Source organism: Macaca mulatta, chromosome 5, assembly GCF_049350105.2.
Source record: "Macaca mulatta isolate MMU2019108-1 chromosome 5, T2T-MMU8v2.0, whole genome shotgun sequence".
Classification (NCBI taxonomy): domain Eukaryota; kingdom Metazoa; phylum Chordata; class Mammalia; order Primates; family Cercopithecidae; genus Macaca; species Macaca mulatta.
In genome coordinates this window covers 37660706-37949063 of record NC_133410.1, presented here as the reverse complement: position 1 = coordinate 37949063, position 288358 = coordinate 37660706, and the positions used below count along the sequence as shown (strand labels likewise).

Below are 288358 nucleotides of genomic sequence, written 5' to 3'. Positions count from 1 at the left end.
GCAAACCCTGAGACTGTTGTGATGAAGAATAAAAGAGGAAAGCTGGCCTTAGATGGGGCTATCCCAGGAAGTGACTTTTCCTCTGCCCAGTGGCAGGATGAGGGCCCCCCACGGGATAAGTGGCTGCTAGTTAACAGCTCACCTCTCTGCAGTTTTCCCTTCTCCAGAGTGGAGCCTCTTCTAATCCTTTTTGCTTCACCCAGCCCTCTGATGCATTTAAAAGATTTTTTTTTCTTTTTAAATTACCGTAATCTAGATTTTCCAGTTTTTCTTGGCAGGATATTTGATGTGCTGTAGGCTACTCCATCCTACACCAAAGTGGTAGGTTTCTTTTTCTTTCTATTTTAACTATACAAATTGTACATGAATACAGGATTTTTATAAAAATTAATTTTAAACAGGAGTATATACAGTAAATTGTGACAGTTCTTTTTGTCCCTTTTCACCAGACTTCCTGCCAACATATGTAACTAAACTCTTTCACCCTCCTTGGTGATTCTCCCCTATGTGCAGTTGTAACACCCTGGCCTCTCTGACTTTCTGCAGTGGCTGGGAGAGGAAAGAGGTAGTTTAACCTGGCAGGCAAACCTGGGAAAAATTCTAGGTGTGCTCAGCCCAGGGTTTCCCTTTCTTCCTCCTGGGAGTGAGCTGTCTGCAAAAAACACCGATGTTCCTCAGCCTCTACAGGCCCTCCCTAAATGTTACCAGCTCAGCCCCAACTCCCCAGTCCCAGTAGGGAAGGCCACTGCCAGTCCTGTGCTGCCCTGACTGGGGGCAGGTAAGCTGGCCAGATCCTGGGCCTCAGTTATTAACAGTAGCCCATCTGGACCTCACACTAAGCACGTCCTTCACCTTAGCCTTTATCCAAAAAAAAAAAAAAGGGGGGGGGAATATTTTGGAAATTATCTGATGTGACTTTGGTGGGACCGAATTCTCCCTCCAAATCTCAGCTGCAAGAGAAGCTAGGGAATGTAATTTTTAGTTTTCTAGACTGTGCGGTACAGGAAGGTAAAGGATAGCAGCATTTGCCACCCCAAAATATACCGCTTGGGCATAAGGATTCTTTTGAGCTAAAGACAACTGAGAAGAAGAAGAAGATACATGGAAAGCTGTCATCCTTTTCCCTATTTGCCTAAAAGCAGGATACAAATTTGTACAACAATTAATCGCTGATAATCCTAGACCCTTATCAGTGAAAAGACAGCATCAGAAGATTCATATAACAAATTTTACTGACTGGTGCTGACCTTCCATATATTTACCTGTCCACAATTTGCTGCCCTAGAAACTCAAAGTTTTTCTGCTTTGTCTTGTTATGTCTTTGAAATTTATTGTTTTTTTTAAAAAGGTGCTATTTAAGTCCAAGTTCTAGCCGCCTGTTTGGGATACTCATCCCTGAATTTTTCCCATGTGTATACACATGTTGATAAACCTCTGTTGTTTCTTTCCTGTTCACCTGTCAGAGCCTCAGCTGAGAACTTAAAAGCGTAGAAGGAAAATGATTTTTTTCCTCCCGGACGAAGGCATATTTAGAAAGAGTAGTTTGACCGGGCATGATGGCTCATGCCTGTATTCCCAGCACTTTGGGAGGCCGAGGCAGGCAGATCACTTGAGTCAGGAGTTCGAGACCAGCCTGGCCAACATGGTGAAACCCCACCTCTACTACAAATACAAAAATTAGCCAGGCACAGTGGTGCGCACCTGTAATCCCAGCTACTTGGGAGGCTGAGGCAGGAGACTCGCTTGAACCAAGGAGGCAGAGGCTGTAGTGAGCCAAGATCGCACCACTGCACTCCAGCCTGGGCGGCAGAGTGAGACTGTGTCTTAAAAAAAAAAAAAAAAAAAAAAAGAAAGAAAGAAAGAAAGAAAAAGAAAAAAAAGAAAGAGGTACCCAATTGAGCATATCTACCATGAGCATTAGTAGTGTGTATGATAGTTTATCTTTCATCTCTACACCCTAGAGGCAGTTAGTATTTGAAGTGGCCTAATCAGGAGCCCACAGTTGAGGTGTGTGGCTCTTCGTGTTAAGGTTGTATGGTTGTATCATCTACCTCTAGTCACGGCAGTCAGCTGAATTTTATCAAGAGAACCTGACAGTTGTTGCCCAGTAAAATTAGTTTGGATCTATCTGCAACAGGTTCCTAGAAATTAGATATGTACGGATTAAATTTTGATAAACACTATCAACTTACTTCCTAAATGATCTTTGTCGGTCTTCCTATTCACAGTGTTTGATAATGTCTCTCTTTTTTTTTCTCATTTGCATGTCCTTCTCATTCATTCTGAAAGTATGAATAGTAACATAGTGAAAATATTAACTGATTTGTTGAGCAAATTTCAAATGTTGCACTAGGTATTTTACAAACACAATTTCATCCAATCCTAACAGCCCTACAGACCAGGTAACTGAAGCTCAAAGAGCTTAAATAGCTTGCAAGGGGGACATAATGGTAAGGAATAAAACAGGAATGTGGACAAAGGCAGTCTGTTCTGAAGCCTGTACGCTTAGGCACAAAGATGTCAAAAAGAGAGACAGACTTAATGACAAGGAGCCAGGCTATAATCCCAGCACTTTGGGAGGCCGAGGCGGGTGGATCACCTGAGGTTAGGAGTTCGAGAACAGACTGGTCAACGTGGCGAAAACCCGTCTCGACTGAAAGTACAAAAAAATTAGCCAGGCATGGTGGGCGCCTGCAGTCACAGCTACTTGAGAGGCTGAAGCAGGAGAATCGCTTGAACTCGGGAGGTGGAGGTTGCAGTGAGCTGAGATCATGCCACTGCACTCCAGCCTGGGTGACAAATCGAGACTCTGTCTCAAAAAATAAATAAATAAATAATAATAATAATGACAAGGGTTGCTATTGTTTTAAGAATATTATTTAGTTAGTATTTGATTTTTCAAATGATATCTCAGGCTTATAGTTATAAGCCTGTTCTCCAGTTGGGCAGAAATAAAGACTTATTTTTTAAATGGAAAGCTATGCTTAGGATTTAAGGAGCTTCCTATGAACTCGGGGTGGAGTGGATTGATTTAATTTCTCACCTGAACTGTCTGCATGGGAGATGAGTGGAAGTATAATTGACTCCGTTCTAGAACACAAAAAGAAGACCAACTACTCCCAGTTTCCAAGTGACCAGTTCCAGATTCCAATAAACAGGTTCAGCTCCTGATTTAACATTTGCCCTGATGTAGTAATTTAGAGGAAGACACAGGTGTGTGTGTGTGTGTGTGTGTGTGTGTTGTGTGACACACACACACACTCATGTCCCTTACTTAAAAACAGTCAGGGCCGGGCGTGGTGGCTCATGCCTGTAATCCCAGCACTTAGGGAAACTGAGGCGGGGGGATCACGAGGTCAAGAGTTTGAGACGATCCTGGCCAACATGGTGAAACCCCGCCTCTACTAAGAATACAAAAATTAGTCGGGCTTGGTGGTGTGTGCCTATAATCCCAGCTACTTGGGAAGCTGAGGCAGGAGAATCGCTTGAACCTAGGAGGCGGAGGTTGCAGTGAGCGGAGATTACGCCACTGCACTTCAGCCTGGGCGACAGAGCAAGACTCCATCTCGAGGGGAAAAAAAGTTTTCATTAAGGCTGGGCGCAGTGGCTCACACCTGTAATCTCAGCACTTTGGGAGACTGAGGCGGGTGGATCACAAGGTCAGGAGTTCAAGACCAGCCTGGCCAAGATGGTGAAACCCCGTCTCTACTAAGAATACAAAAATTTGCCAGGCGTGGTGGCGGACACCTATAATTCCAGCTACTCGGGAGGCTGAGGCAGAGAATTGCTTGAACCCAGGAAGCAGAGGTTGCAGTGAGCCGAGGTTGCACCATTGCACTCCGGCCTGAGCAACACAGCAAGACTCCATCAAACAAAACAAAACAAAAACAAAAACAAAACAAAACAAAACAAAAAATAAAGCAAACAAACAAACAAAAAACCCAACCAGAATAGGAATGCAAAGGGAGAGGCAGGATGTGTGTGTTTGTGATGGAATTGCAGCAATAGCAATTTGGAGAAGTTGGCCCTGGCCATCATTTCTTGAAATACCAGGAGACTTTACAGGGGTGCTCAATTTTTTGGCTTTCCTTGGCCACATTGGAGGAAGAATTATCTTGGACCACACATAAAATACACTGTCACTAACAAAAGCTGATGAGCAAAAAAAAAAAAAAAAAAAAAAAAACAGAAAAGAAAAAGAAAAAGAAAAAAAATCACAAAAACATCTAAGGAAGTTTACAAATTTGTGTTGGGCCACATTCAAGCCATCCTAGGCTGCATTAGGCCGGGGGGCCACAGGTTGAACAAGCTTGCTTTGAAAGATGATGGACAGGCCGGGCGCGGTAGCTCAGGCTTGTAATCTCAGCACTTCGGAAGGCGGAGGCAGGCAGATCACTTGAGGTCAGGAATTCCAGACTAGCCTGGCCAACATGGTGAAACCCCATTTCTACTAAAACCACAAGAAAAGTAGCCTGGCATGGTGGCATATGCACCTGTAGTTCCAGCTACTTGGGAGGCTGAGGCAGGAGAATTGCTGGAACCCAAGAGGCGGAGGTTGCAGTGAGCCGAGATTGCGCCATTGCACTCCAACCTGGGCCACACAGCGAGACTTTGTCAAAAAAAAAAAAAAAAAAAAAAAAAAGGTGATGGACAGTTCACAGGGTGCCAGGACCAGCTCTGAAGAGAATGATTTTAGAAGGCTCAGTAAGTTGCATCTGTCCCCTCCTCCCTCCCACCTCCATGCACACCTTACCCAAACGTCTTAGCTTCCATAAGCACCACTTCACTTTTCACTATCGAAGCAAAATCTCCAGAGGTGGGACCTTGGGGTCCGTATTTCTCTAACAGGGCCTGCAGATGAGTTTGATTATCAGCCAGGTCTGCGGGCCTCTAGGGTCAGAGGCAGATTCACCGTGAAGCTAAGGCATCTGCAGCTTTGTGCTTTCCAAGTCGTGGCACGAGCCCTTGTGCTGTGTTTCCTTGCCATTGAGGTCTGTGAAATCTATGGAAGTACAGCAAGTACTCACTTAATGTCATCAATAGATTCTTGGAAACTGCAACCTTAAGTGAAACAACCTATAATGAAACCGATTTTCCCATAGGCTAATAGATAAAAACAAGAATTAAGTTCCCATGGCATATATCTGGTCAGAAGAACAGCATCAAACTTCTAAATAAAGACCAAAACGCTTCTAATATTAAACACTGAAATAAATGTGAGCTATACATGCATTTAAGAAACATGAATAAAACAGGCCAGGCGTGGTGGCTCACGCCCCCCAGCACTTTGGGAGGCCGAGGCGGGTGGATCATGAGGTCAGGAGATCGAGATCACCCTGGCTAACACGGTGAAACCCCGTCTCCACTAAAAACACAAAAAGTAGCCGGGTGTAGTGGCGGGCCCCTGTAGTCCCAGCTACTTGGGAGGCTGAGGGGCTGAGGTAGAATGGCGTGAACCCGGGATGGGGAGCTTGCAGTGAGCCGAGATCGCACCACTGCACTCCAGCCTGGGTGACAGAGCGAGACTCTGTTTCAAAAAAAAAAAAAAAAGAATAAAACAAGTGAAATAATTATTTACCTTATTATTCCAGCTCTGGGTTGCAGGTGGCTGAAGCCGGTCCCTGGAGGGTAGGGCACACGGTGGGAACCGGCGCTGGACAGGAGGCCATCCCATGGCAGGGCAACTCACAACCCCCGACACTCACTTGATCTGGGACCACGTAGTTGCCAGTTAACCCAGTATGCACAGCTTTGGGATGTGGTGGGGAAGCAGCGTGTTCGAAGAAGACCCATGCAGATGCGGGGAGATGTGCAACTCCACATAGGCAGTGGTGAGACCCGGCCAGAAATCCATTTTTTTCTCTCGAAGTGATATGAAAACAAGGTTGAATGAAATGGTGTTATTTGAGGACCGTTCGATGTTGAAGCTGCACATTGGTTAAGACTGCCGTTTCTTTCCTTTCTGACTTTCCCAAGTGTGAAGAGGCCTGGAACAGCTGTGGGCAGTTTGCAGGGGTCATCTAAGGTAATATTAACCTGGAAATTTCATTTCGTTTGGGTTTTGCAGGATATATTCGTGTGTTTCACGTCACTTCCATGCTGAGTTCTTGTCAGTTCATCCTGGTGTAGGAATAATGTCCAGGGAATACTTTCATTGCCCACTGGGTTGACCCGACCTGATTGGAGACATGAAGCTGGAGGACCAGAGGTGGTATGGTGATAAGAATGTATCCTGTGCCAACCGGCCCAGATGTGCCAGTGGAAGAGAAATAAGGCTTAAAACATGCAGGGCCAGAGGCCAACCCACAGAACATTCTGCCAGTCGTCAGGCACGTTCAGTGGTAAGCAGAGCACTCAGTTCTCACCAGCATCTGATTCACGCGGAAGTTCTTTCCTGTCAAGAATCTACTCAATAATGCAACAAATATAATTAGAAATGAATCGGCCGGGCGCGGTGGCTCAAGCCTGTAATCCCAGCACTTTGGGAGGCTGAGACGGGCGGATCACAAGGTCAGGAGATCGAGACCATCCTGACTAACACGGTGAAACCCCGTCTCTACTAAAAAATACAAAAAACTAGCCGGGCGAGGTGGCGGGCGCCTGTAGTCCCAGCTACTCGGGAGGCTGAGGCAGGAGAATGGAGGGAACCCGGGAGGCGGAGCTTGCAGTGAGCTGAGATCGGGCCACAGCACTCCAGCCTGGGTGACAGAGCAAGACTCCGTCTCAAAAAAAAAAAAAAAAAAAAATTAGAAATGAATCATATGAAATAGATTTTATCAACATTTCTCTATTTATAGGGCACAAACCTGTAGCAGTTCTATAAAAGTGAGTAAATCTATGTGTGAAATCATGTATTTTATGAATCTGATTATTAATAACGAGAAATTGTATGCCCGATGTGGTGTTCATGCCTGGCATAAACTTTGGTGTTCATCCCACTGACATGAACTTTGGGAGGCCAAGGTGGAAGGATTGCTTGAGGCCAGGAGTTTGAGACCAACCTGGACAATATAGCAAGACCCTGTTTCTACAAAAAACAAACAAAAAATTAAAAAGAAAGAGTAACAAGGATGGGCATGCTGGCTCACACCTGTAATCCCAGCCCTTAGGGAAGCTGAAGTGGGCAGATCACCTGAGGTCAGGAGTTCGAGACCAGCCTGACCAACATGGCGAATCCCTGTCTCTACTAAAAATACAAAAATTAGCCGAGTGTGGTGGCATGCCTGTAGTCCCAGCTACTTGGGAGACTGAGGCAGGAGAATAGCTTGAAACTGGGATGCGGAGGCTGCACTGAGCTGAGATCACACCACGGCACTCCAGCCTGGGCGAGACTCCATCTCAAAAATAAAAAGTAATAAAAAATAAATTTTAATAATCTCTGCTAGGGAAAAGATTAGCTTGTCTTTGTATTCTCTCCATATAAAAAACGTTATGAAATTGTTGTCACGGAAAAAGGCTATAAAGTCTACACAGTCAAAAAATATGTAGAAAACAAATATTGTAGAGATGGTCAGGCAAGTCATTAAGAAACATTATGAGATTTGTCTAGATTTGTTATGTTTAACATATCTATCATCTTTTAAAATTCGTAGTTTGTTGAGACTTTTTTCTCATTTGATATAAATATAATCATAACTGGTTTCATATTAATATTTTAATATTCTTTTCTTAAATATTTTACTCCCCTCACCTGCCTCCACCAAGTAGGTAGGTGTCAGGCCCCACAAAACCAGGACCTGTCCCTGAGTAAATAACTCTGTACTTCTGAAACTCATTTCCAGTGTGACTTCCTGCCTTTCCTTTCCTCCCACCCCTTCCAATAAAGTTGTTTTCTCCTTGCTTTTTTCATTATTCTCACTTAGCAAGATAATCTCTTATTGAATCCCAGCCAACTTATGTTCCCGTGTATTAAATTCTTGTAAAATCAGCAGAGTGATTTTTGCGATGCCTGGCAGGCAAAATACTTGTAAGCATATTATATTGGGTCTAATTAAAAGCTCAAATACAACCAATTGTTCACTCCATTCTTTATTAGGGGAGAGAAGTCTTTAAAAGAAATTAACCAGATGATGCCTGTCTCATTTCAAATACTCAATTCAGCATTTTGCTCTACCATTTTATTTTTAATAACAAGGAAATTCTGACTGGTAAGATTGAACGCTTTTGCTTATTAAAAAAATAAAACAGATAGCCGGGTGCGGTGGCTCATGCCTGTAATTCCAGCACTTTGGGAGGCCGAGGTGGGCAGATCATGAGGTCAGGAGATCGAGATCATCCTGGCTAACACGGTGAAGCCCCGTCTCTACTAAACATATCAAAAATTAGCCGGGCATGGTGGCGGGCGCCTGTAGTCCCAGCTAGTCAGGAGGCTGAAGCAGGAGAATGGCGTGAACCTGGGAGGTGGAGTTTGCAGTGAGCAGAGATGGCGCCACTGCACTCCAGCCTGGGCGACAGAGCGAGACTCCGTCTCAAAAAACAAAACAAAACAAAACAAAACAAAAAACAGATCTAGGCTGGGTTGCACAATGTGGCATGGATTTTCACAATAAGTGTAGAAAAGCAACTAACATGACTATATCACTAGCACGTGATAGTACTAGATAGACATTTTACAAATGTTTTCTGGTCTAAACTGTTTTTTCTGCTGAGAACTGAGTTACTCATGGATAGACTAATGATGACCTTACTCTCTGAGCTGAGGTGTGAGTCACTCTTATTTTCGTTTTTCCCTTCTTTCTTAGTCTCTGTTCCCTTTTTCCTATCCCCATCCATACCAGCTTTACTGTGTTTAAGCTGTGATCTTAAATACGCCTATGTTCTTGTAAAACATGTAGCTTTGTACATATGTGTTTCTAATTTATATGAGTGATGTGTGATATTAATACAATAGTCCCCTATTGTCTCTAGGGGATATGTTCCAAGACCTCCCATGAATTCCTGAAACCTCAGATAGTACCAAACCCTATATATACTATGCTGTTTGCTTGTTTGTTTTTATGGTTTTTTTTTTTTTTTTTGATCTGATAGCCTAGAGGGCTACTAAATGAATAACGGTTGGGTAGTGTAGACAGCATAGATAGGCGGAACAAAGGGATGATTCATGTCCCAGGCGGGACATAGCAGGGTGGTACGAGGTTTCATCACGCTGCTCAAAATGGCATGCAATGTAAAACTTATGAATTGCTTATTTCTGGAATTTTCCATGGAATATTTTTGGGCCATGGTAACTGGAATTGTGGAAAGCACGAAACTGTGGATAAGGGGAAACTATTGTATTTTTTCTAGTTTTCTTACTCAATGTTGTTTTTGAGGTCATTGATGTTGATTTACCTGTGTTCTTAGGACCGTCCCTGGATAGATATTGGAAACATCTTCTCCTACTCTGTTACCTCCTGCTAACTTTTTCTGCTGAAATAAATTAATTTTGATATAGTCAGACTTATCAACATTTTGCTATGTGGTTTATACATTTTCGGCCTTGTGGATATCTCCCCCAACTTGGAGCTCACAATGATGAATGCCTACATTTTCTTCAGCTAGGTTTCAGTTTCTTTCTTTTCCACCAGACATTCATCTTTGCATAGGAGATAAAAGAGCAAATCCAGTTTTGTTTTTCCCTAGTGATTCAGTTCTTTTCACATCATTTCCTAAAGCGCTTCTGTTTTCCTCCATTAAAGTTTGGCACTGCCTGTTTTACATCTCAAGAGCCCAGAGGTGTGAGGGTACACAGTATTTCTCAGTTGTCTCCTCAGTCCTGTTGGTCTATTTGCCCCTATCTACTCTAGTATATTACTCAAACAAAATCCCAGACACGTGGAAACTGGATAAAATGCTACTAAGTAACTCCTGGGTTAACAAAATCATAAGACAAATAAAATGCTTAAGGCTGAGCAACAGCCCCACCTCAGGATTCTCACTATCCTGTAAGACATCTCTATTTGAATCAGACAGAGGCACCTGATTTGGACAGTCACAATCCTGAGGGCCTAGAAGGAGAGAGCTAGAGGTCCTTTTCTACAAAGAAAAAGCATTTCTTCCTTTCTACAGAGAGCTCTTCTCACCGGCTCATCCACACCTATGCAGTGAGCAAAACGGTTCACTCTGTGTGACTGTTCTGCCTGCGCAAGTGACAAAATTCAGGGCGCCAAATTAAAGCAGAGCTTAGAAAGACATGTATAACTTGATATGGTTTGGCTCTGTGTCCCCACCCAAATCTCACCTTGAATTGTCATAATCCCCATATGTCAAGAGCAGGGCCAGGTGGAGATAATTGAATCACGGGGGCAGTTTCCCCCATACTGTTCTCATGATAGCGAATGAGTCTCACGAGATCTGATGGTTTTATACACGGGAGTTCCCTGCACCAGCTCTCTTGCCTGCTTCTATGTAATACTTGACTTTACTCCCCATTCGTCTTCTGCCATGGTAAAGCCTCCCCAGCCATGTGAAACTGTGAGTCCATTAAACCTCTTTTTCTTTATAAATTACCCAGGCTCAGGTATGTCCTTATTAGCAGTGTGAGAATAGACTCATACAGTAAATTTAAATACACTTCTTAAAAAAACCTCATGAACCGGGTATTGTTTGAAAAATAAATAAATAAAAAACCCAAGGAAGATTGAGAACAAATGAGTTAGGAATTATCTCCACAAATTAAAATATATAACAACAATGCAAACTCAAACAAGAAGGAAGAAAATAGAATTTAATGGAATAGATACCAACAAACTAACACAAAGCATTTCAGATATTAATTAATAAAAACATATTTGGCTGTTTGAAAAAAATTAGGAAGATAGACTTCTGGCAAAACTGATCAAGAAAAGAAGGAAGACACAAATACACAAAATATATAATAAAGAGGAAAACAGTTATAGACCTAGAGATTAAAAGAATTGTAAAATGCTATTATGACTGTTTTCTAATAAATATAACTTAGATGAACCAGATACATTTCTGGAAAAATATAAAGGGCAACAATTGGTGGAAGAATAAATAGAATATTTCAATAGAGTAAAGATTATTTTAAAAACCTCAAAGGGTAAGCAAGAACCCCCTCTGCCCAGAATTTGGCCCAGGCAGTTTTTCAGAGAAATCTTACCAAACTTAAGCCAGAACCCCCTCTGCCCAGAATTTGGCCCAGGCAGTTTTTCAGAGAAATCTTACCAAACTTAAGCCAGAACCCCCTCTGCCCAGAATTTGGCCCAGGCGGTTTTTCAGAGAAATCTTACCAAACTTTCAAGGAAGAATATCTGCCTTTTATAAGATGTTCCAGAAAACTAAAAGAGTGAAAGTTGTCCAACTCAGTTGAAATGGTCTATATAAATAGACAATGGCCAGGGTATATATGAAAACAGAGCTCTGCACCACAATCTGCAGCAACTAGCCTAGGAAGCTAACCTGTTACCTATTGTAACTAACCTAGAAAACCAGCCTGCAATCTACAAATTAGACTTGGAGGAAGTCAGACCACTATCTCTAGCAAACAGTCTAGGAAGCAAACAATAACCCCTGTAACAATCAGTCCAAAATAGCCAGGACTTGATTAATAATTGACAGCATCCCTAATTTTTTTTTTTTTTTTTTTTTGAGACAGAGTCTTGCTCTGCTGCCCAGGCTGGAGTGCAATGGAACGATCTTGGCTCACTGGAACCTATGCCTTCCAGGTTTAAGCAATTCTCCTGCCTCAGCCTCCCAAGTAGCTGGAATTACAGGTACCCACCATCATGCCTGGCTAATTTTTGTATTTTTGTAGAGATGGGGTTTCACCATGTTGGCCAGGCTGGTCTTGAACTGACCTCAGGTGATTTGCCTGCCTTGGCTTCCCAAAGTGCTGGGATTACAGGTGTGAGCCACTGTGCCCAGCCAACATCCCTGATTTTTATTCCTGCTTTCCACCTAGGACCAACCAGATAAAGCTAAATATGCACCCTAACCAATCACATAGGATACCCTGCTTCGAGTTAACCTGCTTCCCCAGGCTAACAGCCTCCAATAAGGGCTTACCTGTAGCCTTCCCTTTTTCTGCTCTGAAGCTTTCTCCCTCTTTTCCCTGCCTTTGAATCTCTGTCAAAATGCAAATGCTGGTGACTGACTCCCTTACTAGCAAGCTCTGAATTAATTGCCTTTGTCTGTTCTCATCTGGTTGGTCTTCATTTGTTTGCACACAGTTTATGAAGTTAATGAAACCTTGATCAGGTAATTACAAGCTCATTTCAGTTATTCCCATGGATATAAAATCCTAAATAAAACATCGGCTAGCCAAATTTTACATTTTATTAAAACTACATATTTATATATCCTGTGTACAAGCAAGCTTTATACAAGAAATGCAAGGATGGTTCTACATTAAAAAAATCTATCACTGTCATTTATCATATTAATGGTCTAAAAAAGAAAAATCCTGAATGTATCTAAATAGATGTAGAAAGAGCGTTTGTTAAAGTTCAGTACCTATTTACATGAAAACACTCAGAAAACTAGAAAAGGAAAGGAGCCAGTTTTACCCAGGTAAAGGTTATATGACAGAAATGGTATAACAGAAATCGTGCTTATTGGAGCCATTTTCGACACACTTCCATGAAGACCGCTATAAGACAAGGATGCCAGATGGTTGCTACTAATGCTTAACATGGTGCTGCATAGTTTAGCAGATACCATAAGAAACAAGAAAAGCGTGAAAGATATGAAGATTGGGGGCGTTGGGGGAAAATTAAATAGTTATTACTGGAGTTATTACAGGTGTTAAAAACAGTAACAGCGAACCAATAGCATCATTAGACAAAATAGTAGAATTAATTAGACAGCTCAGCCTGTTTGCCAGATACAAGATGATATTATAAAACCAATAATGTTCCTCTATATGAGAAACTAGAAAATATAATAGAAATCAAGAAGGAAGGGCAGACTTACTTGAAATATTTGTGGGACCTGGGGCAAGAATACAAAGGAAAAACACCATTATGTATTTAAATATCTACAATTTGAAATCAAAGCTATTTAAAATAAATTATAAATTTATTTACGCATTTGTACATTTAATAATAATATCTATCAGCAAGCTCACCATTTGCTTGTCTCACTATACCGACATCTGAGAGGAGACAGGGGGCTGTTTCTTTCTGCCTCTGTGCCAGTTGGCACATGTCTAGGTCAGGTTCCCTGGAAATACATTCTGAAACAGAGATTTGCATGCAGGTGGTTTAAAGGGGGGAAAAACATCTGCAATAAAGAAGTCTTGCATGAAAGTCAGGGGAACAGGATTGGGCAGAGGGAGAAGCTAAGAAGTTTTATTTAATTTTTGGCAAAAATAAAATATTAAATGTTTTAATACAAATAAAACCACTTACAGTTCTAGTATTTAGTATTTATCTAGTTGTCGATGTAAAAATTCAATACCATGCTTCATGCAGGTTATGTCTGACCCCTCATCTTTTTTTATTTGTCTAGTTTTCAACAGCTTGATTATGATATATCTGGTTAGAGGTTTCTTTGAGTCTAATCTTTTGGGGGTTTGCTAACCTTGAATCTGTAGTTTTTTTGATCTTTCAACAAATGTGGGGAATTTTCAGACATGATTTCTTCAAAATTTTTTTAGCCCTGCACTTTCTTCTCTCCCTTTGGAATTCTGAATGTTAGATCTTTTGTTATTGTGCTACAGGTACCTAGCCTGTGTTCATATTTTTTTCAGTCTGTTTTTCTCTCTGTTGCTCAGATTGGATAATTTGCATTGATCTATCTTCATAATACTCTTTCCTCTGTAACCTCCATTCTGTTATTAAGCCCATCCAGGGTTTATTTTTTTGAATATTATACTTTTTGGTTCTAAAATCTCCTTTTGATTCTTTTTTGTGTCTTGTATTTCTTGCTCAGATTTTCTAGTTTTCCATTTGTTCCAGGAGTGTTCATAATTGCTTTTAGGAGAATTTTTATAATAGTTACTTTAAAACCCTTTTCAGATAATTCCAGTGTTTCTGTCCTTTGAGTGGTAGTGTCTGCTGATTTCTTTTCTCATGCAAGGTAAGATTTTCCTGGTTCTCGCTATGCTGAGTAATTTTGGATTATGTCTTAGAAACTCTGTGTGTACTGTTATGAGACTCTGGTTCCTGTTTAAATCTTCTATTTTAGCTGGCCGTCCACCCATTTAGATTTAGAGCACACATCCTGGCCCACTTTTGTGGGCTGTGGTTTGAATGTTAACTTAATTTTTGAAGCTTTGTAGTACGATTCTGGTCAGCCACGCTGTGCACAGAGGCCAGTTTGAAACGTGGTGATATTCCACGCTGTAGTTCAATTCTCAAAGCTTCTTCTGTGTTCATTCTGGTCAGTTTGATGCTTGGGCTACCCAGAGATGAGCCAGGGACTTCAGACGTGGGTTTAAAATATCTTTTCCTTCCGCTCCCTGCTCTCTATAATCCTCTCCCTCACTCTACAATTGAAAGCCAATGCGGTGGCTTATGTGCAGTAATCCCAGCACTTTGGGAGGCCAAGGCAGGTGGATTGCTTAAGCCCAGAAGTTCAAGACCAGCCTGGGCAACATAGCAAGACCCTTCATCTCTAATTAAAAAAAATTTTTTTTAAAAAACACAACTTGGGTAAGTTACCTGGCTTCTCTGAGCTTCAGTGTCATCTGTAAAACAGGAATAATAATACCTAGCTCAGAGGTGGGCGCGGTGGCTCATGCCTGCAATCCCAGTACTTTGGGAGGCCAAGGCGGGTGGATCACTAGGTCAGGAGTTCAAGGCCAGCCTGGCCAATATGGTGAAACTCCGTCTCTACTAAAAATACAAAAATTAGCTGGGCATGGTGGCGGGTGCCTGTAGTCCCAGCTACTTGGGAGACTGAGGCAGAAGAATCGCTTGAACCCTGGAGGCGGAAGTTGCTGTGAGCCGAGATCGCGCCACTGCACTCCAGCCTGGGTGACAGGGCGAGACTCCATCTAAAAAACAAAACAAAACAAAACAAAACAAACCACTGTTATACTCCAGGTAAACACTGTAAGAAGTGCAGCACCCCCCTCACCCGTTGCCCAAAAGACCAGGAAGAGAATGGCTCTGTAGGCTAGACCCTTTTAATCTAACTGTTATAGTTAGCCAGGTGCAGTGGCTCATCCCAGAATCTCAGCACTTTGGGAGGTAATTAGCAGAAGGAATAGTGTGGAATGAATCCATTCATTAATATTGTGGCTGGAATCCTTTTCCAGATACCAATTTTCTTAGGGCTTTGATTAATCCTACCATGTCTTTAAATATAGTGTTCTGACAGTTCTACCATAGGAATTTCTTTGTTGTGGTCTTTGCAGCATCTGTGCTCTTGCTTATAATGTATGTTTCTTTATGAGTTTTGTTAGCTTGGCTTGTGAACTTAAACCAAAGTAGAGCTTTCTCTGTGAAAACTGTCTGTGTCATGGGTTAAGTATGTTCTTCCAGAAGTGTTATGTGTTTGCCTACGTTCAACTATTTACGTAGAAGGTCTCAATTTTAACTCTCCATCTCATTCAAAGCCAGGACTTATCATCTGTCACTCTATGACTGCTAAACCCAATCCCTTGCACAGAACAACAACAGAAACCTTAAGTATAAATCTGATTAAATATGTCCATAACCTGTATACAAAACCTATAAAACACTGATGAAAGAAATCAAAGAAGACTCAAATAAATGGAGTAATAGAGCATATTTTTACATTGAAAAATTCATTTGTTCTATAAATTCAGTATAATCCCAAGCAAAATCCCAGCAGGCTTTTGTTTTGAAAGACTGATAAACTGGTCCTTAAATTTAAATGGAAGCCCAAAGGAGCTAGAACAACCAAAATAATTTTTAAAAAGAATAACGAAGTTAGCAAATTCATACTAATTTGAAGACTTGTTGTAAAGCTACTGTAATTAAAATAGTGTGGTCTTGGTGAAAAGATAGACACATAGATTAATGGAACACAACAGAGAACCCAGAAACTGACCCACACATATATGGTTAGTTGATTTTTTGGCAAATATGCAAAATCAATTGAATGGAGAAAGAATAATATTTTCAATAAATAGTGATGGGACAATTGGACATATATATGAACTTAACTCATAAATTATATCTATGGGCAAAGATCAAGCCCAAATAGATCATAGATGTACGTGTAAAGCCTAAAACCATAAGGAATCTAGAAGGAGAAAAGAGGAGAAAATGTATGTGGCCTTGGGTTAGGGAAAGATTTTTTAGGTAGAACACAAAAATTATGATTCATAAAAGAAAAAATTGATAAATTAAACTTTATCAAAATTAAAAATATCTTCTATTGAAAAACCACTGTTAAGAAAATGAAAAGACAAACCACAGACTGGGAGAAAATATTAGCAAAACATGACGCATATCTAGAATGTAGAGAGACTTCTCAGAATGTAATAATAAGAAAACAAACAACCCAATACAAAATGTGCAAAAGATTTTAAGAGATTCTCCACTGAAGAAGATATAAGGCTGGCAAATAAACACATGAAAAGATGCTCATCATAAGTCATGAAGGAAATGCAAATTAAAACCACAATGAGATACTGCCCCACCTATTTGGTTGGATAAAACAAAACAAAACAAAACACTTGACAATAGCAAGTGTGGGTGAGGTTGTAGAATAGCTTGGAACTCTCACATATTGCTGGTGGAAATGCAAAATGGCATAGCTGCTCTGGAAAAGAGCAGGGCAATTTGTTAAAGAGCTAAATCTTTACTTAGCACACAATCTCGCAATCCCACTCTTAAGTATTTACCCAAGAGCAAGGAACACAAAACCCAAAAATTGAACAAAAAGGTTAATAATATCTGTACATGAATATTTATGGTGGCTTTATTCATAATTGCCTCAAATTGAAGATAATCCAGATATTCTTCCACTGGTAAATGTATAAGCATATATTTACCTTATGTTGTATATCCTTATTCAATAATTAAAAGGAACAAGTTACTGATACATGTAACCACATAGTTGAATCTCAAATACGTAGTGTGAAACAATAGACACCAGACTCAAAAAGGTGACACACATATGTAAGAGGTGAAAGTACAGGGAAATAAAATAGGCCTGGAGGACGGGGTGAATATAAACGAGGTCAAGGGAATTTTAAGGAGGGATGGAATTGTTCTATGTCTTCATTATAATTATATGACTGAATGTACATTAAAAAGAATGATTTTTATCTAAATGATACAATTCACCTGACATTAAAAAAAAAAAAAATCAAGGCCAGGCACAGTGGCTCACACCTGTAATCCCAGCACTTTGGGAGGCCAAGGCAGGTGGATTGCTTGAGTCCAGAAGTTCAAGGCCAGCCTGAGCAACATGGTGAAACCCCATCTCTACAAAATATACAAAAATTAGCTGGGCATGGTGGCACATGGCTGTAGTCCTAGCTACTCAGGAGGCTAAGGTGGGAAGATCGTTTGAGCCCAGGAGGCAGAGGTTGCAGTGAGCTGAGATGACACCACTGCCCTCCAGCCTGGGCAACAGAGTGAGATGGTGTCTCAAAAAAAAAAAAAAAATATATATATATATATATGTATGTATGTACACACACATATACATATACACATATACATATGTAGATATATTCATATACATATAAGTATATATGTGTGTATATATACACACACATATATACATATATATGTATGAGATGCCCAGCTAATTTTTGTATATTTTGTAGAGACAAGGTTTCACCATGTTGCTCAGGCAGGTCTTGAACTCCTAGACTCAAGCAATCCACCTGCCTTAGCCTCCCAAAGTGCTGGGATTACAGGTGTAATCCCATACATATATGTATGTATACATATATACAAATAAATGTATTTCTATATCTCAAATCTCTTATTTATAGAAACCAGCAAATTTCCCCCTTCCTTTAGCCATTGGGGATTTCTGGCTTTGCAAGTACTGAAGAATTAGCAGTATTTTTCTAGTGAAGGGGTGGATGAATGGGGCCTGGGAGGGAGGGAGAGGGTAACCCAGCAGATGACTCAGTATGGTAAAAGTATGAAAAAAAATTCCACCCATGGCACACCTGGTTTGAATTTTGAGAGGAAGCATGAAATGGCCTGAGGGCCACCCAGGCCAGAGGCCCATGTAATGGTTAAGACAGCAGGCTCTGGGCATAGGTGGCCTGAATTTGAAGCTGGTTCTTCTGCTTCCTATCTTTGTGACCTTGGGTAAATTACTTAATCTGCCTGTGCCCCAATTTCCATCTGTAGGAAGAAAATGATAATAGTTACATGCTTTACAGTGTTGAGAATTAAACTAATTAATGCCTGCAAATTGCTTAGAATAGTGCAAGGTATCTAGTAAGTGTTCACTTAATGTTAGCTATTAGTGCCCATTTGCTCATTCAACACACCTTCCCTAGCACACTTTCCAACACACACCCAGTCATGCTTTGTGCCTGGTGCTGGGGATTGGACACTGGACACCCAGAAGAGAATCATGTTAGGGTGGTCTGAGATCTAGGGAGGGAAGGAGACAGCTGGATGGACTGACCCACCGGGTGATAAGTGCTGAAGATTGAGGGAAACTCAAGGATTATGTGGCTGCAGAAAGAAGTAGGGAGAGAGGGCCGGGTGTGGTGGCTCATGCCTGTAATCCCAGCACTTTGGGAGGCCGAGGCAGATGGATTGCTTGAGCCTAAGAGTTTGAGACCAGCCTGGGCAACATGGCGAAACTCCATCTCTACAAAAAATACAAAAATTAGCCTGGTGTGGTGGCTCACGCCTGTAATCCCAGCACTTTGGGAGGATGAGGCGGGCGGATCATGAAGTCAGGAGTTTGAGACCAGCCTGACCAACATGGTGAAACCCCGTTTCTACTATAAATACAAAAAAAAAAAAAAAAAAAATAGCCGGGCATGGTGGTGTGCACCTGTAATCCCAGTTACTCAGGAGGTTGAGGCAGGAGAATCGCTTGAACCTGGGAGGTGGAGGTTGCAGTGAGCCGAGATCACGGCACTGCACTCCAGCCTGGGTGACAGAGCGAGACTCCATCTCAAAAAAAAAAAAAAAAAAAAAAGAAAAAGAAAAAGAAGGAAGGAGAGATTATCTCTGCAGAGAGGGTGAGTGGAGTTCATTCAAAGAAAGCTCAAAGAATAGGTAACTTTTGAGTGGGATTTTGACAAATGAGTAAGAGTTTGGTATCTGCCTGAATGCCTTGTGCACTCATCAAACTCACTGAGTATGGGAAGTGTTAGAAGGTTCTTAGGAAAAAAACAGGCAAATGAAAACAAAAGTTTAATGATAAACGATGAGGCTTTAAATGGGGTAGGGCTGAATGAAGAAGAACCAGCTTCAGTACAGTGAGGACCATGGAAGGATTCTAAGCAGACAGGCGTAACATGGTCAGCTCTTAGTTTGGGAAAGATGGCTTTGGTGGCTGGTGGAGGAGAATGATTGAAGTGAGAGCGTGAAGACACTTTTGTGCTAGCCCCAGTGAGAAACACAGGAGCTCAATAGCAATGGACAGGAGAGAAAAGACCCAGAAGTGGCCTCAGAAGTGATTAGCTGACTGTGAAGGGGTGAGAGAGAGGTTAGGGCACGAGGTAGGAGCAGAACTCAGGCTCGCCTATTCCATAAACTGAGATGGAGTACCGGCTTCCCTCGGGGGCCTGTTGGGCCCTCAAGAATGGAAATAAAAGAAATTCTTGAGTTCCTTTAAGGGGAATTCCAGGCACCTAGCTAGCCATGAGAAGTACATGAGCAAGTTGATAAGCAAGAAGGTAATAGTAGCATTAAACAATAGCCAAGGAAGTTAGAGTTACAAGATGTTTGATTCCCTGTAGAAACTAAAGACAACATTTTAACTCATGTCCCTCAATTACTTTTCAGAAACCCAGAACTCCACCAAATGGAAAATGCCATCTGCTGGCATGTAGATCTCAGATAAGGGGAAACTAAGGACTGAGCTCTGACCACAGCTCTTTGTTCTAAAGTTCTTCCTGAGGATCCTGGAGGAAGTAACGCCCATGGGCCAGACCTAATATTCATTTCTGCTGACTCCAAGTCTTCAAATAAATCTTCCCTACCTTAATCAATTGCAAATCAGAAAATCTTTGAATCTCCCTATGACCTGTACAGCCCCGCTTCAAGATATCCCATCTTTTTAGGCCAAACCAATGTATAAACTCCATGGATACATTTATGATTTTGCTTATAACTTTTGCTTTCCTGAAATTTACCTTTGCTTTTAAAAACCCTTGCTTAATTAAAAATCACGGGAGAGGTTGGGTTTTAAGCATGAGCTGCCCAATTCTCCTTGCTTGGCACCCTGCAAATAAATGCCCTCCTTTTTCCTGCTGCAAAACCTTGGTGTGGATGTTTGGCCTTATTGCACTGGACTAGTGGACTCTAGCTTGGTTCAGAAACAAACTACCATCTAACAATGTCTTCACAAAGATGAGCAAGTCTTAGCTCAGCCATGAGGATCTCATTCTGGTGGTGAATGTGTGGGCGGGATATTATTTTAGTTGAGGGAGCGCATGAACAGAGCTTTGGAGGTGTGTAACTGACAGGCAAGCTCTTGTACTTTGCAGCAGGAGGTGATATCTCTTCTGGAGCAGATCAGCAAGGCTTGAAAGTCCCCAAGAGCCACCTCTCTGAGTTCTTTAGACACCAAGTCTATAGACTGATGGAGTTCCTGAATCATGAGAAAAGGAAGAAACATCGAATGCATTAAGTGTATACAGTGTGAAATAGCCATGATCCAGGAGCTGAAGATCCAACTTCCGTTTTCTATTAACCCCACCACTCAGGGTGCCTGTAGGGAATGCAAAACCAGGGATATAATGAGCAGAAGCTCTCAAACCAATAAGCATATCTGGACTTGGTGAGACTCAACCTCCCACTTCCCCATAAGTTTAAAAATAATTCTAATTTATAGCACGTGTTATTCTAATTTCGGAGTCACTCTCTCTAAATACTGCACTATTACTAACTATTGTTACTATGATCTGCTCAGACAATAGGAAATGGTAACAGGTTCCGTTTACATTCTTAAAATGAATGTACACTTGAAGAACAATTCATTGTTGAGTTTTATGTGCACGCACTGGCAAGTCAGGTCTCTAGTAGTTTAACTTTTACATCTATGTGTATATGTATTTACTACCATCTCAATCCATGGTTTTGATCATTGAATTGGGAATTCATTAGGCTGAGACACCTCCCATGCCTTGGGTTCCTGTGTAAGCAAACCAAAGCCCAAATCAGAGTGAATGATCACAGCCTAGGGAAACAATCTTAACCAATCAGAAATTGCCAACTAACCTCTAACTACAACTTTCAACTTCAACCATCAAATAATTTGTTTTGCTCCTGAGAACAGCTTATTCAGTCTCTTTGAATCAGGCAACTGTTTGCAACTGGTGCTGCCAGATTCATGAATTGCTGTCTGCTCAAATAAACTCTTTTAAGATTTTAATGTGCCCAAGTTTATCTTTTAGCACCATCCTTCCCTGAACACAGCCATTTCTTCTCTTTCAGATTAGAATTGATAACTTGGCCCCCAGCAAGCCTCCTAATCCTGCTTTCTTAACCTGATAGCATTTAAATAGTCATCCCTCGGTATGCATGGCCCCCCAGGGATACCAAAATCCTCAAATGCTAAAGTCCCTTACATAAAATGGCATAGTATTTGCACAACTGATGCACATCTTCCTGTATATTTTAAATTCTCTCTGGATTACTTATACCTAATACAGTGTAAATGCAATGTAAATAGCTATTATACTGTGTTCTTATTATTTGCATTATTATTGTAGTGTTGTTTTTTATGTTTCCTGAGTATTTTCTATTTGCCCTGGGTTGAATCTGCAAATGCGGAACCCATGGATACAGAGGGCTGACTGTAATGGGCAGTGGTTATGTATTGTCTTTTTTTGTTTGGAACATCTTAACTTTGTTCAACCATTCCCCCAAATAATTTAGTTTCTTATAGAATCCACATTTGTTACCATCCTGATCATTTACCCGGGCAGAATCCAGCTTGTAACAATTCTTCCTAGAAGGACGGATTTTTTTTTATTTTATTTTATTTTTGAGATGGAGTCTCGCTCTGTCGCCCAGGCTGGAGTGCAGTGGCACGATCTCGGCTCACTGCTCTGCCTCCCGGGTTCATGCCGTTCTCCTGCCTCCGCCTCCCGAGTAGCTGGGACTACAGGCGCCCGCCACCATGCTAATTTTTTTGTATTTTCAGTAGAGACGGGTTTTCACCGCGTGTTAGCCAGGATGGTCTCTATCTCCTGACCTCGTGATCCGCCCGTCTCGGCCTCTCAAAGTGCTGGGATTACAGGCGCGAGTCACCGCGCCCGGCCATGGATGGATCTTATTTTGAACTCAGCAAGTGTCAAGTCATGCATAAGAAATATAATGAAAGGATTGTCTGGGCGCGGTGGCTCACACCTATAATCCCAGCACTTTGGGAGGCTGAGGCGGGTGGATCACCTGGCCAACATGGCGAAACCCCGTCTCTACTAAACCCTGTCTCTACTAAAAACACAAAATTAGCTGGGCATGGTGGCGCGTGCCTGTAATTCCAGCAACTAGAGGGTCTGAGGCAGGTGGCTCGCTTGAAACTGGGAGGCGGAGGTTGCAGTGCGCCAAGAATGCGCCACTGCACCCTGGTCTGGGCAACAGAGCAAGACTACCTCTCAAAAAAAAAAAAAAAAAAAAAAAAAAAAAAAAAGACAAAGAAAAAGAAATGTAGTGGAAGGATTACAGCCAGTCAACTGGACTAATTCAAGCCAGTATTCCATTAGGATTTATAGTCACATACACTTGCTTTTGATCTTGCAGTTAACTACCTTGGTATAAAAGCAGAGAAGCTCCCCCCAGAGAAGGCTGGAGAGTGCCCCAAAGGCTGAACTTAGCCTTCTCCCAAACCTCTTCCATCTCCAACCTGTGAAACTTAAGTCCTGTGGGAAGTGCTGGCCAGACATTACCTTGTGTTTTGCTAAAATGGAATCCGGGCTGGAGGACAACTGCTGAAGTCTAACAAGCTAGCCTCAGTTTCAATTACATTGCAGGGATGCAGAGGGAAGAGGAGAGGTAATTACATTTGCCTTAAACAAAAGAAAACTCTAAATCCTTGGCTGGGTGCAGTGGCTCATGCCTGTAATACCAGCACTTTCTGAGGCCAAGGTGGGTGGATCACTTGAGATCAGGAGTTTGAGACCAGCTTGGCCAACATGGTGAAACCCTCTCTCTATTAAAATTACAAAAATTAGCTGGGCACAGTGGTGTGCGCCTGTAGTCCTGGCTACTTGAGAGGCTGAGGCAGGAGAATTGCTTGAACCCAAGAGGTGGAGGTTGCAGTGAGATCGCAACATTGCGCTCTAGCCTGGGCAACGCAGCAAGACTGTCTCAAAAAAAAACCCAAACCCAAACCCAAACCCAAACCAAACCAAAACAAAACAAAAACTCAACTCGAAATCCCTATTGGAAACTACTTCTTCTTCATACGATGCTGGAGAATGCAGTGTCCATGGACATGGTTACTAAAGGCTTGAAAAATAATATTTTATCCAGAATTATTTACTTTAATGTATTATTGTTCTGTTCCTCGTTCCCCACTCCCCAACATGAGAGTCTTGATATTTGACTCCAAAAGTTTTAAGTATTATACACATATGTCTTTTAATACAACACACTGCAAGTTCTTTTTGGAATCAGACGGGGGTCATAAACAACAAATACACAAAGTATCTCAAGAATCAACTAGGTGAGTTTGTAGATTTTTGCTGGATTGTCTGCAGTTTTCAGTTTTATGATTTCAGCCTAGAAGACTTCCTGTTGGCTATTTTCAGAAAACCAGGGACACAGCTTGAGGGCTGAGTTAACTCCGTTAGTTCATCTTCCAGTTAGATCTATTTTTCTGTCTCTCCATCAACAATAACTGCCCATCAGAGTAAGTTCAGTTCTAAGCGAGGGTTCTGAAATTGCTCTGTAACTTTTATTCTAGTGATCACTGCATATGAAGTAATCACATGATCACATTTAATATTCTGATGGTTTTATTAACAAGTATATAATATATATTGCATACTGTATATAGTATATGAGGACTGTACAGTACAAATTTATGTTCACAGTTTGACATGACAAAATGTCATTACTGAATTCCCATTGGACTACAGAGTAGAAACAGAGAAGGTACATTAAACATTCACATCTTTAGTAAGAAAGATTACCAAAATGTTTCAGTATCTGCAAGTATACTAATGCATGCTAAAAACCTTTACCCATTCAGTCTTATTAGCTTATAAAATATATTACACTTTATTAAAAATTTCTGCATAGTTTATACAAGTATTAAAGTACTGTAAATGTAATAATCCTGCTATATTTGCAGGTATGGTTTAAGAGATGCTAAGCAGAAAGATTATTTTGACCCTCTAACACTAAGTACATAACAGAAAAAAAGTGCTAGTATTTGTAAAACAATATTGTTGTAGCCCTCGTTTAATGCATGTAAAGATGGCTTTGTAAATGTATTGTTTAGGTGAATTTGCGATCATTTAGCAATTGTTAACCTTGACCAAGAAGAGAATAAAGACAGCTTGGAGCAACTTCATGTATGACAGCAATTCCTCAAGACAACTGTATATTTTCAAACCAAATTATTTTAAAACCTTAGATCTTTCAGATTGTCTTTAAAACAATCTAATCAGGAATGATGCGCAGATATACAGTATCAGCAAAATAGTCTTTCAAATTCCACATTAGTGCAATACTGATAGTGCAGATGGGTGTTTAATAAAATATACATATACATATATAGTTCCCCTGTAATTCTGTTCCAAGGCTCTTGAAACTTCTGTGTATTTAGCATCTCCCTAGTTGAATATAGCTATGCTGCTAACACAGTCTCCAAACCAAGCAATTTAGAATGTTAATGCCCATTTATGATGTAGATTCACATAACTCTAAAATACAATGGATTCTGATTCTTCTGACTTCTCTAGGATGACACTTGGGTAACAATTGAAGAAACTCTATAACAAACAGAATTTACATAATAGCAACTTCATGTTTACAAATCATTCTCATCAATTTAAAATATTGCGACTGAAATCGCCATTGGTAGTAACATGATACACATCATTAAAACATGTTCAAGGGCATCTAATCTTGTATTTGAGGTCTTCCACAATAACAGCTAAAAATGACTAAGAGGCTAAATTTCTCAACTATCATAGTAAAATACAAATATATATATAAGAAAAGTTTGGTAAGGGCCAATTGGTAATAAAAGCATATCGACCAGCATGGGAATAGAGAATGGATGCTCTGGGTTGCTTTTGTTCCAGAGTTGAAATGGATCTTTGTTAAATGAACTGTTAACACAATCTAAGCAAGCTGAACAGTAACATTTAAGAGTCTTTGCAAGGTCTTGCTTAAAATCTTTTGAACAAAATTTAAATATGCCACAGCAAATGCATCAATTCCATGAGATGCCCATGAGGCTGAACTCAGGCTCCAAGCTGATCCCAGATCAATCTGATCCTTTCTCACCCTTTCCCCACTTCTCTATGGATTGGAACACACATAAACTGGTTACCTCGGTCAAAACAAAAACAAAAAGGTTTTCCTTGCGTTCCATCTTGATTCTTGTGTGTTGTGGAAGAACCATCTCAAGAAATGAACACTTTGCCATGAATATGACTAAGCTTTTACAATACAGACTATATCTACTTTTCAAAGAGCCATTTTATCACTCAATTTATGTCATAGTTGCAAAAAAGAAAAACTTTAGCTAAAAAAAAAAATTTTTACCTTTAGCTGAAAAACAAAACAAACAGCCCAATTAGGATGTTTTAATATCCTAAAGAAATTTTGCAGTGCTTTAAAAAAAGGAAAATCAAACCCAAGTGCCAAGATAACACATTTCTTTGCATTTCTCAACTACATTTCTTTACAGCTGGTTCACAGGGCGGATGAGTGGGACCTCTTAGCCTTAGGTGCACAGTCCCTACAACTTTTATTAACATAGTGCCATCAAAGCAAGCTCCCCACACAATTCACAGGCCTCCAGAATCACTCATTCACAGATGTTTTAAAAATGACCAAACAATGTATTCCTCCCAGTTAAAGTTGTGTTGGATCCTGAGTTGTGGCTGGGATGAATCTTCAGGATTTCATTCTTCTCTCTTCTCCTCCATTCTTGATGAAGGGGAATTTGGTTATATGCACCCACATTTAACTATTGTTGCTCACTTTCTTCAAATTTAGGACCAATGACATTTCTATGTATGAATTATTTTTATTGGCATTTAGACTATGGTGCTCAAAAGCCTGCTTTTGAATAACTTCCCCCAATAATGGTGCTATTTATCTTCAACATAAACACGAGCCATTATTTTCAGTTTGTTCTGACACTGAAATAGTGATAGGAAACTGCCAGCTCTAACAGTAAACTTTTGGGAATTTTTGAGCTACATATATGAATCCCTGATCTGTGGTTTTCTATATTTTTTCATAAATTCCCAAAATAAAGGTATGTGTGCTTCACAACTAGTTATATTTACAAATAGTGTCACTCAGGTCTTAATTGAATCAATCTCTTAAAGCATTAGCAGATGCTTTATGGGATGTGTCATGAATACAAGTGACAGCAAATTTGGCACCTTACAGCTCACACAGAAGAGTTTCTGTATAAAAGCTATGTGATTAATTTGATAAGGGAATACAAGTACCACTCAACATTTCCCTGTTTACAAAAAAAGCTATAAGCAGATTGGGTAAAAGAAGAACCATCCATACTCTTACCCAAAAGATTTCTTACCATTACTGGGCAAATATTCCACAGAGTCCCTACTATCAATGTTTGATGATCTCATATTAAGGACATTGTAGGAATGGAGATAGTTGCATGGATAACCCCATCGGTATGTGGCTTTGCAGCATGGTTCTGCAAAGCTGAGAATGCACAGAGACTGAAGCTCTGGGAATGCTGCACACAGCTAACAAAATGTTCAAACCTCACTGACAACCCCTAGCCCAGGAGGAATTGCCTCTTCTGCTCCCCACTGCTCAATGGCCCTCTCCTCCAACTCCATGCTATGAAAGCACAGCACTCTTCCCTTGAACCACTACACATCACCCACCTAGATCCAAAGTTTGGGCTCATCTCCCATTGGTGGCAAAGACCTCCATATGAGCTGCAGGCACAAAGGAGGGCAAAGAACTTGATTCAGATGAAGTCTAAGATCCAGGTTGACAAGATTTGTGAAGGGTGACGGAAGAGGTGACTGCACTAGCTTGAAATCTTGCTGTACTTCTAGCTAACCGGTGCAAGGGGCCACCCTTGTTTTCACTGTCAAGCATAAAATATTATCACAGGGCAGAGGTAAGAATGTCTCTGGCAAGGACTAGCAGTCTGGATACTGTATTTCTAATACATTTACTCTGACATTCTTTTGAGGAATACATGGAGAACTGACAATTGGTTATGTTAGTTTACATGTTCCCTTGTTCTTATTACATTAAACGTATCTATAAGAAGGGTTTGCTTAGCATCCCCAGAAAAAAAAAAAAAAAAAAAAAGTGTTCACATTCTTTAGGTCTGACCCGTGGTAAGGAGAGGGAGGATTAGAGAACGTCTACTACTGACCATATGGAAGTTTTGGATGATATAAATTCCGAGATTCAGACCAGCTGAATCAAATTAAAATGTACATGTAAAAAATGTGTTAGATAATGGGAGGCAGGACAGAGAGAGAGCCAGGTGAGTGGGGAGTCACGCTGAGGCAGGACACAGGGGCGATCAGACTAGCATGTGGCGTTTCCTATGGAGGGCAAGATGGTCAGAACGGGAGAAGCTGCGGTCGCAGTCCGGGCACTGGAAAGGTTTGATTCCAGTATGTTTTCGGAAATGTCTTGTTAGTTCATCAGACCGAGCAAACTTCCATGTGCATCCTTCCCATGTACATTTGTAGGGTTTTTCTCCTGCAAAAGGAAAAAGAAAAGAGCTATTTTTGCCTGTAAAGGCAGTAAAGATCTTTGAGCTAATGCTTGACAAATAATATTTTCAAGATATGTTCATACATTTGTTCTTCAATAACACAGTGCATTATAAACTACTGCAGGACAAGCAAGAAGAAAATGAACTAATAGCTTAATGTTTCATTGGCTCTCTGCCAAAAAAAAATGGGAGGAGAATTTTAAGAGTTCTTAAAACACAGAGTCACTGAAATCCATTCTGAGGGACTACCAAATAGTGATGAACACATGGTGATCTGTATTTGCATATCTCCCAAATCTTAAACCTGCTTGGGAGCTTAATTATATGCAGTGTTATTCATTTAATGAGAACTCCAAATTGAAAGTTTGTGGGATTTTCTTATACTTTTCAATAGTTTTCTAAAAATATGAAGTCTCTAACAACTGAAATATCTGCTAGGGATTAACATCTTACTTTCTTGTTTAGGCAATAACAATTATGCCTAAGTATAATGCTCTAATTCAGGGGCACTAAAATACACAAACTCTTCCCCATCTGTCCTGAGCCAGGTTTTTACAACCCCCTCCTGTAGGATAAGGATAATTTACATATGAGGAACAGAAGCTCCTTGTGAGAAAATGATAGGGAGAACCAGGATGATGGGAGACCCTCACAAATAAAAAGGCTGTTATGGAAATCTTACATTTTAAATTAGTCATAAGGGTCATGAGTATGACAAATTAACTCCCATTTAACACCCCTTGTTCTCTAGAAGCCTTGAGGGATTACCATTCCTTGGCATTTGAATGAGATATTTAGGATTTCTACGATCTGCTTCCTGGTACAGAATACACACACAAAGAGGCATTTTTTCCTATATCTAAACTGTCACCCAAATATTCAATGTCTTTCTAATTTTAGGCTGGAAGTTGGTAATATCCACCTCTTGGGTCCCACTAATGCCCCAACAATGCCCTCAGTAATCATCGATTTGCACTGCTGTTTGGGCGTTGCTGTAGACACAAGGCCATCACCCTCAGCTCTCTCTGTGGGTGTTAGCTTCCTCTGCCTCCTCCCAGGATTCACTTAAAAACTTCACTTCCATTTTGCCACTTTCCTTCCCTTTTCTCTTCCAAACCTCAGATTCCTCTTTGTAAATATTCTGAGTAAAAATGATTTGCAAGACTCAGAAAAGCAACCTACACTGCTAACGAAAATGTACACAGATGCAAACTGCTGTCAAACTAGAATTTCACATCAAAGAGTTTGAGGTGAGATGAGCCTTACTATATATGCATCACCACTACTAACAGTCAATCAGGCTGTTAAAACATTTCATTTTTAATTTTTTTTAGAGACAAGGCCTCCCTATGTTGCCCAGACTGGACTTGAACTCCTGGGCTCAAACAATCCTCCTGCCTCAACCTCCCAAGGACCTGGGACCACAGGTGCACGCCACTGCACCTGGCTGTTAAAACATTTTTGTATTATTTCCTTAAGATGTTTTACTACCAAAACATTTGGCACTGAGACCAATTTCACATTTTTCTTGGCTATAATGACCTTTGTATGATTCGGCTGCTCATGTTCTATATTCAGTATTGGGCAAGATGGAAGAAATCCTAAAACAAATATGGTAGGCAATAGCATAAGAGCTCCCTCAAGTTTAGAAGACAAATATTAACCACATTTCTTCACCTTTCTTTCCTTCAAGGACAGTCTTCTATTTGAATTGTTTGTGTTAAACTGTTGGATTAATTTGTGCTACACAAAGACTGTTCTTGGCTCTCATGAATTTACAATGCATGTATGTGAAATAGCTCGTAGGGAGGCCACATCCTTGACTGTGAAAGCACTTCCCCCGTTCCAGTGGCAAAGGTTCCAACCCTTTCTCCCTCCTTTGCTAGAGAGCACAGAACTGCAAGTGATTGTGAGCGGCCTTGTTTTGGGGATTACTTTGAATCTACTCTAACTTATTACCAAGGCGAATCATTGGCAACATCTTCATTCTGCACAACTAATCTGGAGACGACACATCTGGAGATGACTATGGTAACTTTCAAGATGCCTGAAAACCTTTCATCGTAACAACCTTTGCATTCCATTCTAATACTTCTTAAGAGGAAAGATGAAGTGGGTCTGGTGTTTCTAATACCTGTGTGTGTTCTTCTGTGTGCTTTCAAGTGGGAGCTTTTAGTGTACACTTTGTTGCATCCATCATAATCACATCTGTGTATCCTCCGCTTCCTTTGAGTATCCGGGGATTCCACAGGTAAAGGTCTCTTCCCAGGCTGCACGATGACCGAAGGGTGATTCCTGTGAAAGCCAAGGTTACAGGCAAAGTGTTGAGAGCACGTTCTTCTTTTTTCATCAGTCTACTAAAAGCATTAACAACACTGGGCAAAAACAAACAAACAAAAAATCCCGACAAAATAAACAGAAAGAAATTAGCTGATCAACCCAAGAAGCACTGCTATATTCATTCAACAAACATCGAGTGAGCACCTACCATGAGCCAGGCACTGTGCTTGGCACCGGGACACAAAGATGAATAAAAACAGGGTTCCTGCCCTCGAGGAGCTCACACTCTAGGGGGAGACAGACATGGAGATAAGTAATGACAGTAAGAAGGGTTAAGTGCTATGCTAGAGGCAGGCGCCGAGTGCTGGGGAGGCTCTTTCCCTCAGTCAACTTTTGCCTATTTATAGAATCTTGCGGTTCTAGGCAATGCTGAACACTGTATTTTTTCACAGGCTGCTCTGATTTTCATTATTGTTGGCTAGGGAAAAATGGAAAAGATCAAACTCCTAAGCCTCAGGAAACCACATTGTAGGGTATATCTATGTTTCTAACCTTTATGTAATTGGCATTTAATTGGAGTCCCTTTGAGACTGCCAATTCACATGCAATTTTCAAATGCCGGCTCTTCCAAAAAACAACAAAAAAGTTGGCATTGCTGTCTTCACAAACTCAAGCCTCCACTGTCACTGTGATTCCTGTATGAGGGAGAATTTCAACGCAGTGTTGTGGTCACCCATGATGCTGGCTCACGTGGTGCCGGCTCCCTCATGGGACGCCTGACATTCTCCCTACCTTCCTGATTTCTCTCATTCCTGAGTTTGCGCCTTCCCTGGGTGGACTCGAAACCAAATCCTGTTAAAAATCTTATAATCTAAGCTTTCTTTTTTTCAGCAAGAAGGTGGTGGAGAGAAAAGGGAGATGGAGGAAGAGCTGGGAAAAGTCTGTTACGTTCCTCGGCTTCCCCTGCTGATTAATGTAAGTAATTATAATGTTCTAATCTGCTCATTCACTTTCCTAATGACTAATTACTCGATATATCACAAGTGTATGTTGTTGGCCTCTAACTGTAATGAAAAACTTCTTTCTCTTTCATATTTAAATCTATAACTCCTAAAATGTTCCATATAATACAGGAATATTTTGCACAAGTGTGTTTGAGGAGAAAAAAGATGTGTGAACAGGAAAAAAAGAATTTGATGAGTAAACACTCTAACTAGTGAGCTTAAAAAAAGAATAAAAAAAATTTATCCATAAAAATCAAAAGGGAGTCTCTTGATATAAAACTTGTCTTGGTAAATATTTGAATACACATCCCTTGTCAATAACTTTTTCAGGCATGCTAAGAAGTGACTAGAAAACGAATAAAAGGTGTGTTTCTTAAGTGACCTTACTTCTCATGCTTTTTTTTTTTTTTAATTATTTTAAATTATTTATTTATTTACTTCTCATCCTTTATTATGAGCAAAGGAAACTGTCAGTGTTGACTCTCACCTTCCTACTCTAGTACCTGGAAGGGGGGTAGAGATGGATAGGCCAAGTTTAGATACATGGAAAAGTGAACATAAAATAGTGAGGAGGGGGAAAAGAACAAGGACTTCAATTATATATATAAATATATATATGTGTAAACAAATAGCAGAGAACACAGCAAAGTGAGAGGTTCACAGAGTTTTTATAAGCTGAATTATTCATTTAAAATCCTTCAATAGAAAGAAAAAGTTGTTTATTTTTAACTTTCAGCTTTAATGTCATCTAATGAAAACGTTTCATCTCCATTAAAAGAAATTCAGGAAATAAAGTGCTGGGGTAGAAATTTAATTATTATCTATAAAACTTTCACATATCTTTGGGATACTGGGAGACTATCTTTCTCAGACAACTTTAGAAATCTCTCCCAATTATTGGATTTTATGGGTTGGGAATCAAATGGTTTCTGTGCAGTAATTCTGATTGCCCTTTCCAGTTGTTTATTTTACATATAAAGGTGCACCGAAAGGCTGTGGGCTGCGGTTACAAATCCCAGCTTTGTCACTGACAGTCTCTGTGATCCTGGGCCAAGATCTCGCCCTCTCTGTGTCTCGGTTTCCTCTCTGTTAACTGGGGATGATGATAATGTTATCTCAGAAGGTTATATCTCAGAACAATGTCTGTTCCCAAGATAAAGCTACTAAACGGTCGCCATGAATATTGTTGAGGTTCAAAATACTCTATTTGTAACTTTGTACCCTATGGTTGTTTAATTTCATGAGTTTTTTGAGGATGTCCCCAAACCAGGATCTCTCTGCTTGAGCTGTGTCCCTTAAGCCTTCTGAGCACGGTTAGCTGCCGCATCTCTCAAGAGACTGATGTTGGTTCAGGCCAAAGCTAGATTAAGAGTCTTGGGATCTCACACTTTTCGGTCTCTACTCCCATTTTCAAAGAGGTGGTTTGGGATTATTATCACTATGAAGTTAGAGAGCTAATACATATAAGACATCTGTCCACTGTTTTGAGCTGAGTCAGCCCTTCTTAAGTTTGCTATAATTCACATACACAACTCAATAGGGAAATCTGATCCTTATGATTTTTGTTCTAAATATAGTTTTATGTATTTAGAACAAAGAAATATTTTTGTAAATCTAGAACAAAAAGAATTTGATGTACCTTTGAGTGCCTTTATAAATAATCCTAAAGCTGTTAACACCACAATCAAGCAAATGGATTTCAAACCTGCACTTTTAAGTCTGCCTCTGGAAAGGAAGGGTTTCCTAAGGCAAATATTATTGGGGCTACCTCACTGCAGTGGTACTGGGTGCCTGGTTTCAAGTGATTCTTTCCTGGCTAGCTGGTTTCCTACGTGGGCTGCTACTGGGCATACTCCAAGACGTTACTTAATCACACCTGTGAGAACATTACTTAAAGAGTACACGTCCCAGCTGTGGCTCATCTGTTGCATTTTTTTGAGAAGCAGAATGCATTCTTAGGTCAGCTTTAAAAAAAGCATATTACTCATTAATCATTAAAAGCCACTGAGCTTGAGATCATCAAAAGAATAGTACTTAAAACAAGAGAAAAGTATTTTCTTTTGAGCAGCATTCAGAGCACAGAATATTGCTTTCAAATCTTCTGCAATGTTTTATACCACAATTCACAATAACCCAGACTTTGGAATAACACTTGTCCAGTCAACGGATCCCTCCCTATGGAGGCACTTGGCTTTGTTTAGTTTTATAGCATCTTTTTCATCACCCGTGCAGGAACAACAGTAAGTGCATGCCATGTTGCTAGTTACCTTGCCAGAAACATCTCTCAACATAAAAAAAGTTAATTCCACCTTTAAGATGTATCCATTTTGCCTAGTCATTTTTTTCCTTTCACTTGAGTGCATGAGCAGATGCAACGGGTTGGATATGACAAGATGGCAAGAAAAGCCCTGATTCGGAAGCAGGAGATCAAGCCCAGGGCCCCTCAGCTGTTAGCAGTGTGATTACTGGTGAGTTATCTAATGTCTCAGGTAATCCGTTTGCCTTTTGCTCTGACTCCCACATGCTTGTTGTGGAAGAATGAAATAATTTCTTTGAAAACATCTGGGAAGGTTTTTTTTTGAGGGAAGAGGGCACTATGCAATTGTGAGGAATAATAAAATATAATTCCATCAGAGACTCTCTCCCTACTGCTGATGCAGTTGGCTAAGAGTTATTCTCTTCTTCATCTATTGACGAGCATATGACAACCCAAACCAAAAATGACTATGATTGGGTGCAGTGGACAATTAATCCATGAGCTACTATGAAGGTACCTACCCAAGCTGAATGTGGATACAACTAGGATATATTTGAAGTTGCCCATAAAATAGTTATTCGAAAATCAGAGAATTCACATTCTGCTGTAGAGTTAATTGTGAGAGGGAGCGGGGTGGAGGGGTAGAGAAGATCAAGGAGAAAGGTGGGTAGAACATTTATTCAAGTGGAGGAAAACGATGCAGGAGGATGATGGGAGGGACACTGTGGAGGTAATCGTTGCCTTTGTACTCGGAAGCTGGCTGCTGAATCCAATGTTGAAGCACCGTAACACAAGACAATTACAACTACAATCAATAATGAAAACAGAAATGGGGGCAGCAAATTAAGTGACTAGTCCAAGATCACACATATGATAGAGAACAGAGGTGGGATCCTTGCTGGACCTGAAGGCCATCTTCTTAGCAACTACAAACCCAGCCTTCAGTGTAATCACTGGTGGAGGCCAAGGTTATCTACAGTGGGATCCCATAAATGAGGCTACTGAACCTATATGTGGCACGACCACATTATACCATGTTAGACCTACAAGAAACCACCATTCAGGTGCTTGGATGCTGACCAATACCGCACAACCTTCCTACTGGATGGCAATTCTACAGGATACTATACACTCTGTAAGGACTAAGTGTATCCACATGAAAACTTTACTTGATCCACAGAACACCAAGTTTAATCTATACAAGGATTCTCATCATGGAAAAACTAAGTATACATAGCCTGGAAGAATGAAAAAAAAAAAACAACAAAAATAATTCATGTGGTAAGGTGCAAAATCATGGATGACTGATTCAACGAAAACTTGATGTAAATTTTGTCATAACGTTGTCAGTGTAACAGCATATTGTTTTTGGAGGGATTCTCCCATCTTGACTAGTGGTACCGGACCAGTGGCGGCCACAGACTATAAGCCGTTCCTGGTCATCCACACCACATCACACGTATGAAATCTTGTGCTTCCGTTCCAGGTTCCAAGATGCACGCTACTATGCAAATGCTGGGTAGGCCTAAATATACTTACTCTTGCAACAATGCTTGCGGGGGGGACACTGAGTTCATTAAGGGGGGTGACATTTCTTCAGGATAATAATCTGTCCTCTGTGGTTCAATCCCAGGTTCTATTTTAATTTTTTTCTGTGATATAGGCTTCTCATATGATTCAATTACAGGTACTAAAAAATAAAAATAGAAAAGTCACTCCACATACAGTTTACCAATTTCAGCTTTTCAAAGCTTACTGCATAGCTCCTATCTACAACACAGATATGACAGATTTATTTGCCTTTGGCAGATTATAGCAGGAACAAATCTAGGGGAGATTCTTGCCTCTCCTGACCATTATTTTGCCAGTAAGCAGCAAATATAGGGACCTGGATTCTAAAACACCAGCCCTGAAATGATTCGTTCTTATAATTCTGGATTATTTCCTTTCTACCCCATAGTCCTCTGTCTATGACCAGCTGGTAAACAAGGTGGCTTTTGATTGCTATTAGTTTTCACCACGATCAAAAAGTATTTATTAAATGCCTTTTGTACCTAGAACCATGTAGGAATTCAAGAAAGCGACATAAAGTCAAGATTCTTTCTGTCCCCAAGTTGACTATTACATAATGAAAGTAATCGTCTCATGGTATCAAACAGACAGCCCGATTCTTGGGACCTCTTCCAGTATCAACACTTCAGGGGGGAAAAAAAGAAAAGGAAATGCCTTAGGCAGATGAGTATTTCCTCTGAAGAGTTCAGCAGCTCTTGCCCCCGTGCTTCCTCACCCAGCCCATCTGGTGAAGCGCCAGTACACTAAGCAAGTGCAGCAGCATGAAGCAGTGGCGGAATTTACCTTGCATGCTACTACTGGAATTTTCCATCTCCTCCGACAAGGAGACCATGAGAGGCTGCTGGAGGTGACTCGTGTACATAAAGGGGACGGGCTGCACCACCACCGGCTGGATGACGGGCAGGATCCCCGGGCTCCGTATTCCGTGCCGTGAGAGAGCAGCTGCCATCACTGGTGGCATGGACAGTGGCACGCCGAAGGGCTGCACGCCTGGAGAAGGGGGTGAGTATTTTTTTATCGGTGGGCTGGAAGATGGCATGCTCAACCCAGGCGAGGCTCTCCGGTGTGAGGACGGGAACTTCAGAGAGGAGGGCGAATTCCCAGCCGAAGGGGGTGAACTCCGCTTGTTCACCGTGAGGTCCACTGGCTCCATCTGTATTCCGTGTGACAGGCCTTCTGGGGTCTGAAAGAACTTCTCGGGCAATGGTGTGGAGTAGATGACCCCATATTTGTTGGGCTTCATGGATTCCATGTAATTAGATGGGTATGACTATTAGGAAAAGGAAAACGTGTCAACAGCCAAGTAAGTCCGTTTACTTGAAACATGAATTTAAAAAACATGCTAACAAGGCACTTAACAATTACATGGGCTTTACAAAGCAGTTTAGATTTCGATATATACTTGACCTTAAAAAAAATGCTCAGCGAGGTGGTCTCAACAACATTAAAAATGCTGAGAGGCAGTCTCAAAAACATTAAAACTAAGATCAGTGTGGTCACTACTGCACACGAAAAATCTGAAATTTAATCCTAAGATGACTCCTGTGTCAAACGTTAAGGCCAATACCTGGCAAAATTCTAAGACAGGTGACAGCACAGGCTTGGGGGCCATTATCATTAGGAGGCAGAGCTGGGGTTCACCAAGAACCAGCCAAGCCAAACCAACCTGGTTGCTTTTCTGGTGGGCTTTCTTGATGAGCAGGAATTGCTCCCTAGCTTTGGTGTCTAACTTCGGCAGGACAGTTATTTCTCAGGATAAGTAGTGTCTTCAACTTCGGCAGGACATTGATTTCTCATCATAGTTGTGTATGATAAGCAAGAATGGGGCTGCAAGATAGACAGTACTTTTCGTTTGACGGACTTCAGCAGCTGACCAATCCATGCCTAGGACTGGCCAACGATCCTAGTCAGCCTGGAACTGTGCTAGTTTCAGCACTGAAAGTTCCACATCCCATGAAACTCTACAGTCTCAGGCAAACCAGGAGGGGGTCAGTCACCATACACACCTTTGTACTGAAGGCCACCCTCACTGGGGCAATGATGTCCTTGGCCCTAACTTGCTCAATGTTCTTATTCAGAATCTGAATGAAGCTGTAGACTTGAATGGCAAGTCTGTGGATGACACAGAACTGTAAGAAACACCTAACGTGATATGACTCACATAAGGAAATGCAGTGCTCAAAGTCATTCACACAAGCTGGGGCCCCGTGTTCTCTTCTCTATACCCTGCTACTTGCACATCAAATGAGGCTGGGGCACAAACAGAGTGCAGAAGAGATAAAATAGTCTGTTTCCTTCCCAAGATCTGGTCCACAACTGACCTCATTTATCTTCAAACACCTTTCTCTCTTAAAATATCAGGATAACTTTACCTGCATCTGCCAGCTTTAAATACAAACCAGTCATCATAATTTCACACAATGGGCACTGTCCTTGACCATGGAGTTCACCGAAAGTACTTCTATTCCCTAACTAACATTTTGTTGTAAATTTTCTTTGTAGAATGCAACCTAATTTTTAATTAAAAAAATTTAAACTCAACATACACCATTTTCTTTACTAGGCATTTTAGGGAAACTGAAATTTTGCATGTCAAGCCTGCTTACCTGCAGAAAATTCTTTGTACTTGAATTCTGACAGTGACAGTGATAAACAACATATTGTGCTTCTCTTCCAGCTCTAAAATCCTATGTGTTTATGAGTTAGAGGCAATACTAACTCGGGATGCAACCAAGAAAACCCAATAGTGCCTCATAACTAAACAGTGTAAATGCACTATTAATTTCTGGGCCTCCTTGACCCCTCTAGGGGCCACTAACGTGAGTTATCACCGTGGGGCAGCAGTGGTTTTGATGGGGATTCCTACTGAGATTTGGCGAATCCCCGGCTGGTTATGCATTGGAATCATCTGTGCTGTTTTTAAAATTCCAGATGCCCAGTCCCTGCTCCAGGCCTGCAGAGCAGCCTGTCACGGAGGAGCCAGTCAGTGAAACGTTTGATCACGTAACTGTGTTTATCTTCATCTGGTTTGGATGTCAGGTCCTCATGGTTAAGATCATGCTTTGCCATCTTCTGTTCTTTCTTTCTTTATCCAGACCGTTATAATCTGTGTAACTTCCTAGAACAGGGATTCCTGCAGCGTGGTGCACATCACTCTCCGTGTACCTAAGATGCTTTTAGGTGGGGTGCACGATGAGCACAGACGAAGCTAAATTGTTACGTGTTTATTTGTATGTGTCAGAAAAAACTGTTGCACATATATTTTGCAGTAGTGGTACCAAGTTTGCTTTTAAAATAAATTTATTATGTGAAAAAGCAATTCTATAAAAGAAGGCAAGAAAAATTACTAACTAAATATTAGGAGTGCAGGTGCTATGAGGATATGGCAAACTTCTTAAGGTTGTTCTGAATCCCCACCTTCCAGGAGGTTGTGAGGTTATGGGATAACCTACACAATGAGCTTATACGTACGCCATACTAGAAAACCCTTCTTGTCCCTGCTTATACAAGAGATGCCCACTGTCATGGGCTCTACTGCTCCCAACCAGCGCTTCTCTAACTTTACTGTGCACATCCATCTACCTGGAGTACTCGTTAAAATGCAAATTTTGAATTACTGGGGAGTGGAGCGAGGGAACTTAGGCTTCCTTTTGAATAGCAATGTTCTAAATGACAGAGATAGAAAGTAAAAATACTAAAGGTCTATTTAAAGGAGAGAAAAAGAATTTTCTTTTCTTTTTTTTTTTTTTTAATTTTTTGAGATAGAGTCTTACTGTTACTCAGGCTGGAGTGCCATGGTACGATCATAGCTCATTGCAGCCTCGACCTCCTGGGCTCAGATGATTCTCCCACCTCAGCCTCCGGAGCAAGTGGAACCACAGGCACGTGACACCACGCCTGGCTAATTTTTGTATTTTTTTGTAGAGACTGGGTTTTGTCATGTTGTCCAGGCTGGTCTCGAACTGCTGGGTTCAAGTGATCTGCCCGCCTCAACCTCCCAAAGTTCTAGGATTACAGACATGAGCCACCATGCCCAGCCAGTTTTCACTACTAATACTGCTTAAAAACAAGAATATGAAGGATATAAAATCAGAAAACACAATATGCATAAAAACAGCTTTGAGTTATAGATCAAGGATCAAAAGAAAAGATTCTCTACCTTTCTTTAAAGCCAGGCATGCACAGTACCAACACAAGAGGTCCAAAACATAGCAACAGTAAGTATTAAATATATTTAAATGTAAATATTAAGATGGGTATTATTAAAAGAGGCACAAAGTTCATTAACAACAACAACAACAACAACAAAAAAAACCATTATAAATCATGTACACTGGAGAGTTTCAGGGAGTAATTAAATATAGAAAGGAGAATGATTTCTCCTAGGCCTAAAGTCTAATGTGCTTTATATAATTCTCCAAAGGGCAATGGTTCTGGTACTAGGAAAAAAACTTTAGGAAATGGGAGGCAGCATTGTTTCTATTGACCAAAATGTAGCTTCTCCCTTATTTTCAGCTCTATTCTTCCAAGACCTCCCTATGACCTAGATTTTAATGCCAATAGTTATTGGCAGCTAAATGGGAAGCAAAATGAGGACATAGTTTTATTGCTGTCATTGCTGGATTTTTCTACGCATGGGGTGAGGTTTGGGAGAGTAGGAATTTAGAACCTCCAGATTTGCAAATTTAATAACATTCTCAGGTTTCTCAAGCTATTAAGACAGAAAAAGCCACACATAAAGCTAAGTTTTATCAACATTATGCAGTTTGCTGATAAGTCTGTTCTCAAATGAATGCCCTCATTCCCTCTATTGGATGTGCGATTACTGTAAGGTACAAGACTAACTGTGGGGAGACACATTTGGTCACAGATACTCAGCTCTGGGCAGATAATTAACTGTTTCCAGCCCAACTGCCTCACAACAGGGTGAAGACATGTGGCCTCTCAAACTGGTTCACTTTATTTGGGTGGAGCGCACAAGCTTTTGCAATCAGCTTCCAACAATCTGGTGCCGTGTAGGGACTGACACGGCTGGGTGTGTGCCCTGGGGCAGGTACAACCCGGTAACAGCCTTCCCCTCTGTTCCAGACAGTTCCTATGTTCTATCAAAGCAATGCATACAAGTGCGGCTGTACTGGCCCCAAATCCAAATCAGAGACAAGCGTTGATGAAGCAGAAAATGTGCCTCTGGCCACGGATGGACCTCCAGTGCCCTCTGTGCATGCTGCTTAGTCCAAGAGACCCTGTGTCCTGGAACAGAGCAGTCCAAACACTAGACACAGACATGGGCTTCTGGACTCCACTAGGGATCATAAGGGCTTAAAACAATGGGCTGGGGCAGGCATGGTGGCTCACACTTGTAACTCCAGCACCTGGAGAGGCTGAGGCAGGAGGATCGCTTAAGGCTGGGAGTCTGAGACCAGCCTGGGCAACATGGTGAGACCCCCTCTCTACAGAAAAAACAAAAATGTAGCCGGGCATGGTGGTGCTTGCTTATAGTTCCAGCTACTCGGGGGGCTGAGGCAGGAGGATTGCTTGAACTCAGGCGTTTGAGGTTGCAGTGATCTCGCTACTGCATTCCAGCCTGGGCAACAGAGCAATACCTTGTCTCAAAACCAAAACAAAACCAAAAAAACACAAAAACAAAACCAAAACAACCCCCCCCCCCCAACAAAACCACTGATCTGCCATAAGAAAAATTTCTTTCCGTCTGTAACATGCACTCAGATGTTCACACCCCTGCACAGTGTGCATTTACTTACTGACTGCTGCTTCTCACTGTACTGTGAGGTGATGAGGGCCTGGCATAGGTGCTCAGTTAATACTTGATGAATGTGTAGTAAGTTAACACACTCTCTTATCAAGTTTTTAGTACTGATAAGGTGAAGAATAATATGCCAATTATTTTGAACTTTAAAAAAATGATTTTAATTGTGACAGGGAAAGAGGTACAACGTTTGGATAATTTCCCAAAGTTCTAACTACCACTTTATGCTAAGGTGATAATTGCAATAGTTTCTTATTTTATTAGGAATAGTTTTGGCGAGTTTTCCATTATAAGACAGTTTCAGTGGATGAAATGACTAAAACATGGATGAAATCTCTATTTCACTATTCATCAACATGAAAAAAAGTGAATGTCCGTGACAGGGCAAGTCAAAAGAATCTTCATCCAAGAGAGGGTTCCAGGCACAGGAAGGCGTGATGCATGTATAAACACACACTCTGGGAACAGCAAATGGCACGCAGCCCCCCATGCACACAGAGGTAGAACGCTCTCTTTCTACCAGGCTTGAAAAAGCCATGAAATGTTTCTGTTAGAGCAGAGGAAATTACTGATTTGACATACTTTCCTATCTATACTTTCGGTCTGTTAGATGACCAAAGATGACAGAATATTATTAATCCTTTCTTCGAAAGCAATCTTTCCACAGGAATAGAAGAATACTTTAAACTTTGTTTTTTGATTTGTTTTGTTTTTTACAATTTGTTTCCTTACTCACTTCCTGAATTAAATCCTTTAATTATCAATCTTTTGGGAAATGGTAAAAAAACAATTTATGTACATGTGCATCTTTTTTACACAGTTTCATATTTTATAATTTTTTTTTAAAAAAACAGAAACTCGGCCGGGCGCGGTGGCTCAAGCCTGTAATCCCAGCACTTTGGGAGGCCGAGACGGGCGAATCACGAGGTCAGGAGATCGAGACCATCCTGGTTAATACGGTGAAACCCCGTCTCTACTGAAAAGTACAAAAAACTAGCCGGGCGAGGTGGCGGGCGCCTGTAGTCCCAGCTACTTGGGAGGCTGAGGCAGGAGAATGGCGTGAACCCGGGAGGCGGAGCTTGCAGTGAGCTGAGATCCGGCCACTGCACTCCGGCCTGGGCGACAGAGCGAGACTCCGTCTCAAAAAATAAAAAAAAACAAAAAAACAAAAACAAGGCCGGGCGCGGTGGCTCAAGCCTGTAATCCCAGCACTTTGGGAGGCCGAGACGGGCGGATCACGAGGTCAGGAGATCGAGACCATCCTGGCTAACACAGTGAAACCCCGTCTCTACTAAAAAAATACAAAAAACTAGCCGGGCGCGGTGGCGGGCGCCTGTAGTCCCAGCTACTCGGGAGGCTGAGGCAGGAGAATGGCGGGAACCCGGGAGGCGGAGCTTGCAGTGAGCTGAGATCCGGCCACTGCACTCCAGCCTGGGCGGCAGAGCGAGACTCCGTCTCAAAAAAAAAAAAATAAAAAAAAATAAAAATAAAAATAAAAAAACAGAAACTCGGGGAGCTGCTGGTGATTTTGCCAAGATCAGAGGGACAGTAAATAGCAGAGACTGAAGGCACAGACTTGGGGAGGCAGAGTCTACTCTGTTCCTCATTCTTGCAAATTTTAACAGGGTGACCCCAAGCCTCAAAGCACAAAGCTAGTGGAGAACAGTATGAGGGCTTATATGTGGTTAAGAGGGAAATGACATGTCCTCACTTTCTCTAACCTATAGCAAAAGCGCAAACAAGCGATTGTTTCTGCTGTGCTATCCTTTTAGGGGGTGGGAAGAGGGGGAGAAATAAGTTACTATAAAATATTTTTATTCATCTGTAGAAATTAAAAATATTTTCACAAATGTCCTATCGTGCCTTAATGTTTACAACGTTGACTTGAATAGCCAAAGACTTTGACCTTCAGGTCAAAGACTGAATTAAAAGAAAAAGGAATAATAAATTAGGTTCAATATACTTCACATATGAAGGCAGGAAAGATGAAATTTGAAGATTTAAGAGTGGAAACAAAAGCTTTTTAATTTTTTTAAGTAAAATCATTTTAACACCCCACTCCTCAAATGTTTCTGTTAACTTAGGTTGCACTGAATTAAGAAAAAAATACTTCCTGCTGAATAAAGTTAAAACCAAAACAAGAAAAAAAAACAATCTTCATTTTGAAGGACTGACAGTAACTTGGTGAAACTAAATTCTAAAAGTGTCAGTTGCAGTTGAAATCTAACACATGAAGGAGAAAAAGACCATTAACTGCAAAATCACTCCTCCATATTTTAACTTCGTGTATTAATACGTTAAAACAATGCAAGTTTAATAGTTACTTCAAATTCATTTTATTCCACTTTTTTTTTTCGGTTAAGTGCATTTCCTTGCACTTAATTACATATGTCACACCAATTTAGCAATGTGGATCTTCATTTTAGCTTTATATTAGACTCTTGAGCCTTATTTTCACGCTTGATTAAAAGTACTGGAAGTACACTGACCAGTGAAATGCCTCACTGATGGCTCTGCACCATTTGTAAAATGAATCATATTCTCCAGTGCTACAAACCTATTCCTATTTCAAGAATATAATTAATGGGGAAATTTTGTACCTTCATTTTCCTCTAACGTGATCATGTAGTGATGCCGGGGATGGGGATGTGATGAATACAACGACAGCACCGAATAACATTCAAAGTAATTTAGTTGTTTGGCCAGGAGCGGTGGCTCATGCCTGTAATCCCAGCACTTTGGGAGGCTGAGGTGGGTGGATCATCTGAGGTCAGGAGTTCAAGACCAGCCTGGCCAACATGGCGAAACCCAGTCTCTACTGAAAATACAAAAATTAGACGGGCATGGTGGTAGGCGCCTGTAATCTCAGCTACTATGGGGGCTGAGGCAGAAGAATAACTTTAACCCAGGAGGCGGAGGTTGCAGTGAGCTGAGATCACACCCTGTACTCCTGCCTAGGCGACAGAGTGAGACTCCATCTCAAAAAAAAAAAAGTAATTTAGTTTTTTGATTAATAAAATCCTTATTGCTCAGTTGCTACCATATTCAGACACTTGGTTATTCAGTTATCACGCTGGAATGCAAATGTTATTTCCTTAAAGCCCTTCTGCCTTAACTTGCATTAAAGATACTGGTAAACACTTTACTGGCTTAGTAATATCCATGGCAACTCAGCTCCAAGGGCCTCGGCGTGACCCCCATGTCTTGTATAAACATTTTTGGCAGGAACCTCCAGAGCCCATGCATAAGGATGATCTAATTTTGCAAGCGTGTCATTACCAACCTTCAGATACACAACCGGGGCCAAGTTTTCCCCCTTGTGAATATTTTCCAAGCCCGTGGAAGAAAAGAGCAAGACAGAGTGGGAGCGCTGCCTTGTTATTCAATATTCACTCAACCAGATCCCTCAAGCTGAAACCACTCCCTGCTCTGAAGTCAGACACCTTCCTCCGTCACCATGTCTCACCTCCATGGCACTGGTGTTGTACCCGCAGAAACCCTAGACTCCTCGCTAGTCCCTGGTGGCCTAAGAGCAGCCAGTGGCCTGGCTCCCGAGGGGCTGACTTAGGGCTAAGGTGCTGAAAAGGACAATGCACGTAATTCCCACCCAGCCAGACTCTTCCAAATAAACGAGATTCCATCCTCACTGCCAAGTTCTTTCTCTCGCTGGCTTCCCTCAGTCATCTCTCATATAGTCATAGCTCCATATGGCTGTTGTCATTGGTTTTTAAGCAAATCATCCTATTCTTAATATATTTTTACACACGAAAGGGCTGAGGAATTTTTGTAAAATTACTTCTGTCATGAGAGGATTTGCCGATGGCCTAAGTTCTACGCTGATCATATCCTAGGGCGATGCCGGGCACAGGTCTTAAGGAAGCGCAGATCCCATTTACTAAAGGACCCACAGCTGCTAGGACAGTATTTAGCTCACTCATACCTGGGGGCGTTGAGAAAAGTTTGCCTATGAAATGCCTGTCGAGTAATGAGTGATTTTTTCTTTTTTTTTTTTTTTTTGAGACGGACTTTCGCTCGTTACCCAGTCTGGAGTGCAATGGCGCGATCTCTGCTATCTCGGCTCACCGCAACCTCTGCCTCCCGGGTTCAAGTAACTCTCCTGACTCAGCCTCCCGAGTAGCTGGGATTACAGGCATGTGCCACCACACCCGGCTAATTTGGTATTTTTAATAGAGATGGGGTTTCTTCATGTTGGTCAGGCTGCTCAAACTCCCAACCTCAGGTGATCCGCCCGCCTCGGTCTCCCAAAGTCCTGGGATTACAGGCGTGAGCCACCATACCCGGCCATGATTTTAAGGAATAATTTGACACACAATGATGTTATCATCCCTTGGAAAAAATAAGGCGAGGTGTTCAATTTTGGAAAACTTACCACTGAGACAGGGTCCATGGCCTCTTGCTTGACAGGAACTGGGTCAAACATGAGCATTCTTTTAGTTAAACCTTCTAGGGTGCTCTGGTGTTCGGCCTAGAAAACAAAACAAGGTATCTATCTAAATCTCAAGGTTACTTTAAATACAAACTAGTAAAAATAAAATATAGCCTGGGCAAGGTGGCTCACCTTTGTAATCTCAGCACTTTGGGAGGCTGAGGCAGACAATTCGCCTGAGGTCGGGAGTTTGAGACCAGCCTGGCCAACATGCTGAAACCCCGTCTCCACTAAAAATGCAAAAATTAGCTGGGTGTGGTGGCGCACGCCTGTAATCCCAGCCACTCGGAAGGCTGAGGCAGGAGAATCGCTTGAACCCAGAAGGCGGAGGTTGCAGTGAGTCGAAATGGCACCACTGCACTCCAGCCTGGGTCACAGAGCGAGACTCTGTCTCAAAAGAAACATAAATAGATAAATAAATAATAAAATAAAATAGAATACTCCTCACCCCACTTCTCTACCCCTTTTTCTCCCTTACCCCTGGAATGGCTGGAATTTGTTTCCCTTACCTATGAAAGATGCCATTTACATAATTAAAACCAGACTCCAGGGTCATAACCAGATGAGAGCCAACCAACATTTCTAACTCAATACATAAACCCGGACTTTTCTGGAACATTAGGTACAGCCCCATCTAAGCAGCAAAGCTTGCCTGAGATTGCCGTGCAACTCTTTAGAGGTTCAGATTATGTACGATTGTTAAACACCTTCCCTTTTCCCCTGATGCTAGTCACAGAAAAATTAGGGGAAAAAAAGGCAAGCAAAAAGAAAACCTAGGGCCAACCATCATTAAATTTCATTTTTATTCTAACAAACCCTCTTTAAAACTGGGCTCACAGTGTACATGCTATTTAGTACCTATCATTTCACTGAACAATTAATTGTGAAAATGTTTGTTTTTCAGTAAGTATGGTTCTGCACCATCAAATCCCCCGTGCCACTGTGTGAACACATCAGTTTACTTAACACATTCCTCTTGACTGGGCACTTAGGGTTGCTTCTACATTTTCGCCATTACAAACAGCAATGAGCCTCTTTAAATATATCCTCCTGCACACCGTTAATTTTTAGGATAAGTTTTCTGTAGGGGAATTCCTGGGTGAGAAGTACGTACATTTCCCAAAGCGCCTGATGCATCATCTGGCAAAAACGAACTATTATTTTCATTAATAAAATACAACCTGTTGCTGGGCCTGTAATCCCAGCACTTTGGGAGGCTGAGGTGGATGGATCACGAGGTCAGGAGTTCATGACCAGCCTGGCCAACATGGTGAAACCCTGTCTCTACTAAAAAGACAAAAATTAGCTGGGTGTGGTGGCGGATGCCTGCAATCCCAGCTACTCAGGAGGCTGAGGCAGAGAATTGCTTGAACCCGGGAGGCGAAGGTTGCAGTGAGTGGAGATCCCGCCACTGCACTCCAGCCTGGGCAACAGAGTGAGACTCCGTCTCAAAAAAAAAAAATAAATAAATAAAATACAACCTGTTTCCCCAAATCTCCACCAGCAACATGTGTTATCACTTGTGTTGTAAAACATACATACCTTGCCAACTTGTTAAGTCTCAAAATGGCAAATGATTTTTATTCTAAATTGATTTGGTTATTGAAGTTAATTTTTTTCAGCTTTACTGACCATTTGGATTTCTTCTTTTGAGAAATGCCTACTCAGGTCTTGACACCCCCCCACCGCTTCTTATTGTTTTCTAAGCACTTTTCACATATGAAGAATATTAGCTTGTTTTCACACAGATTTCTCCTCATTAGGAAATGAGCCTATTGTAAAGATCTTGATCCTGTCCTGTCCTTTTCTTCTGTTGTTCTCTGCTTGACATCCCTTCTGTTTTCTTCTGTTCTGTATAGTCCACTTCTAACACTAATCTACATCAAGCCAACTGCTTCTTCACAAGATGAAATATTCAGTCTGCTCAATGTTCAAATGTGTCTCCTCAGTTACAGAAACACTGTCCTGCTACTAGACACACTTTCAGAAACTGACTTCAGGCACTCACTAGGCAAATTTGGTTTAAGTGCTCAGTGCTTTGGTTAGAGTTAAGGTCTTTATAGATCACCCCGGTTTGAGTGGCAAATTGAACAAGTTCTAGAGTGAGGAAGCTGCAGGAATCCCGGGTTCTGGATTACTTCTTGTATTTCAGTGTTAAAAACTCCCATCCCCACCTCCATGATAGCAATCCTATAATTTGTTGTATTGGTGCTCTATGGGTTATACTAAGATATCTTCACATACAATTATGGAAGTGATACTACGTAGTTTTTGTGCTTCGTTGATTCATTGAAGAAAGCCTGTTTTCAATCTCATGACAATCTCATGACAACACATGAATTTCATCAATAACTTGACATAAGGCCCTGACTTCAAAATTATATTTTCCTGCATCACAGGATGTATTGTAATCTGCAAATACAATTTGATACCAAGCTGCTGAAATCAATGGTGCTACTACCCTCTTATGTATTCCAGCAAGAACAAACCGCAACAGCCAGTGAAAAATAGATGATTTCATAATGAGGGATGAAAACGCTTTTGTGTCTTAGGATCTATTATTAACCAGTTCCCAGCCTAGCAGCTGTACGGATGAACATGGTTCTAAGAATTGTTGTCCAATGCCTCACAGTGGACCATAAACAAAAGATGTGAGATCTCCTGCTTACATCAATGAGGTCAGATCATTTAGCAGCCCTGACTCACGGCTGGTCACCCTGTGGCAGCCTCCCACCTCCCCACCCCCAGCTTTTTACACTGAATTCACTCTTCCAGACTCATCTATCCCTCTAGACAGTATCTTGATGCAAATGCTTCTAAATTAAAGCATTCGCATTCTCAGGTGTATAAGGAAGGAGCCATGGTTTTGAGACTCAAGCAGACTGCAAACTAGCACAGCCATGGGGCAAGAGTGATCATTTGTAAAATGCAGAGCATGCCTCCCTTATCTATTTCTCAAGGATTTAGGTCTATCAAATGAGATTAAAACACAGACACACAGACACACACACACACACACACACACACACACCCCTTTGCCCTAATTTATATCCATATGCACATAAAATTTGGATATATATTCTGTACACACGACACTAAATGTGTTGGTTCCAACTTCAGGAGAAAAATGTCTGGTATTTGCCTCTTTGCTAACTTACCCTAGCCTTAGAGGTCCATCTCCCACCCTTAAATAAAACTCAGACTAGATTCGGTTTCAAAGTTAACAGCTGCCTACATCCTGTATGAGGTCTCATATGAGGCCTTGTCACTTCACAACTGGACCACTGCAACAACAGCTTGTAAGCGAGGCCAGCATCTCCACACTTCATGTTACCCTGCACTCTTTACTACCACTAATTGCAGCACAGCAGAATAAATCAAGAGGATGGGCTCTGGAGTTCCTTTTCGTTCAAATTCTAAGTCTACCATTTAGCTCACATAGCTTTCAATGACTTTGTCTAATGGCCACAGAAACGACTACTGAATCCTTTTAGAAATGAATTACACATTAACGTGCTACATCTTTTTTATCATTAAGGCATTACTAAAATCACTATTGTTCTTTAATTTTTTGTTTTACCTAAGTTTAAGGAAACGCAAGACTTGTAATCCTAAGAGAAACACAGTCTAGTATAAACCACTGGCACTGGCCAGGCGCAGTAGCTCACGCCTGTAATTTCAGCACTTTGGGAGGCCGAGGCGGGCAAATCACCGGAGGATAGGAGTTCGAGACTAGCCTGTCCAACATGGTGAAACCCCGTTTCTACTAAACATATAAAAAATTATCCGGGTGTGGTGGCACACACCTGCAATCCCAGCTACTCAGGAGGCTGAGGCAGGAGAATCGCTTGAATCCGGGAGGCAGAGGTTGCAGTGAGTCGAAATAGCGCCATTGCACTTCAGCCTGGGCAACAAGAGCGAAACTCTGGTCTCAAAAAAAAACAACAACAAAAACAAAACAAAACAAAACACAAAAACACTGGCACTAACAAAACCTGATTTACTTTTATTAAAAAATAATTACAAAGGTATGTTTATTTGCTCAGAAATGTACCTCAAAGTAATCCAAATGTTGATGAAGGGATATTCTTATTACAGAAGTATTTAAGTTAATAAACAAAGAAGGAATGATAGGATTAGAATACCTAATTTTGAAACTCCTAACTAAATAATGCATCCTGGACGTTAAAAAAAAAGGTCTGTGCAAAATTCAAATATCACAATGAATAGAATCAAACTCACTGACTATTTCACACGTCTACAAGCACTTTGTTTCCAATTTGGTAGCTTCTAAAATAGCTTTTAAATGACGATGCTTTTAGTGATAGTCACAGAATATAAAACAAGAAGATAAAGGATATGCAAAGAAAACGCCTGGAACCACATACCCGAAACTGTTAACAGGAGCTTCTTGAGAGTAGTGGTGGGTGGGACAGCTTTCTACACATCTGTGTTCTATTTTTAAAGTTCATTATTTATATATATTTTTATTTTCAGATGGAGTCCCACCCTGTCGCCCAGGCTGGAGTGCGGTGAAATGATCTCGCCTTACTGCAACATCTGCCTCCTTGGTTCAAGCAATTCTCCTGCCTCAGCCTCCCAAGTAGCGGGGATTACAGGTGCACACCACCACTCCTGGCTAAGTTTTATACTTTTAGTAGAGACGGGGTTTCACCATGTTGGCCAGGCTGGTCTCGAACTCCTGGCCTCAAGTGATCTTCCCGCCTCAGCCTCCCAAAGTGTGGGAATTACAGGTGTAAGTTTATTATTTCTATAATCAAAACTTTTAACAAAGACAAGATAGGGAAGCCAAGCTAGGAAGAAACCAAATTTAGAAAGAGAATCAAACACATGAACAGAAATCAGGCTTCTGTTTATGTATCTGCAAAAAATTTCTACACTTTGCATCCATTATCTCTGACTAGAGGGACCACTTTTGTCATTGGTACTGATTTGTTTACAGGTTCTGATCTAGAATCCTAAGAGTGACTGTAAAGTCTTCAAAGTGCCTTCCACATAACTGAGAAGTAACTTAAGCCCTGGAAGAAATAGGGTCCCTACTTGGCAGTCTTTGGTACCCACGGGTGGCTCAGTGCACTGGGGTTATTGTCATTCTGAAAGAATGCTAAGTAAACCACAAATGCTTAGAAAATCTATCATACAGTACTGATGGCAATCTTAAGCAGAACCAGTAGGTGGCGAACTAAAACAGGCATTAGAGACCAGGACTCGGGCAGTCAATCAATCCAGTTGGCCAACCTCGGGGTCTTTAAACCTAGTGGGTTTTAACCAGGCTCAGGAATTCTATTAATCATTTTATGTGGGTATCACTGAGAAGAGGAGGCTCTAAATGTGGTTCTATTTTTTTCTGACGACTATTTTCCAATCATAAACATATTTACATCTTCATTATATTTTAACTAGCTTAGCTAGCCTTAGAAATACATTAGCTAGTCTTAGCCTTAGAAATACATTCTAATGCTAAACTAAGCAATACCAGGATAACAAAACTGCATCTAAAAGGAGGAAAAAAAGGGCAAAACTGTTTTTATGAAAAATTCTAAGTTATTGAGGTGCTTAAAAGCAAAAATTTACCGGAACATCACCACTGCCAAAATAATTTTCCATAACTGGAGCAAATGCCATCTTCCCCAGCTGTGTTATTTTGCGGAGAAAGGCCAATAAAAATGAATGGTCCTCAAAAAGGAGAAACGGATTTCCCTTCACACTCTTTCCACCTACACTTCTGACTTTTCAGATGTTAAAATAAGGGTCAAATTTCTGTCAAAATGCAGGACTGCGTGATTACAGATTAAAAAGCTTGGTGAATCATTGACATGAAGTTTCAGAAGTAACGCAGTCTTGCTTTGGAGCCCTATCCAGCAGTATCCGAGGCCTAGGCACAATGGCTTTATGGGGTGGGGGGTAGGGCTGCAGGTGAGCTGCAGGGCTTAGAAACACACACACACAGTCCTTCATGGAAGTCGAGGTTAGGGGGTTACTAAACCTCCTCTGAAAGCAGCTTGCCTGGAGGCTAGAGCATGATTTATTACAGAAACGACCTTAGAGACGACTGCCTGCCCCTTCCTGAGGGAGGAGGAAGGTGGAGAGAGAACGTGTATGTATCAGGAGCAGTTTCTTCCCTGTTTCTTGGGGTTAGAGCAAGACCTGCCTCTGATGTTCTTCCTTCTCATCTCCCTATTTCTTCCCTTTTTCGTGCCCTCATTTCTTCCCACAGATCCTCAAAGGGTCCCTGCATTATCTTCCCCAACTCAGGACTGACCCTGAGGCTCCCAATCACCTGCCTTCCTCCAAGCACAACTCCCGTCTCCCAGCTAACCTCGGAAGGAGCAACACATCAACACACCATTGCTAAGCGTCCCTTTCAACTCTTCTAAGTTTTTGGATTTTTAAAAGAGAAAACATGTTATCTTCCCCCACCCTTACTCCCCAAAGGAACTTCAGTGGAAAAAAGAGAGAGAGAGAAAAAAAAGGGCTGTGTGTGCATGTGTGTGTAATTCTTGGCTAGGAAAACTGGGCAGGCAAGCAACATCCCTGTAGCTAAACTTCCTTTCCAGAGAAACGTTTCTCTCTTCGTTTCTTTACCCAAATTCTTCAAAATCCCCCAATGGCTCAAGTATTATTTAAGCGCAGTTGCCCTGGCCAGAAATACTGGGGACAGGCAACAGATGTCAGCAGGCATTAAGCTGGAGGCTCCCTTAAGAAAAGCTAAGCACTGGCACCTACCTGGAAATTCCTGCCTGGAAATTCCTACCCGGACATTCTTGGAAATGTTCATGCCACTCCGCGATTTTCACCTGTCTTACTCTTCTAGGGCTGGTTTGAAAAGGAGAAAAAGTCCACGGGTTGTTTCTAAATCTTTGCCCCTCATGAATTATTTTGCATTAATGTGTATTGTAAACGGCAAAGAAGTTAATTATTTCGTTTCAGATGAAATACAATGATCCAGTGAGCAAACAACCCACCCTCTCTGTCTCTCTGCTAACAAGCCACCCAATTTTACTTTCCTGCCTCCACCCATCTGCTCCACCCTATGGAGAGTTGCCAAGGCAAGTCCAACTTGTCCAAACAGGACATGGCTTCAGATAAGATTCTGCCCACACCCTGTACTGCGGAAAGACCAAGTGAAGCAATTGATTTTGCATGTCAATAAGGACAGGTGCAAAGGTAACAACCAAGCAAAAGCCTGACTGAGTTTCCAAACTGAGGCCTAGCAAAGCATGGCTGGGGGTGGGGACACCCACACCCATGCTACCCTTGGGAGTTCAAGGCCATCTGGCTAGTGGCATTCCACACCCTTCTTAGAGAAACTGCAGCACATTCGAATCATTTTCCTACTAGGGTTACATGCCTGTTTATGCTCTCTGACAATTTTGTGTTTTAGTTTTAAGGGCAAGCAACCCAAGATAAATTGAAAAATACCCGTAATGTCTAATCCTGCTGTGTACATATCTCACAAGGCCTCGCCTAAGCCCTCAGAGTTCTCTTCTGTGAAGTGTTATATAATCAAATCCAGAAGGGCTGCGTGAGGCCACGCTGCCTCTCATCTGCCTCTGCTCAGTGCCCTCCCTATCACTGGAGACCCACCCAACTCCACCCTAAGGAGCCTCCACCCATGGGGCCCCACCCTGCAGGGAGTGGGAGGCTGGGAGGGAGCAGTTGGCTCTGGGCAGCAGCCAGTTCCTGGAAATTCCGGCCTGAACAGGGATGGTTAGAACCTTAAAAATAACCAGAAGGAACTGTGGGGCTGTGATCATTCCCTCCGCTCCTGAGGATTCTCCACTGAAGTTCCTCCCGGGGAGCCACTGAAACTTTGAATACAAAACCATGAGTGAAGCCTGCCCTCTCCCTTTAAAAATAAGCAGAAAAGAAAAGCATTTTGAACCACTGCTATCAACGTGGCCCAAACCAACCCTACTCCTCCTTGTTCCTGCCTCTAAGGCTGCCCCCTCCCCGCCTCCCATTGGCCTTATTTTCTGGTCCTTCACCATGGAAACCTAGAGGCCATCTCTGAAGCCTTCCTCACCTCCTTTGCTCTCCCCTCCTGCCTTGGGGGCCAGGCCCTCAGCACCTCCCACCTGCGTTGCTGCAGCTTTTCCGCCACTGGTCTCCCTCAGCCTCTCCAGTCCAGCCCTCGCCCCTTGCCACTCGCCTTTTTCACAGATCTCTTCTCATCCCGTCCTTCCCCAGCTCACAAACTTCCCTCCCGCGCTCTCCCCGGGTCTGACAGTGGGCTCAGGCACCCATGCTTGGCACCCCGTTCCCCACCAGCTGCCCCCTGCTCCAACAAGTGCCCTTCATGCCGGCTGCCCTGCCCACCCCCAGGCCTTTGTTCAGTTTTGGCCCCGATGCTGGGCAACCGGCGTGGAATGCCCCCTCCCCTTCCGGCTTATCTAAATCCTCCTAATTCTTCAAAGACCAGCTCAAGGCCCTCCCCACTCTGCAGCCAGCTGATTGCTCCCTGGGGGATCCAAGGCCGCCTCTTCTTACCTAGATAGGCTAGGCCTTTTAGCTTTCCCAGTGGTGCGTCCCACAACGCTGCCAGCAGTACTGGGAAGGACAGACAGGCAGGCCTCAGCCTTCCTGAGAGGGCTCCCTCCCCACTCCCCACAGGAGACTGGGCTTGTTCCCTGAATGAAGTTTTTATGTCAAGCCTAAGGAGCTAACATAAGAGCACTTAGCTCATAGTAGGAGTTCCACAATCATCTCCCTTTCCCTCTGAATGCACTTGAAACCTCCCTTAAACAAGTAATAGGGGTGAAGGGCCGAACTCTAAGGGAGACCTAGTAAACCAAACTTCCTAAGAAAAAGTTATTGCCCCTAACCTTAGCCTGGCCCATCATGTGCACTCCAGAGACCTTACCAGTACCATCTTCAAAGAATTCATTATCCACTCAGTGAGGTCAGGTCTTCTAAACAAGTCTAGTGTCGAGGTCTCTACTGTATTTTAAAATATTGTAAAATAGAAAAAAGAAAGCGAGAAAGGGAGGAGAGGAGGCAGGTGGGAGGGAACTGCAGGGGGAAGGAGTGTGTGCAAACATAGGTTTTTGAAAAGGGATCAAGGAAGGCAAGGGGCTAAATGATGTCACAGGTTTCCTGCCAATCACCACCACCTTCATGCTTGGTAATCACCAGGTGCTGTTTAATGTCAATGAGGTGGTTACTATCTTCCCATTTTACTGAAAAGAACACTGAAACAGAGAGGTCAAGTAACCTGCCTAACATCACACAGCTGCCAACTTGTAGAGCCAGGACTTGAACCCAAGGTAGTCTGACTTAAGACTGGTGGCCTTGGCACACCACTCTTCCACCTCCCCAGGCAGAGGACAACATTACACCACTAACAGTAAGTACGGGATAGTGATTTCTGTGAACAGGTTGGTCCCCAGAGAAGAAAGAATGTGGGGACAGTCTTTTCACATTAGTGAGTTTCCACCCCTTCCAACTGGCTCCTGCTGCCCACCCTGTCTCAGTATGCACACTTGGATGCAAGATCAAAAGACACATTCTGAAGGCCCCAAATTAGGCGATTATTCTTCCTAGCCAGTGCACCTGCATTGTCGATATAACTGCTGAGAAAAATTGGCAGCTTGACCCAAGTAAATACGGAAATCCTCATAATAACTGTACAAAGGTAGAAGGGTCAGGTCCTCATCCCATTTTAGAAATGAGGAAATGGAGGAACAGAGGTGAAATGACTCGCCCAATTTCACAGAGCTGGTTGGAGCTGCAGCCAGGAACAGAAGTGTGTCTGCCTGCAGACCCGGGCACTTTCTGTTCTGCTTCAGAGCCTGTGCTGTGGGACCGGCTTTTAGGTAAAATCGCCTAATGCTGGGGTCACTCCCCAGTAGGGAGGGTGTGGGTGTGCACAGCCACACTGGCCCATGGGAAGCAGTGCCAGGGGGAGGTTCCAGCAGGCAATTAAGATTTCAAAATGCCTTTTCAGGTTAGATCACTGCAGATCTACTCCATCCTATGGCATAACTCAGAGTAATGATTGCACATAATTTGAGATTAGCTCTAATAAGTAGGTACTCAATAAATACTTGTGAGATGAATAAATGAATGGATGTCAAACTACACTTCTCACATGCTAGGATAAACTAAGGGCAACGGCCCTGGAATGATGGTACACCAGGTGTCCTACATGGAAACTCTGTCCAGCGGCTGGTGAAGCCAGCCTGAAACGTCATCTTCTAAAATGCAAAGTCAACGTGAAAACTTTGGGAGCCTGGGAGAGAAAAACTCCCTGGTTTGGAAACTCAGTGGAACAGGAACTTGATCTTACAAATGAAAGAGGCTTTGGAGTGTGAAGCTTTGGAAGGTACCAGGGGTGCAAAGTACAGGAACAGATAAAGGAGTAGATTTCAGTGATTACACTTAAACAACAGTGGTAGCAGAAAGAACAGCAAATAGGCCAAAGGAGAAAAAAGCCCACACTTGATTCGCAGGGCGCTCTCCAGAGTAGAATCCACTGACCTCAATATCCATTTGATCTCTTATGTCCAGATTTGGCCAAACTCCACTGATTTGGGTTGAGACTAGCTCTGGGCCATCCCTGGCAGGATCCACAAGCCTTCCAGAGACTGGCAACCATCTTGAGGATGTCCCAGACTAAGCAGGGCAATTCTGGGTCCTCCTGCAAAGGGCCTGCCTCAGGGAGCGCCCCCTTACAGGAAACAGGGTAAGTAAGAGCCAGACCCAGGGGTTACATGAAATGCATGGGCTAGAGGGCCACTTAACTCGCTCTCTTCTGTCTCCAGCCCTTCTAAATAATTAGATGGAGAAATGATAATGAATTCAGCCTGCTGACACAATAGAGTGACTTTCAAAACCTCCAGGAATCTGTTTTGCTAAAGAAAGAACTTTACTACAACCCCTCTGACCAACGGATACAAAATGCACAGATCATTTTTTTTTTCTCTTACTGTTCCATTGAATATGGTCACATTACAGAATTAGGACAGGGCCAGTTAAGAGGACACCTTTTTTTTTTTTTGAGAGAGTCTCGCTTTTGTTGCTCAGGCTGTAGTGCAGAGGCACAATCTCGGCTCACTGCAACCTCCGCCTCCTGGGTTCAAGTGATTCTCCTGCCTCAGGCAGCCTCCCGAGTAGCTGGGATTACAGGCGGCCGCCACCACACCCGGCTAATTTTTGTACTTTTAGTAAAGATGGGGTTTCGCTATGTTGGCCAGGCTGGTCTCAAACTCCTGACCTCAGGTGATCCGCCTGCCTCGGCCTCCCAAAGTGCTGAGATTATAGGCATGAGCCACTGCGCCGGGCTGAGGACACTGTTTTTTTGCTTTGGAAGAAATGAATCCCAGTTCTGGTTCAGAAACTGTCAACAGCATTGTGCCTCTTCTACGACTACTAAATTTCAAGGAAGGAGAGCTGAGCTGGGGGGAAAAGCAGGGCTATCCCCGCCTTCAGACAATGCTGTCCCTTATCAGGGCAGACTGCTGTCTGGTTTCCTGTCTCCAGCTTGGGCATGACTGCTTAAGATGAGAAACATGGTCTGAGAAAGGAACAGCGTGGTCTTGACAATGAGAATGCTAGCGACCATCATAACCCTCTTCCAACTCACTCCCAAGAGGAATTCTGACTAGAGTATCACATACTAGCAAACCAGATATCAACTGTTTTAAGATTCTAGAGATTCGTTTTTTTAAAAAGCTAGAACCAATGATAAATGAAGCATTTCAGAAAGAATCCAAGTTCCAGAATAATGTAATTCCTAGTAACTTAAAGAATGAAGTTGCGTATATTTATTTTTCTTAAACACAACTGGGTGTGAAAGCAGAGAACAAGAAATACTGCCTAAGAAATCTGTCGTTTTATAGCAAAAAATGTTGATTTGAAAATATTAAGAAGGCAAGTATCTCAAGGGGGGATGCAGACACAATGAAACTAAATTAGGAATCATGATTGATATGGTTAACAAATAAAACTCTTATTCCCATTTTTTTGGTAATTATAGCAACTATAAGATAGTATAATTTTCCCCAACTATTCAGCTTAGCATTTAGAAGCTTGCAGAATTTTTTTCTGATAGAATATATTAGACCCTAATTATCTCTATTAACCACTTCATCTCCCTGCAAAAGGGAGAGGAAAGAATTTGGGGAAAGCCAAATACTCTTTACCAAACCTAGTTAGATTGTTAACAACTTTGGAACCAAAACAAACAAACAAAAACTTGCTTCAATTTGAGTTACTTATGAATTTTAAGCTTAAAAGCCTCTTGTTCTACAGGTCAGCTTAGTATTTCCAGTTGCTTTTCCCAAAGGAGAAAGAACTTATTGGGACTTCCAAAACTCCCAGCTTTTTTCATAGAAGTATCAGTAGCCAACTATTTGATACTAACAACTCTCTTAATATCCTATTTTATACTTTCCATTTATACATAAAGAATGTGGTGAAATGTGACATTTAAAACTAAAGCCCCATTATCATCCATTTGGGGGAGCAGAGGGCCTGATTTGCTGCTTCAGCAACTCTTGAAATTAATTCCACGGAGATGCTGTAGATGATTCCTTTCCATTAAAAAAAAAAAAAAATCCCCAAGTTTACAAAAGCACTTTTCAAAACTTTTTTCAACCAAATATTTCCTTAAATCTTAGTTTCTCAAGAACCAACAGAAAACTAATATTAAGGTAGGTCTTAAATAGTTATCCCAGAAATTCACTGACCCACAACTGACAGAGTATTTAAAAAATAATGAAAAATGTTATTGTAAAACAAAAATAAGAGTATTCTTCTTCTGTTTTCAAAATAGATTAAAATTTTCCATACGATCTGTCATCAAACGAATTTGCTATTGCCAGTTCTCCTTTTCTTTGAGCGTTTTAATTCTTAAAAACGGGTTGGAAATGATATGTAGAATATTATACAGTGAAATCTTTGTCCTTAAAATATTATCCTGATATTTAAATCTTTGTCCTTAAAAAGAAATAATCCTGGGATTTTCTCAATGTCTTATGCTTTGCTTCAGTGATTTTTCTAAAGATTTTTCCTTCCAAACATAAGCAAGACTTTCAACTAAGGCCAGGCTGCCAACACTGCTTAAATTCTCCTCCATCCACGGAAGCCACCTGGAGCAGCCTGGGTTAAAACGTGAACAAGGGTGGGCCACATCTTTCAGATAATGCCAGGTCTTCTAAACTGTAAGGTGTTAATCCTGATCTGAAATTGACAGCTTCAGGGCAAAATGCCTATCTTAAAACTTAACACCCTAACCACCTCAACACAAGAATTACAAATAAAAACAAAACTCCTTTAGGTTTCTTTGCCAAGATGGACCCAAATTTCCCCAAATCACAATCTGGCAATAAAAAATGTAAAAAGGTAAAAGCATTTATGCACCCAGACAAATGCAGTGGAGCAAAGGGTGTACGTAAAAAGGTTAACTGACTTCTCATTATGACATAACACAGGCGTCTTAAGCAATATCAAGTGTGTAGAGACATGATAACTCCATGGGTGGGGATACAGAGTTTAGGGGCAGGGACCTCAGCCTGGTCTGGGCTACTGATCTACCAGAAAACAGCCTGAAACAGGAAAGAGCACACATATGCCACTTGGAATGTATGACGCAAACCCCAGCCTTGAAACAAAGAACAGGAAACAGCTCTGCTGGCTGTGCTGGAGAGAAAGCACAGAGAAACATTTAGCCGGCCCTCCCTGACCCTATATTCATGAGCAGCTGGAGTTTTTTAAGACAACAACAGGGGGGTGGAGGTGTTTGTTCTATGGGTGTGAATAATAACACCAGCTTTATACAGGGGACCTGCCCTATTTACAAATAAGAGCTGCCACATACAGTAAACATCATAAGTGAAATGTGATTTTATCATATTCAAGCAGCAGAGACCTTCCTAACGAACACTAGCCTCCCTCCTGATTTCTTTTGTCCCTTTCTGCCCCATTCCAATGGCTACTCCCTAGCTCTGATCAAATTCCGAGTTAGGGTAATGATTATGGTTCAGCCTCAGTGCATCAAGAGGAAAAAAAAGCACTGCTGTTAGGAATTCAGATTACAACTGGGGTACCCCACAGAACCAAAACTGGAGCAATTGTAAGCCTCCTTTAGTCACAGAACTAAATTCCAAGACAGACTATGGGATGTCTAGAATAACCCAAAATTTTCACTGTCTTTTTCAAATGCAGTTATACACATTTTTTGCACAGAACTGCTCATCTGTTCAACATATACACACATTTATAGAAATTCACCTTTTAAGAATGTGATTCTGTTCCTGACATTTAGTCTAAAAATTACTATAAAATCTGTACACCAGAGTACTAATTTCTAGAAGAAATTCTAAAATGTCTACTTTCCCTTTGGGTTATTTTTAAGATGGTAAAATCCATTCACAGTTCCTTTCCCATTATTTCTCTTTACTTTGTTAGCTAGGACTGTTTAACTCAAGCTTACATTATCAAAGATTTAAGAATGTGGTGTGTGCAGACGTAAGTAAGGTAAGGAGAAAAAAAAAAAAAAAAAGAAAAAGAAAAAAAGGAAAAAAAAAAAAAAAAGCATCACAGTGCCCATAGCAACAAGAAGATTGGGTTTTAATTTAGAAACTTTGCAGTGAATAAAACAATAGCTTTCTGCAAAACTCTGTTGTTTTGTACCTGACAAGGTTTTGTGGTCTAAGCAGCTACTTTTCTTTGTTATTCCCATGTTGAGATTTTTATACTTGCATTCTCTTTCATGCAAGCTAAATGTTCTTTACAATGTATCATCATTGAACTTACCGATAGCATATTAGGTTTTTTTCTTCTAATAAATAGTTCTGCAGCAAAGCCCACTGACTGCAGAAATGAAGAAATCAGTTTCTCTAGGGAGTTTAATTTAATCAAACATCTAATTTCAGGTTTCTATTAACAGCCTAAGGTCAACTAACATACCTCTTTTCAAACCAGAAGAAATCACTCATGGACACTTCCCTTAAACACTAACTCCAAAAAATTGAGATAGTAATGCTAGCAGATTGTTTTTTCCCCTAAAAGCAAGTCTTCTTCCCTAGGGTGAGGCAAATCATCCAGATGAATTTCTCTTATAAAAATGCTCCTCAAATTCATACAGAAAAGGATAGCACAAAACTGCTGTGTGGAAAAACCTATAATGAACAACTGGCCTATTCCCCAATTGATTTTGCTGGCATGTTTCAGGTACTTGTCAGAATACCTCTTCATACTTTTCCCCATATACCAGACTCTTGTGAGAATATAATCAATATATTTAAAATGTCTTGGGTGATATTAATGGAAACATAAATTCTGAGTAAGAAATTCAGTGGTTAAGTGTAAAATGTTTATTTTAGTGAAATACAAGAAGGTGAACAATTTCCAATTTCCGTTTAACTCGACTTATTAAAAATAAGTCTCATTCACATTCTTCTAGTATTGCTGTATATTGCTATAACATTTAAACCAGAAAAGTACTCCTCCTTGTCAGTAGCTATCTGCCCCCAAAAATGAGTATGACAATTCCAAGTCTTATCTGCCATCTCTAAGAAAGCCACTTCGAAATGTTAGGTAGGTCCCATGGGTCCTGATCCAGGGATCTGTCCCTGGATCCCCATCAGGCTCGGCTGCAGGCAGTTGCCTAAGGCGTCCTCCGCCTTCAGCCACGCTGCAATCCTTGCTCCAGGCACTGCGGCAGGTTCTCTCCATGCCCCCAGGAAGACACTCCAAACCCGGCCAGCTCATTTCTCCTGCCCCGGAGGATCCAGACGCCCTGGCAGCTCCTGGGCTCCAGAACCAAGAATGGGATGCTGCCTCCAATCCCAATTGCCCCAAGTTTCTTTCCAGAGGGCCCGGAGGCTGCTCCAAGTTTGCTCTGCCGGGCAAGCTGCCGGGCGGCGTGTCCTGGGAGGGGGGCGGCGGGGGGCGCGGGCGGAGGGCGGGGAGGGGAAGGACGCGGGAGCCGGCGATGTGGTGGTGGGGGGGGGGCACCGTGAGGGGGAGGAGCAGGAGCGCGCGGCCTCGGCGCTACCTTTCTCCAAACAACGTTGCCACACGCGGAGAGCACGGATATTTCTGGGGCTTTGGAGGGAATCGTGAGCGGGCGGGAGGAGGCCGGGGACCACACAGGTGAGCCCCCGCCCGCGCCCTGCCTGGGACGGCGGCGGGCGCTGCGGTCCCGCTCCCCACCACCCGGGGTCCGCACGGTGCCTCGCCTCAACCCCTCACTTTCCACCGCGAACCCGTGACCCCCTCCTCCTTGCTCGCTCTCCGCCCCCACCCCGGCTAAGTGGAGCCGCCGCACTTTCCCAAGCCCGCAGGCGCCCCCCACACACACCAGCGCTGCACCTCGGACCCATTCCCCGCGGCCCCCTCCAGGGGAAAAAATGAAACCAGACTGGCCGAGGAGCGGGGCGGCAGGGGCCGGGGTGCGGAGCAGAGGTGAGGGAGACGGGACTTACTTTGCGAGGCGCGGTGCGGGGCGCCGCCGACGAGAAATAAAGGCCCCGATCCGGGCTGCCTGGAGCCCCCCGAGCGCAGCAATGTCAGGGCTCCAGTCCGCGCGGGGCTGGCGGCGGCGGCCGCAGGGGACTGGGACGGGCGCGCGTGCGGCGGGCGCTCTCGCTGCGCTCCGGCTGGGGCCCTGGCTCCGCGCGGCTCCGCTCCTGGCTCCCCTCTGGCTCCTGGCACCAACTCCGGGCAGTCACATGACGCCGGCGCCGCTCGCTCTGCGAGCCTCCCGGGGCTGGCGGGGTAAGTAGAGGCTGGGACCCGGGGTGGGAGGGTCAGGGAGGGGAGAGGGAGCCGCCGCGGCCGCCCGGGCTGGGCGGGTCCCCACCCACTTGGGTGGAGGCAGCCGCCGGAGGGGTCGGCCGAGTCACTCGCGCAAACACGCACCCCGCCCTGCGCCCTTCCCCCGCCACCCCCGCCTCCCGCGCCGCCTCCGCCCCGCCCCGCCCAGTCACCCGGGGACGGCCTGACAGACACTCATTATTCCCCGGAGCCGGGCGCCGCCCCGCCGGCCCAACCTGTCCCGCGAGGCGCGGCGCGGCCGTGGGGCTGGGCGTGCGCGGCGCGGCCTCCGCCCCCCGCCCGGCCCCGTGCCCCCGCCCGTGTCCCCGCCCGCGTCCCCTCCCCGCGCCCTCCGCTCCGGAGCCCGCGCCCCGCCCGCCCGGCCCCGCCGCCGCGCCGCGCCGCGCCGCCGCCCGAGCCCGGGGGGAAGGAAGGGCGGCGCTGCCCGCTCCGGGCGTCACACGGCTGCGGCCCGCTGCGCCGCTTCCAAAACACACAGCCGGGCTCGCGGGCGAGCCGAGGCGGGGGGCGCGGGTGGCCAGGGCCATCGATCAGCCGGCTCCAGCGGGAAGGGCGGCCCCGGGCGCGGCGGGAAGGGCTGGGCCCGCGGCCGGCGCGGCGCGGCCCCTCCTCGGCTGAGCGCACTCAGCTCACTGCAGGAGAAAAGCCGAGCCGAGGCGGCCGTGGTGCAGGAGCGGGTGGGCCCGGCGGGTTCGGAAGGGGAAGAGCGGCCGCTGGGGAGCGCCCAGCCTCCCTGGCCCCGAGTCGCCTGGGTCAGGGGACACCCTGTGGGCGCGCTCTTTCTTTGTGCCCCGGGGCGACGGGTCCCCCTGGCTGGCGGCCCAGGCGGCGCCCCCCGCCTCTTGGGACTTTTCTTTGAAGGCCCGGAGACCCCCAGGGCAAACCTCCCACGGGCCAGGCCTGCAGCTGTAGCTAAAAAGCGGCATTTGCGCAGCCGGGCTTGCCTGGAAACTTGGCAAACTTTGGTCGGATCCTCCCCTGCAGAACGAGGGCCTGGCCTGGCGACCCCCTCATTTCAGGTTGCTTCTAGGGACCGAGCGCCCTAAGCTCAGTGGGCTTCAGGGCTCTGCGAGCGAACGGGGTGACACAAACGCGCGTTCGGTGCAAGCCAGGCCCCTTCGAGGACTTTGTGTAGATTGGTACCGAAGTTTAATGCCTTTTGCGTTTCTTTTTAAACAGTATTAATGTAATAATGAATGTAATAAAAAGAACAAAGGACAAATTGGTTCGATTGTTTAAGGTCCTGTGTAATGTTTAAAACCGCCCCTGCTTCGGTGTATGGCTTGTTATTGCTTCAAGATGTTTTAAAGGCCCTTTAAGTTGACCCATCTCGCTTTGATGCTTCATCCAGACATCGTACTGCTTAAAACAGAGTGATAAAGTATATTCCGAGCCGCTTCACGTAGCTACACAGTGTTGTAAAATTAGTACCCAGTAACCTCAAGTAGTGAAATCGCATATTGTAAGTAACGCAAGTCCGGGAAAGGCCACGTGGAGGATACCCAGAACTGACACCGGCTCTTGGGACGTCGTGCTGTCCCGTAAGCTTCATCTTTAAAATGTAAAGGGTGTGAGTTTTTTTTTTTTTTCTTCATAATGAATAAAAGACATTCCAGAAAAAAAAAAAAGTTGGATTCGTGTCAATTACTAATTGCCGTTTATTGATCACTGACATCATTAAATGTCTGATTGGCTGCCTTAAGGTTTGCATTAGCGGAACACTGTGTTAGGAATGCCTGGTGGAACTAGCTCGTAGTAGGTGCTCAAAAAAGTATGGATTTTTCTCCAGGGACACAGTGACGAAAACTCGAAGCACATAAACCATGTTTTTTACATTGTTCATGTGGCTGTGGACGCAAAGGGGAAGAGCGAAATAGGCCTGTTAGAGAAAAGTGTGGCCCAAGATAAGAAGGGAGTGGTTTTGATATGAAAGGGGCAGGCGGCAAAGGAGAAGAAACGCCATTTTAAAAACTTAATTAGTGAACACAGTGTGTTCGGTGCCCTGTGGGAAGCTGCTGAAATGCAACTTGTCAGAAATGAATTTATCTAGTGCTGGGTAGCTCAGTGAAGGACACCATCATTCTTCAAAGTGCCCAACAGGGTGGGGCGCAGTCCCTCACTCCTGTAATTCCAGCACTTTGCGAGGCCGAGTTGGGTGGACCACTTGAGGCCAGCCTGGCCAAGTTGGCGAAACATCGTCTCTACAGAAATTACAAAAATTAGCCAGGCATGGCGGCGCACGACTGTAATCCTAGCTGTGTAGGAAGGCTGAGGCAGGGTAATTGCTTGAATTCAGGAGATGGAGGTTGTAGTGAGCTGAGATCGTGTCACTAAACAGAGTGAGACTGTCAAAAAAAAAACAAAAACAAAAACAGAAACCCCTAGGCCCTTCTTCTCGCTAGCAGGGCATAGCCCATGATTCACTGAGTCCTGGACCTTCTTGGTCACTACCCACTCTCTGGCCACTATGCTGGCCCAGCCTGTTGCCACTGTGTCTTGTTGGTCATCCTGTTTGTAGTATGGCTGAAGCGTGAAAAAGGCGTTGGAGCACGGGAGTGAGTGCCCTTTCCAAAATGCAAGCCTAATCATGTCAGTCCTTTCAATGGCTTCCCATAGGATGAAGTCCTAAGCTTTCCACCCCTGCTGGCCTGGCCTCTGCCTGTCATTACAGACACTTCTCCCTCTTCTCCCTTCCTACTGTTTTCCAGCAGTGCTGAACTTCTTTCCGTTCCTTTCTTCCAACTCGGTCTTCCCACCTCTGGCCCTTTGCACATGCTCATTTTTCTAGGTAGAAAAGCCTTGTCTTCTCCCCCAACCTGACCTCTACTCCCATTTCCCTAAATTCTATCCATCGTTTCAGTGTTGGCTTAAATGACATTTTCTCCAAATATGTATTCTCTCACCGCACCTTTGGACAACTTGAGGTGCTCTGGTAACATCTAGTGGGGCGTGATGGGAGGTGTTTGGGTCATCGGAGTGGATCCTCGTATTTCCACTCTTGTAACACTTTTCATTCTTGTAATTGGCTATTTAATGATCTCTCTGTGACACTAGACTGGAAACTCCATGAGGGCAGGGACCTTGTCTTTTCAGCAAAAATGTATTCCCAGGGCCCAGATGTTCAATGAATTGTCAAAGGAAAAATGTGGTTTATGAGTTGAGAGGAAGGAGGAGTCGTTCTGAGCTGAAGAGGTGAGCAGAGGCTGCAGGGAAGCAAGTGGCCATGAACTATACCTCCATCAGTCCAGGGGCTTCGAAATGGTGAAGAGGAGGGAAGAGGGAGTTACTCCCACTGAGGGCTTTTAAGCAACGGAGTGAGAGAGTAAAAGTGATGCCTGGGTCTTTTTAAAATTCCTAACGCTAGCACGGTGCCTGGAACACGGTCAGGTGTTCAGTAAATCCTGCATGACAATCTCAAGTGTGATCTTTGTGGTAGCTGCTTTGCCCTTTTTCCTTGCTGATGGCAGGCCAGTCTGGTTTAGGTGTGGGAAGCCTATCTTCAGTGGAGGATACCCATGCCAGGTCCCAGCAGAGGAACCCTGGTTGTTCCCAGCCAATCCCAGTCTCTTTTGCCAGTGACTGGTTGGAGGGTAGGTGTGCAACCTAGTTCTAGCAAGTGGGACATGAAGGGAAGTGTGCTAGGGGTTTGTGGGAAATCTGTTTCTTCCTGATACAAGGAAATCCCCAGACCTGCTTTGGAAGTTGTTAGGTGAGGATGTGATGCTTGAAGCTGTGGTAGCCATCTTGTATTCGTGAGAGAAAGCCAACGTTTCGATTTCCATGTGGATGGTTCTTTTTTTTCAACCATTCAGTTTTCAGCTCAAATGTTACCTCCTCAGGAATGACTTCCTTGACCACACAATTTAAAACATACCCCCCTTCCTCTTTGCTGTGGTTCGGATGTTTGTCCTTTCCAAATCCCATGTCGAAATTTGATCCTCAGCGTTGGAGGTGGGGCCTGATGGGAGGTGTTCCGGTCATGGGAGTGGATCCTCCATGGATAGATGAACACTGTCCCTGAGGATGGGGAATAAATGAGCACTTCCTATGTTAGTTTTCAAGAAAGCTGATTCTTACAAAGAGCCTGGGCCAAGCGTGATGGCTCACACCTGTAATCCCAGCACTTTGGGAGGCCAAGGTGGGCAGATCACCTGAGGTCAGGAGTTCAAGACCAGCCTGGCCAACGTGGTGAAACCCCGTCTCTACTACAAATACAAAAACAGATACTAGCCAGGCATGGCGACGGGCGCCTGTAATCCCAGCTACTCGGGAGGCTGAGGCGGAAGAATCGCTTGAACCTGGGAGGTGGAGGTTGCAGTGAGCTGAGACCGTGCCATTGCATTTCCGCCTGGGCAACAAGGGCAAAACTCTGTCTCAAAAAAAAAAAAAAAAAAAGAGCCTGGCACTTCCTTCCTGGCTCTCTTCTTGCCCTGTGATCTCTGCACACACTGGCTCCCCTTCACCTTCTGTCATGCATGGAAGGAGTGTGAGGCCTTCACTGGATGCCCAGTCTTCCAACCAGCAGAACTGTGAGCCAAATAAATGTTTTTTCTTTATAAGTTACCCAGCCTCAGGTGTTTCCTTTACAGCAACACGAAAAGGACTAATATGCCCATTCATTGTTTAGTCATTGTCCTATTTTCTTTTCTTTTTTTTTGTATATCACTAACTAAAAATACCCCTTTCTTTTTTTGTTTATTTGCTACCTTTTTTTTCTATTAGGATGTGAGCTCTGTGAGAGCAGGGACATTGTTTTATTCACTTTTTCTCAAGCTTCTAAAACAGTATCTGACAAACAGAAGGTGTTCCATAAGTATTTGTTGATTAATGTATGACAGCTAAGCTACCCCAGGACAATAACACCATGTTGAAATGGATTCAGGGGCTAGTGGACACAAGCCACTGCAAACCTCCACTTTCTCTTTTGTGACTTACATCACAATATATTCCATCTCAGGCAGTCTCTTCCTGCTACACAGATACATTTTCTTGAGATTCCTTATTTCTTCTCCAATCTACTTTAGAGCTTTTCTATTCTTTCCCAGGGAATTTCTCCTCCTCATTTGAGGACAGACAGAGCTACCAAGGCAGAAAAGTGTCGTGTGCTTGTGAATTTACGGGTAGCACAGATACATTTACCTTAAATGAAAACAATGCTATATGATTTGAAGTAAAATTAGAAATGCTAGGCTAAGGATTATCCATCTCTAAAACATTACAAAAGGTCTGTAGATTCTCTGCATCATCTCTACAAGTTTCCACCTATGTTATCTATCCATCCATCCAATTTAGAATTGCCAAGAAATATTGAGGTTGAGTTAGGTGACCGTGAGTTCTAGTGAAGATCAGACTGGATGTATGATCCACCCCCACCCCCAGAAGCTCTTAGCATTTCTAGTACAGGTGGACAGTTGTCTTGGATTATGTTTGGCAGGACAGTGCCATGACAGTGGCATAGTTGAAATGTTGGTTCTTGGGATCTAAGTCAGAGAGGTAAAACAGAATAAGGCTGTAGAGAAATAGCCAAGGGATTGGTGAACTGGACATTCCAAATAGATTGAAGATTCCAAATAGATGTCTTGGGAATAATGGAGTGAGTGACCTGGAAGGTTAGGAGGTGAGTTGTCAGAGAATAGGGACTACCTGTAAGTTTAGTATTTAGAGGTGAAGCAGTCCTAGGGGATGGTGTGATCCAGGGAGTGCCTGTGGAAGTGGGAGAACTAGAAGGGAGTGGAGAAGATCCCTGAGGATGAAGAGATGAGGGAAAAGAGGGACTGGGGTGTTAAACATGGTTCCATGTGGATCCTGAAATTACTCAGAGCTATGGCCAGAGTAAGACTTAGGCCCTCAAGTCGTGTCTTAATTCCAAAAAACAAAGCCTCTGAGAAACGTAGATGATAGCCACCAGGAGAGAATGCTTAGAAGATATCCTCCTTTTTCTATAGTTAAATCTGCTTTCCTTGAATCATGATTATTCAAAAATAATCACTTGGCTGGGTGTGGTGGCTCATGCGTGTAATCCCAGCACTTTGAGAGGCTGAGGCAGACAGATCATCTGAGGTCAGGAGTTTGAGACCAGCCTGGTCAACATGGTGAAACTGTGTCTCTACTGAAAATACAAGCATTAGCCGGGCACAGTGGCATGCACCTGTAATCCCAGCTACTCTGGAGGCTGAGGCAGAAAAATTGCTTGAACCTGGAAGGTGGAGGTTGCAGTGAGCCGAGATGGCATCACTACACTCTAGCCTGGACAACAGAGCGAGACTCCATCTCCAAAAAAAAAAAAAAAAAAAAAGAAAATCAAGTGTGTTTCATTGTTTATTGATTATTTTGCAAGTAAAATATGTCAGTAGTTTTATTTCCTACTTTTTATTGAAAATATATTATTTCTGCTTTATTGAGAGTTTCAGTCAACTTTTGGAGACCTGTCAGAGACCTTAAAACATTATTTATACTATGACTTCAAAGGGAAATGATTTATAATTTCCAAATCAATGTCCTACATGTACAAAGAGACTGCAACTTCTTGCTGAGTTGGAGACTACCTAGATTTTTCCTGTGCTGGTAGTCAGAGTAAGTAAAGAATGGGAGACCTACAAAATAAGAAAAACGACCTCCCTTGTTTTGGAATGAGGCTGTTTTTCAACTATTTTGGAGTAAGGTGAACTCTTTATGTTTCTCGCCCTCTCTTCTATGTTACGGAATAATTATTGGCATTTAAATCTTGAATTTAATCTACTTCAGTTAGTATTGCTTGAACATTTACCATAGGTCTTGGATGGGGCTGATAATGCAAGAAATATGTATGACATAATCCCTGCATTCAAGGAATTAAAGAGAATATATGTATTATTCTGCTTAATTATTATACAATGCAGAAATAATAATATAATGAATAAAATTTATTTTATTTTATTTTATTTTCGAGACAGAGTCTCATTCTGTTACCCAGGCTGGAGTGCAGTGGCGCAATCTTGACTCACTGCAACAACCTCTGCCTCCTGGGTTCCAGCAATTCTCCTGCCTCAGCCTGCCAAGTAGCTGGGATTACAGGGGTGCACCACCCTCAGCTAATTTCTGTATTTTTAGAAGAGACGGGGTTTCACCATGTTGGCCAGGCTGGTCTTGAACTCCTGACCTCAAGTGATGCTCCTGTCTTGGCCTCCCAAAGTGCTGGAATTACAGGTGTGAGCCACTGTGCCTGGCCAAGAATATAATGAATAAAATTTAGAAAAGGACAATGATACGAGAGCTAAATGGATAAAAAGGTAAATGTATTTTTCCAAAATATGAGTAGTAATGTGTGGTTTGGTTTTTGTCTTCAAGAAGCTTACAGTCTTGCAAAAGAAATCACATCTGGTCAGGAAATCCTCAAAATCTTCATGGAGGAGGTGATATCTGTGTTAGAACTTCATGGCTGCAGAAGGGGCTAGGAATCACATTTTAGGGTCTGGAAAGGGCATGGAGGCAAAGGGTCCAACAGGAAACTGGGTCACTTAGGAGTGGAATGAGATAAGGCAGGAGAGGTCAGCCAAGACCATGTTGTGGAGAAAATTGGAATTTGACATCGGGCAACCACAGGTTTTTAAGCAGGTGAGCGGCATTAGATAGCATATAAAAATGACATGAAGTTTAATGTTAATATAAAGCTCCAACAGTGCAGAGCAGAAGGCAGCAAGAAAGGGTGCATACATCTATTCATGTATATATACATATATCATCTCTCTCTCTCCCACCCTGTACACACATGCACATGTACATGTGCACGTGTGAGCATTTTTCTACCTTAGTGACTTAGCCAGCAAAGAGGCAGTGTGTGTACACTGTGCTCTAGGGAAGTGGTCTTGCCACCTTTTCTTTTCTGCTCATTCCAAGTGCATTGCATGCCCACACTTCCAAAACCCTGAAGTTTGAAGCATTTCCCTCCGTGTAAAAGCTCAGTTGCACAGGCTCCCCTGGTGCTTGGCTGGGAAGAGGACTTCAGCCTTTTATTCCTTGGTCTCCCAACGCGGCAAGCCATTCTGCATTCACAAATGCTTTGGAAGTTTTGCTGATCTGTCCTAGAAAAAACTAAACACATGGTTCTCCCACATGAACAGTGGAGAGTTCTTCATCACCCTGGCAATTAAAAAAATTTGCTAATACACAAAAACATGAAAATGAAAATAATGGTCATATCCAAGTGATAGGAGTAGGGGGAATATTTTTTCTTTGCCTTTCAATATTCTGTGTTTTTTTCTTTAATGAGCGTGTATTCCTGTTGTAATAAGAAACAAGTGTGTTTTTAAAAATAGCTAAAATGCCGGGCATGGTGGCTCACGCCTGTAATCCCAGCATTTTGGGAGGCCGAGGTGGTGGATCGCTTGAGATCAGGAGTTCGAGACCAGCCTAGCTAACATGGTGAAACCCTGTCTCTACTAAAAATACAAAAATCAGCCTGGTGTGGTGGTGCGTGTCTGTAATCCCAGCTACTCCGGAGGCTGAGGGAGGAGAATTGCTTGAACCTGGGAGGCGACTTTGCAGTGAGCCGAGATTTTGCCACTGCACTGCAGCCTGGGTGACAGAGTGACTCTGTCTAAAAAAAAAAAAAAAAGCTAAGAAAGAAATGGGCAGTGGGCAAGTTGTGTATAATTAAGTGTCGGATCTGAAGCACAGTTTTGCAAGTTGGCCCTTTGGAAGCACCTCAGACAGAGGTGCAGTCCTTTGCTTGGGATTTTGAAGGGGGCTGAGTCTAGGGCAGCAGGAGGTGGTGAAAAGGGAGGCTGTAGAAATAGAGGGCAGTGAGAGAAGGTGAACATCTTTTATTGAGTGTTTGGCTTTCTTTTTTTTTTTTTTTTTTTGAGACGGAGTCTAGCTCTGTCGCCCAGACTGGAGTACAGTGGCACGATCTCGGCTCACTGCAACCTCCGCCTCCGGGCTTCAAGTGATTCTTCTGCCTCAGCCTCCAGAATAGCTGGGATTACGGGCATGTCCCACTACACCTGGCGAGTTTTTGTATTTTTGATAGAGACAGGGTTTCACTGTTAGCCAGACTGGTCTCAAACTCCTGACCTCGTGATCCACTCGCCTTGGCCTCCCAAAGTGCTGGGATTACAGGCATGAGCCACTGCACCTGGCCGACTCTGTGGCTTTTTAAAGGCTGCTTGGTTAGTTGGACCTGTGCTGGTTCTTGGAACTGGAAATTTTTCAAAATAACATGTACAGAATTTGCTTGACAAACCTTTCCAAAGAGGAAAAGCTAAAAACAAACACCAAAAACAAAACAAAACAACAAAAAAAAAAAACAAAAAATAGAAAAGCTGGCAAACTAGAATGAGTAGAGCTGAAGTTCCTATTTCTGAACAGATAGGAATATATTAATACTTCGATCAAGGTCCGTTCATCCTCTCTGGGGGTCTTTTGCCAGGATCTGTTGATTTGACGGGAAACAGAGGTGTCAGCAGTTGTGGATGTGAGCATGTGAGAGATGACCTGCAGCCCCCAAACACCATTAACGTGTCTGGTGCGTTGTCCCAGCAGGAGGGGCTTCTAGCTGCTCCGCTGTTTCTTTCTGAGCTGCATCTGCTTGTCTGTTATTGTTCATAAGGTTTTCTGGGTAACTATAAGCAACGGCCTTGTTAGTTCCTCTTGAGATTGCCCACTACTCCCCACCCTTATTTCTCACCTCCCAGCATCCTGTTTGTCTCCCTGACTCTGTTCCCCGCCCTGTCCCCACCCTTACAGAGCTACTAGCCCTTTTAGCCATGTTTTCTTCCCTTAGCTCATTAATTTTAACCTTTTATTAAGTGTTCTCACATCAAACAAGGCATGTCATCTATCCAATTTTTTATTCATTAATTTGTGCTTTCTTCTATCATGAATATCTTTAAAATATGTCTAGATGTATATTGTAGTCTGTTTTCCCTTCCTTCTGTTGTCTTGAAGATACTGTATTTCCAGAAAATTCTAAAAGAATGGAAGAGGATAAAAGAAAGTATGGACAACTTTGAATGATGTAAAAGACTTTTTTTTTTTTGGTGCGCTTTGCCTATTTAAAGTTACTTGCTTATGAGAAGAACAAGAAATCTACAATATATAGTGTGTTCACGCTCACATCGATATGATGTTTAGTTTATTAGATTTTCCAGAATATTTTAGCCAGTCAATAATTTTTTGTTTGTTTGTTTGTTTTTTGAGGCAGAGTCTCGCTGTGTCACCCAGGCTGGAGTGTAGTGGTGAGATGTCGTCTCACTGCAACCTCCACCTCCCGGGTTCAACAGATCCTCCTGCTTCAGCCTCCCTAGTAGCTGGGACTATAGGCGTGTGCCATCACGCCTGGCTAATTTTTTGTATTTTTAATAGAGATGGGGTTTCACCATGTTAGCCAGGATGGTCTTGATCTACTGACCTTGTGATCTGCCTGCCTCGGCCTCCCAAAGTGCTGGGATTACAGGCGTGAGCCACCACGCACAGCCCAGCCAGTCAATAATTTTATATGAAGTGTCTGGACTTACATTTAAATTTTTATCATTGGTGTTGCCAATGGGTCTATTAACTATGAAGCGTTATAGAGTCTAGCACTTAAGTTTTGCAGGTTTATGAGAAATATTTACCATTTTAAAAAATATCATCATAAAAGAAGTCATCAGTGCTTTAGCACAACTAAATATATAATTCTGCCTAGTAGTCATGGTATTTTCACAATAGAGAAAATTCACTCTCTAAAAAAGAGAAACATTTAGTTTTTAAAAAAAGGAGGGAAATGCTTTCAAAATTTGAGTACAACTTTTGTTACACAGTAATGTATCTAATCAGTTTCTTTTTCTGCACTAAAGATAAGGGAAATGGATTCAAAAGAAGCAGAAATTGATGATGGCATTCTAAACTCATATCAGTATCTTGTTTCTTGAGCTATTTCATCAATATCTGAAAAATAAGATTTCCCCTGAGATTCACACAATGTGTCTCCTTTTGCATGTTTGTTTATTTTCTTATGTGGCAAACTGTTTCAAATGCAATTAATTTTCTTTCATTTGGTACTATGAAGATGAGGGCATCTTAAAGGAGTTCCCAAGATTCAGGAGGAAACAGGAGAAGTCTTGAGGAGCGTTTATTACCACGCCCCAGGAGAGATACTCTTGGTAGGTTATCAGCTTACTTTCTCGAACTGTGTATCTCAAGATATTCCCAGTTGTGATGCATTTGAAAGTACCTGTCTAAATTCTAGTCCTCAGGACTTTTCAATTTTCATTAGGTGGTAGTTATCAAATGAGTAGTGTAGTTTGGATAATGACAGAATTAGTCACATTTATTAATGTATTTCCCTTAGCTTTCTTCTGCACCTGCAGAACCCTTAGATCCAAACAAGCAAACAAACAAACAACGCCCCTGCCCCCCGGCCCCATCCAAAAAAAAAAAAACCCAGTTAATTTAATCTAGACCATTTGGTACAGATGACTGACAAAGATGCATTGTATAATTCAGACACACAATTGCTGTGTCTGAGATTTTGGCTCATTGCAACCTCCACCTCCCAGGTTCAAGCAATTCTCCTGCCTCAGCCTCCCGAGTAACTGGGATTATAGATGTCCACCACCACACCTGGCTAATTTTTGTATTTTTAGTAGAGACGGGGTTTCACCATGTTAGCCAGTCTGGTCTCGAACCCCTCACCCTGTAATCCACCTGCCTCGGCCTCTTAAAATGTTGGGATTACAGGCGTGAGCCACTGTGCCCTGCCAACACTGTTGAGTACGTTATTATTTCCGTTCCAGAAAACAGCCTGAATTTCTGTCTCTCTCCCCCTCTCTTTTTCTCTCTTTCTTTCATATGGAGTCTTGCTCTGTCGCCCAGGCTGGAGTACAGTGGTGTGATCCAGGCTCACTGCAACTTCTGCCTCCCGAGTTCAAGCTATTCTCCTGCCTAAGCCTCCCAAGTAGCTGGGATTATAAGCTTACGCCACCATGCCCAGCTGATTTTTGTATTTTTAGTAGAGATGGGAATTTTACCATGTTAGCCAGGCTGGTCTTGGACTCGTGACCTCAAGTGATCTGCCCACCTCAGCCTCCCAAAGTGCTGGGATTACAGGCTAAGCCACCACGCCTGGCCCAGATAACAGTCTTTCTGTTCCATCATCTTTAGAAATTAGGAAAGGAAGGCAAAAATTTTTAGCCTATTTTAAAGAAAACCTTTCCTGTGTCATTGTTTTAAACAGATATGTGTATCATTCACCTTTTCTTTTCAAATCTGAAAAACAAATTCTCCAAAAAAAATTTTTAAATTGTTTTTATACTCTAGAATTATTACCACCACTACCACCCTGTACAGTTTACATTTCTAGTTAGCAGCTGGGTGCAGTGGCTCACGCCTGTAATCCCAGCACTTCGGGAGGCTGAGGCAGGTGGATCACTGGAGGCCAGGAGTTGGAGACCAGCCTGGCCAACATGGCAAAATCCTGTCTCTACTACAAATACAAAAATTAGCTGGGTGCAGTGGCACACACCTGTGATCCCAGCACTTTGGGAGGCAGTGGGGGGGCAGATCACTTAAGGTCAGCAGTTCGAGACTACTCTGGCCAACATGGTGAAACCCTGTCTCTAGTAAAAATACAAAAATTAGCCGGGTACAGTGATGCATGCCTGTATTCCCAGCTACTCAGGAGGCTGAGGCAGGAGAATCGCTGTTGCAGTGAGCTGAGATCATGCCACTGCACTCCAGCGTAGGTGACAGAGCAAGACTCTGTCTCAAAAACAAAAACAAAAACCCAAATACATTTCTAGTTTGCTTGAACTCTTATAGTTGTTTATAAGCTACTTAGAGCAAGGGCTTTGTCTTTTTTATAGTTTCTGTTACAATTTTTATACTTAACAGACAGTTCTATATTATTCTAACAACCAATTTCCTTGGCCATATAAATAACTTTTCTTTTTTTTTTTTTTTTTGAGACAGAGTCTCAATCTGTCACCCAGGCCAGAGTGCAGTGGTGCTATCTTGGCTCACTGTAACCTCTGCTGCTCGGGTTCAAGCGATTCTCCTGCCTCAGCCTCCTGAGTAGCTGGGATTACAGGTGCCTGCCATTGCATCTGGCTAATTTTTGTATTTTTAGTAGAGACGGGGTTTCACCATGTTGGCCAGGCTGATCTCGAACTCCTGACCTTGTGATCCACCCACCTTGGCCTCCCAAAGTGCTGGGATTATAGGCTTGAGCCACCATGCCTGGCCATATAAATGACTTTTAAAATTTGAATTTATTTCTCCATAAATAGGATGCTTATAGTATTATTTATTTAGTGTGGGTCTGTATTTTTATATCTTATACCTTATGGCTTATCACTTGCTTTAGTACCTCTGTTATATTCTTGAAACTATAAACTTTACTCAAAATAGTATAATTTAAAGCCATTTCTCAAAGAAAATATTAAATATAATTAAATTTAATTATAATATTTAATAATTAAATACTGTATTTAAAGTATTATAATTAAGAGTTTCATGTAAAATGTCCTGTTATATCACATAAAAATGGATGTCCTATTGAAATGAGAAAAATTCTCTTATCCCCTTCTCAGGGCATGCGATGGGGTGTGGCTTGGGCTCACTTCTTCGGTGCCCTGCTGCTCAAAACCCCTAGGGGTGCCTGGGCACGGTGGCTCACGCCTGTAATCCCAGCACTTTGGGAGGCCGAGGTGGGCAGATCACTTGAGGTCAGGGGCTCGAGACCAGCCTGGCCAAGATGGTGAAACCCTGTTTGTACTATAAACACCAAAATTAGTTGGGCGTGGTGGCACACGCCTGTATCCCAGCTACTCAGGACGCTGAGGCAGGAGAACTGTGTGAACCTGGGAGGTGGAGGTTGCAGTGAGCTGAGATCACACCACTGCGCTCCAGCCTTAGCAACAAAGCAAGACTGTATCAAGAAAAAACAAAAAACAACAAAAAAAACCTTCGGGGGAGCAGGCAGACGGGCAGGTCGTGGGGAGTGTGGGCTCCAACCCCATGGCAGCATCTAGGGGTGAATGTTTACCGCTCCTGAAGCCCCAGTAGGCATGTGTTACCATGTGCTTTTTTAGTTTAGCCGTCCGTAGGTGGCTTGTGTCAGTCAGCTCAATTAGACCCCCTGCTTTATTGCAAGGACAGAGGGCTTTCTGCATCTTGTTGTTTCTTGCCTTGGTGTACTAGAAGAATTGGATCACACATGGGCTTGGAGAATGAGTGCAAGGTTTTTTGTTTTGAGACAGAGTCTTGCTCTGTTGCCCAGGCTGGAGTGCAGTGGCACCATCTTGGCTCACTGCAACCTCTGCCTCCTGGGTTTAAGTGATTCTCCTGCCTCAGCCTCCCAAATAGTTGGGACTACAGGCATGTGCCACCACGCCCAGCTAATTTTTCTATTTTTGGTAGAGATGAGTTTTACCAGGTTGGCCAGGCTGGTCTCGAACTCCTGATCTCAAGTGATCTGCCTGCCTTGGCCTCCCAAAGTGCTGAGATTACAGGTGTGAGACACCACGCCTGGCCTGAGTGCAAGGTTTTATTGAGTTAAAGTAGCTCTCAGCAGATGGGGGAGCCAGAAAGGGGATAGAGTGAGAAGGTGATTTTTCCTTGGAGTCCAGCCACTCAGCAGCCTGGGCCCTCCTCTGACCACTCTGGCCAAACTGTGTCGTTCCCCCGGTTGATGGCCTGCCAGTGCCTATCAGTGTACTCTTATGCCAGTGCGTTCCTCTCGACATCCAGCTGCTTGTGTTCTTCCGCTGGTGTGTTCCTCTTAACGTCCAGCCACTTGTGTCTCTGCCTGCTAGGGTCTCAGGGTTTTTATAGGCACGGGATGGGGGCATGGCAGGCCAGAGTGGTCTTGGGAAATGCAACATTTAGGCAGGAAAACAGAAATGCCTGTCCTCATGTAGGTCTGTGGGCACAGGCTCAGGGGTGGAGCTCTAGCTAGGGACCACACCCTTCCCTTCCCTACACTTCCCTGCCCTGCTCTGGTATCACTGTTATATCACATAAAAATATTAGACTGGGGGTTAAATGAGGAATGCTTACTGAAATAGTCAAGGACTGAAATTCCTGCTTATGTGTGAGGTTAGGAACACTCTGCTGCCTCACCCTAACTACCTTTATTTATCATATTGCTTGGATGCAATTATATGAAAAGAAACATAGCAACAAGATTTTCAAAGGTCATGTGAAGATGGGATCAAGTGGCTAGAAAGCCACTTGAGGAATATTACACTCCTTTTTCCCATTAAATTAGAGAAAATAATTTTTTTTTTGAGACAGGGTCTCCCTCTGTCACCTAGGCTGGAGTGCAATGGCACAGTCTCAGCTCACTGCAGCCTTAACCCCCCAGGCTCAAGTGATCCTCCTGCCTCAGCCTTCCAGCTAGCTGGGACTACAGGCACACGCCACCATGACTAGCTAATTTTTTGTATTTTCACCATGGTGCCCAGGCTGGTCTCTGAACTCCTGAACTGCCTTGGCCTCCCAAAGTGCTGGGATTGCATCCGTGAGCCACCGTGCCTGGCCAAGAGAAAATAATTTGTTTGATATTGGCTCATGTTTCATATCAAGTGAATCAGAAGAATCAGATTTTTTTTACAAAGTAATTAATTCTTTATGGTATTTCTTCTACCTGTGATTGCACAAACACACATGAACTGTTTGCCAAAGCCCACAAAACAGAGCTGAAATGTATTTCTCGGTCCTGCTGCTGATCTGGTTATCTGAGGCAAATGCCTATTCAATCAAAAAAACAGCAAGAGGGGGGCCAGGCAAGGTGGCTCATGCCTGTTTGGGAAGCTGAGGTGGGAGAATCACTTGAGCCCAGGTGTGCAAGACCAGCACAACATAGTGAAACCCTGTCTCTACAAAAAATAGAAAAGTTAGCCGGGTGTGGTGGTGCGTGCCTGTAGTCCCAGCTACTCAGATGGCTGAAGTGGGAGGATCCCTTGAGCCTGAGAGGTTGAGGCTGCAGTGAACCATGATTGTACCACTGCATTCCAGCCTGGGCAAAAGAGTAAGACCCAGTCTCAAAAACAAGAAAAAGAGCAAGCGGCAAGAGGAATAGTATGAAGCCTTGGGAAAGAAATGCCCAGCATTAATCAAATAGGTATGATTCAGAAGTAGGGCATGATGGATATTTATTATCTAGTGTTAATGGCAAAGCAATAACTTTTGGAAATGACAGCATCACTCTGAACTATGTTATTGCAGTTCTTCTCTATTTCCCACTTTGAGTAGAACTTGTGCTCAAGTTGCTAATGTTCAGAGACTTGGATTTGCCAGTGCCTTCTCTGACTCTCTTTGCTTTCAAGGCTGGGGTTGGGTGTAAATGCTGACTGTGTGTTTTCCAGTGATTTAATTAACATCTCTTTATAATATCTGCTGGATTCCAACTTAGATCGGGTAGAATTAAGTGTTTTTAAAAGTTCCTGTCATCAAAGAGTTTTTAATCTAGAGTGGAAACCAGATAAACTCACAAAGATGACTAATGGTATGAGGAAGTAAGTGATACATTAAAAAAAAAAAAAAAAAGAGTCCCTAAAGAAAGTGGTATTACTTTATTACTTTGGCTTCAGAGGGTGAAGAAGGCTTCGTGTGAGACAAGGGGTTTGAGCTGGGCCTGCCAGGATGGTATTTCTGGAAGTGATGCAGAGACCAGTGTGGTTTCAGCAGATGGATCCTGTGGGGGACTTGGGGAAATGAGGTTGGATTGGCAAGAGAGAGAGTTATGCAGTGCTTAAATTTAGGCCAAGGAGTTTGGATGTTAAACAATTAAGGACGTACTCTACCAAAATTGGATTTTCCAAGACCAGCATGGATTTCATGACATTTTGCCCTTTCCAATTAAGGTGATTTAAGTGTGACAATATTTAAAGTTTAACAAAGCATATATATATATAAATCAGGTAATATGTATTTTTTCAGACTGTGTTCTAATTTGGTATTTGGAAATAGAATCATTTATCCAGTCTTCAAATATTTGCTAAATATCTGTGCCAGGCTCAGGATTGGACATTTGTGGAATAGGTCAACAATGATTTATTAGGTGCCTACTATGGGCCAGGCTCTGTTCTAGGCACTTAGGGTACAGTATAGAGCAAAAAGAAAAACACTTACTCTCACGGAGCTTTTATTCTAGTGGTATCTTAGTTTGCTAGGGCGGCCATAGCTGGGTGGCTTAAACTACAGATGTTTATTTTCTGACAGTACTGGAGGTTGGAAGTCCGTGATCAAGGTAGTGTTGGCAGGGCTGGTTTCTTCAGGGGAGCTGTGCAGGAAGGATCTGTTCCAGACTTCCTCTTGTCGACTTGTAGATGGCCCTCTTCTCCCTTTGTCTTCACATCATCTTCCCTCTGTCTGCATCCACATTTTCTCTTAAAAGAACACCAGTCATATTACATTAGGGCCTACTCTGATGACCTCATTTGAACTTAATTACTTCTATAAAGATCCTATCTCCAAATACAGTCACATTGGGCTGGGTGTGGTGGCTCATGCCTGTAACCCCAGCACTTTGAGAGGCTTAGATGGGCAGATCACTTGAGCCCAGGAGTTCGAGACCAGCCTGGGCAACACAGCAAGACTTTGTCTCTACAAAATACACAAAAATTAGCCAAGCATGGTGGTGTGTGCATGTAGTCCCACCTACTTGGGAGGCTGAGGTGGGAGGATTGCTTGACCCTGGGAGGTTGAGACCAGCTTGGGCAATGTGGCAAAACTCCATCTCTACAAAAAGCTAGCCAGGTGTGGTGGCATGTGCCTGTAGTCCCAGCTGCCTAGGAGGCTGAGGTGGAAGGATCACCTGAGACTGGAAAGTCGAGATGCAGTGAGCCGTGATCACACCACTGCACTCCAGCCTGGGTGATGGAGTGAGACCTTGTCTCAAAAAACAAGTAAACAAACACAGTCCAAATGCAGTCACTTTCTTGGATATGAAGGATTAGGACTTCAGCATGAATTGTGGCTAGGGACACAGTTCCGCCTGTAACAAGTAGAAATTGGTGATGGAGCAATGAATAAACCCTGGAAGTTGGGTGGTTGTTTGCAATGTGGCAGGTGCTGTACCAGGCATGTTTGTGTGCATTTCATTGAATGCTTGTAACCAGCCTGTGAGATAGGCGTTGTTATCTCCACTTTACAGTGAGGAAACTGAGGGCAGACCATATTCATTCATAGGGAGGTTTGCTTTTGTCATAGTATGTTTAATGCTTTCGTTGGGTCAAAGCCTTGGAAATAGAAATTGAGCTACAGCTAAATGTGTAGCTCAGTTCATGGCAACTTCAGATTCAGAGCAGACCAAAGTCTGGATGTTAAACTACAGCTGGGGGTGGGGAAGGTTCGTTTGTTTGTTTTACATTAGATTCTAAGAATAAAACCAAAGATAGGAGTTTGTTGTTGTTGTTGTTGTTGTTGTTGTTTTTGTTTTGAGACAGAGTCTCGCTCTGTCGTCCAGGCTGGAGTGCAGTGGCACAACCTCAGCTCACTGCAACTGCCACCTCGCCGGTTCAAGTGATTCTCCTGCCTCAGCCTCTCAAGTAACTGGAATTACAAGTGCACACCACCATGCCTGGCTAATTTATTTTCGTATTTTTAGTAGAGACAGGGTTTTGCCATGTTGACCAGATTGGTCTTCAACTCCTGACTTCAAGTGGTCTGCCCGCCTTGGCCTCCCAAAGTGCTGGGATTACAGGCATGAGCCACACATGTGGCCAGGAGTAATCTTTACAATTAAGTATCTTTTTTTCTCTGTAGACAGTCCAGTATATTATATAATAACATTTTTATATATAAAACATTATTATACAAATTTATAATGATAATTCTAAATGATTTATGATACATATATAATCATTTTACATATAGCCTACATTTTATATAGTACTGATCATTTTCCTTTTGATTATCTAGATTCAAATAAGTGTATAGGTCATTTTTGACCTGAACCTTTTGATTTATCCCCAGATTAGCAGCCTGCCTGGGCACTCCTCCTGTGGGAGAAATCCTCTTTGCATCATCAGCTTTGCTTTTGATTCATCCCTGCAGCTCTTCCGGTGGGCAGATTCGGATTCAGCAAACACTTACGGAGGTCCTGCCCACCATGTAGCAGGTCATTTTACATCAATCCATGTTTCTCAAAAATATGGAAAAGCAAAGGATAACATGGTGTGTGTTCTATGAACATCCATTTTATTCCATTATTTTATGAAATAAAAATCTAAATACACTGATGAATAATTTAAAACATAATTTCAACATTGAAACAATGTAGATATATATTATGTATAAAATGAAACATTTGCATGAACTTTTTAGCTAAAACCTGTTTCAAAGAAGTTGCTTTTGTTTTTAGTGTACCTTGAGTTCAACACAGATGGGAATGCTTACTTCTTCCACTGGGGTTCTTGGGAGAAAACACTGGAGAAGTTCTAAGCACTTAAATTTTTATTTTTTATTTTTTATTTTAGTGATGGGTTCTTCCTCTGTTGTTCAGGCTGAAATGCAGTGGTGCAATCATAGCTCACTGCAGCCTTGACCTCCTGAACTCAAGTGATGGCCCTGTCTCAGCCTCTCGAGTAGCTGGGACTACAGGTATGCACCACCACACCCGGTTTGAACACTTTGTTAATCCAAATTTCATAACAACCATGTGAGGTATATGATCCTTATTTAAGACATCAGAAAACAGAAGCTGAGATAAATTATCTTGTCTTAGTTAATACAGTAAGTAAATAGCAGAGACAGATGTCAAGCTTCCTGGATCTAATTCCAGGGCATTTTCTATTGCACTAAAGCCACTCCTTGGATGAATAGGCTCAGGGAGCTGGGTAGGTCTCACAGCTCTGCATTTCCACCAGTACCACCCTCCTTCATTTATTAATTCATGCACTTACTTACCCTTTACTTGACAAATATTTATTGGGAGGTAAATTTGGGCCAGACTTTATTCCAGACCCTGATGACAAGGGGGTAGCAGTGAAGGCATAATTCCTTCCCTCATGGAGCCTACACTTTAGTGGGAGAACAGATATTCAACAAATAGTTACCAAAACATTTTTCAAAGCTGTAATAAGAGTTATAAAGGAAAAAATGTAAGGTGCCAGAAGAGGAATAAAACAGGTGAATTAATCTTGACTGATGCTCAAGGTCTCTTTCAGAAAGTTGACCTTTGAGATGAAGTTTCAAGCATGAGTTAACTGGGGGAAAACTTATTTGTACTTAAAATAGTTAGAAATTACCATCCTACAAAACCCTTCATGACAATTCTGTCTATCTCCATTAGATTTCTTCTCTGTTCTACAAGATCAAATACTCACTTTCAGGTATCACATTTATTCTTGTCTATTATATTGTTCCTACTCTCTGTCCATCCATCCATCCATCCATCCATTATCTATCTAATAAACTTTCCTTGAGCACCTGATATAAACCTGGCACTGTTGCACCCCAAATTCTTTATTTTTTCCTCTCCCTTCTCCTTTTTTCTTTTTGACTCCTTTTTTATCTACCCCTTTATATGATTCTTGAATCTGCTATTTTTGACACCCATCTTTGATGTTATTCTCTTCCCAGTTCTCTTCCATCTCCTCCACCTTGACTAACAGTATAACTACTCATTCTATTTTCAACAAATGGGTTCTCCATTTTTATGAAATAAATATTTTTCTAATCAGGTGCAAGAAAATAGATACTTGTTTGTTTTTACTTTTAATTTCCTTTTTGGTTTTATCGCATGATTGTAGTTTCTATCTCTTAATAAAGAAATGCCACTAATATAAAACAAACTTTTTAGGGGATATCCGTCTATCTATCTCTATCATTTATGTGTATTTTGGGTCAGTTCTTTTTTTCACTATAAATACCTGGAGGTATACAGCTCTATTTGTTTCACATAATATAGTATCTGGAACTAATGATAATTGCTTCCTAAACTTTTCACATGCTTTAAAAAGAGGCACATCCTGGCCAGGCGCGGTGGCTCACACATGTAATCCCAGCACTTTGAGAGGCCGAGGTGGGCAGATCACCTGAGGTCGAGAGTTTGAGACCAGCCTGACCAACATGGAGAAACCCCGTCTTTACTGAAAATACAAAATAAGCCAGGCGTGGGGGCACATGCCTGTAATCCCAGCTACTTGGGAGGCTGAGGCAGGAGAATCACTTGAACCTGGGAGGCAGAGGTTGCTGTGAGCCAAGATCATGCTATTGCACTGTCATCTTTTCTAGGCCTGTTAATATGCTTACTGTACTTCTGATATAAATGTACAAATAGATTCAGAAATGCATAGCTCCAAGCTAACCTTCTTTCAGCTTCTTCTATCAAGTCCTCTTTGTCTTCTCTGTCATAACCTGGATATGAGAAATTCTGGTCAATGATACATTATCATCAACTATTTAGGCAAACCGCAGGAAAAGTTCTACACTTTGTTCTCTAGCTCCATACAAGTCAGTCAAATCTACCAAATCTTTGGAAAGTCTGAAGACCCAGAGTATACTACATAGTAAGTTCTACCTATCAAACGATAAGTAGAGGGGACATTACCTTATAGTCATGATGGAATAACAATAGCCTGATCTAACTGCCCATTATAAATTATTGTAATTAATAACTGCCTTTGGACATTGAGCAACAGTCTATATATGACTGTGATCCCTAAGAGAAGAGAAACAAAGTGAATTCAATGACTGCCCTGGTTTTCTGTCTGAAAGCAATTTCTAGACCACAGATCCAGGAAGGAGGGATCTGAACAGATCCTAGTAGCCTCACTGAATTGATGAGATGAAGATCAGAGTTTGGGGAGGCTGAGGTGGTGAGAGGTAGTAGGGCAGCGTTCTGAGGAGGAGGAAGCTATGCAGAAAAAGAGCTCCAGAAATATGCATAGGAATCTCTTGAATTTTTGCTGAGTATTAGGATACAAGTGTATAGAATGACGCTCTACAAGTCTGGGCAAGAAAAGACTTTTTAGTTGTAAGCTGAATAAATCCCAAAGCACACATGAAATGGGAAAGTGTTTGTTGTCTGACTAGCCAAAGGGGAGTCCTCATTCAGCCCTGAAGCATTCAGTGGAGACCTTGGAGGCATCACAAGTTAGAAAGCAGGGCTGAACTATCCTTGGAGTGAAGGGTACTCTGGACCAGAGATGGAATTTTTTTGTTAAATTTTCAGACAGCAAACATTTTAGGCTTGCGGGTCATATATTCTCTGTCACAACTAATCAATTTTAGTGTGAAGGCAGCCATAGACAATAGATAAGTGAATAGGTATGGCTGAGTTCCAATAAAACTTTATTAACAAAACTAGGTGGCTGTAGTTTGCAGACGTCTGTTCTAGAACAGTGCTGTCTAGTAGAAATATAATGCATGCCACATATGTAGTAAAAAGAAATAGAGAAAATGAATTTTAGTAATATCTTTTACTTAACAGTATATCCAAAGTGTCATCAATAGGTAATCAATATAAAATTGTTAATGAGATACTTTGCATTCTTATTCTCATACTAGGTCTTCCAAATCCAGCATGTATTTTATGCCTTTATCACATCTCAATTCAGATTAGACACATTTCAGTAGCCACATGTAGCTAGTGACTACCTTATTGGACAGCATAGTCCTAGCCTCTCTCTAGTAAAGCTTGAAAACAGATCTTGAAGATTAGCAATGAACTTCACTGCCTAGCAGAAGAAAGCCCAATACTATTTAAAGGAAGACAACATAATGCAAACATTTAATAATGTAATAACAATGCCAGCATCAAACAAAATTACTAGATATGCTAAAAAGCAGGAAAAAATACTTGTAACAAGGAGAAGAATCAGTTAAGAGAAACAGACCTGGAAGTGACAAGGCAATGGAATTAGCAGACAAGGATGTTACAACATATTTTATTATTGTGTATAAATATTTAAAGGAAAACACAAAAACAGTTGGGTATGGTGGCTCACACCGATAATCCCAGCAATTTGGGAAGTTGGAGTGGGAGGATTGCTTGAGCTCGTAAGTTCAAGATCAGTCTGGGTAACAAAGTGATACTCCATCTCTACCAAGGATAATTTAAAAATTAGTTGGGTGTGGTGGTGCATGCCTGTGGTCCCAGCTACTTAGGAGGCTAAGGTGGGAGGATCATTTGAGCCTAGGAGGTTGAGGTTGTAGTGAGCTGTGATTGTGCCACTGCACTCCAGCCTGAGTGACAGAGTGAGACCCTGTCTCTAAATAAAATAAAATCAAAAATAAATGAAAACACAAAAATCAGAAAAAAATGAAAGATGTAAAAAAGAACAAAACAGGACTAAATACAACATCTGAAATGAAAATTTCACTAGATGGGATTAACAGCAGATTAGGCAATGCAGAAGAAAAGATTAGTGAACCTACAAATATAGCAACATTACCTATGCAAGATGAATCACAGAGAGAAACAAAAAACTGAAAAAAAAATGGTGAACAGAGACCCAGTGATCTGTGGGATAATATCAAGCAGTCTATCATACATGGAGAAAAGGAGAAGGGACAGAAAAAGTATTTGAAGAAATGATAGCTGAAATATTTCAAAATTTGATGAAAACTGTATTTCATAAATCTAAGAAGCTTAATGAACCAGGAACTGAAAAAAACTCATTAAAAAAAATTTAGGTCTAGGCATGGTGGCATGTACTTTTGTAGTCCCAGGTACTAGAGAGGCTGAGGTGGGAAGATTGTTTGAGCCTAGGGTTTGAGACCAGCTGGGGCAACATAATAAGACCCCATCTCCATAAATAAAATGAAATAAAGAAACAAAGGCACATAATCAAGTTGCCGAAGACCAGTGTTGCACAGAAAATCTTAAAGGCAATCACAGAAGAATACACATTATATACAGAACAGACATCAGAAGGATCACAGACTTCATTTCACCTCCAGCTTTGCAAGCCTGAAGACAATGAAATAACATCTTCAGAGTGCTCAAAGAAAAAGGCAGCCTAGAATTCTATATTTAATGAAAACATCTTCAAAAACAAAGATGAAATAAAGTTTATCAGACAAAACTTGAGGGAATTTGTTGTCGGCAGATATATACAACAAGAAATGTTTAAAGGAAATTATTCAGGCGAAAGCAAAATGATACCAGATGGAAACTTGAAAGACACTCTTTCAGAAGTGGTAAATATGTGGGCAAATAGAAAAGACTGTGTTCTTATTTTTAAATTTCTTGAAAAGCTAATTGACTGCATGAAGCAAAAACAATAACACTGGATTTTTGAGATATATCAAATGTATATGAATAGAAGTGAAATATTTGACCACAGCTTGAAGGACAGGATAGGGAGAAATGGAAATCTATATAGATGCTTCTTAATTTATGATGGGGTTACATCCTGATAAACCCATCGTAAGTAGAAAATATCATAAGTCAAAACTGGCATTTTATGGACACGATGGGATGCAAAACCACAAAACACAGTATCAAAAAACACTGGCAACACAGTACACTGTAGAGTATCTGTTGTTTACCTTCGTGACTGCATGGCTGACTGGCAGCTGTGGCTTACTGCCACTGCCCAGCGTTGCAACAGACTATCACACGGCATATTGCTAGCCAAGGAAAAGATCAAAATTTAAAATCCAAAGTATGATTTCTACTGAATGTGTATTGCTTTCCCACCATTATAAAGTCAAACCATCGTAAGCCTGTAGCTATAAGAGTTTTACATTACATATCAAGTAGTATAATATTAGTTGAACATGTATTATGAGTTAGAAATGCATATTTTAAAAAGTAGGAAAATTATGAAAAATAAAGTTCTATGTATATACATAAACATATATGTGTGTTTGTGTATATACATATATATGTATCTCCAGCAATAGAGATAAAATGAAATATTAAAAAGCACTAATTAATTCAAAAGAAGCAGAAGAAAAGAAACAATAACAAGGAGAGATGAGTCTAATAGAAAACCAATAACAAATAGTAGATTTAAATTCAGCCATATTGATAATTATGTTAAGTGTAAGTGGTCTAAACACTCCAATTAAAAGTCAGAGATTGTCAGACTGGTTAAGAAAAGCAAGATCCTATTATGTGCTGTGTACAAGAAAACCACTTTATAGAACAGAAAGTTAGAATTAAAAGGATGGAAAAAGATATACTATGCAAACATGAATTACAAGAAAACTAGACTGGCTATGTTAATATCAGAGCAGACAATATAAAAAGGAATATTACTAGGAATAAGGAGGGACTTTTCATAATGATAAAGACATCAATTCATCAGGGTGATATGACAATCCTAAATGTACTCGAACTTCAAAGTACATGTAGCAAAACCTGACAGAACTGAAAGGAAATTTTTTTAAAACCCCACAATTACAGTTACAGATTGCAATACTCTTCACTTAGCAATCAGTAAAGAAGTAAGACAGAAAATCAGCAAGGATATAGAAGACAGCACCAGTCAACTGGACCTGACTGCCCTCTGTCCAATGACAGCAGAATATATATTCTTTTCAAGTTCACATGGAACATTAACCAAGAGACTACATGTTAATCATAAACAAGTTCCAACAAGTTTAAAAGTATTGAAATCATAGAGTATGTCCTCCACTCATAATGAAATTCAATTAGAAATCAGTAACAGCTATTTGAGAAATCTCCAAATATTTAGGAATTAAGCAATAGACGACTAAACAACACATGGCTCAGAGAAGAAATCACAAGAGAATTTAAAAAATATTTTGAACTGAATAAAAATGAAAACACACATATCAAAAGTGTGGCATGTAGATGTAGCTACAGCAGTGTCTCAAGGGAAATGTAAAATATTAAATGTTCATGTTAGAAAATATGAAAGGTCTAAAATTAGCAATCTAAAATACTGCCTTAAAAAATCAAGACATGGAAGACAAATTAAACCCAAAGAAAACAGAAGGGAGAAAATAACAAAGACAAAAGCAGAAATCAATAAAATAGGCCCAGATGGCTTCGGTTGTGAATGCTATCAAACATTTAAGAAAGAAATATACCAATGTTTTACAAACTCTTTGAAACTAGGAGGATGAAATACTGCCCAGTTCATCTTATGAGGCTAGCATCATCTTGGTGTAAAATCTGACAGATATTACAAGGGGAAAAAAGAAAAAAACAGCAACTAGAAACTAATATTCTTCATAAACATAGATGTAAAAATTCTTAGCAAAATACTAGCAAATTGTGTGCAACACTCTCTTAAAGAAATAATGTCTTATGGCCAAGTGGGGGTTATTGCAGGAATGTATGAGCAGCTAGAGGAAGACTATTGAAGGTGGGGGTATATGACAATGGGAAGTACAAATAAAAGTAAAATGAGAGCACCTTTGCCTCCAATAGTCTTGATTTCTATTTTGACTGTGGTCAACATTACTAAGCATTTACCACATTCCAGGAAACGTTCAGAGCTTTATGTGGATTGTTTTGTCTTTATTAGAACCCCATGAGGTAGGTACTGTTGTTGTGGGCATTTTATAGATGAGTGAACTAAGACACAGAGAAATTTGAGAACCTGTCTGCAGTCCCCTGGCTGTTAAGATTTGGATCGATGGTTGTCAGACTTCAGACCCTGCACTCTTTATTAATGTGCCACTTTGCACAGAACTGCTCATTTTCTTTGCTTTTGCCTAGCAAGGCTTATTTCATCAATCTGAAACACTTATCCACTTTTTTGGTCCATAATTAAGAACTGATCTCTGAATCAAAATGCTGACTACTTTCAAATGCAGGATATTTCCAAAATAAAAGTATGTTTCTTAAATTACAAAAGTCGTAATAGGACACTGGAAGATATGTTCCATTATCCCCTCCTCAATTTTGATGTGGTTACAAATATTGTGGTGTCCAAGAAGTGGAAAAAAATCCTTTCCCCTCCTATGTGTAGAACAAAATGCTTTTACTTTTCACTATGTGTAGACCTAGATTTCAGTGCTGGCACGGTGGCTTGATGGCATATAGACCTGGGCAAGTTCTTTAAGCCCTGTGAGCTTCATTCCCCATTTGTAAGATGGAACAGTTCTGCCTTCCACACAGGATAGTGTGAGGATTAGAAAGCTATCTAGGCACACTTCAATTTTATTTTCTTCCCTCTGCTTTTCCCTGACTTTTTCTCCTCGATGCTGCTTCCCCGGAGTCTCAGAAGTTTGAATCTCTCAAGAAAAATGTTTATCAAATTTTTAATTTTTTAATTTTTATTTTCTATGTTGACCTTATCTTACATAATTTCAAACTTGTTTTGACCATTGTCCACTGTAAGAAATATGCTTTACTTCATAAAGCAGTACATACATTATACACAAATGTATGTATTTTCAACGTGATCACCCAATTTACAGTACACACTGGGAAAGTTATTATTTTGAAAGTAATAACTACGCTGGGCCAATAAGAATAAAGCAGGGTGTTCTGGGCAAATTGGGCCACATGTCCCCAAATCACTTGGCCTTATGTATTTGGATGCACTCTGTTTTCTTGTATTCTAGCTAATTTAAAAAATGCTTTTCAGGACCTATTAACATTAATTTTGTAACCCACTAATGAGTCTAAACCAAGCATTTCTGCTTACCTCTAGAGAAGAACTTGTCTGACTACTCCAATATTCTTGCTTGCAGAAGTGCTGAAGATGAGCATACACACATACGGAGAATTTCTAGAGAATTCAGCTGCTCAGAACAAGGTGCATTCCAATTGCCAGAGCTACACTCATTCTAACTCCCTTCATTCATTCTCTAGCCATTCTTTCATTCACTCATTTGTCAAATGCTTTGAGCGCATTCTGTATTACCAAATGCTGGAAGCTATCAGACACTGGGTGCTGGGACATGGTTTCTGCCCTTGAGGAGTTCCTGTGTTCTAGTGGGACTGACACAAAAATAATCACAGGACAGGGAAATGAGTGACACCTTAGAGGTGAACAAAAGGCCTTAGGAACATGGAAGAAAGATCCATCAGCTGTGCCAGGGAGAGGGACTGGGTTCTGAGGAATAGAGTTAACGTTGAAATTGATGAAGGTCTTGAGCAAGATGTGGATGCACTCAGGGAGTGAGAGGAGCTACTCAAACCGGCCAGCACGCTGCTCAAGGCAGCTCACAAGCTGATGTACACGATATTTTACTACCAGAGTTAGTATGTATGTGTATCTATTTCTGTTGTTTTTCTCAAACTTAGGTTAAACTTCATGAGCTTATGTCACTTCATGACACCCCCTCTATGTCTGTCTCCCCAACCTAGTTTTTTTTTTTTATTTTGAGACAGAGTTTCACGCTTGTTTCCCAGTTTGGAGTGCAATGGCGTGATCTTGGCTCACTGCAACCTCCACCTCCCAGGTTCAAACGATTCTCCTGCCTCAGCTTCCCGAGCAGCTGGGATTACAGGCGCCCATCACCATGCTCAGCTAATTTTTGTGTTTTTAGTAGAGATGGGGGTTTCACCATGCTGGCCAGGCTGGTCTTGAACTCCTGACCTTGTGATCTGCCTGCCTCGGCCTCCCAAAGTGCTGGGATTACAGGTGTGAGCCACCGCGACCGGCCTCCTCAACCTGATTTTTTTAACATACAACGAATGGGTGTGAGTTCCCTCTTCTCCTTTCTTCTTTCATCCAACTTACCCAGCTCTCTTTTTCTTCACAGCACTTTTCATCTTCTAAGTACACTATATAATTTACTGATCTATGATGTTGACTATCTGTTTCTTCCTAGAATGTAAGGAGAAGATTGGTCTGGAATTTTTTTTTTTTTTTTCTGTGGTGTCTCCCGGTTCCTAGAAGGGTGCCTAGTATGTACATAGTAGGTTCCTGATAAATGTTGGGAATGCCTTGAAAGGATTAGCAAATTTCCATATCCAGGACATAGTTGTCCTCTTAGGTTGGAAGGAAAGTGTAAAGAAAAATAAAGGCCTACAAAGGATCATTCCTAAAAGCATCCTTTTCCTCTCCTGGTTTCAACGGTACTTACTGGTCATCTGCTCTGGGTTAGCCCTGCTCTCAGATTTCAAGAAGAGCAAAACAGATCCCATCCTATTTTCATGGACGTCTCCTGCCAGAGTGGAAGCAGATGTTAATGAACTATATTATTGAAAATTTGGGATAACTGCTAAAGAAAACAAGTGGAGTATTTTATGCTTTTGTTATGAAAGCATGAAATAGCAGCACATGACGTGGCCTGGGAAGCCAGGGAAGTTATTTTTAAGCTGAGTAGAAGTCAACTCAGTGAAAGAAAGGAGTGGGAGAGAGAGCATTCAGGCAGAAGAAATACAATGACAAAGGTCATGGTGTGGGAGAGAGAATGGCTGAGTGTCCCAGGTGTGGTAGGAGCCAGGGTGAGGGAAGAGGGCCTCAGCATCATAGAGGAGGTAGGTCGGGCAGACCGCACAGCTGGGCACATGCACCAAGGGGTTGGCCCTTTAGCCAGAGAGCAAAGAGGAGCCATGGGCAGGTTGAGAGCTGGTGAGTGAAGAGAGAGTTTTGGCTAAAGCATGGACAGTGGATTGGAGAGTATGGCAGAGAGGATATAGGGAAGCAAGGTAGGAGGGTGCTGCCATGGTCGAAGCAAGATGTGATAGTTGGAGTGGAAATGAAGAGAAATGGGCAGATTAGAGAAATATTTAGGAGATAGAATTGAAGTTAATGGTTGTCCTGATTCCAAAAAAATGAGTGACAGCTTGTCCGTATAAAGTTTTGAATGTGTCTACAAACCAGAATGTAAATAAAGCAGCATCTTGACTTGTTTGTCCTTATTCTTTGTGATATGTACAAACATATTAGTAAAGAAACAAGCCTGCCTCTGGTTGGTGGGCCTTCTGGGAAGGAAAATGAGAAATACTATTGGGCAGTCCTGGTGTAATTGAGGGAGAGATAATAAAAAGGTGTGTGTGTGTGCACACTCTGGTATGGAATCATAGAACTCTGCCTCACCTCTTTTACACCCTTTCTTCTAGGCCTGCTTCTTTCTTTCCACATATACTTTTCAGCATATACCCATTAAAATCAGTGGTTCTTTATTTTTTATATTTTTATTTATTTATTTATTTATTTATTTATTTATTATCCTTGCCAGCAGGAAGTCAAAAATCAGTGGTTCTTAATGTTCCTTGGCCCCTATCCTGAGAATAATGCACAACCAATAAGCACAGAACATTTTATATTATATGTCAGGGGCCTTGAGACCACAGGTTGAGAATCTCAGGATAGCAGAGTTTATAAGAAAGCAATTCATAGACAAAAATACATTTAGTCAATAAATATGTGAAAAGCTGGTCAAGTGCATTAACAACAACAACAACAACAAAAAGCCAACAGAACCAATCATGAGATAGCATTTTTCCTGTCTCAGATTGGCAAAGTTTCAAAGGCTTGATAGTTCCCACCTTTGGCCATTGTGGGCGGAGATGGGCACTCTTGTAATAACCCTGGGCAAACATAAAATGAAACAACTTTTTAGAGAGCAATTAGGCAGTAGCTTTCAAAATTTTAAATGCATAGGTTCTTTAAACCTACTAATTTGAAGTCTAAGAAACTGTCCTTTAGGAAAACAAACATAGATATGCAAATAGTCAAGGATGTTCACTGCAGCAACAACTAGGAAATTAGGAACTGCTTGAATGACCACCAACAAAGAAATGGTTCAATTAATTTTTAAATATACCCATCCCATACAGTGGAATGCTGTGTAGTCAAAAAGAATGAGATCTATCTGTACTGATAATTAAGTGAAAAAGGCAAGTTGCAGACCAACATATGTGGCACAATACTTTCTCTATTAGAGAACTCACAAAACATTATTTGTGTTGGACATAAATGCCTTTTTTTTTTTTTTTTTTTTTTTTGGAGATGAAGTCTCGCTCTGTAGCCCAGGCTGGAGTGCAGTGGCACAACTCAGCGCACTGCAAGCTCTGCCTCCCAGGTTCACACCATTCTCCTGCCTCAGCCTCCTGAGTAGCTGAGACTACAGGTGCCCGCCACCACACCCGGCTAATTTTTTGTATTTTTAGTAGAGACGGGGTTTCACCGAGTTAGCCAGGACGGTCTCGCTCTCCTGACCTCATGGTCCACCCACCTTGGCCTCCCAAAGTGCTGGGATTACAGGCGTGAGCCACTGTACCCGGCCCATAAATGCTTTTGTATATATTTGTGTATGCTTAGATAAAATATACGTGGATTTCTCTGAAACTCATAACGGGGATTAACTCTGGGGAGTAGGTTTTGGTTGAGGAGATTGAAATATTCTCCTTTTAATTTTATGCACTTCTATACAGTTTGAACTATTTTAAAATTTGAGCTGTGCCTCAGTCTCCTCCCCTGATTAAAAGAGTTCAGTGACATCCCAGTGTTTTGGGGATCAAGTCCAAACTCCTGAATGTGGCACTGCAGGTTTTCTTGGCCTGGCAATGTGTCTGCCTCTTCAGTATCTTCTGCAACCCTCCAACCCGTAGACTCTGTTCTCACTGGAACTCACTAGGATGTGGGGTTCCCCAGGTGCTCTGTCGCCCAGGCTGGAGTGCAATGGCGCAATCTCGGCTCACTGCAACCTCCTCCTCCCGGGTTCCAGTGATTCTTGTGCCTCAGCCTCCTGAGTAGCTGGGATGACAGGTGTGCACCACCAGACCCAGCTTATTTTTTCAGTAGAGACGGGGTATTGCCACGTTGGCCAGGCTGGTCTCGAACTCCTAGCCTTAAATGATCAGCCTGCCTCGGCCTCCCAAAGTGCTGGGATTACAGGCGTGAGCCACCGCACCCGGCCAGGATTCTCCATGACTTCTGACACGCTTTAGCTTTACAGAGGATGCTCGTGGCCTGTAGTGGCATCCTCAGCTGCCAAGGCTCAGTGTGTCATCTTATCTGGAAGATTTGGCCCACTCACCTCTATCCATCTGGGTACAGTGCTGCTCCTAAATGCTCCCAGGTACCCCAGGCATACCTCCTGTGTTCTATCACTTGTGCCCTCCTGGGTATCAGTCTCCTGTTGCTCCCTAGGTGACAGCACACTGAAGGCAGAGGCTGTGCTTTGCGTCTCTGTGTCCTTATTGCATGCATGGCTCACTACCTGGCCCCAGGAGGCCCTCCCTCGGAAAGCATCCACCCCCGACCCCCACTTCATGGGATCCACTCATTGGCAGCCGCAAAGAAGTAAGAGAGACTGAGTTTTAAGTCCTTGCAAAGGCTGGGCATGGTGGCTCACGCCTGTAATCCCAGCACTTTGGGAGGCCGAGGCGGGCGGATCACGAGGTCAGGAGAACGAGACCATACTGGCTAACTCGGTGAAACCCCGTCTCTACTAAAAATACAAAAAATTAGCCAGGCGTGGTGGCAGGCGCCTGTAGTCCCAGCTACTTGGGAGGCTGAGGCAGGAGAATGGCTTGAACCCGGGAGGCGGAGCTTGCAGTGAGCGGAGATAGCACCACTGCACTTTAGCCTGGGCTACAGAGCAAGACTCCATTTCCAAAAAAAAAAAAAAAAGGCCTTGCAAATGACTTCTTTACATAGAGTCTAAATTAAAATTTGGAATCACAAAACACAGCATTTTAGAATCTGGAAAGGATTTAGGAGTTATCTAGGGAAGTTGTTTTCAATCAAGAGTTCGTGAACTAGTACAAGTCTGAGGCACAGTTTTCACACTGCAGGGCAAAATAAGAAAAACATGAGCAATGGAGCAGATTAAAAAAATAAAAATCAGGTTACATGCATTACGTTTAATGAGGTTTCTTATTCAGAGAGTATGTTGCCCTCCTCCCATTTTAAGGTTATTTATGGATGATATGCTAGTAGGTGGTTGTGGTGTGTTTTTATTTCCTTGGTAACCCTGCATTAGTTGTTAGTTCCTTCTTGATTTTTTTTTTTTTGAGTTTAATTGGTCTATTAAATCTAAAATTCTGGAAACCCTAGCTCTTGTGTCTTTCCCCTCAGAACTGAGATCCAGAGAGATGATGACTTTGCCCATAAACCGAACAAATAAATACATGTGTCAGTCCTGTGTCCTTCTGCTATGGTATGTAGTGCAGTTGTGTACTTTAAAAAATATTGTCTATATTTGGTGTGATTGGTTTTCTGTTCAGCATTTTAAATTCAGAAATGAACCAGTCAGTTAACATATTTGTTGTATTGCAATTGGAAACAGGCTTGCTCTCTCAGAAGCGTCTGTAACCATATGGTATTACTGTCTGTCAGTATTTGGTGAAGTTTTAAGAAATGTCAGAGTTCTGAAGTTATATATTAAATATATGTAATGTTATTATTGACTTTGATATGAAAATAAAGACTGTTCTCTTTCAATTTTTGAATGCTTACTAAGTTTGAAGATGCTGTAAGCACCTTAAAAAAGAATTTAAATGACTGAATTTGGCTATTGCTGTAATTCTGCTTTTTAACATCTGAATACTGTTCAACTGAGAAATTCCACTTCTAAGAGCTTATCATAAGAAAATAATGAGAGATACATTATGCAGAGATGTATGTACAAAGCTGTTCATTAAAGCATTTGTGTTAAACATCAGAAATATCTTAAATGTCCAATAATAGGAAATTGGTTAAATACATTTTGTTACAGTCATTTAATGAAAAGTACTTTGGTTATTAATAATGGCTGTACAGTGGACCCTTGAACAACATGGGTTTGAACTCTGCAGGCCCACTTATGCATGGATTTTCTTCCTCCTCTGTTGCCCTTGAGGCAGCAAGACCAACCCCTCGTCTTCCTTTCCCTCAGCCTGTTCAACGTCAAGACTACGAAGATGAAGACTTTTTTTTAAATTTTATTTTTTGAGACAGAGTCTTGCTCTGTCTTTTAGGCTGGAGTGCAATGACGTGGTCTTGGTTCACTGCAACCTCTGCCTTCCAGGTACAAGTGATTCTCCCGCCTCAGCCTCCTGAGTAACTGGGACTACAGGTGTGTGCCACCACACCGAGCTAATTTTTGTATTTTTACTAGAGACGGGGTTTTGCCACGTTGGCCAGGCTGGTCTCAAACTGCTGACCTTGTGATCCACCCGCCTTGGCCTTCCAAAGTGCTGGGATTACAGGCATGGGCCACTGCACAGGGCCAAAGGTGAAGACTTTTATGTTGATCCATTGCCACTTAATGAATAGTAAATATGTATTCCCTTCTTTATGATTTTCTTAGTAACATTTTCTTTTCTCTAGCTTACTTTGTTGTAAGAATATAGCATGTAATACATATAACATACAAAATATGCATTAATTGATGGTTTATGTTATTGGTAAGGCTACTGGTCAGCAGTAGGCTGGCAGTAGTTAAGTTTTGGAGAAATTGAAAGTTATCTGCAGAATTCTGACTGTGGGATTTGTGGGGGGATAGGTACCCCTAATCCCTATGCTGTTCAAGGGTCAGCTGCATTTTTATCTTTTACGTTCTTGTCTAAATTTTCTAATTTTATCTACCACAATTATATTTATATAACTAAAAAGTGATAAAATTTGACTAGCTCAATGCTTTGTACAGAATAATGTTCCTTGTTTTTTTTTGTTTGCTTTTTTTCAACTTGACATTGTTGGTTAATATAATTTGACAGCCAATCAAAGTTCAGTATATGCAGATTCTAAGTTGTAATTTTTCGATTTCACCTTTTACATCTTCTATTTTTATGCAATTTTTCTTTCCTGAGACTGAACTGCTGTAAATCAGCACATAGTCCAAGGGGAAGCTGTCATTTTCGCTTTCAGCACTGTGCTCTCATGCAAGTTCTTATTGGAGGTTCTAATTAAATATCAATAGGGACAAGCACCATAAACTCAAAGATCTACAAGACATTTGAAGAAGTAATTATCTAAATATTTCTTTTTCTCCTTTTTTTTTTTTTTTTGAGATAGAGTCTCACTCTGTCTCCCAGGCTGGAGTGCAGTGGTGTGATCTCTGCTCACTGCAACCTCCGCCTCGTGGGTTAAAGCGATTCTCCTGTCTCAGCCTCCCAAGTAGCTGGGATTACAGGTGCACACCACCACGCCCAGCTAATTTTTGTATTTTTGGCAGAGATGGGGTTTCACTATGTTGGCCAGGCTGGTTTCTAACTCCTGACTTCAGGTGATCTGCCTGCCTCGGCCTCCCAAAGTGCTGGGATTACAGGCATGAGCCACCACGCCCAGTCAATATTTCTTTTTTTCTCTAGACCCAACTGCATCTTAGCTCAGAGTAGGAATATTGGCCACGGGATTTTCTAGGCTTGCAGCCTGTTGGCCTAAAAACTAGAAAGAAGCATCCTTAGTGTTTCCAGCACCAAAGTAGTCTCCTTGAAAAAGGAAGATAGTAGGAGCTTGATTATATCGTGACTGTGTATGCCTGTGTCTGTGCCCACTTGTGTGTGTGCCAGAGAGGGAGGGAAGGTGAGTTGGAATGGGTAAATGGGTTTCTGGTATCTTTGGCACTAGGTTAGTTTGCCTTTTTATAGCTCACAATCTCCAATCGTTCTTCCTAGTAGCTATCCTACTTTTAAATAAAGAATTAGGCTCGGCACGGTGGCTCATGCCTGTAATCCCAGCACTTTGGGAGGCCAAGGTGGGTGGATCACCTGAGGTCAGGAATTCGAGACCAGCCTGGTCAACATTGCAAAACCCTATCTCTCCAAAGAATACAAAAATTAGCCAGGCATGGTGGCGGGCGCCTGTAATCCCAGCTACTTGAGAAACTGAGGTGGGAGAATCGCTTGAATCTAGGAGGCGAAAGTTGTGGTGAGCCGAGACTGCACCACTGTGCTTCATCCTGGGCGGCAGAGTGAGACTCCATTTAAAAAAAAAAAGAATTGATTACTTGTTCTACATCTGATTCTCTAGATTGGAAGAGACACGAGGGCAGAACCATGTCTTTCCCTCTCTCCCACTATTTCCGCAGGGCCTTTTTGTATATACAGTGAAGATTTCATAAATATTTGTTGAATGAATGCCTGTATGGGTTTTAAAAACTTGTCTTTCTCCTCTTTTTTTTTTTTTTTTTTTCAACCTGGCTAACAGCTTCTATGGCTGTTGTAGCTTGCTTTCTTCTTCTTCTTGCTACTTCTTGAAGCCATTTCTAGACGAGAACTACACCATCAGACTGCAAGAGGTACTTGGCTGCCTCTGCAACAGAAGGTAGGCCCACCCTCCATCTGTAGTGATCTCAGAAGGGCGGGATCTAGGCCTCAGCCTTGTTTGTGGATTGAGGTTTGCTCCTCCTTTTTTTCTAGCTGTTCCTAAGCTCTAGGTAGTGCTGTACCAAAAGCCAAGGATCTGTCTCAACGTCTGCAGTAACACAGGGCTGCCCTAAACACAGTTGCCTTTTTAGGAAAACTGATTTGGATGAGAACAACCATCTTTAATTTGTGCAACATACTGTCTTTTATCATGGAAGCGCATGGTGAAGGCAGAGGTTTTTGTTTACTGCTGTTTCCACCCTTAAGAACTCTGCGTGAATGCCCGCTCTGTGAGCCCTCAGAATCTACTGGCCGAATGAGTGCGTGAAGGAGGAAATGTGCTCAGAGCTGCTGTGTGTCATCCTGTGTTTGAAGTGCTCTTGCAGCTATCATTCATCCAGTTAAGAATTTGAAATGTGTGCTATTTATGATAAAGGTGACACTTTGCTTATCCTTTCCCCAAAATTACAGTTCTAAAACTTTCCTATACAATCCTTCTAAATTGGATGACAATTGTCCCATTTTCCTTTTCAAGATGTACCAGACTATTATGGGCTAGGGAATATGTTCTTAATAAATTTACAAATCTTCTGATCAACTATGGACTTTACAAATAGAACAAATCAATTTTTAAATAAAATACTCTCTCTCTCTCTCTCTCTCTATATATATATATATATTTGTTTTTGTTTTTGTTTTTTTTAGACAGAGTCTCACTCTGTTGCCCAGGCTGGCACAATCTCCAATCGTTCTTCCTAGTAGCTATCCTACTTTTAAATAAAGAATTAGGCTGGGCACGGTGCAGTACAGAATCTCGGCTCACTGCAACCTCTACCTCCTGGATTCAAGCAATTTTCCTGCCTCAGCCTCCAGAGTAACTGGGATTACAGGCATACTCCACCATGCCCCGCTGATTTTGTATTTTTAGTAGAGATGAAGTTTCACCATGTTGGCCAGGCTGGTCTTGAACTCCTGACCTCAAGTGATCCACGGCCTCGGCCTCCTGAAGCGCTGGGATTGCAGGCATAAGCCACTGCGCTTGGCCAAATGCTCTACTTTTTAATCAATGTTTTCCATAATAGGGATTTTTGCTATGTGCTTTAGAAATTAGAGAACAAATGGTGATAATATATGCTAAACTTAAAATTAGTATGCCTCCTTTTATAGACAACAAGAACTTTGTCACTTCCCAGTTTGTCTTGTCATTCAGGAGGCTCAGAGCTACGATCTGTGCCCACTCGTGCTGCCTATTCTTAACTTTGATTTCCTGAAGCAGGGATTTCATCTCCATTTCCCCTCATCACCTGTTCTTTTAACTGTTTAAAAACAGCATTACATTTTGTTGAAAGTGGCCTCAAATTCTTTTTGGTAGAAGGGAAATTATAATTCGTGAGAAGAAAAAAATGTTCCTAACTATTCTCAGGTGCGTTTAAGGGCTGCATTCCATGATGCTATCAATGCCTCTTTCAGCTCACAGGATATCAGCCCTCTTAATGAGCCTGATGTTGCTAGTATCACAGGCACCGGAAAATATGCACATTATGCTGGAGCAGTAGAATGCAACAGAAAGAGTCCTGGGCTTGAAGTATGCAGAACTGGTTCTTGTTACAACTCCTCTTACTAGTGGGGTATGTTACTTAGCCTACTTGGGCAAGTTACTTAGCCTCTGTGTGCCTCAGTTTCTCTTCTATTGGGTATAAAATCATGTGCGATACCTATTGCAGTGGATTCTCATGATGTGAAATGACATAATGTATGCCAGTGTGTTTTGTAAACATTGCAATTGTCTGCAATTTTTTTTTTTTGAGATGGAATCTCGCCTTGTCACCCAGGCTAGAGTGCAGTGGCATAATCTCAGCTCACTGCAACCTCCGCCTCCCGGGTTCAAGTGATTCTCCTGCCTCAGCCTCCCATGTAGCTGGGATTACAGGCGTGCACCACCATGCCCAGCTAATTTCTGCATTTTTAGTAGGGACAAGGTTTCACCATGTTAGTCAAGCTGGTCTCGAACTCCTGACCTCATGATCCGCCCTCCTTGGCCTCCCAAAGCACTGGGATTACAGGCATGAGCCACCGCACCGAGCCAGTTGTCTGCACTTTTGTGTCCCCCACAAGTCTGTAAGTTCCTCAGAATCAGGGGCTGCATCTTGTTCAGATATGTGCTCCCAGGGCCTGGTTTTTTGACCTAAAGATGCACTTTGAGAGAAGGTCCTAGGCTGGGCGCAGTGGCTCACACCTGTAATCCCAGCACTTTGAGAGGCTGAGGCAGGCGGATCACCAGAGGCCGGGAGTCTGAGATCAGCCTGGCTAACATGGTGAAACCCCGTCTCTACTAAATATACAAAATTAGCTGCGTGTGGTGGTGCATGCCTGTAATCCCAGCTACTTGGGAGGCTGAGGCAGGAGAATCGCTTGTACCCAGGAGGTGGAGGTTGCAGTGAGGTGGGATTGAGCCATTGCACTCCAGCCTGGGTGACAGAGTGAGACTCGGACTCCAAAAAAAAAAAAAAAAAAAAAGAGAAGTTCCTAAATGTAGCTGACACTATGTTACTCATTGTTTTCTTGCAGAAAAGCCTACTGGTGTTTGTTTATTAACAAACCAGGTCATTGTTCAGCTGGGTTTCATTGAGTGCCTTCTGTGTGCTTTCTCTTGCCCCTGGGGTGTTCAGCTGAGAAAGAAGTATGGATGATAAGCAAAGAAAAATGGAAACCCACACATTATAGATTCATATGTGTCTGAGGTCACAAAATGGTGACTTAAGGGAAAAATCTGCTTCTAGACATGATTTCTTTGACTCAAACACTAATTTTTAAAAATGTAAACCAACAATTTAAAATCCAGAAATTTAGATTTTGCTTTCTCTTGAAAATGTACAGAGCTGGTCACACCAAGTCAGGCCCTCCGTGGAGACAATGGAACAGTGCGGCACGGCTGCAGCCACTGCAGGCTTACCACGGGGGTGGCCCCATCATTCTTCATCCTCTCCCGAACACCAAGGCAGATAGGAAGTGCTGCTATCATCACATTTGTTATGCTTGCACTTAGGTAGCATTTATTGCATACCAGGCACTAGTCTGAGCACTTTGGTTAACTATCATACATCTGTCTATCTGTCTGTCTGTCTATCTATCCATCCATCTTTCCATCTATCTACCTAGCTACCTACCTATCTATCTATCTTAAAGGTAAGGAAGACTGGGTGTGGTGGCTCACGCCTGTAATCCCAGCACTTTGGAAGTCCAGGCGGGTGGATTGCTTGAGTCCAGGAGTTCCAGCAGCCTGGCCAACATGGCAAAACTGTGTCTTTACAAAAACCACAAAAAATTAGCCAGGTGTGGTGGTACATGCCTGTAACCCCAGCTACTTGGGAGGCTGAAGTGGGAGGATCACTTGAGCCTAGGAGATCAAGGCAGCAGTGAGCTGTGATGAGGCCACTGTGTACCAGCCTGGTCAACAGAGCAAGACCTTGTTTCAAAAAAAAAAAAATAGGCTAGGTGCGGTGGCTCATGCCTGTAATCCCAGCACTTTGGGAGGCCAAACTGGGTGGATCACCTGAGGTCAGGAGTTTGAGACCAGCCTGACCAACATGGTGAAACCCCATCTCTACTAAAAATAGAAAAATTAGCCGGGCGTGGTGGTGCCTGCCTGTGGTTCCAGCTACTTGGGAGGCTGAGGCAGGATAATTACTTAAACCCGGGAGGTAGAGGTTGCAGTGAGCCAAGATTGCGCCACTGCACTCCAGCCTGGGTGATAGAGTAAGACTCTGTCTCAATAAATAAATAAATAAATAAAAATAAAGGTAAGGAAAGTGAGGCACAGTGTGTGGTGGTCCAGGATTCAAACCCTGGCTAACTGGTTCTCCAAGTTCTTGCTCGTAACCGCTCAGCTATATCGAATCTCATTACTCCTGTTGTGGGGAAGATATCAGGCATCAAGCCTAATAGAAATGTAAACTTGTACCTGAGTCTCTTTTCCAGGACACCATGTTCTGTTTAATTAGAGAGGGAGTCATAAACGAAGTGATTTTGTAGAATTTTTCTTTTTTTTTTTTTTTTTTGAGATGGAGTCTTGCTCTGTTGCCCAGGCTAGAGTGCAGAGGCATGATCTCGGCTCACTGCTACCTCCAACTCCTGGGTTCAAGCGATTCTCCTGCCTTAGCCTCCCGAGTAGCTGGGACTACAGGTGCCCACCACCACCAACTGGCTAATTTTTATATTTTTAAGTAGAGACAGGGTTTCACCATGTTGGCCAGACTGGTCTCGAACTTCTGACCTCAGGTGATCCGCCCGCCTTGGGCTCTCAAAGTGTTAGGATTACAGGCACAAGCCACCGCGTCTGGTGTGATTTTGTAGAATTTTAAAGATAAAGAGTCCAGGCCTGTTAAACACACCATACAAAGGCCTCTTTGGAGATGCCGGGGTAGCACATATTGAGAGAAAGCAAGGTTAACTTCACCGAAGACGGGTGCAAACAGAAGCGCTGCAGCGGAGACCCATGACTTGTAGCTTGGATCAGATACCTGAGGAAAGTAGATTGACCTGGGTGCGTTAGGGAGGGCGGCAATAAGGCCCTGTTTGACCAAGGAGATGTGGGCTGGATCGGCATCCTTACAGGAGTCCTGCCGAACTTCATTCATTGCTTTCACAATATAAGTCAGTCGATTTTGTAACACAGGTGTCCCTATAATACTGGCCTGACTGTTTACTTCTGCTTCAGTCCCTGAGCATATGAGCAAATACTTCAGGCACTATAACGAGCAGAAACTTGAGACAGAGCTTATCTTGTAATGCTAGGTCTTGCATCATATCCAGGGTGTGGTGTTACTTTAGATGGCAAGTTAAATAATTACGTGTTTTCAGATTGAGCAAACAGTGCCTGTGCTCTGAGAAGGCTAAGGATCTATACTTTGAGAGCCCAGTAAATTAACTTATTCAGTGGGACAGTAGGCTCAGGACATGGGTATGTCAAATGGTCTCAATAAATTACATATAAAAACATACACACAGATACATACATATATGTGTGTATATAGATATGTATGTGTATGTATAGATATATACATATGCATGTGTATGTAGAGATATATATATATGCTTATGTTAAATATTTATGTATCACCTTGTATATGATCATACTTACTTACAAAACAGCCCAGAAAAGCTTGGAGATGTTAAGTGAATCAATTAAAGCTAATTCGGGCAAGCCTCAGTCATTGACCCACCCAATATGGACCGTCTTTGTGATATGTGATATATTTAGTATAGTAGTTTGTGTTTTTGATGTTCCCTAACAACATAATAAAGTAAAAAAAAAAATAATGTTGAAAAACATGAGGGTCACCCTAAACTGCTTTCTTTAGAAAATACAAATGTGACATTCTTTTATTAGTTATATTATTGTCGTCTTCTATTATTATTAATTCATTACATTCTTTTAAATAGCTACATTTTTTATTCTCTTATTCTATTACTCTTTCTTTCTCTTGGACAGAGAGATTGGAACTGTGTCTTACTCTGTGTTTTTTAATAGGACTTGTCAACTATTGTCATGCAGTGAATGTTCATAAGCATCAGCAGTGATGAAAGGCAGCCCCACCCCTGCCTGGCCTCTGTTTCCTTGGTTTATTGCTCTTAGATAATTTCTTCCTTTTTCTATTTTTGCATTTTCAAGAACAATGCAAGGCATGATAGTTATCTGATTTCGTTCTTTTAAAACACACTTGAAATATGACAATTGCTTGTTATTCTAGCTTGATAACAAATCTAGGGGCAAACTATTGAGCACTGATTTGTCCTTTTCTTCCTCATTCCAGCTACTATGGACCTAAAGTGGAGGGCTTTGACATTTTTTGCTTAATTGGGCTGCATGTCACTGCTGTTCTTAGAAGTGGCTCCGGGACGCAGGTGCTGGTTTCTTGGATCTCCTTTGCTGGAATTTTACGTGTCTTGTTTTGTTGCTGTACCAGCTTTGTGGATCAGCCAACATCCTTGACTTGCCCTGTGGGGAGTAAGGTGGGACACATCTTGGATTGCTCTATTCCAGGGGTGTCCAACCTTTTGGCTTCCCTGGGCCACATTAGAAGAAAAATTGTCTTGGGCTACACATAAAATACACTATCACGGCTGGGTGCAGTGGCTCACGCCTGTAACCCCAGCACTTTGGGAGGCCGAGGCAGGCAGATCACGAGGTCAGGAGATCAAGACCATCCTGGCTAACACGGTGAAACCTCATCCCTACTAAAAAATACAAAAAATTAGCCAGGCATGGTGGTGGGCGCCTGTAGTCCCAGCTGCTCGGGAGACTGAGTCAAGAGAATGGCAAGAACCCATGAGGCGGAGCTTACAGTGAGCCAAGATGGAGCCACTGCACTCCAGCCTGGGTGACAGAGCGAGACTCCATCTCAAACAAAACAAACAAAAAAACACTATTACTAAAATAGGTGATGGGCTAAAAAAAAAAATAAAACAAATCGCAAAAAAATCTCATAATGTTTTAAGAAAATTAATGAAGTTCCACTGGGCCACATTCAAAGCTGTCCTGGGCTACATGTGCCCTGAGGGCCGTAGGTGGAACAAACTTGCTCTATTCCCTTTGTAGTAGATGCCATCTAAGTGTGGGTCTCCTTTGCTTGGGTCATTCAGGTGTTCAGGACTTTTTATGCTCCTTTTGGAAGGTCCTCAAATGTCTCCATAAAGACATTTGGTGCACTTAAAGCTATGTTAGTGGAAGGATGAGATCACCTCCCAAAGGATGTGGGCCCTACCTTCTCAGAACCAGAAAAGGGAAGGCCATAACTGGAGCAGTAACCTACCGCAGCTGAGTCTCAGTTTCCTCATCTGTGAAGTGTGAGAGTCAAGCAAAATTGCCTCCAAGATCCTTTTCTGCTCAAATATTCATTGAGCCAAAGAAGGTTAAGAACACATATAAATTGAGAGTTCTATAATTTTAAGATTCATCTGGAAAAATGACACTGCAACCTCTGCCTCCTGGGGTGAAGTGACTCTCATGCTTCACCCTCCCCAGTAGCTGGATTTCAGGCACACGCCACCATGCCTGGCTACTTTTTTGTATTTTTAGTAGAGATGGGTTTTCACCATGTTGGCCAGGCTGGTATCAAACTCCTGACCTCAAGTGATCCATCCTTCTCGGCCTCCCAGAGTGCTAGGATTATAGGTATGAGACACGGCACTTGGCTGGGATTGTCTCTTTAAAATGGAAATGCTACTATCTACAGAGCAGCATTGTTGTAAGGATTTAGTACATGTTCATAGTACATTTGAGGTGCTACAAGCCTAGCTGGCCCATAGCAGTCATTCTGAAAATGGCAAAAGTTACTAGGATGACAGTAATCTTATGATTACTTGTGACCACATGGTTTTTGGACTAGCTAAGGGTTTGAAATAGATTCGATCTAAGGAAGATGACATATGCACAATTCTTTGAAGTAAAAGAAGGGCTAAGAAGGTAGAGCAGCTACTGAAATAAATGATGCAAAGGATGTGATTTTAAAAATTCCAATGAGGGTCTGGGCATGGTGGCTCATGCTATAATCCTAGCACTTTGGGAGACCGAGGTGGGCAGATCACCTGAGGTCAGGAGTTTGAGATCAGCCTGGCCAATATGGTGAAACCCCGTCTTTACAAAAATACAAAAATTAGCCAGGCATGATGACGGTTCCTGTAATCCCAGCTACTCAGGAGGCTGAGGCAGGAGAATTGCTTGAACCTGGGAGGCAGAGGTTGCAGTGAGCCGAGATTGCACCATTGCACTCCAACCTGTGTGACAGGGTGAGACTCCATCTGAAAAAAAAAAAAAAAAAAATTCACATGAGGGGCTCTGATGGACGAGATAATTTGTTCATTTATTACCCATGTATACACTTGTAACAGTGTCAATATTTTGATGAGAAAATCTCATTATCAGTTTTGTGCCTTGTACATGATTTATCTCCTGGACACAGTCATTCTTTGTATTCAATGATGGTGACAGGCCAGGCATGGTGGCTCATGCCTGTAATCGCAGCACTTTAGGAGGCTGAGATGGGGAGACCACTAGAGCCCAGGAGTTGCAGACCAATTTGGGCATCATAGCGAGACCCCTGTCTCAAACAAAATTAGCTGGATGTGCATGTACCTGTGTCTTCTCAGCTACTCAGGAGGCAGAGGCAAGAGGATCACTTGAGCCCAGAAGTTTGAGGCTGCAATGAACTGTGATTGTGCCAGTGTACTCCAGCCTGGGTGACAGATTGAGACTCTGGTTTTTTTTGTTTTTTTTTTTTTGAAAAAAGATGGTATATTGATGACATATTGTCTCAGTCCATTTTGCATTGCTACTCAATATCTATCTGTATCTATATCTATATCTAGAGAGAGGTTTATTTGGCTCATGGTTCTGTAGGCTGTATCAGAAGCATGGCACCTGTATCTGTTCTGATGAGGGCTTTAGGAAGCTTCCACTCATGGAAGAAGGTGAAAAGGAGCTGGAGTGCACAGATCACATGGCAAGAGGAGGGGCAAGAGAGAGAGGGAACTAATAGAAGAAGAAGTCACTCATTACCAAGAGAAAGGCACCTAGCCAAGCTTCATGTTTGGGCCCCAGGACCCAAACACCTCCCACCAGGCCCCACCTCCAAACACTGGGGATCAGATTTCAACATGAGATTTGAAAGGAACAAATGTCCCATATCACGTGTGGTTACTTTTGTTATCCATATAGAGATGAATGTATCTGAAAAGACCAACCCAGGATAAGCAGTTCTTTTTTCCAATACTCAAATATGAAGATTGGCTTTATTTTGCAGCTACTGTCAATGTTTATTACACCTGTCAGGTTTATTGTTTCTGCAAACATCTTTTTTTTTTTGAGATGGAGTCTCGCTCTGTCATCAGGCTGGAGTGCAGTGGCACAATCTCGGCTCACTGCAACCTCCGCCTCCCGGGTTCAAGCGATTCTCCTTCCTCAGCCTCCCCAGTAGCTGGGACTACAGGCACCTGCCACCAGTTTAGTTTAGATCTTCTTTACCTGGGCTCTCTGTTAGGAGATGTTTCATGTCCTTGAAATTCTTTGCAGAATTGCTTGTGTATGAGCATATTTGTATTTTGGGGGAATGCTGGCCAGAGAAAAGGGATCAGACTCAAAACAACAACAACAAGAACAACAAAACACAAAAAAGCCAAGAATTGTCACTGAGGGTGTCTCAGACTAGGGAAGAATAAAAATGATGTCACAAGATGGAAAGATGGCATAACACAGGCACAGAGAGGTCCCTAAGTACCCATCTACTTCTGCAGCTTTCATACAACTTCCACATATTCTGCTCCCTCTAACACACAATGTAATGGTTGAGTCTCTGGCAAGTTTTTACGGTTTCAGATCAGCTCTTTATGACATAACCCAGGGTCTGGTTGAGTGGTCTGGAGGATCACTGGTGAATGGATGGATGTGGAGACTTTGCGCGTTTCCCTTTGTCCCTATAAAGGGCACCTTTGCTGTTTTACAGGAAGCCTAAAGTATCAGAGAATAAAGTTTCCAGGGAAATAAATGAAAATTGATTGGCTGGGCGCAGCGGCTCATGTCTGTAATCCCAGCACTTTGGGAGGCCAAGACGGGTGGATCACAAGGTCAAGAGATCGAGACCATCCTGGCCAACATGGTGAAACCCTATCTCTGCTAAAAAATACAAAAATTAGCTGGGCATGGTGGCGGGTGCCCGTAGTCCCAGCTACTGGGGAGGCTGAGGAAGGAGAATCACTTGAACCTGGGAGGCAGAGGTTGCAGTGAGCCGAGATTGTGCCACTGCACTCCATCCTGGAGACAGAGCGAGACTCCATCTCAAAAGAAAAGAAAGAAAAAAGAAAAGAAAATTGATTTTGACACCAACAACCTAAAAGTGTAAAGTAAAAGTGGCAGGATGAGATTTTTAAAAAAAGAAGAAAAAGTGCTTGATTTCCAGGTTTCATTTGCAAAGATAATAAGTCCTTTGTGTCTGGCTTTGTCTGAAGGCCAGCAGGGGCCCCAGGGCCACACCCTAAGGTGGTTTTGGCTCTATTCACTCTCTTCCTGCTCCTTTCTCCTCCTCTCTCTCTCTCTCTCTTTCTCTCTCTCTCTCTCTCTCACACACACACACACACTCATCTTTAAAAGGCACAACCAGGGCTGGGTGTGGTAGCTCACGCCTGTAATCTCAGCACTTTGGGAGGCCAAGACAGGTGGATCACTTGAGGTCAGGAGTTTGAGACCAGCCTGGTCAGCATAGTGAAACTTCATCTCCACTAAAAATTCAAAAATTAGCTGAGTGTGGTGGCATGCGCCTGAAGTCCCTGCTACTTGGGAGGCTGAGGCAGGAGAATCGCTTGAACCCGAAAGTGGAGGTTGCAGTGAGCTGAGATTGCGCCACTGCACTCCAACCTGGGTGACAGAGTGAGACGCTGTCTCAAATAAAATAATAATAATAAAAGGCACAACCTTTATTATATCCCTAGTGTCAGGATGTGGAACATCTTAAGGAGATGTTGACTGCCATAAATCTAGACTGGGAAAGAAAGTGGATTTTAGATGAACCTGATTTGAAATACAAAACTTCTCTTTTAAAAAGGGAAAAAGATAAATAAATAGAATTTGCTAAGCCTCTGTTGAGTCCAAAGTTCCTATTAATCTATGAGGGAGTCAAAAACGCAAAGTTCATTCATTCAAAAAATTACTCTGTAATGCATGCTGGACATAGAGGTCTGGAAATTTACCTTCTGGTCTGGGAGACAGACCTCACATACATGAAAAACTAAGGGGTAATTCGGTATAATCAGAGAAGGGGAAGTCAGAAGAATACATCAGATCATCAACAGACAAGTATCCAATGTCCACCAAAATACGTTTTATAAACCCACATAATAACATTATTTTTAATGTGTGTGTGTGTGTGTGTGTGTGTGTTTCCTATTAAAGCTCTGGAAGAAAACACATTGAATTGATGATCATGGTTAACCTTTGGAGAGAGAGAGGAGACCAGGATGAAGGAGCCAGTCCAAGGTATCCTTAGTTTGACGTGTTTTGCGTTGGTTTTGTATTTGGTGTTTTACGCCGGTGACTGGGAGTCTGGAGGCCGTTTTCTTCTGCAGAAAGCAGTTGAGGATTTTGTAAATATCCTGCCTTCTAATAGACCACATGACTTCCTGGTAGTCGGAGGTCCAGAGAGCTGGGTCTTTCCATTTTTTGAGTTTCCAGCATAGTAAAAAATGAAGAAAGCCAAAAGAATGTTACAGCCAGCACAAGCACCGTAGATTTTTAATGTTTATATTTAGCTGTTAAAGTTGTGTGATGAATCCTTCCCGTTGACTCTTGTTGGCATGTCTCTATGAGACCATCCAAAGACTACATTTTAAACCTTGAGCCAATGGCCCGCCCGCTCCCTCCTCCAAGTGACCCTGTTGCTGGCCCCAAGGAATCAGAAAAAGGCCTTGTATAAAACAGGCTGGCTGACTGGTGATGGGAGGGTGGTGGAGGCATGTTCTAGTGCCTTCAGCTCTTTCCCCAGGGTGTAAATTCTCTCCTAGGCAGTTGGATCTAGAGTTTCTCTCCTGCAAAATGGGTTTATTTCAGAACTATCTGCTGTTCTACAACAATGAATGGAAAAAATTTTACCTTCCTAACCATCCTCCCCGGCCTCCATTGAGGGCATTTAAGGTCAAACAGGCTTTTAATACACACGCTGTGCCCGCTCCACCCAACTCTCCCTCCCACCATGCCCAAGGGGAGAATTTGGGCCAAATGTATCACTGCAGTTTAACAGACCTGTAAAATGTCCAACCATTTTCTTTTTGAAGTAGGAAATGTTCATCCTGAGAAAAAGTTGCAAGAGACATAAATATTAAAAATATGCATCTATTTTACCTTATAGAAAGGAAATGGATTTTGTTTTAAAGTCTTTACGTCTGTACTCGGTGACATTTTTGCATAAATATCTAGAGAATTAATAGCTTCAGCCAATTATGAACACACTTTTGAGATGTTTTGAAGGAGTCTGTCCCTCCAGTCTACCTCTTTTTAATATTGTATTAAGAGTTTTATATAATCTAAAGTGTTCTCATTATGAAAGCACTAACTTGTCATTTGAAAGAATAGATTCATCTCAACAAATACACTCCAAAGTGAACCAAATGCTAATGCACATTTTATTGGATGAAAAGACAAACAACATAATTATACTTGAATTTCAGGGAATCAAAAGTAGTACAACAACAGCGTGTGCACCAGACTCCAGGGCAGGGTTCGTAAGTTAGCTATACGCATGCTCATTTTTCCAAGCTGGGGAAGTTTGCTAAAATGAGCTGAGGGCTACTTCACCAGACTGACAAAAAGGAAAATGTCCATCAGTTTTTCTTTTGTTCTCTCTAGATCCTGCTCAAGTGTACACTGAGCCAGCAGGTTCACCAGAAAGCTATTGAGCATTTGCTGGAACACATTATGCAGGGTGAATTTCTTCTGGAATGTTGCCAAGGATTTTTTATGCTTCTGTGGCAGGCATTTCTTGAACATTGTCATTTAGCCAAGCAAAGAAGATTTGCTTAAAGGATAGAAAATGTTTAAAAATTTTTGTTTGTTTAAAAATAGGTTAAATGGCAATATGATCTCAGGATAAGACAGAGAAAAGCACTTATTCCTCTAAGTGATCTGATTTGGTTAGTGATCTTTTGCGTTTAAACAGATTCATCGTTATTCCTAAAGTATTGCTATATTAATACTGTCTTCTAGAAAGTATCCCCCAGTGCCTACTTTTCTTTGATATCATTAGCTGTTTTTCGAAACTGAATTTGCTTTTCAGAGATTTCTCATATGTTTGCCTATAAGGAACTACTGGTAATAGCCAAGAAAATTTGGAGGTGCAGAGCACATGCTGAAATAGAATTTTTCACTTTCAATTCTAGAACTATGCCATAAAAAATAAAAACAGAAAATGTAAAAATGTCTTTATATTAGAGCAGATATTTTAAAAGTATTGCAAGTTCAATGATAAATTCTAAGGTTAAACTTGGACACATAAAAAACACAATATATAAATATCTCCCCAGAAATCATTATCTAATGAATAGTAAAAGCTGACTACAAACCATATCATTTTTAACAAGGGTTTAACTATTACCAAGATTCTCATCATATGCTCTGGGATACCCAGTGATATACAAGGGTTCTCTCTAAACATGGGGAGGAAAAATTCCAAATGTTAGGATATGAATCTTGTCTTTGCCATTCACTAGCTGTGTGATCTTGGGTAAGTTACCTGGCTTCTCTGAGCTTCAGTGTCATCTGTAAAGCAGGAATAATAATACCTGGCTTAGAGGCAGGCACGGCGGCTCATGCCTGTAGTCCCAGTATTTTGGGAGGCCAAGGCGGGTGGATCACTAGGTCAGGAGTTCGAGACCAGCCTGGCCAAGATGGTGAAACCCTGTCTCTACTAAAAAAAAAAAAAAATTGCCGGGCATGATGGCAGGTGCCTGTAATCCCAGCTACTCAGGAGGCTGAGGCAGGAAAATCGCTTGAATCCGGGAGGTGGAGGTTGCAGTGAGCCGAGATCTCGCCACTGCACTCCAGCCTGGGCGACAGAGTGAGACTCCGCCTCAAAAAAATAAATAAAATTAATAAATAAAAAATAATACCTAGCTCATGGGGCTGCTGTGGGTGGTTGTGAAGTATCTCAGTGGTACCTACATGTTGTAAAGGCTTATGACTATGTTAGCTCCTTTCTCAACTTCCTCAATTCATTCCACCACTACAAGTCAATCTAGAGATTAAAATAGGCAAAACCGTGATCTTCGTTAGGATGGGGTTGAGTGGTGGTTTGTTTCTGACTGCTTCGTTTTATACTTGTATTTTAAATATACAAGTTTTTGTAAACATTCTTAAAACAGATCTGTTTTTATTTTGATGAAGATTGGACTGATTCTGATATAATGTTTGGAGAACTAAATTGTATGCAGAATTTTGTCTCTGAAGAGTTAACTCTATCATGAAAATGCACTCGGTGAAAAGTAAACTTGATGCCACCTTTCCATACACGGTATTATGCGCATTTGAATGGATGCCTATGGAAAAACATGGCAATTCTTCTTTTATGCCCCTAAATCCTATGGAATTTGCCGCCTCCTGTATTCAAGTTCGGGCTGTGATGGTAAACTTGGTTCCCTTCAGCTGAGTGTTGTTAAGTTCTTGGCACGCTCCCACAGCTGGACCTCCCGTCTGTAACCTGCACCTGCAGTTCACAGGATTCAGCTCGGAGAGCTCTGTACTTCCAGGCCACTCAGGTAGTTGTTCGTGCAGACTGTAAGTTTCCACCCCACAGTTTCTCTGCCAGTTTAGATGCTGCAAACGTTTGGGTTTTGCAGTTTCTGCAATTTTTGTTTGGGTTCTTTAAAAACAGCTCTTCCCCCACCCCTGGCACACCACCATCTCTCCAAGGCACTCATTGTGAGATGGGAAGCCTTGGCGCCTGTCGTTTGTATTCCAGATAGAAACTAGCAGAATTGAGATTTTCCTCCCTTTTTAGTGCCATGACAAACAAAAGAGGATATGACATGTATTTATTGTTTGGTGAAATGCAAAAGTATCAATTCCAGGAGATGTTGCATTTCCCTCATCTTTGCCTTGAGTTGTTTATGTAAACTATGACCCTGTTTGTAAGAGACAGGGAGAAAGTATGAATTCGGTGGGAATGACAGGGTTTAGGGGGGCGGGGTGGGGAGGAGGAGGTGGTGTGGGAAAACAACTCTCTCTTTTGCCATAAGGCATCCAATTCCTGGAAAGAGCGCGGTTAATGGCAAATAAAATTTCCTGGTCTTTGGGGCCAAGATTTGTGTTGTGTGAGTGTGCTTTATAAGCCTGTCACTGTTACATGCAGGCTTATGCTTTTATGGCTGTCTTTAGCCTTAGCTTTTGTGGTTCTTCCGCCTGTACAGTATGCTCTTCCAAAGCAACTGTGGCTCATTGAGAGACCAGGCTAAAGCAAAAGAGCAGATAAACAAATTCATAAGAGTTATTTATTTATTTATTTTTTGAGATGGGGCCTTGTTCTGTCACGGAGGCGGGAGTAGAGTGGCACGAGCACGGCTCACTGCAGCCTTGACCTTTGGGCTCAAGCAATCCTTACACCTCAGGACCCCACACTCAGCCCCCCGAGTAGTTGGGACTACAGGTGCGTATCACCACCCCTGGCTAAGTTTTAAAATGTTTTGTAGAATCAGCATCTCCCAATGTTGCCCAGGCTGGTCTCAAACTCCTGAGCTCAAGTGATCCTCTGGCCTTAGCTTCCCAAAGTGCTGGGATTACAGGCATGAGCCCTGCACCCAGCCACAATTTAATTTCTTTAAAAAACCGTTTCAAAAGAGAATGTCAGAAAAACATGTGGCCAAAACAGCACCCGCCCTTAAACAGATTCTTGATTGAGGGGTGGAGCTGGAGGCAGATGTAATATGTCAATAGGGGTTCTTAAATATTCTAAAATAATTATTGGAAAGATAGTACTGAGGATGGATGGGTCAGTCTGATGCTTCTTGATCACAGTGAGGCTTGAGTTAAGGTCTAGGGAGTTTTCAGCACGGGCATCAGAATTTCTTTTGGGTCCCTGTTCTCCTTTGCAATGGTTTGAGACATGTCTTCTTCGTGATGCTTGTGAGAGAGTAAAGGAGGACTCTCCTTTACAAATGCAGATAGCCCAGAGTGGAAAGGGCTGTAGAAGAGGTGTGTACCTGCCACACTCAGAGCAGCCAATCCAGAAAGGCTTCATTGAGGAGGTGCTTTGCAAATAATCAGATAAACAGGAAGCGAGGAGGAAGTGGTGGTGACGGGATCCTGTGGAACTAGTTTGGGCAAAGGAAAAAAGCGTATGAAAACTAATAATAATAAGAGTGCCTAGCACTTGTTGAGAGTTTATTACAGGCAGCTGCTTTGCTAACTATTTTACATAGATTATCTCATTTAATTCTCACAACCACAAAAAAACTTTGGGTCCAATTTCATCCCCATTTTAATCCAGAGAAAATCAAGGTAGAGCAAGGCTATGCAACTTACCCTCAGTTGCACAGCTAGTAAGTGGTAGAACCAAGATTTGAATCTCAGAGTCCAGTCTCTTAACCTGTTTTTGCAGAAAGGATCTGCTCTGTTTGGGCCCTATTAAGGAGCTTGGTAAACTTAGAGCCTAGCCTGCTTCCTAGGTGGGAGATGGTTGGATTTTCACCCGGGAAGTGATATATTTCCTAATCACAAGCCTGATCAGAATTTTGCAACTGGGGTTTTCGGAGTGGGGGGCCAATGAGGGATGGGAGGGTGTGAGACTTTAGTGATTTAAAAAATTCTTTTACTTATCTCTGTATGGGAGTAAAATTTTTCCAAAAATTTTCTTAATTTTTCTTCTAGGCATATGTGTATGTGTGCAAGGTAACTCGTAGGTGGCCTGGGAAATTAGTTGTGTGTGTGGGAGGGCATGCTTGGGGGCGGGTGGGCACAGTTAGAAGTTAGAAGGCAAGAGATATCGATGATGTTGGTGATGACAGCGAATATTTAAGCACTTATGTACAGTGGAACTTATGTGCTACTCTGTTCTTATTTAATCCTCTCAATGGCCTGAAAGATAATCATACTCTCAACTTTCAAATTAAGAGACTAAGGTTCTCAGAGGTGAAATAGCTTGTCCAAGGTCACACTGCTGGTAAGAGGCAGAGCCAGGATATGGGTCTGTAGGATTTCAGAATCTTTTTTTTTTTTTTTTTTGAAATGGAGTCTTGCTCTGTTGCCCAGGCTGGAGTACAGTGGCACGATCTTGGCTTGCTGCAACCTCTACCTCCTGGGTTCAAGCGATTCTCCTGCCTTAGCCTCCCAAGCACCTAGGGTTACCAGTGTGAGCCACCACACCTGGCCAATTTTTGTATTTTAGTAAAGATAGAGTTTCACCATGTTGGCCAGGCTGGTCTCAAACTCCTGACCTTAACTGATCCACCCGCCTCAGACTCCCTACATAGCTGGAATTACAGGCGTGAGCCACCGGGCCTGGCCTGATTTCAGAATCAACCCTTAAACTCTGACAGCATGAGCTAGTGAGGGAGGCAAGCATACCCAGAGAGGTCTTAAGATGCCTGAGGTGCCAGGAGAGCATGGAGATGTCTGGGGAAAAGTATTATAAATATATACATTTGGAAACTTGGAAATTGACATACGATAATGGACTTTAGGAAATGAATGTGTAGAGGAAGAAGTCAGGTGATGCTGGTGTCCTAGGACCACTCCACAGAAGGAGAGAACACTGAGAATAAAAGACCTTTGAAAATCGTGATGGACATGAAGACCCCAGCCTGGGCCCCACCACTTATTCACTCTCACCTGGCATCTCAATCTCTGCATCTGTAAAAATGAAGAAAATAATCCACCTCCCTGGATGACTTCATTTTTGTACTCGTCCATGAGGTACTGTACATAGACGTGCCATAAGGACTAAAAGTTCTTCACAATAGGATGTGTAGGAAAGCAAGTAGGGAGTAGTGGAGGAGGCTGAACCCAGCACATGGGCTGAGGATGCTGGGAGGGAACAGGATTGGGGGCTGAATTCTAACAGGGGGAAGCTACTGAGCTGCTCCTGTAGGTTGGGCCTGGATGGAAACCCTGGAAGCAATAACTCCAAGAAAGATTCAAAATGTGGGACAAGAAGAGCAAGAACCAGGAACAGAACAACTCCAAGGAACATGAGTGAAGAGGTTGGTGCTGCAGAGGAGCCCTGGCCGGGGTCTCTAAGTCAGGGATTCCAGCTCTGACCCTAACAGGTTCTTTGACCTTGTACACATGGCTTTCACTTTCTGGGGTTTGGTCTTCTCCTCTGTGAAATGATAAATGAACCCCACAGCACCAACTGGGAATGGCAATTACTGCTACGTCTTAGCTCAGGTCCAGGGCTGTGTGGAAGTGATATGGGAGGGGTGCAGGGAAGTGCTGAGTAGAGAAAGGCAATATCCCTGACAAGGGCTCTACCCTTGGGCCTGAGCCCACGGACCTAGGTGAGGACAGGCACTCCTGTTTCCTTGCCCAAATGTTGCATTTCCCAAGACCACCCTGCCCCCGATCCTGTGCCTATAAAAACCCCAAGACCTTAACGGGCACGTGCACTAACAGCGGGAGGTTGAGAGGAACACACCGGCGGAAGCACATACAAGTGGCTGGACATTGACAGGAACACACTGGCAGAAGAACACATAGACGCTGACAGGCCATCAACAGCAGAATGACGCGGAGAGTGGTCCAAGGAGAGCCTGGCTGCTGCGCGACCCGACTCCAGGGGAAGACCACCTTCCCACTCCATCCCCCTTCTGACTCCCCATCTATTTGCCGAGAGCTACCTCCACCTTTCAATAAAACCTTGCACTCAAATTCTTTAAGCCCACACATGATTCGATTTTTCTGGTGCACTAGGGCAAGAACCTGGGATACAGAAAGCCTTCTGTCCTTGTGATAAGGCAGAGGTCTAACTGAGCTGATGAACACAGGCTGCCTGCAGTTGGCAAAACTGAAAGAGTGCACTGTAACACACGCCCACTGGGGCTTCAGGAGCTGTAAAGACTCAACCCTAGATGCTGCCCTGGGGTCAGAACCCACGGTCCCCATGACCTGCCCATCTGCCTGCTCCCACTAGGGGTTTGAGCAGCAGGACCAAAGAAGTGAACCACACCCGCATCGCATGCCCTTTGAGGGGGACAAGGGAACTTTTCCTGTTTCAGAAGGTTGTGTTGAGAAGGGTGGCGAGGCTAACAGGGCAGGTGTCGGGGGCGGAGGGACAGAACTAGCTGTTGGCAAGTGGTGGGGGAGGTGCTTCATCCGGGTCTTGCATTTGTTCCCTCTGACCCCGGCCTCGGAAAAAACAGGACACTCACAGTTCAGAAAACTGCCAAGGGTCCGAGCAGAGGCCTTGCTTGGCCGTGGTGTGGTCCTGCAACTCCAGGGCAGACCTAGACTCCTGGAAAGTCCCTGTTTTGTAAGGAGACTGAAAGAAGATGAGTGGGGAGTGGCCAGAAGAAGAAAGGTGACTCCCAGGGTCTGGGCCAAGGAAAGATTTTGGACAGGAAGGGGGATTCACAACAGGGCATGCTTGGGAGGAATTGTTTAAGGCTTTCAACCCTCGCCAAGGCAAATAACATGAGACAAGACCTGTAACTTACTTTAGCTATATATATATATATATATAGCGCATAACCTGAAAATGCCTCCCCTTGCAGCACTTGCGCTGTTGAACTTACAGTGAGTCCCTCTGTGGAGGGTGGAGTGGGGGAAGGGGTTCTGCTGGGGACAGACAAAGGTAGGGAAGCATTCACTGGCTTTGAAGAATTTCCTCCCTTTTTATGCCTGGGGTGTAACCAGAGACCAGTGTCAACAAGGAATCTGGCTTGGAACGCTTTTGTCTGCAGCCCTCTTTGGAGCGTGACTTGCTCTTTCAGAGGTCAGTGCATTGTAAATTGTGTAATTTCAGGGTCTGCCTATGCAGGGTCAGGAGACTTTTGAGGGAGTTGGTGGGAGAGGCATGGGTGATGTCACTCAGACACCTAGGAAACTCTTGACCTGGTCTATCTCTATGACCAGGTCAGCCACATGAAATCCTTAACGTTCACAAGACAGCAGAAAATATATGTGGTTTTGGGTGTTAACATCTGAATTTGCCGTAGCAAACGGATCTCTGGCAAGTCTCTGAAGTAAAGTAATATCCTAAGTTGAGAGGGGGCAAAAGCAAAACAGTTACTTGGTGTGCTCGATCACACTTTTCTGGTTGTAACTGTGTGTTGTGGCCTATGAAAGACCACACTCTGTGCTCTGGGGAAGGGTAGCAAGCTGGGAGGTCCTAAAGGTTGGGGCTAGGTCTGGATCATTTTCGATCTGCATTTTCTCTCCCCTACACCTTCGGCTTAGCAAAGGATTTGACATTCATGCATGCACTCAGCAAAAATCGATTGAGCATTTATCTTCTTCCAGCCATTGTGTTAAGTCCTGGGGCCATAGACACGTACAGAACAAATCAGCTCTTGCTGTCTCCAGAACTTTCTCTACCGGGCTAGGGGGAGGCAAACAATGAAATTAACATATAATATGTCAGATGGCAAGACATGCTACCAGAAAAATAAAATAAAAATGAAGAGGATACAAGAGATAGACAGGGATGGTATCTATGGGGTCGGGCAATTGGAGCCGAAGTGAGGGAGCAAGCCTGCTGCCAGCTGAAGGAAGCTGTCCAAAGCAGAGGGGGTGTTCTGGAAAGGGTGGAGGGAAAGTGGCAGGAGGTGAGGTCAGAGGGGAATCAGAGGCAGAGACTGTGTAGACCTTGTGGGCCTCATGGGTCACTCTGAGGACTTGAATTTTTCTCTTTATGAGATGGGAAGCCTGTGGAGGGTTTTCAGAAGCAAGACAGGATTATTCTGGCTGCTGTTTTAAACAAATTGAAGAGGGCAAGGGTGGAAGCATGGAAACAGGATACAATAATCTAAGCAAGAGATGATGGTGCCTTAGACTAAGGGTTTACCAGATTCTAAATATTTTGAAGGAAGAGCTGGCAAGATTTTCTGATGGATGGAATTGGAAGGAAAGAACTAAAGATGAGTCAACATCTTCAGTCTGAGCAGCCGGAGGGATGAAGCTGACCTTTACTAAGACAGGGAAAGCTGGTAGAGGAACAGGTTGGGAGGTAGGGGATTCAAAATTTGGTTTTGGAATTGTTAAGCCTGAGATGCCTCACAGAGTGGAGATGTCTAATGGGATGCTGGATACAGGAATCTAGAGTTCAGGAGGGAAGATGGGGCCATAGATACAAACTTGGAAGTGGGCAGTCCATGAAAAATTAAAGCTATGGGTGGGACAAGGTCACCTCAGAAGAGTGTATAGGTAGAAAGAAAAAGCAAAAAAGAAATCAGTGACTGGCCTTGGGTCCTCTAACATTTAGTGGTTTGTGGTATGAGAGGAAACCAGCCAAGGGGATGAGGATAACCAGTGAGACAGGAAGAGGACAGGGAGAGAATGATGTCTTGGGGAACATGGGAAGAAGGTGTTTCAATGAGGGAGTGTCCAATTAGGTCAGATGCTGCTGACAGATCAAGTAGGAAGAAGACTTAAAGTCGGTCACTGCATTTACAACATGGAAGTCATTGGTGAGTTTGTAACAGTGGTATTGGTGGAATTGTGAGGATGAAAGATGAAGTAGTTTCAAAACAGAATAGAAAAAAAATAGGTGGAGATAGTGAATTTGGAAATTCTTTTAAGGAATTTTATATGAAGGGAAGAAATAAATGGAGGCATTTGCTGGAGAGAGAAATGCCCAGTCTCTAAAATGGCTCAATAGCAATGCCAGGAGCTGTTTTTCACACAGTGGGTTGTTCTATTTTGAAGCAGGTAGCTAAGAAGAACCGTAGGAGCCTCGCCTATGACTCTACCATGGGGCTTGCCAAACACTCTACACGGCATCTCTATCTATCACAGATCCCTTTAGCACCCTTGGATCGGCAGATCATATGAGCTGAGGGCACCTTGTGTGGCAGCTTGGATCTTCTCCAGAGCTCTTTGTTCTGAGCCCCACACAAAACTGACAGCCTCTTAAGTCACTCAACACATTGGTAGAAGAAGTATTCCCCAGCACAGCTTATAGTTCTCCAAAATCCAAAGAGGCTCACTAAGCACTGTATCTCTTTCTCAGCCCTAATAAATACAGGCTGTAATAACTTGGTTTTTTTTTTTTTTTTTTTTTTATGTTTTTGATACAGAGTCTCACTCTGTCGCCCAGGCTTGGAGTGCAGTGGCACGATATCAGTTCACTGCAACCTCCACCTCCCGGGTTCAAGCGATTCTCCTGCTTCATGCTTCTGAGTAGCTGGGACTACAGGCACACGCCACCATGCCCAGCTAATTTTTTTTCTTTTTGTATATTTAGTGGACATGGGGTTTCACTATGCTGGCCAGGCTGGTCTTGAACTCCTGACCTCGTGATCCACCTGTCTCGGCCTCCCAAAGTGCTGGGATTACAGGCGTGAGCCACTGAGCCTGGCTAATAACTTGTTCTTTATCTTACAGGGCATATCTCAACATGCCTTAGACCATTGAACTCCTAAACACTTCACTAGTGTGGGAGACATTGCAGGATCCTTGCACAAGAGGGTGCAGCCTGTGGGGTCTGAGAACTGGCTCAGATCTAGAAACTGTGGGTCCATCAACCTTGACGGCTCTTGAGTTTTTAAATTGTTATACAAGTCATGCAGTACCCTCATTGACTGCTCGTCTATCTCACTCGTAGGAACACCATGGTCTATTAGCCATCATCAAAAACTCTGTGGACTGAAGCACTCTGGCCTTGCTGGCTGTTATGGTTTATATTCATCTTGACTCTGATGGTTAAGAGCAGACACCTGGTCTTTGTTATTTTGAAATCCTAGCATCTCCATTGACACTAGGAAGCCCAGTGAAATGGCAGAATCGCCTATTCTTACCCTGGCGTACAGTGGATAATCATTACTAAGTTCCCAAAGATGCTGTCACCCCCACACCAATAGATGTTCTTGCCCCGCACTGATATATTTGAAGGGAATGTCCCTGAACCCTCCCAGGAAGTCTAGGTGTCACATAATAAGTTCGTTCCAACAGTCCTGTCTCCCTGAGCATTCTGATCGCTTCCTCAATTTTCTGCCACGGCACTGCAGCCTCTTCCTATAACTTACTGTAAGGCATCCTCATGTCCAAGCCTCAAGGAACCATTCAGAAACAAATCAATACTACCTCCAAGACAGTTCCTGAGTCAGTAATTCCCTCCCTGTCCTGTTTATCATCCTTCCAAACAGTCCCCGCTGTGCCCCCCCAGTTCATGCTGATACCAAGCCAAGCTCTGCAACTCTTTCTGAACATAAGGTGTTTTCTTCTGCATCCAGGTCTGTATTTCTCTACCTGGACTACCCTGAGAGCTAACCCCAGTTATTGGTCTGGAAGCAACGAATGAAGGCCGGGACAGAGCTGGAGGAGGGCCACATCATTTCGTCACAGTCACTGTCAAGAATCTAGTTGCAAGCTGGGTGCTGTGGCTCACGCCTGTAATCTCTGCACTTTGGGAGCTGAGGTGGGTGGATCACTGGAGCCCAGGAGCTCAAGACCAGCCTGGGCAACATGGCGAAAGCCTGTTTCTACAAAAAAAATGCAAAAATTAGCATAGTGTGTTGGTGCATGCCTGTGGTCTCAGCTACTTGGGAGGCTGAGATAGGAGGATTGCTTGGACCTGGGAGGTCAAGGCTGCAGTGAGATGTGATCATGCCACTTCACTCCAGCCTGGGTGACACAGCAAGACCCTGTCTGAGAAAAAAAAAAATCTAGTTTCACCCAGATCCGAAGAAAAAAACAGAGGCAACATTCAAATTAACATCTGATAGAATATTAACAACTGATAGAATATTTTAGATGAAGTAAGAGAAGCCAAGGCATGTACCCTCAGGCTCTGGGCTTCTCCCTGCAAGGTTGGGAAGAAATTTGGGGGAGACAAAGTGGGAGCAAGTCAGATGGAAGAGACATTATGGGTCGGGTGGGTGAGAGCTGTGGGAGGGAGGTTCAGGGTGCTCCATTTGGCAGGTTTTTCATGGTGGCTGTGCAGTCCAGGGCTCTGATTTCTGTAAGCAGAATGATGTCATTCATTCTTTTATTCATTTATTTATTAAGTCAACATTTATTGAGAGTCTCTTATGCTACTCACTGTGTTAGGTGGTAGGGCTCACAGATGAATAAAATGCTGTTTCCTTGTTTTTCAGAAATTCATAGTGTAGTGGGAGGTGGACAGAAATGCCATTGACTATTGATTGCCTGACACTGACAGGTGCTGAAATAGAGGATTATACAGGATGCCATGGGAGGCCAAATGAAGTGAAAAACCCACTCTTACTGGTGTGTGTGCACACACAGGAGGAGTTATGTAATGCCTCATCTGGTTTCCTGTCCTGGCACATTTCCATTGCTCGTTTCTAGAGCCGCTTGACCACAATGGCTGGTCAGGGATAATGTAAAGAATCTTCATTTAGCAACTCAGAGGACTGCCCCGTCAACCTTCCCTTCTGTCCTCAGCACGTAGACCTAGTTTCTTACTCTGCTTTTGTGACCCATCTCCTCTTGTACTCTAGACATCTTTTCTATTTTTATACCTGTTGCACCCTCAAAGATCCCTTGAATCTCTCTTGCCTAAACCTTTTTTCTTTTCTTTTTTTTTTTTGTTTGTTTTTTGAGACGGAGTCTTGCTCTGTCACCCAGGCTGGATTGCTCTGTCGCCCAGGCTGGAGTGCAGTGGCGCGATCTTGGCTCACTGCAAGCTCCGCCTCCTGGATTCACGCCATTCTCCTGCCTCAGCCTCCCAAGTAGCTGGGACTACAGGTGCCTGCCACCACACAAAAATAATTTTTCGTATTTTTTTTAGTAGAGACGGGGTTTCACCGTGTTAGCCAGGATGGTCTCCATCTCCTAACCTCGTGATCCACCCACCTTGGCCTCCCAAAGTGCTGAGATTACAGGCGTGAGCCACTGCACCCGGCCACCTAAACTTCTTTCAGGCAAATCCTACCTCCTTTTCTCTATACATGCTTTGGGAGAAGGGGAAAGTGTCTTAATATATGCACTAATAAGGCCCCTTGATGATCTAATTTCAGCCTTACATTGTTTCGTTTTATAAATGAGCCCCAGCGAAGTTAAGTAATTTGTCCAAATTTACACAACTAGAAAAGAAAAAAGCAGGACGTTGAATGTAGAGCCAATATTCAGAGTACCTGATTTTAGACCCAGTATTCAAAGCACCGACTGCTATGGTCTGAATGTGTTCCCTCCAAATTCATGTGTTGAAATCCTAACCCCCAAGTTGATGGTATTGGGAGGTGGGACCTTTTCAGATGTGATTGGGTCATGAGTGTGCATCCCCCATGATTGGGATTAGTGCCCTGTCAAATAGGAGAGACTACAGAGAGCCAGCTAGCTCCTTTTCACCATGTGAGGGCACAGTGAGACAGCCCTGTCCATGGGGAAGTGGCCCTCACCAGACACTCTGCTGGCACCTTGACCTTGGACTTCTCAGCCTCTAGAGCTGTCAGAAATAAATACATTTCTGTTGCTTATAAGTGACGGAGTCTAAGATATTTTGTTAATAGCAACCTGAATGGACTAAGACATTTACCAATACCTTAAAGGCTCCCAGACGATCACCTCTAAAACACTGTCACAATGTTTTTCTATTCAAAGTCTCCAGGGAGAAAAGAGAAAGAACTACAAAGACTGCCTTGTACTATTATAATCCCTTCACTTTTCCTACCAAAGGTCCTCTTCCCCCTGTGCACCTTGAGGCTCACAAGGCACTTACATCTCTGCCTTGTGAGCCTAGAGGTGCATGGGGGACAGGACCTTTGATAGAAAAAGTGCGTGTGTGTGTACACACAGTCATATATGTATACACACCCACACACATATATTTCTGCTTAGTAGATATCACCAAACGATTTTCCAAAGTGATTGCGCCAGTTTACATTTCCACCAGCAGCATGGGCTGGTGATTATCCTCTTCAACATTTGGTCTTGTCAGTCTTTTGAATTTTAGCCATTCTGGTGAGTTTGTAATAAAATATCATTGAGGCATTAATTACATTTACCTGATTATTAATGAGAATGAGCACCTACTTAAATAAGTATAATATAATAAGTATAATATTTTCCATAGGTTTTTTTGAAGACACTGTCTCTCAGATTAGAGATGTTCAAGGCCATATAGTTTCTTTTTGCACAGCTTTAGCTACATCAAATGAATTTTGATTTGTCATATTTTCATGATTATTCTGTTCAAAATATTTTTGTAACTTCCCATTGTGATTTCCTCTCTGAATCTATAATTTGAGTTAGAAGTATGTTTTGAAATTTCCAAATATATGGCTATTTTGTGAATATGGTTTTGTTATTGATTTCTAGCTCAATTCCCCTGTGGTCAGGTAACACACTCTATGATTTCAGTTCTTGAAATTTGTTGAGACTTGCTTACTGGCCCAGCATTTTGTAATTTTGGTGTATGAACTAAGTGTGTATTCTGCAGATACTGGGTGCAGTATTCTATGAAGACCAGTTAAGTCAAGTTTACAAATGTATACTCCTGTAAATGTAAACTGATTTTTGTCTTATTATTAGATCTGAGAAAGAGCAATAAAATTGGAATCTATGCTATTAGCTACATGTAAATTTAGAATTGTTGTATCTTCTTGACAAATCTAATTTTCGTCATCATGAGGTCACTTTCTTTGTCTTTAGGAATGCTTTTAACCTTAGTGTCTAGTTTGACATTATTGTTAAATCTTTGAGAATTCTGTTATTTTAGTCTTGTGTTTTGTAAGTAGCATATTAAATTTAGTGTTATTCAGGATAACAAACTGTCTTTTAATCACTGAATTTAAATATTTACATGTTATCTAATTTCTGATATTTTGGGGTTTAAATCTACCATTTTGCTCAGCTTTTCAATTTGTACTGCTTGTCCTATATTATTTTTTTCATTTCTTGCTTTCATTTGCATTGATTTAAAATTTTTAAAAGTTACTCAAATCCTATAAATTCTTGTGGTGATTACAGCGAATATTGCAATATGTATATCTGACATAAAAATAAAATATCATTTGGTTCTTTTTTCTCTTCCGGGGAATGTATGTACTGTAAAACACTATCACTCTATTTATGTCTCTCCTGACTAAATGCTTTTTCAGTGTATTATGATTTTCTATATAATTCTCCATAAGATTTTACTTTTGGTTTTATGTAGTCAATATTCATTTATAGTTATCATGCCTTTCTGCATTTCTGACTTTCTACCTGAAACCTTTTCCTTTTGCCGGAAGGCAAATTTATATATATGTAGATATATAAATTCAAGTCTCTTGGGGATGAACTCTCCCAGTTTTGGTTTGTCTGAACATGTCTCTTTTTACTTTCATTCTTGACATACATTTATATCTTGGGAGCAGAATTCAGGGTTGAGAGTAATTTATTTTCAGCACTTTGGAGCTATTGTACCATTGTCTTTTGGCTCAGAATGTTGCTGTTGAGGAATAAACTGTAAGTCTGATTATTGTTCCATTGATGGCAATCTTTTTCTCTGGTTGTGTTGAAGGTATTTCCTTTGTTCATATTTTTGTTTTTAGCAGTTTTACTACAAAGTACACCTAGGTTTTCCCTTATTTAACTAGTTTTCGATTTCCTAAATTCGTCAATTGATGTATTTAATTAGTTTTAGAAATGGTTCAGCTAATTACTCATAAATGATGTTTCTGTTCCATTATCTTTCTCCGTTTAGTACTTGAGCTAAATATATATCAAAACTTTTCATGGAGCTTTTATATCAGTGTCATGATTTGGAAAAAGAGAAGTACAAAATTGAGATTAAATATTCTGAAGCCAACTGGCAGAGTAATTTTGTCTTTTGAATCCAATAAAAATTTGAGCATATATTCAGTGTCTTTTTATTATTTTATTGTTCTAATAATTCATTTAAATTACATTTTACAAAGGTATCATTTTATGACATTTTGTTTTTTTTTAAGTTTGGGAAGTGTTTTACTAGGTTCTTTAACTTTCTTATAATTTTTTTTTCTTTTTTTTCTTAATTTTGTCTTTTAGCTTTGTAGTCTGGATATTTTCTTCCATACTACAAATTCTCTCTTCATCTATTTGTAATTAAATGTGAAATCTATTGTGTTTTAATTGTTATTATTTTTTAAATTCTAGCATTTTCACTGGCTCTTTTAAAAAAATAATTTTCAGTTCTCTGCCAAAAGTCTCAAGGTTGACTTTTGTCTCTCTGAGCAGATTAAATATAGTATTATTTAAAGTCAATACACTTTTTTTTAAGTTGAAAAATTCTAATTTCTGAGCCTTTTTGATCTATGTCTGTGTTTTCTTGGTTTTCATTTGTGTGGTCTTGTCTTGTTTTCTGTTTTTTTCTTTCTTTCTTTTATTGTATTCAGATATTTGTACTTGAAACATTATTTGTAGTCATAATTAGAGTTCTATAATGATGTTGTCATTCTCCAAAGTGAATTCATATTTACTTCTGCTAGGTACTTGGGGCCTTAGCATTATGAGATCATGTTAATTCAATTCCAGGTACTGTGAAACTGAGTTTCTAGAACCTTCTTTTGGTTTATCATTGTTTTTAGGGTACTGTCCTTCAGCGGCCCATCCAAATGTGAAGAGATTCACCAGAGCTATCCTGGCTTGGTGATGCTGAGCCCCAAAATTGGCCTTAGCTCTGTGAGATGCTTTTTAACCACCTTCCTGCTCAGCCACTTGGCCTCTCAGTCCTGCTTTTAGAAATTGGCATATACTGCTGGGCTCTGTGGCTCACGCCTGTAATCCCAGCACTTTGGAAGGCTGAGGCGGGTGGATCACTTGGGGTCAGGAGTTTGAGACCAGCCTGCCCAATATGGTGAAACCGTCTCTACTAAAAATACAAAAAATTAGCTGGGTATGGTAGTGCATGCCTATAATCCCAGCTGCTCAGGAGGCTGAGGCAGGAGGGTCACTTGAACCCAGTAGGCAGAGATTACAGTGAGCTGAGATTATGCCACTGCACTCCAGCCTGGGCAACAGAGTGAGACCCTGTCTCAAAAAAAAAAAAAAAAAAAAGAAAAGAAAAAAGAAATGGGCATATACCGTATTGGCATATACCGTAGAAAAAACTGCCCTACATGCTGGACTCAACTCCCTTCATCTGTATCCTTTACCAGATACTAACCCAGTAATTCTGCACCATCTTGTTAGCTATCTAGCACACCGGAGTAGATTTTTGAAATATATTTTGTTTTGCTGATTGTCCTCAGTAGGAGGGATGGTATGAATTACCTAGTTCTCCATTCCCAGAACAGGAGGTCTTATATAATCTAAGTTTAACCAAACATCTCCATTAATGAATAAGTGATTCTAAAAATATTTTTAAAAAGAGGCTGAGTCTAGAGATTTCCCTAATAATACAAATTTAGCTGAAAAACAAGAAATGGCAGGGCTGACATTTTTCTAGCTCCTCATGTAAGTGCTTCTTTAGCTACGTTACCAGAGAAAGCCATAAACAAAATAATTTGGCCAAAAAATTGTGAAATTATTCAGATAAACGTGATCTTTTAACAATAAGTGAGGAAGTAACCATGTTTAATGCTATGAGTAGAGCATTTTGAAAATGGATATTTGGAAAATCTCCAATAGTTATGTAATTTTTATTGCCAAAACTGCAATGAATATGCCTCTTTAAAAACTCTCATGTCTACATACTTGGAAACGGAATTTTTAACCTTTTAAAAATGATAAATAAACAGTTCTAGGGGACTTTGAATCAATTTTTTAAAGTTTGTATTAACAAATAGTTGACATTAGGGAAGGTAAAAATTTACTATCCTATTTTTATTGGAAACTAATTGATGGATAGGGTTGAAAAACAAGTATCATACTTCAGTGAAATGAGTGATAAAGCTCTTCTCTTGTTTTAATCAAAGTATTTTGGAAGTATCTTTTCCATGTCTGATAACTATTAAAACCAAGCGCCAGGCTGGGCACAGTGGCTCACGCCTATAATCCCAGCACTTTGGGAGGCCAAGGCAGGTGAATCAAGAGGTCAAGAGACAGAGACCATCCTGGTCAACATGGTGAAACCCCGTCTCTACTAAAAATACAAAAATTAGCTGGGCGTGGTGGCGCACGCCTGTAGTCCTAGCTACTCAGGAGGCTGAGGCAGGAGAATCGTCTGAACTTGGGAGGCAGAGGTTGCAGTGAGCCAAGATCAAGCCACTGCACTCTGGCCTGGCGGCAGAGTGAGACTCTGTCTCAAAAAAACAAAAAAACAAAAAACCAAGCACCAAAAGAAATTAATGTAGAATCAGACCTTTTATTCATAGAGGCTTAGTGAAGCATATTCAATCACATAGCTCTCATCAAAATATTATTAATGAAAATTTCAAAGGTAGGCACAAAATAGTTTTTGCATCATTAATAATGTTATAAAAATGTAAAATATTTTATATTTCAACTTTCATCTTTTTATTTTTTCTATATATTATATATAATGTGTTTTCTGTATATGAAGTATACAATGCCTATATTATACTTATATACGCATATATACCCATATATAAAATTTAAAACTGAATAAATATATGTGTTTTAGGAATGCTTACTCAAAAGTTTTTATTGATTAGTCCCCAAAATTTGGTGACCATTATTTAGGGTTGCCTCTGGAAAAGCTGCCTTCTAAGTTTTACCAATTTGGAGAAATAGGTCTCTACCCCCTACCCTCACCCCATTTTCCTCCCACTGAACTCTGTTTATATTGTTCATAGTACTTATCACAAATTATAATTATATATGTATTTGTTTGTTTACTGATTTATTAGATTATGAGCTCCAGAATGGTAAGGGTTGTGTTTGTTTCATTTACCAACAATACCCAGAGTCTAGGACAGCATCTGGAAATGACTGATCCTTTGATATTTACTGAAGGAATAAACAAACAGATTATATGTTTCGAAGTGAGACAGACATGGTGTGGTAGCCTTCCTCCAGGATGGCACCCCAGAGCTCCACCTCCTGATATTCTTCTGTTTGTGTCGTTCCCTCCCACACTATACTAGGATTGGTCTTCATGACCAAAAGAGTACAGCAGAAGTGATGGCATGTTACGTATAAGATGGGCTTACAGTAGGCGCTGTTGCTTCCAATTTGGTTGCTATCTCTCTTTCTTCCGTCACTTGCTCTGGAGGAGGCCAGTTGCCATGTCATGAACTGCTCTATGAAGAAGCCTATTTGTCAAGGATCTGAAGCTTCCTGCCACCAGCTGCATGAACGAGTTTGGAAGATCCAGTTCTAGACCTTCAGATGACTGCAGCTTGACATCAACCTCATGAGAGACCCTGAGACCGAACCATAAAGCGAAGCCCCTCCTGGATCCCTGATGCTAGGCAACCATGTAATAAATGTTTGCTGTTTTAACTACTTAGTTTGGAGTCATTTGTTACTTGGCAATAGATACATAATACACTTGAGTTTGAATACCAGCATTGTCCCCTTAATAGGTATGTATTTGAACATACGACTTCATCTCTTGGGGCCTGTTTTGTTTTCTCAAAATGGTAATAATGTTTACTTACAGTGCTCTTGAAACGGCATCCTGCTATTTAGTAACTTCTTAATACATAGCTACCTTAATTTTTATTATATTTATTATTAAGAAAAGTGAATGCTTAAGAACAGAGAGAGCTGTAGAGCAGCTATAAAAAGGAAGCCTCTAAACTCCAAAAGAATAGCTACCTTGGGCCATTATGTTTAGGGGCAAGTAGGTTTGTCAGCTTTCCTCCATACTAAGAGCCTCATTGTATCACGGGCTGCGTGGGGGGTCATAAGTCAGCGAAGGCCAGTCAGAATCTATGTACTGTACTGTTTATTTCCATTCTTTTACAGAGAAACCACACTAAAACATATAATACACGTATCTCTGTCTTCCTTAACAGTGTATTTGTGTTAAAGGATGTTTCCACAGTCTAGGAAATCCTTTTTCTCTGGAACAGTGGTTCTCAAACTTCACCATGAATCAGAATCACATGGAGGGCTTATGACAGGCACATTGCCGGGCTCCCGGCTCCTGAGCGTTTGATTCAGCAGGTCCATGTCGGAACCTGAGACTTTGTGTTTTTAACCAATTCCCAAGTGGTGCTGATGTTGCTGGTCTGAAGACTACATTTTGAGGACCACTGCTTTGGAACATCATAGTCTCTGACAAATGAAACCTCATAGTGCTAAAGAGTTAAAAGTAGTAGGCCAGGTGTGGTGTCTCGCGCCTGTAATCCCAGCACTTTGGGAGACCAAGACGATTGGATCACCTGAGGTCAGGAGTTCGACAGAAGCCATGGCCAACATGGTGAAACCCCGTCTCTACTAAAAATACAAAAAATTAGCCAGGCGTGGTGGCATGTGCCTATAATCCCAGCTACTTGGGAGGCTGAGGCAGGAGAATCACTTGAACCCAGGAGGCTGAGGTTGCAGTGAGCTGAGATCATGCCATTGCACTCCAGCCTGGGCAACAGAGTGAGACTCTCTTAAAAAAAAAAAAAAAAAAGGCTAGCAATGTTTGGAGAAAATGTGGAGTGAAATCAGTTCAAATTCCTTACTGTAATATCCGAGGCCCTGCACACTGTAGCCCTACTTTGTCTCACACTGCACTTATGTTCACTTTGGCCTTTGTTCTGCTCCTTAAAGACACCAGGCTCATCTCGGATTGTGTGCACTTGCTGCTCCTTCTGCCCGAGCCTCTTCGGTCTTAGATTACGGCTCTCTTTGTGTCATCGTCGAAGGCCCAGTGAGGTGTTCTCTACCTGAAGAAGCCATTCTCTATGATGCTTCCTGCTCTCCTAGTTTATTCTGTTCCCATCACCTATTGTGATCTGAAATTGCCTTTTTATTTGCCTGTTGGAAAATTCCAATATAACAGACACCTCATCTCTTAGGTTCTTTGCTGTCTCCAGCACCTGGATCGGGGCCTAGTATGTGGAATGTGCTCAACTAGATATCTGTTGGTTGCAAACGTGGGTGTCTGGCATGGGACTCTTACTTTATAACCTAGTTTTGAGGGGAAATGAAGAGCACTGAAAAAGGAACATGGGAGCCTGGGGAATATGGACGCACCCCACATGCCCTCCCCTGTGTCACCGCTGCCAGGATTCTGCCAGCTTGCAGCGTGAAGGAAAGGGGTTTGTACCTTTCTACGCCCTTGGTTGCCTCATGAGAAGACAACATGGGGACTTGGGCAATACGTTTCACTCTCAGGATTCCAGAGAGTTGCTAAATGGGTCACTTTTTCATGCATCTGGAACACTTCTAACTTGTGTAAGTGATTCTCTTCAGGCTGGCTTGACTCTGTCAAGTTGTCCCCAGTGACAGCAAGGGAAGGACAGCTGCTTCCCCATGCCTGTTGGTGTCAGGTGGGCTCTGTCTGCAGTTGTTTGCCCCTGGTGCTTCTAGCTGTTTGAGATCCTAGGTTAGGAACCAACCCAGTCCATCTCATTGCCAAGACACTCATTGTGGACACTAAGATGAAAAAAGAAGCAAACCTGCATACTCAGATAGTTTAAAGTTGTATTTGTTTTTCTCCCAATGGTTTGCTCATTAAAAATTAAGTGCCTATGCCAATGCTGGCTTAGGCAAGGCCTGGACATTCTCTCTGCAGACAATTGCTGGTGGTCTGAGTTGACTCACCCTCATACCCTCACCTCCCATGGCTCTGCCCTCGGCGCCTGGTCTTGGGAGGTTTGCATTCTTGCAGCAATCTCGGGCTGCTGCCATGAGCCATAGGCAAAAACAACAGGACTTTAGGGAATTCAGGAGTGAGTCTCACGGTCTAGCCACTGGCTTTTACTGCATGAGGCTGGGGGAGGGTTTTTCCCAAATAAGGAGACTTGAAAGTCCTCTTCGTTGGGGATGCTTTTGACCTGCGCAGGGCTAGAGTTGGAAATGTTTATACAAATGCACTTCGCATTTTATCTGTTCTTTGGATAGGCCTGTAGAACATTCCAACTACACTCATTTCTTTTGCTTCTGTCCTTTATCCATGTTAAAGCCAGTTAGAGACACTGGTACTTAATTAGTAATTTTGGCATTGCTCACACACCTTGTGCCAGGAATGAACTGAAGATGGATTTGACAAGAAGCAGAGGTTGTGGGTGGGGAGGCTTTGGCAGCTCCCAGAGGAGCTTCCTCGGGGGTTTTGTTAGAATGTCTCATCCTCCTCTAGAGCTTTCCTGTGTTTGTGTGGGAGTTCAGTTCAACAACTTGTTAAGCACCTATTCCATACCAGGCACTAGTCCCAGTTAGGTGCTGGGGATACCAAGACTAATACTTTCTGTCCTTGCCTTCAAGGAGCTCAGAATCTTAATGGGAGATGAACCTGTGGTGGTGGCTTCAAGATGACCACACGTTCTCCCTACTCCTTCCCTTGAATTTGTACTGACCCTCTCTCTCACTAGCTTTGACCAACAGAATGTGGTGGAAGAAATGTGCAACTTGTGAGGTTGGGCCTTAAGAAATCTACAGCTTCTGCTTCTGTCATTCCTAAAATGCTGCTTATAAGGAGCATTTGTCACCCTGTAAGGAGCCTGACTTGTAAGGAGGCCACCATGCTGTGAGGAAGCCCAAGTTTGCCACATGGAGTGAGAGTGTGAGAAGAACACTGAGGCACTGGGCATGTGAGTGAACCCTTCATGGACCTAGACTCTAACTGAATGCAGCTGAGTGAGTGAACCTCAGCCAGTGCCTTATGGGGCAGAAGAACTGACCAGCCAAGCCTTGCCTAAATTCTTGATCCATAGATTGTGAACAAATAAAATGGTTGTCGTCTGAACCCAGTAGGTATCGGAGTAGGTTGTGACACAGCTAATAGATCATTCAAACACACACACACACATATTCTTAGATAATGATAGAGATACGCATAGGATGTTACAGGAGCACAGACGAGGGGTCCCAGAGCCAGCCTGTGGTGATGATGGGATAGGCATTGAATGCTTTCCAAAGAATTTGGCTTGACTAGCAAACTTCACATCTCTAAAGACCTGGATGTGAACCAGGCTTGAGGGAAGGTGAAGGCTGTCTAGGTCCAGGAAAACAGAGCAAGAAAACATGGAGGTGATGAACAGCATGGTACATGTGTGAGGGCTTTTCAAGCAGGTGAAGGCAGGAAGTAATGGGTAAGTTTGCAGAGGTGTCATCATCATCATCATCATCATCATCATCATCATCATCGGGGTAGATGCCATTTATTGAACACTTGATATATGCCAGAGGTGGATCTAAGGTTTTCTATGTGTTAACTCATTTAAATAATTCTAACAGCAACCCTATATTTTTAGCTTTTTATATTAGAAGAAAATGAGGCACAAAGAGATTAAATAACTTGCTCATGGGCACACAGCTGGCAAGCACAGAGTAAGGATTTGAACTTAGGCAAGATCTTGAAGAACTTTGTGTGCCTCTTTGAGGATTTCTGTATTTGTTCTGTAGGGAGGCAGAGTGACCCAGAGATTTTAAGTGAGGGAGTGGTGTGGTCACATCAAAAGATTCTACTGTTTTGTAATTTCTCCCACTTTGGTTATTTTCATTGTCTGTTGTCTGTTTCTCTATAGTGACCAGCAATGAATCTCTTATAACAAGCAGAGCCTGTGAGCTCATCTTTGAGAGGATATAAGAAAGGAGGGAGGGACACGGGTCATGTGCAACTCCACAGCTGGTCGTGGGGGTGGAGGGAAGGACAGAAAGCCCAGGGAGAGAATGGGTGTGGCGGCCACCAAGAGAGGAAAGCTGGCCGCATCCTTGACCCCAGGGAAGAATGAGGAAAGCAGCACATGGGAACCAGCCTGTGCTAAACTCTTTGGAGCTGAGGTACAGATAGTCTTCTAGGCTTTGCAGACAATCTGCCTTTCTCTCTTTCCTTCTCTCCATGGCCCTTTAGGTGACTAGCATCAAAATATTAAAAACAGCTGTTGAGCTCCTAACAGCAATTAGCAAGGAAGAGAGCATTCCATGGAAATCCAGAAATGTTCACCTGGATGGCTATTGGCTTCTGAAGAAGTCCTTGTGGGCAACTGTGGAGTTGCCGGTCCCACATATACCACACCCATCATCTCTCTGTCCCTTGCTCTGTCTCCATGTCCAAGGGTATGGAGCAGACTCAGTGGAGTTTGAATCTCTGTGCAGATTTGCCAGATTCTCGTTCCAGCAGCTTTTTATGCAAGGAGGGAAGCAACAGAGTGTAGAAGAAAGAGGTGTGGCTTAGGGCCTAGAAGAAGACCTAGCCTCCAGCTTAGCTTGGCCAACACTTGCTTTGTAGCATATGGGCAAATGTCTGAAGTTCCTAGATCCCAAGGTCCTCATCTGCAATATGAGGGTGTTGGATGAAGATTAATCTTACCACAAAGAATAAAATTACTATAGCTGAGGTTTACTGTGCATGGACTAAAAACCTAACCCTTTGCTAAAGACTTTTTTTAGTTTTTTAGTTAATCCTCACAATAACCCAAGTTTAATGAAGCTTACTGAAGCCTTCCCTTATCCTATTCAAAGCTCCCTGTATACATTATCTATTGCTGTGTAACAAATTACTTCAACTCTTCATGACTTAAAACAATAATAAAATGTATCGTCTCACAGTTTCTTTTTTTTTTTTTTTTTTTTTGAGACGGAGTCTCGCTCTGTCACCCGGGCTGGAGTGCAGTGGCTGGATCTCAGCTCACTGCAAGCTCCGCCTCCCGGGTTCACGCCATTCTCCTGCCTCAGCCTCCCGAGTAGCTGGGACTACAGGCGCCCGCCACCTCACCCGGCTAGCTTTTTTTGTATTTTTTTTAGTAGAGACGGGGTTTCACTGTGTTAGCCAGGATGGTCTCGATCTCCTGACCTTGTGATCCGCCCGTCTCAGCCTCCCAAAGTGCTGGGATTACAGGCTTGAGCCACCGCGCCCGGCTCTTCTCACAGTTTCTATGGGCCAGGGATTCTGGAGCAACTTGGCTGGGTGGTTCTGGCTTGACGTCTCTTTCGAATCTGCAGGATACAGTCTTCTGAAGCCTTGACCAGGGTTGGAGGATGACTTTCAACATGGTAGGCTGGCTCTGGCCATTGGCAAGCTTGGTGCTGGCTATGGGCAAGAGGTTTCATTCATTACCACGTCACCCTAGGACTGTCCGTTAGAACACTTGAGTGTTCTCTCAACATGGCTATTGGTTTCCCAAGAATGAGTGACCCAAGAGAGTGATTTGGTAGCTGCAATGTGTTTCATGACCTGTGCTTGGACATAACACCCTCCCGTTGCCACAATATCTTATTGATTACCTGGGTCAGCCCACTCTACATGAAGAGGAACCCACAAGGGGATAAATACAAGGAGGCGAGGATTGTTAGTGGCCATCTTTGAAGCTGCCTACCACATCTTCCCCCTAAATTTCTATCATATTACTGTGTTCTATTTTTAATAGTTTTTATCTGAAATCATCCTTTTTTTTTTTTTTTGGTAGAGACCCATTTCCTCCCCGTTAGAGGACAAGCTTCCCAAGAGCAGGAATTTCATCTTTTTTATTGCTGTACCCCCAGCACCTGAACAATGCTGGTCGCATAGTTGGTGCTCAATATTGAGCATGAGATAGATATTACTTTGCCAATTTCAGACACAGAAACAGAGGCTGAGAGCAGTTAATTTGCCTGAAGTCACATAGATATTAAGTGGTGGAGCTGAGAAACCAACTTACGTGTAGGGACTGATACCCACAGCCTACTTCGTTGGCTCTCAGCAACTCCAGTGCTGCTATTATGCAAGTGTCTGCACATGTAGAGCAGGACAACATCCAGGAGAAGGGCCAGGAGAATTCTTGGGTAACTGGGAAATACTCCTGGGTAACTGGGAAATACCAAGAGGAAGTGCATGAGTGTCTATATGAATGAATGCATGTGTATGGTTGAGATGGTTAAGTGTGTATATTTGTGTGTATAGTAGACAAAGAGGGAGACAGAGAGAGAGAGAGAGAGAGAGAATGAGAATGTGTAGATGTGTGGGTAAGGTAGCTAGATCAAAGGGGAGATAATGTACCCTGGACAGCTTTTATGGCACAGACCTGGAGATAATATTTTGACTTTAGCCTTATTGGTCTTCTTCGAAAAATTTTTCTCCAAAGAATATTCTTACTAAAATGACTAAGTAAATTTCCCTTTAAAAATCCCACACGCACTGGAAGTCATTGGTTGACTAGCAAGTCTATTGCCAAATACTAACTTGATTATGTTTGTGGGAATTATCCATTTTCTGGATTATTGGCCAGAAAAAGAAAAATACTCTCTGTTGTCCACCCATTCTCCATTCTCCTTTCCACCCTCCTGAGGGAGGGGCCCTGGTGTTCATCAGACACTCAATGGGGTTCCTTTAGAACAATGCCTTACCCACCCCCTCTCCTGGCCTGGGAGCTGGAAATTTGTGGGAGGAATGAAGGGAAATGGTTATGAAAGTCTCTCACTTACTCTCCCTCCTCTGAGACGTTCTGGGTGCTGAGTTTTGGAGCAAGGGGTGTTGTGTGTAGAGTAGAGGTTTTTGGTCTTTGAGTGAGAGCAGAGTGGAATCCAAGAGAAAGCCCACATAAGTTGATTGCTGAGGCTGGCTCTGATCTAGCATCGAAGTGAAGGTGGTGGTGGGTCCCACACTTACCCAAGGCCCAGCCCATTTTACCAGAGTAGGAAAGCAGAGAAAAATTCTGTGTAGAAGGCCTGCTCAGGAAAAATGAGTTTGCATTTAGCTTGAAAGTATCCTCAGGAATCTGTGGGTGGCTGTGGTTAGCTGGACCAAAACCAGACCTGGCTGAAAGATCGAAGTAAGCTTCCTCCTCAAATAGTGAGTTTGTCTCCATCAACAGTATCTAGACAGAGACTGAATGGGCATGTGTGAGAGAGAATGGCATTCTCCCAACTTGTGCTTACCAGTTAGGCCAAAGTTCATTCAAGGAAGGTTCTACTGGGGCCCTACCTTATCTTTTCCATGACTCCCTGGTGAGGAGGATGTAGCACAGTGGTCAAGAGCACAGGCCTTAGAGTGTGTGTGCTTCCATTTGTGCCCTGGCTCTGGCACTTGCTAATTATGTGATCTTAGGCAAGTTACTTAATTTCTCTGTGCTTCTATTTCCTCAAATGTAAATGAAGATAAAAATTGTTCTTACTTCACAGAGTAGTAGTGATGATGGAATTGGTTTAATACATTTAAAACTCTTGGAACAGTAGGTTGCATTCAAGAATTTAGTTAACTAACATATATGGAGTATTATACATCGCTATGTGCCAGGCATGGGAGAATGATGAAGGAGGCCCAGTTCTGCCCCTCATGAAACTTACCTTCTAGTGTTTGTGGGGTGGGAGGTAGAATAATGCCACCCCACTAAACAAAGATGTCCATGTTTTAGTCTCCAAAACCTATGAACATGGTAGGTTACATGGCAAAGGGGAGTTAAGGTTGCAGATGGAATTAAGGTTGCTCATCAGCTGATTTTGCAATAGAGATAGCAGCCTGGATTATCCAGGTGGGCCCAATGGAATCACAAGGGTCCTTAAAAGAAGGAAGAGGGAGGCAGGAGAGTGAGTGTCAGAGTGATGCCATGTGAGGAGGAGTTGACCTGCTGCTGCTGACTTTGAGGATGGAAGGCGAACTCAAGCCAAGGAATGTAGAATCTTTTTCTACAAGACTGGAAAGGAGGCTGCACGCGGTGGCTCATGCCTGCAATCCCAGTACTTTGGGAGGCTGAGGTGGGTGGATCACCCGAGGTCAGGAGTTCGAGACCAACCTGACTAATATGGTGAAACCCTGTCTCTACCAAAAATACAAAAAAATTAGCCAGATGTGGTGGCGTGCACCTGTAGTCCCAGCTACTCAGGAGGCTGAGACAGAAGAATTACTTGAACCTGGGAGGCGGAGGATGCAGTCAGCTGAGATCATGCCACTGCACTCCAACCTGGCTGACAGAGCAAGACTCCATCTCAAAAAAACAAAACAAAACAAAACAAAACAAACAAACAAAAAACAAAAAAAAAACTGAAAAGGAAAGGAAATGAATTTTCCCCTAAAGCCCCAAGAAGGAGCATAGTCCTACTGAAATCTTGGCTTTAGTGAGACCCATTAAGATGCATTTCAGACTTCTGATCTCCAGAAGTGTAAGACAATACATTTGTGTTGTTTAAGCCACTATGTTTGTGATAATTTTTTGCAGCAGCAACAGGAAACTAATACTAATGCAGATAAGAAGTAAGTGAACAAACAAATATAAAGTATAATTTCAGGTAATGAAAAGCACTAGGAAGAAGATGAAGCAGGATATAGATGACCGAGTCTTGGGAGATTAGAAAAATAAAAGATGAAGCAGGATACAGGGAATGAGGGAGATGGGGGATCTCCTAGATGGTCAGGGAAGGCATCTCTGGGAAGATGACATTTGAGAAGATGACATTTGAGAAGATGTTTGAATGAAATGAGAGGACAAGCCATGGGTCTGCGTTCCAGACGGGGGTATGGAGGCTACAAAAGCCTTAAAGAGGGGAAGAGCTCAGAGAATTAAAGTAGAGTTAAAGGTCAGTGTGGCCAAGGCACAGTGGGCAAGTGAGAAAGTCATAATAAGTGAGACCAGATGATGCAGAGGTTAAATACTACAAGCCCTTGGAGTTTGGATTTTATTCCCAGTGGGACAGGAAACCACCAGAGGCTCCCCTCCAGTGGAGGGGTGACAGGACCTGATTTACATTTTATGAAGCTCACTCAGGCTGCTGTGTGAGGACTACACTGGAAGAGGTTAAGAGTGGAGGAAGCAAGCCAAGTTAGGAAGATATTATGGAAGAAGATGGATTACACTCAGCTGGTGGGGATAGAGGTGGTGAGACATATCTTGGTGGTTAGAGCTGACTGGGCTTTATAATGGTTTGGATATTGGGTTTGAGGGAGGGGAGGAAATCAAGGATGCCTCCTAGGTTTCGGCTGGAGCAGCTAGGTGAAGGGACAGGTTTTTTTTTTGTTTTTTTTTTTTTTGAGACGGAGTCTCTCTCTGTCGCCAGGCTGGAGTGCAGTGGCGCCATCTAAGCTCACTGCAACCTCTGCCTCCCGGGTTCAAGTGATTCTCCTGCCTCTGCCTCCTGAGGAGCTGGGACTACAGATATACGCTGCCACGCCCAGCTAATTTTTGTATTTTTAGTAGAGACGGGGTTTCACCATGTTGACCAGAATGGTCTCAATCTTTTGACCTGGTGATCCGCCCGCCTCAGCCTCCCAAAGTGCTGGGATTACAGGCATGAGCCACCGCGCCTGGCCAGGGACAGGCTTTTTACTTACATGAAGAAGGCTGGATAGGAAAGTGTGGAAGATTATAATCCAGAATGCTCATATAATAAATGCTGAAAGGTTATTATCAGCATTTGATACTCCTGACACACTGGTTTGTTGTTTTCTGTCTCCATACTATGCTCATAATTCCTCAATCTGGAACTTTCTCCTCCCTCTTCACTATCATGTGTTAAATGCGTATCCATCCCATCTCAACTCATTGCAACCTCTGCCTCCTGCATCCAAGCTATTCTCCCACCTCAGACTCTCAAGTAGCTGGGGCCGCAGACGTATGCCCCCATGGCCAGCTAATTTTTGTATTTTTATAGAGATGGGGTTTCACCATGTTGGCCAGACTGGTCTTGAACTCCTGACCTCAGGTGAAGCACCTGCCCTGGACACCCAAAGTGCTAGGATTACAGGAGTGAGCCACCGTGCCCAGCCCATATCCATCCTTAAAGGCCCATTTCCAATGCTACCTCTTTCCTATGTCCACTATAGGAGAGATCTTTCTTCCCTTGAACTCCTAGTATTTAGGTCTCCTTAACACTTTGCGCTGGGATCTTATTTATGTAAGTCTCTCACCTTTGCTACCAAATGCTAATCTCCTTGAAGGCAGAGATGCTCATTACTCTTCCTGAATTCCCTGCTGCATAGTCACTTGCACATAAGAGACTGCTGAATGGAATCAATGTTAAAAAGAAGATGACTGCATTGAACTGGGGAGTGGGAAGTTGAACTAGGCATTTTCTAAGGCTTTGTGCTCTAAAATTTTATAATTAAGTTGATTGCAGGTTGCAAGTCCCTTCCTGTGAGAAGATTTCTAAGCTGCGTATTCCTCACTTGATTACTGAGTGCACGGAGAATGCAATTTACCCTCAATGTCAGTCCAAGGAAAGAAGAAAAGAAAAGATTTGGTTCATGAATGCACACAAATACCATTTGCTGATGCCAAATATGAATGGTTTCAGATTGTGTACAGTTTTATACTAGCCATCCTTTCTTTCTATTCTCTCCTCTCTCCCATTAACAAGGACAACCTTACAATAGGTCAAAAATTGGAAATGGTGGTAGGATGCCATTATTACCTTCAATTGTTCCATTTCCACACCTGGCAAGAGTCTCATCTGTACTATATATTTAATGATTTAATTTTGGCTGTACACATATGTATCTATTTCCAATTCCAAGATAAATATATATTCAATGATTATATAATGCAACATTCACTTAAGGGAAGTTGTTGCTCTTAGTAATAATCTAGAGTTTTACTTTTATCTATGTATCAATTAGTTTTTGCTATGTAACAAGTAATCCCACAATATGATGGTTTAAAATAACCACTTATTTAATTCTTAATTCTGTAGTTTGGCAATTGGGCTGGGATTCCTGGGAAGTTCTGGTCTGGGCTGGCTTGGCTGATCTTGGCTGAATTCACTTAAGTATCCATGATCAGCTGATAAGTTGACTGGGGCTTGGTGGTTTGACAGCTCAGCAGAGACAGTGGGGAAACTGGGTCACTCTCCACAGGATCTCTCTTCCTCCACAGTCTAACCTCGTCTTCTTTATATAATGGCATTAGAAGTCTACAAGGGAGAAAGGAACTATACAAAGCCTCTTGAAGCCCAGGTTCTGAACTTTTCACTGTTACTTCTGCTACATTCTATTGCCACAGGCAGGTCACAAGCCTCACCAGATCCAAGGGATGAATAAATTGTCTCTTGAAAGGAGAGGCAGAGTTGCATTGCACAGGCTGTAGACACAGGGAGGGAAGAAGAATGGTGGCCATTTTTGCAACACGTCACAATCAACCGGGGTGCTTTTGCCTTAAGTAACAGAAAATAACTGCAGGTTGTTTAAATGATGAAAACACATTATGTATCTCTTGAAATACAACATTTGGAGGAAAAGTGATTCCTGGGTTACTTCAGCTGCTTAGCAATGCCATCATAGTCCTAGGGTTTGTTTTTTTTTAAATTTCACTTTCCACTCTGTCATATCCAGCACGTTGGTTTTTGTCCACATTTTAACAAGATGTCCATGACAGACTGTACTCACAGATGATAGAATCCAGAGGAGAAAAATGGAATGGCTCTGTGTTGTGTCTTCTTTCACAAGTGAGGAACATCTACTCAGAAGCCTTTGCAGTACTCCCACTGGGTCCCATCACATCACATTCCTATGCCTGAGCAGAAATGGATTGAAAAGCTCTACTCATTGACATCATACCACTAGCTGTTGAGGAGAGAAGGTGGGAATTGGGTGGTGAGAAATTTCCTCAAGAAATATAGCAGCTTAGGAAGGTTGAATGTAGGGCAACTGGTTGTACTCAGAATAGCAGATTTGGGTTTATCCTTCTGGATATTCCTACCATTTGCAGTGATTTCTTTAATAAGAATAATAACAACAACAATGGATGGTAAACATCTGTGCAAACATAACACTAATTCATCTGGTAGGAGGTGATGCGGATCAATGCATTTCAAGTAAATTAAAACAACTAATTTTCAAAATTTTCTCTTTATGTGATTATTTTGACTACTTATATCTGCTCCTTGAGCCATGTAATAACAAGTATATTTCTTTAAATCTTAGAGGCAACTATGAGCTCTGCGTTTCACAGCTTAAATAGTCAAAAAGTACAGGGTTGAAAAATAGACACTGGCTAGGAAACTTTAAAGCTTTTGTTTACAGAGTACATTTGTCCTTAATTTAATTAAGTCTCACAACATCTCTTCATTCTCTTGTCTTTAAAATTTGACCTGGAGTGGCATGTATGGCAAATGCAAGTATCATTTTTCTAGAAAGTCTCAAGTGAAAAGTGCTTATCCTTTAACTCTTCTCCATAAACAAAGTGTCTTGTAAAAAGGCCGTCACCTTGGCAACTGTCAACTGAATCAGCTTTATGAAGACAGAGCAAAACTGCAAATAAACCTGCAGCTAGGATGTGAGTGATTATTTTGCCATTAAAGAAAGTGAAATTTTTAAAAAAGTGACTTCTGACTATGCTTTGTGAAAGATGAAACTATGTCAATTTAAAGTAAACATAGTTTAAATTTTAAAAAAGAAGAAGTTACCCTGAATGGCCAGTTTGAACATTGCATTGTTCTACAGTTTCCTTCCATTTATGATTTGTTTGAATGTCTATTTTCTCTCCTTATTAAACTGCTTACGCTTCAAAAGCTTTTCCCCTTTGTATAAGTATTACTGTTAAAGTGAAATCGGCCAGTGGTTTAGTACATTCCACACTCTGGGTTTTTAAAAAATAGTATTGGTGTTGATTCTCTGGTAGGATTTTGTCATTAGAATGTGTGCGGGTATGAGGGGTTTTTGGCTGTCAATCTTCTTGCCTATAATGACTTAGATATCCATGGACTTTCACAGGCAAACCACAATGATTTTAGAAAATAATTAACAGAGTGGGTAATTGGTCACTGCTCAAATATTGGCAATCAAAGTATAAATTTAACATGTGATTGACTTAAAATATATCATTTTCTCGAGTCATGTATTGCAAGGGGTTACACAGGTCAGACATCGGGCATGAGGCTGGTTAGGAGGAAATTTGGGGGGAAATTTCACTTGAGAATGTTGTGTATTTTCTGAGAACCAAAAAACTATGCTAAGAAACATAAAGTCATTTTTGCATCCCAACCCCAGTATTATGCATGGAAGAAAGACTGAAGGAACAGCTCAGAGTCATTGTCTCTGATGTGGCTCCTATATGGGGGCAATTTCCCATTGTGTGTATAGTTTGGCTAGAGTGCCTTAGTTGTCTGTGGAAGCTGAAGAGGGAGACCCTTCATTGCTCACTGCATAGCAATGTGGTTGTAGTCACATGAACCAGGCTTGGACCCTGATGCTGAAATTCCAAAACTTGGATGATGGCACAGGAATGGGACTAAGCGAGGCAAAGAAGCCTCTAGGGTCAAACACTAGTCTAAATGTTGCTGTGAAAGTATTTTTTACACACGACTGATATTTAAATAAATAGACTTGGAGGAAACCAGATTACCCTCCATAATGTGAATGAATCTCCTTTAGTCAGTTGAGGGTCTTAAGAAAAAAGACTGAGGTCCCCCGAGGAAGAAGAAATTCTGCCCCCAGATTGTTTCTGAACTCAAGATTGCAACATCAACTTTTCCCTAGGTCTGCAGGCTGCTGGCCTGCCTTGCAGATTTTGAACTTGCCAGCCCTCACAATCAGGTGAGTCCATTCCTTATTTTAAGCTTTCAATCTCTCTCTCTCTGTGTGTGTGTGTGTTTATTTATTTATATACATTCTGTTGATTCTGTTTGTCTGCAGAACACTGACTAATACGCCCATGTTTTTCACAAGCCTTATATGATATTTATAAAAATTTTATAATTAAACAAACACTGCCTGTATTTTTGTTATCAGAGGATGTGGGAAACCTGAAGATTCAAAGCTGTAAATCACAGTAAATGTCCAAATAAATGTCCTTGAAATGGTGGAAGTTGTATAGGAATAGATGAGGAAGTGTGTGGGAAGTATTTTGTTCTTGACCAAATAAATGTCCCTGAAATTGGTGGAAGTTGCATAGGAGTAGATGAGGAAGTGTGTGGGATGGGGAAGCCCCACAGAGCTTTTCCCCTTGGCCTAGAATTCCCTTCCCCTGCATAGTCCCTGGTGTAGTCTTTATGGAACCACTCAAAACTGTGGCTGGTATAGCAAGCACTTGAAAAATGTTAGTGGCTTTTATTATTATTTTTGAACGAGATGTGTCTTCCCCACTCATAGTATTTTCTAGGTGGAGGAAGCTCCACTTGGGGAATAATTTGGCCTCCCCCTCCTCTCTCCACTCACAGCCTGCTGAGTTTAGGAGAAACTCAGTATATGGCTGCTGTAACAAATTACCAGAAACTGGGTGACTTAAAGCAACAGAAATGGATTTTCTTACAGTGCTGGAGGCCAGAAGTCCAAAATCAATGTGTGGACTGGGTTGGTTTCTTTTGCAGGCTCTGAGGAAGAATTCATTCCCTGCCTCCCTCCTGGTTTTGGGTGCTGGGTTTCTGAAATCCTTGGTTTGAATCCAGGTTTCTTAACCTGTAGATGCATCACACCAATTTCTGCCTTCATCTTCACAAGGCTTTCTCCTGTCTGTCCTTTGCCCTTATCTTCTAAGAACACCTGCCATTTGATTTAGGGCCCACTCTAATCCAGGATGATCTCATCTCATGGTCCTTAACTTAATTCCATCTGCAAAGATCCTTTTTCTAAACGAGCCCACGTTTACAGACTCTCTCTATGTGTGTATTATATCTTTCTCTATATATACACATAGTATGTGTGGGTGTGTGGGGCACACTCAGCCCACCATACCGGGTGTGTGCATTTCAGCTTCTTCCTCTCCTTTTCTTCTTGGAGTGAGTCTGCCTGTTGAGAACACGTGTTCTGCTCTGATTCTCCTGTGTAGGTTTTCCAAGGGCCTTGCCCTCCATTATAAAGCTTGCTGTGGCCTAGCAATACTGGATGGATAAATCTGTCTGTTTCTGAGTCCAGAATTGGAAACCCACTTACCTTACCTGAAGCTATAAAGTCTTCTTCAATATCAACTTTATCAAGTATGTGTGATAGTTTGGTCTCCCGTCTGCTCTATTCGCTGATATTATTTCTCAATCAGCTGATAATTCAAGAATGGAAGAAAGGTACCCCTTTCTGTGGGGCTCCCTTGAAAATTAAATAAATATCACTTAAGGCTCAGCTCAAAGGTTGGTAACTTTCTAAATTTTCCCCTTCCTCTCACAGGGAGAGTTAACCATGTCTTCTGGGCTCCCATACTCCTTTGTATTATCTTCTGTTATTTCCATTTTTTTCCTGTTGGATTATAGTTTTCCGAAGGCCATCTCCCATGTTCCATCCACCAAATAGAATTGAACTTTGACAACACAGACATCCTCCTAATAGCTACAGTCCAGGACTCATGAGTAGGCACCGTGCATCCTGTTACTCTGTCATGCTTTTGATTTCATTGTCATCTTTGTTTGCTTTGCTAATATAGTTCATGAATAAGAAAGGAAATGTTGCTTCTTTACTGGAAATGGGATCTGAGATATCTTGCACTTTTTGTCAAACCAATTTATGGGCTTTGCCTACTGAAATAATGCGGTCTTGTATACTGCTTTCTGTATCTTATAATTGAGAACTCTTTTTTTTTAACTTTTGAAAGGTTAATAAATACAATGAATGCATAAGAAAGAACATAAAACTCACACATCGTCCCACCATCAACAGTCACTGTCAACTTATCTTTCCAGTTTATTCTCTCTATATTCTATATGTGAATGTGTATAATTAATTCAGTAATGATACTATATAACTTGCGTACACTGACTTTTATTGAACATTATATCAGTGGGCATTTTCCCTTGTCATGATGTTCTCTAAGTCATATTTTTGAACGGTTGTATGATATTCCTTACAAATATATTAAAATTTATTCAAGTATTTTCTTTTCCTCTGGTATTCAAGTTGTTTTTAATTTTTGGTAATTTTATTTTATTTTTCGAGACAGAGTCACTCACTCTGTCACCCAGACTGGAGTGCAGTGGTGCAATCTTAGCTCACTGCAACCTCCACCTTTTAGGTTCAAGCCATTCTCATACGTCAACCACCCAAGTAGCTGGGAGTACAGGTGCCTGCCAACACGCCCGGCTAATTCTTGTATTTTTAGTAGAGATGGGATTTCACCATGTTGGCCAGGCTGGTCTCCAACTCCTGACCTCAAGTGATCTGCCTGCCTTGGCCTCCCAAAGTGAACTTTTGGTTATTTTAAATAGCTTTAAAAATGTGTTTTCAAATATCTGTCATAGCTCTGACATGATTGGTAGCAAAGCTGAATGGTTGACACGGTCAAAGTTAGGATGGCAATCAATACATTGGGACATCATGCTGGAGAAAAGTCAGCGCTGGCATGAGTGCCAGCCTCTGCCACATTGCTCTTGGGATGAGAGCTGCTGCAGACAGTGCTGTCTGCATGGGTGGATGTGATTTCTGCCAGGACCCTGCTTCCCTGGCTATGGTGCACTGAACCGAGAACTGGTGCCCGACCCAAAGGCAGCCATCCATGGAGAGTCCAGTGGCCAGCGGCTGATGCCAGAGCTCCACCCAGCGAGGTCACTGTACCCTGGATGATGAGTGGCCAGTCAAACAAAGCCTCTTTCACACACTTTGAATTTGAGACTTATCAGGGGACTAAGCCAAAAAGTTGGGTGGAAAAAGGCAGACATCCTGAGAGGAGTCTGCAAGCCATATCCACACGGCAGCGGGAGCCGCAACAAAGCGGGAGCCATGGAGGAGAGAAAAGGAATGCAGAGAGGATTTAGCAGCACGAGCAGAGAAAGCAGAGCAGAGTGTGGCTGAGTCATCACACTGGCAGAGCACTAGAGAAGGAGCAACAGATGCTTGCCGCTGAAGCAATGTCAAGAAGAACAGGTGGCTGGAGGTATACTATGTCCTGAATGACATTCCCGGCTCTGCCAGACCCGCCAGGCAGCTGCTAAAACTGCTTCCTGCTCTTCCCTACTTCCTTCTGTAGCCTCATAATGAACCACATTAATGCAAGTCACCAGAGCACGTCTCTTTTCCTGGCAACCCGAAAGAGCCTAATCAACACCACGTAATATTCGTATCTCTCTTATGGCACTCATCAAGAGGCATGATGATGATTTGAGTTTTTATGATTCTCCCTGACTAGACTCCTTGAGGTCAAAGACTGTATTTAATGTCTTTCAAAAAATATCCTCAGCAATGGAGACAGTTTAGTAGCATGTAGTAGGTGCTTTCTAACTGTTCGATGAATGAATGAGGAATGTAAGTGGTCCTGTGGTTAAAATAGCCATTGGAAAACATTTCTGTAGAGGAAATAAGTTTTTGGTGTCTTATTTTATTTGCTATTCATAAGTGGTGTAAAAACTCTTACTCTCAAGAATTTTATTTGAGGCTGGGTGTGGTGGCTCATGTCTGTAATCTCAGCACTTTGGGAGGCCAAGAGTTCAAGACCAGCCTGGTCAACATGGCGAAACCCCATCTCTACTAAAAATACAAGAATAAGCTGGGCATGGTGGCGGGTGCCTGTAATCCCAGCTACTTGGGAGGCTGAGGCAGGAGAATCACTTGAACCTAGGAGGTAGAGGTGGCAGCGAGCCAAGATTGCACCACTGCACTCCAGCCTGCGTGACAGAATGAAATTGTCTCAAAAAAAAAAAAAAAAAAAAAAAAAAGGAATTTTATTTGAAACAATGGCTTGGTGAAAATTTCCCTTTAATAATTTTTTTTGTAAATAAAACACATTAAATGTATATGTGTGTGTGTATATATGTGTGTATATATACACACATATATATTTATTCACCAAACATTTACAGTCTAAGCTCTGAGTGTACATTAGTAAGCTCAATGGAGAGACAGCACCTAATAAGAGAGTTCCAGCCTTTGCAAGGCTCTCAGGCTAGGAAAAGAGTCATGTTAGCCCAATCAGGAAAAATAAGGCTATGCAGAATGGGCTAAAGTGGTGCAAAGTATGGAGGAATTTTCTTGGTGAAATGTGATTTTGAATAAGATACGGCGAGTTGCACAGAAAAGCACCAGCTATTAAGGTGACATGAGCATCTCTTAAAATAGTGATTAGTGATCTCCTTTACATTGTCAGTTTAATAAGACAGGAGATTCCAATTTCAGCTTTTTTATAGTTTTTGGGAATGTATTGCGTAGTGGGTTCCACAGTGTACTTTCTCCTGGGAACACTTATCAATTGTCTTGAGACAAGGTGTTGTTATTGCTATTTCAAACGAGACAAGAAATCACTAAATATTGTATTCCAAATGAGACTTAGCAAGTAGTTCTCTGATATAACAGAGTTGCATCAACTTGCTGATGTTTTTCAAGAAACTGAATGAGTTCAATTTGGCAATGTGAAGTTGCAATATCACCATGCTTACATTTACTGATAGCATGCCAGCAAGTAAGTCAAAACCTAACTTTATGACTCAAAGGGCAAAACATTAATTTTACCATACTCAAGCTTTGAACAATAGTTACAGAGATATCTAAGTTTAAAAAATAAGTAACATTGTTGAATTTCTTGTCAGATACTATAGATACATTTGAGAAACATCTTCCCAGTGAACACTTAAATTAACAGAGGAGATTGGTCATGGTTTATATAATTAAATTTTGAAATAAAACTTCCCATTACTCAGACTTTCAACCTACTTACATTTTGGCACAAGTTTAAGACTATTGTGAATGTTCCAGGTATATTTTAAACAGGTATGCTGTTTAAAAAACAGTTACCAGTAATGAATCAGAATTTTCTCAATACTGTGCAAATAAAATAGAGAAACAAAGTGGGTGTTAAAACTGATATAAATCTGCAATCCTTTATCCTAAATTTAAAAATTTCACATTAGTCAAAATAGAATAAACTGTGTTGTTTTTCCCTTGTGCATCCTCCTTCCGGTGACAGCAGCTCGATTTTCCTTCGAGACCTGGGTGTATGCAGGAGCCACCATGCTCATTTGGGATACACCATTGTCTTGGCTACAGGTTCAGGGATGGACACGTGAGGCGGGCCAGGTCGCTGAGGCTTAGTTCTGGGACTGTGGTGGGCCTTGGTAGGAAAGAGAAGATTGTTGCTTGTAAAGATGATTCTAAGTTCAGAGTTCTTGGGGACTACCACAGGAAGCATGCTCATGTTGAGAATAAAGCAGCTACTATAGAGGGGACATGGAGCTGAGAAATGAGCTGAAATCTTTGAAAATATTCTTTCAGCCCCACAATCACCTGATTCCTGAATCCCAGAACCCCTCCTGGATTTACATGAGTAATAAATCATCTTCCTCCCTTCCCCCACTTTTTTTTTCCCGAGTCAGTTTGAATTGAGTTTTCAGTCACTTGCACCTCCCTTACCCTGCAAAATCTTCACTAATGTGCAAACGATTAGAATTGTTCTCATTGGTTAACTTAAGAATAAGCAAGTTTAATAAAGTTAAGATTATAAAAGCACATTTTACTAATGAAACATCACCCGCTTGTTTTTGTTGTATACATTCACTTTACATAAGAATTACTTGAAACAAGTTTTGTTGAAATATGAAAATTAAAAAATAAATGTATAAAAATATAAAACCTCACAACCCCCCGGCCTAGAAATAAAGTCAAATGCACATGTAGTAAGTCATTCCAGACCATTCGTAGTTGGTCCTGACTCCCTTTCCCTCCTCAGACCTTGCATTCCTTCCATGCCACATTTCTAGAACTTTGTCCAGCTTTCTCGACTCCTCCGCTCTTCTGCTTCTTGCTCAGTGTCTGTTCTCTGCTCAAAACATCACCTTTTTCTACTCTTTTTTTTCACGTATGCTTTAAGGTTCAGCTAAAGAGCACCTCCTTGTTAAAGCCTTCCAGAGTCTTCCTATGGAGAATTCATTGCTCTTCCTTCTGCTCAGCCATCCTTACCGTCCGACGTGTATTACTGCTATGTGGACTTAAGTGCATTCTGTCTAGTCTGGAGTCTCACAGGCAGGGCCTACATTTGGTTCATCTGTGTATCCCTCCTGCTTCAAGGCTGTCTGCCATATAGCACATATTCAATGCATATTTGTCAAATGAAGTTTCAATGAGTGGCGTCAGGTTGCTTATTCTCTTGTTTATTCTCCTACATGCTACAGGCAGGCTTTTCTCATCAAGGGTGTAAAAGAAGCCGTATATACTCAGTAGTTTGTTGGCATTCACAGTCATCAAACACCATAAATGACCCATGTTCCAGCCATTCAAAGAGTCCCAGTCCAAGGGTGAACTTTTATTAGCTCTATTTATTGGCCCAAACATAAACTCCTTGGTTTCAATGGGGCCTTGAGCCACATATAGAAACGCACAGATCAAAGAGGCTCCAAGGTCATTCAGTATTGTGCACATTACCAGTCTTTACCAATTCAAACTTCAGTTTAGTGGTTTAGTACTTTTTCCTTGGTAGTGTTTATTTATCACAAGAATGGGAGACGCTTACCCAAGGAGTTTACAAGTATTTCAAAACATGTCCAGCTATCAGGAGGCTTGCTTTATAACCAGCTACACTGGGCGTGTCACCTTCTTTGGGCATCACTCATGCCTCGTGTCACCTCCATCAGGCTGCTTAATTGACTTGCGTGTTTTGGACCATCTGACCTGGTACTGACTTCCCATAGTTCCTGAATAACTAATGATAGATATTATATTTATGAAGATTAACCACTCCTGATTTCAGTTGGACTTGTTGGACAACATTAAATGCTCTTAAACTGGCCTTCTATTCCTGATGGACTTTCTTGGGGATTAAGCATTCTATCCCACTTTACCCTGTATCACAGTCACGGCATCCTCACACTTAGAAGAGAATTCGTGTCCAGAAGAGCTCATGCTTTTAACTGGAGGACAATTCGTGGTGGTGACCTAGTTCCTCCTGAGTGATTAGGAATGCTTTCTTTGTGAAAACCATCTGCAGAGAAGTGAAGATACAAACATTAGGTTTGTTGGGATGGGATAGGGTCAGTGAAGAGCTATCAAGTCTAAACTCCCATCTTTGAGACTGAAATCTGCTGGATTGTTAGTGGGAGGAAGAAAGGGGGTTGGCAAGAGAGAAGATTCAGTCTCAGTTCCACGCCCTTGGGCAGTCAGTCCTTCTTGACTGGACTATACAGGCAAATTATAGGTTGCGGGACACTATTTGGGACATGTACTGACATGTTAAAAAGAGATGGCTGCTCTGATTTTCCAGCAGTCAATCCCGTCTTAAACCATTTTATTTTCAAGTTTACCTCCTATGTTGATTTGATTGTCTATTGGTAACCCTCTCTGGGCTTATTCAATTGCTTCCTCCTAGCAGTCAAGGCTGGGGAAACATCACAAGAGCTGTTGAAAGGAGATTGCTTTTTAATGTGTTTGGTATGGATGTGTTGCTTTTAGTGATTAAAAGCTGAACAATTCACATAACTTTCCACTTATCCTCTTTAGATCTTTTTGTTATTTTCCTGATAAGGTACAATGATACATATTTTAGAATGTAGAATAAAACAATTAAGAAATATGATCATAAGTGACTATTTTCTGATCTCTGGAATCCATGCAGGGACAGTATGTTGTTAAGGAAAGGGCAGCTTTGGAATCTGTTGAAGCTGGGTTCAAATCCTGTCACTGGCTCCTTCTCAAGTGTAGAATAGAATTATTATGAGGTTCAGAGAGAATATGTAATACCCTATTCTTTTTTTTTTTTTCTTTTTTTTTTTTTTTGAGACAGTCTCGCTCTGTTGCCCAGGCTGGAGTGCAATGGCATGATCTTGGCTCACTCCAAGATCACTTGGCAACCTCCACCTCCCAGGTTCAAGCGATTCTCCTGCCTCAGAATCCCAAGTAGCTGGGATTACAGGTACCCACCACCACACCCAGCTAATTTTTTTGTATTTTTAGTACAGATAGGGTTTCACCATGTTGGCCAGGCTGGTTTCGAACTCCTGACCTCAAGTGATCCGCCCACCTCAGCCTCCCAAAATGCTGGGATTACAGACGTGAGCCACTGCATCTGGCCAATACTCGATTCTTGATAGTGTAGTTTGTTGTACAATAGAACATTTTTAAAGGTAAAACTAAGTGGAGAATATTTTTCCTGAACCTTTGGTTAGTATATATAACATGCAAGAATAAACTGTTTACTATTCCCAGAGATTCTGCCATTTCTGTAAGAGGTGTTAGTGGGTGATATCTTCTTTGCTTGCAGACTTCCTCTTGTTGCATTTTGATCTTGAGATTGGTGGATGTCTTCCTGTATCCTCAAAGGACTTATGGTTTAGTGGACACTGAGAGTAGCATCTACTTGTTCCTGCAAAGATTTGAAACAAGGGGCTTATTGGCCATCTCTCTCAAAAGGCCCTGGCCAGAGAGAAGGAGAAAGAGGAAGTCAAGAGATTTGGGAGTTGGAAAGAGATGAGTGCTCTCTGTATCTGCCTGGCAGAGTAAAAGCTCCTGAGTGCAGAAAACATAATGACTGCCTTTGTTTGCTGGAAGGTTGCTGGTGTCTTTGATTTTCAAGTTTCGGCCTGCTTTATAGAAGCGGGCAGAATGCAAGAGATACTAGATTCCCTTGAGTCCAGCAATTTGTAGTGTTGTGATATTAAAAAAAATTTTAATTCATTGGCATGCAAATTCAGGAGGAAAATAGGGAATTGTTACATAAATGCATGATATTTTTAAACCTAATAATCAAAAGCATTATAACTTTGTGAGAAAAACTACAGAATGTGAAACATCTTATTAACCCAGCAAAGTCATCTTAATCAGGTAATGTGCACTAAAACTATTGCAGATATTTATCTTCTCCCACCTCATTTCCATTAAAAGTGGGAGAGGGCAAAAAAAGTTTATTTCTTCCCTTCTATGCATTAAAAGTATTTTAGTAGCTAACTCTGTATAATTTATTATCATATAGAGGATAAAAGTATGAATACTGTCTCAATTTGAATGCCAACTCCACCTTTTAACAAGCCCCTTAACCTCTCAATGACTGGTCTCTTATAAGACAGGGTTGTTATGAGAATTAAATAAGTGAACATATATGAAACGCTTGGCAAGTAGGCATTATGTACGTGTAATACTTCTTCCTCTTTTTTTTTACACCATCAGTTTATCCTCACAAAATTTTTGTGAAGAAGATAAAGCAGGAGTTATTAAAGTCCTTGTGGAGCATGTGAAGCTCAAAATGGCAGAGTAGCTACTTTGGGATCAAATATTTGGTTACCTACAAAAGTGGCACTCAAATTGAGGCATCCTGACTTGGCACCCTATCGCCTCCTATTTCAGGAAATTTTACACTTCTACTCGGTCTTCTCCTGAATGCTCAGGGGGTGAATTAAGCACAACTCTTGGTTGAGTAGGCCCTCTTCCAATATGCATTTATTGATTGAATAGAACAACTAAGAAGTGGGTATTGCAGAAAGTAATATTTGGCTAATATTCCCTGATATAATATCACAAACATTTAAGCATTTTATAGAAGTAATTTTTGCCCCCCAGAGTAACCAATACTCTGTTATTACTCCTTCGGTTAGATGAGATAAAGACAATTGGTGCTTGAGCCATTATTATGCCAAATTCAATAACTAAGTGTGAACAGGCCCACATGCCTGATGATATAACACAAAGTCATATTACCAACGATGTAGTCATTGAAAATGAAACATTTACACAACCGAAAGTATGATTAATCAAGAGATCTATTTCCATACCTTTTGTCCACAACATGGCTATCACTACTTTTAATCAAAACACTGAAGCCTGAATCATCCTGATAGGGCTTGAACAACAGCAACTATGACAGGGAACAAAACCTAGGAAGAAACCCCTTCATTTTGTTTATGTGTCTACTGGAAGCTCCAGGAGTGGGAGAGGGGGAGCAGCGAATGGCAATGCATGTGGAAGAGAGATAGGTGGTGAAATTGACCGTAACACTGGGGAGTGAAGCTGAGAAAAACGGCCACCAAGGGCAAAGTGCTTGTTAGTAATAGACAAACGTTGCTATAAGGAAGTTTGTTATATTTCTTTCAAGTTTTAAAAAATATTTCTAAGCCAATTTCACATAATATATAACTGAGAGAAACCTTAGGACTTATGTTTCATATTGTTTCACATTTTTTGGTCAGGTAGGCAAAGGAAACTCAGGGAGGTTGAGCAATTCTTCCAATGTCACACAGCAAGCTAACAAGCTTGGTAACTGCCAAGTCAATGGTAGGTTACCAAGCTAGCTTGATAATTGCCAAGTCAAAGTAGGGTTTTTGACTCCTTTTTTCATTCAGCAGTAGCTCCGCACTAAATCCTGTGCCTGTTACATCATTAGCACTCCACAAATATTTGATGAATGAAAGAACAAATGGCTCCCCGTCTCTTGTGCCTTTTGTTTGTGGACCATTCTTGTACTCCAAATTGATGAAAAGGCTAAAGAGATTGCAGTGTGCTTTGTAGTTGGCCATGGAGTTTGAGAAAGCAAAGTTTCTCGCCTTGGCACAAATTCAGAGATCTTTCGGAAAAATGATCCCACTTATTTTTACTTTTGCATTTGCCAAGGGGGATTAACTCAGCAGAGATGTGGTTGATGAGAGGGCCAGGTTCTAAAGTCAGCCCCAAGATGAAAATCACAGGTTATCAAAACTACCCTTGCAACTCTCTTAGGGAGGTGTCATGTCAGAGATTGGCACACTGTTTCACAGCCAGTTTTCCCTCCGTCATTGGAAAGCAGGGCTGTTTTCTTGTTTGAGTATCAGTGAAGCAGTTTGCTTGAATTTTGGGGTCATGTATATGAGAAATGTGTATTTTAAGCAAGAGACTGCATGGTGAGTTATCTATGAACATGGAGACAGGTCAGGCACAATAGATTCATTTCTCATGTTCACTCTGGGGCACATGCTTTTTAAGACCAACATATTCTCTCTCTCTCTCTCTCTCTCTCTCTCTCTCATATAATTGAACTTACAAAAGTTGAGTGCATGTAAGATTCAATTTCACTGTTCTACTTAGTCCACGAGGAAGACTGAACAAAACACTAATAAGGGTATCCTAGAATCAAAATCTATATGGAATGTATTTATTTTATTTTGTGGAGCTTCTAAAGATATGCTTGCTGAACTTTAGAAGTAGATAAATTCCTTGGCAGTGCTATGATTTTGTTTTTCTTTTTGCTGTGGTGGCTTAGAAAGAAAAAGGAAAACAATGTTTTAGTATGGATATGACTGGAAAAAGGAGAATAAATTACCTGACTACTGAATTTAGAGAAATGGAAATGCAAAAGGAAGTCATTCTCCAACACCCCTCCCCTCTGTTAAAAAAGCAAACAAAACAAAACAAAACAACCTTGGTTTACTCAAACTTACCCTTCAAGAATTGGTTCAGGCATCAAAACCTTCTATGGCTACCAATATCCTCAATAGGCTGTTTGTTCTTTCTGCACCTCTCTCCCTTCCCTTTTCCCTTTTCATCCTACACGTTTCAATTCCCAAATCTCCTTTCCCACTCCTGTTTATATTGGAATCTCACAGTGGACACAGACCATGGTCTCATGGAGGCCTTTGTAAGAAGTTATTAAAGTTACTAAAACTAATGTGCTCCTATAGACATTATGAAGGAGGACTTCGGACAGAGACACCTAGTTGATTTCCTGGAGCAATACCTAGGGAATTATTCTTTTGGCTCTGAGAGGATGATATTTTAAGTTGTTACATACTTGCTGATCTTCAGGAGATTTCTGGAACCATCCTGCATGCACAGGAAGCTTGGGCTCTTGGCCCAAATCGGCTCAGAGTCTAAATATTTGGAAGATGAATACTTGGAAATGCATTTAAACATCTAAAGCATTTTATTTGTTTTTCCAGTGAGTCTCATTGTTAGTGCAGTACAATTCTACAGCAAGACTGTATCTGCTAAAGACATGAACCTTGTGGACAAGCCCAGGCCTAGGCTCCACCTCAGGTCTTGGTGGGAAGCCAGAGGTACATGTCTATTGGCTAATGTCCACACTCCTGAAGTGGGTTATTATTACAATCCCTCATCTTAAACGCCTGCATTCTAAAGTCATGCTAAGAGTCAGACCCAAATGGAACACTGGAACACGCACAGGCACATGCACACGTGTGCGTGGGCACACACACACACACACACAGGCACACGCACACGCACACACACAGGCACACACACACACACAGGCACACGCACACGTGCACACACACACACAGGCACACACACACATGCGTGCACACACACACGTGCACACACACAGGCACACACACGTGCATGCGTGCACACACGCGTGCACACACACAGGCACATGCACACGCTCGCACACATGCATGCACACACATACAGGCACACGCGTGTGCATACGCACACACACGCACACGCACACACGCGCACACGCACATGCACACGTGCTCACGTGCACACACGTGCACGCACAGGCACATGCATGCGTGCTCACGCACAGGCACATGCACGCACACGCACACGCATGCACACACAGGCAATGCACGCACACACACAGGCACATGCACACACACACACAGGCACACACGTGCGCACACACACGTTTTACAAACCAAATGTTGCACTATTTCCTTTCTTTTGTCAGTGCTGAATCTATATTATTATTGTTAACCGTCAACTCTACACTGATGATGCCTGTGGTCAGTTTCCCTCTCTAGCCTTCCAGCCAAGGTGTCTTTTGGCTGGTATATGCTTAGAGGACGCAAAGTAATATGAATGTATTAGATTATGTAAAACATAATTAGGGAGGCAAATTTGCTGCAAAAGCAGCCTATGTATTCATAGAACTCAGAGGAAATTGTAAGCAATGTGGGGGGGGGGTTTCATGTTCTTTAGACCCACAGATAAACTCTAGGACCTAAGCGATTGGAACTATTTCCCTATCCTAATTAAATTATCTAGATAATTACCAAATATCTCCTTTGCTATGCTACAGAGTCACAAAAGCACATTGTCTCAATGGCACGGGAGTAAGCATCAGTTTCATTTCTAATAGGTGAAGTAGAAAAGGGGTGGCATTGCCACTGTAAGGTGTCTTAGACAACAATGATAATAACCATCTCAGTAGAAATTGGGATGTGGTAGCAACAGTAAAAATTATATTAAACTGGGCCCCGTGCCCAGACCATCAGCCTCAAATAAACAAAGTACAAGAAAAACACTTCAAGAGGGACTAACTTGTGAATCAAGGAAGCTAAATAAGCCAGAGATGTGCTCGCCGGAGGAGACAATGCTTTCACCTCCTTGAAAAAGCTTTTGCCCAACCTAATTAAAATTCCCCATCTAATTAAAAATCTAACCATAATCCCACTGACGGCCCCTAGCTCCACCCTTTCCATTGTCAAGTTGCTCAGTCGAGCCCCCTTAGCTGAAAAATTATTGAACCGGAGTCGATTTGAGCACACAGGCATAATTCCCAGCCTACCACAGAGTTGGAGGCAAAGACGCTTAGTGATTTGCACAGTGGATGGTGGTGTCTCACTAGGCAATGATGTATGACACGGATGAGTGCGGAGCGGCCATCTGCTGTTGAGGAGGGTGACAGACAGAGTCTGTTCTAGTGTGGCAGATGACTCTCCCAGTGCTGGCCAGCTGGCGTAGAGTGGACGAAGTTGGACAGGGCAAGTGATGCCCAGCAACTCTCTGGGGCAATAACTCAAGGTCTTCTCCCTTCTGTGGCTATATTTATCCCTGTCTTCTTCACACACACATGCATAATAGAGCTGATATGATAAAATACAGTCCGGAACATGCAGAAGGGGGAAGAAGCACACGCCTACCCAAAGGGTTAAAGTTGCTGATCTTGAGCACAAGATGTATCTTTGAGTTTCCTAGTAGCCTGGGCAAAAAGAGAAAACCTGATAAATCGTATGGCACATGTTACCTGGGAAAAAAAAGCAAAAACAGGTTCCTAGAAGAAATAAAGTTTTTCTTAACAATTTTTCTAAAATCTGGTTTTTTTTTTTCTTTTGACTTAATAGAAAGGAGAAATTGGATTTCTCAGAGCGTGTATAACAAAATGTCAAACCACTAGAGTGCTTGGCCTATTGATAGGGAAATGACTAGAACATGGCTTGCTCAATCATTAATGAGACACAGGTAGCATTCAGCAGTACCCTGGGACTGGCTGATTGAGACTCACCCCTTTAGAACTAATAGAATCATTATTTTTACCTTTTTATTTTTGCACATCTGTATTTTCTGAAGCTTCCTCAATGAACATGTATGACATTTGTCGTGTAACTATAGCTCGTTCTGGACTGTGTGACGTGAGATCCTCACCTTCCTTCCCTTGTTCTGTATCGTGGGGGGGGGCCTGACCCCTCCAGGCTGCAGTTCTCAGGCCCCCGTGTTAGCTGGCTTCTAGCGGAGTTTGGCTAATGGGAGGCTCTGGTGGGAGTTTGCCGAGCCAGAGGAAAGAAGACGTCAAGGTATTTTTCCCTCTCCCTCTGTCCTGGGGTGGTATCTCTGGCAGCTGCTCCCTCTCTTCCATGACTCCAGTTTGCACAGGAAGCCTGTCATGTTTCCAGCTTCCTCTGGGTAATCCCAGTCCCTGGGCTCTGCTAGCATCACCTCCTCCCTTTGTCCCTCTAGCCTAGGAGCGGCGGCAACTTCCTGCTGCTGCTAGTCTCTGGATTGCCTCGCCATCCCTTGTTTGGCTTCTAAGTTTCTTTGATCTAATTGCGTTAACTTTTATCTGTTTTAAATATTTGGAATGATTTCTGTCTTCCTGGTTGGGCTCTGACACAAAGAGACAAAAATGTGTTTGAAACAAAAATGAATGGGGCAAAAGAATCTAGAGGAACATGAGTTAGAGAAAACCAGAAAAGCAAAAGACTTCACAGATCATGGCAGCACACACAAAGAAATGTCCAGTGTTGGTGTGCAGAAGCTGGAAAAGATGTCGGGTCACCTGAGGGCCTTTTAAGGCACATTTATATGCAAAAATAGCAGCTTTATTTGGAGCCATAAGGTCTATAAGGGAAGGACAACAACACGTAATGTATAGGAAGAAAATCCTTAGGATTTAGAGTCATAAGCTATGAATTCAGGTCCTGGCTTGTGGTGGATTGTGGTTTACTCTGCAGCATCCATTCTACCCCTCCCACTTGGCATAGCAGCTGCAAAGCTTGGATGCTACTGGTCCAGCTTTAGCCTCTAGGTTGTAGCCTTAATTGCCACAGGCATTGGCTCATGCATGGATATATACCCTAGGCCTGTATTGGCATTCCCTGGTCACTGGTGCAAGAAAAGATAAATCTATGACTCTTGTTTGATAATAGGAGACAGAAACATCCTTTCTCCTTCTGGATGGTGTGGTGGGTCCTGAGACTGCTTCAGTATTTTGCTATTAATAGAAAGAGAGGATGAGAATAAAGCTGGCACAAAAAGAAGGGTAAATCCAAGACAATTGAAATGAAACAGAGCTGAATTTCTGATCAAGCTATGCCTGAAGCCCACCACACCGCTGGATTTTTTCTGTAACATATGTTTATACATTCACAATACTGTTTAGAAAACATGGTTTGATTTGGGGTTTCTGTTACTTGCAACAAATACACAAAGATGCCACTTTATTGGCTGTGTGTCCTTGTCCTGTTAGTCTGTTCTCGCATCGTTATAAAGAAACACCTGAGACTGGGTAATTTATAAGGAAAAGAGATTTAATTGGCTCACACTTCTGCAGGCTGTATAGGAAGCATAGCTCTGGCATTAGCTTCTGGAGGGACCTCAGGAAGCTTACCATCATGGTGGAAAGTGTTCACATGGCAAAAGTGGGAGCAAGATGATCAGCCTTAAAAAAAAAAAAAAAGAAAGAAAGCAGGAGCAAGAGAGAGAGTGTGGGTGGAGAGGTGCCACATACTTTTAAACAGCCAGATCTCGTGAGAACTCACTTACAATAGGGAAGACAGCACCGAGTCACCAGAGATCTGCCCCTATGATGCAAATATCTCTCCCACCAGTCCCCACCTCCAACACCGGGGATTCCATCTCAACACGAGATGTGGGTGGGGACAAATATACAAACTATATCTGTCAGCCACTTTGCCTTTCTGATCCTCAGTTTCTTCATCTATAAAATGGGAATAGTAAGATAATGCACCTTAGAACATTTTGTGAGGATCAACTGAAGTAATAAATGAGATGGTGCTTTGTAAATTATAAGCAGCAATTTGAATCTTATGATTACACATATAACTTATTTCCATTGTTAATGCATTTTTATGTCTCTCCTATATAGAAATAATTCATTTTACCAAGCATGCAGTTCTATAATACCTTCTTCATTGCTGTGTCGTGTTTATCAAGATTAATCAGCAATAACCACTATTTCACTCTGTACAACTCTAAATAATTTACTTTTGAAGTCCCAGGTGACTATGCAAGCTTCAAAGGATTTACCTCAAAACTCTTAGTCAACTGGAAACAGATTGAGTAACCCTTTGTGTGATCACTCATAACTCACTTGTAAAACGTGTGGTTTTCGCTGCCATCTGGAGCAGCCTATGAAAGTGCGTGTGTGCTCTCACCGTGTGAAAGTTCAGGCGTGTCCAGGAAGGACGAGATGGTCAGTTCTGCCCTTGCTTCTTCTTGAGGTTGCTGCCCTGGGGTGGTTTGCTGACCTGGGAGAGTGGTTTAGGCATGAACCATTCAAAGAGTAGACAACTAAGCACCATCAGGAAAATAGCATATAACGTTTAGCTTTTAAAAAAGGCAAATATTTCACTATAATAACAAATTATTAAGAGTAATTAATTTACCCAGCCTGATTAGATAAGGTCTAAAAACACTACAGAAGTATGCAGTGTGTGTTTCTCTTCTCGTCATCAGTGCATATTAGGCCAAGTGTATTAGGCTGGGTATGGGCTTGCTAACTGCGGCAGATAAGACAGACAGAGGGGCCGGGCGCGGTGGCTCAAGCCTGTAATCCCAGCACTTTGGGAGGCCGAGACGGGCGGATCACGAGGTCAGGAGTTCGAGACCATCCTGGCTAACACGTGAAACCCCGTCTCTACTAAAAAATACAAAAAACTAGCCGGGCGAGGTGGCGGGCGCCTGTAGTCCCGGCTACTCGGGAGGCTGAGGCAGGAGAATGGCGTAAAAACCCGGGAGGCAGAGCTTGCAGTGAGCTGAGATCCGGCCACTGCACTCCAGCCTGGGCGACACAGCGAGACTCCGTCTCAAAAAAAAAAAAAAAAAAGACAGACAGAGGATGACTGGAGCTGGAGCAAGCCCGGCGAGGCAGTGATCCTTCCCACCAAGCACTGTTATTCTACCTCCCAAGCAGACTTCCCATCTCTCCTTCTCTGTCTTGCCACTTAACCAGGTCAGGTCCCCATCACGGATCACCTGTGCTAGCCTCTCTGCCTCCAACCTCAGCCTCCTCACTTTGCCTCTATTTACCCTCAACCCAGCTAATATGAGTTGTCTCTTAGAATTACACCATGTTGTCCTTGCCCCCTTTCCCTACCATAAAACGTTTCATTGGTTCCCTACAGCTCGTCGTATAGAGCCCAGACTCCGTAGCATGACAAGGCCTGTAGGATCTGACCCCCATTAGCCACCGACCCAGCCCCTCTGCCATCATCCCTGCCTACACTCCCCATGCACCTTCCAAATCAAATCATAGACCTGGGGCACAGCTCTGTAAGGTATATGGTTATGACATTTTGTGATCATAAAAATGACTTGAGCTTGCTTAAAATGCAGATTCCTTAGCCACATCCTCACAAGAGTATGATCCAGGGTGTCAAGGCTGGAAATCTGAAATTTCTTAAGAACGTTGACAAAGTCAGTGCAGGTGGTCCTTGGAGACTTCTCCAAAGTCTTTGGAGAAACTTTGGGTGATCCCCCTCATCACGATGTAGTCCACTTTTTTCCTTCCATATTTGCTTCCACCTGGGACTCCTTAAGGGTGAGCGTCAGGCCATATTCAGCTTTGTTTTCCCAGGACCTAGCACAGCTCCGCACACACCAAGCTTATTGTGTTGATTACGTGGGAAAATGAATCACAGCAGAGCTGGTATCTTGAGGCCTCAGTAGGGATGGGAGCAGTCTGGGACCAGGGGACCCAGCACAGGGGTTGGCTGGCCCAGAGAGCAGCAGTTCAGGAAATGTTAGAGAACCAAGTGCATTGGGGGAGTGATAGCAAAACCCTGGTCAAAGGTCAAAGGTCAAAGGAGGATCCTATGTGCTGGTGGGTGGTGGGGGAGGGGAGGAAGTTAACAAGAGGCGCCTTCAGGCAGTGGCTCATGCACAAGGAAGAAGGAACCAGTTAGCATAAGAGAAGCCCAGAAGCACCGCACTCTACAATCAGCATCAGACTGCAGGAAAGGGTGGCTAGGTACAGAGTCCCAGATTATTGCTCTAGAGAATAGCAGTTGCGAATTTTGTCTGCATGTTAGATTTGTTTTTGAAACCAAATGAACAGGTGAATGTCAGATTTCCAAGTTCCAACCCAGAATTACTGAATAAGACTGGATATGTATGGAGGGGATTTCAGAACTCTTTATACCAGGAGCTCTGAAACTATCATTATGTGTCCATGTATCATCTTCTCACCCCTAATTAATGCTGGTTGTTACCCAGTGGGCCATATCTATTTTTAAAAATCACATTTTGGCAGGGATTATTGGCTCATACCTGTAATCTGAACACTTTGGGAGGCCGAGGTTGGTGGATTGCTTGAGGGCAGGTGTTTGAGACCAGCCTCTACAAAAAAATTGCAGAGGGCAACATAGTGAGACGCTGTCTCTACAAAAAAAAATTTTTAAATTTAGTCAGGTATGATGGTGTGCAACTGTAGTCCTAGCTACTGAGGAGGCTGAAGTAGGAGGATTGCTTGAATTCAGGAGTTAGAGGCTGCAGTGAGCTGTGATGGCACCACTGCTTTCTAGCCTAAGTGACAAAGTGAGACCCTGTTTCAAATAAAAATAAATACATATCACATTTGGGATTTTTTTTTTTGGCTCAGGAAAATATTTATTATTATTATTTCTTTGCTTATTTCTTCTCTGTCTCTCTAGTCTCTTTGACTGTGACTTCTATTAGATGATTGTTGGCATTTCTGGGTCTAACTTTGATGTCTCCAAACTTTTGCTATAGTATTTCCATTTTTTTCCTTTAATATAGTGTTCTGGAACAATTTCTCAGCATACTCTGCAGTTATATTCTATATTCTTCAGTTATGTCTATTCTATTACTCAACACATCTATTAAGATTTTTAGTTTGATGATTGCATTTTTAATTTCTAAGATATCTAAATGCTTGTCATCATAACAGCCTGTTCTTGCTTCAGGAATATGATAGCATCTTTTAATTCTCTAGAATGTTCAATATTTGGTATACCCTCAAAGTTTTCATCTGTTTGTTTTATTTACTCTATTTCTTCAGGTGTTGGTTCTGAGATTTATTTAGTTTTATTTTCCTTTCTTGATGTTGGTTTTCTGTAAATATTTGGTGGTTCTAGATTTTGTACTCATTTTTGTATTTGATTATTCTGGTTTCATCTGCATCAGGGCCAACAAACTGTAGCCCATGGCTGCTGTCTGTTTTGTAAATAAAGTTTCTTTGGAACACAGTCACAGTCATTCTCATATCTCCCATGTCTCCAATTGTTCTACCATGGTAGAGCTGAATGAACCATAAAGCCTAAAATATTGACTCTCTGCCACTTACAGAAAAAGTTTGCCAACCCTGCCTGGATCTAACCAACCATTTTCTTATAGGAAACAACTCACAGAGGAAGATGGTAAGCACTGCTTGGCTGATTGATACATCAGTTAGAACAGGATAGGAGATATTCTATAAAACAAAAGACTTAGCTTCTTCATGAATATATGCCATCAAAATAAAAAACAAAAATGCAGAAATTCATGTGGGCTAAGACATATTTAATAGAAACATCAGCCAAAATCAGTGTGTGACCTTGGCTTGGATCCTAATTTAAACAGGTCAACCATAAAGGCAAATTTTTGAAATGATGAGAACAAACTGAATATGAACTGGTGTTTCTAAATTTTATGGATATGAAACCACATTACAGCCTAGTGGCATAAAATAACAGCCATTATGCTCACAGGTCCTGAGTCAGGAATTTGGACAGACCACATGGAGATGCCTTCCCTGCTCCATAATATTGGGAGCCTCAAATGGGAGACTTAAATGGCTCGGCTCTGCTGGGAATGCTGATTGGACACCGACATGTGGCCTCTCCATGTGACTGGGCTTCTCACAGCCTGCCGCCTGGATTCTGAGAGAAACCATCCTGAGAGGAGACTTCTGGAGGGTAAACATCCCAAGAAACCCAGTGGAGGTTAGGTGGCTTCCTGACCTCCACTTGGAAATCAGACAGCACCTCAAATCTCACATTGTAGTGTTCCGGCCAGTAACTAAACCCACCAGGAGTCAAGAGGAGGGGAGTTAGACCTCACCTTTTTATCTCAGAGTGGCAAGTTCACTTGCAGAAGCTAGGAGATGCTGCTATAAACATTTTTGGAAAGTACAATCTGCCACAACTGCTTATTAGATGATATTGATAACTTGTCATTGGAGGGGAGTGTGTGTGATAATTTTCAGCATCCTACAGGCCTACTTTTTGGCACAGATCGGTGTAGAGGAGCGACCTACCAGCATGGCAACAGCATTGGGTTATAATTTTGAGTGCATGTGCGTGTGTGTGTGTGTGAAAGAGACAGATCATTTAAAAAAATTTCTTTTTGTGTTAGAGAATCACACTAAGTATGAGTAAAATAAAATGATATTTGAGATTTCCCAATCCTACTGAAACTATTCTAAAAGATAGAGAAAGAGGGAATTGTCCCTAAATCATTCTGTGAAGCCTATCTCACCCTCACAGAAAACCAGGAAAGGACACAACAAAAAAAGCAAACTACAGACCAATATCCCTGATGAACATAGATGTAAAAATCCTCCACAAATACTAGCTAACCGAATCTAACAGCATATCAAAAAGATAATACACCATGATCAAGTGGGTTTCATACCAGGGATGCAGGGATGGTTTAACATATGCAAGTCAATAAATATAATATGCTAAAAAAGAATTAAAAACAAAAATATCATAATCTCAATAGATGTAGAAAAAGCATTTGATAAAATCCAGCGTCCCTTTATGATTAAAACCCTTAGCAAAATCGGCATAGGAGGGACATACCTTAAGGTAATAAAAGACATCTATGACAAACCCACAGCCAACATTATACTGAACAGCGAAAAGTTGAAAGCATTCCCCTGGAGAACTGGAATAAGATGAGGATGACCACTTTCACCACTTCTATTCAACATAGCACTGGAGGTTCTAGCCAGAACAATCAGACAAGAGAAAGAAATCAAGGACATCCAAATCAGTGAGAGGAAGTCAAATTGTTGCTGTTTGCCAATGATATGATCATATACCTAGAAAACCCTAAAGACTCATCCAAAAACCTCCTAGATCTGATAAATGAATTCAATAAAGTTTTAGGATACAAAATCAACGTACGCAAATCAGTAGCACTGCTATGCACCAATAGCAACCAAGCTCAGAATCAAATCAAGAACTCAACCCCTTTTACAAAAACTGCAAAACAAAACAAAACAAAACCTAGGAATATACCTAACCAAAGAGGTGAAAGATCTCTACAAGGAAAACTGCAAAATACTGCTGAAAGAAATCATAGAGAACACAAACAAATGGAGACACATCCCATGCTAATGGATGGGTAAAATAAATATTGTGAAAATGATCATACTGCCAAAAGCAATCTATAAATTCAAAGCAATTCCCTTCAAAATACCATCTTCATTCTTCCCAGAACTAGAAAAACAATCCAATCCTAAAATTCATATAAAACAAACAAACAAAAAGCCAACATAGCCAGTCAGACTAAGCAAAAAACAAATCTGGAGGTATCACATTACCCAACTTCAAACTATACTACAAGGCTATAGTTACCAAAACAGCATGGTACTGGTATAAAAACAGGCACATAGAACAATGGAACAAATAGAGAACCCAGAAATAAAGCCAAATACTTACAGCCAACTGATCTTTGACAAAACACACAAAAACATAAAGTAGGAAAAGGACACCCTATTCAACAAATGGTTCTGGGATAATTGACAAGCCACATGTATAAGAATAAATCTGGATCCTCATTTCTCACCTTATACAAAAATCAACTCAAGATGAAACCATAAACATTCTAGAAGATAACACTGGAAAAAGTCTTCTAGACATTGGCCTAGGCAAAGATTTTGTGAACAAGAACCCAAAAGCAAATGCAACAAGAACAAAGATAAATAGATGGGGCTTAACTAAACTAAAAAGCTTCTGCACAGCAAAAGAAATAATCAGCAGAGTAAACAACCCACAGAGTGGGAGAAAAATCTTCACACCCTATACATCTGACTAAGGACTAATATCCAGAATCTACAAGGAATTCAAACAAATCATCAAGAAACAAAACATATAATCCCATCAAAAAATGGGCTAAGGACATGAATAGACAATTCTCAAAAGAAGATATACAAATGGCCAACAAACATATGAAAAAATGCTCAACATCACTAATTATCAGGGAAATGCAAATCAAAACCACAATGTGATACCATCCTTACTCCTGCAAGAATTGCCATAATTAAAAAATCAAAGAATAATAGATGTTGGCACGGATGTGATTTTACACTGCTAGTGGGAATGTAAACTAGTACAACCACTGTGGAAAACAGTATGGAGATTCCTTAAAGAACCAAAAGGAGAACCACCATTTGATCCAGCAATACTGGGTATCTACCCGGAGGAAAAGAAGTCATTATATGAAAAAGACACTTGCACATGCATGTTTATAGCAGCACAATTCACAATCACAAAAATATGGAAGCAGCCTAAATGCCCATCAACAAACGAATGGATAAAGAACATGTGAGAAAGGAATGAAATAATGGCATTTATAGTAACCTGGATGGAGTTGGAGACCATTATTCTAAGGGAAGTAACTCAGGAATAGAAAATCAAATATTGTATGTTCTCACTTATAAGTGGGAGCTAAGCTATGAGAACGCAAAGGCATAGAGTGATATAATGGACTTTGGGGACTGAAGGGAGGAGTAGGAGGGGGGTGTGGGATACAAGACTACACAATGGGTACAGTGTACACTGCTTGGGTGATGAGTGCACCAAAACCTCAGAAATCACCACTAAATGACTTATTCATGTAACCAAATACCACCTGTTCCCCCCAAACATATTGAAATAATAATTTTAAAAATGAATGAAAATAAAAAAAAAAAAAGACAAACAAAATACTCTGGAAGAAAATGAAAGGTTGTAATGGTGATATATGTAAAACAAGAGTGGCAGAACGCTGATAGTTGTTGAAGTTACTGGATAAAGACTGGTAGCTTCGTAATATTATCTTTAATTTGCATATGTTTGAAATTTTGCTATGTAGAAAAGAAGAAAGAAAAAGCTGGTTTTGCCTGCTTATGGATGTTCTTTGTTTTTAACCTCTGGAATTGTGGGTGAGTCAGAGTCCTGGCAAGGAGTAGGGAATGCCAGGAGCTTAACCTGGAGGGTTAGGGGCTCCCTGTTTCTTCTGGATGTTGCCAAAGCCCCAGGCGCTTCCCTTCTTGTGCCCCCAAGTGCTGCAGTCCCTGTTCCAGCCTGAGGTGAGCAAGCCTACAAGCCTACTTCTTGGTGCACGTAGGCAGAGAGGAGGAACCTATCAGCTTGGTGACCAGGAATGGGTTATTACAATGGTCCCATGGCTGTCCATGACTCCCTCCTGCTGGGACACCAGGAGCCGTTTCTACATTGGCACAATTTCTTCCTGAACGTGCTTTAGGATGTAATTTCTTTTGTCAATGTGGTCTTCTCTGCTTTTTCTGTTTTAAGGATGACTTAAAATATCTGATCTGATGATAGCATGCCCCCTTTTCATTGTGTTATGAATTCCATCTTACCAACTGATATGGTTTGGCTCAGGGTCGCCACCCAAATCTCATCTTGAATTATAATCCCCATGTGTGGAGGGAGGGACCTGGTGGGAGGTGATTGGATTATGGGGGCAGTTTCTCCCATGCTGTTCTGTGATGGTGAGTGAGTTCTCACAAGATCTGATGGTTTTGGAAGTAGCAGTTTCCTTTGTGTGCTCTCTTTCTCTCCCTCTTTTTTTTTTTTTTTTTTTTTTTGAGATAGAATCTTACTCTGTCGCCTAAACTAGAGTGCAGTGACAAGATCTCAGCTCACTGCAACCTCTGACTCCTTGGTTCAAGCAATTCTCCTGCCTTAGCCTCCAGAGTAGTGGAAATTACAGGCATGAGCCATCACACTCAGCTAATATTTGTATTTTTAGTACAGATGGGGTTTCACCACGTTGGGCAGGCTGGTCTCAAACTCCTGGCCTTAAGTGATCCACTCGCCTCAGTTTCCCAAAGTGCTGGGATTACAGGCATGACCAACCGTGCCCAGTGTGTGCCCTCTCTTTCTGTGTCTCTCTCTCTGTTTCTCTCTCTCTCTCTCTCTCCTGCTGCAGTGGGAAGACATGCCTTACTTCCCTTTTGACTTCCACCACAATAAGTTTCCTGAGGCGTCCCCAGCCATGCAGAACTGTGAGTCAATTAAACCTCTTTCCTTTCTAAAACACCTAGTCTCTGGTAGTATCTTTACAGCAGTGTGATAATGGACTAATAAGCCAACAATTAAAAAAAAATGTTTCCTGTTATTTTTAGAGATACTGGTTGGAACAGAAAAAATATCTGTGAGTGCTTAGCCATTTTGACTCAATACCCTCAAGCTTTTTCAATCCATTATAATCAAGCAATATGTATCCAATTTTGCACCTTCTGAGCTTTTAAAAATCTATTAGAATTTACATATTTTTAATTTTATTAAAAACTGCTTGCAATAAAAATTATTCATGCTTACATGATATTGTATAAGTATGCTATAATTTACAACTTCTGAACGTTTACATTTAGAGCATTTGTAACTTGATATTAAGCATATTTACGGGGATAAATGTCCATTTTAATAATTAGTCTGTATATTAATTTTGTTTCTTTAAGATGGGTTGTAAAGTGTGGAATTATAATGAAAGAACTTGATCTAAAAAATGACCACTGATACATATTGCCAAAATTATTCGCAAATAATTTCTGTCCATATATGGCTTTGTTCCCCATACCCAGCAATGTAGGAGTCTCCATTTAATCTCTCTTTGGTAATGTTATTGGAATTGTTTGTTTTTCTTTTGTTTGTTTGTTTGTTTGTTTGTTTGGAGACAGAGTCTCACTCTGTTGCCCAGGATAGAGTGCAGTGGCATGATCTCAGTTCACTGTAACCTCCACCTTCCAGGTTCAAACGATTCTCCTGCCTCACGTGTAGCTGGGATTACAGGCATGTGTCACAATGCATGACAGATTTTTTTTGGCTGTTTAGTAGAGACGGGGTTTTGCCATGTTGGCCAGGCTGGTCTTGAACTCCTGACCTCAAGTGATCTGCCCGCCTCAGCCTCCCAAAGTGCTGGGATTACAGGCATGAGCCATCATGCCTAGCCTAGAACTGTTTTCATCTTTACTAATTTGATAAACAGTACATGATATTTTATTCTCTCATGCTTTCCTATTACTTTTCCAAATGAACTTCAAAATAATTTTACTAAATACAAAGAAAGCAAAAGGGAAGAAGGAAAGAAAAAGAAAAGAAAAGACTTTCCATTAGGATTTTTATGGGATTAAAAAATCTTCATTGCTTAGAAATTACATATGTAATAAATGAATAAACAATTATTTGAAAAACAAATCAGAAGTATATGGAGAAGCAAAAATTTAAATTCTCCTTTCATTCTTACATTCCCTTCCCCTCTTTCAATTGTCTTCTCCTCCCCAAGGTAAAATATTTAGTGCATATCATATTAGGCTTTAAGAAAATTCATATGAATTAATATTACATATAGACACAAACGATTTCTGTTGGATTAATTTTTCTGTTTCTTTTCTATTTGTGCTTTTAAAATTATCCATAATATTTCTATTGCTCTAATAGTTACTACTAAATATACAGTACACTTATTTGAACACATTCTCCTCTCAATGTCTAGAGTTAAGCTGTAGCTATACCTTCCCAAATAATAAGATAAAAGCCTTAGAAAATTTTTATTTCCCCCTTACTCCTATCTCCTACCATATAGAAATCATCTGGGGTTTCAATTCTAGATTCAGGAATTTTTACAGTGTATTTCATTTAGACATAATTAGTCATCTTTCTGCCTAAGGATTTTTGTGCCTTATCTTTTTTGTCGTTTGTTTTTTCTTCCCTACAGCAAACTTTCATTTTGCTGAAATACGTTCTCAAGTAATTCTTTTGGAAAGGAGCTGAGGATGATAAAAACTTCCTGAATCCTTTCATGTTCAAGAAAGTATTTTATCCTCCCATTTAAATGCTGGCTGTGTATAGAATTTTAGGTTGAACATTCTTTCACCTCATAATTTTAAAATTTGCTTTATTATCTTCTGCTGTGTCCAATATTGCTGATTAGAAAATTCTTGCCAATCAAATTCCCAGGTTGATAGGAAATAGGTGTCTTTCACCTCTCTGTAATTTTTTAGGCTTTATTCTTATTATGTAAATGCATGACTCTGAGAGTGAGGACCCCCTTTTGTCTCCACCCCAGGTGTCACCAGATACTGGTTCAGCCCAGGCCCAGTCTGAAGCCAGGCACTGTATATTCTCTAGAAATACCACGTCTTTTTACTCTGTTTTCACGCTGTTGATAAAGACATACCAGAGACTGGGTAATTTATACAGGAAAAAGGGTTTAATTGGACTTACAGTTCCATGTGGCTAGGGAGGCCTCACAATAATGGCAGAAGGTGAAAGGCATGTTTTACATGGCAGCAGGCAAGAAAGAGAATGAGAACCAAGTGAAACAGGTTTCCCCTCAACAAACTGTCAGATCTTGTGAGACTTATTCACTACTGCGAGAACAGTACAGGAGAAACCGACCCCATGATTCAATTATCTCCCATCAGGTCGCTCCCACAATACGTGGGAATTATGGGAACACAATTCAAGGTGAGATTTAGGTGGGGACACAGCCAAACCATATCACATGGAAAACAAGGTAGGCATGGTCTCTGCCTATTTGGAGGTTAAATTTGAGGATTGGAATGGAGAGAGACAAGACAATAAACAAATGAATAAACAAAATAACTAAGAAAATGAAAAGAAAGGAAGGAACATGTTGCAATAATAGATAAACAATGGACTGGGTATGCAGCTCCTTAAAATGAGGTGACATTTGGAAACTTCTAGAATTTTTTTAAAAATTGTAATTGATAGGCTTTTAAAATTTGATAAATTGTGACAGTCTTCAGGTTGGGGAATTTTCTTATTCTATTTAAGAAAATTTCCAGTTTCACTATGATATGTCTTTATTCTATGCATGGCTTATTGATTTCCTCTGTGTCACTGCCATTGAATATCTATTAGAACTTTTCACTGTATCCTGTGTGTCTTATCTTGTCTCTTCTATTTTCAACCTTTTGCCTCTTTTATCTTTTTCATGTGCCCAGTCATTTTTGTGTCCTAAACATCTCATTTTTTAAAATTATAGAAATAATGAAGGCTGGAAGATGTTATGTTTCTCCTGAAAAAAGTTTTGTTTGTTTCTGTATCACATGCGTGGACTTAGCAATCTGGGAACATGGGATGATAGAAAATAATAGAGCAGACCTTCAAAGTATATATTGATTGTAACTTTGGAGCCCTCTGGATAACACAAAACGAGGCTGCATTCTGGGTGAGGGCCAACTGACTTCCGTTTACCTTTACACTTAGAGCGCAGTTCTTCAGGATCTCTACTCAAAGTAGGATTGGGAATATATGTTATCAGAACACTGGACTGACCCTGTCTTTGGTTTTTAAAAAATATCTCATCCTTGAGAGGTTATCAGTAGCACACTCAGCCACTCAGCCTTTTTTTCCAGATTGGCAAATGTCTCCTGTACAAAAGCAGTTCTGAGTGCCAGCTCATTTCTCTGGATTCATGTCTTCTTCCGGATCCTGGCCCTAAAACTAGAAGTCTCTCTGTAAACTGAAAACAACTACTTTCTGCCAAAAAAAAAAAAAGAAGAAGAAGAAGAAGAATCAAATCTCCCTCTGAGATACGGACTCCCTTTGCACCTTAAACAGGGGTTCTTCAACTTGGCTGATTAGCAGAATCACTTGGGGGAGCTTTCAAATGGCCCAGCCCTGGGATATGTGGACCATGGTAAAGGGAGAGGCTTTAAGAGTCTGTGGCCACTAATGGTTTGAAGGTAATTTCCAGATCCCTGATGTCTGTGGGTCTAAGAAACTGCTTGTGGTGAAGGTATCCCCTCTCATATGCTTACTAACATAAGAAAGGCAGACTTTTCTCCTGTACAGGCTCTTACCTGGTACAGTGGATCAATGTAGGTTCAGGAACCAAATTTACGGGGTCCAAAAACCTCTTGAGCACCAAACAGAGTGATTTAAAATATTGGTGTAGTTATTGTAGACCATGGGTCTAATGAAAGGGTTAAAAACTTCTTTGCAAGTCGGGTAGTTTCTAATTCTCTTCCAACAAAACAGAAGAACTGATCACTTTGAAAGTGCTGATAACAACTATGTGATCTTTAGTTTTTAACTCATGAGGAATTCAAATAATGGAGAGACATTGCCTTGAAAAAAACTCCATTGTTCTCCACGTACTTACATATGAGAACCAATTTTTTTAGAGTTTACATGTATAATTACTCTAATCTGCTCATTACGCAATTTATACATGCATTGAAACATTATATTGTACCCCATAAGTATATATAATTATGTGTCAATCATAAATTTTTTAGAACCCTTAAAAGAAGAAAGAAAAAAGAAATACAATGAGGAACCTTATTTCATCCATAAATACTAATTAGCATAATTACTAATGCCATATTTAACTACACAATTATTTGTTTAAATAAATTATTTAAATGTTATTTATTTAAATAAATCATTTATTGAATCTAATGATGCAATTAATTATTACTAGACATACTAACATTAATTTTTTAAAAATATGCCCTATTCATTTCCCTAAGAGGTTTCTGGTAGTATTTTACTTTTTATGCTTGGCATTTTGCAACACTTGTGATATATTTATTTTTAGATAATCTGTGCACTAATAGTGATAGTAATTCAATCAAAAGAGATTTTTTAACACTTAGATTCCCATTTATAGGAAAATTTAAAAATTAAAATGACATTTATATACAATTTTTGTGGTAGAATTATAAGGTAATCAATGAAAGATGTACAAGCGGCTGGGCGTGGTGGCTTACTCCTGTAATCCCAGCACTTTGGGAGGCTAAAGCAGTTGAATCACTTGAGGCCAGGAGTTCAAAACCAGCCTGGCCAACATGGTGAAACTCCATCTCTACTAAAGAATACAAAAATTAGCTGGCTGAGGTTGCAGCGAGCCGAGATCACGCCACTGTACTTCAGCCTGGGAGACAAAGCAAGACTCTGCCTAAAAAAAAAAAAAAAGAAAGAAAGATATACAAGCATAAATAGATAAATAGACACAAATATTTAGATAAAATTTTTGCAAGGGACATGGAATGGAAATACAAGTTCAAGGAGAAACAAGACCAACATACATTTTCTCATTGTTCAAAATGTCTTTATGTATTTTTAACAATGGATGATGGCAGATGTGACCTTGGTATGGCATTTGTAAACCATTAGACACACTTAAGAGACTATTGTAATAATTTTATTTTAAGTGTTAACGTTAATAATATACGAGAAATTATGTTTTCTGCAGTGAATTTAACTAATGTTGAAAAAGTTTAGATGCCAAATTTAACATGTGTTGAGGGTTGACATAGTTTAATGTAATTGTTTTAGGGAGTTCAGGAGCTGAGAAATTGAAGACCGGTGTCCAGGAGAATGAAACACAGCAGGTCTGGGTTAGGGTCCCTGAATTTGCATATTTAAATCCTCCCCTGGGGATGCTAATGACCAACCTGATTGAGAGCCTGGCTTTCTTTTGATTTAGGTGGGTGTGATGATGACACTGCTTCTCCACTGCTTTTATTTAAACTCCTTACAATCATCTTGTCTCATCCATTTTTAGTAACTTGAAATTGAGGTTTTTAAAAATACCCTGCTATATTAAAGGTTGCACATAATTGAACTGCTTCACCCAATCATCATTCAGCAAATTCATTTGGATTTCTTCCCAAGGTGTCTGACTGATATGGTTTGGCTGTGTCCCCACCCAAATCTCATCTTGAATTGTAGTTCCCATAATCCCCATGTGTCATGAGACCGACCAGGTGGAGATAATGGGATCATGGGAGTGGCTTTCCCCATCCTCTTCTCGTGGTAGTGAGTTCTCTTAAGAGCTGATGATTTTATAAGGGTATTCCTCCTTCACTGGGCACTCATTCTCTCTCCTGCCACCCTGTGAAGAGGTGCCTTCCGCAGTGATTGTAAGTTTCCTGAGGCCTCCACAAAAATGTGGAACCATGAGTCAATTAAACCTCTTGCCTTTATAAATTAGGCAGTGTTAGGTATGTCTTTATTAGCAGTGTGAGAAAGGACTAATCCACTGACTCCAAAAAACTGTTCAGGTGGTCTTTTAAGATGCTTTCTCCAAATGGCAATTTCAAGGGTGATAAATAAGATGCTTTCCTGCATTGCATGAATGCAAAAAGTTCAAATCCCCCACCTGGAGTATAAGAAGCTGGGGTTGCCCCCCTTTTCTGAGTGTGGTGTCTTTTCTTGCAATGTACTTCTGGGTCCCATTTCCAGGCTCTGTCACTTGAGTTGTTACCAGGCAGTGGAACAGCAATGAACCATCCCCTTCTACAAAGGTGCCAAGAACCTACATTGGGGAAAAGACAATACCTTTAATAAATGGTGCTGGGAAAACTGGATATCCATATGCAGAAGAATGAAACTAGACCCTTATCTCTCCCCATATACAAAAATCAAATCAAAATGGATTAAACACTTAAATCTAAGACGTCACACTATGCAACTGCTTCAAGAAAACATTGGGGAAACTCTCCAGGGCATTGGTCTTGGCAAGAGTTTCTTGAGTAACACCCCACAAACACAGGCAACCAAGGTAAAAATGGACAAATGGGATCACATCAAGTTAAAAAGCTTCTGTGCAGCAAAGGTAGCAATCAACAAAGTGAACAGACAACCCACAGAATGGGAGAAAATATTTGCAAACATTAACATTAACATAGGATTAATAACCAGAGTACATAAGGAGCTCAAACAATTTTATAGGAAAAAAAATCTAATAATGTGATTTAAAAATAGGTACAAGATTTGAATACACAGTTCTCAACAGAAGACATACGAATGGCAAGCAGGCATGTGAAAAGTTGCTCAGCATCATCGATCATCAGAGAAATGCAAATTAAAAAGTGTATGGAGTCCCTGACTTGGTTGCAAGAAGCTGGTCTTGCTCCCCTCTTCTGCGTGTGGTGCCTTCTCTTACAACGTGCTCCTGGGATACCAGGATATCATCTCACTCCAGTTAAAATGGATTTTATCCAAAAGACAGGCAATAACAAATGCTGGCGAGGATGTGGAGGAAAGGGAATCCTCCTACACTGTTGTTGGGAATATAAATTAGTATAACCACCATGGAGAACAGTTCGGAGGTTCCTCAAAAAACTAAAAATGAAGTTACCGTATGATGCAGCAATGCCACTGCTGAGTATACACCCCAAAGAAAGGACATCAGTATATCAGAGAGATATCAGGACTCCTTGTTTGTTGCAGCACTGTTCAAAGTGGCCAAAATTTGGAAACAACGTAAGTGTCCCTCAGCAGATGAAAGGATAAGGAAAATATGCTATTTATACACAATGGAGTACTATTCAGGCATAAAAAGAACGAGATCCTGTCCTTTGCAACAACATGGATGGAACTGAAGATCATTATGTTAAGCGAAATAGGCCAGGCATAGAAAAACAAACATTGCATGTTCTTACTTATTTGTGAGATCTAAAAATCAAAACAATTGAACTCATGAACATGGAGAATACAAGGGGTTACTAGAAACTGGGAAGGGTAGTGGGAAAGTGGGGTAAGGGGAGGTGGGGATGGTTAATGGGTATAAAAAAATAGAAAGAATGAATAAGACCTCGTATTTGGTGGCACAACAGGGTGACTATAGTCAGTAATAATTTAATTGTACATTTTAAAATAACAATAACAGTATAACTGGATTGTTTGTGACACAAAGGACAAATGCTTGAGGGGAGGGATACCTCATTTTACATGATGTGATTGCAATGCATTGCATGCCTGTACCGAAACATTTCATGCACCCATAAATGTATACACTTAGTGTGTACCTATAAAAATTAAAATTAAAAATCAAAAAAATAAATTATCCCCGTGGGATGGACTTTCCCTGAGAAATGAGTAACAACTTTCAGCAAGGTTGGAGATGGCCAGATGAGGGGATGTGGGCAAGAACCTGTGAATGTGGAGGAAGCCCAGGGTCTGATGAGCAAGGATGACCAGTGAGCACTTGCTGAGGTGGCAGTGTCTGCATGGCTCTAGCATCCTGTGCACCTCGTGTTCATTTAAAACTGTTGGCTGCATTGTGATGTGCCCATATCCCATTACCTCCAATCTTCAGTGGATTCTGTGTAAATGTATCTTTTTTCTTGAACAAATGAGAACATTACATATTTGGCAGGTGTTTTTCCCTTTAATATTAAAAGGAAAGATGATCCTAGAAGGCTGAAGGGCTTGGGGACAGGGGTCAGAGCTGACACTTGGGGTGTCCCTACCTTAACTTGCTTAATCCCATTTTATGAATGAAGAAATGCATATGTTCAGAGAGGTTAAATACAGACACACCTTGTTTTATTGTGTTGTGCTTTGGTATGCTCCGCACATATTTTGTTTTTAGCAAATTGAAGGTTTGTGGCCATCCTGCGTGGAGCAAGTCTATTGGCGCCATTTTCCCAACAGTATGTGCTTACTTCATGTCTCTGTGTCACATTTTGGTAGTTCAAGCAGTATTTTAAACTCTTTTATTGTTATTATATCTGTTGCGGTGATCTGTGATCTTTGATGTTATTATTATAATTGTTTTGGGGTGCCACCAACCATGCTCATATAAGACAGTGAACTTAGTGAATGAATGTTGTACACTTTGACTGCTCCGCAGACTGTTTGTTCCCCATCTCCCTCCTTCTCCTCAGGCCTCCCTATTCCCTGAGATGCAACAATATTGAAATTAAGCCAATTAACCCTACAAAGGCCTTTCAGTGTTCAAGTGAAAGCAGTAGTCACACGTCTCTCACTTTAAATCAACAGCTAGAAATGGTTATGTTTAGTGAGGAAGGCACGTTGAAAGTTGAGATAGGTCGAAAGGTAGGCCTCTTGTACCAAACAGTGAAGTTGTGAATGCGAAGGAAAAGTTCTTGAAGGAAATTAAGAGTGCCGCTCCAATGAACACACAAATGATAAAAAAGCAAAACAGCCTTGTTACTGACATGGAGAAAGTCTTAGTGGTCTGGATAGAAGATCAAACCAGCCACAACTTTTCCTTAAGCCAAAGTCTAATCCAGAACAAGGCCCTAACTCTCTTCAATTCTTTGAGGGCCGAGAGAAGCAAGGAAGTGGCAGAAGAAAAGTATAATGACGGTAGAGGTTGGTTCAGGAGGTTTAAGGAAAGAAGCCACCTCCATAACATAAAAGTGCAAGGAGAAGCAGCAAATGCTGATGTAGAAGCTGCGGCAAGTTATCCGGAAGATCTAACTAAGATCACTGATAAAGGTGGCTAAACAGCAGATTTCCAGTGTAGACCAAACAGCCTTCTATTGGAAGAAGATGACATCTAGGACTTTCATAGTTAAAGTGGAGAAGTTAATGCCTGGCTTGAAAGCTTCAAAGAAGAGGCGGACTCTGTCTCCTGTTAGGAGCTAATGCCACCGGTGGCTTTAAGTTGATGCCAGTGCTAATTTACCATTCTGAAATTCCTAGAGCCCTTAAGAATTATGCTAAATTTACTCCATCTGTGCTCTATACATGAAAAAACAAAGGCTGGATGACAGCACATCTGTTTACAGCATGGTCTACTAAATATTTTTGTTTTGTTTCTTTTTTTTTTGAGACAGAGTTCTGCTCTTGTCGCCCAGGCTGGAGTGCAATGGCGCGTTCTCAGCTCACTGCAACTTCCGCCTCCCAGGTTCAAGCGATTCTCCTGCCGTAGCCTCCCAAGCAGCTGGCATGACAGGCACCCATCACCACACCTGGATAATTTTGTATTTTTAGTAGAGACCGGGTTTTGCCATGTGGCCAGGCTGGTCTTGAACGCCTGACCTCAGGTGATCTGCCTGCCTCGGCCTCCTAAAGTGCTGGGATTATAAGTCTACTGAATATTTTAAGCCCACTGTTGAGACGTACTGCTCAAAAAAAAGATTCACTTCAAAATATTACTGTTCATGGACAATTCCTCTAGTTTACCCAAGAACTCTGATGGAAATACACGGAGATTAATGCTGTTTTTATGCTTGCTGAAACAACAGCCCATGGATCAAGGAGTAATTTCAACTTTCAAATCTTATTCTTTAAAAATATATGTTGTAAGACTATAGCTGCCATAAACAGTGATTGCTTTGATGGATCTGGGCAAAGTGAATTAAAAATCTTCTGGAAAGGATTTGCCATTCTCAATGCCATTAAGAACATCTGGGATTCATGAGAGGAGGTCAAAATATCAACCTTAACAGGAGTTTGGAATAAGTTGACTTCAAATCTCACAGATACCTTGGAGGGGTTCAAGACTTCAGTAGAAGTCACTGTAGATGTGATGGAAACAGCAGGAGAACTAGCATTAGAAGTGGGTCCTGAAGATGAGACTGAATTGCTATAGTCTAATGATAACATTTGAATGGCTGAGAAGTTGCTTCTTATGGATGAGCAAAGAAGCTGCTTTCTTGGGATGGAATCTACTCCTGGTGAAGATGCTGTGAACGTTGTTGAAATGACACCAAAGGATTTAGAACATTACTTAATTGATAAAGCAGTGAAGGGTTTGAGAGGATTAACTTGGGTTTTGAAGGAAGTTCTACTGTGAGTAAAATGCTATCAAACAGCATTGCATGCTACAGCGAAATCATCTGTGAAAGGAAGAGTTGATCAATGTGGCAAACTTCATTGTTGTCTTGTTTTAACAAATTGCCATAGCCACCTCATCCTTCAGCAACCATTGCCCTGATCAGTCAGCAGCCATCAACAAGCAAGACCCTACACCAGCAAAAAGATCACAATTTGCTGAAGGCTCACATGATTTGTAGCATTTTTTAGCAACAAAGTATTTTTAATTAAGGTACGTACAATTTTTTGACATAATCATTGCACCTCATAGGGTACAGTATAGTGTAAACATAACTTTGTTACGCACTGGGAAACCAAAAAAAAAAAAAAACAATTTGCCTTATTGAGGTGATCTGGAACCAAAACTGCAATCACTTCAAGGTATGCCTATAATGAGTCCAAGGCCATGTGGCTAGAAAGTAGAAGTATCAGAATTTGAACCCAGATATAGCTGGCTCTAAGTCAAAAGTTTTCCCCACTTCATTATGCTTAATCCCTTTCTCTGGCATGGGGTGGGGCCTGTCACCCTCTTAAAATTCAAATGTAGTCACTGGAGAGAAGCCAGAACAGCAGGCAGGACCTAGCATCAAACATACGTTGTAGGAGCTAGGACACAGAGCACTTGAACTTTTGTTAGGGGAGGGAAATCTTACAAGAAGTTGTGTTCTATTCACAGAGTTGAGAAACCAAGGCAGGCAGACAGGAACAGAGAAATCTATCAGCACATTAGGCCCCCATATACTTGCTTGGGGATATGGGACAGGATACCAGATCCTAATGATAACATTTGGCTAGAACTGGCCAGGATGTGGGGAGGCTGGTTCCCCCTTCCTTCTGGAAATAGAGCCCTCTCACTGTGGAGAATGCTTTCCACATGCATCAGTTATCAGAGGGTGCTTATTCGGGCCTGCCTCTCTTAGCTACCTGGGTAGACATGAAAACTAAATACTGCCAATCAGAGTATGCAGCCCTCTTGGCTTTAGAGATCAGTTTCAGTATATACATGTAAGGGAGTCAGGGACAATTAGAGTCCTACCTGGGAATTTTTATTTCCTAAGGGCTATTAGAAAAAAATGTGTACCTTCCACTGTGGTTGCTGAGGTGGGGGGATGTGAGTCTGGCATTGCTGCTGCCCATCCTGCCTTCTCTATAGAAAGCCTTTCTATTTTTATTTTATTTATTTATTTTTTTGAGACGGAGTCTCATTCTGTTGCCCAGGCTGGAGTGCAGTGGCACAATCTCAGCTCACTGAAACCTCTGCCTCCTGGGTTCAAGTGATTCTCCTTCCTCAGCCTCCCCAGTAGCTGGGATTATAGGCGCATGACACCAGGCCCAGCTAATTTTTGTATTTTTTAGTAGAGATGGGGTTTCATGATGTTGGCCAGGCTGGTCATGAACTTCTGACCTCAAGTGATCTGCCTGCCTCGGGCTCCCAAAGTTCTGGGATTACAGGCATGAGCCACCGCAAACAGTTAGAAAGCCTTTCTAAGAGATGAAGAAAGAAAGAGAGAAATGGATCCCTGGCGACATGATGCAGCTTCTAAATCTTGCTGTGCTGGACACCAGTGGCACCCCCGGACTTCATAGTTAGGTAAACCAACAGTTCCTATTTTTTGTGCTTCAGCGGTTGGAATTGGGTTGGTATCACTGGCAAATGATGAATACGCTGTCTCTTCATTTAAATACTGGTGTGACCAGGTCCAGAGAAGGAAAGCAGGTGTTCAACTGTGATATCTGGGACATAGGGTCCAGTAGGGCCAGAAGTGCAGTACTGGAGATTGAGAACATGAAGTACAGTCAGCACATAAACCAATCATCCCTATCCTGAACTTGCAGAAGATACCGTTGGTCTATCACACCATTTTTTCCTCCAGAGTCGGGAGAAGCCATTGCAACCTTGTTCTTCTTAACATACAGCTTCAAGGAGTCACTATCATTGATTTGAGGTTGTTTGTACATTTTCCACTCTGGAATTAATACCTAAAGAGTGTGATGCATTTGTCCAGGAAGAGTCAATTTGCTTGGACGTTAACTCAGTCGTATGGGAATTTCTTCCTTGTGGATTCTTGCAGATGATTGCATAGTCAGTTTATCAAAACTACTATGAATGTGAATCATGATAAAGTATTGAGCTTTCTTTTTATATATTTTATTTTAATTAATTCATTCATTAATTTTAAGACGGAGTCTTGCTGTTGCCCAGGCTGGAGTGCAATGGCATGATCTCGGCTCACTGCAACCTCCGCCTCCCAGGTTCAAGCAATTCTCCTGCCTCAGCCTCCCAAGTAGCTGGGATTACAGGCTCCCACCACCGTGCCTGGCTAATTTTTGTGTTTTTAGTAGAGACGGGGCTTTCGTCATGTTGACCAGGCTGGTCTCAAATTCCTGACCTCAAATAATCCACCCACCTCTGCCTCCCAAAGTGCTAGGATTAGAGGCGTAAGCCACGGGGCCGACCTCTTTTTATGTATTTTAAATATCTACATGTAACTGAAAATTTGGTTCCTGAACCTACATTCTTCCATTGGTGTCTTTGCATCTCTTAGTTGTTCCAGAGTAATGATATTTTCATTTGGTTTTGAGCATTGTCAAGCACTCCTGTTTTGGGAGTTGTCTCTGTCATTTACAGAGAAAGCCCAGGAGATCTTGAAGCTGACACAGTCGCATTTCATTTGGCAGGTACAGATTTTCCTCGTGTATGGAACAATGCCTCCTTTTGCTAACCACCTTAATTTCCTGGCCTTATCTATCTGAAAGTCAATGATTATAGTTTATTATGTGGATTTTCATTTAACCTTTTATGTTTGAGTTCAACCATTTCCCCATAACCAAGCAAGCAAATTTCCTGCTGAGGTAATTCAAGTGCAATTGCTAAGAGAATTTGTAACAGAGTTCCATGGGCCTTAGCTGTCAGTCAGAACAGCCTAACATCATTGAAACCTCTGCCTATTTTCAAACCACCTTAAAATCCATTAAATATTACAACAGGAATGTAAATTGCATTATTGCTGTAGAAAGAGTAGCTGTTTTGTCTTGAGACTTTAGTCGACCCATAGATTAAATTTAAGATGGTTTAGGACAAATATAAAAATCACCCAATGCAATGCTAAGGTTGAAAGTGCCTTCACTTTGGCCAATTACAGTAGTTACTATTATTCATCCCCATCAACATTAATTCTAATAGCTAACATTTATTTAGCATTCACTCATTCCACTGTATCAAGTGCTTTGGTTGCATTATTACATTTAATCCTACCGTAAGAAATGTACACTTTCATTCTATTTTACAAATGAGATACCTGAGATGTGGAGAGCCTTAGTAACTTGCACACTTTTATAACTATTAATTAATGTACAGCCTGCATTCAAACCTAGATTTGTAGGAGTCCAGAGCCCATGTAGATTAAATGTGACTATAAAGACTCACCTATATATTCATTAGGATTAGATGCAAGTAACAGAGAACCTCAAACTTGCAGTGGGTTAGTTTATCCATTTCCTTTGTGTTCAAGGGATCTGGAGAGAATCCATCCAGAGCTGGAATGGCATTCTCCTGGCACTGAATGGTATAAATAGCAGTTTCTGGTTATGTTCTATTTTCAACTACTTCTCTATAATATGTCTGAATAAGAGAGTTTTATATTTTTGCATCCAATAATATTCTTATCATTGCTTTATAAAATCAACTTAGAACTTCATTAAGATGGGTATTATTGCACATTCAGACATTTCGTGAGACAAATTGGAGCCCCAAATCAAACATTACACAAAACAAAAGCTTGACATTATCATTTGTCTACTGCACAAGGGTCAGTCCTGCCTTTTAATAAGAACACAAGAAGGGGCTTCTGCCATTGAGGAATATTCTCACAGCCGGGCTTTTATGTTCTTGGTAATTATTTTCCTACCTCACCGTTTTGACCAGAAGCCATGAGAGAAAAACTTTTCTAGCTGCTGACTTCTCTCCTTTATACTGTGCCAGAATCTGAACTGGAATGCGTATCATCCAATTACAAATTCCAGGTACTGTGCTAGGCGTCTCATTAGTAACACGAATACTACGATAATTCACTGTTCTTGTTTACTGGTCAAAGGTTTCATATGCCTGCCATCTGCTTTGATTCTCATCTCTGGGAATATACATTTACATAATCACAGAAGTCCTAGAGGAAGGATCAGGTATATTTTTCATTTGACAAAGTATCAAGCTCTCACTCTATTTTAGGCACTGTTTAGATGTGGAGAGGCGAGATCCAATAAACAACATCTCTCTTTTCACTGCCCAAGTTCAGAATCAATTCACAGATAAAATAAAGGAGGAGGGCAGATGATAAAGAAAAAGCACCTTTATTTCTGATACCGGTTGTGTGAAGGCGTGGCTTGGGTGTGGGGCACGATGGGCTTCCTAATACTGAAGCCTTGAGTTTGGCAGGCCTCTCATTCAGCCTCAGGCAGTGCTATTGACCATAGGTTGGTGTCAGTTTGGGCTGCTATCACAAGGTGCCATAGACTGGGTGGCTTATAAACCACAGATATTTATATCTTACAGTTCTGGAGGCTGGAAGTCTGAGATCAGGGTGGCAGTATGGTTGGGGTCTGGTGAGGGCTCTCTTCTGGTTTGCAGGCTTCTTGCTGTATCCTCACATGATAGAAAGAAGGTGAGAGAGCTCTCTGGGGTCCCTTTTATTAGGGCACTAATCCCATTCATGAGGGTTCCACCCTCATGATCTAATCACACCCCAAAGATTCCACTTCCTAATACTATCACATTGGGGGTTAGATTTCGGCATATCAATTTTGAGGGGCAGAAACATTCAGTCCATTGCAGGTGATCAACATGGGGCCTGTTCCGGTAAAACCTGGGGGATGGAGGAACTCAGCAGTGGTTGAAAGGGAGGAGGGAAAGACTGAGATAAATTTCCTAGGGGAAAGCTGAAGCTAAACTAAGGGCTATGCCTTCCCGTGGAAGGAGACCTTAGGAGTGAGCCATCGTGTCCGCCCCCTACCAGTCTCTGCCCCATAGAGAACAGACCAGAAACATCAGAGTAAGCTCCCCTTGATCTGCAGAGAAACTCTACTTTTGGTTTTTCCAGCTTTTCCCTTCACCAACCTCCTGCTCCTCTGGTAGAGGCAAAGGCTTCCTTGAGGCTGAAGTCTCCTCTTTTGCCTTCCGTATATCATCTCTGTGACTGTCCCTGCAGTCAGATTATCAGTATCTTGGCCCCACCCTTCTCCCTGACTGCCTTTCCCTGAGAAGGGGCTGTGGGCATTTTTGGTTTAGGATACTGAGATGTATGTGGATGTTTCTGGGGAGAGTGCCATTCTCAGCCTAAAAGGTAGACCCTTTCTAAAGGACAAAGGTTTTGGCCCTGTACTCTTCTTTCCTCTTCACGCCTGGGGTGGAGTGGGTGGGGAGGGGAGGATGGGGTCCAGAGGGACATAGACATCTTGTGATGAGAAGGCAGCTGATATAAGGATGAGAAGGAGGGGCCTCCTGCCAACAACATGAAGCAGAGCTGGAAAGTGCTTGGATCCCTGATGACATTGTCCCTGATGACATCATGGAGAGCCCAGATGGGACCTGGACCAGTGTCCCAAAGATCCCCAAAGGGTGTGATCCTTGTGGTGTATCAGAATCTAGGAATATTACATTTTCATTGTCAGGGGCTATACTTAATTTTTGAAATATTCTTTTGGAGACAAATATTTTGCTCAACATATTCTGATGTCTAAGGTCAGTTAATGTTTTTGTGGTTAAAATTATTTAATTTTCTTTTTCTCAAACATGTATTAATATAGCTTAAAGGTCAAATGGAAGTGGGAGATCAATAGGCTAGAAGACTGAGAATAATTTGAAGGACCTACCTGTATACCCAGCACTCACTATTCCTGACCACCCAAGCTAGGAACTCAGGGAGCTTCTAGTTCAGAGGTTCTCAGACTGTGTTATCCGGTGCCTTGGACCTCCCTGGAGGTGGTTTTAGGCTGCCCGAGGGGGCTGTAGGGAAGCTGAGTGGATGGGCTCCGGCCCCACTTCTGTTCAACCAGAACACCTCCACTTTTATCTGCACTCTCTACTGAGCTTGTTACTCTTTGCACGGTTTTCCCACCCAAATCTCACCTTGAATTGGAATAATCCCCAGGTGTCAAGGGTGGGGTCAGGTGGAAATAATTGAATCATGAGGGTGGTTCCCCCAAACTGTTCTCATGGTAGTGAATAAGCCTCCTGAGATCCGATGGTTTTATAAATAGGAGTTCCTCTGCACAAGCTCTCTTGCCCGCAGCCATGTAAGATGTATCTTTGCTTCTCCTTCGCCTTCCGCCATGATTGTGAGGCTTCCCCAGTCATATGGAACCGGGAGTCCATTAAACCTCTTTCCTTTATAAATTACCCAGTCTTGGGTATGTCTTTATTAGCAGCATGATAACAGACTAATACAGGCTTGTAACAATTAATTCAGGAGAAAACCATGGGGAAGGTTTATGTTGTCAAATTAAGTTCAAAATTTGTTGTGAAGTCCTAATTAAAATTTAAAACCATGTATCTGTTCTAACATTCTTATTTTGTAAATAAGGAAGCTGACACCCAGCAAAGTTCAAATGATCAAATGATTAAGTGGCAGACTCAACTTAGTTCCCAGTACCTCCCTTCCTGTTCCCACTATATTGTTATTATACCTAACAATGAATGCTCGGTTTTTACAGATAATGAGAGAGGGAGTTTCTGTCAAATGTTCATCTCTATAAGACTAGATTTCTCTGGAATAGCTCACCATCAAGGAGCCTCACAGTAGAAATGCCACAGGGCTTTAAACCACAGCCATGAGAAAAAGATATAATACAAATGAAAATTCCAGACACAGATGCACTTCAGGTTTGGCTTGATCAGGGTTCTCATTCTGTAAGCTCTGTTCTCTTCTATAGGCTAACTCATACCAGTTTCCCTAGTTGCCTGTGGGGACTAGCATGGGAATCCTGAAATCCTGAAATAATCCTGACCTTTGTTCTAACTGGCATATCTATGAACTGATAACTACAGCAAGCCATCTTTGTTTCTAAGGACATCTGCCATGGATTCTTGTTGCCTGCCTAATATTCTCTTTGTCTTACCTGTGGTTATTCACAGTTTTAAAAGTATCTCCCTAATTGAATTATCTCATGTGATCTAGTGATAAATTTCCTTATTCTTCCCATCTCTTTTTTCTGGGGAACCATAACCTGAAGTGTTTCTTCCTACTGCTGTGTGATTCTAGATTTCCATGTTATGCCCCTTCAGTACTGGCTTAATTTTTGACCTTGTCTGTATTAGTCAAGGTAGCCTAGAGGGACAGAACTAATAGGACAGATGTATATTTATGAAGGGGAGGTTTATTAAGGAGTACTGACTCACACAATCACAAGGTGACGTCCCACAATAGGCTGTCTGCAAGCTGAGGAGCAAGGAAGCCAGTCGGAGTCCCAAAACCTCAAAAGTAGGGTAGCCAACAGCGCAGCCTTCAGTCTGTGGCCAAAAGCCCGATAGCCCTGGCAAATCACTGGTTCAAGTCCAAGAGTCCACAAGCTGAAGAAGTTGGAGTCTGATGTTCAAGGGCAGGAAACATCCAGCACGGGAGAAAGATGGAGGCTGGAAGACTCAGAGAGTCTGTTCATTCCACTTTCTTCTGCCTGCTTTATTCTAGTTCCTGGCAGCTGATTGGATGGTGCCCACCCAGACTGGGGGTGGGTCTGCCTTTCCCAGTCCTCTAACTTAAATGTTAATCTCCTTTGGCAACACCCTCACAGACACATGCAGGAACAATACTTTGCATCCTTCAATCCAATCAAGTTGACGGTAGTAACCATCACGTTGTCTAACCTGAAAACTTGAGTGGATTTGCTCAAAACTGCATTCACCATCCAAGTGATCTGGAGAGTGGCCTGTTTATCTTTTCTGATGGACGGGGTTGAATTTATATTGCCTCAGCAGCATTTCTTGGGCATCCTCTTTGTGGAGATGACTGTGATGTATGAGGCTGAGGTGCAGGCAAATAAGGAAAGCACCAGAGTGAGCCGATGTTGCTCAGGGGAACAAGTAACACCAGATCTCTCTGGTTTCAAACACTGTGTTTGCAGCCCCTCTACATCCTCCGCCAGGAGTGAGGAATTGGGAACGGATCTGTGGATTATGTCCAGATTCTGAACTTTTAGAACATCCCTGTGCTTTCTGTTTTGTCTGGATTAGTAGCAAATCCCTTAAATCAAAATGACCTGTGTCTTTGCTTCCAAAGGACAATATAAAAGGATAAAGTTGGCTTGGGGAAAACGAGCCCTAAAACATGACTCAGGGAGGATGAGGAAGCACAGAAAAAGAGCTGAGTGGCCCCAGCAGAGGACTTAGCAACGGAAGGCCTGGATTCTTGACAGAGTTCCTGCTCCAGAGGGTATATAATGGGAGAATAAGAGGGGAAGAGAGACAGATGGAGGCTCTTTGAGGATTTTAAAGAATATTTCAGTCAAAACACTACACAGTTGGAGTTTCATTTGCAGGAAGTTAAGCAAATAAATCAAAAGACGAAAACCATACAAGCAATATTTTTTATGGGAGTATATATATATCTGTACATAATATTGTATTTGCTATAATAGCAAAAATGAAAAGCATTTTGAATGAGGACAGAGGAACAATAAATAAAACAAAATATCAATACAATTGAAATTTCCTGTATCCATTGTAAGAAACACAATGACTCTCTAGAACCGCTTTGGCCAAGTGGCATTGAAATTTGCATTTGAATGAATTACAATGAAATAAAATAAAAGATTCAGTTCCTGAGTTACACTAGCCTGATTTCAAGTGCTCAAAAGCAGCATGTGACTGCTGTCATAGGTAACGAGCATTTTCATTACCTCAGAAAGTTCTATTGGACAGCCCTGCTCTAGAAAGCTGGCAAAGTGTTTACATGTGGCTGTTCACGTGAAGCAAAAAGTAGCATGAAAGGCAGCACACGTACCAACATACAAATTACATACATGCATACATAAAGATTAGTCAAGGCCAGGAAGCATTCAAATTATTTCCACCAGGGAGGTCAATGCATCAGGTGGATTTACAAGTTACCTTTTAGCGTAGTCTAGAGTTCAATGACCAATATATAATGCTTTTGAAAACTTTCTTCAGGAAGCCAATTGTAACTGAGGCTGCTGGGATGGACATTGAGAAGTGGTAGAGGAAGCATCAGGGGATGGACTAAGGTTCTCGTGCTGGCTTTGTGACTAAAATAGCTCTGTGATCTCGTGGAAGTCACACTAAGTCTCCTGGCCCCTTTCGTCAGATGATCTCTAAGGTCTCTTTCAATGTAAAGAAATGGGTATGTTTCTGCATGTTCTTATTCACAGGGAGGGGAACATCACACACTGGGTCCTGTTGGGGGGTGGGAAGCAAGGGGAGGGAGAGCATTAGGACAAATACCTAATGCATGCGGGGCTTAAAACCTAGATGACAGGTTGATAGGTGCAGCAAACCACCATGGCACATGTATACCTATGTAACAAACCGGCACATTCTGCACATGTATTCCAGAACTTAAAGTAAAACAATAACAAAAAAAAAGTGTGTAGCACCTCTCACCCTCTCTCATGCTCCTGCTCCCACCATGTGGAGATGCCTCACTCCCTGTTTTCCTTCTGCCACGATTCGAAGCTTCCTGATGCTTTCCCAGAAACAGAAGCCAGAAGCCGTTATGCTTCCTGTATAGTCTACAGAACTGTGAGTCAATTAAACCTCTTTCAGTCATAAATTAAAAAAAAAGAGAGAGAGATGGATGTGTTTGTTTTCAAGTGGAGCAGGTTGTTCATAGGAGATGGAGAGAGAGGGGCGGGTTATCAGGTAGCGAGGGTCTGCAGTCTGGTCACAACCATGAATCCCAGGGAGGAAGGAAGAGAGGCAGAGGGATCCCTAAGGACAGAGAAGCTGGCCAGTGACAAGATGGGAAATTTGTATTCCAGACACTCGGGGGCTATAAGAAAAAGTGCGTCTGTTTTTATTAGATGTTAGAAATGACTTTGAATGGTATCTAAGTGAAACTGCAAACACAGCTGAGAAAATCCCAGCTCTGTCTGGTTCCTCAGAAACTCCACCCCTCTTCTTCCGGAAGGCTCTCTAGTTATAAGTGGCTCACTGAACACCCTCACATTGGCTTGTTTCTAATACTCTGGAGTAAGACAATTCTTCCATTTGTTCAACTATTTCTCAGATGTCAGATCATAAAATTATACTTCTTGAAAATCACTTATTCTTGAACATTTCCTCTCTGAATTGATTTTACAGTTACAGCATTTTATCTAAATCATTTTACATTTCTTTCTTTCTTTTTTTAGAGATAGGGCCTCTCTCTGTCAGCCAGGCTACAGCTGGAGTGCAATGGCACAGTCATACTCACTGCAGCCTCTAACCCCTGGGCTCAAGTGATCCTCTTGCCTCAGCCTCCCAAGTAGCTGGGACTGCAGGCATGCACCACCATGCCCAGCTGCTTTTTAAAAATTTTTTATAGAGAAGGGCCTCTGTATGTTGCCCAGGCTGGACTCAAACTCCTGGCCTCAAGTGGTCCTCCTGCCTTGGCCTCTCAAAGTGCTGAGATTACAGGTGCGAGCCACTGTGCCAGGCCTATTTCTTTTAAAAATTTGAAGATAGATAGCATTTTAAGCCTTTGCCTTCCTTCTATATTTTTCTATTAAACATTGCATGAAGAAATGCTTCCACTGAATAATCAAAATAATCATCCATCTTTATGATTTTTGATGCATAATAACATAATCTTCACATCTTAAATATGTATCATATATTATGGTACACTTTTCTATTTATACTTTTCTTATATATTTAAACAAACTACCTGAATATGTACCTGTAAAATCCTTTAGTAATGCAAAGTGTATGTGTGAATTGGTGTACATGGATGTATGTGATCTATACATTCATTGAATAATGAACCACTTACTATACACCATGCCATGTGGAAACTCAATGCTAAAAACTCATAATCCTTGTCTACCAGGGATACTGTATCAAATGGACATTGCCCTTGATCATTTCTGAAAAGTCCCAAATTAGAAAAATATTGGATGTCAAAAGCGTATCTTAAAGCCAGTTGCACAGAACTCAAAAGACTTTTCTCTTATAAAAATTTTATATCTTTAATATAAGTTGTCTCCCCAAAATGACTGAATGTATACTATACCTCAGATATAACTAGATTTAGTGTAAGTTAATTCAATTTACCAATACATTTATGGTTTACTTTGTGAGAAACTACAATTCAAAAGTGAGTAAGACCTATCTCCTGCTCTCAAGCAACACATAGTCTGGTAGGTGAGGCAAACTGGTAAACACATGACTGCCAACAGGCACAGTGGGCACAGAGTCCCTCAGGAAGGTTTCATGGAGAGCGCCCTTCACCTATGCACCAAGTACGTGGTGTTGCTAAGCGACAAACCAGGAGGCCTGGAGCACATTTCCCACTGACTGAGCTCTGGCAGTGGAAGAGGAAGGATCTGTCTGTCCTGCTCTTCTGATTTGCTGATCAGGTGTGGAGTAGCACCAGCTTCAAGTTGGTAGGTCCATGGCCCAGAGCACAGGCTGACTGACTTGTCAAACCAGGACTTCCTGCCAATGCAACCCTGCAGGCTAACTTCCTGTTTTTGTTTTTGCTTTTTTGCTTTTTTCATCAGGAACCAGGCAGGGGAGCTTGGTTTTCTTCCACTGACACCACCATTGATTTCTTCCCTTCTTTGGCCCATTGTGCAGCTGAGAGAGGCCCAAGAAACCCATTAAGAGCTTCCCACTGTCTTTAGGATACCATGTAACCTCCCTTCAGGGCTGGATCTCATCCACCTCTCCATCTTGCCTGCAGCCATGCCACACTCCTTGTGGTTCCAAAGACATGCCACACACTCTTCAGCCTTTTCTCCAATCTCTTTTACACGCTCTTCCTTTGGCTGAAAATAATTTCCCTCCTACTCTTGGCCTGCTAAAGCCTCGTCAAGCTTCAGGCTTCAGCGTGCATGTCATTTCCTCAGGAAGGTCTTTGCTGACCTCTACCATGAGGTAGCTTCTAGATGACCCAGCACTTCCCTTATCTGAGTCCTCATTAAACCTCATGGTGACCTTTCTTCTCCAAGATGCAGGGTGGGGCACAGACCACATCTGACTGGCTCACCCTTGTATTTCCAGGGCCTGGCCTATAATCTGGTGGATTCAGGTCCAGCTTCCTGGGTGGGGGACCTGTGGAGTCACACAGGGACTCATGCTTAGACAGGTGTCTTTAATGCTTGGCTTAATGCAGTTGCCATCTAGAAAGTTCTTTATTTATTTATTTTTCTTTTTTGAGACAGTGTCTAGCTCTGTCACCCAGTCTAGAGTGCAGTGGCATGATCTCTGCTTACTGCAACCTCTGCCTCCCAGGTTCAAGTGATTTTCTTGCCTCAGTCTCTCAGGTAGCTGGGATTACAGGCACCTACCACCACACATGGCTAATTTTTTGTATTTTTAGTAGAGACGGGGTTTCACTATGTTGGCCAGGCTGGTCTTAAACTCCTGATCTCAAGCGATCTGCCCACCTCGACCTCCCAAAGTGCTCAGATTACTGTGTGAGCCACTGTGCCTGGCCACCATCTAGAAAAGTCTTAATTTTTGAACAAGAGGCCCCACATTTTCATTTTGCACTGAGTCTCACATATTATGAAACTGATACTACATGGATGAATAAATGAATCAATGGATATGTATTAATCCTCACAATATATTGAGCCAAGGAAATTAAAGCTTCTGAAGGCCTCATTTGGAACAAGATAGAATAATTTAGGAAAAGTTGCAATGTATTATGCAGATGGCTTTATGATCTATTTTGCTATTTTTCACATACTATTTGTTCATATGAAAAAAGAAAAGCTTTACCTGAAAGATATGTATTGTCTGTTCTGTGAGATGTATATCCATTAAAAATTAGATTTTATTCAACTACAACCATTATGAATTTTAAAAAGGGAAAAAAGAAGTCCAGAATGACTTGCTTTGTCTTATTCATTATAACTAGAAAGAAAGGTACAACTTCTTAAGAAAGAAAAGCAGGAAAAATTTTGCAAATAATAAATGTTACCTAGATGTCTATCTCTGTAGGATTGAATGAATATCAGCAGAAATATCTGTTTGGGTAGTAAATGCAATATTAGAAAAGAATGAATCTCAAAGGAGAAATATGCAAGGTATGGCTATTCCATTCACAAACCCAAGGATGTCATTAAAGAGAGGCCATTTCTGGGCTTTGAACTTTTGAGGCCTGCAGAGAACCTCCTGGTAAGCATTGTGAAGCAGCCAAGGAGTGTCTTAGTCAGTTCAAGCTGCTGTAACAAAGTACCATAGACTTTAAAATGGTAGAAATTTGCTTCTCACAGTTCTGGAGGCTGGGCAGTCCAAGACCAAGGCACTAGCAGATTTGGTGATTGATGAGGGCCCGTCTCCTCACAGATGGTGCATTCTCACTGTGTCCTCACGTGGTAGAAGGGGTGATGGAACTTCCTCAGGCCTCTTTTCTAAGGGCATTAGCTCTATTCATGAGAGTTCCACCCTCATGACTTAATCACCCCCCAAAGACCTCACCTTCTAATACCACTACCATGGGGAGGTGGGGCATGGTTAGAATTTCAACATGTGAATTTTGGAGGGACACAAACATTCGTATCACAGCAGGCGTCCTTTAATAATTTTTTTTTTTTTTTTTTTTGAGACGGAGTCTCGCTCTGTCACCCAGGCTGGAGTGCAGTGGCTGGATCTCAGCTCACTGCAAGCTCCACCTCCCGGGTTTACGCCATTCTCCTGCCTCAGCCTCCCGAGTAGCTGGGACCACAGGCACCTGCCACCTCGCCCGGCTTGTTTTTTGTATTTTTTAGTAGAGACGGGGTTTCACCATGTTAGCCAGGATGGTATCCATCCCCTTACCTCGTGATCCGCCCGTCTCGGCCTCCCAAAGTGCTGGGATTATAAGCTTGAGCCACCACGCCTAGCCCCTTTAATAATTTTTTAAGGGTCTTCCTGAGCCACCACTACCATCTCTAGCAGGAAGCAATGTCTGTCTTTACCTTCTTTGATGGTTTGTGAAGAAGGCGGCTCATTGCACAGGGGAGGGTGGGAAGGTGAATTCCAACACAACTGGGCCCAGAGCCTCTATACCATTTGAGAAGCTGATTTGTTTCTCATTTGTATAGGTCAAGAGAACCAGCTCCTCTAACTGTGATGATCTATCTATGCTGATCACTTGCTGTGGGGTTCCGCTCTTCAGCTCTCAGCTTTCTCATCCATAAAACAGGGTTGATAAAGGCTTTATATATCACCTCCCACCTGTCTTTCCTGTACTCAAGTCTCCACCAAAGGACATTTCTTTCCTTGTTCCTGGGAGTGTGGAACCCACATCCTGATCTCATCCTCTGGATTTATTCTCACCAAATCCTCACTGGCCACTTTCTGAAGCCATTCTTTAATTTTTTTTTTTTTTTTTTTTGAGACACAGTCTCGCTCTGTCACCCAGGCTGGAGTGCAGTGGTGAGATCATGGCTCACTGCAAGTTCCGCCTCCTGGATTCACACAATTCTCCTGCCTCAGCCTCCTGGGTAGCTGGGACTACAGGCGCCCGCCACCACACCTGGCTAATACTTTTTTTTTTTTAGTAGAAATGGGGTTTCACCGTGTTAACCAGGATGGTCTTGTGACCTCATGATCTGCCCGCCTCAGCCTCCCAAAGTGCTGGGATTACAAGTGTGAGTCACCACGCCCAGCCTCCTGAACCCATTCTTTCTTGTACATGCTGTTATCTTTGTCCATGTGTCCTACTGAACACTCTCCCTTCACTTTCCACACTTCCTGGATTTCCCTACCTAATGCCTCTCATCCTTCAAGAGGTTAAATTCCACCCTACCCAAAGCTCTCTGCAGCGGCACCCTCCACCCCAAGTTCTGCAAGATCATGCACGGAGGCCCCTGTGTGCTCCGACAGCACGTGCTTGTTTCTGTCCTGGCTCTCATCACACTGTACTATCATTGTCTATTTCCTTGTTTGTTTCCCTCAGGAGTCCCAGGGTTCTTTGCGGGCCTGGACTCTGCCTCTTCAACATCTAACACAGCCACTGGGACATAATAGGTGTCCAATTCATGTTTGTAGAAGGAAGGAAGGAAGGAAGGAAGGAAGGAAGGAAGGAAGGAAGGAAGGAAGGAAGGAAGGAAGGAAGGAAGGAAAGAGTGAATGAAGGCCTCGTTTTCACCAGTTGTCTTTTAAAAAGCCTCCTGGGGGCAGAGGGAAGGTCAAGTGGTAGAAGCTGCCTGACTGGTGGGAGAAAGGCTGTCTCTGCCCTCAGCTGACCATTCTGCATGGCCTAAGCCCAGCTGGCCCAGTTTACAGTGTCCTGTGGGCAGTGGCACAGAAGGCATCAGGGAGCTCCTTGGATTTTATTGACCTCCTGTGCATTTTGCTGGGATGTCCTCACTGTGTCTTGGTGGGATTGGCAGTAGGAAGTAGGGGAGGGGAGCAATTCTCCTCACTTGATGTAGCTTCTGCCAGGCTGGCAGGATTCTTCCTGCAGACAGAATATGATAGAAACATGATCACCAGGCTTGGCCAGGACAGTGACGTACACGGTGAAGTCATGTATCCAGTGAAAGTTCATTGAGCTGGACATTAAGCTGGTGCTAGCTGGTTATAGAGTAGCCAGCACAATACCTGGCCTCAAGAAGCTAATAGTCTATTCAGAGAGCTGGACTATGAACAGAATATTATAGTGAAATTATAATTAGGTGACTGTTTTTCCCCCCTCAAGGCCTAAACAGCTAAAGAAGCCCAAATCCCTGCTTTTATGAAAATAGAAGCATCAAGCTGATATCAGGAATTTTAAAATTAACCAAGTCCTTTTATTTACATGATCCTTAGACCTCATGATTCAAGTATAATTGTCTTCCTTTCAGATAAGAAAACTTAGGCTTAGAGACATAAAGCAATTTGCTTAAAGTCACCCAATTTCAGGGGTGTCTTGGGACCAGTACCATTCAGATTATTCTCCTAACCCTACTCCTGTATTTTCCATTTTCTAGAAGGCTTGGTGCTTAGGAAGCCAATTCTAAGGCTTTTTAAGGTCCTGAGTTGCCTTTGAAATGATCAAAGAGACAGTTAGACTCAATATGGTTAAGTTATAAACTGTCTTTTGAGTTTTGATTCTTTGCAAATTAACCATCCATGGAGGGCATGTGACATAATGGGAGCAGGTCTTGGCACAAAGGCAGGCCCTGCAGCAGGGAAGTGGGTGGGTAGGGAGGGAGGGACAGGAGATGCGGGGCTCCTCTGAGCATGGGGAGTGACCTGGGGCTCTACTCTGGCTGCAGAGGCCAGGCTGGGGAAGGAGGCCCAGTGGCCTGAGGCATAGTGGTCAAAGGACAGTGCATACTCAGGCAAAGTTGAGACCAGCATCAACACCAATTGGCATTAGCAAGGGTAATTCAGCCATTGGGGACCAGCCAGGATACTAATCTTGGTCTGAAGCTCAGCAACCAGTGCAGCCAGGTGAGCAGTAGAGCCCAGTGGGAGGAGAAGCTCACCCTCCTGCAGAGGAGATAGGCACCAAGGCAGGGAGAGACCATCCTAGAAGGAGGAAGAGAGATTGGGACGTGGCTTCGGATTATTGAACAGGTTGTGATGTGAAGGATGAGGACATAAGAAAAGAACTAACATTCCCTGTCTCCTACTCTGTGCCAAATGATTTTACATGCATCATCTCCAGTTCTTTCAACAGTCCTGTGAGGGGGTATTAGTGTCCCTACGTTACAGGTAAGGTCACAGTTTGCCAGCGGTCATAGAGTAATCAGAGGCCATAGCAGAGGAAGAATCTGAGCACAGACCTTCCTGACTCTCCGTCCCCAACACAGAGTGGGCAGGAGTTCCCCAAGGGGCTTCAGGACTCCTAGGATGCACACAGTTCAACTCTGGTTGACTTGGTGCCTAAACTCTTCTTTTTTTTAATTTTTCTTTTCTTTTTTTTTTTTTTTTTGAGACAGAGTCGACCTGTCACCCAGGCTGGAGTGCAGTGACACGATCTCAGCTTACTGCAACCACTGCCTCCTGGAGTCAAGCGATTCTCCTGCCTCAAAATGCCAGGCTAATTTTTGAATTTTTAGTAAGATGGAGTTTCACCATGTTGTCCAGGCTGGTCTTAAACTCCTGACTTCAAGTGATCCGCCAGCCTTGGCCTCCCAAAGTACTGGAATTACAGGTGCAAACCACTGCGCCCAGCCTGTGCCTGAATTCTGAAGTCCTGCCCACCATGGTGTATCCTAGGCCACCGACCTATTGCCCCACCCAGAAAAGGAGACAAGTCGGGACCTGCAAGGGGGTGAAACTGATAGAGGAGCTAGCGCAGGGAAAGGAAGGACTGTAGAAAGTATGTGGCAACTTGCAATTAGGTAGAAGAGTCATTTACTCAGAATACCACATGCCGCAACCACGTCGAAATGAGTTTACTGTAATTCCAGATAAAAACAAAACTGTGGGAGTGGAGACTTAGAAACTCGAGACAAGGTTGGCTTATTTTTTTTTTTCTATGGTTTCGATATAATTCAGCACTTTCACTTTGTGAAGATAGACCTGACCTTTATGTGGTCTGGAGAATGCTGACTCAACATCAGGGTAACCAATGGTGCACTCATGACCCGAAACAAGACTGGTGGTTGTCAGGGTTTTTAAAGCTCCTCACTTGGGCTCTCCACGATCTCGGAAAACCGTGCCTTTATCCGAAATGACAGCCCTTGTTCAAACAGAGATCTGGATAGATGCGCATTAATTTCAAACATTTTTTTGAAAAGATTTTTTCCCAACTTTGTAAGAGGTAGAGTAGGATGCTGATTTAGTGTAGGTCTTTTTCCCATTTCCTACAGTAGTACAGATGGTGACTGAAGGGCAGATGAAAAAAGAAAAGGGGAAGGAAGGGAGGAGAAAAGAGGAAGAGGGTATGGGGGAAGAGGGATGGCCGGCAAAGGAGGCCCACTTTTACTTCCTTGGAAATATTTTGTTCGTTTTGAAAACTCAAGCTCAAGTTTCTCCTGGAAAAGAAAAAGGCTTGGGCTCTCCCAAATGCCTATTGGTATGATTTTTATTTAGCTCCACTTTTTGATTCTTTAGGAATCAAACTGTGAACTTAATTTTTCCTCCTATTTGGAAAGCATAGGCAAAAGTCCTACCCTCTTTTCCAAAACAAAGTTCAGCATCCACCCCCCTGACCCCCACCACCCCTCAAAGCCCCAAAGTGACATTTTCAACAGACTTATCATAAGTCAAATCTGCTGTGCACACCAGTAAATAGTGCCAGTAAGCCAGGTGTAACCAAATCAGATTTTTCAGCCTTTACTTCCAACGGTGAGAACAAGGATGTGCTGACCTAGGAAAAATGACAAGTCACGGGCGCCCTGCACCGGCCCTTTCAGAAGACGTAGAACACTGCAGGGGGTGGAGTCTGGAATAAGGAGAATCTCGAATCAGTGATAACCCGGTTGTCTTGAGGGCCAGGCTGAGAAGTCCGATGGGTGACGCTTCAGAATTTCATACGCTGGTGGTAGGTCCTCTGCATTTTCCCTGGCAGAGTGGATGTTATGCTCTTGCTGGGGAGATCTAACATCTGGCTCAAGCCGGAAGCAACAGCCCCTCGTCCCAGTCTTGATTTTGGACTGTCCTGGAAGGCAACCAATCACAGAGAGCCTAGAGAAAGCATACCACAGCTCATAGAATGTTGCTAGCATTCTGCCTATTGTAAACTTATCTGTAGGAGCCAGATGTAATTCAACCCATAACAGGTCCTAAACATAAGGTGGCGGGGAGGGGAAAGCGAGAGCTCAAACTTTTGTTGTTTTTTTAATAAACTTTACTTTTTAGAACAGTGCTAGACTCACAGGAAAATTGAAAAGATAGTATAGAGTTCTCCTGCACAGTACACTCCTCTGTCACCCACTTTTCCCCATTGCTAATATCACCATCCTTATGGTGGGTTTGTTATGACAAATAAACCAGTATTGATACATTATTGTGAACTAAAGTCCATAGTTTGCTCACATTTCCTTAGTTTCTACTTAATGTCCTTTTTCTCCCTCTGGATCCCATCCAGGGTTCCATGTGGCACTTACTTGCCATGTCTCCTTAGGCTCCTGGTGACTGTTTCTCAGACTTTTCTTGTTTTTGGTGACTTTGACAGTTTTGAGGAGTACTGATCAAGCATTTTGTAGGCTACTCCCCTACTGGAATTTATCTGATGTTCTCTCATGATTAGACTGGGGCTATGGGTTTTTGGAAGGAAGATCACAGTGATAAAGTACCATTCCTGTTAAGGTGTTTTGAGGGTCTGTGTTCTCAACATGATTCATCACTATTGATATTGGCTTTGATCATTGTATTAGTCCGTTTTCATGCTGCTAATAAAGACATACCCGAGACTGGGCAATTTACAGAAGAAAGAGCTTTAATGAACTCACAGTTCCATGTGGCTGGGGAGGCCTCACAATCATGGTGGTAGGTGAAAGACACGTCTCACAGGTTGGCAGACAAGAGAAGAGAGCGTGTGCAGGGAAACTCCCCTTTTTAAAACTATCAGATCTCGTGAGACTTACTCACTATCACGAGGATGGCATGGGAAAGACCTGCTTCCATGATTCAATTACTTCCCACCAGGTCCCTCCCACAACAGGTGGGAATTCACGATAAGATTTAGGTAAGGACACAGCAAAACCATATCAATAGCCCTGCTGAAGTAATGTTTGTCAGGTTTCTTGACTGTAAATTGACTCTCCTCCCACCCCTTCCCTACTGTACTCTGCAGGGAATTTACTATGTGCAACTTACACTAAAGGAGTGAGGATTTATGTTCTCCTGCCTTGAGGGCGGAGTATCTACATAAGTTCTTCAGAATTCATCTACATGGGAGATTCGTCTCTCCTCCCCATTTATTAATTTATCTAATCACTTATTAATATCAGTGTGGCTATATGGATATTTATATTATACTATGAGTTATAATTTAGTACTACTTTGTTTTGTTGCTCACATTGTTCCAGCTTTGGCCATTGGGAGCTCTTTCAGTTGGTTCCTGTGGCCTTTTGACATATCGCTGTCAATGTAGGGTTTTTTTGTTTTGTACTTCCTTTCTTTCTGGAACTCTGAGATGCCAAGCTTGCCTCTTATCAGTCCTGACTCTGAGCCCAATTTTTACGTGTAAACTTCGAACCTGTTCCTGATGCCCCTGCCCCACCTTTTGTAATCGTTCGAGAAACTCAGTTCTGCCTTAGTCCTTAATTCCCTCCTTGTATCTGCTTATATCCCATCTGCTGACTGCTGAGCCACTTCCTTGTGTTGGACACAGTTCTGCTTTGATTTTTCCAGTTTGCCCTCCTCTCTGTTCCCCATTTCTGTGCTATCTTTCTTTGTCAGCCCCTCACGTTCCCCACATTCAGCCTCAGACCTCCCTCCAGCTGAGTCTCTAGGGGCAGGCAGGTCCATCACCACCAGATCCTCTCAATCATTACCCCTCCCCATGAGAATTCATTTTATCATCTCCTTAAGGAAACCAACCTGAAACAGCATTTTCCACAGCATATTTCACACCATCATCTGTAAAAATAAAACTCTAAAGTCAAATCATGTGGTCGCCATCTCTTTTATTTTCTTAATTTACATTAGCATGTTACAAACATGTCCTTAGTAAAAGAGTTTTACTCTGTGAATCTGACCATGGAATCTTTTTGCCTTTGTTGGTGGTATCATGCTTGTCGTTTCTAGTGCCTGCTTTGGGAAACATCACCCTTACTGCTAAGAGCAGTAGTTAGCCCAGAGGTTAAGTGCCTTGATAGGGCACCACACTGTCTCTTATGAGACATGTGACCTTGGATAAATTACTTAATCTCATGTTCATTTGTAAAATCAGGCTGATCATAGTATATTGCCTTATAAAGATAAAATAAAACAATTAAAGCAAGGTGCTTAAAATGGTAAGCTGGAATATTGTAACCACTCAATAAGTGACTTTTGTTATTATTATTATTTTTCTTATGCCTCTTTGGGCTACTTCCAGTTCTGTAGTCTGCAATGTCTTCAAGGTACTCTTTCTTGGCAATAACAAATATCCCAGAACCCATCATTCTGTGCAATCATTTTAGAAAACTTCCTCATAATTTTTGATCTTACCTGTGTATATATTAAGGTCCCTCTGCCATATTTTTGCTCACTCTTGCAACCTCAAGAGGTTTTCCTGCACTTCGTTTAGTCACTTCAGTAGTGCACCAATTAAAATAAAATGTCCATGATGGTTAGGGGAAAAATCAGCTTGTATCTCTCCCACAAAACAGATGGGAAAAATGATTCAGAACAAGACAGGCTCTAAAGGTACACATAGTGCCCTTTCTTTTAGGAGAGAGAATGACTTCTTGTTTTGTGCGTATGCCAAAGTCTGGGATAAAATTAAGTTACTCCTTGTTTATTTCTATTTTCCTATATTAACTTCAGCTGTCTGATGACTTGGCCCATTCTTAGTGCAGCCTCCTTTCTCCACCTGGAGGTTATAGCCCAAAAGGAATAATCTCTTTTAGAAACAAACCCAAAACAACGAATTATAAAATCTACTTTATTTATAATTACAAAGTAACACATCAATATATTATCTTACGTGTAATGCTGAAGTCTTCATTGACAATCAGCCCAATCTCAGAGTGCTTATAGTATGCAATTAGCCAGTCACATGTGCACATGTGCACACACACACACACCCCCCCCATAACATTGTTTTGTGTTGCTTTTGCATAATTTGCATAGCTTCTTATTTTTCAGTCTATAGTCTTTGTTTAAAAAATATCTTTCATAGTGATTTAAGTGATTCACATGTTAGCCATTATCATTCACAGCTATAACTTAATTAAAACACACCCTAAGTACTAATAGTTAATATCATTAGTACATCTGTGGAAATCTTTTCTGATTCGATTGCCTAGGTTGGTGGTTCTCAGACTTTGCCACATATCAGACTCGTCTGGGAAGCCTTTAAAAATTATGATGCTGGTTGGGCATGGTGGTCATGCCTGTAATTCCACCACTTTGGGAGGCCAAGGCAGGTGGATTGCCTGAGCTCAGGAGTTTGAGACCAGCCTGGTCAACATGGTGAAACCCCATCTCCACTAAAAATACAAAAAATTAGCTGGGTATGGTGTTGTGCACCTGCATTTCCAGCTAGTCAGGAGGCTGGGGAACGAGAATTGCCCGAACCTGGGAGGTGGAAGTTGCAGTGAGCTGAGATTGCGCCACTGCACTCCAGCCTGGGCAACAGGGCAAGACTCTATCTCAAAAAAAAAAAAAAAAAAAAAGGAAGAAAAAAAATTATGATGCTGAGGCTTCACCCTGAGCCAATGAAATCAGAATCATGGGAGGGGGCACATACAGGCATCAGCAGTTTTACAAAGATCGCCAGGTGATTCCAACATGCAGACAAATTTGAAAACCAGAGGCTTAGGAGGTGTCTGGATCCCATCTCTCCAAATCTGCTTCCTGGAGATTTCTTGTTCAAATCCACGTGTAAAGAGAGGTTTTGAATTTGTCATTCATCCCAGCTCTGCAGGGATGAAACTGCCCAGGCGGATCAGGGGGACCTGCTTTTCATATATGGCCGCTGTCAAGAAGAAAAGCTGGGAAGTACTACTGCAGCTTTTTATTGTAATCTCTTCTGTGATATTTTGGAAATATTGTAACAGGTTCCTTTGAGCAGTCAATACAACCTTAGGAACAATTGGAATCCCTGTAGAGGCTTAAAACATTTAATTTTTGAATTTAAAACTTTATGTTTAAAACTTATTTATCAAAAGAGATTTGTTTTCCAGAACTCTGTGACAAGTCCATAGAACTATCTTGTTGATGCTGTGTTGGTGACTGGGGTTAAAGTAGCACTGAGGTATGAGATTCCAGGTGCTCAGCTCATATAGGAAATAAAGGGACAATACTTTAGGACATACGGGAGGTAAACGAGTGAAGGGTGAAAGCCAGGGGCTTACCTTTAGACAGACTTGTGTTCGAATATTGGCTCCACCGTTTTATCTATACCTTGGTCAAATTACTTCATCTCTTAAGGCTGTCGCCTCATCTGTAGTGTGAAACGAGCACAATATTGCCCACCTCATACGTATGTTCTGTTGATTATTGAAACTTTTATATAAAGCACCAAACAGTTGTTGGCACCTAGTAGGCATTCAGCAAATGCTATCTGATCTTTCCATGTAAAAGATGAAAAATAATCCATTACCCAGCTGTTGGTCATATACACAGACTTCAAATATTGATTTCCCCTTATTTGCATTCCACAACTTTAAGAGAGGTAAAATATCCACAGGACAGGAAATGGATACTTTTTAAGGAGGAACTTAGCAGAGGAGACCACATAGAGGTGAAACATTTATCCTACCATCAGTCCTCTTTTTGTCTGGTTCTGATATGTACACATTTTTGTTTGGCACAATTTAGTTAATTAGCACTAGACTTGTATTGCACCTGACCTCAAATCTAAAGACAAATCTAAAGAAATGCTGGGAAATACTACAGTAGATTTTAATTGCAATCTCTTCTCTGATATTTTGAAAATATTGTAACAGGTTCCTTCTGAGATGTTAATAAAACCTTAAGGAACAATTGGGATCACAGTTTATATTCCAGTTACCATGATACATTAATTGTGAGCAATTGGATAAATACCACCAATCGCAGACATTGCTGCTATCTCTTCAGTCCACAAATCCCTACACAAATAATAGATGTGCAATACAACCATGACTAGTCATGTGACTTCTTTCAATGTCTGTCGTGTGCATCTGTTATTAAGTTCATACACAGACTGCAAAGACTGTAGTTGTGTTGCTTCCTTGTCTCCTGGTGATAAATCCATGTGATATTTTACATAAATAGAAAATCAAAAGAAGGAATTGGCCAATAAAACTAAAAGTGAAGCAAGTAAACAAAAAGGGAGAATGTTAAAAGTTTTTTTTTTCTGTAAAAATTTTTTAATTTTTTGGAGACAGGGTCTCATTCTGTAACCCAGGCTGGAGTACAGTGGTGCCTCACTGTGGCCTCAAACTACGAATTCTTCCACCTCAGTCTTTTGAGTAGCTAGGACTACAGGCTTTCACTTTCTGTGTGTTTTTGGTAGTTGTCGGGGGTGGGGGAGTCTCACTATGTTGCCAAGGCTGGCCTTGAACTCATGGCCTCAATTGATCCTCCAGCCTCAGCTTCCCCAAAATGCTGAGATTACAGGCATGGGCTACTGTGTCCAGCCCTAGAAGTGATTTCTAATTGAACATAAATAGAAGAAACACCTGAGTGTGAGAATTTCCAGCTGTGAAGCCAGAGAAACTTAATGAAGGTAAAATTATTGACAAAAATGAGGAAAGTGGTTGTGATTAAAAAGATGAATGAAGATGCCCTAGAGAAAATAATACTGGCAAAAAACTTCACATCAAAGGTGTTCTTCGATCTATTTTACAATATTGAAAATGCAAACGAGAAAATGTTGGAAGCTGATCCAAACTTAGAAAGGAGCATGACAATTTGCCAAAGTGTAGAAAAAATGCTTGCTCTATTATCATAAGTTGTATGACGAGAAGCAAGCATTAACTCACACCACTCATGATGGATTTTTTACAAGGAAATAAAATACTTCAATTTAATACTTCAATTCTCAATGTTTCTGATGTTTTAAGTTATGATCTACTATATAAATATTAGTTTTAGTCTTTTTTTCATTTTCCTATACATTTATGATTGACAGTAAGAGAGTTTTTAACATTTTGAAAAAAACTCTTTATTTTCATTATTTTAGAGACTGTGTTTTGCTTTGTCACCCAGGTTAGAGAGCAGTGGCATGATCATGGCTCACTGCAGCCTCAGACTCCTGGGCTCAAGTGATTCTCCTGCCTCAGCCTCCCAAACAGCGGATGACAGGAGCGTGCCACCACATCCAGCTAATTTTTAAATTATTTTGTAAAGACAGGGTCTCGCTATATTGCCCAGGCTGGCCTCAAACTCCTGGCTCGAATGATCTTCCTGCCTTGGCCTCCCAAAGGAAAGGCATAAGCTACCGTGCCCAGTCTGAAAAAAAAGTTTAAATATCATAAAATAAATGTAACTTTTCTCATTGATGAGTAAGATTACTTAGCGTGGTTTCAGCTCGCATGGTCATCTTGATGGTCCTGTGCTGCTGTGCAAATCAAGGACGGCCTGTATGAAGGGTGATGTAGGATTTATGAAGATGTATAAAGGAGAATCCCGTAGTTGAGTAAGTGAGATTAAAAACAGTCAACAGGAAGCTTGGCTCCTCCCTCTGCTACTTCTGGGGCAAGCAAACATGAACACACGTGCCCCTCCAAAGCCACATGTGAGAGGAACCTATGGAAAACTGTTTCAATTCTTTCTGAAGGTTCATCCTTTCCTAAGAATTTCTTTAAGGTCTGTGCTGTGATTTGTTACATCTGCTTCCACAGAATCATTAGCTTCTAGAGTTGCAGGCAGAATTGGGTTGAAAGTACATCTATAAAGCATATGCATTGTACTTGATATGTAGTAAGTATTCAATCAATTATCATTATTATGCTCATGAATCTTTTTGTTCAACTATAGGGTGACCAACTGTCTCCCACTTTGCCCCAGCCTGAAATCCATCTCAGGGGTTTCTTGGGGCTGAATTTTTTTTTTTTTTTTTTTTTTTTTTTTTTTTTTTTTGAGACAGAACCCAAACTGGAGTGCAGTGGCATGATCTTGGGTCACTGCAACCTCTGCTTCCTGGGTTCAAGTGACTCTCCTGCCTGAGTCTCCCGACTAGCTGGGATTAAAGGCATGTGCCACCACGCCCAGCTAATTTCTTTTCTTTCTATTTTTAGTAGAGACAGGGTTTCACCATGTTGACCAAGCTGGTCTCGAACTCCTGACCTCAGGTGATCTGCCTGCCTCAGCCTCCCAAAGTGCTGGGATTACAGGTGTGAGCAACCACGCCCACCTGAGGCTTTTCAGTTCTAAAACTGAGACAGACCCAGGCCAACCAAGGTGGTTGGCTACCCTATTTGACTCTAGCTCTGGGCAAGACAAAATATTAACACTATTGCATGAAATTCTCTTGGGACTTAGGAAGTTACTGGAAGAGAGAAAATTCTCCATGAATAGTTTCTAGATTAGAATGTCAAAGGCCAGGTGCAATGGCTCACACCTGTAATCCCAGCACTCTGGGAGGCTGAGGCGGGTAGATCACGAGGTTAGGAGTTCAAGACCAGCCTGGCCAAGATGGTGAAACCCCCATCTCTACTAAAAATACAAAAATTAGCTAGGCATGGTGGCAGGCACCTGTAATCCCAGCTACTCAGGAGGCTGAGGTAGAGAATTGCTTGAACCCGGGAGACAAAGGTTGCAGTGAGCCAAGATCATGCCACTGAACTCCAGCCTAGGCGACAGAGCAAGACTCCATCTCAAGGAAAAAAATAAAAAAATAATTTTAGGTTAGAAGATATTTTGTGTCCCATGCTTCAACCTAGCCCAGGATGGCCTGAAATCCATCTCAGAAAGACTCCATTTTTAAAACCTATCAGGGAAGAAAATAAATAATGTGTTCCGTTGGTAAGTATTGTGCACCAATCACTCTGCTACAAGCTGAGGGAAATACCAGGTGAATAAGACTCATTTTCTGTTCTATAGAAGCTTACATTCTAGAAAGGGAGACCATTAGTTGTACGCACCATGAATTATCAAGACAGCTCACACTCTGCAAGGTATTTTAGGCAAGTAATCTCATTTAATCCTCATGCTAACCCCAACAAGGTACTATCATTCCATTTTACAGATGAGGAAAGTGAGATTCAGAGAGATTGAGTTATATAAAATCACAAAGCAAGTAACTGCTATAATTGATCTTAAGACCCAGGTCCATAGTGGCTGAGAACATGGGCTCTGGAGTCATGCAAATCTGTGTTTGAATCCTGACTCTTTCACTGTCTTGTTATGTGACAAGTGTCTGTGAGCTGCTATTTCCTCGTCTGTAAAATGGGACAAATAATAATAGCCACTTTCAAGGGTTATGAAGGATAAATGAGAAACGCACTGAGCATGTGCTTGATGCGTAATAAATGCTCAACAAATACTCCTCATCATTGCCATCACACCAAAACCCATTGTAGTTCCCCTTAGGTGGCCTCTTCCATTTCTACGCAAATCTTTCAGGGAAAGAGGCATCAAGAAATACATTGAGAGCTCAGACTGGGGGAAGACTTCCCAACTGTGATGATGACTAAAGGCCTTATGCAACACTGGAACTTGATCTTCATGAAAGGATAGAATTTCAATAGGTTGAGGTTGGGGCAGAAGAAATATTCCACACAGAGGGCAAGATTTCAGCTGAGGCAAAGAGGAAAGCACAGTTAGTTTGGGGAATGATAACTACTATTGGTTAGAGTGTAGGTTTTTTCATAAGGAGGTTGGTGGAGACACAGCTGAAAAGAAGCAAGATCTTCACAACTCAGGTGATGTTTCTAGAAGGCTTTCCTCCAACCTTTGCTCCATAGGGGCTGCTCTGGCTGTCTTCTCTATTCTGGGTTCTCACATCACTTACTATTCCCTGGGGCTACTCTTCTCAGCCCTGTGAATTGCTCTCTCATCTTCAATCTTCAACCTTCTTCTTTTTTTTTTTTGAGACAGAGTTTTGCTCTGTTGCCCAGACTGGAGTGCAATGGTGCAATCTCGGCTCACTGCGACCTCTGCCTCCCAGGTTCAAGTGATTCCCCTGCCTCAGCCTCCCAAGTAGCTGGCATCACAGGCATAGGCCACCATGCCCAGCTAATTTTGTATTTTTAGTAGAGACAGGGTTTCTCCATGTTGATCAGGCTGGTCTCGAACTCCCGACCTCAGGTGATCTGCCCACCTCTGCCTCCCAAAGTGCTGGGATTACAGGCATGAGCCACCGGGCCTGGCCATCTTCATCCTTCTTTATGCCATGTGCTGGACATGGTGTTACACAGTTGTGTATTCTAACCCTTTCAGGGTGTTCTCAGATAAGTTCCCAAAGTCTCACTGGATGGGCTGGATTGGAGGTGGGGCAGGGGCTGAAAGAGGGTCATGACAGATTAGAATGTCTGAAAGATATAAAAGACAGTCTTTTTTTTTTTTTTTTTTTTTGCCTATATAGGTTTCAGGTTTCTTGACTTTTTCTAGAGGACTAAATGAAATCACAATAAAACAACCTGTAGCATGTAGGGGAGGCATGCATTTCTCAGGAAGTCTGTCTCTGAAAAGACGGTCTGGAGAGGTCAGATAAAATTTAGGGTATGTTTTTCACATTCATAGAAACAGAAGATTCAGGGGAGAAAATATCTGGAAAAGATATCGGGAGTGAAAACAGATGCAGTGTTTATGATCTAGGGAACAGCAACAGTGTTTTACAGGAACTTAGGAGAAAGAAGACGCTGTGCATAGAGGATGTTATGGGTTGAACTGTGTCTCACCAAAATTCAAATGCTGAAGCCCTAGCTCCCAGTACCTTGGAATTTGGAGATAGAACCTTTAAAGAAATAATTAAGTGGCCAGGTGCAGTGGCTCACGCCTGTAATTTCAGCACTTTGAGAGGCTCAGGTGGGCGGATCACAAGACCGAGACCATCCTGGCCAACACGGTGAAACCCGATCTCTACTAAAAATACAAAAATTAGCTGGGTGTGGTGGCGGCATGTGCCTATAATCCCAACTACTTGGGAGGCTGAGGCAGGAGAATCACTTGAACCTGGGAGGTGGAGGTTGCAGTGAGCTGAGATCACACCACTGCACTCCAACCTGGAGACAGAACTAGACTCCATCTAAAAATAAAAGAAGAGAAAAGAAGTAATTAAGTGAAAATAAGATCATTAGGGTAGTGTCCTTATAAGAAGAGGAAATTTGGGCACCCACACAGACATGTGCAGAAGGAAGACCATGTGAGGAGACAGGGAGAAGACAGCCATCTGTAAGCCAAAGAGAGAGGTGTCAGAAGAAATCAGCCCTCCTGACATCTTAATCTTGGACTTCCAGCCTCCAGAATTGTGAGAAGAATAAATTTCTATGGTTTGAGCCACCCAGTCTGTGATACTTAGTTATGAGGCAAACTTAGCAAACGAACACACAGGACAAGAGAATATGGTTGGCTCAGCTTCTGACAGCATTTGGTATATTTTCTTTGCCTTTGCATTTTCATTTGTCTCTCGTGAGCTCCAAATGAGCTGCATACTTCATGGATTGATCTATTTAATTTGTAGGATTTTGTCACTGTTAAAAAATGGATAAAGTGGATTTCCTTCCCCAAGGTGGATCCCTGTAATCTGTGTAATCTGTGTATAGCTCCTCTGTTGCAGCCTTGAAGCCCACAGGGCTCAGCCTCCCATTTTCTCCTCCAGCCAAAGGAACCTTTTAGACTTTCCTGAGGCTTGTAAGAGGGAGATGGCACAGGGTGGCTCCACCATGTACCAGACAGTGAGCAGCTTAACCAATAACCCTTTGAGATTTCTGTCCCCTTTGGGTCTCCTTACCTTGGTCTTCTTTTCAACATTTTCCTCCCTCTTTGGGCACCCACACAGACATGTGCAGAAGGAAGACCATGTGAGGAGACAGGGAGAAGACAGCCATCTGTAAGCCAAAGAAAGGGGTGTCACAAGAAATCAGCCAAGGAGATTCTGGGAGCCTCCCTGGTTGCTGGTGAAGCCTAAATTTTTCTTCTTGTTATTTTGCTGTAAACACTCCCATAGGCCTGATTTTCAAAATTGTGTTTACCCAGCTTATGATTCTCTACAAGTTCCTCAAGTCTGACACAGAGGGTCTTTGACCCCTCTGTTGATGTGTGGTCAGGAGTTTGCCACATGGATCCCAGCATTTCCCCACACTGCCATATGCCTGTGTGAGGGCTGGCTGGCATTCGACCACAGAGAGGCTTTGTGATTTTGAGTCCTGGTATAATTCCTAAGACCAAAACATTGCAAACATTCCACTGATTTGTTGCTTCTTCACCGCTGGGCCTGGCCCATTCTGTAGCACTTCTGCTGCTTCGTCTACTCACAACACAAGGCTGCCTCAGTAGTCCTCACCTTGGTAGTACCCACCCCTTCCCTGAGTGTCTACAGCTTCGGGCAGTGCTGGTTGCACTGTAAGCCCCACAGGACTCCAGGCTCCAGGTCAACCTGCAGCAGTAGATGAGGCTGGAGCCAGGGAGTGAAATTCACCCAAGTATCTCTGCAGTGATCCTGTTTTCACCTTCCAGGAAATAATCCCATTTCTCAAGAGCTTGAGTGTCTCCATCAAGACTAGCTCAAACACCATCCTCCTGTAGTTTTATGAGGGAGTTTCTTGGAGAAACTGCTCCTAACCTTATATCCATGAGCACTTCTCATCCAGTTCCAGACAACCTTCAAAAGGCGGTCCCACCAAAGCCAGGGCCATCTCACAGCTCGCCTCTGCCAGGGTGGTAGATTTAAGGACCTCCATGGTGGTGCCAGGAGGGCCTCCTCCCTCTCTGGCAGTCATGATGAAGGCCTTCACCTGTCTTGCGTCTGAGCTGAAGGTGGCTCCTCTGCCTTAAACATCCTGGGTGGGACTCAGAACCATAGCCCAATATGGTTGACTTCTCACAGGAAACCTCTAGCTTCACCCCACAACAACCACAAAATAGAAGTCAGTACCTTTTCATACCTCCCAAACAAAATCCACCTTGTAAAGTGCATCGAGTAATGTAGACATTTAATGAGGAGAAGGAGAAAAAGGCTTACATCGCATTCTCTATTCAACACTTTGGTTTTCCACACCTCCTGCCAATTAAATTTCTTCTTCAGCCATCACCTGCTTGGTCTTTCCTCCTCCAGCATTCCTCCTCCTCTCTGAACCCTTTCTCAGAACATGTGTGATCTGCAGATGTTTAATGTAGTTAGTACTTTACACATGTTAATAAGGTCAAATTGGTTGGTAGGGCTGTTCAAATCTTCTATAGCCTTTCTGATTTTTCGTTGTCTACCAGTATTATCTAGAAGCGTTAAAATCTCCAACTATGACTGTGATTAATCAATTTCTGCCTTTATGGATGAATGGGATTCATCAATGATTTCTCCACATATTTTGACGCTTTGTGATTAGGTGCATGCATGTTTAAGATGTTAGACCTTCTCAGTGAATGAATTCTTTGATTATTATGAAATGTCTGTCTTCATCTCTGGTATTACTCTTTGCCTTAGAGTCTACCTTGATATGAATATAGCAAGCCGGCTTTCTTATAACTGGCATTTGCATGTGCTCTTTTACTTTATCTGTGACACATCTGAGTATTTATACTCAAAATATTTATCTTGTAAACAGTATATAGGTGGGCTCTGCCGTGTTATCCAGATTGACTATTTCTGCCTTTTACTTGAATTGTTTATTTACATTTAGCCTAATTATTGATATATTTGGGTTTCAGTCTGTCATCCTAATATTTGTCTCCTTTGCTCTTTGTTCTATTTCCTGCCTTCTTTTGAGTGAACCAACTATTTTTTAACTGGCCATTTCCTTTCCTTTATTATATTTTTGTTTTAGTCATATCTTTGTGCTTTTTTTTGGTGGTTGCTCTAGGATTTAGACATCCATCTTTAAGTTGTTATGGTCTACATTCAAATATTCTGTTACTTCTCAAACAGTGCACGGATTTTAACAATCATGTACTTCCTTTTAACACCTCTCCTACGAGGGGCAACACCTTCTGTCATGCTGATCGTGTGTGTGTGTGTGTGTGTGTGTGTGTGTGTGTGTGTGTTTGGGGGTGAGGTCAATCTTATGTGTAGTTGTTCTGGGTCTGGGCTCATTTGTAACTTCAGTTAGATGTAAGTCGCCACTGGCCTCCAATATCATTAAGACAATATGACAACTTCCCCTTCAGCAGATCTCTAAGTGCCAATGAGACTTTATGGATCCCTTTATGCTCTGTAGTTAACTGGTCAGCTTTTTAAGGCGCAAATGACCTCTTTCTGCTTCATAACCTGACTGCCAGCTTTTGGGGCTGCTGGGGAATTCTCTTTGCTGGTCAGACTTACCCCTGGCTGTTCATGCCTTCAAACACCAATCTCTCTCAGATCTTTTGTCTTGTCCCTGCCCCTGAGGGTTGCTGTGATGCACTTGGGAAAGTACAGCAGTCCCCTGAAAAGATTTCTTTGGTCCCACCTCAGCCTGCTGCACACAGAATGGTGAAGGCTTAGAGACTGGTGAAGGCTCAGAGGGCTTTGGAGAGGTCTATCTCGGTTCACCTGTCCTGCTTCTCCACAGGAACAATCTCTCTCAGCTCTCCTGCCCTGTCCCCAGACATCGGTGTGCTAACCCTATGCACTTGATGTGGAAGGAGCTGGCAGGTAAGGTGCAGCTCTGCTGTAAGGCTGGGATCCTGGGGATGCTGCTGTCTTGACAGTCCATATGCAAGGACTTATGCAGGTTTGTTGACAATTCAGCTAACTTCTTCTTATTCCTGCCTACGGCACGTTCTTCCTTCTCCCACCAATCCCATGATGGTCTGAATGCCCGTAACCCCTCAGAATTCATATATTGAAGCCTAGCTCCCAAGGCAGTGTATTAAGAGGTAGGTTTTTGGGAGGTGATTAAGTAATGAACACAGAGCTCTACTAATGGCATTAGTGCCCTTATAAAAGAGACTGGAAGGAGCATGTTAGCCCCTTCTTGCCCTTCCATCATGTGAGGAACAGATGGTGCCCTCACCAGACACCATATCTGCTGGCGTCTTGATCTTGGACTTTCCAGCCTTCAGAACTGTAAACAAAAAAATTCTGTTGTTCACAAATTACCCAGTCTAAGATATTTTGTCACAGCAGCCCAAACAGACTAAGATAGATCTCCTAGGATGTAAGCAAATTATGAAAAACTTAGTGCTTTCTGGAATTTAGTTCATTTAGGTTTCTTTGCATTCCCAGCTCTAGGGTGGGTCTAATAAATGATTGTCTTGTAGTTTTCCTGGCTTTTTCTTATTGTAGGTATAAGAGCACCATGTCTTGCCACTTACTACATTCTAACAGAAAGTGAAACTCCCTAAAGTAATTTTTATCTTTTATATGTGACCAAGTTTTCCTTTCTGATAATTTCTAACATCTTTTTTTCTACCCATAGAACTCTGAAATTTCATAATGATACGTATGTTGGTAGGGTTTTTGTTGTTGTTGTTGTTGTTGTTGTTATTTATTGTGTTAGGCACTGAGTAGCCTCTTTAAATATATCAATTCTGCAAAATATTCTTGTAGTTTTGCCTTAATAATTTTCTTCCCTCCCGTTTTGTTGTTCTTTTTTTTGCTAGAACTCGTACTAGTTGGGTGTTGAACCTCCTTTCTTGATCCTCTGGGTCTCTTAGCTTTTCCTCTTCCACCTATGTCTTTTTATTTTATTTTCTTGGAAGATTTTTTCAACGTTATTTTCCAATAACTTACACTTTAAATGTTCATATATATGTATATAATTTCCAAGAGTTCTTTTTGGCTGTTCTCCATTTTTCTTCCTTCCTTTAAAAACATAAACCTTTTTTTTGCTTAATAGAAACAAATTATCTTTGAGAATATAACTTGGAGTCATTTTCAAGTTTTCTTTTGTCCCTTCTACCTATATTGTCTATTTCTTCTGAGTTCTTTTTCGATGTCTTTGTTTCCTTGGTTTTTGGTCTCTATCTTTCATGTTTGCTTCTCATATGTCTGATGATCCTTGGTTGTCCTTTTAGAGTTAAAAGTGAGGCACTAAAAAGCTAAATAAGCTCGGTGTATCTATCTGCACAGGATTTACTGATTTGTGGGATGGACCAAAAGGTGGCTAGATGGGACCCTGCGTGCCAGTATTTCTATATTTATTTTTTTAAATGGTAAGTTCTATAAAGTGAGGGAAGGCAGTTGTGGGTCTCATTGTTCAGTATGCACTTGGTACCCTTTTGACTTCAACAAGGTGCTCCTGCTTCCCTTCTTCTATCCTTCACAGAACCCTCTGGTTTGGCTACTCTGGAGAATAAACCCAGTGGGGGAGCTTCCTGACTCTTTAGGGTGAAGGTAGGCATCTGAGGATCTGACTACTGTTCATTACAATTTGAACCAATCCTGATATTCAGTCCTACCCTCACTAAGTAATTGCCAAGGGGAGCTTCCAGTTTCGGAGCCTTTCCAGGGTGCTGCCATCTGAGTTGTCTTGCTTTTTTGACACCTTCCCCTTGCCCTAAGATCCCACTTTCTTTACCTTTTCACTTTCATCTTTTTCATCATTTTTTATTGGATGTCTAGAAAAATAAATTTATCAGTGGATGATAGACAGAAGGGAGAAAAGGGGCCTTTGAAAGATTTACAAGGGAATTGGCATTTTAACTGGTCTTGAAGAACCCCTTAGATTTTGATTATTGAAAGATTGGCTGGAATATTAGAATGTAGAGGGAAATTCTGGGTCAAAGAAACCGCATGAGCAGGTAGGAATCAAAGTGATTTAGGTTAAATGGTTTCTTCACTCTAAGTCAGTTACCAGTTTCACCATCACTTTCCATATGCAAAAATTTGTGGATCTCTGGCTCACTGATGTCTCTTCTCCTATACTTTGGTCTTTTTCAAATTTTGATCCTTTTTGATACCTTTCAGTTTAGTGGGACTTGGAGGAGGAGCAGTAGTAAATGCATTTGTTTAACCCAGAGTTTCTCAGCTGTGGTACTGTTGACATTTTGGGATGATGGTTCTTTGTTGGGCGTGTCGGGGGTTGCTGTTTTGTGCATTGTAGGATGTTTAGCAGCATCTGGAATTCTACTCACTAGCTGCCAGTAGTTCCCACCCCCCAGCTGTAATAGCCAAACAGGTCCCTAGATATTGCTGAATGTCCTTTGGAGGGGGACATCATCCAGTATTATTGGATTAAAAACAGAGTCGTTAGTAAATGATGGGGAGAAAGGGAAAAAAGGGGGCTCTGACAGGTTTATTAAGGAAATGGTGTTTTGACTAGGTCTTGAAGAATCAGTTGGCTTTTGACTAGTGGAATATTGGCTATAGTGTTAGAATGTAGTGAAGGAAACTGTTGGTGAAAAAAATCACATAAGCAAATGAGAGCAAAGGGATTTGAGTTAAATGGTTTTCTATAATCCCAGTGTAGGTATGTATGATGGGGGAAAAGGCTGCAAAGGTAAGAGGCGGATTATGAAGGCCTTGAATGGAAGCATATGGAACCTGGGTATTATCCTGCAGTGATATGATCACAAGTTTTACTTTGAGCAATAACGCTAACTTTAGGAAGTAGAACCTAGGCCAGATGCAGTGGCTCAGGCCTATAATCCCAGCACTTTGGGAGGCTGAGGTGGGCAGATAACTTGAGGCCGGGAGTTCGAGGCCAGCCTGGCTGGCATGGTGAAATGCCGTCTCTACTAAAAATACAAAAAATTAGCCAGGCATAGTGATGCACACTTGTAGTCCCAGCTACTCAGGAGGCTGAGGCAGGAGAATTGCTTGAATCTAGAGCCGGAGGTTGCAGTGAGCAGAGATCGTGCCACTGCCCTCTAGCCTGGGTGACAGGTGGTAGAGTGAGACTCTGTCTGAAAAAAAAAAAAAAAAAAAAAACAAGTAGGACCTGAGTTGCTGAGAGCTGGCAGATCATCGAGGTATCTATGGCGGTGGTGAGCGGTGATGAGGCCTCACTGGGGCAATGGGAGTTGGAGATAGAAGCTTCAAGTGTCTTCATTTCTGCCATAATCAGTTAAAGGAACTGAAGAAGATCCAGTAGATAAATAATGGGTTAATAAAGCTTTCTGACATACATATTTGCATATTTAAAGAAAAACTGTGTCTTAATTCAAGGAAAGTACCTCGCCAGTGGGATTTTCAGGAGGTGGATACCCTTATAACCACACCCATGAAACAACAGCCTACTTTACTGGTGTATTATCAGCCTAGGATCCAGTTACAGCAATTGCCTATGAAAAATGGCATTGATGCTTGAGGTTAAAAAGGGAACTAATACTTCCTAATGAAGACCGTTTAAATTTGCATGAGATGGTGAGGTGGTCTAAGAAGAGCTGAAATGCTTTCAGAGGGAACATCACTGCTTGCTACCCTTGACACCTCAGTACCTAATCTTAGTAAGAGAAACGGAACTACCCTTTCATCTCAGGTCTGCTTGGAAGATCAAGTCAATTTGGTTTGCTGACAGCTACTGCTGTTTGTTAAGGAAAAAAAAAAAAGTAATTGTAGAAACTGTCTTTGAATCATTTTGTTTTACAAGTAACAAATTTACTAAAAGCAAAGAAGAAGGCGAGAGAGAGAAAGAAAGAAAGAAATCTTTCAGAGATATTGGAATTTGGGGGATTAAAGAGGAGGTATTTATAGATGAAGACTTCCTAGAAGTAAAACAGCAAATAAAAACCTGAAACTGTGGTTGTCCCCCCAGGGGACAGGTGAGGTGCCCCCACCATAATGGGGGCCATTTCCCCCTCCCTACTTTCAATTTCTCCTTACTACCCTATCCTGTTAGTGAAATGATGGGGAAGTTTTGGTGTGACCTGAATACTTCCTGATTTGAGTAACATAAGAAAAAAGTACAGAAAGGAAATATGGTTTTAAGAGCAAAGGGAAATTGACTAAATGTGAAATCTTTAGTGACTATATTAACTTGGGAGTGTCCATTTTGAACTTCGTTGTGCTGAAAGTTCTTGAAGACCCAGGCATCGAGATCCTCACACTTCGCCATGGAGTGAATCAGGCATGATTTGTGTGTCTCCATGTGACATCTTTAGCTTGGATTTTATTTGGCTGGCTTACCCCTGGAAGATATGTCACATAATTGACCACTGCAGGGATAGAAAGTTTTTCTGTCAGCCAGGCTTGGTGGCTCACGTCTGTAGTCCCAGCACTTTGGGAGGCCAAGGCAGGCAGATCCCTGAGGTCGGGAGTTTGAGACCAGCCTGACCAACATGAAGAAACCCCGTCTCTACTAAAAATAAAGATAAAAATAAATTAGCTAGGTGTGGTGGCACATGCCTGTAATCCCAGCTACTAGGGAGGCTGAGGCAGGAGAATCGTTTGAACCTGGGAGGCAGAGGTTGCAGTAAGCCGAGATCGTACCATTGCACTCCAGCCTGGGAAACAAGAGCGGAACTCTGTCCCCCCGCGCGCAAAAAAAAAAAAAAAGTTTTTCTGTCAATATCAAACAGTGATATGAAGTTTGAAGATTCTAGCGGTACAAATAATGCTAACAGTGACTTGCTGCTTGAAAGGATAACATTTTATTAGCTATTGGAATATATGTGTTAATTTCATATTATGTTCTCTGAACTAAACAGGATGTGACCATATACATTTTGTTTTTATTGAAATGAGGGCTCACTCTGTTGCCCAGGCTGGGGTGCAGCGGTGTGATCATGGCTCACTACAGCCTGACCCTCTTGGGCTCAAGCGATTCTCCCACCTCAGCCTCCAGAGTAGCTGGGACCACAGGCACATGCCACTATGCCCGGTTAATTTTTTTTTTTTTAGAGATGAGGTTTTACTATATTGCCCAGAGCAGACACATTTTAACAAATGATTCTCAATCCAAGCTTGTTCTCTTTCCATACAAAATACCCAACACAATTGTAATAAAACAGGTAGTTTTCTACTAGTTTTCTGTCCTAGTTTCAAAGTTCATCTTTGCTTTCAACTTAGCGAAAGGTTTCATTTTAGTGCACTAAGCCATGTTAATGGTACAATGCTCTGCTGGTTGCAGTTGGGTGGAGCTATGATAGTGTACATCCGTAAACTGCCCAATGTGAGTTGGTTTTTGGTATTATAAGGGATTACACCCATTGACGTGTCTGTTTGCAATCACAGTTTGCCTATTGAAAAGGATGCTGTTTTCTAAAAGCCACTAAGAAAAAAGTAAACATTATATGAATTCGACTCAGGAAGAATAGAACAAATGCTGGCAAACTTTATCATGATCAACAATTGCTCTTTTAGTGTTCTCTCAGTTGTTCTAAAGGAGAGTCATTAGTTTAATAAATAAGCTAGATGATGAAAACCTTAATATCTACATGGACTCAATCTATGATTTGCTAATCATTGCTACACTTAAGCGGAGTCAAGGACAGTGGTTTTGATAGATACATCAAGGGAAGTAGTGTTGCCAGATGGCCAATGTCTTCTTTTATTCTTTTAAAATTCTCTAAATTTTTTTCTTTAAAATTCTCTAAATGTTAATCATTCACTAAAATCAGTAAGCCTCTTGAACTGTCTTCTTGTTTTTATGCTAGAGTAGGGTGCCTGATGGGGAGAAGATTTTCACTTTTTGCAACCTGAAAAGCTGCCCTGTGGAGGACTGAGAAGTACTTTCTGCCTTTCTGATGAGCCTGTGATCTCTTTTTGGCACAGATTGGTTGGGGAGGGGCTACTTGGTGGGACTACTGGGCAGGCCCAGATACCAACAATACTGATGACTAGTGTTTAGGTAGTGCTCACCACGTGCCAGGCCCCCTTCTAAGTGCCTTACCAATAGACTCCTCAAATGGCCCCACCATGCAGTATTCCCATCTTGTTGATGAGAAGACTGAGGCACAGGAATATGAAATACACTTTCAAGCCTGAGTTGTCTGATGCCAAAGTCCATGTTCCCGACATTGTGATTCCCTTTTAAATGATTTACACCAGGGTAGACAGGGATGTGCCACTCAAAGGGACAAACATCAACCAGGACAGGCTTGTGGAATATGGAATTCTAGGGACTCCCAGAAAGAAGTGGTCAAGGGTAAGACACAGGGAAGAGAATTTGGCACCCCCAATGTTTAAGCAACGTGATGATTCAGACTATTGGGGAATCGTTAAAGAATGGGGAGGTTAAGGGTATCTGAGCTGCGTATGTTTTTGTAGTCTAAAATCTGAACTAGGCTTCTTATTTTTGGATGCAATTATAGGGGATGATGGTGATCAATGCAGGAAAAGGGTACAATTTATTATTTAGTTTGTTTACTTATTCAACACATATTTATGGAGTGTTTACTGTTCCTTCTGCACCAGACAGCTACAAAAAGCTGAGGATGCTGTAGTATTCTACTGACAGGCTGAGCATCCCTGACCTGTAAGTCTGGAGGCAGTCTCTGCTACAACAATAGTTACAGTACTTTCTGGGTGCCTATAACCACTATTCCCCACATCCCTTCAAGCCAATTAATTTCTAATGTGCTGAGATGTTTAAAATGTAAGATACAATTACGGGACATAAGGTATTGTCTAAAACCTATCTAGGTTGTTGACAGTAGGGAAATAAGAGGAATTATGACTTAGAATGTGGAGATGGTGCTTTATGTGCTCAGAAGAAAAAGGGCAAGAAAGGAAGGGGAGAGTCAGTTAAATGCAGAGAAGGATCATTTATTGAATGTCTATTATAAACCAGATCAATTTGCAGGTGTCATCTTGTGTTATTCCACCAACAGCTCTGTGATATCTGTTATTATTCTTATTTTAGTTTTTTACAGACTTGACTGCAGTTACACGGCTAGTAAGCACTGCTAGTTAAGTGGCAGAGCCTGGATTTTACTGCATACCTCAGGAGGGAATGAAAATTGGTACTTCTGCCCGAGGCACCTCCTAGGAATAGGAGGACCTTCCTTGGCACAGTCAGACTAGGCAAAAAGGGTATAGGAAATAGGAAGCTGGGATGTCATAGATCATGATGGTTTCCAGATGTCAGATTCTTTTCTATTTTGGCAGAAGATGAGTCAGTAGGAAAGGGCCAGGGTGCCAGGACAAGGGGAGAGATTACCTCTGGGAGGGATAGGAGGGTGTAGCAGTTGGCAAGCCACCGAATGCTAACTGCAAATAATCTATGTAAAGTTTTCTCTAGTCTCACTCTGCTTACTTTCAACTGTATCAAAAAAAAAGATTACTATTAAATACAAAAAAAAAAATTAGCCGGGTGTAGTGGTAGGCGCCTGTAGTCCCAGCTACTCCGGAGGCTGAGGCAGGAGAATGGCGTGAACACGGGAGGTGAAACTTGCAGTGAGCAGAGATCACGCCACTGCACTCCAGCCTGGGTGACAGAGCAAGACTCTGTCTCAAAAAAAAAAAAAAAGAAAGAAAGAAGCAAGGTCTTCAGATCCTTTTGTTTAACAGAAGCCATTAATGTGAACAGTTCAGGAAGACCATCAGCCAGCCCTAGTGATGCCTGTGAATGCCATGCAAACTTTATTTTATAGGACCTTCATACTGAGAGGGTCCTTTAATTGGGACACCATTATCCTTTAGAATCAAGTGGTCGAGAGTGGTATTACGTTTGGAAGAAGGAATTACGGATACTTCTTCCATTTTGAATGTATACTGTTCTTCTGATGATAGCACCTACTACTACAACTATGTGGTAGGTAAGAGCATGACTTTGGAATTAGACAAAACTGGGTTCAAACTCCAGCTTGGCTATGAAGCAGGTTAGGATATAGGTTGGCTATATAAAAGAAATCTGAAATAATGGAGATTTGAACAGGATAGAAAGCTATTTTCTTTTTTACTTAACAGTCTGAGATAGGAGGTCTAGGACTGAGAGAGCTCCTCTACACTGCATGGCTGTCCATGAACTTAATCTTGTTGCACTGTCCATAGAACGAGGTTTTCAAATGTAAGGTTCAAGATGCCTCATTTCTTCATCAGCATTCCAAGTGGTAGTATGGAAGAGGGGAAAGTGGTGGGGGGGGAGCACTTTATATTTAAAGGCAAGTCCAGGAAGTTACTCATACCATACAATTTCACTTCATATCCCATTGGCCAGATCTTAGTCTCATGGCTGTACCTGGCTGCAAGGGAAGCTGGGAAATGTAGTCTTTATTCCGAGGGGCCATGTGCCTAATCCAAAATCAGAGGTTCTATCACTGTAGGATCTAATGAGTGACTTTGGGTCAGTTAGTTAACTTCTGTGTCTCAGTTTCTGCCCTGTAACATGGGATAATAAAAGTCTACCTCATAGAGTTGGTGTAATGATTACAGAGGAAAATATTCAAAGTTCTTACTAAGCACTCAACAGAGATAGCTGTGATGAGCATTGGTTTATTGAGGTTGGGAGCATTTCCAGAGCCATCTACCCAGCATGCCAGGACCCTAAGCTTGTCACTCCTTTTCTATGCAGGCTCATGTTTGAATCTTCTCAAGCAGAGGTGTCCAATATTTTGGCTTCCTTGGGGCACATTGGAAGAAGAAAAATTGTCTTGGGCCACACATAAAATACACTAATGATAGCTGATGAGCTAAAAAACAAGTTGCAAATATATCTTATAATGTTTTAAGAAAGTTTACAAATTTGTGTTGGGCCACATTCAAAGCTGTCCTGGGCCGCATGTGGCCCACAGGCCGCGGGTTGGCCAAGCTTGCTCTAAAGGCCTTTGTGGTTAGAATTTAGCGACCAAAATATTACCTACCAATAACGGAAAGCAAAAGGTCCATTCCACATAGTCCCTAAGAGAAAAAGAGTTGGCAGTGGCTATGACTCCTTTCCCCAGACACCAGCTCATGAAGGAGAGGTGGCAGATGAAGATGAGGAGCAGAGTTTGTCTTTATCCCTTGCTGCCCAGGTATGCCCAAGGCTCACCTTTCATCTCCAAAACCCAGTGCTCCAGTTTCAGGCTGAAGTATGCCAGCTCTTCACTGGTGCCTTTGTTTCCATTTTCCACAGCCTGGCCCCTGTCCAGTCCACCCCGGGAGCCAGTCACATTTAGATGGAAGTTAGCAATGAATGATTATTGGAAAATACTTTTTACAATTGCCCTGTTTGCTTTTTGCTGGCTTTGTTACATGCTGAGTAATAACGCAGGTGCTAAGTCAGATGAGAAGATGCTTCTTCCTTTCAGAAGTACATAGGTCTCAGAAACTTGTTAAGAATGTATTTGCACTATGAAGTGGCCAATCCATTTTAAAAGACCCTGTAAAATATCTGCCATTAACGGAAGTTACCTTAGCCTTTCTGAGAGGTAATTCATGCCGTGGCTTATAAAATACCAGCCCTTTCCTTATGTGTGGCCTGAAAGACATTATTTTGTTTCGGGGAGCAACAGATTTGCTGAATACCATCTACTCAAAGTCGGAAATGCTTTGTTGAAGGCCTACTGTGTGCCAAACCCCTTAGCTCTCCCACCTTCTCAGAGTGGCATTATCTGCCTGCTTTGTGGGTGAGCAAACTGACATGTATCACAGTTCAACCTCAGAGTGCTGGGGTGATTCTCACTGCATTTCAAGACGTGCTTTCTTGCCCTGATTCCTCCTCATGGAAAGAATTATCTCTGTAACTTCATCACTATATCTGGCAACAAAAAGAGAGAGCCCATGGTGGTTGAAAACATGCATATATTTTAAATCAACAGGAGTTTGATACTCTTCTTCTTGGCTGTAAATCATCAAAGAATTCCTCAGCTGCAACGGTTCCATTATTAACACAGAAAGATGCTAATAAAAGCTCTTGTATACCAATAGCTTTCTCTTATTTCCTTCTCTCTTTCCTTCCTTTTCCCTTTCTACTTTGTTGCTTCCCTCCTTCCCTCCCTCCCTTCCTTCTCTCTCTCTCTCTCCCTCTCTCCCTTCCTCCCTTCCTTCTTCCCTCCCTCCTTCTCTCCCTCCCTTCCTTCCTTCTCCCCATTTTTCTTTCCTTCCCTTCTTTCTTTGGATGATGTAAACCACTGTGATTGCGATAAACAGCCTAAAAGGTTTTAGGGTTTCAGTGAACTAAGATTTACAGATCACAGCTAATCACTAGTTTGTCCTTACTACAGTAAACTTACTTGTTCCCCCCTGCGCAGTTAAGGGAACCAAAATGAATTCAACTCCACACTCTGGTTATCCACAATGAGGTCCTGTGCCTTGGCATGCATCACTTACAGTCAAAACTTTGGTTTTTCAAATTGATTCAGTGTCCCTCAATTCCATCTGGAGGGTGGAAGTTGTAGTGTAAAACAAAGACAGCTCTGGTTTCTGCACAGAACAAGAGCCGTGTGTGGAATTGAAGGCATTACTTTTCAATGTAGCTTGTTTCCAACAACAGCTTTAGGAATCTCCTTTTATGATAGCAAGAAAAGTTAGCACAAGGAAGCATAGGTTCCCCTGCCAACCACCCAAATCCTTTAATCTTTTTATGTTGAACCTTTGCCACTGAAACCTAAGGAAATAACTTGTGTTAAATATAATAGTTATGCGTTACCATAGCCTGTTGCTAGGTGGGGTTTCAAAACAGTTTTTATTTCCAATATATGCCCTTTGATAACAGAATAAAATGACCCTTCTAGTAATTAGTAATGCTTTTCAACAATTGCTCTGGCAGAAGAAATTGGCATAATTTTGCAAGTGTGATTGTGTTTCATATTAGTATCTGTGCATAGATACAGGGAAGATATTATAGACATGCAGAAATATTACACTTAATAACATAGAAACCAATAAAGCCCCAATTGGAAAGCTTCTCATTCTCCTGTCCGATTGAAAAAAACAAAAGCCTAGAGAACTACGGCACTATGTATTTTTAATGGTTTGCTTATTAAGAAAAAAAATGTCGTATTTCTTTAAAGAAGTATAGAGCAGAACATAAAGGTCCTGGTAACTTGAAAAAAGTGCAGAATTTCTAAGCTCACAGAAATTAGCTTTAACTATTTTCTTTGTAATTCTGAAAAACAGAAAACCATATGATGTGGTAAAATAATAATAATAGTAAAGCAGCATTATTCAAGGAATGGGGAGAAACATTTTACTTTCACTGATTTTAATATCAAAAAGTTTGCAGGAAATGCTCATGATTTAAATTTAAGTGAAAGAAAGCAAAATACAGAATATCATGCGTCAAATTTTATAAAAGCTGGAAAATTACATATAAAAAGATTGAAAGGATGCATACTAGAATATGAGCATTTGTTTCCCTGCATGTTGAGATTAGTGATTGGCAATGCTTACATTCTTTATTCTTTTATGCTACTTTCCATTTCTACAGTGATTAGTTTATATTCTTTTTAAGAGAAATATATTATTTTTAAAAAACACAAATTAAAATAATGTAAGAGCTTCTCTATCAAGAGAAATCAAACTGGGAAAAAGGTAGAAAATAATGTTGCTTTGGGAAAGTCAAACTTTGGATTTTTTTTTCCTTTCTTTTTGCAGAGGTCAGCAAACTTTTTCTGTAAAGGGCTAAGTATTTTGTGCTTTGTGGTTCTTACAATGTCTGTTGCAACAATTCCGCTCTGCCATTGCAATGCAAAAGTAGTTAGATCATACATAATGAATGGGCATTGTGTTCCAATACAATGTTATTTATTAATACAAATTTGAATATTATATAATTTCATGTATTGTGAAATATTATTCTTCTTTTGACTTTTTCCCCACTATTTATTTATTTATTTATTTATTTATTTTGAGACAGAGTGTCTCTCTGTTGCCCAGGCAGGAGTGCAGTAGTGCGATCTCCGCTCACAGAAAAGCTCCGCCTCCCAGATTCATGCCAATCTCCTGCCTCAGCCTCCTGAGTAGCTGGGACTACAGGCGCCAGCCACCATGCCCAGCTAATTTTTTTGTAGTTGTTTAGTAGAGACGGGGTTTCACCATGTTAGCCAGGATGGTCTCGATTTCCTGACCTCGTGATCTGCCCGCCTCGGCCTCCCAAAGTGCTGGGATTACAGGAGTGAGCCACCGCGCCCGGTCGCCACTATTTAAAAATGTAAAAACCATTTATAGCTTATGGGTCATATAAAAACACATCATAGGCCAGATTTGGACCTCAGGCCATAGTTTGCCAACCCCTGCTCTATTCTATTATTCCACATTTTCCAGAAAATTAAAAAATATACATTATCTTTCAGCTTTCTGTTTAATAACATCAGAAACATTTAAAGTGGACGCATGTGCTCAGATCGCTCAGATTACAAAAACACATTCCAGTGGGGAGGAACCAGGTTGGACTCTGCTCCTCCAACTGAAATCCTGGGGTTAGAATTCCAGTCATGCTGATGAAAATGAAGGGGCTCTTTCCGTGAAAGCTTGGCAGTTCCAGAGCTGTCAGTCGCCACGCTGCTCCAGGTATCTGCCAACTATTTCCACATTTTTCTGAGGCTTCTCCGGACCTTAGTGTGAAGGAGGCAAGGATTCTCCCCTCTGGCCACCACAGGGGCTGAACCCCAGGCACTTTTCCAGGGTTATGACTCAGAAGTAACCCCACACTGGTACCTCGCTGGTTCAAAGAGGATGCTGTTATACCCACAGGAGGTGGGTATACAAAGCCAGACACCATTGCAGTTCAGTGTTAGTGATCGTGTGGTCGTTCTGAGTGACTACTGTAAGCTGCGGTGATTCTGGGGTGGGAGGGAGTGGAGTTAGACCCTGCTTGTCTCTTTCAAGTGTTAGTGGGCTGTTTTGTTGACATCTTGCTTATTCCTGGAGTCTTTTGTTATTGTTGTTGCTGTTGTTGTTGTTGTTTTAAATACTTTTTTTGGTCTTTAACTGCTTCGTTATCTAGTTCAGAAGTGAACAGGTTCATCAAAACTGCATGTAGTGGGAGGCCGAGGTGGGCAAATCACTTGAGGTCAGGAGTTCAAGACCAGCCTGGCCACCATGGTGAAACCCCGTCTCTACTAAAAATACAAAAATTAGCTGGGCATGGTGGCATGCGCCTGTGGTCCCAGCTACTCAGGAGGCTGAGGCAGAAGAATTGCTTGAACCTGGGAGGTGGAGGCTGCAGTGAGCTGAGATCGCACCACTGCACTCCAGCCTGGGCGACAGAGTGAGACTCTGTCTCAAAAACAAAAAACAAAAAAACTTTCCAAATCGCATCTAGACAAGTCACAATAACTGAAGAGATAGGGACAGTGGGTGTCTTGCACATGCGCACAGTGGTGGGAAATGTAAATGCCATAAAAACCCAACGTAGAGGCGGAATCAAAGAAGGCAGAATGTGGAATTCAAATAATCAGTCAATCTATCAATCACCATGCACTTATTAAATACCTATCATGTCCTAGATCTCTATGGTCCCTGTCACATTTTATTTACTATCTATACTTATGATTGGACAGATACAATGTGCTTCCAGGGCTGAGGGAAGGTCAATGGAGGAGTACAGGGAACATTTTCTATTAATACAACTTTTAATACAACTTTACAACTTAATGAAGACTCAAAATTTTGCTATCAGAGGAGGACTTTATTCAGATGACATAAGAGTACTAATTAGGATCCTTTATTTTAGGAAGTGTCCTTTATTTGTGTAAGGAAGTGTTTCTTATTTATTTATTATTTATTTATTTTTGAGATGCAGTCTTGCTCTGTCGCCCAGCCTGGGACTACAGGTGTGCACCACCATGCCTGGCTAATTTTTGTATTTTTTAGTAGAGACGGGGTTTCACCATGTTGGCCAGGCTCCTGACCTCGTGATCTGCCCGACTCGGCCTCTCTAAGTGTTGGGATTACAGGCATGAGCCACTGAGCCTGGCCTTGGAAGTGTTTCTTAATAGCTTATGTTAAAAACCCAAAAGCATGTCTATAGATTTCATATTTTATTTGGTAGAGAAAGTCCCACTGTAGAAGGCCGACTTAAAAGGATTTGAACATACGGAGAAGAGTCTGATTCATTTGCTTTTCTTCTCAGGGAGAAGAGTCCCTGACTTCAGAACCCCTGAGGTCCTGAAAGTGATTTGTATTAGAGCATCCCTGCAGCTGACTTTCTGACAGTCAGCCGGATGCTGGATTGATCTGCGAGTGCTAGAACCGCACAAAGATATCACTCCAGCGAGAAAGGGGTCTGGGCTGGAGTGTGACTCCAACGCCCTGAAGGACTGGAAACATCATAAATATCCTCCCTCTTTGACAGATCTGCTGTTTTATTCTTTAGACTGAACCAGCAAGGGCTATAGGTAATCACCTTGGTTGAAGAAATGGATTTAGGTGCCAGGACTCCTTCAGATCTGGGTGGAGCTGGGGTGGGTTGGGTGGGCGCATGGGATGTTAAGAATGCTTCTGGGCATGGTCTCTCGATGACAGAGGGCAAGCTTCTCACTCCCTGTCAGAGACGAACGATGTTTCAACTTTAAACTACATGGTTTTTCTTGAGGTCAAAACATTTCGTAAGCATACATCTCTGGAATCGCAAATGGAAAAATTTAACTTGTTTTGCAGAAATTGATTTTACAGTTTTTTTTCAGGAACTTTTTTTTCCTTTTCAAGTAAGGTAGGTATCCTCGTATTATTCTTCTAGCTTTAATGAACCTCCTGTTTCCTGGGATTTCAAAAACTCAGTGAAATTGACCTGGAAAAGGTGATCAAGAAGAAAGATAGCAGTCTCTCTCTCTGTCTCTGTCTCTCTCTCTCTCTCTCTCTCTCTCTGTGTGTGTGTGTATAATTGTGTTGGTGTGATGAATGAGCATTGCTGCTACATAACAGGCAAAATAGAGATTTGTGAATCAGATAGGCACAGCTAAAATTCTAGCTCCAGCATTATTAAGTAAGTGTTTTGGTGCAAGTCAGATGACCTCATCTTTCTCTCCTGTAACATGGGTGTAATCTTATCTGTTTAGCACAGTATTTGGTACTAGCACACAGAGGAGTTGCTCAATAAAAGGCAACTTTGATTATAATAATAATAATTATTATTATGCTTTTTAACTCAATAGGCTCAGGAAAAAGTTCATGAAATCGTAGTCCACACTCATAGTTTTAGAAGTTCTATAGCTTTTGATTTTTGCTGTTTGGCTAGTGAATCTTCATGCCTGTTAACTTCTGTTTCAGGACTCCAGACTTTGAAATGTGGATAGATTTTCTGCCAAGGCGGTTGAAAGCCAGGAACCGAGACTCCTGGGTTGTGGATGAGAGGGCTGGCCAATCCATTTTGTACATCATTCACAAGTCTTAAATTGGTCATTCTTAATGTCTGATAATGCTATTGCTCAAGATAATTTGGAGTCATTACAGTCAACTTATTTGTCAAATAAGCGAATAAAAAAGAGTATACACTGCTGGAACTTTCCTTCAGCTCAATCTCACACCAATTGAGTGAACCTTGGTAGAATGGGACTCAGATAGGAATGTTCTTGGGAAAAGTGTCTCCGGTGATTCTCCTGCACGCTTAGGTTTGAGACCCACAGCCCCCAGACATTTTAAATTTAAGTTATTTTTAACGAATCGATTGCCATTTCTGAACACCCAGGACTATAAGGCTTTTATTTGTTATTTAAATTTTTTCTTTCTCTATTGTCACTATCAGCTGTCCTATCTCTGGGAGCTGTTTGTCCACTCGCCTCCTCTCCTGAATTCTAGTTGGAAATGTCTAATGATGTTTATAATATCTAGAGAAGCAGCTAACAAATTGTTAGAATTGAGGTTCACCATCCTTCTACCCATTTGGCTGTTGACTTTTTGGTTCTCTGAACTTCCAGCTTCAAGGTTGCCAAGTATTAAAATGTCTGTAGTTCTTAGGTCATGGGGACTGAGAACTGGGAGCCCAGACACATGAATCATGGAGAAGAGAGCAGGCCAGTCCGTTTGACACGCGGTGGCTTCACAATTCTTAAATTGTGGAGCTTGTTCAGGAGCCCCAGGGAGTGCACTACGTACTGAAAGGCAGAGCAGAAGCCACGGAGAACATGGGAGGCCTGTGTTTTAATGCTACCTCCATCATTAGCTGTGTGACCTTGGGCCAGCAGTTTACCTCTCTGGACCTCTGTTTCTTTTCCTGTAAAACTAGTTCAAAAATTCTGAAATATTTCCAGCAGAAAAATCATAGAGAATAATATAACAATTACAGCTGTACCTACCACTCACTCTAATAAATCCTATTACTTTTCCATGATTGCTTCTTTATAGTTTGAAGATAATGTTGAAGCCTCTTCTGAACCCCCTCCCTAACCTTATTCTCTTTCCTTCATCCCTAGAAATAATCATTATTCATTAATTATTACTGGAGTTTATCATTCCCATGTATATTTTAGGTTATATCTATACCTATTTACAAACAATGTATAGCATCATTTTACTGGCCTTTATACTTGAAATGAGTGTTATGACTATTCACATTGTTCTTCAATTTACCTTTTAAAAATTTCCTATCATGTTTTTGAGGTTAATTCATGTTGATACATGTGGCTCTGGTTTGTTCTGTATAATGTTCCATTAAATGAATATACCATTTGATGTAGCCCATTCTTCTGTTGGTGAATCTGAGGTTGTTCAGGATAGAGAAATTTCAAGGTCCCCTCCAGTTTGAACTTTCTAGGATCTGGCATGAAAATATGATTTTTCTGAAGAAGTTTTGTAGCAACACCTTTGGCCTTTCTCACTGTCTCAGGTTTCCACTTTTTCGAGGCGTACCTTGTGAGCATGCGAGAGATTACCGGAAGCCAGATCTTTGGCTGCTGGGGTCATCCCTGTGTTTACTGAGCACAGAGAGGCCATTATCATGCAGTGGATCAAAAAGCATACACTTTGGAATCAGTCAGACTTTGTTTTGCGTCCTAACTTTGCCACCTGTGAGTTGTGTCATCTTGTAACCTCTCGGAAGTTGAATTTCCTCAATGGGAAAATTAGGAAAACAATTTCTACTGCATATGGTTGCCATGAGGATTAAAAAAGATAATGTATATAAAAGGATAATGTATATAAAGTACTTGGCAGCATGCATGCTACCTAGTAAGTGCTTGATAAAGTGATAGAACATATAGTGTGTGTGTGTGTGTGTGCGCGCGTGCATGTGTGAGAGAGAGAGGCAGAGAGAGAGAGAGGGTAAGAGAATGCCAAGGCTCTGCCAGGACCAGTGGGCATCATCCCAAATTATTTCCCCAAGTTATTTCCAACTTAAGATGCCTAGCATGTAGTTCATACTTAATAAATATCTCATTACAAAAATGAATAAGCAAGTATGTAAATATATAAGTGAGACAACTGGAAAAGTGCATTGACTGGTGGGATGAGTGGAAGCTAGTCTATTAAATGACCACTGAGCAGCTTTTCAGCAGTTTCTATTAGTAGGGGGTGAATCAGAAAAGTTGAGAACATTTTTCCTGAAGATCAAATATTCTATCGTAGAAATCAGTCACTTCTTTAAATTCCCTAAAACAATCCTGCTGAAGTTTTAGGCAAATGGTGGCCCCAGAAGCAGCCTACAGCTCAGATATGACCCAAACTTTCCTATTTGTCACTGTCACAGCTCTCCGTCCTAATTATTCCATCCTGTCTGATCAGCGTTCATCCTCTAGACAGCCTGCCTTCTTAAGTGAACGTCCACGTTTACACTAGAGCAGCAGGCACTTCCTGGCTGGCTCCTTCCAGACAAGGAGCCTCTGTTCGCCTTGGGACTGGGGAGCAAACAGCTTCTGACTGTCCCAGCTGGTGAGCAATAAGCCCCGGACCTGGGACAGGATATTTCACGTACATATTTTTGAGAAATAGACGGGAACCAAACCAATCGGTTATGAGATTGCCAGCCTTTTAAAAAGCAACACTCAGCAATAACATTTACGGCTAATGTTTAAGAAAATAAAACATGTCTATCTACCAGGGATTCCTTTTAAGTGGTAGAGAGTTTGCAAAGGTGTATGATTTCTAAATAAAGTGCTTTTGACAGGAACTCATGCTGAATGATGGTAGAGTGTTGTTATGGTTCTGTTTTACTTTGGAGGCTGCGTTTATGTCCTGCTTGAAGCCTTTAGAAATACTGTCTGTACATCTGAGAAGCCAGTTTACTTGACTCCTGTTTAAAAAAAGAAGGAAAAGAAAACTCAGGTTTCTGCTTGACTTAGAGGTTAGTAAATTGAGTGTGGCCAGTTTGTGGTCATTGGGTTTGCTTAGCTTAAATGGATTCAAATCCCTGCTTTGAATCCACTTTGGCCTGTCTTGGGGGTCAGATTGGGCCCTTTTGTTCAGGGCCATCTTGAGTGGCAGGAGGGCCAGGGAGGTGGAAGAATGACAAGTATTTTAGGATTGTAGGTTGCTTTTGTCTCACACTCTAAGCTTCCAGAGCCCAACTATTTTTCTTCTGTTGAGGGGAAAGCTGGAGAGAGAGAGGAGAGAGAGAGGAGAGAGAGGAGAGAGAGAGGAGAGAGAGAGAGAGAGGAGGGAGACAGAGAGAGAGAGAGAAAACACATAAGCAGGAACTAGCTCTGGGGATAGGGAGGAGAGGGAAGGAGAACGGAATAGAAGGAGGAGAGGCAGAAGGTAAGGGCAGGAGCAGCCCTAGGCCTGGCCGTCCCTCACTGCCCCATCCCCCACCCCACTAACCCATCGCCTCCTTGCTGACCCAGAGACAGAATATAAATGAAACACCTTGCCGGTGCAGGACACTAACTGGCAGTGGCCTGCTGGAGCTAAGGCCATTTTCTAAGCAACTCACTAATCAGAAGTGACTGGGGCTCTGAAGAGAATACAGCCCAGCCAGGGATCCACCCTCCATGCTAATGAAGAAGGCAGTGAGGTGGATAATTAAGGGCAGTGATGTGAATAATTCCGAACTGATAATTCAAAGGTAATGAAATGCATTAGGAGTTTGGGGGCAGCAGATTTCCCTTACCAGACAGGGCTGTTTTATGATAAAATGAACTTGCCTTTTCTAAGCACATACCAGCTAACTCTGGGTGGAGCTGGCCTGGGAAGGCTGGGGTTGCAGGGAGGAGCTGAGCCGGGACCACTCCAGACAGTGTTTAGGAGGCTTACATAACCACATAGGGGGACACGTGTGATATGATTTTAAGTGAAAAAATAAAGAAACATGCTAAGTGAATATTTTGACTAGCTACTGTGATGTATAAAACAAACAAAACCAACAAACCAAAACTTTATATATGTGGAAGAAAGATCGGAAAGGACCCTATTACAGATTGAATACCCTTATCCAAATGCTTGGATCAGAACTGTTTTGGAGTTTGGATTGATTTTTTTTTTTTAATTTTGGAATATTTGCATTATACTTACCCACTGAGCATCACCTGAAGAATCCAAAAACCAAAACACTCAGAATGAGAATTTCCTTTGAGTGTCACGTCTGTGCTTCAAAAGTTTCAGATTTTGGAGCATTTGCATTTTGGGTTTTTGAATTTTGGATGTTTAACCTGTATTAAAAAGTTTAATAGTAGTTATCTGGGTAGCAGTGGAGGCCAGGCGCGGTGGCTCATGCCTGTAATCCTAGAACTTTGAGAGGCTGAGGCAGGCACATTGCCTGAGCTCAGGAGTTTGAGACCAGCTTGGGCAACATGATGAAACTCCATCTCTAAACAACAATAACAAAAAAAGTGGTTATCTGGGTAGTGGGAGTATAGGTGATTTCTTTTATTCTTCCCTCTACTATTATTTTATAAATTTTCTTACACTAACTTGAACCATTTTCATAATGTAAAAAGTGAACACACTAAAAAAAGAATTTGCTGTGGCATAATTCTTCCCCAAAATGGACAGCAGAGAACTGACAGATGCTAACTTTTTGACTGGCTTGGGTGGGCTTGCAGTCTAGAGAGGCTACATCTTGCTGCATACGTTGTTAGAGGTTCCAGAAGCCCTATTCTGGATAGAAATGTTTCCTCTATGAGATTCAGACTGTGGTCAGGCATGGTGGCTCATGCCTGTAATCCCAGGGATTTGGGAGGCCGAGGCAGGAGAATTGCTTGAGGCCAAGAGTTCGAGACTAGCCTGGGCAATAGAGTGAGACCCACATCTGTAAAAAAAAAGATTAAAAAATAGTCAGCCATGGTGGTACACTTGTATAGCCCCAGCTACTCCAGAGGCTGAAGTGGGAGAATCATTTGAGCCTAGGAGTTTGAGGCTGCAGCGAACCATGATCACACCACTACACTCCCGTCTTGGTGACAGAGTAAGACCCTGTTTCTTAAAAAAGAAAAGAAATTCAGACCGTCTATGAATCTCCCTGGCTCCGCTTTTCTAAAAGCTCATGAGATGTTTTCAGAAACAGCAGCTTTTTGGCTACTGCGTTTCTATGTTCTCCTTAGGGTATAACCAATTTTTACCATACTTAGTAGCTTCGTGGAGCCTCCTCATAGTCATGTGTCTTTCTCCAGTCTTCTAGTTTTAGAACTAGTTATGAACCATAACACTATCAAAATTAAATGGATTCCTTAGTTTGCTAAATCATGGGGCTGGCCAAGCTGTAGGGTTTATGAGACGATGGGTCTATGGGAGGCGATGACTTTTATCATTCTTACTGATGTGACAAATGTAGGAGACTTGGTAGTGAATTACTTATTTTACAAAGATTTTTACTTAACGAAGGTGATCTACTACCTCAAAATAAAATCCATACTTCCTTCTGCAAAGTTTTGGATTTTTAAACATAAAATCTGTTATGGTCTAAACGTTTGTGTCTCCCCCACAAAAATTCATATATTGAAATCCTAACTCCCCACGTGATGATATTAGGAGGTGGGGCCTTTTGAATGTGTTTAGGTCATAAGGATGGACCTTTATGTTATAAATGGCTGAAGAGACCAGAGTTCTTCCTTTCCATCATTTGAGGACACAGAGAGAAATCGACCTTCACTGAATCTGCTAGCACCTCGATCTTGGGCTTCGCAGCTTCCGGAACTGTGAGAAATGAATTTCTGTTGTTTATAAGCCACCTAGTTTATGGCATTTGGTTATAGCAGCCTGAACAGACTAAGAGGACACCCTTAGGAACTCTTTGATACTTAATCTCACAGTGTTGCTTTTGGTACTGAATCTACTGGGTGTTTGTGCTGCTGTTAGCCATGACCTTGTTTAGGGTTGGTTGAGTGTTAAATTATTGTGCATTGCGGGAGAGTTAAGATCACTCTGTCTCACTGAATTGAGTTGATAACAATACTTATTGTGATCTTACAATACCAGCCAGATTCTAAAGTCTTGTCCTAATAGTTTGACATATATATTTGATCTCATGTGTAATCATTTCGTAGCTCTATATACTGTAACTTAGAAAATGAGAACAACAATCCTCACCTCAAAAGCTATTAAGACAATTAAGTAAAACAGTATGATTAGTATAGTTCTTGGCAGATTGTAAGTGACATATTGGACCTGTTAAGCAGGTGCGTGCCAGTTACAATGCTCATTCAGACAAAGACAAAGGATACTTACTATACCCCCAGCCCCTTCTGAGCACTTCCTCATGTGTAGGCCATCCTGCTTGTATTCCAAGGCGCTGCCCTGTTGACTTCTGAGGATTAGACTGAAGGAGGGCATTGGACCTAAGAATATTCATTCTCTAGCTGGTCAACAGCTTATGTAGTTATGCCTGTCTTTGCCTATCTGGAATAATAGTGGCTAGCCCACACAATCAGGTCCTCTCTTAGAGAGCTGGACCCATGACATACTTGGAAGGTCCAGCAGCAGGAGCAATACTGATACTCTAGTATTGCAGGAGCAATACAATAGCTCTCCTCTATTTTCCTCTCTCCTTTTCCTCTCTCTCTCTCTCTCCTTTCTTCTGGAAACAGATCCCAACCTTCCAGCCATAGCTACCTAAGCTAGGTCAGAATACTTCCCTTGGATTTTTCTGATTGAGTTCTGTTTCTTCTCTGGTCAAGAGGTTCTGTGCAGTCAAGCTTCCTATGCACCTGCCTGCAAGGGTCTGGTGGGTAACTTCAGTGGGAAGTGACCAGGTGCAAAAATAATGGGGCTGGGAAGGCCCAGGGCCAAGCACAGGCATGTCTGCCAAAGGCAACCAAATTAGAGAATGTATACCTGTCTTGGCCAATAAAATAAGTAAGGTTTTAATGTAGTCCCCACTGCCCCAGATAATGTCAACTCAGAAGCCTAGGGTGAGATCTACTCACCTTAAAGATGGACTTTCTCCAGGAAGAGAGACCATGGCTACAAGCACTTTATGGAAGGTGGCTCTTTATTTGGTGACTGTCTGTCTAAACAATATCAAAGATGGAAACCCTAAAGGAGAAGATGGATCTATGTGTCTGAATAAATAAAACTTTTGTAAGTTAAAAAATTGTAAATATAAATAAATGTACCTATTAATATACTATATAATAAATAATATACAATATATAAATAAATATAATAATGAAATTATAAGTCAAATGATAAGCTTTAAAAAGTACTTACATTGGCCTATGTGTCTGTTTTTGTATCAGTACCATGCTGTTTTGGTTACAGTAGCCTTGCAGTACAGTTTGAAGTTGGGCAGTGTGATTCTCCCAGCTTTGTTCTTTTTGCTTAGGACTGTCTTGGCTGTTTGGGTGCTTTTTTGGTTCCATATGAATTTTAGAATAGTTTTTTTCCATTCTGTGAGAGCCCAGAAATAAAGCCACACACCTACAACAATCTGATCTTTGACAAAGCTGACAAAAAAAAAAGCATGGGGAAAGGACTCCCTATTCAGTAAATGGTGCTGGGATAACTGGCTGGCCATATGCAGAAGATTGAATTTGGACCTCTTCCTTTCACAGTATACAAAAATCAACTCAAGATGGATTAAAGACCTAAATGTAAAACCTAAGACTATAAAAACCTGGAAGATAACGTAGGAAATACCATTTTGTACATACAAACTGGCAAAGATTTCATGATGAAAATGCCAAAAGCAATTGCAACAAAAGAAAAATTGACAAATTAAACTAAAGTGCTTCTGCACAGCAAAAGAAACTTTCGACAGAGTAAAACAGGCAACCTACAAAATGGGAGAAGATATTTGTAAAATATACATCTGATGAAGCTCTAATATCCAGAATCTACAAAGAACTTAAACGTAGAAGCAAAAACCAAACAACCCCACTAAAAAGTGGGCAAAGGACACAAACAGACACTTTTCTAAAGAAGACATACATGCGGCCAACAAACATATGAAAAATGCTCGGTATCACTAACATTACAGAAATGCAAATAAAAACCACAATGAAATGCCATCTCACACCAGTCAGAATGGCTATTGTTACAAAAGTCAAAAAATAACAGATGCTGGTGAGGTTGCAGAGAAAAGGGAATGCTTATTCACTGCTAATGGGAGTGTAAATTAGTTCAACCTTTGTGGAAAGCAGTGTAGTGATTCCTCAAGGAAGTGATTCCTCAAAGAACTACCATTTGACCCAGCAATCCCACTACTGCATATAAATCCAAAGCAATAGAAATGAATCTACCATAAAGACACATGCATGCATATATTCACTGCAGCACTATTTACAATAGCATAAACATGGAATTAATCTAAATGCCCTAAACAGTAGACTGAATAAAGAAAATGTGGTGCATATATACTAGGGAATACTATGCAGCCATAAAAAAGAACAAGATCATGTCCTCTGCAGGAACCTAGATGGAACTGGAGGCCATTATCCTTAGCAAACTAATGCAGGAACAGAAAACTAAATACCACATATTCTCACTTATAAGTGGAAGCTAAATGATAAGAACACATGAACAGAAACAGGGTAACAACCGACAGTGTGTCCTCCTTGAGGGTGGAAGGTGGGAGGAGGGAGAGGTTTACACACAAAAAAACAAAAACAAACAGAAAAAACCCTGTTGGGTACTATGCTTAGTAACCATGTGATGAAATAATCTGTACAGCAAACCCCTGAATCATGAGTTTCCCTATGTAACAAACCTACATATGTATCCCTGAACCTAAAATAAAAGTTACAATATTTTTTGAACAATTACTTACAATAGATATTTTTGATGCTGCTCACTATAGCTGATACTAATCCTATGTCTCATTTATTTATTTTCTTTCTGCGGTTACTTTATTCAGGTAAGCAGATCCAAACAGCCTTTTCCATGAGGCGGCAGGGTACCAATTAACCCATAGGTCTTATGTCCTACTCCATCTGAGCAACCAACCCCCTGAATCAGTCTATTTTAGACTGCTGATTTAGACTGATCTAGGGGGGAGGTTAACTGCTTGGTTTTTGAACTTTTTCGTATTTCTATGATATGTTATTGTCAAACTGGACTCTCAGGTAATGTATAGTGAGGGGAACTTTGAAACATAAATTTGTTTTCTACTGTTTGTGATTCTCGGGGCACAACAACAAAACCCCACTACCCGGGGGGAAGGATGACCTCACCTCCTGTGTGTCCCTGGCTCCCGGTCACACCGTTGGAAGGATGATTATACCTCCTTGCACAAATGAATGATTCTCTACAAACATGCAGCTTAAATGAACTCAGTTCAAAGAAACTGCCCACATTCCCTGTTGTTGATACTATCTTCTAACCTGTGAATTAATTAAAACACCTGGGTTTTAAACTGGCAATATCATTCCCCAGCTATAATTTCCTTTGTGACCCAGGAAAGCCCCTAAGTTACAGATCTACTTCATAGAATTAAAAATCCTTGTTCATATCGAATAGGACAAGCATGTCGCTCTACTTAAAAAATGTGCTAGACTTTGTAACTTCGTCTATATCACAGAACTTGGTCAGCTTTGGGAAATATGCTACAATTGGAAGACAGAAACACCGTGTTAAGGAAAGCAGAATATATATACAAGAGAAATTCTCATTGATGGGAACTATTTGTTGAGATATTCTTGTAAAAGGATTTTTTTTTTTTTTTTTTTTTTTTTTTTTTGAGACGGAGTCTTGCTGTGTCACCCAGGCTGGAGTGCAATGGCCAGATCTTGGCTCACTGCAAGCTCCGCCTCCCGGGTTCACGCCATTCTCCTGCCTCAGCCTCCCGAGTAGCTGGGACTACTGGCACCCGCCACCTCGCCCGGCTAGTTTTTTTTTGTTTTTTTTTTTTGTATTTTTTATTAGAGATGGGGTTTCACCATGTTAGCCAGGATGGTCTCGATCTCCTGACCTCGTGATCCGCCCGTCTCGGCCTCCCAAAGAGCTGGGATTACAGGCTTGAGCCACCGCGCCTGGCCGTAAAAGGATTTTTTTAAAGACACAAAGCAAGAAAACTAGAGGGCAAGCAGGGGAAATCATCACTTTTGTTAGTAGATAAGATAGGGTTAATTCATGGTAGAACCGTTAGGCTGCACCTGTTTAGTTTCAGGGCCCTTAAGGCCAATGTCCAAGAAGATCTCCGGAAGGGGGAAGGGAAAGCAAATCATAAAGTTGAAAAACAAAAAGGCCCATCATTCTGGTTATTTTGTATAATAAACCACCTGATAACACAGTGGTATAACACGGCATTCAGTATTATCCCATGATTCTGAAGACTGAGATGGCTGGAAGACCTGAGGGCTGGTGCATCATCACTCTCCATAGTGGCCTCTCCACATGGCTAGCTTGGGCTTTCTTACAGCATGGAGATCTCAGGGTGGTCTGATTTTTTACATGCTGGCTGGCCTCTGCCAGAGCAAGTGTTCTAAGAAGCCAAGGTGGAAGTTGCCAGTCCTGTTAAAGATGAAGGCCAAACCTTGCATAGTATTACTTCTGCCATTCTGTGTTGGTCACAGGCCAGCCATGATTCAAGAGGAGGCGAAACTAACCATACCTCTTGATGGGAAAGAGTTTGTTGCCATCTTGAATTCACCACCATCATCAAAGTCATCTTGAAGGGCAGGAGAAGAACCAAATTAAAGCCCAAAGGAGCTATGTGGAAGGATGCCTTTTCTTTTCCATTGTGCTCAACTTTATGGTATGTGGTTTTTGCTTCAGTAATTAGAGAGAGATATAAGAAATTTGGAGAAGCTTCAGAGAGAAGAGAACTCCAAAGAGATGATCAAAAAATGTTGGGAAGTAGGATCTGTACAGAAGGATTAAAAGAAGCAGGGTTGATTTGGCCTGAAGCAGGGAAGGCTGAGGGGCAGCCAAATAATCATCTTCAAATACATGAGGGTTGCTATGAAATTGATGCATGACCGGAGAAAGCTGAGCTTAAAGGAACTGGGCTGGAAACACTGAAGAATTTCCTAATCAAGATATGGGCATCTCTGAGATGTGAAAGAAATTCCCTTTTCTGAAGCCATTTGAAAGAGGATGCGTGTTATGTGCCTGTAAAGGGTTTAGGATTAGGATTAGCTTTACTGGAGATAGAAATGGTAGAACAGATCATCTCTCTTTTTTTTTTTTTTTTTTTTTTGGTAGTCGAATTAGTTTTTCAAGTGAACTCATGAAAAGTGATGTTGTTTGGTTGAGGTGAGGGCATGAGGGCACGGCAGAAGCCACATTTCTTCTCTTTCCCATTCCTTATCTTCCCAAGTGGCTCCAAAGGTCACTGTAGGAGCCACAGAGACCCTGCTAAAAATAGTTTGAAAATCATTAAAACTGAGAGTGAGTTTCCTAGCTGTTTTGTACAAGCTGTGGGCACTTGGAGGCTTTTACCAAATTACATTTAGGCCTTGAAAATTTTGTAAAATTGCTGAATTCTTTTCATGGTTCAAATTGATGAGATTAGGTTATTTCTGAACTTAGGTTCTATTTTCTTGTGTATTGTCAAATAGCACTCTTACATTCGTTAGTAGTACATTTGTTACTAAGTCTATCCAAGTATAGGAAAAGCAATGATTAACATTTATTTATCTTTTGGTAAACTCATTTATCTAATTTACTATTTGTTAGTAAATGATGAATAGCAAACTATTCATCTAATTTACTAAACTTCATTCAAGTAAATTTACTAGACTTGAATAAAGTTACTAAACTTGAATAAAGTTTAGTAAATTAGATGAATTTACTGAATTTACTAAACTGAAGTAATTTACTAAATGAGTGAAGTTTAGTAAATTAGATGATAGTTTACTATTCATCATTTACTAATAAATAGTAAATTAGATAAATGAATTTACCAACAGATAAATAAATGTTAATCATTGCTTTTCTTATATCTGGGTAGATTTAGTGACAAATGAATATAAGAATGCTATTTGACAGTACACAAGAAAATAGGACCTGAGTTCAGAAATAACCTAATCTCATCAGTTTGAATTTAACAAACTTTATTCAACTTTACTGTTTACTTGAATGAAGTTTAGTAAATTAGATGAATAGTTTTACTTCATACGTGGTTTAATTTCATTAATGGTCAATGACATTAGCAGTTTGCTTTATTAACCCTTAAATTAAATCTTCGTGAAAAAGAGAAAATCTTATTATAACCTCCAAGGCTATCACCCCAATGTTCTTATCTGGATATCTGGATAGCTTCATGAATAATTTATTTACTTTGAAGTATTCCAGGACCATTTTAATACACACATATGACTACAACTTTGACACTAAATGGAGTTTACATTAAAACTTTAAATACACAAAGATTTCATGGTTGACACAACTTCTGGCTTCAAGATGGTGAATTGAGTGCCTGCTGTATCTCTCCTTTTCTCATACCAAGGCCATATAATTAGGAGAAAATATATTTTTAAAAGATACACAACTGCATTGAAAATCAGGTACAGTCAGATTGAATTAAAAAACATCAAGATAGGACTGAGCATGGTGGCTCAGGCCTGTAATCCCAGCACTTTGGGAGGCCGAGTAGGGAGGATCACTTGAGGTCAGGAGTTCAAGACCAGCCTGGCTAATATGGTGAAACCTTATCTCTACCAAAAATACAAAAAATTAGCCAGGCATGGTGGTGCACACCTGTAGTCCCAGCTACTCAGGAGGCTGAGACAGGAAAATTGCTTGAATCTGGGAGGCAGCGGTTGCAGTGATCTGAGATTGTGGTATTGCACTCCAGCCTGGGCAGCAGAGCGAGACTCCATCTCAAACAAAACAAAACAAAACAAAAACAAACAAACAAAAAAGAAAAAATAAAACTGAAACAACATAAAAGCCCATCAGTTGGTGGTTGGCTAGATAAATTGCTGAATATTAACACTTTGTAATACTTTGCAACAGTTACAAAAACTAAAGTTGATCTGTATACTAATATAGCTACCTCTCTAAAATGCATTGTTGATGGAAGAAGCAACTTGACAACAATATAAAACCACTTACATTAACACACATACAAACAATGCTATGTATTTTCCTTGGATACAGATACCTATATAAGTAAATTAAAAATGATAAAATAACACATACAAGAGATGTACACTGCGGTTACCTCTGGGGATGGGGAAAGAAGTGAATGGGGATTGGAGATGGTTAATCAGAAAGGACTTTAACTTTATCTAAAATTCTTTCATTCTTTAATAGGAAAAACTCATGTTTTCACTCATGTTATTAATAATTTTTTAAAAAAGACTCCATGATTTCAGAAAGTTTTAATAGCCCTATACTAGTTTTAGTGTGTCAAGTTGATGCATTTGGCTGCAAGTACAGAAAACTTAATCCAAACAGTAAGGCTTGAACAGTAAGGGAGTTTCTAATCCCATATGATAGGCTGCACAGCAGTGTAGAGGGTTGAATGATCCTGTCAGCTACGTCATTGAAGACTCAGGTTCTTTCTTTTCTTTCTTTCTTTTTTTTATTTTTTTATTTTTTTGGCTTCGGTGGATTTTTTAAGAATGTTGTTTCAAATTTTCTTCCATACTAGCAGCTCCACCATACTCTTTTTTTTTTTTTTTTTTTTTTTTTTTTTTTTTGAGACAGAGTTTTGCTCTTGTTGCCCAGGCTGGATTGGGAGCGATCTCAGCTCACTACAACCTCTGCCTCCCGGGTTCAGGTGATTCTCTCGCCTCAGCCTCCTGAGTAGCTGGTCTTACAGGGACCCACAACCATGGTCGGCTAAATTTTTGTATTTTTAGTAGAGGTGGGATTTCACCAGGTTGGCCAGGCTGGTTTTGAACTCCTGACCTCAGGTGATCCACCCACCTCGGCCTCCCTAAGTGCTGGGATTAACAGGTATGAGCCACCACACCTGGCCTCCACCATACTCTTAAGCCTCTAAGTCCTCTGCTGGATTCTCAGCATTTAGTTAGTAGATGAGAAAAGAGAGAAAAATCATGGTGGATTGCATGAGAGGCCCCTGGCCAGGCATGGAGTTGGTGAACATGGCTTCTGACTCACAGCCCATTACCAGAACTTAAGCACAAGGCTAAAGCTAACTGCACAGAAGTCTGGGAAATGTAGTCTAGTTGTGTGTCCAGGAGGAAGAGGAAAATGGATTGGTGGGTGCCTGGCTTGTCTCTTACACACAATGGATTGAGTGTGTTAAAAGAAAAACCTCAGACAAATCAAATTTAAAGAATTTAGTTGAGCAAAGAATGATTCATGAATTGGGCAGCCCCCAAACCAGAATAGGTTCGTAGAGATTCCAGTGCTGCCTTGTGATTGAAGATTTATGAACAGAAAAAGGACAGTGATGTACAGAAAATGAAAGTGAGGTACAGAAACAGCCAGATTGGTTACAGGTCAGCATTTGCCTTATTTGAACACAATTTGAACAGTTGGCCACCTTTGATTGGCTGAAATTTGGTGGTTGGTGCAAGAGTAGGTTACGCTCTGTCTCCACATCCAGTTAGGTTACAGTTCACTATGTACAGAGACATCTTTAGGCCAAATTTACAAGGAGGCCACTTCAGGTTAAACTTAATTTAACAAGTGAAACATTTTCATTATGTCAAATTTTAATGTTTTTGTTTGGCACCTATGCGATAGCTGGTTCCTGTTTATAAAAGACTTTACTTATGCTATGTTCTTTCTCGCTGATTATGTCTTGGGAATTATTAATATTTCATATTTCTGTTTATTCAGAATCCTCTCACTTTTGCTCTTATTATTTCTGGTTATTCCATTCTTTTTTCCAAATTGTCTGCCTTGCATTTTGCAGACTTGCATTTCAGTCAGAATGCATTCAATCTCTCCTCCAAGGCCTCAGTGGATTTTTTTTCTGCGTTTCATAGAGTTCTTACAGCTATTTTTATGTAACGTGAAACTTCTAAACTTTGCAATAAGTGATCAAACATTTAAAAAACCATGAAATTTTTGGATTCATTAAATAAAACCCCAGAAACACATACAAGTCATAGAACAGTTCAGTGTACTATGTGAAGGTCAAAGCAGGTAACTTGTGTTTGAGGAGTTACCTGCTTTGACCAGCAGTTGCAGAAGTCGTAGCTTAATTTTTACAAGATTAAGTAAGTAAATGCTCAGAAACACATATAATTCTTGACAGTCATTATGTGCCCATCAACTGTCATTGTTAATGTTTAAAAATTAACCAGCATGGTTTTCATGTGATCCTGGCATGATTAGGTCAAAACCACACCCAGATGAACTTTGGGGAAACATCCTTGAGCATTTTAGATATATTGATATTATTTTTTCCATTGTTGTCATTACCATCAGATCAACAAGGTGCTTAGGGACACATTAGGCCACAGCTGTTGCAATTCATTTCACCCTTATAGCCTCAAGAGACAAGCCCCAGCAGTGGCCAGCTTAGTCCCAGGAGTGACAAGCCCTAACAAGATTTTGGCATAGCGTTCTGTGGATCCCTCCCTGAAGACAATCGGTAGCTTGATCAGGTGGGGCTGGGGCCAACCCTGTCCTAGGGCTGGGGCTGGGCTGGGGCTGGCCCGAGTGGTGGCAGTCTCTTAAATGCAAGCCTTTCCATTGGCTTGGCTGTACACCATGCAATTACTCTGACTGGGTGACTCGACTTCAAGCAAAGTGAAACAGTCTGGGAACCACAAACAGGATACCTGGCAATTAGCTGCCATTTTACAAGAGTGGGTCTTAGGGCCATCAGTTAGCATTTTCTAGGAAGGCAACTACCTGCCCACCATCATTGCCAGCAGTGAGTGGTGGTCGAAGCCCTTCCACAGTAGGCCAAGTGCTGAAATGTTTGATTTTGCTGAAAATCGTGACCCTCATCTGCCTGAAATTGGATCAGTGTTTTACTACTCACATCATGTCACACAAGTGGTGTGTAACAGCCTAGTTGTTTTTTTTAACTTTGTTGAAGTGACCTATTTTATGGCTTGCTTTGAGGCCAGAATTGGACTTTTAAGTGCTATATGGAAAGAAATCTAAGCAAAATAAATCTGATCTGATTTGATTATCTGCTGAATCTAAATACATCTTTCTTACATTGTTCTTGCTTCAGTGGGGTAATTAATTAGTAATTCCATTAGGTGTTTGTGGAAAAACAAGGTTTGGAGGTAATCCCATGCCAAACAAATGTCCAAAATGAAAAATAAGAGCTCTTCCTTTTATAACCTGTATCTTGGTAAATGTAAACTTTGCTCTAATGTAGCCAAGGACCTGGGGCAAAGCAGGAAATCAGGGGAAATGGAGAGTGAGATTTTAGCAAACAGGTTCACAATGTGTGCCAAGTTCTGAAGGAGAGGTGGTGGGGAGGAGGGTACTGTGAGTGTTGGGAGGTTGGACTTAAACAGATTTCCTTTTTGCTGTTTCTTTCTAGATGGATTCCGCTTGCTCTGCCTCTGGATTGTAAGACACAGTCATTCAGCTCCTATTAAACTTGTCACTGCTAACAGTGAGCAAAAATAGAAATCGCTCTCAGTTGAAAAGGGAGGGAGACGAGTAGGAAAATTTGGGTTGGTCTAACGGAATCTCACCCACTCCTAATGTTCTCCATGCCAGCTTAGCAAGTGTCTGTAAACAAAATGCTGTGAATACGGACATACATCAGGAATGGGAACAGGATCGCAGGTCTGGCTTTAAAAGTACATGATACTGTACGTGACCCCAGCTTCTGGAAAAAAAATAAAATAAACATGCATAGAAGGAGGAGACACACCAAAGTGTTAGGTGATTATGAGTGGGATATAAAGTAATAGGTTTATTCTTTATATTTTTCTAAGTTTCCATTTTTTCTATAGCAGTACACACACACACACACACACACTATAGCAGTACACACACACACACACACATACACACAAACTCGTTCAAAAGCAATAAGGAAAACATTAGAAAGCTATCTGAGAATAAATAAAGAGAAACTGTCCTTGAGGAATCTTGGCTTTCAGAAACAAAGAGGTGGGGGAAAGATCTGTTCTTCCCCAACCTGTGAATAAAATCTTCATCCAGTAAAGCAGTACTGGGATGAAAGGAAACAAAATAACACTTCTGGTTTTCCTCTAGTCAGATTAAATGCACAGACTCCAGAGCCAGATTGCCTGGAATGGAATCCAGTGCTGCCGATTACTAGCTAATTAATCCCTCTGAGCCTCAGTTTCCTCATTGGTAAGATCAGGGATAAAAATAGCACCAAATTTATAAAGTTATTGTGAAGATTAAATGACTAATTTGTGTATCCTTAAAACAGTGGCTGGCACATGATAAGTGGTAAATAAATCTTAGGTATTTATTTTAATAATAATCTTGTTAATATTATCATTACCAAATAGAGCTTATTGAAACAGTGCCACAGTCTACTACTTTATAGATATTGCTAACTCATTAACATTGAATTTGGGAAAATGGGTAGAATAATATTTACCTTGTAAGCATTGTTTATAGGATCAGAGCTAATGCAAGTCAAGTCCCAAGAACAGTCGCAATGGATTTTGAGAAATGGTTAGTATCATTTCTAATTTGAGTGAATATATTTTGATCCAAAAGTTTTCAAGCACTTACTATGTGATGGGCATCATGTTCATCTCTTTATGGCCCAGAATGTGGTCCATCTTACTGCATGCTCCATGTAAACTTTAGAAGAATATGTATCCTGCTGTTGTTGGACAGAATATTCAGTAAATGTTAATTAGATCAAGTTGATTGATAGTACTGTTCAGGTCAACTCTATTCTTACTGATTTTCTGCTGGCTGGATCGTCAATTACTGACAGAGGGATGCCAAAGTCTCCAACTCTAGTAGCAGATTTGTCTATTTTATCTTTCAGTTCTATCAGTTCTTGCTTTGTGTATTTGGGTGCTCTATATTAAGTGTGTTCATCACTTTTTATTCATTTCCTCATGTAATTTCCACAAAATCAATATGAGGCATTGGTTAGTGGAAGATGTACAAATTTAGGTTAGAGAAATAAAGAGTTGGCCCAATGTCATTCTAGGTGGTAAATGGCAGAGCCACGTTGAACTCAGGTCTGTCATAGACCATGACCATCTAAGCTACCAAGTTCATCACTCGATATAATGCCATAGGTCAGAGATTTTAATTGCTGAGAAATGGAAAATAACGTTTGTGACATATATAAAGTATGTGCTATATTCATACAATGGTGGTTATTAAAATATGAAATAAGGAAAACAATACGAACCAACCAGTAAGGTTTACTGATTTGGGTTGAAGATCAAGGAAGCTGATGAGAGATGCAACTCTCCACATGGAACTGAGCGTGTGTGGTCCTGTATGCATTTTTTTCTCCTACCTGGCTCAGATGTCTTCAACTGACTTTGTGTTCACTGGGTCCTTCTTTCACACAGTCTCAGGGAACTGTCTAGGTTCACAGGGGACACCCATTAGCTCCAGTGGGGCTGGTTGCCTCAGGAAGTAGAAGTTCAGCTACAGCAGCTAGAGACAGAACTGATATGTTTTTTTCCCCAAGGGTTGGCCTACTTGGTTGGACTGCTCAGGGAAATTCTGAGTTTTTTTCTTTTGGGGGCCACAGGGTGGAGTTGAAGAAGGAGGGTCATGAATCAGGATTTGGCCAGGCAGGCTCTGAGTCACTTATCTTCTACAGATAGCACCCAGCATGCCCGGGGACTAGGAAGCTACATCACCAACATTTCCAGCTGTCAGCATCAGGGTGTTAGCTGGTTGTTTTCCCTTTAGTGCCAATTAATGTTCACCTGGATGTTTTAATGTGAATACTTTCGAAATCTCTACTGTCAAGGTACTACTTAGCAGTTTAGGTGCTACAAAAAACTGGCTACATTTATGTCTAAAAAGTTTTACAGTGCCTTTTAAAATGTTCTCACCAAAACACTCAAGATTGTATCAGCACAAAGTATGTCATCCACATGAATATCCTTGTAGTCTCACTGTGAATAATGTGATTAAGGAGCATAATGTGTGGCCGCCCAGCCCATCGGGAGCTTCATCAGCCTGACTCTTTAGGTGACTTTCTGGGAGGGAGCAGCATCAACACCCTTCAAAACGGCCTCTGTCTTGGCCCAATAGTAGGACCTAGTATGGGGGAAGGTGGAAAGATTATTATTTTTTTAATTAATAAAATTTCTTTTTTTAGAGCACTTTTAGATTCACAGTAAAATAGAGCAAAAAGTATGGAGATTTCTCATACACCCTTGTTCCCACAGGTAAACCACCTCCCCCAATACAGACATCTCATATCACAGTGGTACATTTGTTACACTTCATCAATCCAGATTGGCACATCATCACCCAAAGTTCATAGTTTTCTTTAGGGGTCCACTCTTGATGGTGTACATTCTATGGGTTTTGGCATGTAACCATGATTGTAGTATCATACAGAAAGTTCCACTGCCCTAAATCTCCTCTGTGATCTGCTAATTCATCCCTCCCTCCCACCTACAGTTAAAGGATTTTCTTTCTTTCTTTCTCTTTCTTTCTTTCTTTCTTTCTCTTTCTTTCTTTCTTTCTTTCTTTCTTTCTTTCTTTCTTTCTTTCTTTCTTTCTTTCTTTCTTTCTTTCTTTCTTTCTTTCTTCCTTCCTTCCTTCCTTCCTTCCTTCCTTTCCTTTCCTTTCGTTTCCTTCCTTCCTTCCTTCCTTCCTTCCTTCCTTCCTTCCTTCCTTCCTTCCTTCCTTTCTTTCTTTCTTTCTTTCTTTCTTTCTTTCTTTCTTTCTTTCTTTCTTTCTTTCTTTCTTTCTTTCTTTCTTTTTCTTTCTGTCTCTCTCTCTCTCTCTCTCTCTCACTTTCTCTCTCTCTCTTTCTTTTTTTTTGTTTTTGAGACAGAGTCTCCCTCTGTCGCCCAGGCTGGAGTGCAGTGGCATAATCTCAGCTCACCGCAGCCTCCACCTCCCGGGCCCAGCAATTCTCCTGCCTCAGCCTCCCGGGTAGCTGGGATTACAGGCATGTGGCACTACCCCTGGCTAATTTTTGTATTTTTAGTAACGATGGGGTTTCCCCATGTTGGCCAGGCTGGTCTTGAACTCCTGACCTCAGGTGATCTGCCTGCCTTGGCCTCCCAAAGTGCTGGGATTATAGGCGTGAGCCACCGCACTCAGCCGTGAATATACATATTTCTTTAATGGGCTAAGGAAATTTCTCCGTACAGAGAAGACCTCAGGTGTCTTTCTGGCCGCCTATCTCCTTCTCCTTTCAGCCACTGAGAAGGAGGTGGTGGTGGTTGGTGGTGATAGAGAGAGAAGATGAGAATCTCCCAACATTTTCGCCAACTACTCTGCTCCCTCTGATCTCTCAGCCATCTTGGTCCAGGGAAGGCAAATCTTTATCCCCTGGAAAATCTGAGAAAAGAGACTTTATGATGCAAACAAAGATAAACACTCCAACCTCTCTCCAACTCTCTAGAACAGAAAAAAAAAAAAAAAAGTAAACTAAACTATAAAGATTGACACATTTGCAAGAACCAGATCCTGTTTACAAGCACAGCTAAGTCTGGACAGGGCCTGGCTCCTCTGGCTCCCTTTATAAAGCTTGTCCCCACAGCCCCACCCATCCTCATCCTTTTTTCTACAAATTCTGCTTCCTTTGAATGTAAGATAAAAAACTCAGGCACCTATTACTACAGATTTACAATAAAAAACAGCAACAACAACAAAACATTTAAACCAGCAGCAACAATAGGAGGTCAGAAGAAGTAGGTCACTCCTCATAGGTCCTTCTCTGGGATGAAAAAGTGAAAGTCATCAGCATCTGCCTTTTTTCACAATGTGACCCAAGTTTTCTGCTCTTGTCATAGTCTCTCTATTCAAAGGCCTTATGGCAAAACATGTAACCTTACGTTTAAAGCTGACATTCACAAGCACTCACTACATGAGTGCACTCTGCTGAGCACTCCGTTCTCATTTCCTCATTAAGTTTCACAGTATCCCTCTGGGGCCTGGGAAGAGGTGCCCGTGATTGGTTTTGCCACTTTATAGATGAGCACATAGAGGCATAAAGCAGTTGGGGAACTTGGACAGAGTCCCCAGGGCTGATCCATTGCAGAGTTAGGTTTTGAACCAGATCAGTCAGTCTTTTTGAACTGAACCAGTCCGAGTTTGCACTCTTTACTACAAGATGGCAGCGTGGTCTATTAAGGCGGTGCTATCCAGGGAAGGTTATTGAGGTTAAAGCTGAGAATTCAGGACCTAGAAGAAGCTGATGGAGATCTTGACTAGCAACTCTGATTTCTGTTTCTTTATTCTTTTGTTCCCCTCCCTCCAACTCAGACATATTAGCAGGACCTTCTTAGCTATGTAATTCGTGGAGGCCTGTGAGCTAAAAATGCAGCACTCCTTGTTCAAAAATGATTAAACATTTCAAAATGGTGACCTTGAAGGTGGTCTTGCATCTAGCCCTGATTTAAGTTGGTTAGTATGTTCTTCCAGCATTTTGTCTGTGGAACGCTGTAAATAAACCCCATTCATGATGTCCCCCTGCCCCCAGCAGGAGGGTCCAGGAAGTGGGTCTCTAGATATTGCCAAGTTCCTATTGGTCCTAGTTGCCTGTGGCCCAAAAAATGAGGCATGTTCACGTTGCCATCATCACACCTGCAGAAAAGTAATGCCGCACACATTTTAAACTGAAAGAGTTAATAAAGCTTTTGTTTCAAGTAAATAGTCGGCAATATCTTACTCAATGGACTCTGTAGATAAAATGACCCAACTTAATGACTCCCCCAATACGGTAGTCCTCCTTTATTTGCAGTTTCATTTTCCAAAGATGTGGGGGGTGGCTACTGTGGGCGGGAAACATTAAGTTAGCCATTTACCTGCAACTAACCCCAGTCCAAAAATATTAAATAGAAAATTCCGGAAATAAACAGATATTAAGTATTAAATTGCACACTGCTCCGAGTAACACATTGAAGTCTCTCGCCATCCTTCTCCCTCCTGCCAGGGAAGTGAGTCATCTCTTTGTCCAGCGTGTCCATGTTGTCTATGCTACCCACCTGTCAGTCAATTAGCAGCCATCTCAGTTATCAGATCAACTACCCTGGTGTCAGAGGGCTTGTGTTCAAGTAACCCTTATTTAACTTAACAATGGCCCCAAAGCACAAGAGTAGTGACGCTGACATGTTGTAATTGCTCTATTTTATTATCAGCTATTGTTGTTAATCTCTTTCTGTGCCTGATTTATAAATTAAACTTTATTATGTGTATGTATGTATAGGAAAAAAAAAAACAGTATATATAGGGTTCAGTATTATCTGTGGTTTCAGGCAACCCCTGGAAATCTTGGAACATAGCCCCCAAAGATGAGGAGAGATTACTAGCTAAAAGAATAAAATACACATCCACTTATTATATTTAATTTATGCAAAACCTCTTTGGGTGCATAAAGAAGAAGCAGTTTTGGGGCAGTGGTCCTGGCTCTGAGTTCTTCTGTAGGGCTGGGAGGATGGTTTAAGGCACCCAGAGGCATTTTCACATGCAGAGCCTTAGGCAAGCACAAGCTTAGCTCCAAGGAAGGGCGTCTTCTGCCAAGACAAGACCCGGAAAGGGTGTAGGCCCCACCCAGTAGGCGATGCTTCAGGGCAGACTTCGGGCCTAGCAGGCAGCTGGGTCAGAATCTCCCTGTGCAGGGTGAACTGGTCAGGGGAGATTGCAGAAGGCCTGCAGAGACGTGCTTCAGAGCAGACAGTCCACACTGTCAGGGTGGAGACCCCTAAGGGTCTCAGGAGAGCAGGGCAGGACCTGGGTGGGGTCAGATCACAGATGCAGATCTGTAGGCCCTACAGCTAATAATAATATTTAACACGGATGAAGCAGTTAGTATGTGCCAGGCACAGTTCTCTAAGCATTTGATGTGCATCAAATAATTCAGTGGCTCTCAAACTTGAGTATGCATCAGAATCAAGGCTTGTTAAAACACAGATGGCTGGGCCACCTCCAGAGTTTTTGATTCAGTAGCTCGTGCATTCTCTCTCTCTTCTTTCTAAAGCCTGTCTATTACCATGTCTTGTTTGGGTCACTCCCCTGCCAGGACATCTTCCCTGCCTGTGCTAGTTCTGTTGTTTCTCCTCTGAACTCTTCTACCTCAAAGTGTATCGATCAAGGGCATAACTAGATCTGGGTTTGAATCCTGGCTCTACCACTTACCAGTTCTGTGACCTCGAACAAGTGATTTTATTGTTCTGCGCCTCCACTTTCTCACATGAAAAATGGGAATTATACGACCTACTTCATAGAATTGTTATAATGATTAAATGAGTATATATGTGGTATAAAAATAGCATAAGATGTTTTATATGTATGTATATATAACATTTATATATGTATAATATATACATGCATGTAATTTGTAGAACAGTGTAAGAAGTTAAATTTTACTTCTAATTTAGTTGTGATGTTATTTCCTTATCCTTTGTGAAAATTAGAACTATAATAGTTAATACTTATTGAAGTGTCTTTACTATTGTGTGTTTTGTTTTGTTGTTTTGTTTTGAGACGAAATCTTGTTCTGTGGCCCAGGCTGGAGTGCAGTGGTGTGATCTCGGCTCACTGCAACCTGTGCTTCCCGGGTTCAAGCGATTCTCCTGCCTCAGCCTCCCTAGTAGCTGGGATTACAGGCACCCTCCACCACACCCAGCTAATTTTTGTATTTTTAGTAGAGATGGGGTTTCTCCACGATGGCCAGGCTGGTCTCGAACTCCTGACCTCAGGTGATCCACCTGCCTTGGCCTCCCAAAGTGCTGGGGTTACAGGCGTAAGCCACCGTGCCTGGCCGTGTCTTTACTATTAAATCCTATAGTGATGGGATCTGAGAAGGAATCCAGGGTAAGAAGTGAGGGAAAGGATGCTGGAAGGAAGTGAGGGAAAGGATGCTGGAGAAGGGGGTGGAGCTGCTAACCCAGACAGAAAGGCCTTGGTCATTCATTGGTTGAAGGAATGCCGATCATGTCTGCTCTGCCAATGAGCAGCTCATCAGAGGCTTCTTTCAGAAAAGACAGGGAGCAGATCTTGGAGAGACCTTAAAAATGAAGAGATGGAAAGTCCTCTGGCAGACAGAGGGGATGATGTATTGCAATCAGATTCTGGAACATAGATGTCAGTCAAAACAAGCCTGTGCTGCCACGTGAATGACCAAACGAAGATTCCAGCTTAGAAGAATATGGGGAAAAAGCTACCTCCCTCTGAAGAGTAGAAATTAGATTAATAACCATCTTAGGCCAGGACATTTGTTCTGGCAAATCCAACAGACAAGAGAAAAACAAGTCGTGGACTTGTCATGGACCAGGTCAATGCCTAGAGTTAATTTAGCATCATAGGGCCCACAAGGTGTGATGGGTCATGGAGGCTGCCGCACGGTCACTAAACACTAGCCTGGAGCTCATTAGGAAAGATTTCTTGGGGACAAGATAGGGTGATGTTTTTTCATCCCAAGGATCAAGCATCATGACAGGAAGGGTGTTACAGGCAGGACCAGTTACATAATTTGTAGGATCCAGTGCAAAATAAAAATGCAGGACCTCTTGTTCAAAGAGCAGGATGAAAGATGTGTTAAAGGTATTAAAATATAAGACCTTTTTCTTTCAAGGTCTCTCTGTCAGCCTGTCATAATGTTTTTGTTTGTTTGGTTTTTGTCATTTAACGTTGTGTTGTGCACAGGGACACTTTTATTAGGGCAGTTACCGACTGTCGGTTATCTGTCCCCTGACTTGGAACACATGTACACTTGGCCCACCTGTTCCCAGGTTCTCCCTCCCAGCCACCACCAGACTAACACATCATCCCTGGCCGGGAACAAGCAGGTCGAAGCAGACATCTCCGCTTCCCACAGATCTGCCAACTCCGCCCACGGTGGACAGGCTGATCCTCAAGGGTACTGCAACCTCCACATGAGATGTATGGTAGGAACGTGGATCAGGCTAGGTGAGAGGCTCAGCCTGCAGAATCACCTGCCAAACGCATGTATTGTAGTGCTGCCAACCTGGGGCAGGGATGGCTGCTGCAATGCTCAGCCCCAAGACTTCGCAGGACACACATGCAGACCTCCAACCATTCCCACATCAATGCCCAGACTCCTGCTGGGCCAGAGGAAAACAGTGGTCTCTGAGTGGGTGCAGCCATGGGAAGGCCAGATTCAGCTGTTGCTCTTCTGGTCTAGGTGGGACCCAGGGTACCAGAGGAAGAAGTAGGTGGCTGGGTACCCATCTCTGGGAGTCGGTGGGGCATTGGGAAGCTGGATGGTTTGTGAACAAATCCTCTGAGCCACCCTCTTTCTCGTATTCTTCATTGTCCCATTAAACTTAAGTTTCAAAACACAAATTCAAAGATAACATTTTTAAGAATTTTAATATAGTGACTGTAGAGCATTAAACCCCAAGCTCCAGGCCCTTCTGAGCATGGGCTGTCTGCAACTGCACTGGTCAAATGCCCATGAAGCTGGCCCTGGTTGCAAACAAGGGTACTTAGCTCAGGGTCAGAGAAGAGAGTTTAGGGTGAGCAGGGGGACCAGGGAGTAGTTCTGAGATAGACTTGGTCTCTCACCGGATAGGAAAGATGTATCAAGTCACATCTACTTTGGAGGAAAAAAAAACTGAATATTTTACCTTAGCATCCATCCCAGATAGGCAGGGTAAAGGGACAAAATTTGAGAGTTTATCTTGCAAGCTGTGCTATTAATCTCCGTTCAGGTAAGTATGGCTTAGCAGCATATATACTCAGTGAGCTGATCAACATTTAGTCTCCTGGGAAACTGCTGTTTTTTTGTTTCCTTTCTTAGTTTGATTAGTAAAAGTTTCTTCAGAGGATTGCCAATCTTGATTTGACCGGACAAAAAGGACAAGGATTTTTTCCACATTTAGCTGGGTATACAGGGCCTCAGTGTCTCTCTGGAGGCCACATGCAGGGGAAGACGGACACTGAATCACACCTAGCACTGGGAAATCAGAGTGACTGGATGGATAGTGTGGGAACCCCAGAGGCTATGAGTGCTGCTCTGTCTGGCCTGGACAGCTTGCTCCCACTGGCATATAATTATACACGAGGGGCAACAATCATGGAAGAAGAATGGTTTTCAACATTTCCAAACAGCTCACACACGGGTGAGCATTTTCCTTCCCAGAAGTCATCTTGAGGCTTGTGCACACAACTCCGATATCCTGAAGTTTAGTTTGGTAGAGGAGAAAGCTTATGGACTTTTAAGGGAGTCAGACCTAGGGTAGAATCGTGGTTTTGATGTGTTTATAATCCCTCCCTCCTTCCCTTGCTTCCTTCCTCCTTCTCCTTTTTGCTCCCTCCCTTTCTCCCTCTCTCCTCCCTCCATTCATTCAACAAATAGTTAGTGAATTTCTACTTCATACTAGTCTGTGCTAAGCGCTGTGAGACAGTGGTGAACAAGGCAGGCACACAATCCCTTCTCTGATGGAGCCTACCCTGGCGAAGGCATTGAACAATTATTATGCAGAGGACGTGTAGAATGACAGGCAACTAATGGGCACTATAAAAGGATGTTGTGAGGGGATTCAACTAGATGGAGGCATCATGGACAAGGTCCTCATCTCTTCATTGACCTCTACCCTAAATTGTGAGAATTAAGATAATGTAACATCTCTACCACCATGCGTGGTCCCCGATGACATGTGGGTATTCAAATCAGCTTTGGGATCCATACCGGGGAACTGTCACCAGAGTCCGTTTCAAGCTTCACTGATGGTCATTTCTTTATTATCCTCCATTATCTCTTTTTGTACTAATTATCTTTGCACCTTGCTGCCCCTCTAAGATTGGGATTCCCTGGAGGGCAGAAACAGGTAGTTACCCTCTTTGAGTCTCCAGAGTGCCTATAACAGTGCCTAGCACATAGTAGCTGCTCAGTAAATGTTGCTGGATCAAAATGAATTGAATAAAAATGAGAAAGAATCCCAGAGAAAGGGAACCAAAAAGAGAACATTTTATAGGGAGACACTGGAACCAATTCTGCCATTCTGACATTTTCTTTATAATCTCTTGGGAGAATGAAAACTAACACATAGCACATTCCTTGTCTCATCTTTTCCTCTGCTATCAGGCAGACAGAATTAATGAAAGAAAGAATATTTAGTTAGGGTTTTACTCCAAGGGCTTCTTCTTAATTGTGTGGTGAGGCATTAATTACAAATCTAATTAATCATAATAAGCTGTTGCTCTTGCACTCACCAGTAAGGTGCAGGTTTTCTGCGAAACGAAGCTACAGGAGCTCTGAGCTGTGTGCAAAAATATATCTAAATAGATGGTGAATCTCTGAGCAGAAAATCCTTCTGGTGGGCGAGTTGGGATTATCTCTTCCAGGCTCATATACAGAGATGGGCTTGTCATGGAGTGAATGAAGCTGGAACTTTGGGCCCCTCACTTATGTAAGTCTTTCCAAGGCTGCAGTAGGGGTCCTCCAGGCATATTTAATCATATATGTATGATATGGTTTGGCTCTGTGTCCCCACCCAAATTTCATCTTGAACTGTAATCCCCACATGTTGACGGAGGGACCTGTAATCTCCACTTGTAGAGGGAGGGAGGTGATTGACTCATGGGGGTGATTCTCCCATGCAGTTCTGATGAAAGTGAGTGAGTTCTCACAAGATCTGATGGTTTTATAAGCATCTGGCACATCCTGTGCTTGCACTTTTCTCTCCTGCCACCAAGTAGAGAAGGTCCTTGTTTCCCCTTTGCCTTCTGCCATGATTGTAAGTTTCCTGAGGCCTCCCCAGCCATGTGGAACTGTGAGTTAATTAAAACTCTTTCCTTTATAAATTACCCAGTCTTGGGCAGTATCTTGATAGCAGTGTGAGAATGAACTAATACTACATATATAGTATTAGTACTTGTAAGGTATTTTCACCTAACAAAACTTGGATTTCCCCTGCTAACATGTCTCCTAGGAAAAGTATAGAGTAGAAGATGGAGCCGAGGAGGGGTGATGTTAATAAGGAGGACAATCTCGATAATGATAATGTAGGCGTGACTGCATGGAGAGGAAACGGAAAGAGGAGCTGCATACGGCCAAGAGAACGTGTTGGAAAATTGTTTTGGATCAAAATAGATGATCCAAAAAGTCCTGGTGAAAGTGTCTGAAAGTCAATTTCTCCAGATCAGAAGGTACATACTAACCTCAGGGGCAGAGTGGAGTTCATGGAGAGGCTTCAGGGCTCCATGAGCATCCTGAAATTGTTTGCAAGTTGTTTGGATATATGCATTTTTTTTTTCCTGGGAAGAGAAATTGTGCTCACAAAGTTGGGAAGCTCTGAAATGAGCATGAGAAAGAATGGATTCGGTAAGATTTTAGTATTTAGGGAAAAAACATATAACAGTGAGAGGGAATAGAATTTATAAGCAAAAATAGTATGTGACATAATTTGGTTGTCTCTTCACTAGTTCTTGTTTGAGTTCATGTCTTGGGGGCAGGTGCAGTGAGACAGGCCGGCAGCAACCTGCCACTTGGTGGGCGGCATGGTGTCGGGGAGAGGGGTTGCTCCTTCAACCTGTGGATCAGGAAGAAAGAAACTTAGAGAAGCCTCTTAGGCTGCCTCCATGTGAGGGTCAGCAGTCTCATCTGTGTCCAATCCAGCTCACAGGTAGGAGGCCAGAGAAGTACAAGGGACAAAGAGAAAGGCGTTCCCTGGGTATCTTTTGTGGTCTAAGTTATTTGGAGATTCCAAGATTGAGGATCCTGGCCAAATCTCCTGCATATCGCGATTTCTTCCTGTGCATCAAGGCTAGAACCAGGGATTGAAAGAATGGACTGGAAGAAAGATTTTTTAAAAAAAATCTTAGTAACAAGGTAATATCTGTTGCCTAGAGATTCATTTTAACTAGAGGTTGAAAATAGCAGGACTGGTTCCCAAAGAGGAAAGAACTCTGCTTCTTCCACAGCCAAGAAAGGGGATAGGGTCCTTACCAGCCCTATCAGGACCAGGAGGATTGATCTTAGACACAGAGTGAAGTTAGAACCAGTCTAGGAACCATGGCCAAGCCGAAGCCACAAGGTCAAGGTCAGACTGAAAAGTGGGCTGGCAAGAAGGATCCTTGGACTCCAAGGAAGGAGCCAGGGAGTTCATCATTCATGAGGTCAGGGAGTGGCATTGGATCAGAACCCAAATCTGTAGCCAGAAACCAGGTGCCTGCCTGTAGTTTCCACCTACACACCCATCTGAGCCAGGTGCAGCCACTTCTCTGCCTGCACCTGCACAGCCTGGGCTGGCGGGGCTCAGAGTCTGGTCCCACCCCACTTGGAATCAAGCAGGAGCTTCCTGCCCATGGGCAAACATGTGGCTCAGAATCAATTTCTCCTTGTATTCTTCCCGTGTCTGTGCCTGGCCAGCATGGCCATCTCTTGGACCACCGGCTTCTCATACTCCTGACCCCAAACCAGTCCAGGCCCTCACATTTTGTCTTGACTTCTCCAGTGCCAGCCTCTTGCACTCTCCCTATAACCTGGCAGTCCCATCCCCACATCAGGAAATGTGGCCAGTCTCCAACGCTGAAGGAAGAGAATGGGAACAAGGCCAAGACTCAGGCAATGTTAGAAAAAGAAGCTACCCCTTCATTCATTCTGTAGTAGTGTCGACACCATGTTAATTCAAAACCCAAGAAGCCAAAGAGGTGGAGGAGCCTATCAGAAGTACACATTTTGCCACTCTTAGCCCCTGAGCAAAGAGCAAGGGACAGCCAAAAAAAAATCTCTCTAGTGTTCTGAGACATCAGCCTATTTACCCAGATCGTGTGTACACTTCTGAAGAAAGAGTTATACATAAAGAGAGTCTATTCTCTTTCTTCAGCACGGGAAGTATGTGCTCAATCTGGGCAAGGGTTAACCACTTCAGGAGATTATATCAAGCTTGGGTTTAACTTTTAAACAAGATGCTAGAGGGCATGTTTTAACTGTCATGTTGCATTGTGAATTTAGAGTTTGGGTGTGGAAGATCTGCCTCTCTGCTTTATAATCTACACAGGTGTGCAGAGGACTTCAAAGCCTCGTTCTAGAGGGAGGTTATTGAGAATTACCTCTGGGGAAGAAAGAAAGAAATCCCACGGAACAGATGCCGAGAGAAGCAAACTAAACTCTCCTTGAGCGGTTGCCTTTGCATTCATTTTAAAATTTCAAAATCTTTTTCTTGAGATCTTATTGCTCAAGAATGGGGACTTTCCCATTCCACAGTATGATTTCACCTTCAAAAAACCTCTATTCCTTTCTGAAAGTGATTCTAACAGAAAGTTGACCCAGGGAAATTTTAGCAGCATGTAATGCTGTTGGGTAGAGCCCATTTTAGCTCTGTCTTCCAGCATAGCACACTACACATTCTCAGACATTGCTTCTTGAGAGTGTACTAACCATCAACTATCATTTCGTAATGGAGAAGGTAAAATGCGATCACTTTAGCATTGGTTTCTCTTCTATAATAGCAATGAAATAAGTGAGCATAGTATTCCTTTTAATGAAATGACAGTGCTGCCTAATTGACTAATATTCCGCAGGGTGTACGGTTGTGTTTTTCAACAGTGATATTGGGGTTGATTGTTGTTAGCATGTGGGAAAAAAATTCCTCCTTCCAAATGTCAATATTTGAGTCCTACTAAAAGCTGAGGGGCATGCATGCATTTAGTCAAAAGCATATTTTACTTCTTGGTATTTTCAATGATTTGTGGCCAATGAATCATGAAAATGAAATCTTAAAACCCCAAGAAACCACCAGAAACCAAGCTAGGCATTTAGCATATTTCACGGTAATTATTTCTACCCCACTCCATGTTGAAAATGTCTGTTTTCCCCGATTTGTTTGCTTTTTCATTTATTGGCATTTTGAGAACTTCCATATTAAATTGCCTGTTCCTCTGAGGATAGGATAACTGAACCTAGAGCTTGGAAAGTCCTGTTTAGTTCAGTCAATCCCACTCTTCCTTGGAGAACAGGAAAGAGAGTAATACTTCTCATTTTACAGAGGTTTTTCACTGTTTGGTTTGTTTTTTTTTTTTCTAGGAAAGGCTATTTCCACTATATTGGTTCATCATTGTAATACGTAGTACTTTAAACAATTACAACTTGTAACTCTGATTTCTTGTTAAAGCATCCCCCAAGTTTAGTCATTTATTTTCTGGGCAATTGAATTGGTTTAATCATGTGTCATGTTACCTTCTAGCTTGCTATGTAGCCAAGCTATAGATATCTGGCTTATTCTTTTCCCCCATTTCATCTTAGCAGTTTTCCCTATTCTTGCTAGTTATTCCTAATGCCTTTTAATTGGGGGGAATTATTTCCTTTGTTTTGCATAGTTTCTCATGGCAGAGATGCTTTATCAATTGTCCTGTGTCCATTTTCCACTTGTCCCTAGTAACAGAACCCACTGCTGGTTTTAGCAAAATACATTGTTCCACTGTCCTCCTAACCTCCAAAGTAGAATTGACACCCCCTAGTCTCCCTTGCAGCTGGCAATGACCATGTGACTAAGCTCTCACTAATGGAAGGTGAGCAGAAGTGACAAGTGATGGGCACAGCTTGTGTTCACTGCCATAAAAGAACGTCATTCCACTTCCTCTCCTTCTTTCTCCCTATAGGGTAGGCTGGAACTTGGATGTGGTGTTGTCAGACCAGATGTCACTGTACAGACAACAATATCCTACAAGACAGAAAAGCTTGAAAGTAAAAGAAACTTTGTTGTTTGAATACACCACACATCTGTCCTGGACCACCTGCCTATTGCTGAACCGTTACATGAGAGAAAAAGATATTTCTCTCTTATTTGAACAATTGCATTTTAAAGTATTTTTGTTATGGCAGCATAACTGATACCCTAACCCTGACAAATACATTTCTTAAACAAAAGGAGGAATGCTACTATTGTACTCTATGCTGGTCCAGTCTTACTTGGGGAATAGTATTCTTATCTGTGAATCACATTTCAGGAGGCATAAAGACAAAGTAGAAGTGTTCAGATAAGAGCGACATGATTGGTAAGAAATTCAAAGTTGAAGAAACTGGAAGAGCAGATTTAGAGTGAGTAGGAGTGCCACTTTCAAATGTTTGAAGGACTGGCGTGTGGAAGAATGATTCACTTTGTTCTGTGTAGTTTCAGTGGATAGGAGTATGGTTCAATGGGAAAACTGATTTCGCTGAAGACGAAGATTTCTGGCTGTCAGGTCTGCATAGACATTGGAGGCACTGAGTTCTCTGCTTATGGAGATGCTTTTAACAGAGCCTGAATAATCAGTTGGCTGGATTTGTAACAACTGTGTGTCATGCAGGTATATTACATAAATTGCCTCAAATTCTTAGAACAATGCTGATAATTTTATATATATATATATATATAATTATTATACTTTAAGTTCTAGGGTACATACGCACAACGTGCAGGTTTGTTACATATGTATACATGTGCCATGTTGGTGTGCTACACCCATTAACTCTCCATTTACATTAGTTATATCTCCTAATGCTATCCCTCTCCCCTCCCCGCTCCCCACAATAAGCCCCGGTGTGTGATGTCCCCCTTCCTGAGTCTAAGTGATCTCATTGTTCAATTCCCACCTATGAGTGAGAACATGCGGTGTTTGGTTTTCTGTTCTTGTAATAGTTTGCTAAGAATGATGGTTTCCAGCTGCATCCATGTCCCTGCAAAGGACATGAACTCGTTCTTTTTTATGGCTGCATAGTATTCCATGGTGTATATGTGCCACATTTGCTTAATCCAGTCTGTCACTGATGGACATTTGGGTTGATTCCAAGTCTTTGCTATTGTGAATAGTGCTGCAATAAACATACATGTGCATGTGTCTTTATAGCAGCATGATTTATAATCCTTTGGGTATACACCCAGTAATGGGATGGCTGGATCAAATGGTATTTCCAGTTTTAGATCCTTGAAGGATCTCCACACTGTTTTCCACAATGGTTGAACTAGTTTACAGTCCCACCAATAGTGTAAAAGTGTTCCTATTTTTCCACATCCTCTCCAGCACCTGTTGTTTCCTGATTTTTTAATGATTGCCATTCTAACTGGTATGAGATGGTATCTCATTGTGGTTTTGATTTGCATTTCTCTGGTGGCCCATGATGATGAGCATTTTTTCATGTGTCTGTTGGCTGCATAAATGTCTTCTTTTGAGAAGTGTCTGTTCATATCCTTTGCCCACTTTTTGATGGGGTTGTTTGTTTTTTTCTTGTAAATTTGTTTGAGTTCTTTGTAGGTTCTGGATATTAGCCCTTTGTCAGATGAGTAGATTGCAAAAATTTTCTCCCATTCTGTAGGTTACCTGTTCACTCTGATGGTAGTTTCTTTTGCTGTGCAGAAGCTCTTTAGTTTAATTAGATCCCATTTGTCAATTTTGGCTTTTGTTGCTGTTGTTTTTGGTGTTTTAGACATGAAGTCCTTGCCTGATAATTATATATTTTAATTTCCATTTGATAGAAAGGAAATATTAATCTTAGACCAGTTAAAACTTCTCCAGGATCACAGACCCAGTTAGTAGCAGGGCCCATGTTCTTTCTACTGACCACTGGTAAAGCAGATTTACAAAATGGCCTGAAAATTTCTCCCAAATCTGAATTTGATGAGTCCCCTAGAAAATTGTCTTCCCTAAATCTTTCCTTGAATTCTGAAGTATGTGAGCCAGCGACGTTTCCTGAAATTGGTGTGCATAATCTCCCAAATTTTAACCAGCTTACTTTGGGCCCTCCTTTATGTGTCAGAGATTGCTAACTGGTCACCAATCCATTTTCTCTTCCTTCTTGGCACATCATGAGAATACATTTTCTAGCTTCCCTTGAAGTGAAATATGAGCAAAAATGATGCCAGCCACTCCCCGACCTGGCCCATAGAAACCTCCCATATTATTTCTTCTGCTGCTGCTGGATATTGACACAGGGGATGACTTTGAAAGCTGAGTGTTGAAGATAGCAGAACCTGTCTTTCAGCCTTGGTCCCTGAACAACATGTTGAACAGATCCTGTGGTAATCTGGAACTGCCCTGGACTGTGTAAGTGAGTGAGATATAAACTCTTACTATGCTTGAGCTATTTTACATGTAACAGCAATTAGCTTTCCTTACTTAATGCTCTGTATCCCCTGCTACTAAATAGCAAGAATTATAACTCTAGATCATAGGACTATGTGAATAGTCATTATATTTGTCAACAACTCTAACAGGCTGAACTTTTTGTTCCTCAGTTATTTTAAATTGTGGTAAAATACACATAACATAAAATTTACCATCTTACCCATGTTAAGTATACAGTTCAGTGGTATTAAATACATTCGTGGTGCTATATGTTCATCACCACCATCCATCTCCAGAACTCTTTTCCTCTTGTAAAACTGAAACTCTGTACCCATTAAACAGTAACTCCATTCTCTCCTCCACACCAGCCTCTGGCAACCACCGCTCTACTTTCTGTTTCTATGGTTTTGATTATTCTAAGTACCTCATATAAGTGGAATCATGCACTATTTGTCTTTTTTGTTGTTGTTGTTGGCTTATTTCACTTAGCATAGTGTCCTCAAGGTTCATCCATGTGTCAGAATTTCCTTCCTTTTTACAGCTGAATAATATTCTATTGTATGTATGTACCACATTTTGTTTATCCATTCATTCATCAGTGGACACTTGGGTTGCTCCTACATGTTAGCTATTATGAATGATAGAGTTTGGGTGTGTGTCCCCACCCAAATCTCATATGGAAACGTAATCCTCCGTGTTGGAAGTGGGGCTTGGTGGGAGGTGATTGGATCGTGGGGGTGGATTTCTCATGGATGGTTTAGCACGATCCCCCTTGGTACCGTCCTTGTGATCGTGAGTATGTTTTTGTGAGATCTGATCATTTAAAAGTGTTTGGCACCTCCCCTGCTCCTTGCTCCTATTTTTTGCCGTGAAATGTGGCTGCTCCCTGTTTGCCTTCCACCATGACTGGAAGCTTCTTGAGGCCTCCCTGGAAGCAGATGCTGCTATGCTTCCTGCACAGCCTACAGAACCATGAGCCGATTAAACCTCTTTTCTTATAAATTACTCAGTCTTAGGTATTTCTTTATAGCAATGCAAGAACAGTTTGATACAGTGAATAATGCTGCCATAAACATGGATATACAAAATATTTATTTGAGATTCTGCTTTCCATTCTTTTGGGTGTACACTCAGAAGTAGAATTGCTGGATCATATGGCAATTCTATTTTTAATTTTTTGAGGAACCTAGGCTAAACTTTTGAAACTGCAGATATTGAACCAGTTTTATTTTTACTAAAAAAGCAGAACTTTAATACAGTGTAATCTATGTCTTCCATCTCTCACTCTCTTGACTTCTCCATAACCTTGTCCAATGGATAAAGAGGAATCAACTTCTTTATACAACAATGGCAGAGAAGTTCTACAATATGGAGTCCTGTGATAAAAGGTAATGCCAAAAGTTTGTCCAATGGTGACTTATGGTTCAGTCCACTGATTTTTGCTTTTTAGACTCTCAGTGTCCTTCTTTTATCTGTTTCTAAAGTTATTTAAACTACCAGGAAATTTCTCATGGGAAAAAAAAATCTGTATCTTCGTATTATTTACAAATCGGAAGATTTAAAACATGTATAGCAAAACCAGCTGGCAGCCCAGCACAGTGGCTCATGCCTGTAATCCCAACAATTTGGGAAGTCGAGGTGGGTGGATCACCTGAGGTCAAGAGTTCAAGACCAGCCTGATCAACATGGTGAAACCTCGTTGCTACTAAAAATACAAAAACTGGCTGGGCGTGGTGGCGCATGCCTGTAGTCCCAGCTACTCAGGAGGCTGAGGCAGGAGAATCACTTGAACCCTGGAGGCCAAGGTTTCAGTGAACTGCGATGGTGTCACTGCACTCCAGCCTGGGTAACAGCCAGATTCTGGCTCAAAACAAACAAACAAACAAACCAACAGCTGGCACTTGGGGGTCTTCCTTAGACAGGTCCTACAGACCCAGAGTCCCTTTTGATCTCCAATGCTGACATGCACGTCAAATGCCACGTGTCTTTGTGATGCAGCTTTTTGTAAATCTGGTCCTACAGGCTATTTGTACCTGTGATCCCTGGTATCAGTGCAGTAAAATCAATGATTAACAAAGAGCTACTCTTTGGTCCTTTCCTGAGAGCTTGTTTTGAACAAGTTAGAACTCTTTGCAAGGCAGTAAACCCTTCCTGGAGTTGGCAGGAAGAGCCAGGAAGTCTTCCCATTATTATTGAGCACTGATCTTCCTTGTGGGGTGTATACCTAGCATACCAAAATTTACTCTCTGCAGCTCCTGACTTCCTGTCTGTAACACAAATGTGGGACATAAGTGAAGCTTTGCAAAAAAGGAGGATAGGATTTGTTGTTCTGTTTTTAATTGAAAGCCCAAACAGCAATGTTGATTGGTTTGATTCCACCAGAGAGTTAAACAATTTCCTTCCACATCTCCAAATCCCCAACTATGCAGGTCTGCAGTGGTCACCACCAGCCTCCTCAATGTTGTGCAGGTCCAGCTGACACACCCACCAGCTGGTGACCAGCAGAGTAGAGGAGGAGCAGGCACAGAGGACCTTCACCTTTCCCACCAGGTGCGGGCGCCAGTCAAGGTGGACTCCAGGGTCTGATGCAGGCATAAGAAGATGTTGCGGCAGATGTGCTGCTTGTTTTTAAAGCTCTGGAACACAACAAAGACGAGGTTTTCCGTAGACGTGTGCATGATTTTCATATAGAAAGGTTTCCTTTTTCCTAAAGTCTAGAAAACAAGTAAATACCGAGTGAATCACTGACCTCCCAGAAACTTTTCTATGCACATGGTATGCACTGGTGGAGGGAGGTGACTGAGGCAGGGCAGCCGAGCAGAGTACTTAAAGCTGGTTTTGCCCAGTCTGTGGTATGGGTACTCATAAAGTAAGCATGATAATTTGGGGGTCATACACAGATATACATTTACAAATGTTAATAGTGTGATGTTTACACATGGAAACAGAGAGAGGAACAACAGACAGACCCTGGGCCTAGCAGAGGGTGGAGGGTGTGAGGAGGGAGAGGATCAGAAAACATAATTAATGTATACTAGGCTTAACATCTGGGCGACAAAATAATCTGTACAACAGGCTGGGCACGGTGGCTCATGCCTGTAATCCCAGCACTTTGGGAGGCCGAGGTAGGCGGATCACTTGAAGTCAGGAGTTCGAGACCAGCCTGGCCAACATGGCGAAACCCCATCTCTACTAAAAATACAAAAATTAGCCAGGCGTGGTGCATGTGCCTGTAAACCTAGCTACTCGGGAGGCTGAGGCAGGAGAGAATTGCATGAACCTTGGAGGTGGAGGTTGCAGTGAGCCAAGATTGTGCCACTGCACTCCAGCCTGTGTGACACAGTGAGACTCCATCAAAAAAAATCTGTACAACAAACCCCCATGACACAAGTTTATCTATATAACAAATCTGCACATGTACTCCTGAACTTAAAATAAAAGTTAAATACTAAAAGAAAAAAATAAAAATATATTTTTCAATGTAATTTTACCTTTCATATCAAAATATGTGAATATAAATAGACGTAAAAAATAGTGTGATGTTTACTTTAATGTGCATTAGAATAAAGATTTAATACCAATGTCTCAAATTTGTGATTATTATTGTAACATTGTTATAAATGCTTAGGGTAAGTAAAGGAAATGTTAGTCTTTTAAAAATGGAAATGTTAGGTTAAATGACTATAGGGGTCTTCCACTTCCAGTCAAGATGGAGTAACAAGGACCAAATTTAGCCTCCTGCCTGAAAGAGTCAAAAATGTGAACATACATATGAAGCAACAGTACTCAAGATTTCGGGTACCAGGCAATGAAGAATAAGGATCCCTAATTGATAAGAAACAAATAATGTGAACCCTGTGACCCCCTGAGCTCTTATTACCTGGAGAACATTTCTAGATCATGATGGAGTGTTGGGGAGTGCAGGCAGAGCTGAGTGGTGGTTTTCCTGATTCCAGAGCCAGATTGGGAGTCCAGGGAAGCCAAGATAACTGGAATTCACAGGGCAGACTAAGAGAGAAAAGACTCGCACAGACAGTGTTCCAGATAACTGACTATGTATAGAGGAGCCTGACCAGTGATGCATGGGAGGAAATGATCACAGGCTGGGAAAAAAGCAGCCAAAAAGATTTGAGGGAACAATCCCTGGAAACTACAGTTTGTTTTTTTTTTTTTCAAAAAATGGTGCTGGAAACCCTACTATCTATGAGCACAAACATACAAACCCTTTGATCTAGAGCTCATCCTAGATACAAAAGTTCATCCAAAATGCATCAAAGACCTAAATGTAAAACACACAACTGTAAAATTTCTAGAAGAAAACATGCATTGTACTGATTATCCTTTGTAGTTCTGGGTTAGACAAAGACTTTTTAGACACAACAGAAAAAGGACAACTCATAAAAGATAAAAAATAAATTGAGCTTTATCAAAATTAAGAACTTCTGCTCTTAGAAAGACGCTCTTAGGAGAATTTTTTTTTAAGTCACAAACTGGGTAAAATACTTGAAAATCTCTTATCTGCTAAATGACTTGTCTTCACAATAAATAAAAAACTCAACAATAAGAAAACCAACAACCTAATACTGGACAAAAGATTTGAAGAGACATTTTACCAAAAAAGATATGTGGTTAGTAACTTATGAAAATATGCTAAACATCATTAGTTATGAGAGAAATGAAATTGAAACCATAATGAGATACCAGTAAATACCTATTAGAATGGCTAAAATTAAAAAGACTGACCATAGCAAGTGTTGACAAGTGTATGGAGCAACTGGAACTCTCATACATTGTTTGTGGGAACAAACTATGTTAAGTCAATTTGAAAAACAGTTTTACAGTTCCCTAAAAAGTTAAATATACAACTACCCAATGATTCAGGCCTTTCACTGCTAGATATACAGGAGAAATGAAAGCATGTGGTCATATAAAGACTGGTACAGACATTCATATAAGCTTTAGGTATAACAGCCAAATGTTGAAAACAACTCAAATGTCCATCAAGGCAAATGGATAAACAAATTGTGATATAGCCATACAATGGTAAACTTCTCAGTCACAAAGGAAATACATTACTGATACACACAACAACATGGATGGATTTCAAAATAATTATACTGAGCTAATGAAACCAGAAGAGTACAAAAAGATGAAAAGAGAGTGTATATTGAATGTGTCCATTAATATAAAATTCTGGAAACTGCAAACTGATCTGTAATGATAGAAAGAAGATCCGTTATTGTCTGTAGATGAAAGTCAGAGAGAAGTGTGTGGGAGAGACTACAGAGTGGTACAAAGAAATGTTTTGGATTGGTTAATGTGTTCAGCATTTTGATTGTGGTAATGAGTGTATATGCATGTCAAAACTCATCAACCTGCATACTTTAAACATGTGCAGTTCACTGAATATCAATTATACCTCAATGAAGCTGTTAAGAAAATACGAATATAGCTTAATATGGCAAAAATTTTGAAGGTGGAATGACTAAATTTTGCAAACATCATGAAATTGTCCTATTTTTTATAATTTCCCCATCCTTCTTTCTTATTCTCTTTTTCTTGTACCTCCTTCTTTTTTATCCTCCTCTATTTTCTCTAAGAATAGGTGATAATAGTTTTGTACCACCATGTATAAGACTGTATAAGATGACCCTGGCCTCAATAGAAGAAAGGGCTTTCTGACAGTTTCTGCTCTCTAAAGGTTCAGTAGAATAATCTGTTTCATAAGATAAGGAGGTCTCCTTCCCAGGGATCCTGCAGCATAGACTAAATGAATATTTGGCAGGGATACAGTAGCATTGGATGAGGTGTTGGGCCAAATCAGTGGCTTTCAAACTTGTTTATTTGCTTTTGTCTTTTTTAACCCGTAAAACTCTATCTACAAATGAATAAAATCTTAAGTGTAAGACAAATACATAGAGAAGAAAAATGAGGCAGTTCTTTGTTTGAAAAAAGTTGGGGCTCAGATCCTATGTACTTGGCCCCATCTTAGATCTACTGTTGTGTCCCCATCCACATTTTCTTAGGTAGATGACTCTTACTTGTTCCAACTCTGAAATTCTATAAACTTTTAGTTGCAGTGGAGTAATTGAGGGCTATGAATAGGAAGTTTTTGCCCAAGTGATCCCATTAGAGCCAGGAGTTGAGGTGAAGGTTTGACCACATCTTAGTCATCTGAGAAAAAGTGGATGCATTTGCAATAAAAAGGGCAGTTACATTCTTTTCAACCAAAACATGTAATTATAACATTGATAATCTTTTTCCCAGATGGAGTATAACACAGCTACTATTTATACAAACATACTGGCCCATTTTCCTTTTCACTTTCTGAGAAAGAAAGGATTTTAAATAACGGTTTGGTTTAATAACAGTTTGGTCTGTTCTGTCTCTTTCCCTTTTTACACCATGAATTTTTTTTTCCTCCCTTTAACCCTGAGCATCCCAACTGAGTTTGGCCACACTTGAGGCAACAGGATGAAGCCATGCTGTTTTTTTCATATACATAAGAATGATAGAAACATTTCAATCAGAGGAGGGGCCAAGATGGTTGAATAGGAACACCTCCAGTCTGCAACTCCCAGCAAGACCAATGCAGAAAACAGGTGATTTCTGCATTTCCAACTGAGATACCCAGTTCATCTCATTAAGACTGGTTAGGCAGTGAGTCTAACCAATGGAGGGCAAGCAGAAGCTGGGTGAGGCGTCACTTCACCTGGAAAGTGCAAGGAGCCCAAGGACCTCTCTCCCCCAGCCAAGGGAAGCTGTGAGGGACTGTGCTACCCAGTGGGTTACTATGCTTTTTCCATGATTTTTGCAATCTGCAGATCAGGAGATTCCCTAGTGTGCCTACACCACCAGGGACCTGGGTTTCAAGCACAAAACTGGGCAGCTGTTTGGGCAGTCATTGAGCTAGCTGCAGGAGTTTTTTCCATACCACAGTGGCACCTGGAACCCCAGCAAGACAGAACCATTCACTCCCCTGGAGACCACTTGGGTGAGTCAAGTGGTCTCACCCAGTGTATCCACCACTCCCATGGAACCCAGCAAGCTAAGAACCACTGGCTTGAAATTCCTGCTGCCAGCACAGCAGTCTGAAGTCAACCTGGGATGATCAAGCTTGGTGGGGGGAGGAGTGTCTACCATTACTAAGGCTTTAGTAGGTGGTTTTCCCTTGACAGTGCTAAGGAAGCCAGAAGGTCTGGACTGGGTGGAACCCACCACAGTGCAACAAAGCCACTGTGGCCAGACTACTTCTCTAGATTCCTCCTCACTGGGCAGGAGCATCTCTGAAGGAAAGGTAACAGCTCCCATCAGGGGCTTACAGACAAAACCCCCATCTCCCTGGGACAGAGAACCTGGGGGAAGGGGTAGCTGTGGATGTAGCTTCAGAAGATTTCATCCTTCCTGCCTGCTGGCTCAGAAGGGAGCAGCTGATCCTGACAAGAGTGATTCTCCCAGCACAGCACACTAGCTCTGCTAATGGACAGATGGCCTCCTCAAGTGGGTCTCTGACCCCTGTGCCTCTTGACTGGGGAAACCTCCCAACAGGGGTTGACAGACACCTCATGTAGGAGAGCTCCGGCTGACATCAGGCCAGTGGCCATCTGGGATGAAGCTTCCAGAGGAAAGAGCAGGCACAATTTTTGCTGTTCTACTTGCTTCCACGGTAATACCCAGGTGAACAGTATCTGGAGTGGACCTCCAGGAAATTGCAGCAGACATGCAGAAGAGGGGCCTGACTGTTAGAAGGAAAACTAACAAACAGAAAGCAACAATATCAACATCAACATAAAGGAAATCCCCCCACCCCTCCCACCCGACAAAAACCCCATCTGAAAGTCATCAGCCTCAAAGATCAAAGATAGATAAATCCACGAAGATGAGGAAAAACCAGCACAAAAATGCTGAAATTTGCAAAACCTGGAATGCCTCTTCTCCTCCAAATGATCGCAACTCCTCTCCAGCAAGGGCACAAAACTGGATGGAGAATGAGATTGATGAATTGATAGAAGTAGGCTTCAGAAGGTGGGTAATAATAAACTCCTCTGAACTAAAGGAGCAGGTTCTAACCCAATGCAAGGAAGCTAAGAACCCTGATAAAAGGTTACAGGAACTGCTAACTAGAATAACCAGTTTAGAGAAGAACATAAATGACCTGACGGAGCTGAAAAACACGGTATGAGAACCTCATGAAGCATACACAGGTATCAATAACTGAATTGATCAAGTGGAAGAAAGGTTATCGGAGATTGAAGATCAACTTACTGAAATAAGCTGTGAAGACAAGATTAGAGAAAAAAGAATGAAAAAGAATGAGCAAACCCTCCAAGAAATATGGGACTATGTAAAAACACCAAACCTATGATTGATTGTTGTACCTGAAAGTAACAGGGAGAATGGAACCAAGCTGGAAAACACACTTCAGGATACCATCCAGGAGAACTTCTTCAACCTAGCAAGGTAGGCCAATATTAGAATTCAGGAAATACAGAGAACACCACTAAGATACTCCTCAAGAAAAGCAACCCCAAGACACATAATCATCAGATTCTTCAAGGTTGAAATGAAGGAAAAAATGTTAAGGTCAACCAGAGAGAAAGGTCAGGTTACCTACAAAGGGAAACCCATCAGACTAACAGTGGATCTCTCTGCAGAAACCCTACAAGCCAAAAGAGAGTGAAGGGCCAATATTCAACATTCTTAAAGAAAAGAATTTTCAACCCAGAATTTCATATCCAGCCAAACTAAGCTTCATAAGCAAAGAAGAAATAAACTTCTTTACAGACAAGCAAATGTTAAAGGATTTTGTCACCACCAGATCTGCCTTACAAGAGCTCCTGAAGGAAGCACTAAATATGGAAAGGAACAACTGTTACCAACCACTGCAAAAATACACCAAAATATAAAGACCAATGACACTATGAAGAAACTGTATCAACTAATGTGCAAAATAACCAGCTAGCATCATGATGACAGGATCAAATTCACACATAACAATATTAACCTAAATGTAAATGGGCTAAATGCCCCAATTAAAGGACACAAACTTGCAAATTGGATAAAGAGTCAAGACCCATCAGTATGCTGTTTTCAGGAGACCCATCTCATGTGTAAAGACACACATAGCCTCAAAATAAAGGGATGGAGGAATATTTATCAAGCAAATGGAAAGAAAAAAAAAAGGATTGCAATCCTAGTCTCTGATTAAACAGACTTTAAACCAACAAAGATCAAAAGACACAAAGGAGGGCATGATATAATGGTAAAGGGATCCATGCGACAAGAAGAGCTAACTATCCTCAATATATATGCACCCAATATAGGAGCACCCAGATCATAAAACAAGTTCTTAGAGACTTACAAAGAGACTTAGACTCCCATACAATAATAATGGGAGACTTTAACACCACACTGTCAACGTTAGATAGATCAATGAGACAGAAAGTTAACAAGGATATCCAGGAATTGAACTCAACTCTGCACCAATCAGACCTAATAGACATCTACAGAACTCTCCACCCCAAATCAACAGAATATACATTCTTCTCAGCGCCACATCACACTTATTCCAAAATTGACCACGTAGTTGAAAGCAAAGCACTCCTCAGCAAGTGCAAAAGAACAGAAATTATAACAACCACAGTGCAATCAAACTAGAACTCAGGACTAAGAAACTCAATCAAAACTGCTCACCAACATGGAAACTGAACAACCTGCTTCTGAATGACTACTGGGTACATAACGAAATGAAGGCAGAAATAAAGATGTTCTTTGAAACCAATGAGAACAAAGATACAATATACCAGAATCTCTGGGACACATTTAAAGCAGTATGTAGAGGGAAATTTATAGCACTAAATGCACACAAGAGAAAGCAGGCAAGATCTAAAATTGACACCCTAACATCATAATTAAAAGAACTAGAGAAGCAAGAGCAAACACATTCAAAAGCTAGCAGAAGGCAAGAAATAACTAAGATCAGAGCAGAACTGAAGGAGATAGAGACACAAAACCCCTCCAAAAAATCAATGAATCCAGGAGTTGGTTTTTTGAAAAGATCAACAAAATTGATAGCCCGCTAGCAAGACTAATAAAGAAGAAAAGAGAGAAGAATCAAATAGATGCAATAAAAAATGATAAAGGGGATATCACCACCGACCCCACAGAAATACAAACTACCATCAGAGAATACTATAAACACCTCTATGCAAGTAAACTAGAAAGCCTAGAAGAGATGGATAATTTCCTGGGCACTTACACTCTCCCAAGATTAAACCAGGAAGAAGTTGAATCCCTGAATAGACCAATAACAAGTTCTGAAATTGAGGCAGTAATTAATAGCCTACCAACCAAAAAAATCCCAGGGCCAGATGGATTCACAGCTGAATTCTACCAGAGGTACAAATTGGAGCTGGTACCATTCCTTCTGAAACTATTCCAAACAATAGAAAAAGAAGGAATCCTTCCTAACTCATTTTATGAGGCAAGCATCCTCCTGCTACCAAAACCTTGCAGAGACACAACATAAAAAGAAAATTTCAGGGCAGTATCCCTGATGAACATCAATGCAAAAATCCTCAGTAAAATACTGGCAAACTGAATCCAGTAGCACATCAAAAAGCTTATCCACCACGATCAAGTCAGCTTCATCGCTGGGATGCAAAGCTGGTTCAACATACACAAACCAATAAATGTAACCCATCACATAAACAGAACCAATGACAAAAACCACCTGATTATCTCAATAGATGCAGAAAAGGCCTTCAATAAAATTCAACATCACTTCATGCTAAAAACTCAATAAACTAGGTATTGATGGAACATGTCTCAGAGTAATAAGAGCTATTTATGACAAACCCATAGCTGATATCATGCTGAATGAGCAAAAGCTGGAAGCATTCCCTTTGAAAACTGATATATGACAAGGATGCTTTTCTCACCACTCCTATTCAACATTGGATTGCAAGTTCTGGCCAAAGCAATCAGGCAAGAGAAAGAAATAAAGTATATTCAAACAGGAAGAGAAGAAGTCAGATTGTCTCTATTTGTAGATGACTTGATTGTATATCTAGAAAACCCCATCATCTCAGCCCCAAAACTCTTTAAGATGATAAGCAACTTCAGCAAAGCCTCGGGATACAAAATCAATGTGCAAAAATCACCAGCCTTCCTATACACCAACAATAGACAAGCATAGAGCCAAATCATGAGTGAGCTCCCATTCACACTTGCTACAAAGAGAATAAAATACCTAGGAATACAACTTACAAGGAATATGAAGGACCCCTTCAAGAATAACTACAAACCACTGCTCAAGGAAATAAAAGAGGACACAAACAAATGGAAAAAAATTCCATGCTCATGGACAGGAAGAATCAATATCATGAAAATGGCCATACTGCCCAAAGTAATTTATAGATTCAAGCCTATCCCCATCAAGCTACCACTGACTTTCTTTGCAGAATTAGAAAAAACTACTTTAAATTTCACACGGAACCAAAAATGAGCCCGAATATCCAAGACAATAATAAGCAAACAGAACAAAGCTGGAGACATCATGCTACCTGACTTCAAACTATGCTACAAGGCTGTAGTAACCAAAACAGCATGGTACTATATATCTGAAAATATATATATAGACCAACAGAACAGAATAGAGGCCTCAGAAGTAACACCACACATCTACAACCATCTGATCTTCGACAAAACTGACAAAAACAAGCAATAAAGAAAGATTCACTATTTAATAAATGGTGCTGGGAAAACTGGCTTCCATATGCAGAAAACAGAAACTGGACCCCTTCCTTACACCTTATACAAAAATTAACTCAAGATGGATTAATACTTACATGTAAAACCCAAAACCATACAAACCCTAGAAGAAAATCTAGGCAATACCATTCAGGACACAGGCATGGGCAAAGATTTCATGACTAAAACACAAAGAGCAATTGCAACAAAGGCCAGAATTGACAAATAGGATCTAATCAAGCTAAATAGCTTTTGCACAGCAAGAGAAACTATCATCAGAGTGAACAGGCAACCTATAGATGGAAGAAAATTTCTGCAATCTACCCATCTGACAAAGTCTGAGATCCAGAATCTACAGGGAACTTAAACAAATTTACAAGAAAAAAACAACCCCATCAAAAAGTGGGCAATGGATATGAACAGACACTTCTCTAAAGAAGACATTTATGAGTCCAACAAACATATGAAAAAAAGCTCATCATCACTGGTCATTAGAGAAATGCAAATCAAAACCACAATGAGATACTATCTCACAGCAGTTAGAATGGTAATCATTAAAAAGTCAGGAAACAGCAGATGCTGGTGAGGATGTGGAGAAAAAGGAACTCTTTTACATTGTTGGTGGGAGTATAAATTAGTTCAACCATTGTGGAAGACAGTGTGGTGATTCCTCAAGGATCTAGAATCAGAAATACTATTTGACCCAGCAATCCTATTACTGGGTATATACCAAAAGGATTAAAAATCATTCTACTGTAAAGACACATGCACATATATGTTTATTGCAGCACTATTTACAATAGCAAAGACTTGGAACCAACTCAAATGCCCATCAATGATAGACTGGATAAAGAAAATGTGGTACATATACACCATGGAATACTATGCAGCCGTAAAAAAGAGTGAGTTTATGTCCTCTGGAGGGACGTGGATGAAGCAGGACACCATCGTTCTCAGCAAACTAACACAGGAGCTGAAAACCAAACACTGCACGTTCTCACTCATAAGTGGGAGTTGAACAATGAGAACACATGGACACAGGGAGGGGAACGTCATACACTGGAGCCTATCAGGGGTTGGGGGACAAGGGGAAGGAGAGCATTAGGACAAACACCCAACATATGCAGGACTTAAAACCTAAATGACAGGTTGATCGGTGCAGCAAACCATGGCACATGTATGCCTATGTAACAAACCAGCATGTTCTGCACATGTATCCCAGAACTTAAAGTTTAAAAAAAAAAATGATAATTTAACCATTTGATACTTTGATACAAATGATGAAGTGAGCATTTACTGAGATCTTACTAAGTGCCACACATTGTATGATGGTTAATTTTATGTGTTACTTTGGCTGGGCCACCATCCACAAATATATGGTCAAACGTTATTCTGGATGTTTCTGGGAGGGGCTGTTGGATGAAATTTACATTTCAATCTTTCGATTTTGAATAAAGCAGATCATTTTCCATAATGTGGGTGTCCTCATCCAATCAGTTGAAAGCCTGAAAAGAACAAAAAGCAGATCTTTCTTGAGCAAGAAGGATTCTCCAACAGACTGCCTTCAGACTTCATCTGCAGCATCGGCTCTTCCTGGTTCTGCAGTAAACTGTTCCTGGACTTGATTATAACTCTTTCTCGAGTCTCCAGCCTGCTGGCTTCATCTATGAGATTTTGTACTCACCAGGCATCCACAATCATAGCCAATTCCTTAAAATAAATCTCTTTCTATACAGATATGCAGCCTATTGGTTCTGTGTCTCTGAAGAACACTGACTAAATATACAGTGTGAGGAGTATTTTAAATGTATTGATGCATCCAATTTTCTCAACAATCCTATGAAGTCTGAACATGGTACTTTAAGAGGTGTTACTATTTCACAGGTAAAGGAATGGAGGCTTAATGAGATATGGCGCCCAAGGTCTTCCAACTGGTAGGTGGCAGAGCCATAATTATATTCCAAAGTTCAGAGACCAAACCTCTTTGCTTTGTTGCACTAACCCACCTTTGCTATTTCTTGGCCTTGATAATTCTGCATAGGCCTCTGCACCAGCTATTTGGAATCTGACTTTGACCAGACTCTTCCTTCCTGTCAGGGGACTCCTGAGAGACTACTTGGTGTCTGCCTTGGAGCCAGAAACTCCTGACCACTCTCTGGCAAACTCAGGCACGATTCTTTCCTTGCTAAGCCTCAGTTTCTTCATCTACAAAGGGAGGGTAAGTCACTTCACCAGCCTGTTGTGAGGGTTGAATATGAGTGTATATAGTGTCCATCTCACCGCCTGCAGGCACTAGTCACTCAAATGCAAACACCCTCCCCTCCCACCATGCCTTAACGTGCATCTAAATGACACAAGTTCACTGCAGTTGGATCTTATACACACTGAACTCCTTAGAGAGAGTCTTTCTGTATGCCATCTGTATTAGTCAGCCAGGGCTGCTGTAACAAAATACCACACACTGAGTGGCTTAAACAACAGAAGTTTATTTCTCATAATTCTGGAGGTTGGAAGTCCAAGGTTTGGTTTCTTCTGAAACCTCTCTCCTTGGCTTGCAGGTGGCTGCCATCTCCTCTGTGTGTGTGCATTCCTCATTTCTCTTTGTGTGTACAAATTTCCTCTCCTTATAAGGACACATACTGGATTAGGACCCTCTTTAATGGCTTCGTTTTAACTTAATCACCACTTTAAAGGCCCTGCCTTTAAATACAGTCACATTCTAAACTGCAAGAGGTTAGAGCACATTCTGTCTGTAACATCATCTTACCTCCCAGGTGCCAAGGACATGCTGCCTGGGAAACCCACTATGTCCCACCTTTCCTGCTTTTCCCTACTGAGATTGATGCACAGGACTTTTCAACATGGTTGTCCCTTCAAACTGTCCACCAATTTGGCACCATTTCTTCAGGATTATGCTAAGAGACTAGCCAAGCTGATCAGAAATGAAAGGGAAGTGCTGCGGTTCCTTCAGATTCTATGAACTCGCCTTTGTCCATTGGTTATGGACAGTTGACCAGAACAAGTACCAGGCACTTTCATAGAAATTGCTTTAATTCTTAGTCAATAAAGTGCACAGCCTCTCACCACTACCATCAAACACCCCCACAGCCTACTAAGAAAACTACTCCAGGGAGCAAGGCGGCATTGTGAAGTATATTTCAAACAGTAGTTATAGTAAAGAACATGATCTCATGAAAACCGTTGCTCTTGACTCCAGGGACTCTTGCATTCTTTACATTGACTCCTATCTGTCTCTGAGGGAGCTATCCCTGCTCATGCCAAGGTGTCTGTTAATTCTGAATCTATGTTTCTGAGCCCTAGTGTTTTTGCTTTTGTTCTTCCTAACATCTGTTGGTGGACATCCAACATCCAATATGGAACACCCTTACTGATATGAGTTCTAAGGCCAGGTCCCTCACGGGCCACAAGCCTTCCTTAGGTCTAACCTGCTTCTGTCTGTCTTTGACTGAAGCACCCATACTAGGCCCAATCTGGGGTGCTTAGGGAAGTAGGGTCTCACTATACAAAGACAGTGTCTCATCTAGAAGAAACCCATGGGAGCAGTTTCCGAGGAAGAGCACGTGGGCAGCCAGGCACCACATCTCTGCCCTCCCTCTAGGGCTCCCCGAGATCTGTCGTGCAGACTCATATCATATCAGCAGAGTAATGGCCATATTGGCAAATCTCATTTCCTTTTGCTGGTAGCCTTCTCCAAAATATTCCTGATCCATTTAGAGAATAAATGAGCTTCCCAACTCTAAGAGTTGAATTTTGTAAAACTGGATAAAACATGAACTTCCGTTTTTAAGTCATTGGAAATCATTTCAAATATATATAAAACCAAGTTTCTAATGGGTAAAACATGAGCGGAAAGGATAATTTGATATTCTAGGGGGAAAAGAAAACCTATAGGAAAAAGAAACCCAGAGTCAGAGTCGTCCCCACCGTCCTTTCTTTTCTTTTTATCTTTTAAATAACACTTTAGATAGAGTATGAACTTCTATAGTTGAACCTAAACAAAGCAGAAAGAGAACAGGAAATCAATGGGAATCACATCTTAATGCAACCTTTTCTAAACTAGTTCAAGAATCCATAGGGGACTCATTCTGTATTGGATTTCTGAAAGGACTGGAGCTTGTAACCCAGTGATTGATGCCTGCCATCAGCAGCACGTCTCTCTCTTTCCTCCCTCGAAGGCTTAGACAAATTTTACCTCATTCAACAAGCTCTCAATCATATTCATGAAGTCAAGACTTCAAATGGGGCATGATTACAACTTTAATAGCTATTTCAGGTAGAACTGATTCGCATGATGTGGGATCTTGGCAGCAGTTTAATTACTTTAGGGTAATGATGCGAATCTCGGTTTTGGCTTTACTGACTATTATGTGCGTTAATTAATATGATTAAATGTGCTGCTTTCCATGCTCTTTTATTCCCCTCTCTCTACTAATATTTGGGGCTTGTCTTCTGAACTGTTGTTGGTCAAAGTTTCTTTCCTCTCATTTTCATTGGTAGAGCAGGATGTATTCTTGAGAACACGAATGCATTTATTTATTGATAAAGAAAGTCTTCTGGAAATCTTTTGCAGAGATGAAGCAAAGGAGGGACTTTCTTGCCTTCTTCATCCTCTTTCTCTTGTTTCCTTCTTCCTCTGCTTGCTTGTTTGTTTTTGCTGCATTTCCCACTTTATGTGATTTTATGGCTCTTCAAAATGAATTCACCTTTCTAAACTTTGATGCAATTACTTAAGCCAATAATAACTTATGTTTGTTGATTGTTTACTGTGTACGAGGAATTTCTGTAAGTGCTTTCTTTGTCTTTTTTCATTACATCAAAGTAACAACATTATTCCTGTTTCATGGAAAAAACAGCAAAGTGTGTACAAATTAGGCAACTTGCCTGAGATAACATCCTGGGTAAATGATGGCACCAGCATTTTAATCCAGGTGGTCTGTGACTCCATAGTGGGAACTCTCCCATTGTAATTCCTACTGAAATCTGGTAGTTGTGAAAATAATTTCTCTCTCTCAAAATAACAGTCATTCCCACAATTAGTATTCGGCACATATATATGTTGGAAGTTTATTATATGCCAGAACCACTCTGGAGGCTCAGGGGTACAAGAGAATACTAGACAGAGCCCTTGCTCTCAAGGTAGCCATGCCTTTCTGGAGGTCATTAGTGTAGCATGTCATAACTGCTGTGGAGTGACGTCACACAGAATGTCTTCTAAAATTATAGCAACATGGTCATTCAGAGGGATTTGACATGTGCTGGGAAAATCTCAGTTAATTCTAGCCACTGGATTACTTCCTGCAAAAATGTAAAAAAAAAAAATCCAAGGGGTAGGATGTAGATGACAACCTTACTATCATCAAATATTAGCAACAGCCAACTATATCCCATGGTCAGATGAAAAGCCTATGGATTTCGAAATCACATAGACCTGGCTTCAAATCTCTGCTGGGTTCCTTATTAGCTGTGTGACTTTGAGCAATTTACCCAAACTCTCTGAACTTCTGTTTGTTCACCTATACAAGCAGATGAAAAAGATCTCACCTCTTGTAGTTGCTTAGACCAGGAATTTGCCAACTTTTTCTTGAAGGAACAGATAGTAAATATTTTAGTTTTTGCTCGCCTTCCAGGCTGTCACAGCTACTCAGCTCTGCCATTGTAGCATAAAAGCAGCCATGGACAATATGCAAATGAGTAAGTGTGGCACTATTACAATACATTTTATTTACAAAACCAGACAGGCTGGATCTGACCCATGGGGTATAGCTTGCTACCGCTTGGTTTAGAGCATTAAATGGAATATTAAAAGGAAAACGTGTATGAAGGTCTCTGATCTACTGTAGACAATGATTGTTCATTTTCCTTCCTTCCTGCAATTTATTTAATTAAGCTGACAGGACACAAAGGTGGACACAAACACTCTACCTCTCTCTTAAAGTGCTCATGGTCCACTTGAGGTGACAAGACATAGAAAAATATAGGGAACAATACAATTTTGGAATGGAATTGAGTGAATGGAATAATGACCATAAGAAAAATGGTTAATGTCAAGTGAAGAAAGAAGAAAGGATTTCCAGGTAGGAAATCTAAAGGAGGAGGAAAGCTCTAAGTATTTAAAGGAAGCTCAGTGAAGCCATTTGTCTGGAGAAGAGAGGGTGTATATAAGAAGAGTGAGTGGCAGTCAAGCTTAGCCACAGCAGTGTAGGGCTGAGTGATGGGTTCAGGAGTTTACATCTTTACCTGTAGATGTCATTCAATGTGCTACTGGGTTGTTGTTTTTTTAATAACATAGTAAGCACTCATCAGATATTTGTTGGGTGAATAAAGTCATCTGGAAGTGATTTGTGGGATGGTTGGCAGAAAATGGCAGCTGAAAATTCAGGGATTGATGGCAGCTAGCATCAGCCAGAAAGGACAGATCAAAAAGACACTGCACAGGAAGAACGGACATGACCAGTAACCAAACTGCAGGCAAGAGGGAGGTACTATTTAGAGATGATGCTGAGGTTTAAATCTGGCGACCAGAAAAATACTATTGTTATTGATTACCTTAGTCTGTTTGTGCTGCTGTAACAAAATGCTTTAGATTGAGTAATGTATAAACAATGGAGATGTATTTCTCAGAGTTCTGGAGGCTGGAAAGTCCAAGATCAAGGTGCTGGCATGTTTGGTGTCTGGTGAGAGCCTGGTCTTTGCTTACAAGATGACACCTCAAATGCTGTGTCCTCTGGAGGAGACAAATGCTGTGTCCTCATATAGCAGAAGGTATGGGGGAGAAAAAAGGGTCCAGCTAGTTCCCTCTAGCCATTTTATAAGGTACTTATTCCATCCTTGAGGGTGGAGCCCCTATAACCTAACTGCCTCCTAAAGGCCCCATTTCCTGATACTGTTGCATTGGGTCTCAAATTTTGGAGGGTCACAGACACTCAAACCATAGCGATGATAAAATGAAGGGTGTCACGGAAGTTGCTTTCTGGAGGAAACATTACGAATTTAGTCTCAAGCACTTGAATTTAGCATACCTGAGAACATCCAGGTGAACAAATTTGGTATGATAAGGGAGGCTCAAGAAAGAGACTGAACCTGGAAGCAGACAGAGATTTAGACATCAGCCTCATACACGGATGTCTCAGGAGAATGACTGAAGTCTCGATTCTGGCTGAGATTTGTGGACCAAAATGAAGATCTTGTGTCGGGACTGACTCAGAGACAGGGGTTCTCCTTAGAAACCTCAAAGCAGCTCCTAGTTCATCCTAAGTATTATGGCAATAGAAGTGCTGAGAGATTGATAAGGTCTCATAACATGTTTTAAAATGTAAAAACAAAGATCAGAAAAAGAATTAAATAAACCTTGGGATTCTGATGTCCAGAACTGTCTTCCATACAATCCTAAAGAAAAGACTCAGACCGTGAACTCCTACACTATGTAAATTCAATAAGTACACCTAGTACAGAGTAATCCCATTGAGTTCAATTAATAGAAGATATGGAAGTGTGTCACCAGTAATAATCATAAGACATTCTCAGCACTTTTCCACATGTGGCTAATGCAATCATAACTTAGCAAAGCTACTTTCAGATATACATCTGAATCTCTTGCTCTGCTAAATACAATTTTATGGCAAATCTTTTGCAATTTTCAATAGATCTCAACTTGATCTACTTCTCTTGTCTTGCACCTGCCTCAATTTTCTTGCTACTACTGTGAGGGAGGGGTTTTCCGTTGACTAGAAAGAAGTGATTTATGGGGCAAGAGGCAAAAGAAATGGATCCATCTAGAATAGCATTTTTATTATATTTTCTCTAAGTAAAATCAGAAAAGTGTTGCCCAGAGGCATTATGATCTGGCCATGTTAGACTCCAGCTCCTTATTAAATTGGTGAGTTATGGAGAAGGTGTTACCATCCGAGACAGTTTTTGAAGGGACTTTTCATTTTCCTATTTCCATTTAGCTATTTCTTGAAGCTGATGAAATACGTAGTACTTAGGTTATTGCAGGGTCAAGCAGAACATTCTTTTTAGGGAATACATAGCAGTGAAAGAAGTGTAGGATTTTTAAATCTGGCATCAGAGCTTGCCAAGTTTAAACATCCAAATTTGTATAAAAAGGGAAAACTCTGATCCAGAGAGACTAAATGACTAAAAGACTCAGAGTGTGCTGCAGAACCAGGTCTAGAATCCTGGCTCCCAGTCCATTACTGCAAGTACAACGTTTTAGAAATTCACATTGGCCACAAGCAGATTCTCCTCCCATTGTAAAAGAGCATTTAGGCCACAACCAGCAGAAACACTAAGCTGCGGATTTCTGTTCCTGATGCATCCACCGTGGTCATCTTCTGACATTTTCCAAGGACTGGGACAGCTTTGGAAAGCCCTCTTAGAGACCAGGTTATTTTAAGGTGGAAAACAGAAATCCTAACAAGCCCGGGCATATGCCTTTTTTTTTTTTTTTTTTAATGGAAAAGCTGAGGGACCCAAGAGCCAACCCTGAAACCTTGATATTTAAAGCAGTTGTCTGTAGACATAATACCCTAGTTTGATCAAAGGGTTGGGCCACACAATCCCAGGGAACAGGAAGGCTGACAAGGGGGAAGGGTTCTTTGTCCAGGAGGCCTGGAATCCGGATGCCCTGGCTGGCGGGTCTGCCGGGGAGGGGCTGAGGCCCAGTCTGTGCCCGCGTTCCTCCCCCTGTCCTTCTGGTCCCCACACCGAGAGATCAGACAGAGCCTGCTCTCTCCCCACACTCAGTATCCGATCGGTTTTCTTCAGGACATTAGTAAAATGCATGTATAGGGTTTGCTTGTATTTTTGTTGCTGTTTAATTCTACAATCAGAAAAGGTAAGCACCCCAGTTTAACTCTATGAGTCTTTCTCCCAGTATGTGGCTTCCTAAACAAATATTTCATCTATCGTTCAGGTCACATTCTTGACCTTGTTGTTTCAGGTGCCTGATAATTCTGGGCTAATGACGGCCTGGCGAGCACGTTGGTTGCCCCACCACCACCCCACCATTCTCCAGTGCGCCCCGCCCTCCCTCCTGTCCCCAGCAGCTTTCCCTGGGCCCATTTTCATACCAGCCCCTTCCCCATTAATTGCTTTTCCCTCGGTAGCCTTTCTTTTCTTTATCGAAGTGCTTACTCTGAAGGCTTCTACTTCAGATTCCTGTCCCCAGTGCCCTTGGCCTGTTCATTATTTAATTTTGCTTTCAGTCCCCTGCCTGTCAATGTCTGCGCCCTGTGATTGTTTTCATTTTTTAAAGTCTCCAAACAAAGATCACAGCCTTGTAGATACGCTTTTAAAATATTATACGCTTTTAAAATATTATAATGATATTATATATTATATTAAAATATTATAATGACACAGACATAAATTAGTTAGAAAAATGTGCTTTGGATCCACCTAGGTTCTCTGAAGCACAGAATTTGACTGATAAAAGGGCTTTATGCACTGCCCCCTGGCCCTGCTGACAACACTACCCCTAATGCCTGTCGTCCTGCTTTGTAAGTTGCTGAGATGGATATTTTTCTCTAGTCAGTCAAACAAATACATAAAGTAACTTCTAGAGTTCTTTGTCATTGTACTAAGCTGGCTGAAGGCATTTTAGAGATCCAATCTAATTGAGGGGGCGTGCATTAACATGGAAGGAAGCAACACTATCTGATAGCAACTGACATAGGTCTAGTCATGCAGTAAAGCATTCAAAATAATCCGGAGAAAGGATAACAGATCGAGCCTTTGGGAATGAGTGATATCTGGAGTCAGGAAAGTTCTTCTTCTGATTTTTCTTTTTGACCCTTAAATATCAGATGTGTTCAACATTATTATGGACTGAGTTCTATTCGCCCAAAAAGTGTATGTTGAATCCCTAACCCCCAGTGCCTCAGAATGTGACTGTATTTTGAGACAGGGTCTTTAAAGAGGTAATTAAGTTAAAATGAGTTCACTGGGATGAGCCCTAATCTGATCTCTGGTGTCCTTGTAAGAAGAGATTTGGACAGACCTGCAAGGAGGGAAAGGTATGTGTGGCACAGGGAGCAGAACGCCATCCTCAAGCTAAAAAGAGTGGTCTTAGAAGAAGCCAACCCTGGCAGCATTTTGAGTTGGGACTTGCAGCCTCTGGAACTATGAGAGAAGAAACTCCTGTTGTTTAAGCACCCACTGTGTGGTACCTTGTTATGGAAGCCCTGGCAAAATAATGCAAACATTGGTATTTCAAGATGGTGTTAGTTCTAGATGAACAATGAAATTAATCACAGAGCAATTTCCGGGCAGGAAGTGGCTTTTCTGCCCCTGTTTGGGTTTCCAGACACTTAATTCTTATTTGTGAACAAGTAGTAGATATTCAGCATGTGTTTATTGGGCACTTCCTTCATGCCACACACCACACTAGGCCAAGGAACAGAGATTCAGAAGCCTATGGCTGTATCTGGAGTCTAGATGAGTTGAGCTTCTCAAACTGGCAGTAGATGCATGCTGATGACGGTCCCCAAGGTAATCTTCCTAGGACCTAATGGCCACATTGTAATAAGACTTTTCTTCTTTAGTTACTAATTTGATTCCTAAAGTATTAGGTACATATAAAATAACCTTTTTGTGTAGATCAAAACGTTGAATTAAATGCAATATGGAACAGAATAAGATTAGATTGCATTCTGGAACAGAAAAAAGACATTAATGAAAAAACTGAGTAAATCCAAATGAAGTAGTTCAGCTAATAATAATGTGCCAATGTGAATGTCTTAGTTTTTCTACATGTATCTGGGTTATTTCTAATGTGTCCCCTAAAGTTTGATGTGTCCCCTAAAGTTCATGTGTTGGAAACATAATCCCCAGTGCAATGATGTTAGGAGATGAGTGATTAGGTCATGAGGGCTCTGACATCATGAATAGATTAATTTCATTACATGGAAGTGGGTCTGTTTGGTGAGAGTGGGTTTGCTAGAAAAGTGAGTTCAGGCCAGGCATGGTGTTTCACACCTATAATCCCAGCATTTTGGGAGTCTGAGGCGGGAGGATTGCTTGGGGCCAGGAGTTCCAGATCAGCCTGGATCACATAGTGAGACCCTGTCTCTACAAAGAACAACAACAAAAAAATTAGCCAGGTATGGTGTGGCGTGGTGGCTCATGCCTGTAATCCCAGCACTTTGGGAGGCCAAGGCAGGCAGATTACAAGGTCAGGAGATCAAGACCATCCTGGCTAACACGGCGAAACCCAGTCTCTACTGAAAATACAAAAAATTAGCCGGGTGTGGTGGTTGGGTGCCTGTAGTCCCAGCTACTTGGGAGGCTGAGGCAGGAGAATGGTGTGAACCCGGGAGGCAGAGCTTGCAGTGAGCAGAGATTGCACCACTGCACTTCAACCTGGGCGACAGAGTGAGACTCCGTCTCAAAAAACACAAAAACAAAAGCAAACAAACAAAAATTAGGCAGGTACACACCTACAGTCCTAGCTACTTGGGAGGCTGAGGTGGGAGGATTACAAGAGCTCAGGAGTTTGAAGCTGCAGTGAGGCATGATTGAACCACCATACTCCAACCTGGGCAACAGAGAAAAACCCTGCCTCAAAACAAACAAACAACAACAACAACAAAACTGAGTTCAGACCCCTCCTGCTCTTGCACTCTGACTCTCATGCTCTCTTGCCCTTCTACCTTCAGCCATGTGATGACACTGCATGAAAGCCCTCACCAGATGCTGGCCCCATGTCTTAGACTTTCCATCCTTCACAACCATTAACAAAATAGGCTTCTATTGTTTATCAATTATCCAGCTTCATGTGTTCTTTTATAGCAATACAAAATGAACTAAGACCATTGTATAACATGCTAACATTAGGGGAAATGAGGTAAAAGATGTATAGGAATTCTCTCTATAATTTTGGCAAATTTTCTATGAATTCCAAACATCTAAAATTATTCCAAAATTAAAAGTTTATTTTAAAAATGTTTGTATATTGGTGATTTTACATGGCTTAACCTAATAGGTAAAACCCGGATATTTAAATATAAAGCTGCCTGATGCAACATTTCAATGATACAGTAGTAGGATTTATGTTTGAAATTTAAGTATGTTTTAATTATAGATGTTTTTAGATAATTGATAGGCTTTTGTGCCTTGGCAGCCCAGCTCCTGGACCCCTAGCCAGTTATATGTACAAGTAAGAACTAACTGAACTTCCAAAGACAAAGGATGCTGTCGTCATTACTGAGGGACAGCTTGGGCTGAGACTAACTAATGGAACTTCTTTCACTTCTTTGACTAGGCAAGGATAAGTTGGGGACTCTGTGCTGATGGAATGACTGATTCCTTCTGTTCTTGGGAGTCAGTGGACACCCAACACAGCCTCATTCAAGGAGATCTGGTCACTTGCAACTCGTTTCTTCAGCAGAGGATCCTTCCTTCCTTCCCCACTGGGTCATGTAAGAACAGAAGGATTGTACCATATCAGTTTTGGGAGATTCCACATTCTCATTTGGAGGAAAAAGAATCTGCTTCCAGTTTTACCCCTGGAACTAGAAAATTAATCTTTAATCAGACCAATACCATTTAAGAGACTTGTTTTGTTTGGCGGACAAGTATTTGAGATTTTGAAGAATTATTTGCCACCCTTCTAAATTGGGAAGTTTCACAAAAATACCTGGATGTATGACTTCTCTTAAACAATCAGAAGTTCCAGCAACAGTTCTAAGTAATTCCATCATAGAAAAGATTGATTAGAGCTGAACAGCTGTCGTGCCCTTTCAAAGGGTCATATGCTCTGTGTTTGCTCATAGTCTCCACACAGCCCTCTCCACTCACTCATCCAGCCACTTTCAGCATTTGAGTTTACAACCCCTAGTCTAGATCAGTGTTTTTCAAACTACAGGTCATCCCACTGTGGGAGTCATTAAATCAGTGTCTTGGATAACCAGTATGATATGGTTTGGCTCTGTGTCCCCACCCAAATCTCATCTTATAGTTCCCATAATTCCCACGTGTTGTGAAAGGGACAGAATGATATGGTTTGGCTGTGTCCCTAACCAAATCTCATCTTGTAGTTCCCATAATTCCCATATATTGTGGGAGAGACCTGGTGGGAGATGGTTGAATCATGGGGGTGGGTCTTTCCCATGCTGTTCTAGTGATAGTGAACGGGTCTCATGAGAGCTGATGACTTTTAAAATGGGAGTTTCTCCTCACAAGCCCTCTTTTTGCCTGCTGCCATCCACGTAAGATGTGACTTGCTCCTCCTTGCTGTCTACCATGATTGTGAGGCCTCCCCAGCCACATGAAACTGTGAGCTCTCCATTAAACCTCTATCATTTGTAAATTGCCCAGTCTCAGGTATGTCTTTATCAGCAGCATGAAAACAAACTAATAGAGTAAAGTGGTACCACTAGAGTCGGGCACTGCTGAAAAGATACCCCAAAATGTGGAAGCAACTTTGAAAGGTAACAGGCAGAGGTTGGAACAGTTTGGAGGGCTCAGAAGAAGATGGGAAAAGGCAGGAAAGTTTGGAACTCCCTAGAGACTTGTTGAATGACTTTGACCAAAATGCTGATAATAATATAGACAATGAAATCCAAGCTGAGGTGGTCTCAGGTGGAGATGAAGAGCTTGTTGGGAACTGGAGCAAAGGTGACTCTTGCTATGTTTTAGCAAAGAGACTGGCAGCATTTCATCCCTGCCGAAGAGATTTGTGGAACTTTGAAATTGAGAGAGATGATTTAGGGTACATGGCAGAAGAAATTTCTAAGCAGCAAAGCATTCAATAGATGACTTGGGTGCCGTTAAAGGCATTCAGTTTTATAAGGGAAGCAGAGTGTAAAAGTAGAAAAGAAAATCCCATTTTCCGAGGAGAAATTCAAGCCGGCTGCAGAAATTTGCGTAAGTAATGAGGAGCCAAATGTTAATCCAGAAGACAATGGGGAAATGTCTCCATGGCATGTCAGAGGTCTTCACAGCAGCCTCTCCCATCACAGCCTGGAGGTCCAGGAGAAAAAAGTGGTTTCCTGGGCTGGGCCCAGGGTCCTTGTGCTGTGTGTGGTCTAGGGACTTAGTTCCCTGCATCCCAGCCTCTCCAGCTGTGGCTGAAAGGGGCCAATGTAGAGCTCAGGTCACAGCTTCAGTGGGTGCCCCAAGCCTTGGCAGCTTCCGTGTGGTGCTGAGCCTGGGAGTGCACAGAAGTCAAGAACTGGGGTTTGGGAACCTCCACCTAGATTTCAGAGGATGTATGGAGATGCCTGGATGTCCAGGAGAAGTTTGCTACTGGGGTGTGGGGGCGGGGGGGCTTTCATGGAGAACCTCTGCTAGGGCAGTACAGAAGGGAAATGTGGAGTTGGAGTCCCTACTGGGGCACCACCTAGTGGGGCTGTGAAAAGAGGGCCACCATTCTCCAGACCCCAGAATGGTCGATCCGCTGGCAGGTTCTACTCTGTGCCTGGAAAAACCACAGACACTCAACACCAGCCTGTGAAGGTAGCAGGAGGGAGGCTGTACCCTGCAAAGCCACAGGGGCGGGGCTGCCCAAGACCATGGGAACCCACCTCTTGCATCAGGATGACCTGAATGTGAGACATGGAGTCAAAGGAGACCATTTTGGAGCTTTAAGATTTGACTGCCCTGCTGGATTTCAGACTTGCATGGGGTCTGTAGCCCCTTTGTTTTGGCCAATTTCTCCCGTTTGGAATGGCTGTATTTACTCAGTGACTGTACCCCCATTATATCTAGGAAGAAACTAACTTGCTTTTGATTTTACAGGCTCATAGATGGAAGGGACTTGCCTTGTCTTGGATGAGACTTTGGACAGTGGACTTCTGAGTTAATGATGAAATCAGCTGAGACTCTGGGGGACTGTTGGGAAGGCACGATTTGTTTTGAAATGTGAAGATTTGAGATTTGGGAGGGGCCAGGGGCACAATGATATGGTTTGGCTCTGTGTCCTCACCCAAATCTCATCTTGTAGCTCCCATAATTCCCGTATATTGTGGGAGAGACCTGGTGGGAGATGGTTGAATCATGGGGGCGGGTTTTTCCTGTGCTGTTCTAGTGATAGTGAATGAGTCTCACGAGATCTGATCGTTTAAAAAACAGGAGTTTCTCTGCATAAACACTCTCTTTGCCTGCTGCCATCCACATAAGATGTGACTTGCTCCTCCTGTCCTTCCGCCATGATTGTGAGGCTTCCCCAGCCATGTGGAACCGTGAGTTCTCCATTAAACCTCTGTTGTTTGAAAATTGCCCAGTCTCAGATATGTCTTTATCAGCAGCATGAAAACAGACTAATACACAATAGTACAAGGAGGAAAAGAAGGAGAAAGAAGTGAAGAAAGAAGAGGAAGAGGAGGAAATAGAAAATATCAGAATATTTACATGTGGTAAGGACTACTGTTACTTTGTGAAACCTTTGTTTCAGTTGTGTTTATGTGTGCTCATACTGGGTTATCATATAAATTAAGTTTCTTTCTATGAGTTGCAATAAAATAAATTTGAAAGCCAAGACTAATAAAAATTTAAATAATCCAACCTCTTGTTAATCATTTATTTTGACCTTTTTGCTTACTGTTTTTGTTTTGTTTCTCTTTAAATTACCTGAGAGGGTAGGTGTTTGTTGTATACGCATACCCATGGAATTCACACATGCATGATGTGGATCTCCATGAATGCCCATAGAAGCTTTTTGGTGTTTCTCAGACCTATGATTCATCCAATTACCAAGTTGTATAGTTATCCTTTGGTAAGTTAGATCATATTAAATAATAATCAGATGTATTTACATGGGTTATTTAGGGCAACTAATAGTCTAAAATAGACCAGCACTGTCTCATAGAACTTTCTGTGATGATGGAAACATTCTATATCTGCACATTCAATATGG

At 41.8% G+C, this 288358-nt stretch overlaps 1 protein-coding gene and 2 long non-coding RNA genes across 11 annotated transcripts; 2 read left to right on the top strand and 1 right to left on the bottom strand.

The window, feature by feature from the left end:
• Positions 1-24016: 24016 nt before the first annotated feature.
• Positions 24017-62031, bottom strand: KLF3 (KLF transcription factor 3). 9 transcript variants are annotated; one of them, XM_078001571.1, is made up of 7 exons: positions 61763-62031; positions 45444-45698; positions 45255-45350; positions 35881-36367; positions 35065-35215; positions 30119-30279; positions 24017-27968 (listed from the first exon to the last, which is right to left on the bottom strand). In XM_078001571.1, exons 3-7 carry the CDS (start codon positions 45309-45311, stop codon positions 27787-27789), a joined length of 1038 nt encoding a protein of 345 aa, XP_077857697.1. In that variant the 5' UTR covers positions 45312-45350; positions 45444-45698; positions 61763-62031; the 3' UTR covers positions 24017-27786.
• On the top strand, positions 49804-52760 carry LOC144341141 (uncharacterized). Its single transcript, XR_013417812.1, has 2 exons — positions 49804-49930; positions 51550-52760. It is a non-coding gene; the product is annotated as an uncharacterized LOC144341141 (long non-coding RNA).
• A 59244-nt stretch (positions 62032-121275) lies between the features above and the next one.
• On the top strand, positions 121276-287812 carry LOC144341140 (uncharacterized). The gene is made up of 3 exons (XR_013417811.1): positions 121276-121304; positions 143253-143309; positions 287748-287812. It is a non-coding gene; the product is annotated as an uncharacterized LOC144341140 (long non-coding RNA).
• The last annotated feature ends 546 nt before the right edge of the window (positions 287813-288358 follow it).

What these genes read in the sequence shown, in the direction of transcription:
- KLF3 (XM_078001569.1), bottom strand. Translation starts at nt 52,110, where the DNA reads ATGAACATTTCCAAGAATGTCCGGGTAGGAATTTCCAGGCAGGAATTT. An exon ending in CCATGGACCCTGTCTCAGTG is followed by an intron (nt 36,368 to 45,254) that starts GTAAGTTTTCCA and finishes TTTTCCTAATAG; the next exon opens with TCATACCCATCTAATTACAT. An exon ending in CCGCAAGCATTGTTGCAAGA is followed by an intron (nt 30,280 to 35,064) that starts GTAAGTATATTT and finishes TGGCTTTCACAG; the next exon opens with GAATCACCCTTCGGTCATCG.